Source organism: Ranitomeya imitator, chromosome 7 (genome assembly GCF_032444005.1).
Source record: "Ranitomeya imitator isolate aRanImi1 chromosome 7, aRanImi1.pri, whole genome shotgun sequence".
NCBI lineage: Eukaryota > Metazoa > Chordata > Amphibia > Anura > Dendrobatidae > Ranitomeya > Ranitomeya imitator.
In genome coordinates, this window is record NC_091288.1 from 220,932,307 (window position 1) to 221,211,185 (window position 278,879).

At 43.9% G+C, this 278,879-nt stretch overlaps 6 protein-coding genes and 1 pseudogene across 6 annotated transcripts; 5 read left to right on the plus strand and 2 right to left on the minus strand.

The window, feature by feature from the left end:
* The first annotated feature begins 3,982 nt into the window (after positions 1-3,982).
* On the plus strand, positions 3,983-43,321 carry LOC138646217 (transmembrane protease serine 9-like). The gene is made up of 11 exons (XM_069735680.1): positions 3,983-4,097; positions 12,542-12,746; positions 13,475-13,746; positions 15,210-15,379; positions 16,667-16,943; positions 17,143-18,159; positions 19,735-19,866; positions 40,688-40,892; positions 41,312-41,583; positions 42,012-42,181; positions 42,899-43,321. The coding sequence occupies exons 1-11, from the start codon at positions 4,055-4,057 to the stop codon at positions 43,175-43,177; spliced, it is 3,042 nt and encodes a 1,013-aa protein (XP_069591781.1). The 5' UTR covers positions 3,983-4,054; the 3' UTR covers positions 43,178-43,321.
* Positions 43,322-48,303: 4,982 nt separating this feature from the next.
* On the plus strand, positions 48,304-67,216 carry LOC138645651 (serine protease 33-like). Its single transcript, XM_069735097.1, has 5 exons — positions 48,304-49,156; positions 51,632-51,836; positions 54,567-54,838; positions 55,228-55,397; positions 65,991-67,216. Exons 1-5 carry the CDS (start codon positions 49,111-49,113, stop codon positions 66,267-66,269), a joined length of 972 nt encoding a protein of 323 aa, XP_069591198.1. The 5' UTR covers positions 48,304-49,110; the 3' UTR covers positions 66,270-67,216.
* Positions 67,217-70,821: 3,605 nt separating this feature from the next.
* LOC138646218 (uncharacterized) lies at positions 70,822-111,769 on the minus strand (annotated as a pseudogene).
* Positions 82,448-101,197, plus strand: LOC138645652 (serine protease 33-like). The gene is made up of 5 exons (XM_069735098.1): positions 82,448-82,625; positions 84,778-84,982; positions 96,940-97,211; positions 97,601-97,770; positions 99,944-101,197. The coding sequence occupies exons 1-5, from the start codon at positions 82,580-82,582 to the stop codon at positions 100,220-100,222; spliced, it is 972 nt and encodes a 323-aa protein (XP_069591199.1). The 5' UTR covers positions 82,448-82,579; the 3' UTR covers positions 100,223-101,197.
* Positions 111,770-127,225: 15,456 nt separating the features above from the next.
* Positions 127,226-203,629, plus strand: LOC138646219 (transmembrane protease serine 9-like). The gene is made up of 21 exons (XM_069735681.1): positions 127,226-127,314; positions 133,614-133,812; positions 133,929-134,194; positions 138,121-138,290; positions 138,563-138,800; positions 145,570-145,789; positions 148,432-148,703; positions 149,854-150,023; positions 151,252-151,478; positions 151,644-151,825; positions 182,086-182,296; positions 186,763-187,034; positions 188,189-188,358; positions 190,151-190,378; positions 191,764-191,913; positions 192,442-192,616; positions 192,974-193,081; positions 195,435-195,645; positions 198,376-198,650; positions 200,746-200,915; positions 201,099-203,629. The coding sequence occupies exons 1-21, from the start codon at positions 127,230-127,232 to the stop codon at positions 201,408-201,410; spliced, it is 4,311 nt and encodes a 1,436-aa protein (XP_069591782.1). The 5' UTR covers positions 127,226-127,229; the 3' UTR covers positions 201,411-203,629.
* Positions 203,630-206,996: 3,367 nt separating this feature from the next.
* On the plus strand, positions 206,997-266,821 carry LOC138646220 (transmembrane protease serine 9-like). Its single transcript, XM_069735682.1, has 10 exons — positions 206,997-207,054; positions 209,020-209,224; positions 214,240-214,520; positions 226,498-226,646; positions 230,767-230,992; positions 240,101-240,191; positions 247,024-247,293; positions 258,730-259,001; positions 261,100-261,269; positions 263,761-266,821. The coding sequence occupies exons 1-10, from the start codon at positions 207,021-207,023 to the stop codon at positions 263,986-263,988; spliced, it is 1,926 nt and encodes a 641-aa protein (XP_069591783.1). The 5' UTR covers positions 206,997-207,020; the 3' UTR covers positions 263,989-266,821.
* On the minus strand, positions 264,513-277,359 carry LOC138646221 (transmembrane protease serine 9-like). Its single transcript, XM_069735684.1, has 10 exons — positions 277,317-277,359; positions 276,699-276,861; positions 276,171-276,448; positions 275,599-275,768; positions 273,553-273,885; positions 273,415-273,471; positions 267,433-267,500; positions 265,766-266,040; positions 265,524-265,693; positions 264,513-264,761 (listed from the first exon to the last, which is right to left on the minus strand). Exons 1-10 carry the CDS (start codon positions 277,357-277,359, stop codon positions 264,513-264,515), a joined length of 1,806 nt encoding a protein of 601 aa, XP_069591785.1.
* Between the last annotated feature and the right edge of the window lie 1,520 nt (positions 277,360-278,879).

Here is a 278,879-nt window from a genome sequence, read left to right on the forward strand (position 1 = left end):
AGGTGGGCACAAAGTCCACCACAACATAAGAAAGGTGGGCACAAAGTCCACCACAACATAGAGAAGAAAGGTGGATACAATGTCCACCACAACATAGAGAAGAAAGGTGGGCACAATGTCCATCACAACATAGAGAAGAGAGGTGGGCACAATGTCCACCACAACATAAAGAAGAAAGGTGGGTACAATGTCCACCACAACATAGAGAAGAGATCGGGGCACAAAGTCCACCACAGCATAGAGAAGAGAGGTGGGGACAAAGTCCACCACAACATAGAGAAGAGAGGTGGGGACAAAGCCCACCACAACATAGAGAAGAAAGGTGGGCACAATGTCCACCACAACATAGAAAAGAAAGGTGGGCACAATGTCCATCACAACATAGAGAAGAGAGGTGGGCACAAAGTCCACCACAACATAGAGAAGAAAGGTGGATACAATGTCCACCACTGCATAGAGAAGAGATCGGGGCACAAAGTCCACCACAACATAAAGAAGAGAGGTGGGGACAAAATCCACCACAACATAGAGAAGAAAGGTGGGGACAAAGTCCACCACAACATAGAGAAGAAAGGTGGGGACAAAGCCCACCACAACATAGAGAAGAAAGGTGGGCACAATGTCCACCACAACATAGAAAAGAAAGGTGGGCACAATGTCCATCACAACATAGAGAAGAGAGGTGGGCACAAAGTCCACCACAACATAGAGAAGAAAGGTGGATACAATGTCCACCACTGCATAGAGAAGAGATCGGGGCACAAAGTCCACCACAACATAGAGAAGAGAGGTGGGGACAAAGTCCACCACAACATAGAGAAGAAAGGTGGGCACAAAGCCCACCACAACATAGAGAAGAAAGGTGGGCACAATGTCCACCACAGCATAGAGAAGAGATCGGGGCACAAAGTCCACCACAACATAGAGAAGAGAGGTGGGGACAAAGTCCACCACAACATAGAGAAGAAAGGTGGGGACAAAGTCCACCACAACATAGAGAAGAAAGGTGGGCACAAAGCCCACCACAACATAAAGAAGAAAGGTGGGCACAATGTCCACCACAGCATAGAGAAGAGATCGGGGCACAATGTCCACCACAACTATGAGAAGAAAGGTGGGCACAAAGTCCACCACAACATAGAGAAGAAAGGTGGGCACAAAGTCCACCACAACATAGAGAAGAAAAGCGGGCACACAGTCTATCACAACATAGAGAAGAGAGGTGGGCAGAAAGTCCACCACAAGATAGAGAAGAAAGGTGGGCACAAAGTCCACCATAACATAGAGAAGAAAGGTGGGCACAAAGTCCACCACAACATAAAAGAGAGATGGGCTACCAAGCTCACCATGACACAGAAAAAAGACATTGCCAAGTCCAGCACAACAAAGAGAAGAGAGGGAGACAAGTCCACCACAATATGGAGATGAGTAGGGGACCTCAACCCACCATGATTCAGGGAAGAGAGAAAGTCACCAAGCCTTCCTCAACATGAAGATAGGGGAACATTAAGCACACCACAATTTAGAGAAAAGTGAAGGACACCAAGTCCAAGTGTGAGAGCACTAAGTCCATTATAACACAAGAGGGCAAAGACACAGGGCACCAAGCCAACCCTGGCACAAAAGATAGATAAAGGCTCTAAGTCTACCACAATGCTGAGAAGACAGAAGACAGTGGGCACAAAACCCACCACACAATGAACAACAAGAGTGGAAAACACCAAGCACAGTTCAACTTTAAAAGGGGCAGGGGGACAAAATCCTACCACAAGACAGAAGAATGTAGGAACCAGCCACCACCATAATACTGTGTGTAAAAGTAATAGTAGTGGTGGACCTTCTAAAATGTAGTCTTTACCGAGATGCCAAGTCTAATCTTCTTCACTGCAGGGATCTCAAAGTTCCTTCAGTACTAGTCTTAGATTGGTGGTGGCAGAAGCTTAGCCGTATAAGAACTGCAGTAAATAACAGGTCAAGAGTTGATAACAGGCTGTGAGAAAACGTATAGCGAAGGCGTAATAAGGAAGCTGAGGCCAACACACAGTACAACAACCAATTACTGAGCTAAAACCTAGTGGTGAAAAGAAAGCTGTTTAACAAATCCACCCAGTGTCATCATTTCATGACATCCTTCTCACATGTAAAGCGCCATGGTATAAATGGCGCTATAATAATAAATAATAATAATCTATTATCTGGCCACCTGACGGCACTGTGATGGAGAGTTGGACAGAGGTCCTAGGTTGGGGGAACAGGAGCAGGTGTTGATGGTTGCACAGGAGCTTCCCACTTCCGTAATTGTACCAAAGGAGAGGAGAAAGGCGCTGCTGGTTGTGTAACACTTGTATCACTACCATATAAAAGGCTTCAGATTTTCCTAACAAAATAATCTACTGCTTATACACCATGTGGTTGGTAACATATGGAAATCATAGCCATGGAAAATAGAAAGGGACACGAAGCCCAGAAAGGAGTGCGGGCAGTAGTTGCTCCATAACATGGAGAATCGAAAGGGGCACAAAGCCCAGAAAGGAGTATGGGCACTAGTGGCTCCATAACATGGAGAATCGAAAGGGACACGAAGCCCAGAAAGGAGTGCAGGCAGTAGTGGCTACATAAAGTGGAAAATAGAAAGGGGCAAGAAACCCAGAAAGAAGAGCGGGCAGTAGTGGCTCCATAACATGGAGAATCGAAAGGGGCACAAAGCCCAGAAAGGAGTATGGCAGTAGTGGTTCCATAGCATGGAGAATCGAAAGGGGCATGAAACCCAGAAAGGAGTATGGCAGTAGTGGTTCCATAATGTGGAGAATAGAAAGGGACACGAAGCCCAGAAAGGAGTGCGGGCAGTAGTGGCTCCATATTGTGGGCATGAAGCCCAACATAGACAAAGATGAGAGCTGACACCAAGTCTTACAAAGGCTCCACCATAAAACAACATGAAGAAGAATGAGGAGGAACAAAACCCGCCATTACATGGGGAAAGTGGGGGGAGGGAACCGAGCTACCATAATGCAGGGAAGTGTCAAATACTGAAGTGTGAAGTCTAGGAGTTCTCTAGTTTTTAACCCCTTTATAATGATCTGGTCTTCACTGTAGCAGCTCCTTAAGGACTAGCCTTAGATTTGCACTTATGATAGGCTTGAAGCCTAAATAAGAAATGTGTGGATAAAAGGTTAAGAGTCAAGAACCGCAACTCATAAACTGCAGTTGAGGCTGATACACACAGAACGCCAATTACCAAAGACAAGATATGCTGGCTGCATAATGTTCTCCTCCAAGATGTTCACTTGCTGAGGATTGTCTTCAAGGTGGTTGATGCTTGTGCCGTGATACATTCCTGTGTGCCTCTTCTGAGTTTGAGGTCAATGTTGTTTGACCAGAGGGGATTGAGCTCTTTTGGTCAAAATATTACTTGGCAAAGGATTAGCTCAATATCTGGGACTTCGGTGATCAAGTGGTTTTCAGGCCGAGTTGATGTCAAGAAAATGACAATCTTGACTTGTAGAAGAAACAGTATGGATGTTTGTGGACTGAGGTCAGCAACTTTATGCTGGAGAGGAGATGCTCCTATCTTTCCACGATTATTCTGTCCTAATTTTGATTATTATTGCTAGGTAATGTGTCTAAGAGGGATTTCCTACTGAAGGTTGTATGTCTTTTCACTTTAATAAAATGAACGTGAAATACAGAAACTAGCAGGAAATGTAAGCAGCTTTGGATTAATATACTTTATGGATTCTTTAACATGTCATCAAAATCCATACCAACTAATATTCTACCAGGAGCAGATCATGGCCGAAGAAGTGGACTTTGCCTAAAATATAGATTTGGGTATTGTGCTCAGGTTACTCATTTACAGTACTTGCAGAAAGGACGGAGAGAAAGACTCAAGTTGTCAAATCCTATCAGGAAATTCAACAGAGGTGATAAAAGGAGAAAAATCAATGATTCCTTGTAGATCAGTGTCAGAAATTTCCTTTCTCACCAATTCTGCAATATCCGATGAGCTGCAAGAAGTCATCTGCTCACCAAGAAGAAAAGACAGAGCGAAGATATGGAAAAGAACCTGCTGTATGTCCTGTTAGTCCTACATGTCGGTAAGGGACCTGCCATGTATATAGCATCTGTGGTGTTACTTATGGATGAAGGTAACATCAACTTTTATCTGTGATATGCACCACTGTCAGTATCTGGGGTGTTACATGGGACTGCAGAAAACGGCTATTCCAGCATCTCCTGATTGTCTATCACCCACACCATTGTATCTTATCTCAGTTTCCTTCTCTCTTCTCTATGGTTCTACCATCTTTCTATCATTGTCTCTCACCCAGTCTTCTCTAAGGCTGGGTTCACATTGCGCTATGGCAGTCCGTTAGACAGACTACGTTACACTGCGGCATAACGCGGTGTAACGTAGTCCTCTAACGCCGCCATAGACTCCAATGTCGGACGCATCGCTAGCGCACGCCCACAATGGGCGTGCGCTAGCCATGTGCCGTCATTGAGTGACGCGGGCTGCAGCATTTCCGGGTCCGTCACTGCTAGCGAAGATAGAGCTAGCAGAAGCTCCATCTGCGCTAGCGATGTGCCAAAGTCGGCACTTGCGCTAACAGCAGCCCGTTTAACGTATGTGTTGAACGGGCTGCTGTAACGCAGTGTGAACCCGGCTTTAGGCTTCACGTTCTTATTCTGATTGTCTCCCCACCATTGTCTCTTCTCTCAGTTTCCTTCACTTCTCTATGGTTCTACCATCATCTTTTGATTGTCTTTCATCCAGTCTTTTCTCTTCTCTATGGCTTCATATACTTGTTTTTCATTGTCTCCCCACCATTTTCTCTTCTCTTGATTTCCTTCTATTCTCTATGGTTCTACCATCTTCTTCTGTTTGTCTCTCACCCAGCCTTTTCTCTTCTCTACAGCTTCATGTTCTTATTCTGATTGTCTCCTCACCATTGTCTCTTCTCTGAGTTTCCTTCTTTTCTTTAAGATTCTACCATCTTCTTCTGATTGTCTCTCATCCAGTCTTCTCTCTTCTCTAAGACCTCACATTCTTATTCTGATTGTCTCCTCACCATTGTCTCTTCTCTCAGTTTCTTTCTCTTCTCTATGGTTCTACCATCTTCCTCTAATTGTCTCTCACCCAGCCTTTCCTCTTCTCTACAGCTTCATGTTCTTATTCTGATTGTCTCCTCACCATTGTCTCTTCTCTTAGCTTCCTTCTTTTCTTTATGGTTCTACCATCTTCTTCTGTTTGTCTCTCACCCAGCCTTTTCTCTTCTCTACAGCTTCATGTTCTTATTCTGATTGTCTCCTCACCATTGTCTCTTCTCTCAGTTTCCTTCTTTTCTTTATGGTTCTACCATCTTCTTTTGATTGTCTTTCATCCAGTCTTTTCTCTTCTCTAAGGCTTCACATTCTTATTCTGATTGTCTCCTCACCATTGTCTCTTCTCTCAGTTTCCTTCTTTTCTTTATGGTTCTACCATCTTCTTTTGATTGTCTTTCATCCAGTCTTTTCTCTTCTCTAAGGCTTCACATTCTTATTCTGATTGTCTCCTCACCATTGCCTCTTCTCTCAGTTTCTTTCTCTTCTTTTTGGTTCTACCATCTTCCTCTAATTGTCTCTCACCCAGCCTTTCCTCTTCTCTACAGCTTCATGTTCTTATTCTGATTGTCTCCTCACCATTGTCTCTTCTTTTCTTTATGGTTCTACCATCTTCTTCTGATTGTCTCTCATCCAGTCTTCTCTCTTCTCTAAGACCTCACATTCTTATTCTGATTGTCTCCTCACCATTGTCTCTTCTCTCAGTTTCTTTCTCTTCTCTATGGTTCTACCATCTTCCTCTAATTGTCTCTCACCCAGCCTTTCCTCTTCTCTACAGCTTCATGTTCTTATTCTGATTGTCTCCTCACCATTGTCTCTTCTCTCAGTTTCCTTCTTTTCTTTATGGTTCTACCATCTTCTTTTGATTGTCTTTCATCCAGTCTTTTCTCTTCTCTAAGGCTTCACATTCTTATTCTGATTGTCTCCCCACCATTGTCTCTTCTCTCAGTTTCCTCTTCTCTTTTGTAAGTCTTCCGATCGTCTCTTCTCAAACTATTGTCTCTTCTCTCAGTTTCCTTCTCTTTTACTCTAATGCCTTGTTCACATTTCGGTTAAAGGTTTAAAGAGAGGTCCTCAAAGATCAAAAACACAATGCCGACTCTCAAAGTGTTGGTAAAATATCTATTACTTTATTTATTGATAAAAATAATATCAAACGACCACAACCACGCAATGCAAGCACAGGAGAACACAGGAGGCCGGCACCAAAACTCCAGCGGCACATTAGTAATAGAAGAATATATATTGTAAATAATTATAAATAGTGAATATAGAGATATTATACAGCCAGGAATTATAACCTTAGGAAATATAGAAAAAGCTAGATATAAATATAAAAATAAATATAAAAGTATAAAAATAGCAAAAATATGAAATAATAGATAAAAAATATTTTAAAAAATGGTAAAACAAAAATGAATACAATAAGATATGTATAGGAAGTGTATCAGTGCCACAACTCATTCAGAGTTGTAAAGAAAACCTATAACAAAAATAAATCATGTAACAAAATATATTAAAAGTGTATAATTAGCAGAGTAATTAACTAATATTTCTTAATGTGTTTAAATACACTGATAGTTATATATTTTGTAACATGATTTCTTTTTGTTGTAGTAAGCATCCACACGGGTTTTCGGTGCCACGTGGCGTTGTGGCACTGATACATTTATCGTACCAACTGGCAGCTTTATAACACTCCCAAGGTTTATGTGCTGAGAATCCGGTCTACTTTATATAAATTATGGGGACGTGTTGCACCCTGAGATACATGGCCCTGAGAAAGGAATAATGTTCCGAAACGCGCCTGCTAATGAGCCATATCGGCAGATAAGATTTTTGAGCGAGAAGATCACATGGAATAGGACCAACCACAGAAAGATGGTTTGTGCTGTCCGGTAGGTATCATGTATTATTTAGGAGTTCCTTATATTAAATCTCATTGGGATCATGATTTCTCGAAAATACCCATTGTGTCCACGTTCGGATATTATATATGTCAAGATATGTCGCAGATTCTTTTGGTTCATCGTAACGGGAACCACAACAGGGCACTCAGGTTCTGCCCTTGGCGAGGCTGCCCACACAAAGAAAAGGAGAAGCTTCTGTTCATACTTAAGTTCCACTGTTTGACAAAGCTGCTACGTTCCTTAGATAAATTTGGTTTTACCCTGATAAATAGTTGCTGTGCCTTCACATGTCCATAGCGGTCAACAATGACCTCAAATACTGAGGAAATACAATATGCAAATTGCCTCTTCGGAGAAAAAGAGGATTTGAACTCTATTTGCGCCACCTGTTGGAAGTAGCGATCCTACAAGTCACAATCAACCCTTTAACCGGTCGTGCAATATGACTTAGGATAAGAACCAAATCAGTATCTCAATTCACAGACACGGTGTTTAGGGCTGATATGTCACTCTCCACAAGAAGAAACCTTACCCCTTAGACCACAGTCCAGAGCCTCTCACCTAGCCAAATCAGTTCTCATGCTTCGCACTGACGAGGGCCAACAGCCCGAAACACCGTGTCTGCGAACTGAGATTCTGATATGGCGTTTATCCTTAGTCATATTAGACGATTTGTTAAAGGGTTGATTGTGACTTGTAGGATGCTACTTCCAACAGGTGGCGCTATAGAGTCCACTTTTTCTCAGAAGAGGCAATTTGCATATTAAATTTCCCAGAGGAACATTGCATGGCGAATAAGCCTCCTTACCTTGACAAGCCAGAGCTGGTATGTCACTCTCCACAAGGAGAACCCTTACCCCTTAGACCTGAGGAAATATACGCATTTGGGTGACTGTCACCAGAATCTGACTATAGCTGTGCCCCTCAACACCTCCGTCACCACGGACATAAGAATTTGAGGATTCTTTTGGGAGTCCGAGAGATCTTTCCTTGCTTTGTGAGTGTGAAGATATCTGAGGTTGGGGGTTGTAATAATCACCTAGGCAGGTTAACAATGCAACTATTTTTTATTCCTTACATCCATGGTTTTACAACAACTCTGGATAGATGGCCAAAATTCAATGTCCTCAATACACCAGATCCCCTCCTGAGGGCCGATAGGTCCACTGCCCAGGTACCAGGCAATATTCACCGTCTCCCAACTTTTGGTTGGGCCACAGATTTCGTACCTCCTGCCGGAGTAATCTGTAGTCACAGTCCAGGCTCCTCTAGACGACAGGTAACACAATCATAGCACATGTATTCAGCAGCAACAGTCCTTAGGAAAGTTCCTCAAATCCAGACGACAGATCCCACGACTGTAAAAGTGTATCCAGCACCGCCGGCAACCGATCTCCAAACTCCATAGGCCATCCATCCATGGGCACCAGGATCTCAGCAATAGATTCATGCCCCTTGACATCAATGCACCAACCACCTCGCTGAACATGTGACTTACTGTTCTCCCTCCCTGGGTTCACCCCCCTGAATGGGCAGAAGTGTTCACACCCTCCCCCAAAGATAACTGTCCATGGGTGGAGGTCATTTCCTCAGGGCGAAATCATCACCTGGGACTAAATGTGAGACCTTCTGTGGTGGTGACTCTGCTGGGTCTACTTTCCCCATCCACACAATGTGACTAGTGGCTGGGAGAACAATGTCTTGAGGCCCCTGAAACACTAATCAGAGAAATTGAATAATTTCTTTCCTTGATTACCAATCTTGGGTCTGGCCTTATGTGTGCATAATATCCAGCCTTCACGGCTTCGTCTGCTTACTGTCACTGAATGGTAACATCGATTCCTGAGGCTGAACTCATGAGCAAGCAAATCTAATATACAAAGCTGAATGTGTGTGTATGTGTGTGTATGTCCGGGATTGGCATCTGCACCGTCGCAGCTACAGCCACAAAATTTTGCACAGTCACACGTCTGGACCCCGAGAGCGTCATAGGCTATGTTGTGAGGCGAAATTTTAACCCCGCGCGTTCCAATTCACCAAACTATTTTTCCCCTATCTACATAATGGGGAAAAAAGTGAAAGGAAAAGTGTTGGAGGCAAATTGACAGCGGCCAGATGTGAACAAGGGGGACTTAAAGAGTGAGAGCGATGGCGCAAAAGAGTATATACCGATCAGTTGCTAAGGTGGGGCCCCGACATGGGATACTCACCACACATGGGGATATGAACACACACAAAATGCGCCACACACTACCACGTGCTTGAACACATATTACCCTCAGCACACATTTCACCACAAATACACCAACCTCGCCACATAAAAGTCGAAACACAAAAATCGCCGCTCAAAACTCACCACGCGCAAAACTCACCACATGCAAAACTAGGCTCACGCAAAACTCGCCACAAGTGCAAAACTCACCTCATGGAAAACTCGCCACACGCAAAACTTGCACACGCGGAAAAATTGCCACATGCAATGTCGCCACACGCATGTTGCCACACGCAAAATTGCCACATGCATGTCGCTACATGCATGTCGCCACACGCAACTCAACACACACAACTTGACAAACGAAACTCGCCCTAAAACACACACAATTCTGGTATTATCCTTCAAAAATAAAAATCTGATTAATAAGCAGACAAACTACAACAAATGTACCATATAGGAAATACGGCAGCTGTCAGTCACATGACCTGTCTATTATGTGTATGTGTGAGCTAATATATACTGCCAGGGGGGAGGGCTTCCTGTTGGCTGGGGATTTATCAGGCTGCCAATTCAGCATACAAATACTGAGGTAAAAATACTGAGCAAATAACGTGTTAACGAGGTCTAATACAGGAGATCACACAGGTATATACTATATACAGGGGAGATGACACACAGATATATACTATATACAGGAGGAGATGACATACAGGTATATACTATATATAGGAGGAGATGACACACAGGTATATACTATATAGAGGAGGAGATGACATACAGGTATATACTATATACAGGAGGAGATGACACACAGGTATATACTATATACAGGAGCAGATGACCTACAGGTATATACTATATACAGGAGGAGATGACATACAGGTATATGCTATATATAGAAGATGACATACAGGTATATACTATATACAGGAGGAGATGACACAGATATACAGTGGGGCAAAAAAGTATTTAGTCAGTCAGCAATAGTGCAAGTTCCACCACTTAAAAAGATGAGAGGCGTCTATAATTTACATCATAGGTAGACCTCAACTATGGGAGACAAACTGAGAAAAAAAAATCCAGAAAATCACATTGTCTGTTTTTTTAACATTTTATTTGCATATTATGGTGGAAAATAAGTATTTGGTCAGAAACAAACAATCAAGATTTCTGGCTCTCACAGACCTGTAACTTCTTCTTTAAGAGTCTCCTCTTTCCTCCACTCATTACCTGTAGTAATGGCACCTGTTTAAACTTGTTATCAGTATAAAAAGACACCTGTGCACACCCTCAAACAGTCTGACTCCAAACTCCACTATGGTGAAGACCAAAGAGCTGTCAAAGGACACCAGAAACAAAATTGTAGCCCTGCACCAGGCTGGGAAGACTGAATCTGCAATAGCCAACCAGCTTGGAGTGAAGAAATCAACAGTGGGAGCAATAATTGGAAAATGGAAGACATACAAGACCACTGATAATCTCCCTCGATCTGGGGCTCCACGCAAAATCCCACCCCGTGGGGTCAGAATGATCACAAGAACGGTGAGCAAAAATCCCAGAACCACGCGGGGGGACCTAGTGAATGAACTGCAGAGAGCTGGGACCAATGTAACAAGGCCTACCATAAGTAACACACTACGCCACCATGGACTCAGATCCTGCAGTGCCAGATGTGTCCCACTGCTTAAGCCAGTACATGTCCGGGCCCGTCTGAAGTTTGCTAGAGAGCATTTGGATGATCCAGAGGAGTTTTGGGAGAATGTCCTATGGTCTGATGAAACCAAACTGGAACTGTTTGGTAGAAACACAACTTGTCGTGTTTGGAGGAAAAAGAATACTGAGTTGCATCCATCAAACACCATACCTACTGTAAAGAATGGTGGTGGAAACATCATGCTTTGGGGCTGTTTCTCTGCAAAGGGGCCAGGACGACTGATCCGGGTACATGAAAGAATGAATGGGGCCATGTATCGTGAGATTTTGAGTGCAAACCTCCTTCCATCAGCAAGGGCATTGAAGATGAAACGTGGCTGGGTCTTTCAACATGACAATGATCCAAAGCACACCGCCAGGGCAACGAAGGAGTGGCTTCGTAAGAAGCATTTCAAGGTCCTGGAGTGGCCTAGCCAGTCTCCAGATCTCAACCCTATAGAAAACCTTTGGAGGGAGTTGAAAGTCCGTGTTGCCAAGCGAAAAGCCAAAAACATCACTGCTCTAGAGGAGATCTGCATGGAGGAATGGGCCAACATACCAACAACAGTGTGTGGCAACCTTGTGAAGACTTACAGAAAACGTTTGACCTCTGTCATTGCCAACAAAGGATATATCACAAAGTATTGAGATGACATTTTGTTTCTGACCAAATACTTATTTTCCACCATAATATGCAAATAAAATGTTAAAAAAAACAGACAATGTGATTTTCAGGATTTTTTTTCTCAGTTTGTCTCCCATAGTTGAGGTCTACCTATGATGTAAATTACAGACGCCTCTCATCTTTTTAAGTGGTGGAACTTGCACTATTGCTGACTGACTAAATACTTTTTTGCCCCACTGTATACTATATACAGGGGAGATGACACACAGGTATATACTATATACAGGAGGAGATGACATACAGGTATATACTATATATAGAATGAGATGACATTCAGGTATATACTATATATAGGGGAGATGAGACACAGCAGGTATATACTATATACAGGGGAGATGACATACAGGTAAATACTATATACAGGAGATGACATTCAGATGTATACTATATATAAGGGAGATGACAAACATGTATATACTGAGGTGATGAGGTGAAAATGAGAGATGTGAGGTGAAAATGAAAAGGTGTGAGTGCAAAATGAGAGGAGTGAGGACAAATAGTGGAGTGATCAGAAAATGACAGATGTCAGGTTGAAATGACAAGTGTTAGGGGGGAATGAGAGGAGTGAGGGAGAAAATGAAAGATGTGATTGGGAAAATGAGAGGCGTGATGGGAAAATAAGACAAGTGAGGTGCTATAACTAACCACAGATATTTACTATGCCCAGGCAACGCCAGGCTCTTCAGCTAGTCTCTAATAAAACACAATCGTTGTAAGTCGTAGTCCATGCTGGAAAAAGTCTGCATCCCTTAGAGCCGTGGACTCCGCTCTACATCCATTGGTCCAATAGTCTTTAGAACAAGGCCGGCTCCTCACAGTGCGCTCTGGATGTCTCATGAGAATTGGTAATTAAGAGGATAGGATAGACGAGTCTATAGTAATAACGCTGGAGCCTGGGCATGGACACTATTGACTTGTATGAATCTTTCCTTCCAGCTATCCCCAGCTGTGCAGATGGTGGCTCGGTCTGTGGATCCCCGGAGGTCACCGGCCGCGTAGTTGGTGGCACAGACGCTCTGGATGGAGAATGGCCGTGGCAAGTCAGTCTGCTGTATAGAGTACGAAGCAGCTACTACCACATATGTGGAGGAACATTGATCACATCCCAGTGGGTGCTGACCGCTGCCCACTGCTTTGATGAGTAAGTTCTGGGTTCATCTATCTCCGTAGACCGCCGTCATGCTGGGTGATATATGTCTGTATAATGGATAGGAACCCCGATATGTGCCTGACACTCCTCCCCCAGCAACCAAGAAAAATGTTTCGAATGTGAACTTTAGTTTTTTCCCTTCTTTCAAGTGTCTGAGCATTTTTAATGTTTTTCACCACAATCTCCGTATGAAGCTTTGTTTTTTATATGACGAGTTGTAGTTTTTTATTTTTTGGATTATATTCTTCATTTTTAAAAATGTGTTTTGTCTCAGTTTTCTGAAACTGATAGCCTTCTTATTTTTCTATCGAATGTGGTCACTTAGTTCCAGCCGCTGATTCGAGTCGTTGTCCGCTGACCTGAAGGGCTGCCGGGTGACGGACCCTCACGATCTCTACTGACGGCTTATCCCTCATAGAGGTCATTGATAATTTGGTCCTGAACCACCTCTTTCACAGTCAGATTTGTCAACCTTAAATTTTCCTCAGATTTTGATAAGGACTTCAATTTCTCATTATGCAAATTCCATATAATATTTTTTTTTAAAGCTGCTCATCTCACGATACTCATCTTGGGTGAAGACTAAAGAAGGACACATCTGCACCTCCAAACCTTATATTGTATAGTTGTGCAGTTGCGTCTTGTCTAGTGATGATGGTCGCCAGGTGTTGTATGTTTTCATGACTTCAAACCATCTGATCATTTTCTCTGCTCCACAGTGATTCCTCCATTAGAAATTATTATGCCGTGTTAGGAGCCTATAAGCTTCACCTGGACAATCCTAATGAAGCCGTCCGCAGTCTGGTGTTTGCTCTAATTCATCCCCAGTATCAACATTGGCAGCACAATTGGGACATCGCGTTACTAAGGCTCGACAGTCCGGTCATGGACACCAAGTATGTCCAGCCCATCTGCCTGCCCGCCGCCTCCGTCACCTTCCCCTGTGGCATGGACTGCTGGGTCACCGGCTGGGGAGACACTGCATCGGGAGGTGAGGGACACTTCTAAATTACTCTAATGTTCAAGATGATGGTGACCATTTAATGTTGGTGGGATTTTATTGCTCTGATAGTTCAGTGCGGCGCGTGGCGGTATCCGCGGGTGAGGAACTCGTCTTCTCCTATCCCGCCCCGGCGCGGTACATGAAAGTGTTGGGTGTTGGTGTTAGTGTGCACCCATGCAGGCCGCTTTTAGCCGATGGTGTTTGCTGGCCAAGATCAGGAATTCCACAGATTAATAAAGGAGACTTCCATTCAAACAAAGGGACTTTACTGAACTAGATAACGGTTATGTACAAGGGATAGCAGGTTTACAGTCTTAAGCATGTTTCCGTCAAAGTGAGAAGCCTTTTCATTCCCACTGCCTCCTTCCTCTGTAGGCTACTCCAGGGCTCTGCAGCTTATCTGTCTGGTCTCTATGTTTCCGCAACCCAGCTTCTAGGCCACAGTTCTACACAGCAAGTTCTTTCTACTCGCTCAGCAGTTCCGCATTCTATCACTATGGAGCCCTGGATATATAGCTCGGGACTACCACTAGTCCCACACTCTCAGGCCTGTTTAACTCCATTACCTCCGGCACTAGCAAGCTCTCGGATATCCTGTGACTCAGCAGCTCATCCGCTAACATCTTCACAAGGGTCACTCAGTCTCATCAGTCACTCTCGCCAGGATCTCGCTATTCTTCGCTCCAGTCTCCTTTGGCTGTAGTTCACCCCTTGGCAGCACTGCACATTTGTTGCTCTCCAACTCCTAACTACCTCTCTCCAGGAAGCACAGTGCTGTCCCTATGACTAAGCCAAGCCATCCCACTGTGGGCTAGTCCTAACACTTAACTACTTCTGACCCTGCTGTCTGTTGCTGGGCAGAACTTCATTACGCTACACACTATGCACTGCATTACTTATCTTATACCTTTATCTATCACATCCAGCATTACAATACATTACGCGTATTAAACTTCAACACTTATCACACTCTATGTCATAGCGTGACAGTTCAGTCCACATCCTTACAATAGCTAGCATTATCTGCTTCGTACTGGTTCATTTCAATTTCAAGCTTTTGATTTTATATGAAGTTTCTTGAAGACTTTTTTTTTAGAAACATCTTATTTTGTAATGATCAATTCTGTCCAAAAAATACTAAATCAAGAAACGGAAGAGAAACAACAGAAAATAAAGAAATGGTGAAGGGAAGATCTGAACGATATTTCACATTTTGGGAGGTGGAGACTCGGTAATCTTCTACTTAGTTATTTTTCTTAACTTGCACTAATCCTTACTTCTATTGACCATAGAGAACCTATGATCCCAAAAGCAACATGGCCAAGAGATTGGTAAGATGTTAATGGATGCTCCAGCTACGATTGAGGTTCTACACATGGGCCCCATCCTACATGAGCTTGAAGTAGCCGAGAAGTCCATGTGACACTTAACGTGTTTCCTTCTTTTCTTAGTAAATCTGCCGTCCCCGTTGACTCTTCAGAAGGTGATGATCCCGCTGATCGACTATAAGACGTGTGACGCACTGTATCACATAGGCTCACAGACCAGCAGCTCTGTTACCTTAGTGTATGACACCATGATATGTGCCGGATATTCAAAAGGAGGGAAAGACTCCTGCCAGGTGAGGAAGTGTTGACTCTTACAATGTTGTGTAAAAGTTCGGTCACCCTTGGTCTAACTCAAAGCCTTGTTAATGTTTTAAGAATAATACAGTTAATGTGGTTGTTGAGTTTAAAAAAGCCATTTCTAATGAAGTCATATGGTTCCCAAGTTTTGCTTCTCAATTAATTTGTCAGAGCAAAAAGTGTATATTCCAAGTGTCTTTATTGTCCGTATGGTGGCGCTACATCTGTCACGCAGCTCTCTGACATAAAAGGCTGGAGTGACACGGTGGGGGTCAGTTTGGCGCCAGTAAATGAGACCAGCAGGACGTGTGCTGAGAGACGCCACGGCCGGGTCACCAGTACGGCCCCAGGGGCATCGTGCGCCAGTGAGCGGGACCCAGCCAACAACGGTCGAGACCTGTGAGCCAGACTACACCTGTCAAAACGTGAGGCCTAGTCATGCACCGGTCAAGACCTGCAAGCCGGCATGCGTCTGTCGAGACCTAAGGCCCAACCCTCATCCATCCTGACCTGACAGACGACCATAGCAGATCAAGCACCGAAGACCGAGTGCGGACTCCAATCCAGAAGTGGAAGTCCACTGTGGTGACTGGAAGGAATGAGTGAGACGGGCCGTTTCTTTCTGTGCTGACGTATGGTAAAGGGTACAATCTGGGGCAGTGAAGCGTATGGGAATGGGACAGGGACTGGCCAGTGTGAGGAAGGCCCAGAAAGCTTTAATTGACTTTGCTAGACTTGCGGCATAGCGGGAAAACCCGGTGACCCCCGTCAGAGCCTATAACTTGTGTAGAATCACGTCAATCACACCTTTACCCCTACACTCACCGGGAATCAGATAGGAAAGAGGAATTCGGCTGTACAAGTTCTTTTGTGTTTGTTGTCACCTTTGCTGATACTGTGTTCTGACATTCTGTTCTCACACAATTTACTTCCTGGTCAAAACTACCCCCTATATCTTCATTAAGGAGAACACACTGCTAGGCTGGTTGCTTCTGCATTGTCCCTATCTGCGTCTTGCATCCCAGTAACCGGTCTACAGCCACATGTCACATGTTTTGGGACATTTCTGGTTTTCTATCAGTCTATACAAGTTCAAGAGTCTTAATCTCCTCTGAACTGTGAAAGTGAAGGCAAACTCTTCTTCTTTTTCTCTTGGGATTGGTCTTCGCTGATTTTCATGAACCCTTTGGACCCACTGACCCTCAGCCAACCTCTATAATGTCCCTAGAAGTCTAAGATCTCAGAACCTATTGTGCATTAAGTATCTGGGTATTGTCTTTCAGGGAGACTCCGGAGGACCTCTCGTGTGTAAGGTGAATGGTGTCTGGTACCAGCCTGGTGTTGTAAGCTGGGGTTCTGGATGTGCTTTACCCAACCGCCCCGGGGTCTACACCCTGGTAACCGCCTACCAGTCCTGGATCCAGTCTCACATACCAGAGCTGAGCTTCCATAACGTGACCGATATCCCACCACCTTCCCAGAAATGCGGAGGGAACATGAACACGGCTTGTTATTTTTTGACACTCCTCATTGTCACAGTCTTACTATCAGCTCGTCGTTAAGAACAAATCCTGATTTGCGTTTGGATAGAAAATGTTAAAAGTGCAATATATTTCTCACATAAAAATAAACACAAGAACAACAGAAAAAAATAAAGTGTCATGTCATCGCTGATTCATGAAAACAATGACGAATTTTGTTCTGCCAGAAATCAGGCACTGAGTGGATGAGCTTTAGTCCCGAAACATTGTGTGTACAGTGGAAGTCTGTGGGACCAGAGAATTGTCCCGGGATTTACACTCTGACCAGAGAATTGTCCCGGGATTTACACTCCGACCAGAGAATTGTCCCGGGATTTACACTCCAACCAGAGAATTGTCCCGGGATTTACACTCCGACCAGAGAATTGTACCGGGATTTACACTCCGACCAGAGAATTGTACCGGGATTTATACTCCGACCAGAGAATTGTCCCGGGATTTACACTCCGACCAGAGAATTGTACCGGGATTTATACTCCGACCAGAGAATTGTCCCGGAATTTACACTCCGACCAGAGAATTATACCGGGATTTACACTCCGACCAGAGAATTGTACCGGGATTTATACTCCGACCAGAGAATTGTCCCGGGATTTACACTCCGACCAGAGAATTATACCGGGATTTACACTCCGACCAGAGAATTGTACCGGGATTTACACTCCGACCAGAGAATTGTACCGGGATTTACACTCCGACCATAGAATTGTCCCGGGATTTACACTCCGACCATAGAATTGTCCCGGGATTTACACTCCGACCAGAGAATTGTCCCGGGATTTACACTCCGACCAGAGAATTGTCCCGGAATTTACACTCCGACCAGAGAATTGTCCCGGGACTTACACTCCGACCAGAGAATTGTACCGGGATTTACACTCCGACTAGAGAATTGTACCGAGATTTACACTCCGACCAGAGAATTATACCGGGATTTACACTCCGACCAGAGAATTGTACCGGGATTTACACTCCGACCAGAGAATTGTACCGGGATTTACACTCCGACCAGAGAATTGTACCGGGATTTACACTCCGACAAGAGAATTATACCGGGATTTACACTCCGACCAGAGAATTGTCCCGGGATTTACACTCCGACCAGAGAATTGTACCGGGATTTACACTCCGGCCAGAGAATTGTCCCGGGATTTACACTCCGACCATAGAATTGTACCGGGATTTACACTCCGACCAGAGAATTGTCCTGGGATTTACACTCCGACCAGAGAATTGTACCGGGATTTACACTCCGACCAGAGAATTGTACCGGGATTTACACTCCGACCAGAGAATTGTCCCGGGATTTACACTCCGACCATAGAATTGTCCCGGGATTTACACTCCGACCAGAGAATTGTCCCGGGATTTATACTCCGACCAGAGAATTGTCCTGGGATTTACACTCCGACCAGAGAATTGTCCCGCAATTTACACTCCGTCTGGTTTTTCATTTTAATTAAAAATTGGAGCAAAGGCTTGAAATCTATAAATGAGAATTAATTACCCACTGAAGCCCCTGACAATCCAACGCTGCCTGTCCACTGCTCCCTGATGTTCTTAGTCCCCAGGAGTCCCATCTGCGACACTTGACCTCTGGAGACAATCGCTGGGTTCAGCCATACTCATCTTTGAGTTCATTGATTGGCTGCAGAGGTCATATTTTCTAGGTGGCAAGCAGCAGAAAGGAAAGTTGTGGAGTGGCAAAATGAAAAGTGGGGAAGTAATGATTATTTTTCTTGAATTTCGATCTTTTTTTACCAAGGTTTCTACTTTTTTTCTGTTTGATACTCTTCCTATTTTTTTAATTTTTGGATCCCGCTGATGTACCGAGGAGATAACCCTGAGGTTCATTGTTGTATCTGATCCTGCTGGACTTTAATTAAAAACTCGATACAGATGTGGCTTCTTCCAGCACATGTGTTTGCATCCAGCCTGTCTGGACGGGGTTTTAATTCTATTAGTGGGGGGGTATACTCCTTGTGTTTATTATATGTTCATTGCTTTCACCTTGATGGACCGCCAACTCGAGCAACCAGAGATGATTGAATCTTTTGAAATTCTAATTTGCTTCATTCAGATTTTCCCCAAAATTAGATTTGTTACATATTACAATGCTACAATCCCTGTAATGAGAGGAATAGAATGGTGCTGAACCCCTTTCAAGCTCTTTAACGCAAACACAGCCGTAGTAATGCCCAAGTGACCTCGACCTATCGGGCTGGGTGTATACGGCTGGTAACGAGTGGTAGATAATAGCATCTTCATCAACACACTGCACTGACATATCTTCATGCTTTTATTTAACATTTATAAATGGTCCAAAAATTATCCTTCTTAGTCCTTTGTGATCAGGTGGACAGTTCTGGTTTTGCCTGAGAGCAGAATTCACCTGCCTGGGCCGGTGGTCTACACCAAACCTGGTTGACCATGGATTTTATGAACAATTCACGCCACAGAGCACTGTACCGGGGAGTCCTATTCCCCTTCTCATGTACAGACCATGGAATCGATGGTGCTATAGAAATAAATAATAATAATAATAACTTTCCATGGGACTTTCTGTAGGTAAAATGGTGTCCACACAACGGGAACCCAAGTATCAGAGTCGGCTTCCAGATGTGACAATAAACGGCTCCACTGATTGAACAGTCAGAACCGGAGACTTGTGTCTTGGTTGTAAAACCCTAACAAGAAATTGTAGAAAAAAAGTCACAAAGTCAGGAAAAAAAAATAAAAATCAACGTTTCCTTGTATACAAAACAGCTGAAACTTTCCCACCCACCTCCTCATATATAAGAGCTGACCAACGAATCGCCGAGAAACTCCGAGAAAGGAAGAAATGCAGAAGAACCTGCTGTATTCGCTGATAGTCCTACATGTGGGTAAGGAACGCAGAATATGGCCGCCTATAGCACCAGGGGTGTTACATAGGACTGCAGGTAACATCTATCATGTACACTCAGAGTTATCACTGTTATCTGTGGTGTTACATAGGACTGCAGGTTACATCTACTACATTATCTGTACTCAGAGAGTTATCACTGCTATCTGTGGTGTTACATAGGACTGCAGGTGACATCTACTACATTATCTGCACTCAGAGAGTTATCACTGTTATCTGTGGTGTTACATAGGACTGCAGGTGACATCTACTACATTATCTGTACTCAGAGAGTTATCACTGTGCTATCTGTGGTGTTACATAGGACTGCAGGTGACATCTACTACATTATCTGTACTCAGAGCGTTATTACTGTGTTATCTGTGGTGTTACATAGGACTGCAGGTGACATTAGTTCGCACTTGTACAGTCGAGCAGTCGCCTCCTGAATTGCATGCCCACATTCATGACTGGTTTGTATCGCTAGTTCCTCGCTCCGTCCGTGGCCGCCGGATACTTCAGCTGCTGCTTTCCTCTCTTACTGTTTGGGGGCTTATTACACAGTGTAATAATTGACCATTATCAGGCTGCGTCCGTCCCCGTACAACACTTGTGCTTCAAGACCAGAATCCAAACATGAACACAACGCAATGAGCGCTAAATGTTCAGCCAGGCTGTTAGTATTCAGTTTGCCACCACTCGGGTCTTTTACCTTTTGTTATTATTATTATTATTATTATTGGAGACTCATATGGAGGGTTGATAATCCATGGTTGGAGATGGTTTTCCCTGTGACCAAAGGTGAAAGGGAACCTGTCACCCCCCAGCCGTTATAAACTAAAGAGCCATCTTGCGCAGCACTAATGAAGCATTCAGACAAGGTGGCTCTTTGAGTTATTGGTGCTGTAAATGCAGAAATAATCCGTTTTGTAATTTGTCCGAAATACCTGTCTTCAGTACTGGAGGCAGGTCTTTCCCCCCCTGCTGCAGACGCCTCACAGCCGTCACTCAAGTCTTCCTGGCGCCGGGCGCCGCCACCTCCGCGCTGTTTTGAAATCTGCCGGCGCCTGCGCTGTTTTGTCCTGTCTGGTGCAGGCGCAGTGAGCGCTGCCCGTCTGTCCTCATATGCAGTCTCGCTGACTGCGCCTGTGCGGCCGCCCTGCCTGTGATTTCCAGCACCGCAGTGTCGTATGATTTATTCACACTGCGGGGCTGGGATTCCTGGGCATGCGCACTGCGACCTGGGTGAGTGGCTTAGACACGCAGTGCACATGCCCAGATTCAAACACCTGGGGGGGGGGGTGACAGGTTCCCTTTAAGTCCTGGGTCCTCAGCCGTGGAGTCTAAGCTTTAGTATGATCTCACGCTCCTCAAAGGCCCACCGAGCACACAGAGGCGGCATGGCTGGAAATAGACAATGAAAACATAGACAAGTGCACTAAACATAACTCAATTTATAGTCTGGAAACACACAAATCTCACAGCTCTTCCTCTTCCAGTGCGATGATCTGGCAACAGAATGTAAAGGCTAAAGTCCACCAGCAACCTATTACCAGATGACAAGCCTTTGTACTCTCAGAGAATGTCCTTCCCACTAAGCCCCATGATCATTTTTAGCGGTGGCACTGTGAAGGCAACATATAGTTTTGGAGGGAACTGTGGAGGCATCATACTGTGTGTGAGGGCACTGTGGAGGCATCATACTGTGTATGAGGGCACTGTGGAGGCATCATACGATGTGGAAGGGCACTGTGGAGGCATCATACGATGTGGAAGGGCACAGTGGAGGCATAATACTGTGTGTGAGGGCACTGTGGAGGCATCATACTGTGTTTGAGGGCACTGTGGAGGCATCATACGAAGTGGAAGGGCACTGTGGAGGCATAATACTGTATGGAAGGGCCCTGTGGAGGCATCATACTGTGTGTGAGGGCACTGTGGAGGCATAATACTGTGTGTGAGGGCACTGTGGAGGCATCCTACTGTGTGTGAGGGCACTGTGGAGGCATCATACGATGTGGAAGGGCACAGTGGAGGCATAATACTGTGTGGAAGGGCACAGTGGAGGCATAATGCTGTGTGTGAGGGCACTGTGGAGGCATAATACTGTGTGTGAGGGCACTGTGGAGGCATCATACTGTGTATGAGGGCACTGTGGAGGCATCATACGATGTGGAAGGGCACTGTGGAGGCATCATACGATGTGGAAGGGCACAGTGGAGGCATAATACTGTGTGTGAGGGCACTGTGGAGGCATCATACTGTGTTTGAGGGCACTGTGGAGGCATCATACGAAGTGGAAGGGCACTGTGGAGGCATCATACTGTGTTTGAGGGCACTGTGGAGGCATCATACGATGTGGAAGGGCACTGTGGAGGCATCATACGATATGGAAGGGCACTGTGGAGGCATAATACTGTGTGTGAGGGCACTGTGGAGGCATCATACTGTGTATGAGGGCACTGTGGAGACATCATACGATGTGGAAGGGCACTGTGGAGGCATCATACGATGTGGAAGGGCACAGTGGAGGCATAATACTGTGTGTGAGGGCACTGTGGAGGCATCATACTGTGTTTGAGGGCACTGTGGAGGCATCATACGAAGTGGAAGGGCACTGTGGAGGCATCATACTGTGTTTGAGGGCACTGTGGAGGCATCATACGATGTGGAAGGGCACAGTGGAGGCATAATACTGTGTGAGAGGGCACTGTGGAGGCATCATACTGTGTTTGAGGGCACTGTGGAGGCATCATACGATGTGGAAGGGCACTGTGGAGGCATCATACGATATGGAAGGGCACTGTGGAGGCATAATACTGTGTGTGAGGGCACTGTGGAGGCATCATACTGTGTCTGAGGGCACTGTGGAGGCATCATACGAAGTGGAACGGCACTGTGGAGGCATCATACTGTGTTTGAGGGCACTGTGGAGGCATCATACGATGTGGAAGGGCACTGTGGAGGCATCATACGATATGGAAGGGCACTGTGGAGGCATAATACTGTGTGTGAGGGCACTGTGGAGGCATCATACTGTGTGTGAGGGCACAGTGGAGGCATCATACTGTGTCTGAGGGCACTGTGGAGGCATCATACGAAGTGGAAGGGCACTGTGGAGGCATCATACTGTGTTTGAGGGCACTGTGGAGGCATCATACGATGTGGAAGGGCACTGTGGAGGCATCATACGATATGGAAGGGCACTGTGGAGGCATAATAATGTGTGTGAGGGCACTGTGGAGGCATCATACTGTGTTTGAGGGCACTGTGGAGGCATAATACTGTGTGTGAGGGCACTGTGGAGGCATCATACGATATGGAAGGGCACTGTGGAGGCATCATACAATGTGGAAGGGCACAGTGGAGGCATCATACAATGTGGAAGGGTACTGTGGAGGCATCATACGATTTGGAAGGGCACAGTGGAGGCATAATACTGTGTGTGAGGGCACTGTGGAGGCATCATACGATGTGGAAGGGCACTGTGGAGGGATCATACGATGTGGAAGGGCACTGTGGAGGCATAATACTGTGTGTGAGGGCACTGTGGAGGCATCATACGATGTGGAAGGGCACTGTGGAGGGATCATACGATGTGGAAGGGCACTGTGGAGGCATCATACGATATGGAAGGGCACAGTGGAGGCATAATACTGTGTGTGAGGGCACTGTGGAGGCATCATACGATGTGGAAGGGCATTGTGGAGGGATCATACGATGTGGAAGGGCACTGTGGAGGCATCATACGATATGGAAGGGCACTGTGGAGGCATAATACTGTGTTTGAGGGCACTGTGGAGGCATCATACGATGTGGAAGGGCACAGTGGAGGCATAATACTGTGTGTGAGGGCACTGTGGAGGCATCATACTGTGTGTGAGGGCACTGTGGAGGCATCATACGATGTGGAAGGGCACTGTTGAGGCATCATACGATGTGAAAGGGCACAGTGGAGGCATAATACTGTGTGTGAGGGCACTGTGGAGGCATCATACGATGTGGAAGGGCACTGTGAAGGCATCATACGATGTGGAAGGGCACAGTGGAGGCATAATACTGTGTGTGAGGGCACTGTGGAGGCATCATACGATGTGGAAGGGCACTGTGGAGGCATCATACGATATGGAAGGGCACTGTGGAGGCATCATACGATGTGGAAGGGCATTGTGGAGGGATCATACGATGTGGAAGGGCACTGTGGAGGCATCATACGATATGGAAGGGCACTGTGGAGGCATAATACTGTGTTTGAGGGCACTGTGGAGGCATCATACGATGTGGAAGGGCACAGTGGAGGCATAATACTGTGTGTGAGGGCACTGTGGAGGCATCATACTGTGTGTGAGGGCACTGTGGAGGCATCATACGATGTGGAAGGGCACTGTTGAGGCATCATACGATGTGAAAGGGCACAGTGGAGGCATAATACTGTGTGTGAGGGCACTGTGGAGGCATCATACGATGTGGAAGGGCACTGTTGAGGCATCATACGATGTGAAAGGGCACAGTGGAGGCATAATACTGTGTGTGAGGGCACTGTGGAGGCATCATACGATGTGGAAGGGCACTGTGGAGGCATAATACTGTGTGTGAGGGCACTGTGGAGGCATCATACGATGTGGAAGGGCACAGTGGAGGCATAATACTGTGTGTGAGAGCACTGTGGAGGCATCATACGATGTGGAAGGGCACTGTGGAGGCATAATACTGTGTGTGAGGGCACTGTGGAGGCATCATACTGTGTGTGAGGGCACTGTGGAGGCATCATACGATGTGGAAGGGCACTGTTGAGGCATCATATGATGTGAAAGGGCACAGTGGAGGCATAATACTGTGTGTGAGGGCACTGTGGAGGCATCATACGATGTGGAAGGGCACTGTGAAGGCATCATACGATGTGGAAGGGCACAGTGGAGGCATAATACTGTGTGTGAGGGCACTGTGGAGGCATCATACAATGTGGAAGGGCACAGTGGAGGCATCATACAATGTGGAAGGGCACTGTGAAGGCATCATACGATGTGGAAGGGCACAGTGGAGGCATAATACTGTGTGTGAGGGCACTGTGGAGGCATCATACGATGTGGAAGGGCACTGTGAAGGCATCATACGATGTGGAAGGGCACAGTGGAGGCATAATACTGTGTGTGAGGGCACTGTGGAGGCATCATACAATGTGGAAGGGCACAGTGGAGGCATCATACAATGTGGAAGGGCACTGTGAAGGCATCATACTGTGGGTGAGGGCACTGTGAAGGCATCATACGATGTGGAAGGGCACAGTGGAGGCATAATACTGTGTGTGAGGGCACTGTGAAGGCATCATGCGATGTGGAAGGGCACAGTGGAGGCATAATACTGTGTGTGAGGGCACTGTGGAGGCATCATACCATGTGGAAGGGCTCTGTGGAGGCATCATACTGTTTTGGAGGGAAGTGTGGAGGCATCATACAATGTGGAAGGGCACAGTGGAGGCATAATACTGTGTGTGAGGGCACTGTGGAGGCATCATACCATGTGGAAGGGCACTGTGGAGGCATCATACTGTTTTGGAGGGAAGTGTGGAGGCATCACACTGTACGGGAGAGCACTGTAAAGGCATCATACGATGTGGGAAGGCACTGCAGAGGCATCATACGATGTGGGAAGGCACTGCAGAGGCATCATACGATGTGGGAAGGCACTGCAGAGGCATCATACGATGTGGGTGCACTGTAGGGATATCAAACTGTAGACGGACATTGTAAGGGGCATTAAACTGTATGGATGGCACCATTAGTGGAGACGTGGTTGGAATTCTAATAAATTTGAATGGGAATTATAGGAATAACTATGGCTACACTGACAGCCATTCTCTATGGGGGCCTGTTCTCGAGACAGATGCCGATGCTATTGGTGGGACCCACATGTGCTTTACATTCATGGAATAGTCTACAAATATTACATAAATGTACGAGATGGGAACACTCCTTTAACATAACAATGATGCTGATCACAAAGCTGAGGTTTTGCTGCAATGTATCAGTGTACCATTGTTCAGAGTAGAGAGCTACGACGAATATTTGTGCAACTGCTCGGTTTAGTTTACAGACGATTATCTTCAATGAAATACTGTGCAGGAAAAAGCCTGTAGTTCGTGTGAGCAGGACTAGGTGGCTCCCTGAATGTAGGCAATATCTGTTTCCATTGACTGAGATCGATCAGACATCTCGATAATGGAAAGGAGCGGAATGATGTTAGGCTACGTTCACACTAGCGTTATGCTAGTTTGCGTCGGGCGACGCAGCGGCGACGCATGCGTCATGCGCCCCTATATTTAACATGGGGGACGCATGCGTTTTTTTTGTTGCGTTGTGCGACGCATGCGTCTTTTTTGCCGCTAGCGTCGGACCAAGAAAACGCAACAAGTTGCATTTTTCTTGCGTCGAAATTTCGGCAAAAAACGACGCATGCGTCGCAAAACGCAGCGTTTTTGCGTGCGTTTTGCTGCGTTTTTGCGTGCGTTGTGCGTTGCATCGCCGACGCAGCGGCGCACAACGCTAGTGTGAACGTAGCCTTAGTCTGTGAAAAAGTTGCAAGACTTGTTATTCTACTATAGTTTACTGTAAAAATCAGTGCCAGGAAGCTGCTGCAAAGCCTAGTAAAAATGTCACCACGTGTAATTAAAGAATCACGCCTCCTCCTCATCCTTTCTCTTCTCCTCCTCCTTCTCCCATCAAAATTGTTATCCTCTTGATATAGTGCAGTCACCATATTATACAGCACTGTGTACTTACAATTGCTCATTCCTCCTTTCTACCAGATAATTCTTCTATTTTCCATTAGGTCTATGACATCACATGATTAATAACTGACGAGCTGAATCCTTGCTCTATGTAGAGACAGGACTGGCCAGGGACAAAGTCAGACAGGAATAGCTAGGGACAAAGTCAGACAGGACTGACCAGGGACAAAGTCAGACAGGACTGGCCAGGAACAAAGTCAGACAAGAATAGCTAGGGACAAAGTCAGACAGGACTGACCAGGGACAAAGTCAGACAGGACTGGCCAGGAACAAAGTCAGACAGGACTGGCCAGGAACAAAGTCAGACAGGACTGGCCAGGGACAAAGTCAGACAGGACTGGCCAGGGATAAAGTCAGGTAGGACTGGCCAGGGATAATGTCAGACAGGACTGGCCAGGGTCAAAGTCAGACAGGACTGGCCAGGGATAAAGTCAGACAGGACTGGCCAGGGACAAAGTCAGACAGGACTGGCCAGGGACAAAGTCAGACAGGAGTGGCCATGAACAAAGTCAGACAGGACTGGCCAGGGATAAAGTCAGACAGGACTGGCCAGGGACAAAGTCAGACAGGACTGGCCAGGGATAATGTCAGACAGGACTGGCCAGGAACAAAGTCAGACAGGACTGGCCAGGGATAATGTCAGACAGGACTGGCCAGGAACAAAGTCGGACAGGACTGGCCAGGGACAAAGTCAGACAGGACTTGCCAGGGACAAAGTCAGACAGGACTGGCCAGGGACAAAGTCAGACAGGACTGGCCAGGGTAAAAGTCAGACAGGACTGGCCAGGGATAAAGTCAGACAGGACTGGCCAGGGACAAAGTCAGACAGGACTGGCCAGGAACAAAGTCAGACAGGACTGGTCAGGGATAAAGTCAGACAGGACTGGCCAGGGACAAAGTCAGACAGGACTGGCCAGGGACAAAGTCAGACAGTACTGGCCAGGGACAAAGTCAGACAGGACTGGCCAGGGACAAAGTCAGAAAGGACTGGCCAGGGATAAAGTCAGACAGGACTGGCCAGGGACAAAGTCAGACAGGACTGGCCAGGAACAAAGTCAGACAGGACTGGCCAGGGATAAAGTCAGACAGGACTGGCCAGGGATAAAGTCAGACAGGACTGGCCAGGGACAAAGTCAGACAGGACTGGTCAGGGATAAAGTCAGACAGGACTGGCCAGTGATAAAGTCAGACAGGACTGGCCAGGGATAAAGTCAGACAGGACTGGCCAGGAACAAAGTCAGACAGGACTGGCCAGGAACAAAGTCAGACAGGACTGGCCAGGGATAATGTCAGACAGGACTGGCCAGGGATAAAGTCAGACAGGACTGGCCAGGGATAAAGCCAGACAGGACTGGCCAGGGATAAAGCCAGACAGGACTGGCCAGGGACAAAGTCAGACAGGACTGGCCAGGGATAATGTCAGACAGGACTGGCCAGGGATAAAGTCAGACAGGACTGGCCAGGGACAAAGTCAGACAGGACTGGCCAGGGACAAAGTCAGACAGGACTGGCCAGGAACAAAGTCAGACAGGACTGGCCAGGGATAAAGTCAGACAGGACTGGCCAGGGACAAAGTCAGACAGGACTGGTCAGGGATAAAGTCAGACAGGACTGGCCAGTGATAAAGTCAGACAGGACTGGTCAGGGATAAAGTCAGACAGGACTGGCCAGGAACAAAGTCAGACAGGACTGGCCAGGAACAAAGTCAGACAGGACTGGCCAGGGATAATGTCAGACAGGACTGGCCAGGGATAAAGTCAGACAGGACTGGCCAGGGACAAAGTCAGACAGGACTTGCCAGGGACAAAGTCAGACAGGACTGGCCAGGGACAAAGTCAGACAGGACTGGCCAGGGACAAAGTCAGACAGGACTGGCCAGGGATAATGTCAGACAGGACTGTCCAGGAACAAAGTCAGACAGGACTGGCCAGGAACAAAGTCAGACAGGACTGGCCAGGGACAAAATCAGACAGGACTGGCCAGGGACAAAATCAAGAACATGACTCTTATGTCTCATGAAAGAAAAATATCAATGATTTTGGCTTCTGGGCAGCATCTTTATTCTGTTAATGGTCAAAGGAGATGCCCAAATGTTTCTGCAGCTATTTATCCCAATTTCCTTTATTGCCTATAAATGTTGTCTTCCAAGAAGACTCTGGACGTGACTTCGTCCCAAAATTAGCAAGTTTGCTCTGATCCTCAGGATACGTGATAACTTGTGGCTCATTGAGGACCCCGAATGATCACAAGAATGCCAGCTCCATTCACAGTCAATGGGACAGCTGGAGATAGCCACGTCCTATGCTGATGGATGCACTTGTCTGACCACCGCTCACTCCTAGTTTGGCATTTCACCAACCAATTATTTGGAGCTTGAGAGTCCCAGCAATACTGAAGTTATTGGAGATAAGCAAGTCAATTCGATGGAAATCAAATTTGTATCATATTTTTAGGAATTGAAACGATTCATTTTGTGTGAATTGCCTAAAATGGCTTTTACCAGAGCAATGCACCAGTCAGGGGGAGATCACATGACCTCCGGCTTGGCCAACCAGTCTCCCTCACAATGATTTGTGGCTATCAAATCACATGATTTAGTACAACAAATAAAGACAGACTATCATAGCCTGTATAAAAGCTCTGGTAGGGAATGCAGCAGCCATCGCGTGTTGAATCTTGATAGCGAAGGGACGTCACGGCTGACAGTATAACCACCAAGATAAGAAAAGAAAGACATAAACAATGAAGAAACTGTACAGAAAGTGTGTGACGGTGCAGCAGTGAGGAACAGTTACCATGTGTTTTTACGATAGTCATATATGTGTTTACTTTTACGAGCTTGAAAGTCTTTTCAATGCAGTTAGAGGCTTTGGAATACTTTTGATTTACCTGTGAATCAAACTTCCTGCTAAAATTTGGTTAAGCTGGTGAATGTGAATTTCAAAAGATCTACTCAGTCCCAGGTATAAGTATTAAATAGTGAAGTTTGGACACGACTGTAACCAGTAGGAAGACGAACCACCAAGACCTCCATGTGTGGTCTGCAGTTAATTCAGAGTCCAGATTCTGGAAAATGCTGAACCTGAATGTCAAGTCTCGTCTGGTCCCTAACGGACCCATGGTGAAGGTATACAATGACCGTGACCAAGGCGAATCACTGCCTGGAGACGACGCGTCACGCTCCACACCTTCACCCTATAGATGTTCACTATGGCTGGCCATTGTCTTCTCTGCTGCGCAGGTCTGTGAGCAGCAGTGTTTGCCCGAGTCCTGTGCTAAGTGCTTTATCTTGAGCTGTCAATGTTTTATGGGGTTTCTTTCCTTGTTCTTTCCTTGTTAAGAGGGGGGGCTGTATGGGGCGCAGCTAAAAGGAGGCCCCCACATGACTGCGTTGCCATGGGAGCAGTGCAGTAGGTTTTCTTTTAAAAAATAAAGGTGTTATTGAGTAAAGGAGCCCGGGGATTGGAAGAGTAGGATTTGGGGTGGGGATTTATGCAAAAAGGGAGGTGGGGGCTTGGGAAAGTGCGGGAAAAGGGGAGATCAGTTACCTTAGACGGGCGAAGTGAGTGGACCTGCTGCCACATCCTCTCACCATGTCTTCTGTGGACAGCCTGGTAGCTCAGCTTCGTCGGGAGGCCAGTTCCAGGAGGGCCGGTGCACCTGGCTCTGCGACAGGACGGCAGAGCAGACTATCGGGCAGGACAGCGGCGGCATCACGGCAAGGAGCGGGTCGCGGTCGGGCCGCAGGAGCGGCGTCCAGAGGAGACAGTCCAGCGGCTGGAGGCAGAGGAATCACGGAGCCGGACAGATCCAGATCCAGCAGGAGGTCGAGGGACCGGTCGCCTTCGCCAGTCTCGGTCCCCCCTGGTGACGTGGAGGCCAGGGGCGCGGGCCTGGGGCAGATGAGCGGCAGCGATGATTCCGGGAATGAACATCGCGACGAAATGGACCAGCAGGATTCAGGAAGAACGGCTGGTGGGGACACAGCACCTGCGCAGCCACGTGAGTACATGTCCAGTCTTTCCCCAGTGCCGGGTGTTTCGGGTGTGGTGGAGCGGGGTGGGGGCTGTAATGAGGTCCCGGGGGTCAGAGAACTTCTAGCGGGTATGTCGCAGATTTTGCGTAGATTGGATGGGGGCGGGGGTAGCTCAGTTGCTAACAGTGTGGGATCGTCGCCCGCTGGTGCCTGGGTGTCAGTTGCCGGGGGCGTAGCAGGGGGTTCGAACGAGATTGCGAGCTCGGGTAGCGGGACACCTGTTTCTGTGGCGGGGGTGTCGGTGTCGGTACAAACGGAAACGGGAAAAGGTGATACCGTTAAGTTAGACGACAGGGCAAAAGGCGAGGTATATGTGTGTTTTGAGGGTCCGCTGGGGGCCCATTTGAAGAAAGAAGTCAAGGAAAAGATTTGGAAAGATGAATACGTAGAGATTTTCTCTCTCCTTCCTTTAGAAAAATTTAACTTGGATAAAGGAAAGAAAGACGACAGCAAAAAGGAAGAGGAAGAAAAGAGGCGTTGGCGCCTTATTCCTCAGACGTTCGTTAACTGGCAGCAGGCCTTTGCCATTCTAGCGAGTGTTATAGGGGAGAAATTCCCCGAGAATTGCTCAGGCCTGTTTTGTTATTTGGATGCTATTGGTGAAGCGCATCGTACCTACGGGGGCCAGGCTTGGCTGAGATACGATGAACAGTTCAAGCAGCGAAAAGCAGTGAGGCCGGAGATAAGGTGGGACCAAAAAGACATCGGGTTGTGGCTGAAGGTGATGGCTCCGGTGCGTTATGGGCAGTCCTTTCAGGGGGGAGGGGGGGGTAGCAGTCAGCAGTCAGGACAAAGTGGAGGACACGGGTCTCAGGGTTCAAAGGAAAAATCTGGGACATGCTGGCAGTTTAATGAGGGCCAGTGCAAGTATGGCACCACTTGTAAATTTAAACACGTGTGCTCCCATTGCAACGGGGCCTCTCACGGAGCCGCTAAGTGTTTCAAGAAGTCACGTGGTAAGCCATCAGTGGGTGGCGGTCAAGGGGGTGACTTCGGTGAGGGTTCAAAAGATGGCCCCCTATCTAAGTAGATACCCGGATGTTAAAAAGGCGGAGGTTATTAGGGACGGTTTTCTTGAGGGGTTTAAGATCCCTCACCCGATGCATGTTGTTCCTTTTTCTACAAAAAATTTGAGATCAGCTGGCTTGCATGCGGAGGTGGTTTCGGCTAAATTGGCAAAAGAGGTTGAGCTGGGAAGAATGGCGGGGCCTTTTAGTTCGTTGCCAATGGCTGGTGTAATTGTTTCCCCGCTTGGGGTGGTGCCCAAGAAGGAGCCGAACAAGTTCCGGCTAATTCAGCATCTTTCATATCCCAAAGGATCCTCGGTTAATGACGGGATTGCGGAGGAGTTGTGCTCCGTTGTTTACACATCGTTTGATGCGGCTGTTCGGTGGGTGCGAATGTACGGGCCTGGAGCATTGCTGGCAAAAACGGACATCGAGTCGGCATTTAGGCTCTTGCCGGTGCACCCGCAGAGCATTCCTTTGTTAGGTTGTTGGTGGGAGGGTGGTTTTTACTTGGATAGGTGTTTGCCTATGGGATGTTCTATTTCCTGTGCATTGTTTGAGACTTTCAGTACCTTTTTAGAGTGGGTAGTGAGAGATGTATCGGCCGTTCCTTCTGTCATTCACTATTTGGATGATTTTTTGTTTGTTGGTCCACCGGATTCAGCAGTGTGCTGTCATTTACTTGGGACCATGGAATGGGTGGCCGGACAGTTTGGTGTTCCTTTGGCACAGGGAAAAACGGAGGGCCCCTGCACGGTCTTGAGTTTCTTAGGGATTCTCATTGATTCTGAGAAAATGGAGTGTAGGTTGCCTGATGATAAGTTGGAGTTGCTTAAGCGAGAGGTGAGTCGGATTGGAAAATTGCGGAAGACTTCATTGAAGGAGTTGCAGTCGCTGCTGGGCCGCCTGAATTTTGCTTGTCGTATTATGCCAATGGGCAGGATATTTTGCCGCAGATTGTCCAGGGCGACGGCTGGAGTTCGGTCGGCTCATCATTTTATTCGTTTGGGTAGAGAGCATAAGGAGGACCTTCTTGTTTGGCAACGTTTTTTGGAAGGCTATAATGGCAGGTCGCTTATTCAGCAGGAGGATCTGAATGCTTTTGATTGCGAGATCTACACAGACGCAGCAGGTGGAGTTGGTTATGGGGCCTACTGTGGAGGAAAATGGAGCGTCGGGGTGTGGCCAGAGGATTGGCGAAAGAAGGGGCTCACCAAGAATTTGGCATTGTTGGAGTTGTTCCCGATTGTGGTGTCAGTGTTTGTTTGGGGTGACAGCTTTCGTGATCGGCGAGTACGTTTCCATTGCGATAACTCGAGCGTGGTGGCCGTGATTAACAGCTTATCTTCTTCTTCCCCTCCAGTAATTAGGTTGGTCAGGGAGTTGGTACTGAGATGCTTGGAGTTGAATGCATGGATTACGGCGGTGCACGTGCCAGGAGTTCAGAACAATATAGCTGATGCTTTGTCTCGTTTGCAGTGGGACCGATTCCGGGATTTGGCTCCAGATTCGGAGGCGGCAGGAGCAGCATGTCCTTTGCATCTGTGGCAGGTGGTTACGGAAGGGGAGGCCGATTGATCCAAGCCTCGGTGTCAAACAGGACATGGTCAGATTATGCGGCGTCATGGGCCATGTGGGAAAGTTGGTTGTTTCAATGCGGCTCGGCTGAGTCAGATAGCGACAGGGCAATGGCGTTATTGGCACTGGTAGGTAAGGTCGTGGAGTGGGGTTGGTCCGTGTCTAGGTTAAACAAGTTTATAGCAGGTTTGGCTTTTGGTTTTCAGTTGCAAGGATTGAGGGACGTCACAAAGGACTTTGTTATACGGCAGGCGTTGAAAGGTTTTCGTAAGGGTAATTCGACTTTTGATAAGCGCAGGCCCATTTCTTTTGGGTTGTTGCAGCGGTTAGGGGAGGCCTTGGGCGTAATTTGTTCATCTCAGTTTGAGGTGGTACTGTTTCAATTGGCCTTTTCTCTAGCGTTTTTTGGTGCTTTGCGTCTGGGTGAATTGGTTTCCCCGAGCAAGGACAGGTCAGGTGGTCTTTTGGCGGAAGATGTGGTTTTTTGGGAAGGGGGAGTTGCCTTTTGGATAAGGCGTTCAAAGACGGATCAGCTAGGTAGGGGAAAGAAAGTAGTGCTAGGAAGGGTGGCGGGTAGCGGGATGTGTCCGCAACGCTGCTTAGAGGCATATTGGAATTTGTCATCAGTCAGGTCAGGCCCTCTGTTGCAACACCAAGAGGGGGATTTCTTGTCACGTTTCCAGTTTGTAGCCATTTTGAAGAAGGGCTTGGGTTTGCTGGGTGTTAACCCGGAAAATTTCGGCTCGCATTCTTTTAGGATTGGGGCCGCATCTGAGGCCGATGGTTTGGGCCTTGGGCCAGAGGTGATCAAGAAAATAGGCAGATGGAGTTCTAATCGTTACCTGTCTTATGTGCGGCATTAAATCAACAATGCGGGGTGAAGAGGGACGTCTTTGCGGATTGTTAATTATGGTTGTGTTTTTCAGGTCGTACCCCTCTTTTGGCGTGGATTGTCGGACACTCTTTCGTTTATTGGGGCGCCCTCCGGGCCGATGCGCGCGCGAATGGTAGGCAACTGGGTTTCGGCCGAGAGGCAGTGATCATCCGTTGGATGGGGACTCGTGGTATGTCGTGGCGTAGTTTTTTGCCGGAATTCTCCCGCGCCGCCCGTCTGGATCGCCCTCCGGATATTTTAGTGGTTCACTTTGGGGGTAATGATTTGGGGGCAAAACCCGTGAGGGAACTCATTCGGGATATCCGTTATGACTTGTTGAGGCTGTGGGTATCTTTTCCCGGTATGCTGACTGTGTGGTCAGACATTGTGCCGCGGAAGACGTGGCGGGAGGCCCGTTCCCATAAAGGGATTAACAGAGCCAGGGTAAAATTGAACAGGATGGTGGCGAGTTTTGTGTCCCGGAATGGGGGTATTGCCGTGAGGCATTTCGAGCTGGAGGCCGGGGTCGGTAATTTTTGGAGGGATGATGGAGTGCATCTTAACGAGATCGGGATGGATTTATGGGCGCTCGGTCTACAGGAAGGAGTTGAAAGAGCTTTGGCGGTGGTGGGGCACTCACGAGCCTGAGGTGGTCAGGGCTGTTCGTGTGTGGCGGGGGGTGGGGTTCTTGGAGTTGGTGATGATGCTGATAGGGTTGATCTGGCTTTTGGTACGGGCTCTGGACGGGGTGTTTACCTCGGGAGCTTTGTGGTTGGTTTGCCCGAAATGGGTTACATGGTGCCCTCGAGCTGGTGGTTACGGCTGAGGGTAAATACGTGTTTTTTGTAAAAATTTTGGGTAGGCTCTCTGCCTATTATGAGCCAGATTTTTTAGCTCCAAGAGCCCCCCCCTCGAGGTTTTATATATTTACTGTTTACATGTTGTTATTTATGTATTTGTTTGTTAATAAAATGGCCGCTGTGGCCAAATTATCCAAAAAGAAATTAACGTGGTGGTGTGTTTTCCTGGGTAATAGATGGAGGGGTTAAGAGGGGCAAGGTAGTTGGGGGTGGGGGATGCTTTACGGAAAGGATCCTTTATTGGCCATACGCGGTCATGTTGCTATCTGTTCCTAAGTGATGAGGTTTCCTATATAATGCTTAGAAATGCATCAATACGGACACAGCTCAGAGCAGCGTGAGAGGACAGTATGGAGCGGAGGATTGCTGCGGCTCTTATAGTTCTTCTCTTTGGTAAGTTTCACTTTACAATTTTCATATGAATACCGTAATTTACTATTAATTCTGTCAGCTCAATTTTGGCTGCCAAAAAACCCATACAGTACTGTGCAAAGAATGAGGCAGATGTGAAAAAATACTTCAAAAGTAAGAATGTATCTAAAAATAGAAATGTTAATCGTTTATTGTTATCAATTACCAAAAATACAAAGTGAATGACAAAAAGAAAAATGTAAAAACCATCAGTATCTGGTGACCGCCCAACACCTCCATCATCGGTACTGGTGACCGCCCAACACCTTCATCATCGGTACTGGTGACCGCCCGTCTCCTTCATCATCAGTATCTGGTGACCGCCCAGTACCTTCATCATCAGTGTATGGTGACCGCCCAACACCTCCATCATCAGTATCTGGTGACTGCCCAACACCTTCATCATCAGTATCTGGTGATCGCCCGTCACCTCCATCATCAGTATCTGGTGATCGCCCAACACCTTCATCATCAGTATCTGGTGATCGCCCGTCACCTCCATCATCAGTATCTGGTGATCGGCCAACACCTTCATCATCAGTATCTGGTGACCGCCCGTCGCCTCCATCATCAGTATCTGGTGACCGCCCATCACCTCCATCATCAGTATCTGGTGACCGCCCGTCACCTCCATCATCAGTATCTGGTGACCGCCCGTCTCCTCCATCATCAGTATCTGGTGACCACCCATCACCTCCATCATCAGTATCTGGTGACCGCCCGTCACCTCCATCATCAGTATCTGGTGATCGCCCGTCTCCTCCATCATCAGTATCTGGTGACCGCCCGTCTCCTCCATCATCAGTATCTGGTGACCGCCCATCTCCTCCGTCATCAGTATCTGGTGACCGCCCATCACCTCCATCATCAGTATCTAGTGAGCTCCCGTCACCTCCATCATCAGTATCTGGTGACCACCCATCACCTCCATCATAGGTGCGGCCCAACACCTTCATCATCAGTATCTAGTAACTGTCTGTCTGCTCCATCATCAGTATCTGGTGACCGACCGTTGCCCCCATCATCAGTATCTGGTGACCGACCGTCCCCTCCATCATCAGTATCTGTCACTGCCCATCACCTCCATCATTTCCTCTCGCCACTTGTGCACAGGAGCTTGGATCAAACATGGAGACCTGACCCAAGATCTCCTGTGTATGGGGCCTGTGCGGATCCTTTTGTCTCTTGATGTGACCCCAGACAGACGGGATGATGTGAGATCAGGGTCTGTAGGGCCGGATCATCACTCTCGTGACTCCATTTTTTCTTTCATATCACAGGTCAATCTCTGTGAGGGGCAGAGCCAGGGCCGTATTCGTGGCTGAGTTACTATTTTTTAACACGCCCTGGTCTCCTGGTCACATGAAAATAGTGTCCCCTCTGCAGCATACCTTCTGTTTCACCTTCTGTACCGTCAGGGTCCCATCGGGCTGGCTGAAGATCCACTGACACAAAGTCTGTTTCAAACTTCAAATACAAAACTTTGCTCTCATGTTTTCACAGCACATCTATTTTCATTACAGCAACTACATCAGGTTCCATACTACACATTTCTTCCTCTTTCCTTGTACTCTTCTCCTTGTCAAACAGCATGTGCCCGGGACGGACCGTATCATACGGTTCCTCAGCATCCTCCCTGTTCAGACTCTCTGCGTTTGGGGGTTCCCTCAGCCGTTTCGCATGGATCTGAGGGCATCAGCCCTTATGATGATCTACCACATGGTGAGCAACCTGCCCTTCGTTACTGCTGTGACTTCTCCTACAGCTCCAAATCTCACTAATGCTGTCACTGCTGCTGCTCTGCTGCTGATCGGCCCAGCTGGCCCTGAATGGCTGGGTTTCCCCCTTAACATTACGGGGTCGCTGTGTGGTCTCGGGCATTAAGCCCGTCGGGACTGTCTGGGCACTCAGGCCCTCTTGAGCTGTTCAGCTCCCAGGTTTCTCTCTCTCACAATCAGGAAATGCTTTCCCTCTTATCCCACAGTGGCCCCTCCTAGATTAACTATTAAAAGGGTACTGGCTGCAAAACTGTAAGGTGCTCCCTCTAGTGGACCCGTTAGTTAACTACGCTTTCCCTAGCCAGATAACATACAAATATATATACATCACATTGCACCTAGCAACAAACAGGAAAATGACAATATTTACATTACATTAACTAGTAAAAGGGAAGGGGTACAAGACAGTCGTGGCACACCCCTTACATCACCATGACAGAACTGTGCACATCAGTAAGACACAAGGTAGTTATACTGCACCAGCAAGATGTCTCCCAGGAAAACATTTGCAGCATTTTTTCTGCACCCGCCTAAAACATTATCACAGTATTGTATACTACGCCTCCATTTTTTGGCCTTGTTGGAGTCCTCATGCTTCATGTTCATGAACATCTTTCATCCTGTCCTACTATTCCCTTGGCCTTTTTTGAGTATGAGGCCGGCGTCACACTTGCGAGTTTTACGGACGTAAGAGCGCAGAATCTACGTCCGTAAAACTCGCAAAAAATACGGCACAATTATTCTCTATGCCCCTGCTCCTATTTGCCGTATTTTACTGATCAGTATTATACGGCTTTCTACGGCCGTACAAAATCGCAGCATGCTGCGTTTGTCACCGTACTGCGCAAGAAATACGCCAATGAAAGTCTATGGAAGCGTGAAAAATACGGATTACACACGGACAAGCAGTGTGACTTGCGAGAAATACGCAGCGCTGTTAGAGAGAAAAGCCGGTAATTCAGTGCGGTGTACAGTTAAATCACACTGACAGCTTCCAGTCCAATAGGTAGAATAAATGTGTACACATAGAATAGGTATATATATATACATATATATGTCAGTAGACACATATGTATATATATTAATATTTATTCCAGCGCTATACAGCTTGAAAGCCGGTAATTCAATTACCGGCTTTTTCCTTCTCCTTCCTAAAACCCGACATGATTTGAGACATGGTTTACATACAGTAAACCATGTCTTCTCTCCATTTTTTTTGCAGATTCCACACTACTAATGTCAGTAGTGTGTATCTGCAAAATTTGGCCGTTCTAGCTCTTAAAATAAAGGGTTAAATGGCGGAAAAAATTGGCGTGGGCTCCCGCGCAATTTTCTCCGCCAGAGTAGTAAAGCCAGTGACTGAGGGCAGATATTAATAGCCTGGAGAGGGTCCACGGTTATTGGCCCCCCCCTGGCTAAAAATATCTGCCCCCAGCCACCCCAGAACAGGCACATCTGGAAGATGCGCCTATTCTGGCACTTGGCCACTCTCTTCCCATTCCCGTGTAGCGGTGGGATATGGGGTAATGAAGGGTGGCGGGAGCCCACGCCAATTTTTTCCGCCATTTAACCCTTTATTTTAAGAGCTAGAACGGCCAAATTTTGCAGATACACACTACTGACATTAGTAGTGTGGAATCTGCAAAAAAAATGGAGAGAAGACATGGTTTACTGTATGCAAACCATGTCTCAAATCATGTCGGGTTTTAGGAAGGAGAAGGAAAAAGCCGGTAATTGAATTACCGGCTTTCAAGCTGTATAGCGCTGGAATAAATATTAATATATATACATATATGTGTCTCACTGACATATATATATATACCTATTCTATGTGTACACATTTATTCTACCTATTCTACTGTAAGCTGTCAGTGTGATTTTACTGTACACCGCACTGAATTACCGGCTTTTCTCTCTAATATATGTGTCTACTGACACATATATATATATATATATATATATATATATATAGACAGTATATATATATTTTCTTTTCTTTTTGGGACACATGGATCACTTCTATAGCGGTATGTTGGTTTTGCTAGCCTGCGAGAAAACCACGCAGTACGGATGCCATACGGATTACATACGGAGGATGCCATGCGCAAAAAACGCTGACACACCCTGCCTACGGAGGAGCTACGGACCACTTTTTTCGGGACTTTTCAGCGTATTACGGCCGTAATATACGGACCGTATTGTTTTACGCTGTGTGTGACGCCGGCCTTATAGTGATCAGTTTGGGAGAGTTACGGGAAGTCAGGGCCTATATCACATTGTTATCAGAGAGGTGTCCTTGAAGTCACTCTAAATTGTTGCCTCTGCCCATAATTTGTCTAAAATACCAAAAATGTAACTTTACTAGGAAAGTATATATTTTTCTTCCTCTTTCTCCAAGCGCCATAACTTTTTCTTTCTTCCGTCAACATAGCCACTTGAGGGCTTTTGGGTGTGGGACCATGTATTTTACCATAAAATGTACTGAAAAACTGAAAAAAAATAAAGTGCCAGATGAAATGGTGAAAAAAATGCAAAATGCTGACAGTTCTGTTTTTACGGCGTTCATCTTGTAATAAAAATCTGCTGTCAAGAATCTCCAGGTCGTTACGATTATGAATAACACACTTGTATCGATTTCTATTTTGTTTGGTTTGTGTCACCATTTTCCGAGACTCGTAGCTTTTTTACTTTTGAGTTCATGAAGCTGTATGAGGGTTTGTTTTTTATTCTTGTTTTTTTTTGTATGGTGAGCAGATGTTTTTATTGGAACCGTTGATGGATACATACAACATTTTGATCACTTGTTATCGCGTTTTTTAGTGATGTACAGTGGTCAAAAAAATGTCGGTTTGGGCTTTTCTTTTTTTTTTATTATTACAGCATCTAAATACATTTTATTATTTTCATAGATTGATAGATAACATTTCTTAGTTATGTTTATTTTACAATTTTTTTTAAATTTCTTTGTTGCATTATATTTTTCAAAACAGTTTTTATTCTTTGAATTTACTCAATATTTTATTCTAACTAATTGGGGAAAACACATATTTTCCCACAGTGGAGAGATTGATAAGAAACTAGTAAAACACACTTTTCACATTCTTCCATATCTTATAAAGGAAAGTGCTTACATTATAAAGAACATGAAACTCAAGAACTTAAAAAAAACAAAAAAAAAATTCCTTTGGGAAAATAAAGTGGATGAGAAAACTTTTTAGTATTTGATAGCCCCCTGCCGGATCTGGGAGGCCATTTTTGGAAGTTGAACTTTAATGTGGTCATAGATCAGCTCAGGAGGATTGGGTAGAAGAGAGATCAGTATTATGGACTCACCGATGGGGAACAGGAGCATTGCTACTCTCCGTCAATGGATTTCGACATCATGGGGTGAACCTTCCTAGGTTTTGGAAGATTAGTAGTGATCAGGGTCAAATCAGCCAAACACTCAGACCTTTCCTGTGGAACCTCACTGCAATATTCATTTACTGACCCCAAAATATGGTCAATGTACTGAGTCGTGACTGACATGTGTGGATCTTTCCTTCCAGCTACTTCCAACCCTGCAGATGGCGGCTCGGTCTGTGGCTCCCCGCAGGTCACCGACCGCATCGTTGGTGGCACAGATGCTGTAGAAGGAGAATGGCCGTGGCAAGTCAGTCTGATTCACAAAGTGCTAAACAATTATTACCACATATGTGGAGGCTCCCTGATCGCCCCTCAGTGGGTGCTGACCGCTGCCCATTGCTTCAATAGGTAAGTTCTAGCTTATTTTCTCTCTGATGACTTCTGTTCTGCTGTGTGATTTGTCCATCCACCAACCACCCCATGCAACCTTATCCTGGTGGACTATGGTGGAAACCTCAGCGATTCACTACTTACACAGCCTGCAATTCACATAACAACCAGTGGTAGGTCACGAGTAGACACCCATAGCATAACCATCTCCCAGAAGAGTACTGGGAATAAATGTTTTATTTTAAAGCTTCTTATCTCATGATCTCAGGTTGTGCCAAGAAGAAAGGTGAGAGGATAACAAATCTGGACCTCTCCAATCCCCATGCATATGGACATTAGATAATAAATGTAGTTGGGTGGTGTCTAGTCTCATGGATTGAGATACAATGACAGAACCTCAGTCTTTGTGACCTCTGATCATTTTCTCTTCTCCACAGCGATTCTTCAATTTCAAACTTTTTGGTGCGTCTGGGTGCCTACAAGCTCCTCGTTGACGAATCTCATACAGTCGATAGTTCTGTGTCAAGTATTATAGTTTATCCTTCGTACTCAACTAAAACAAACAAAGGAGACCTCGCTCTGGTCAAGCTCTCCAGTCCGGTCAACTACACCAACTACATCCTGCCCATCTGCCTGCCCACCGCCTCCGTCACCTTCCCCTGCGCCTTGGACTGCTGGGTCACCGGCTGGGGAGACACTGCCTCGGGAGGTGAGGACAGAGATGATTTGTATGATGGGGGTGATTGGAGTAATAACAATAATGATGACGGACAAAATAATGATGGTGCTAATAAGAAATAACACATAGATAATGAAAGAGTGATAAAACCTGGGATAAGTCACCAGTATGGGAGGTAGATCTGCACCACAATTGTCCTCGATGATGTGCAGAATTGGAATAATGACAATGACGGGGATGATGTGAATAGCGATGAAATATGATCCTTAGGAAAGTCCCTGCTATGGGAGAACCTTGCCTTAATTGAACACAGAGATTCTTCTATGACCTGGGTCTTGATGGCTGCTCCAGTTATGGCTAGGCGAAAACCTGGGCAGAGCCCCGATCTACATGATCTGAGAAGGTAAAACGTCTGGAGAACACAAGTAATGAAATAACGTGACTTGTTTCCTTCTCAGTGAGCTTGCCGTCCCCGCTGACTCTTCAGAAGGTGATGATCCCACTGATCGACTACAGCACATGTGACGCACTGTATCACATAAACTCAGGGATCAGCAGTTATTTTACCATAATCTATAACACCATGATATGTGCCGGATATTCCAAAGGAGGAAAAGACTCCTGCCAGGTGAGGGGCCGATATCGTACTCTTTAGAGATTGCTCGCAGACAGCTAGTCTATAAACTAGTGCACATCAGCAACTTTCCATGTGTATCAAAGGTCCATGTGAGACAAAATGTCCCAGTATGCGACCACCATTAGCGGACAAAACTGCTCTTGGAGCTGCGCTTGGCCCCAGTGAATGGTCCATGCATGGTGACGTGATCTTGACCATAGACTTACAGTTTTGTGCACAAGTTAAAGTGGTTGCTGAGCTTAGAAAAAACATTTCAAAACACCGCATAAAGTCTGATTATTCCCAAGTCTGCACTATGTCTTGTTTAAGCAAGGCAGATATTGTCAACAAGAAATGTCTTTCCCTGGAAGACTGTCCATGTTTTGTATGGATAACCTTCCAATAGTCAGCATGTAGATCTTATGTTTCCAAGGAAAGGCACTGTAGGGGAATGAAAGGGCTTCATGGGACAGTGTTATTGGTATAATTTCAACTAAATTGTAATACCAGGCACAGCTGTGTCACCCGGCTGCCGCAACCCCTTCCGTTGGCTCATCAATGGGGTTGTTGGTGGTCTTATCTCCATGGATCTGGTAACAATGGCTTCTATTGCCTTTGTGATTATGAAAAGTGGAGAATCTTTTTATTCCAATGTGGAGGAAAATACCTGCTTGCTATCTTTTGTAGTTTATCTCTACTTCTACTAAGCCCATAGATGTTGTATTTCAGGGAGACTCCGGAGGACCTCTCGTGTGTAAGGTCAATGGTGTCTGGTACCAGTCTGGGATTGTGAGCTTTGGAACTGGATGTGCTTTACCCAACCGCCCCGGGGTCTACACTCTGGTAACCGCCTACCAGTCCTGGATCCAGTCATACATACCAGATCTGAACTTCCAAAATGTGACCGATATCCCACAACCTTCCCAGAAATGTAGAGGGAACATGAACGCGTCGAGTTATCTGCTGATACTTCTCATTATTACGGCCTCACTAGCCGCTCGTCTTTAGGAACAAATCATTTGTATAAAATTGTTTTTAACATTTTTGTATCTAAACATTTAATAATATAACATTTTTCTAACAACAAAAAAACATGACTGATACATTTAATTTAGATTAAAAAAACAATTAAATTCTAATATTTCTGTTGAAGGAATTCAGTCCTGAGCGTTGACGTTGTGTGACCGGGGAATGACATAGAAATGGATGAATCAAGAAGGATTCCACTATGTTGAGACTTTGTTTTCATACCTTTGACATGAATCATCAAACTGAGTTTTTGTATGGACCATGACAGACAATTATATTGGTTTATACTGGTGATGATTACCAGATCTACTTTGGCATTGGTTAAAAAATATTTAATGAATATTTATTAGAATGGCTGACTGGCTCGAGCACCACCTCATTGCTCTCAGGGCCACATTGGTGACATCATGTTCACAACATGTGACCACTGCAGACAATCACTGGGCTCACTGATCTTATGTTGTCTACCTCGGCGTCATGGCTGGTGCAGCGAAGAAGCAATTCTGGAGCCAAAAGTGATTTAGTAGCTACAAAATACCTATTTATGTTATAGTAACATAGTAACATAGTAACATAGTTAGTAAGGCCGAAAAAAGACATTTGTCCATCCAGTTCAGCCTATATTCCATCATAATAAATCCCCAGATCTACGTCCTTCTACAGAACCTAATAATTGTATGATACAATATTGTTCTGCTCCAGGAAGACATCCAGGCCTCTCTTGAACCCCTCGACTGAGTTCGCCATCACCACCTCCTCAGGCAAGCAATTCCAGATTCTCACTGCCCTAACAGTAAAGAATCCTCTTCTATGTTGGTGGAAAAACCTTCTCTCCTCCAGACGCAAAGAATGCCCCCTTGTGCCCGTCACCTTCCTTGGTATAAACAGATCCTCAGCGAGATATTTGTATTGTCCCCTTATATACTTATACATGGTTATTAGATCGCCCCTCAGTCGTCTTTTTTCTAGACTAAATAATCCTAATTTCGCTAATCTATCTGGGTATTGTAGTTCTCCCATCCCCTTTATTAATTTTGTTGCCCTCCTTTGTACTCTCTCTAGTTCCATTATATCCTTCCTGAGCACCGGTGCCCAAAACTGGACACAGTACTCCATGTGCGGTCTAACTAGGGATTTGTACAGAGGCAGTATAATGCTCTCATCATGTGTATCCAGACCTCTTTTAATGCACCCCATGATCCTGTTTGCCTTGGCAGCTGCTGCCTGGCACTGGCTGCTCCAGGTAAGTTTATCATTAACTAGGATCCCCAAGTCCTTCTCCCTGTCAGATTTACCCAGTGGTTTCCCGTTCAGTGTGTAATGGTGATATTGATTCCCTCTTCCCATGTGTATAACCTTACATTTATCATTGTTAAACCTCATCTGCCACCTTTCAGCCCAAGTTTCCAACTTATCCAGATCCATCTGTAGCAGAATACTATCTTCTCTTGTATTAACTGCTTTACATAGTTTTGTATCATCTGCAAATATCGATATTTTACTGTGTAAACCTTCTACCAGATCATTAATGAATATGTTGAAGAGAACAGGTCCCAATACCGACCCCTGCGGTACCCCACTGGTCACAGCGACCCAGTTAGAGACTATACCATTTATAACCACCCTCTGCTTTCTATCACTAAGCAAGTTACTAACCCATTTACACACAATTTCCCCCAGACCAAGCATTCTCATTTTGTGTACCAACCTCTTGTGCGGCACGGTATCAAACGCTTTGGAAAAATCGAGATATACCACGTCCAATGACTCACCGTGGTCCAGCCTATAGCTTACCTCTTCATAAAAACTGATTAGATTGGTTTGACAGGAGCGATTTCTCATAAACCCATGCTGATATGGAGTTAAACAGTTATTCTCATTGAGATAATCCAGAATAACCAATAATCCAGTTATATTAAAGTCTAATCAACCTTCACCCTAATTTTAATAAAACAAATATCTCCTTTGACTTTTCTCTCCAGTTTGTGCAAATCCAAAAACTACAAACTTCACCAATAACATCTTTGAACCTTTACTTAACATACGAAAATAATTTTTGCTGGATTCCTCCTTTAAATTATAACTAGACGTTTTCAAAAACTTGTATCTTTTTTGTTTCTATAATTTTCGTGGTGTTTCAGATTTTTAGACCTCCATAGTTGCTCAGGAGACCTCTCCATAGTCACTCAAAAGACCCCTCCAGAGTCGCTCAAAAGACCCCTCCATAGTTGATCAAAAGACCTCTCCATAGTTGCTCAAAAGACCTCTCCATAGTCGCTCAAAAGACCTCTCCATAGTCGCTCAAAAGACCTCTCCATAGTTGCTCAAAAGACCTCTCCATAGTCGCTCAAAAGACCTCTCCATAGTCGCTCAAAAGATCTCTCCATAGTCGCTCAAAAGACCTCTCCATAGTTGCTCAAAAGACCACTACAAATTTACTGAAAAGACCCCTCCATAGTCACTCAAAAGACCCCTCCGCAGTCGCTCAAAAGACCCCTCCATAGTCGCTCAAAAGACCTCTCTATAGTTGCTCAAAAGACCTCTCCATAGTCGCTCAAAAGACCTCTCTATAGTTGCTGAAAAGACCTCTCCATAGTCGCTCAAAAGACCCCTCCATAGTCGCTCAAAAGACCCCTCCATAGTTGATCAAAAGACCCCTCCATAGTTTCTCAAAAGACCACTACAAATTTACTGAAAAGACCCCTCCATAGTCGCTCAAAAGACCCCTCCATAGTTGCTCAAAAGACCCCTCCATAGTCGCTCAAAAGACCTCTCCATGGTCGCTCAAAAGACCTCTCTATAGTTGCTGAAAAGACCTCTCCATAGTCGCTCAAAAGACCCCTCCATAGTCGCTCAAAAGACCCCTCCATAGTTGATCAAAAGACCCCTCCATAGTTTCTCAAAAGACCACTACAAATTTACTGAAAAGACCCCTCCATAGTCGCTCAAAAGACCCCTCCATAGTTGCTCAAAAGACCCCTCCATAGTCGCTCAAAAGACCTCTCCATGGTCGCTCAAAAGACCTCTCTATACAGGTCCTTCTCAAAAAATTAGCATATAGTGTTAAATTTCATTATTTACCATAATGTAATGATTACAATTAAACTTTCATATATTATAGATTCATTATCCACCAACTGAAATTTGTCAGGTCTTTTATTGTTTTAATACTGATGATTTTGGCATACAACTCCTGATAACCCAAAAAACCTGTCTCAATAAATTAGCATATCAAGAAAAGGTTCTCTAAACGACCTATTACCCTAATCTTCTGAATCAACTAATTAACTCTAAACACATGCAAAAGATACCTGAGGCTTATATAAACTCCCTGCCGGGTTCATTACTCAAAACCCCCATCATGGGTAAGACTAGCGACCTAACAGATGTCAAGAAGGCCATCATTGACACCCTCAAGCAAGAGGGTAAGACCCAGAAAGAAATTTCTCAACAAATAGGCTGTTCCCAGAGTGCTGTATCAAGGCACCTCAATGGTAAGTCTGTTGGAAGGAAACAATGTGGCAGAAAACGCTGTACAACGAGAAGAGGAGACCGGACCCTGAGGAAGATTGTGGAGAAGGACCGATTCCAGACCTTGGGGAACCTGAGGAAGCAGTGGACTGAGTCTGGTGTGGAAACATCCAGAGCCACCGTGCACCGGCGTGTGCAGGAAATGGGCTACAGGTGCCGCATTCCCCAGGTAAAGCCACTTTTGAACCATAAACAGCGGCAGAGGCGCCTGACCTGGGCTACAGAGAAGCAGCACTGGACTGTTGCTAAGTGGTCCCAAGTACTTTTTTCTGATGAAAGCAAATTTTGCATGTCATTCGGAAATCAAGGTGCCAGAGTCTGGAGGAAGACTGGGGAGAAGGAAATGCCAAAATGCCTGAAGTCCAGTGTCAAGTACCCACAGTCAGTGATGGTGTGGGGTGCCATGTCAGCTGCTGGTGTTGGTCCACTGTGTTTCATCAAGGGCAGGGTCAATGCAGCTAGCTATCAGGAGATTTTGGAGCACTTCATGCTTCCATCGGCTGAAATGCTTTATGGTGATGAAGATTTCATTTTTCAGCACGACCTGGCACCTGCTCACAGTGCCAAAACCACTGGTAAATGGTTTACTGACCATGGTATTACTGTGCTCAATTGGCCTGCCAACTCTCCTGACCTGAACCCCATAGAGAATCTGTGGGATATTGTGAAGAGAAAGTTGAGAGACGCAAGACCCAACACTCTGGATGAGCTTAAGGCCGCTATTGAAGCATCCTGGGCCTCCATAACATCTCAGCAGTGTCACAGGCTGATTGCCTCCATGCCACGCCGCATTGAAGCAGTCATTTCTGCCAAAGGATTCCCGACCAAGTATTGAGTGCATAACTGAACATTATTATTTGATGGTTTTTTTGTTTGTTATTAAAAAACACTTTTATTTGATTGGATGGGTGAAATATGCTAATTTATTGAGACAGGTTTTTTGGGTTATCAGGAGTTGTATGTCAAAATCATCAGTATTTAAACAATAAAAGACCTGACAAATTTCAGTTGGTGGATAATGAATCTATAATATATGAAAGATTAATTGTAATCATTAAATTATGGTAAATAATGAAATTTAACACTATATGCTAATTTTTTGAGAAGGACCTGTAGTTGCCCCAAAGACCCCTCTATAGTCGCTCAAAAGACCCCTCTATAGTCGCTCAAAAGACCTCTCTATAGTCGCCCCAAAGACCCCTCTATAGTCGCTCAAAAGACCCCTCTATAGTCGCTCAAAAGACTCTGTAGAGTACAGATAGACTTTCTATTGAATCTGTACTCTGCACAGAGCTGTGCGCCACTCTGGAGTCTTTCAGCAATCGGTGGGGGTCTCAGAACAAAGACTATGAGGCTATGTGCACACGTTCAGGATTTCCCGCAGAAAATGCCTGAGAAAAACCGGACATTTTCTGCAAGAAATCCGCAAGAAAACTGCATGCGTTTTTGCCGTGATTTTGCCGCAGTTTTTTCCGGACATTTCCCAATGCATTTTGTAGTGGGAAATCCGCAAAAAAAAAAGCGCAAAATTAATGAACATGCTGCGGTTCTGACCGCAATGTTTTTTTTTCACGAAAAAAAAAAAACGCATCATGTGCACAAAACATGCGGAATTCATTCTAAATGATAGCGTTTTTATCTGGAAAAACCGCGAAATAAACCGCAACGTGTGCACACAGCCTTAAGGGAGTTTAAGGGACAAAAAAAGTTTACAAAAGTTTTATTACTCTTTAAACTTCAAAAAAGTTGCATTCTTCATCAGTTCAGCCTGTGAGACCGTTCCCCTTTTTGATTTCTCGTTCCCCCATTCCATATAGTATGTATCTGCCTCCTTTCTTTTCTGTTGTTATTCTTTTCCACATTTCTGCAGATCTCTGGTGGAGGAGCCTCGATGATCCGCCCTCCCTGTTCCTACTATTACTAGTATTAGAAGGTACATTTCCCCACACTTTCATCCATCCTTCTCTATAACTAACTACGAGTCTGGATAAAAATGCTGAAAAAGCAAAATCTGCAGGTTTCTTCCTGCGACGTGCAGTGCGCTGTTTGAAGATTAAGGCATGGATTAATGAATTATTGGCCTGACGCGAGGCTCGGCACACACAACACCTTGGATTAATAGATTTCGCGCCCGTCATTGTTTTGCCAGTTTCTCGGCAGCGCTGTTTATCTTATGATCTACTTTGTGATGATTGAGATTGGAGAATTTTCTTTAGTGTTTACTGTTATTGCTTTTTCTATAGCCTGAAGTGATTGATGAGTTTTTATACTTTGTTATGTAAACTATCAGTTACTAAGTAATTGAGCTTTCCCTATGTAATGATTAGATATGAAACCTCTATAAAACGGGTATCTCGATCAGATCAACCAGACAGGAGAGTATGGAGCTGAGGATTTTTCTTGGGGCGCTTATATTTCTGCACCTTGGTAAGTTACGTGTTACAGTTTACACACTGAATACCGTCAGGTCCTGCTGTCAGGTCCTGCTGTCAGGTCCATTTCGATGGCCGAATAAGAGTAATCCTTCTACAAATATCCTACCCTTCATTGGAGCTTTCAAGCTTCATGTTCATGATCAGGTTCCTTCCTCTTCTATCTTTTTACTCTTCTGGGTAAAAAAAAATGTCTTCTCCGTTCAACTGGGGCAAAATGTAAGGAGAATAAGATAAATCCTTGGTCTGATCATCTGGGATCCAAGTAGAAGACTTGTTTTGAGGAAGTCAAGGGCCACATCTAAAATGTCTACCTTTGCGTTTCTCAGGAGACATTTGCCGTCCTACAATACTGTCCTGAAGGGTGTCCTCATATTAACTATAAATTATGTTTATCACTTTTGCTCATTTTGGGAGGGTGATGGATGGATAGGAAATTTTTGCCACCCCTTTAAGTACTGGCTATACTTTTTTTTAAGGTTATCCAACCACAAAAAGCTTTGAATATTATTTTTAATTTAAAAAAAAATGCAGATTAATTCTTCTATAAATTACAATAGTCTCTGAGCTTTGTTTGTTTTGGGCTCTTAAACTTCCCTGCTAAAGGAGAATTAATTGAGTAAAAGGATGTATATGCCTTTGGAGATATTTGTTCTTACTTAAATGCCTGTATAATTGGTTACAAATTACAAATTTGCTGACACATAGTCTTCTACATCCTTTGGGCATCATAGTACATAGTGGAATGCAGAATGAGTTACTGTGAATCTGTCCTTGAGCTGGTTCAGGCCTGTATCACTTATGTCTCTTCTCCATCCTCTGTGTATCACTGTACATGGCAGACTGCAGAATGAGTTACCAGAGAATCGCCAGTCATTCTGGTCTGTAATGCTGAACTGATCTCGATATAAATCAACTTGGAAGATCCTTCAGGAGAAGAGAGATAAGAGTTATAGACCAGAGAACAAGCTCACTGACCCGTGGTCCGAGGTGGATGCCGATGAAGTGACACAGTCTATTATTATTTTTTTAGTATGTCTGATTAAAATGTATCTTTATTTTTTTTACTATTGATTTGATTTTTTTTGTGCTTTACATTGCACCAAATCTCTATATATGTAACTTGCAGAACTGCATTGTAGTTAACTTTGTATATATATATATATATATATATATATATATATATATATATATATATACTGTATGTCTATACATACCTGTTATCTGCCATTCAGTAAGTCCCTTTAGTATTGTTATCTTACTTCCATCATTTTGTGTCTCTCATCGGCCTCCCCTTGCTTACATTGTTCATTGTTTTTACTATTAACTTTTACGTTTTATTTTTATTGTATAGTTGTGAAATATTTATTGTGTGCACATTTGTCTGATTTTTTTTATTACATTGGATGAACACTTTTATGATATATTACATTTTTACAATTTAAGTAGCCTAAAAGGTTTCTTACTACAGAGTGTTATTGAATACGCTGCTGGTTACCTCTAGTCACAATCCTTTTTCCCCCTGGCCAGATAGTTTGAGGTCAGTTGAACATTAATCGGGCAATAAAGACCCTAAAATGGGCTCATTACCCTTCAAGGAGAACTCAGAGTGTTACACGCGTCTTCTCTGGGCAACTAGAGGTTTTCCAGTATTGAGATTCGCAATGAACTTATTGACCAAGGAAGCCAAGAAAGTGCTGAGTTCTCATCATCAAACCGTCCCAGATGCTTCCACTTTGGTGTTGACTATTGGGTTGAGTTATTTCGGGAAACAGTTGAGTCCTACTATTGCCCTCCTGGTGTTTCCTGCACACTGGATGTTTTCCACTGTGGGCAATGACCTCGCGGAGATACTGTCCATGCATCATACCCGGAATGCAACGTGCAAATTAATTCTGGATTGATCACTCAACTTCAAGTGTGTTAGGGTTGAGTGATGAGAGCCGGAGGCGTTCCTGTGCCGTCTTATGCCCCGAGGCTCCACAGTGTCACCAGAAATGCCGGGTTCTGTGCTAAGGAGACCAATATCTGCCATAGAGCACTGTATCCTGCAGAAATCCTCCCCTAGAAATAACGCTGCCATACCCCTCTATAAAACGGCATCTTATTGGACAAGGCACGAGTTAACATTGGGAACATGTAAAGGTCCAGTCGGGCCACCTACAATATGGCAGAGACGGAGCCTCGGTTAAAGGGCCCCCAATGTATGATTCTGCCCCAATGTATGATATACTGCATTTTCTTTTTTATCTTACTGTAAGAAAGACAAAAGCAAAAAAAGAATAAATCCCATGATTTGATCCTTCATTTGTGTAAGACCCCATAACAAGGAAAAACAGAAAATAAAAGATAAAAAAGTGATGAGAAAACACAATCTAATGAGTCTGTATAAAAATATAACAAAAGTGTAAAAGTCATGAACCTAAGGAAAAAGAAAAATGTACTGATCTGTAAGAATCTTTCCTTCCAGCTACACCCAGCTCTGCCGATGGCGGCCCTGTCTGTGGCTCCCCGCAGATCCCCGGGAGGATAGTTGGTGGCACAGACGCTGTGCGGGGAGAATGGCCGTGGCAAGTGAGTCTGCAGTACGGGACACAGGGAAGCTACTTCCACATATGTGGAGGCTCCCTGATCGCATCCCAGTGGGTGCTGACCGCTGCCCACTGCTTTGAACTGTAAGTGACGGGTATATTTATATGTGTAGGTCCACATCATTCTCAATTATTTGTCTTTATGCTCTATTTACCTTCCTTCCTTCTTTCCTTCCTTCTTTCCATTCCTTTCCTTCCTTCCCTTCCTCTCTGTCTTTCTTTCCTTCCATCCTTCCTTTCTTACTTTCCATTTCTTTCCTTCCTTCCCTTTACCTTCCTTCCTTGCCTTCCTTCTTCCTTCCTTCCTTTCATTTCCTTCCCTTCCTTATTCCTTCCTTCCATCCTTCCTTCCTTTACTTTCATTTCCCTTCCTTCCTTTCCCTCCTTCTCTTCCTCTCTGTCCTTCCTTTCCTGTCCTTTTCCTTCCTTCTTCCTTCCTTCCTTTGATTCTTCCTTCCTTCTTTCCTTCATTCCTTTCCCTTCCCTTCCCTCCCTCCTTCCTTCCTCCTCTCCTTCCCTTTCCTTTCCTTTCTTCCTTAATGGCAGTTCCTCTCCTTCTTTCCCTTCCTTTCTTTCCTTTCCTTTCCCTTACTTCATTTCCTTTCTTCCTTCCTTCCCTTCCCTCCTTCCCTTCCTCTCTGTCCTTCCTTTTCTTTCCTTTTCCTTCCTTCTTTCCTTCCTTCCTTTTGATCCTTCCTTTCTTCCTTCTTTCTTTTTTCATTTCGTTCCTTCCTCCTTTCATCCCTTTCTTTTGTTTCCTTCCTTTCTTCTTTCCTCTCTTCCTTTCCTTTCCCTTCCTTAATTTCTTCTTTCTTTCTTTCTTTCTTTCTTTCTTTCTTTCTTTCTTTCTTTCTTTCTTTCTTTCTTTCTTTCTTTCTTTCCTTTCCCTTCCTTCCTTCTTTCCTTCCTTTCTTTCCTTTCCTATGTTCCTTACTTTCTGTTCCTCTCCTTCTTTCCCTTCCTCTCTGTCCTTCCTTCCTTCCTTCTCTACTTTCCCTTCCTTTCCTTCCTTCCTTCTTTTTTACAGAAATATGTAAATACATAAGAATCTCATGTCCGTCCTCCCTCCCCCATCAATCACCCCGTGCCCCTTTATCATGGTACTCTATAGTGATCACAGTATCCACCGTGGGCCGGATTTTGTGTTTCTTCGGCTCCTTTCACACATCCATTTTTTAGAATTAGTCACAATCCGTTAAAGTCTTGAAAAGATGGATCCTGTGCCGATTGTAAAAAACTGATGCACTGGATCCTTTTTTTTGGTGGCTCCGTTGAAGTAGCTGCAGCCGGAATTTAAAGAAACAGAATTCTGGAGAGAGAGAGGGAGCGAGAAAAAGAGAGAGAGAGAGAGAGAGAAAAAGAGAGAAAGAAAGAGAGAGAGAGAGATAGTTTCTCCCTAAAAGGCAAAATGGGTTAAATTAAAGGAATAGAAATTCTTCCGCGCATGCTCGGTTTAAAAAAACGGAATCCGTCACTGGATTCTGTCCTCTGATGGATCCTTCGCCCATAGGCATCCATTATAGCCAATGACGGACGCCGCTGGATCCATCACAGTCTGACTTTTCGACGTACACAAAATCCGTTAGTATGTACGTTGTCTCCGTCCAACGACTTTACGACGGACGGATCCGTCAAACGACGGATGAAACGTGTGTCCATCCGTCACAATCCGTCGCTAATACAAGTCTATGGGAAAAAAACGGATCCAGCAGCAACATTTTCTGGATCCGTTTTTTTCTAAAAACAACGGATTGTGACTGATGGCAAAAAACTGATGTGTGAAAGGCTACTTCCACGCTTGCGTTGTGTGACGTACGTCGCAATGCGTCGTTTTGGAGAAAAAAACGCATCCTGCAAAGTTGCCCGCAGGATGCGTTTTTCCCCATAGACTTGCATTAGCGACGCATTGCGACGTATGGCCACACGTGCGACGGTTGCGTCGTGTTTTGGCGGACCCTCGGCACAAAAAACGTTACATGTCGTCTGCCATTTTCGCGGCAGAAACTCGGCCCCCTCCTCCCCGCTCAGCACACGGGGTAGCAGATGTGTTGGAAAACTGCATCCGCTGCCCACGTTGTGCTACATTAACACACTGTCCGTCAGTATGTCGGGCCGACGGTTTGCAACGGCTTTGCAACTAGTGTGAAAGTAGCCAAAGAGGCCTTAAAATTCACCGTACGTTTCCAGAAATACGAACCTTTACATTTAGTACTATTTTTTTGTTCTTTACCAAGGGGGCGTGGCTTACAGGCTAATTATGCATGGCAGCCTAAAGACACACCCACAGAGAGGGTATAGTATTGTGGAGTTATAACATTGTTACTGTCCATTAGCACGATGTACCTCGCCATCATGCAGTGTGCACCACGAGAGCGTTAATGGTTTTGCTAATGGACAACATGTGGATGTAAGAATGTTTTAATTCTACATAAATAAAGCTGAAGGTTTTGTCCATGGAGCTGACCCTTGTTACTACACCGTGGCTGCTTTCGTCTCTGGCAGGGACGCTGTCTCGTGGAAGATACTAGGTTGTTCTGGCGAGCTGGCTTCCTCCCTGTTCACACCCACATACAATCTGGTAAAACACGCCCTCTTGGTCAAGACCATACAACTAGCGCTTGGGATGTGTGTATTGAAGAGGAAAGTCAAGAAAGAAGCACTGTGAACCTCTTCTAACCCCTTACATTTGGAGAAGAACATTACATGACAGTTGTGTAGTGGTGTCATGTTTGGTCAGACATGGGCTGAGATATGGTCACTAGACGTATTATTCCTCGGCTCTTATAACCTCTGATCATATTCTCTGCTCCACAGCGATTTAAACTCTTCGAACTATGCAGTGAAGCTGGGAGCCTACCAACTCACCTTATCAGAATCTCAGGCCATCGATAGATTTGTGTCAAGTATTATTCGTTATCCCAATTACTCAAGTGAAACGGTCAGAGGAGACATCGCTCTAGTCAAGCTCTCCAGTCCAGTCAACTACACCAGCTACATCATGCCCATCTGTCTGCCCTCTGCCTCTGTCTCCTTCCCGTGTGGCATGGAGTCCTGGGTCACCGGCTGGGGAAATATGGAATCAGAAGGTGAGAGGACGAAGTGAATGGCTGTGATGATTGGAATTATCTGGATGATGCTGACTATATGGGTGATGACAATGATGACGAGAATGACGGTTACAGAAAAAAATGACTCTTGAGAAGATCCTTAGAAAAGTCTCTAGTACGATGAGCAATCTGCTCAATAATCATCCTCGGTGATCTACCCTTGGTTAGTTCTTCTCATTTTGTGCTGCACCTTTTCCTAATTGACCACATAGAACCAACGATCTCTGTAGCCACATGGACCAAGGGGTCAGTAAGATGTTATGTTTGTTCTGACTGGGCAGACCCCTGTCCTACATGATCAAACAAGGTGTAAACTGTTAATAACGAGAAGATAAATGACAGATTAACGTGACTTCTTATCTCCTCAGTGGACCTGCCGTCCCCGATGACTCTTCAGAAGGTGATGGTTCCACTAATTGACCACAAGACGTGTGACAAGATGTATCACGAAAACTCAGGGATCAGCAGCTCTGTTACCATAATCTATAACACCATGATATGTGCCGGATATTCCAAAGGACAGAAAGACTCCTGCCAGGTGAGGGGCCGATGCTTTATGGGTCTTCGCTTATAATAATGGAGATATTTCCAGTAATCATTGACCGGTATTTTGTAGTTGTATGAAAAAGTTTGAGCATTAGTTAGAGTAGTCAGACTGCGGAGTGTCCGACCATGAGAGGTGGCAATGGCCAACACTGTATCGGCATTTACAATATGTCATTGTCGGTTATAAATAGTGATAAGGAACGTAGATTTGGAGGAGAAAGGAAGAACTTGATGGGTATCACTGTGGGTGGATTCATGAGGTCATCAGGGTGGGCGTCATCTTGGATGTCAGCACATGGTCTGCTGATACAGGAAATGGCAGCCATCTTTAGTGTCTTACTTTGATCTGAGAAAGCTTATGTAAGGTTAAACAATACACGTTATGAGTTGCTTCTCTCAATCTTTTATGTCTTGAGGTTAATTAAGTATTTGATTTTATGGCTCTCCTCAACATTAGCAGGTCTTCCACAGACAGTCTGTGCATTAGGCAGGTCCTCGGGAATGCCCTGGTGTCCCCCTGTCACCCTGTACATGGAGCTAGCCTTTGCTCAATCAAAGGTCCCTGGTTTATTTTCATGGAGTATCTTCTGCCCAGTAGAGCAAGTTGCCAGTTGTGAGCAAACCTGATCTAGACCAAAGGATGGAACCAAGGATAAAATCAGCAGGCAAGGATGCAGTCAGGATGATAGTCAAGGGAAAAAGCAAGGGTTCAGCAAGTTGGGTCAAGGCCAGAGGAAAAGAACCAGTGACAGAATCATCAGGCGATAGAAGGGTCTAGTAATCCAGAGTCAATTCAAGGGAATCATTGGGCGCGTCTTGGCTGGCCGGCAAGTGTGATGCCCACTATACTGTAAGAGGAAAACAATGCACAGATTTGGGTGGCACAAAGTGCAATCAGCACCATCAGCTCCATCTTCTCCTGTGTCAGCAATAAGCAAGTAGGGTGAACAGCCCAAATAATCTACTATCGTGCTACAACAGTATGAAAAACCTGATCAAACAACCAAAAAAGCAAAGCAACTTCTCCTGCGTCACCACCACGCTTCAAGTCATAGTGGCCACGGCGGGGGCAGATGGCACCGGAGCCAGGCAAGGCCTAGTCTGCAACACTCTGCTCATATTCACTGTTCTGTTGATATTTCAACTAAAATACAGTTAGGCTTCTTATACACATACCGTTGTTTCGCGGCCCATTTTTGCAGCCCCAATAGATTTCTATGGGGCCCCCAAAACGGGCCGCAACAATTTCACGGTGCGCCGTGCACCACATGGCTGTGAGGGCCGTTTTTACGGCCGTGAAAAAAGATCGAGCCTGCTCGATCTTTTTCACGGCTTACGGATACGCCCCCCATTGAAAAACAATGGAGCCGCAAAAACAACAGAAGCTTGCACCGTGACTTCCGGTTTTGCAGAACGCCGTTTTTTTTTTCCAATACTATTTCCATAGTATTGGAAACCTGAAAACGACGATCCGCAAGGTTTTTGCGGTCTGTTATTGGGTCAGACCTTGAAAATTGTGGCGATACGGGCCGCAAAAAACCCGGTAAGTGTAAAAGAATCCTTATAAAGGGCTTTTTGGGCTTTGAAATTTTTGAAAACCTGTCACGATTCCCCTGACCGCTGTCACCAATGGGTCAGGAGTCACACCGTGACCGTCACCCCTACGTCACTGATTGAGGTGACTTTAGGACAACAGACGGCTATCACATGTGCAGGGGGGCTTATCTTAGTTATCCCTCCACTCCACGATGTGATGTAAAACCACACACAAGGCTATTGACCTCTTGCTTACAGCAGGGGCTTATTCTAGGTATCCCACTGCTTTCTATATACCCCGAACTGCAGGGATTTATGTATATCCCGCTTACAGTTCCACTTAACACTTGCAGCTCTCTGGTGCCCACCTTATCCTCAGGTCAGATTAGGTACTGCACCCTGGGTAATTAGTCGCCAGAAAGGCTGCCTGCTATGTACTGGCTATTGAGCACGCTGCAGCGACGCGATAACTACTCCCACTCAGGCAGGAACAATAATTATTAAAGCCGCAGTCGCTTCAGCATCGCTCAACAGTCTGCACACTTTCGCTGCCACCAGCTTCGATTAAACGGGTCCGAAGCTAACCCAACACAACAGTAACAGTAGCGTATTTCCCTTCAGAAGACAGGGTAAGTTTAGAGCATGGAGAACTGAACTAACATATAATAGTATGTCCCATTGAAAATCATTAGGCCGTGCTTTATCAAAAATATTTTATAAAGAAGTTACAAATGAGACAATTGCAAATATGTACATGGGTAATTATAACATAAAGGGAATAAAAGAGAAAAGATAACACTCACATGTTAAAAGCATTGCAGGCAATCAGGCTAGGGCAGTTTCCATATATCCCAGTCCATGGGATGCTGCTGGCTTCAGGAGAAGACAAACAGTCCAGCAGGAGACATCAGCAGAAGAGAGTGAGCTGGGGCTCCTGCCACAAACTTAATACCTTAAGGCTTTGACATCACAGAAGGGCTGGCTTATCCAGACCCTCCTCTCTCTACATTCTGCCTAAACTTTAAACTATTCTCTCTGATTTCTATAACTTCACTACAAAACATGTCAGAGTCAGCCCAAACCTATCATTCATCTCGGATTAACGTGAGCATTCTAATGAGATCAAATATGTCCTATCTGGGATACATATTTACAGAGAAAACCCTACTTCTTTACCAGACGGAGTTAGAAACCCGAGTTTAAAGGGATGGGTACCTACACCGAGTGGGACTACAAATATATATTTTCGTATTTCTAGCTTAAATCGTTTGCCTAATATCTAACAAAAACTAAACAAAGAATCTTTCATGAATTTTTGGAGCCACTTTTCCTTATAGCTGAACAAGAGCTTACACAGGAAATGCTAGTCGTAAATTCCATTCGGCAATAAAACCTCTCTTCCCCCATACTCTCAGAGAAGGAAAGCCAGGAATTTGCAGCTACAAACTGTTACTCCAAGAAGGGGGGGCTTAGCCCACTCAGGCTAGCAAGAGAACTACTTATGATATTTCATACCATATCGTGACACCTCCCCCTTTTGGTGTGCGCTAGGGAGGCAGTACCCCACGGTATGCCTCCATGGGCACCTCAGTAGGTTCACCCTGGCGGGAGAGTCCATCTGCATTCCCATGCTCTTTGCCCGTTTTGTGTTCAATGATGAAGTCAAACTGCTGAAGGGCAAGGCTCCAGCGTAGCAACCTGCCGTTGGTTCCACACATGGCGTTTAGCCAGCGCAGAGGGTTGTGGTCGGTCACCACAGTGAAGGTGTGACCGTACAAGTAGGGCTGCAAGCGCTGCAGGGCCCAGACTATGGCCAGGCACTCCTTCTCGATGGTGGAGTAGGCCACTTCCCTCTGCAAAAGTTTCCGGCTCAGGTATAACACGGGGTGCTCTTGGTCCTCCGAGTCAACCTGGCTGAGTACAGCACCAAGGCCAAACTCGCTGGCGTCGGTCTGCACCAAGAACGGTCGACTGCTGTCGACTGCTTTCAACACAGGGGCGTTGCACAGTGCAGTCTTCAACGCCTGGAAGGCCCCCTCACAGCCATTTGTCCAGTTGACAATGTGAGGTAGCTTCTTCCTGGTGAGGTCCGTCAAAGGTTTTGCCAGGCTACTATAGTGCTTTACGAAGCGCCTATAGTACCCTGCAGTGCCCAAGAAGGACATCACCTGTTTCTTGGTCACGGGAGTGGGCCAGTTCACGATCACTCCCACTTTGTCAGGCTCTGGCTTCAGGGTGTTCCCGCCTACCCGGTGCCCCAGGTAGTGAACCTCCCTCATGCCCATCTGGCACTTTCCCGGCTTGATAGTCAGTCCTGCTTGGTGGATTCGCCTGAGCACCTCCTCGAGATGCTGCAGGTGTTCCTCCCAGGAGAGACTGAAGATGGCAATGTCATCCAAGTACGCCACGGCGTACTTCTCCAGTCCCTGAAGCAGGAGGTTGACCATCCGCTGGAAAGTGGCAGGGGCATTCTTCATGCCGAAGGGCATGACCGTGGACTCGTACAGTCCAAAGGGTGTGATAAAGGCGGACTTTTCCTGCGCCTCGGGGCTCAGGGGAATCTGCCAGTATCCTCGACTCAGATCCATTATTGTTAGGTAATTTGCGCCAGCTAACTTCTCAAGCAGCTCCTCGATGCGCGGCATTGGGTGCGCATCCGAGGCTGTGATGGCGTTGAGCCCCCTGTAGTCCACGCAGAACCGTGTGGTCCGGTCCTTCTTTGGCACGAGAACTACCGGCGATGCCCACGCGCTCTTTGACCTTCGAATCACCCCCAGCTGTAACATCTCATCGATCTCTTGGCGCATAGTCTGCTGCACCTGGTCAGAGATTCGATAGGGTGTTCGCCGTAGTGGGGCGTGATTCCCGGTGTCCACCTCGTGGACTGCTAACTCAGTCCTCCCAGGTCGGTTGGAGAATACGACCCGGAAGGGTTCCAGGGTGGTTTGCAACTGCACCCGCTGGGGTTCAGTTAACGAGGCGCTTACCTCCACATCCTCGATGGACCCATTGGCCTTGGCTTGGGCCAGCAAGTCCAGGAGGGTGTCTTCCTCCCCGTCTTCGGGTAAGCTGCAGACCGGTAGGATGAAAGGTTCACGTTCATGATGAGCCTTCATCATGTTGACGTGAAAGGCCTTTCGCCTACCCCGAGCGTGGTCAAGCGTGACCACGTACGTGACTGGGTTGAGCTGTTGGTGGACGACGTACGGGCCCTCCCAGGCTGCCTGAAGCTTATCCGTTGGTACGGGGACCAGCACCCACACCTTTTGACCCACGGGGAAGGGCCGCTCCCGGGCGTTCTGGTCGTACCAGTGCTTCTGATCAGCCTGAGCCTGCGTCATGTTGTCATGCACCAACTGCGTCAAGGTCTGCATCTTGTCACGGAAGCGCATGACATACTCCACTATGGACACTTCAGAAGGGTTTGGCTCCTCTTCCCAGGATTCTCTTACCAACCCAAGGGGTCCCCGGACTCGCCTGCCGTACAGGAGCTCGAAGGGGGAGAACCCCGTCGAGGCCTGCGGAACCTCTCGGTAAGCAAACAGCAGGTGTGGGAGGTACCGCTCCCAGTCGCGCCCTTGAGTCTCAACCAGCATGCGTAGCATCTGTTTGAGGGTACCATTGAAGCGTTCACACAAGCCATTGGTCTGTGGGTGATACGCACTCGATACCAGGTGCTTCACCTGCATTTTCTTACAGAGAGCCTCCATTAGGCGAGACATAAATTGGGTCCCTTGATCAGTAAGCATTTCCCTGGGAAATCCTACACGTGAAAAGATGGCCAACAGGGCATCCGCCACCTTATCTGCCCTAGTTGACGACAGAGCTACTGCCTCTGGGTACCAGGTAGCGTAGTCTACCACAGTAAGGATATATTGCTTTCCAGAGCTGCTGGGGACGGCCAGCGGGCCCACAATGTCCACCGCGATCCTCTGGAAAGACTCCTCTATCACTGGCAAAGGGATCAGGGGAGCCTTAAGAGCAGGCCCCGCTTTCCCCACCCTTTGACAGGTGACACAGGAGTGGCAGTAGTTTGACACATCTGTCCCCATCTTAGGCCAATAGAAGTGTTGAGACAGCCGGGCCTTAGTTTTGCTGATCCCCAAGTGTCCAGCTAGCGGGATCTCATGGGCAATCCGCAACAACTCACCCCGGAATTGCTGTGGGACGACCAGCTGTCTTTCCCTCAACCACTCCTTTTGTGATTCTCCGGGTACTGTCTCCCGGTACAACCTACCTTGTTCCCAGAACACCTTCTCCTTATCGGTCTCGGAGAAGCGCGTCCCGGCGAGTTGTCTCAAACTCTCTAGGCTCGCATCTGTGTGCAGAGCGGCCTGAAACTCCTGGCTAGGGGAAGCCAAAAGCAATGTCAGGGTCCCTTCCCCACGGGAGCCCTCTTGGACCTGCTCTGGGTCCACCTCTGGTTCAGTCACAGTGGGGACTGAGGAGGGTCCGGAAGGCAGACAGTTATCTGCGTTCCGGGCACTCTGACTGCGGGTGACAGCAGCTACGTAGGCTGTCTCCCCGGGGATTTCTACAGGCCCATCAGCCGGCGCTGCTATGGGCTCTACCTCCCCCTCCACCCCCAACACTCCAGGGGCAGTGCTACTTATGGGCCAGTTACCTTCCTCGGTGGCACTGGTCACTTTCATGGCATCACCTTCCTCACGGTTCCCATGCATCTCCCCATTTCCTGTAGCACCGACACTTGCCCCTGTTAGGGGTTCCTCAGCCGTCTCACTCCGCAGAGCGACGTGGCTGGGCACGCCTGTACCTATGGACACATTAACCTTCACAGAAAAATCATTATCAGGTTCAGCTGGCACAGGTACAACATTTTCACCATCAATCCTAGGAAAAAAATGGTTAATAGATGCATCATTACAAGATAAAGCATGGTCAGGTAACACATGCGATTTCCCATCATCATCATCATCAGGGTTAACTTTACCCTTATTAGTAGATTGGGGAGGGGTATCAGGGACGTAGTATGCAAACATCCTCCCCAAAGCAGTCCCCAACAAAACATCAGTGGGCAAATTATCAGACAGCCCCACTTCCTTCACCCCGCTCCCAGCACCCCAATCAATAAAAACCCGGGCCATTGGTAAGGGACAGCTGATGCCCCCAATCCCAGTGACAGTTAGGGTTTTCCCCGGAATGATTTCTTCAGGGGCCGCCAGTTCGGGTCGGATGAGGGTTCGTTCAGCCCCGGTGTCCTTGAGGCCTGTAGCAACATGGCCCCCCACAGTGACAGGCTGTACATTGTCACACACCCTCCCAACCACACCACCCACCAAAATAACTGCTGCATTAGGCCCTGGGGCCTTGGCTGGGGTGTTCTTCTGCTTGGTTGGGCAGGAGAGACTGATATGACCAGTCTGATGGCAGGTGTAACACTTGCGAGGTTCGGTGGTCGGTCTGGTGCTGTTGGCCACGGGGACAGGACCTCTGGTGTGTTGGCTGGCAGGGGTACTGGCGTTGGTTGCAGGCTTACCCCCTCTCCAGCTGGTGGTGACTGGCTTCCGCACTTCCGATCTACAATTGGCCTCATAGGCATCGGCAATCTGCGCTGCTTTCGTCACGTCTTTGGGTTCTCTGTCCATCACGAACTGTCGTACCTCAGCTGGGCAAAGATGAAAGAACTGGTCTTTGATCATCAGGTCTCGCAGCTGTGCAAAGGTGGTCACTGACAGTCCTTGGGTCCACTGGTCAAAGTGGGTCCCCAGTCCATGCACCACATCACTGTAACTGTCGTGTGGACCACGTTGGAGGGTCCGGAACTTTCTACGGTACACCTCGGGTGTAAGCTGGTACTTGACTATCAGAGCCTGCTTGATGGCCTCATAGTCTCCATCTTGTTCTTGAGGGAGGGCAGCAAACGCATCCAGAGCTTTACCTTTCAGCCCTGGTGTCAGGTATCGGGCCCATTCATCTGTAGGCAGCCGGTACTGTCTGCAGGCTTTCTCAAAGGCCCGCAGAAAAGTGTCCAAATCTCCGTCCTTCTCCATAACAGGAAAGTGATCAGGCCGGGGCTTCGGTGTCTGAGCGCTGCTAGGCTCACGGTTGGTCTGGGACAACCCCTGCATTTGCAGTCGGGCTAACTGCAGCTGGTACTCCCGCTCAGCTTGCCGCTCGGCTCGCTGGGCCTGTGCCTCTCGCTCAGCTCGGGCCTCTCTCTCAGCTCGGGCCTCTCTCTCGGCTTGCTGGGCCTGGGCCTCCTGCCGGTATTGCTGAATCAGCTGCCGACGTCCCTCATGGTCGTCAATGGGGAATTCTTTCAAGGCCGCCTGCAGGTGGGGGTCCAATTCGCCCGGATTGCTAACAGGGCCAGCATTCAGTGGTTGGACCTCTGCTGCAGCACCATGTTCGCTTGTGCTGGCTTCTGCGGCCTCTGAGCTCTGAGATTGGTCTCGAGCGGCTTCCCATTGCACCAGATCTGCGACCAGTTGGGCTTTGTTTTTGCTTGCAAAGTCAATGTGCTGTGTCTTGCATAAGGCAACAAGGGTGTCTCTGGTCTGCTGCTCATAGAAGGTTTCTCCCAGCACAACCATGGTTGCCAAATAAAAGATAGGATAGAAAAACGAAGAGAAAGGGAGGGGATAATTACCAATACGCAATTGTCTCACAACTAAAAAGCACTGAGTTCGTTCTCCAAACTTATTTGCGCAGAGTCCTCGCAAGAACTTTCTGCAAGTTTTTAGTGAGAGGAATGATTACTCAAACCAAATCACTAATGCTCTAAGATATCCCACCGCCTTGCCACCAATGGGTCAGGAGTCACACCGTGACCGTCACCCCTACGTCACTGATTGAGGTGACTTTAGGCCAACAGACGGCTATCACATGTGCAGGGGGGCTTATCTTAGTTATCCCTCCACTCCACGATGTGATGTAAAACCACACACAAGGCTATTGACCTCTTGCTTACAGCAGGGGCTTATTCTAGGTATCCCACTGCTTTCTATATACCCCGAACTGCAGGGATTTATGTATATCCCGCTTACAGTTCCACTTAACACTTGCAGCTCTCTGGTGCCCCCCTTATCCTCAGGTCAGATTAGGTACTGCACCCTGGGTAATTAGTCGCCAGAAAGGCTGCCTGCTATGTACTGGCTATTGAGCACGCTGCAGCGACGCGATAACTACTCCCACTCAGGCAGGAACAATAATTATTAAAGCCGCAGTCGCTTCAGCATCGCTCAACAGTCTGCACACTTTCGCTGCCACCAGCTTCGATTAAACGGGTCCGAAGCTAACCCAACACAACAGTAACAGTAGCGTATTTCCCTTCAGAAGACAGGGTAAGTTTAGAGCATGGAGAACTGAACTAACATATAATAGTATGTCCCATTGAAAATAATTAGGCCGTGCTTTATCAAAAATATTTTATAAAGAAGTTACAAATGAGACAATTGCAAATATGTACATGGGTAATTATAACATAAAGGGAATAAAAGAGAAAAGATAACACTCACATGTTAAAAGCATTGCAGGCAATCAGGCTAGGGCAGTTTCCATATATCCCAGTCCATGGGATGCTGCTGGCTTCAGGAGAAGACAAACAGTCCAGCAGGAGACATCAGCAGAAGAGAGTGAGCTGGGGCTCCTGCCACAAACTTAATACCTTAAGGCTTTGACATCACAGAAGGGCTGGCTTATCCAGACCCTCCTCTCTCTACATTCTGCCTAAACTTTAAACTATTCTCTCTGATTTCTATAACTTCACTACAAAACATGTCAGAGTCAGCCCAAACCTATCATTCATCTCGGATTAACGTGAGCATTCTAATGAGATCAAATATGTCCTATCTGGGATACATATTTACAGAGAAAACCCTACTTCTTTACCAGACGGAGTTAGAAACCCGAGTTTAAAGGGATGGGTACCTACACCGAGTGGGACTACGAATATATATTTTCGTATTTCTAGCTTAAATCGTTTGCCTAATATCTAACAAAAACTAAACCAAGAATCTTTCATGAATTTTTGGAGCCACTTTTCCTTATAGCTGAACAAGAGCTTACACAGGAAATGCTAGTCGTAAATTCCATTCGGCAATAAAACCTCTCTTCCCCCATACTCTCAGAGAAGGAAAGCCAGGAATTTGCAGCTAAAAACTGTTACTCCAAGAAGGGGGGGCTTAGCCCACTCAGGCTAGCAAAAGAACTACTTATGATATTTCATACCATATCGTGACAAAACCCATTTCAGGCATTCTCAGTTAGATTGGATCCTTGTTGAGGAATCTTCATTAATTAGCCAGAGGAGAAAATGACTATCACAAGTTTTTCTTTCATGTAAAAGTTGTATCTTATAGTTTTGTACAAAAGCTTGGGCATCTCTGGTTTAATTCAAAGACTTGTTGATTTTTCAGTCGAAGCACAGTTAAACTGACCCTCCACCCTGGGACATCTCTCATATATAGTCACCATACCTTGCGCCCATCATCTGCTTCCCTGCTCAGACTGGGCATTTGTTCCTCACGCTTCCTAGATGACCACGATACTGGCATAGTGATAGATGTAATCCATGGCTTCCCTGCCTTTCCTGTGCTGCAGGATAACAAAGGCAGGGAAGATGAGGTCCAGACTCACCACTGCACTGCCTATTGGTGATCATCTTGGAAGCCAAGATCTGACGAGGAGGCGATCTTCTACCTAAAAGGGACTTGTTAAAGTTATAGCTTACATGATTTTTGCCAAACACTTCACATTGCGGAAGCGTCTTCTGCTGTTCTGTGACCAGATGACACATTTTGTTGCTTAGTGATGTTTGTTGTAAAGCCTCCCGTTTAGGAAACCTTACATATTCTTCTGGTTTTATGTCATTTTATGCAGATCCTGTTCTCTCTTCTGAGCTGTGAAAGTTTCTCCTTGCTCTTAAATTTCACTTTTTTGGATGGTTCAGGGTTGAGTTTGGCAACGCATGGAGTCATTGCCTGATTTCCAAACTCAATAATTGTGCCCAGAACCAGATCAGATTAACTTGTAAAGACTTTGATCCCTTTTTTCATTGTCCACTAAGCCTACAGATGTTGTCTTTCAGGGAGACTCCGGAGGACCTCTCGTGTCCGAGGTCAACGGCACCTGGTACCAGTCTGGCATTGTAAGCTTTGGTTCTGGATGTGCTTTACCCAACCGTCCCGGGGTCTACACCCTGGTAACCGCCTACGAGTCCTGGATCCAGTCACATATACCAGAGCTGAGGTTCTATAATGTGCGCAACATCCCACAACCTCCTGGAAAATGCAAAGGAAACATAAACGCGTCGTGTTATCTGCTGGTACTCCTCATCATTACAGCTTCATTGCTCCGATATTTGTAGATTATCATCTACAGGACCAGGAATTTTGCAGAAAGATCGATTTTATTATGTCTTGATTATATTCATTGCGTCAACAGGGAATGGATGAGAAAAACACTAGTACCAGTACGTTATGTTCAATGCACTCTCTATTTTCATTAATAATGTAATAGTCACTGAATTTTTTGGTCGGACCTCACGCTAGAGATTAGTCGTCCACCATCGATAGCCAAAATCAAAATCTCTAAGAAAAAACCTATCCCGTGAAATTAAACACTGGAGATGTTTGTGTGGTGCCAGATGGATTCGACCCTTCTCTTTAAATCTTCAACTCTGCAACAAATCTCCCCACCCAAAAAAGAAAAAAAGAATAAAAATGGGAAACTTCTGTATCGCTAGGAAGTCCAGAGAAAGAAGAGTCAGGACAAAGACTTCTCATTGAGCAAACACAGGTGACGCTCTTCTGTTTGGCACCGAAGCCTTCCTCCGTCCTCGATATGTGATCACTGAGAAAAATCTGATCATAATTAGAGGAGAAAAGAGCAGAAATATATATAAAGAGAGAGATAAGGGTCAGCATGGGGCTAAAATATCAGACTCCATACATACGAAGACGCGCATATCCATCGTGACGTTAGTATTTAGAACAGTAGAGTAAATGGACCACCGGTCTTCAAGGCAAACTACAACAACAAGCCACTGGCGGGAGAGCGTTATGGCAGAAGATACCACCAAAAGTAGTGTAGAAACCTATTGGGAAACTAACATATAGACCATAGAGGACCAGGTCACACGGGCAACGTTCTACCTGGACCGGTCCTTCAGCCAATCACCAAGCCAATCATTAGTGCAACCAGATGATGTGATTGCCACATAAATACGTTTGTAACAACGTAGACACGGAAAACAATGAATAAACATGAACAGACATGTAATGTAACAAATAATAAAGTGATTTCTGACCAGAAGGCTGCCTCAGTGACTTATAACACCTAGCTCATGTATCTAGATGGCTCAATCGGTAGAGCAGATATCACGCTACAGCTGACCCACGATAAACACAATGTGTAGAGGAGCGATGAAACGGGGTAGAGCCCCATAGACTGAAACAACCTGAGACCTTACTTACTCTCCGACGCTGCTCCTAGTCCTTGTTGATTGTCTGCAGTGGTGAAATGACATCGACAACACTGCAGACAATCACTGAAATCTCTCGCTGGAAAATTAATCATCTCTTTCACAGTTATTGATAAGTAGTGTGAACTGTTTTCATTAAAAAGAGCTAATTATTACCTGCCAGCATATTGTAAGTAGAAGACATTTTTTTTTATGTTTGTGCTTCATAAAGTCTGCAGGAAAAACAACGACAAAAAGGCAACCACAAGAATCAAATGTAAGTAGTACATAATATTTAATGACATCACAAATCAGTACGTTGGAAAATCCCCAAAAATATATTTATCATCAAGTAATAATCAGGATAATAATCTGCACTGAATCAATAAAAATCATAAATGATCCCCAGAAAAGTAGCACACGGTACCTCATACTGCCACCACGAAGTTCAGACCATACCCCAAATTCTAACTTCATATTATATAAAATGATCTGACGCCAGCTGAGAACTAATGCCGCCATATGAGGTGCAGATATAAGATCTGCAATATCTATAAAGGGCCGTGCGGTGCCTAAATTACCATTGGGGCTCTGCTACTTTATCCTGCACCTGTACAGTGGGCTCTTCTGCTTTATCCTGCACCTGTACAGTGGGCTCTGCTGCTTTATCCTGCACCTGTACAGTGGGCTCTGCTACTTTATCCTGCACCTGTACAGTGGGCTCTGCAGACGCCTTGGATTTCCATCTGCATTGACCGATAGTAGATTCAGCCATCTTGAAAAACTATGAAAGCCTTGTGCCTGCGCAGTATGGGGTTCGGCCACAGCCATCTTGGGAATTATGGACCAGTGGGCATTGGGGGCTTGACTGTGCAGACTTTGTTGAGCTGTGAAGCGTTCATCACGTCATTACGTGTCAGTATGGGAAAAAATTTCACAGCCTATTTAAGTCACAGGCAAAAATTGAGACAAAAACACAAAGAGAATGATTAATGACAAACGTGGCTCCACTGCGAACATGACCTGGTGCCTAGGGCAGCGCTGCCTGTAAATACAGCCGTGCGTGCAGCAAGAGACAGAGGGTCAACAGAGACACTGATAGAGAAGACACAGCGGACGAGGACTTGTAAGACGCCGGGGAGTCAGAGGACGAGAACGTAGCAAGAGACTTGATCCAGTCGTAGTAATCCGGGACATAGGTGTAGACTCCTGGCCGGTCAGACAAGGCACATCCATCGCCCCAACTCACAATGCCTAAATAATAAAATGCCATAAATTAAAAAAATACTGAATAATACAAATAAGCCATTTTTTAGTTTGAATTGGTCAGTTTGTAAAAATTTGATTTGGGGCAAATCAATTTGCAAGGCTTCCATTTTCCCAAAAAAGATCCATATAATGCTCTGAGGTCCCTTAGGACTATATATAACCCTTATCAAGATCTTTACCATAAACAAAGCCGCAGTAATAACAAAGCGACATCATCACACTGTCACACTACCCGTACAGTTTCTTCTCTGCTTCATGGCTTTATCTCCCGTTCTCTATGGTTACGCTGTGTCGTCCTCTCAGTATGAAGATTTACAGCACAGTGGCTGCTACATTCCTTGCCTTTGCTTTCATACAGGTTACAATAGTCTCTCATGATTGGCTCTGCTGTACCATGTGATGCGAGAGATGTCAACCATTATGAGGAAGTCATGGGAGGCTTCTGTGGCTGATGCAAACTCACATCTAGCCGCAAATTGTTCAAATTCATAGAGTTCAGTGAATTTCCAAAATGTGGTGATGAGAAACATGAAGAGACAGAGGTAAGAGGGAGCAGATACAGGAGCTTCTCATAAAATTAGAATATCATCAAAAAGTGAATTTATTTCAGTTCTTCAATACAAAAAGTGAATCTCCTACATTCTATAGAGTCATTACACACAGAGTAATCTATTTCACGTGCTTATTTCTGTTAATGTTGATGATTATGGCTTACAGCCAATGAAAACCCAAAAGTCATTATCTCAGTAAATTAGAATACTTTATAACAAAAATGATTGTAAAACCAGAAATGTTGGCCTCCTGAAATGTCTGTTCAGTAAATGCACTCAATACTTGGTCACGGCTCCATCTGCATCAATTACTGCATCAATGCGGCGTGGCATGGAGGCGATCAGCCTGTGGCGCTGCTGAGGGGTTATGGAAGCCCAGGTTGCTTTGATAGCAGCCTTCGGCTCATCTGCATTGTGGGGTCTGGTGTCTCTCATCTTTTTCTACCACACTTTTTCCTTCCACTCCACTGTCCATTAATATTCTTGGATACATCACTGTGTGAACAGCGGCTTCTTTACCAATGACCTTTTGTGGCTTCCCCTCCTTGTGGAGTGTCAGTGACGCCTTCTGGACATCTGTCAGGTCAGCAGTGTTCCCCATGATTGTGGAGCTACTGAAACAGACTAAGGGACCTTTATAAACACTTAGGAGCCTTTACAGGTGTTTTTTGTTAATTATTCTAATTTACTGAGATAATGACTTTTTGGTTTTCATTGGCTGTAAGCCATAATCATCAACATTAACAGAAATAAACACGTGAAATAGATCACTCTGTAATGACTCTATAGATTATAGGAGATTCACTTTTTGTATTGAAGAGCTGAAATAAATTAAATTGTTGATGATATTCTATTCTAGTTTTGTGAGAAGCCCCTGTACATCTAATAACCATGTATAAGTATATAAGGGGACAATACAAATATCTCGCTGAGGATCTGTTTATACCAAGGAAGGTGACGGGCACAAGGGGGCATTCTTTGCGTCTGGAGGAGAAAAGGTTTTTCCACCAACATAGAAGAGGATTCTTTACTGTTAGGGCAGTGAGAATCTGGAATTGCTTGCCTGAGGAGGTGGTGATGGCGAACTCAGTCGAGGGGTTCAAGAGAGGCCTGGATGTCTTCCTGGAGCAGAACAATATTGTATCATACAATTATTAGGTTCTGTAGAAGGACGTAGATCTGGGGATTTATTATGATGGAATATAGGCTGAACTGGATGGACAAATGTCTTTTTTCGGCCTTACTTACTAACTATGTTACTATGTTACATGAGGGGAAAGAGGTAAGAGGAAGCAGACACATGAGAATACAGAGAAAGTTGGGGCAGATGCATGACGAGACAGGTAAGTGGAGAACATAAGTGAAATGATATAAGTAAGTGGGTGAATTCTCTACAACATGTTTGTGTCTTTTCTCGGCTAGCGCTTTTCCCATGTAGAACAGCACTTGACATTTCTGCTCCATCATTTGATCGACCTTGTAGGACCCCTATCGTTAAAAACCTCACAAGGCTTTTGAAAGTGCAGTCTAATCTATAGAACTAAATGAAGAAGTTCTCTGTCCCACCACCCAAAGTCATGTTCCCCTTTGCTTATTGCCTTGGGGGTTTACATCGTACTTTATACATTGCTGGAAATGGAAAGAAAGGTTCTTAAAAATACAAAAAGAAATCCACTATAGGTTTATTCCCACCACGGATGTGTCTATCATTAAAGTCTGAGATCCGAATACCGCTTATATTGGAAGACACGTCACCCACCTGGCAGGAGTCTTTCTGTCCGGCCTGGTAGCCGGCACAGATTTGGTCACTTGGGACATCTCTATGTTGGCACCAATGTTGGAGTTGATGTGGTACATGGCATCACAGGCACTGTTATTGATCAGAGGCACCATGACCTGCTGCAGAGTCTGAGGATATGGAAGAGTCACTGCAGGAATAAGAGCGAAGGTCCAGGTCATGGAGTGCAAAATTCAGAAACACGAAGAACTGAAATGGTGACAAAAATGCCTTATTGTCCTACAATTGTCAATCTTCAGAGTACATAATCCGTATCTGCTGGAGCCTAAGAAAAAACAGAGGTGTCCACTTCCTAGATCCTGGAGGCTCATAAACATTTCCCCCATCATTTTTTGCACTCTGTACATGTGTGAAAGAAAATGTCACAGACGATGCCTGGCTATGAGCTTATAAGGAGGTATATCATAGGAGACATTGACCTATAGGATGACTACCTCCAATAGGTGGCACTGGAGAGACAGATCTCTTCCTTCTTGAGGAGAGCTCATTTGCACTTTTCCCAGAGAGCTTTTCCTAAATTGTTAGCCTTCCTGTGTCAGCTGTAGATTTCCATGACAATAAATAGTTGTACCCAACAAAAAGTAAGATGAGATACAAGTGATAAATGATGGAGATGGAGTGTGGTACTCTTGGAAAGCATAATACATGGTTAGGTTATAGACCTATAAATTTTCTGGGTTTTCTTACCATCACTTCCCGTATTGCCCCATCCAGTTACCCAGCAGTTGGAGCCATCGGAGAAGCTCATAGATTCTGGTGGCACACACACTGGCAGGATGTAGTCAGTATAGGTAACGGGACTGGAGAGTTCAATCAGGGCGAGGTCCCTTGGGCTGCCAACTCCAAGGAACTGGGGGTTCACCATGATACTTTCTACACTGGACACGATGCTGTGAACACTGGGGTTCAGAAGCTGGTACTCGCCAAGACCAACTTTGAAATAAGATGAATTTGTAGACCTAAGGGGTGAAACCAAACACCACAAAGATGAGGAGCCACTTCACTCTCCATAATGTTATTCTTGTGGCAGCAGGAACTGAAACATCTGGGGTCAACACATCTGCCTCATGTTGTCTCATAAGAGAACACCTCAGGGCAATGGATTGTCAGTGATGTCTTCCACTAAGAGCATCACATTTTCAGGCATAAGTCCACAGCTGGGACCATCCACCTGGTGCCACCAAGGACAATTAGTACCCTTCTATACTTCATCTCCCAGGTGGTAGGAAGCCATGGTTGTCATCTTTCCTGGCCTCATCCCCCTCCAAGCCAAAGGCCATATTTTACTCTTCTTTATAACTAAAAATGAATGCAGTCACCTTTTCCCATTTAACATGGTGGACCATACTAACCACTATAGGGCATAGACCAAGTTGTAGCCCCTCTCTGCAGCAGCAACTTACGACTCAAAGCAATGTGCTGCGGTGAGCATCCACTGGTTGGAGATCAGGGACCCTCCGCAGATGTGGTAACCATTGTACCGCAGGCTGATCTGCCACGGCCATGCTCCTTCAGTAGCAGCTGTGCCACCAACTATCCGATCGTTGATCACTGGATTTCCGCACACTGGTTGGGCGGCAGTGGTGATAGTGGTGGTGGAATTGGAAATCACTGGGGCGGTGCAGACTGGAACACAGAAAGGAAAACAATATATCAATATTGGGGCAAGAGGGGCATTGTTACTAAATGTTCACACACATGAGTGTTATTAATATATAGAGGAGGCACGATTACTATGTGCGGGCACAATGGGGGAATTTTTGCAATATAGAGGCACAATGGGGCCATTATTACTATTGAGAAACTCAAAGGGGGTACTATTACTGTGCGGAAGCACAATGGGTGGACCACTACTATATGGAGGTCCAAAGAAAGCACTATTGCTATATAAAGGCACAGAAGGGACATTCATACTATATACAGGCACTCTGGGGTCAAAATTGTTATGTAGGGTCACAGAGAGAGGCACAAAAGGGGTATTATTACTATAGAGAAGCACAGAGGGGGCACTATTACTCTGTGGAAACATTAAGGGGGCGTTATTACTATAGAAGCACAGAGGGGGCACTATTACTATGTGGAAACACTAAGGGGGCATTATTACTATAGAAGCACAGAGGGGCACTATTACTATGTGGAAACAAAAGGAGGCATTATTACTATAGAAGCACAGAGGGGGCACTATTACTCTGTGGAAACAAAAGGAGGCATTATTATTATAGAAGCACAGAGGGGGTACTATTACTATGTGGAAACATTAAGGGGGCATTATTACTATACAAGCACAGAGGGGGCACTATTACTATGTGGAAACAAAAGGAGGCATTATTACTATAGAAGCACAGAGGGGGCACTATTACTCTGTGGAAACAAAAGGGGGCATTATTATTATAGAAGCACAGAGGGGGTACTATTACTATGTGGAAACATTAAGGGGGCATTATTACTATAGAAGCACAGAGGGGGCACTATTACTATGTGGAAACAAAAGGAGGCATTATTACTATAGAAGCACAGAGGGGGCACTATTACTCTGTGGAAACAAAAGGGGGCATTATTATTATAGAAGCACAGAGGGGGTACTATTACTATGTGGAAACATTAAGGGGGCGTTATTACTATAGAAGCACAGAGGGGGCACTATTACTATGTGGAAACACTAAGGGGGCATTATTACTATAGAAGCACAGAGGGGGCACTATTACTCTGTGGAAACATTAAGGGGGCGTTATTACTATAGAAGCACAGAGGGGGCACGATTACTCTGGAAACATTAAGGGGGCATTATTACTATAGAAGCACAGAGGGGGCACTATTACTATTTGGAAACACAAAGGGGGCATTATTGCTATAGAAGCACAGAGGGGGCACTATTACTATGTGGAAACACTAAGGGGGCATTATTACTATAGAAGCACAGAGACGGCACTATTACTCTGTGGAAACACAAAGGGGGAATTATTACTATAGAAACACAGAGGGGGCGCTATTACTATGTGGAAACACTAAGGGGGCATTATTACTATAGAAGCACAGAGGGGACACTATTACTATGTGGAAACACTAAGGGGGCATTATTACTATAGAAGCACAGATGGGTCACTATTACTATGTGGAAATACAAAGGGGGCATTATTACTATAGAAGCACAGAGGCGGCACTATTACTCTGTGGAAACACTAAGAGGGCATTATTACTGTAGAAGCACAGAGGCGGCACTATTACTCTGTGGAAACACTAAGGGGGCATTATTACTATAGAAGCACAGAGGGGGCACTATTACTATGTGGAAATACAAAGGGGGCATTCTTACTATAGAAGCACAGAGGGGGCACTATTACTATTTGGAAATACAAAGGGGGCATTATTACTATAGAAGCACAGAGGCGGCACTATTACTATGTGGAAACACTAAGGGGGCATTATTACTATAGAAGCACAGAGGCCGCACTATTATTATGTGGAAATACAAAGGGGGCATTATTACTATAGAAGCACAGAGGCGGCACTATTACTCTGTGGAAACACTAAGGGGGCATTATTACTATAGAAGCACAGAGGGGGCACTATTACTATGTGGAAACACTAAGGGGGCATTATTACTATAGAAGCACAGAGGGGGCACTATTACTATGTGGAAACACTAAGGGGGCATTATTACTATAGAAGCACAGAGGGGGCACTATTACTATGTGGAAATACAAAGGGGGCATTATTACTATAGAAGCACAGAGGCGGCACTATTACTCTGTGGAAACACTAAGGGGGCATTATTACTATAGAAGCACAGAGGGGGCACTATTTGTTAAATATTAATTAATTGAATTGTTCTTATTCTCAATCCTGTACTGAGCACATTCCTTTTTGCTGACATTACAAAGAGCTATTTCTGTGCATGAAGCTCAGAGTATGAGTCAACTCCATATACAGGGAACACGTGGTCTGAGGACACATATATAAACACAGCTCTTAGGAGGGTAGGGGTTGGCTTTTTGTCACGTGGGACTGTCACCTCCTGCCTTTACCATCATTCTCCATGGACATCCGACAAGGAACAGCTGATAGCTGGTAGCCATGATGACCTTCAAACTTCACACAGACAGACGGCTTTTACCATTCAAACTTTGGGAAAGATGAGTATCAAGTGCTGATATCTACACATGGACAATCTGTTCGTAACTATTTCGTCTATTTTTATGTTTCACTAAAATGTGTTTTTTTTCTGTGGACAATTCAATCAACCACTACCATTTTTATGAAAATATGACATTTTTCTTTAAGAGTAATGCACCTGGTGAATAGTCTTGATTAAATAAATGTGCGAAATAAGCATATTTAACATTGGCCAAGCCAGCCAGTTTTGATTTTTTTGTGCTATTTTTGCGTGAATTTCCTTCATTCTTGCACACGGGGGAAGATGGAAGAATTCGCTACATATTGTGCAAGTATTCAGGGAATTTCACTTCAAAACTTCAAGTCACAAAGATCTCACAAGAAGAACCTACGAATTACAGAGTCTAACAGGTGTCTGACGGATTGACAAGCACTAGCACTGGAAGTGCTGAAGACAGACGTGCTGAAAATAGCCGTGCTGAAGTCCAGAGTCCAGCATTGTAAAGACAAGCTGAGATATTTCAAAGGAACTCAAGGTAAGAAATGGATTTGATTAATTCATATGCTAAATCAAGTCAGATAGAATTTGTAAGCTTGTACAAATGTAGCTTAGAAATATTTTGGTTTTCTTTATTTGCAGAATGCAAGATAGCAAAGCTAAAGTTAGATTCAAAGCTAATATCTAGGGAAAAAAAAAGAGCAACTGAGAAATATATTACATATGGTTTATGTATTTAACGAGTTTGTTACAGAGAAGTCCAAAAAAGACAGTGTAGAAAGAATTTCTAAGGAAATAGAAATTAATGATGTTCCCAAGATTGACTGTAATGTGAAGAGTGAGCAAGAGGTGATGCACGTGTCTGTAGTGGCCACTCAAGGTGACCTTGACTTTGTGTCTCATGATGAAAAACAAGATGGAGACATGATAACTGACAAAGATGATGTACAAGAAACAGATGTAGAAGGGCCACTAAAAATAGAAGACGACTCAGAAGCCCAACCCCAAACTAAATCTAAATAAAGGAAAATCTTGTTAAAATTATGCAAAATCTTTCCTGTATATGATGACAAAATCCATGTGTGCAGAAATTCAGAGATATTCGAGAGTTTTGCTGATAAATTTGACTTGACTAATCAACAGATAAATAAATTGTTTAAAATGTGGCTTCCAGTAATTTTTATCAGAAAATTCTCATTAAAAATGCAGAATGATGAGTTCCATGAAGAAATTTTGATATTCTGTGGATTAAAAGAAAATTATCCAGATCATGATATTCTTCTAAAATTGAGGATTGGCCGGAAAGAATGTACTTTTACATTCATGTCCATTTTTGAAAGGGTGTACAGAATGGTCAGTACGAATTTCAATAAACAATCAATGATAAATTGCTTTGTAAACAAATTTAGATTCCTAAATCCTGCATCTCGTGTTATTGCGTCACAAAAAGATTCTTTATTTGAATGTGCGCAATCCCTTGATTTTTCTAGAAAACACGAGAATCTTGAAAGAAAAACAAATCACGCTAAGTTTTTTAAACCAGGCAGAATTATATCTTATGAGAAGCCAAAATCAAAATCTCCAAAACTGACCCAAAATCACATCTGCGAAGAGCGAAGAAAATTACATATTTGCTACAAACCCTATGAGTCCATTAAAGAAATTCCTCTGAATGGGTTAAAAGCTGAAGGTTCAGATCTGTCTGTAAAGATGGCGGAAATTAAAATTTAAAAATTATTTAATTAAAATAATTAAAATTTACTCCAGTAATAATACTTAGCATTACATTAATTACATTTATTAAATATATACATATGTATAAGATATTTAAATTATTTTGTTTTTAAATAAATATGAAATTAACCTTATCTTTTATTTTTCCTTAGAGCTTCCATTTCAAAGCAAGGATTGAACAAAAAAAAAAACTTCTTACATGAATTTATGTTTTATTCAAAGGAAGTTATAATAACTGCATGATTATATATATATATTTAATACTTAAGAAAAAATAATACATAATTAACAATCTAAAATTTGTGTACTATAATTTTTGTTCTATAACAATCTAAAACTTGTTTTTTTTCCTCCACTGCATGGCATGACAATGTCACACCCTTGTTTTAGTGTAAGAAGAATTTAGAAAGCTCCTCAGCCTGTACATTCAAATGGATGAGTCTTATCTATAGGTTAGAACATTTTTCTATAGGTTAGAACATAGTGTTAGTATTTGGGGAATATTCAAATAAATATTAGAATACTAAATCTAATAATTTACAATGCGCATTGATAATTAGGATACAATATTTTGGGTTAATATACATGTGTTTTTATTCTTTGTATGTGAAATATGTAGTTTCAACTTCTATGTGTGTCACAGTCTGAGTGACAGATGACAGAAGAGTATGAGCAGCTGCTGAGAGTGAACTTAATGTAAGAGTGCACTTAACGTAAGAATGAATAATGTGGAAAATAGTGTGAAATGTACGGTATGAAACAGGCCTCTTTTAGTCTCGTGATTTATAGTATGTTGGAAAAAAAATAACCTTGATTTTATGAAATAACAGAATTCAGTTAAATTATTAGAATATTAAGATATATTTAAATATTATTTACTCAACATATATTTCTATATTTCTTTAGTAATTATTATTATTTGATTTAGTTAATAGTGGATAAGTGCAATCACACATCAATATGGTTTAATCAAGAAAATCTACATTTAGAATAATTTTTCCAAATTATAATTTTTTTAATATTCAGTGTTTTTTTTAGTTACATAGATGAGTACACATCTTCAAACAAATATATGGCACAAGTTGATAAGACAGTTATAAAAAATAATTGTTTTTAATTTTGGTTTTTACAAATTAATTTTTTTCATAAAATAATAATTTTTTGATACTTAGGGGAAATGTGTTTTTGATCTTGATTACATCATCACATTTCATCAATACTTCTTTTTCACACATTTTAATAAAGAAGAAAAATTAATAAGGTATTATTAGGTATAACAACATTAAGTGTTATAAAAGTCATTTTTTCTCTAATGAAGGTTATTATATGCAAAGCTGCATAATTTCAATATTTTGGTAATCCAAGGTTATGACAACATCTAAATGATGGATATATTAAGGAAATGTGTTATTGAGACATAACCTCAGCATTTATCATCAACATACAAAGGCCTTATTTTTATTTTTATTCTCATTTTTATTTTTCGTTTTTCACTTTTTCTTATTTTTATTCTTAATTTTTATTTTTCATTTTTTCTTCAATTTTTATTCTTAATTTTTATTTTTTATCTCAAAAAGAAAAATAAATCAATATTTAATAAAGTAATGTCTAATACAAGAATATTGCTTTATCAAATATGATCATATGGTTTCATTATATAAGAAATATTTCAATTCTGAGTTAAATACAACAATTCTTTCACTCATTCATTCATTTATTCATACTGTATATATTCTTATTTTGGTTTATGGCTACACATTCTTACATATAATTTATTAATAAAGTTTTAATAATAAATATCAGAATTTGTTACATAAAAGACATACTGACATATATGGGTTCAAAAAAAGAAATTACACCTATGACATAAAAATGTCCTATCACATGAAGAATATGGTTAATAATATATATTATCATTATTATTTTTTTTCCAAATATAAATTCCATATTAATATTCTGATAATAATTATATGGATATTATTGATTGCTATGGTAAGCTATGATATTATAGGTTAGGAAAATTACCAGATTTGGTATAGAATAGGGAATGAAGACTTCAATCAAGATACCGGAGTTACGTTAGTAAAGACTTTTCATATTTTTAAATTCAATTGATTCTTAAAAGTTTCAAGAAGAAAAAGCCGTTATCCAGAAGTTCCACAAGGTAACAATGCAATGATTTCTGAGTAATAATAGACTGTGTCAAATACAATTCATGTCACCACTCACAACTACAGCATCCATCACTGACAAGTATGAGTACAGTATCTAAACTGACAACCATGAAGAGGACAATGATCCAAAGATGCTAAGATGAACTGTGCTGTGTTATTATGTTCCAGTGGTTTCCTATCACCTATAAGACTTCCATGAAAGCTGGTGAACGATCAGGTAATTGTCAGGACGCTACAACCCTGACATGTGTCCTGTGCACTAAGGACTGGTTATGGTGCTATGTTTAGCAGGGAAGAGTCAATGTAACCCTTGCTGTGTTGACCAAAGAGATCACACCTGTTCCAAGACCAATGCAGATGATATGGAAGGATTCCAGATGATTTCCAAGGCGAGCCAATGTAAGTCCAGGTCTTTAAAGGTGACACTGCACAGATATTAAAGCTACATTTCATCTATGAACTTTGTTTTTTATCAACATTTGAATTTATGGACTTTGATTGACACGTGACACACAGTCTCTACAATATCTACATACCAACATCTATTTCAAAAGAATTATAATAAAGATTGTTTAAAAAGAACCAAGAAGAAGACATCAAGATGAAGACCAGATGACATCAGATAACATCAGACCTGAGATGTTTCAAGTAGATATAGGGAAGTATAATTATACTGTATATTATATTATATGAATATTGGTCACGGCTTACCATAACATGAATTTACATAACATTATATTATTGAGTACGTATAACAATATTATTATTATAATTGATATTATGAATATATAATTATTTTGCCAAAGAAGAAGAAAAGAAGATCTTATTAATATATTTTATTTGAGGGTTCCAATCAATGTCTGTCACCCTCAAAAGGGGGAATTGTTAAAAATTAATTGAATTATTCTTATTCTCAATCCTGTACTGAGCACATTGCTTCTTGCTGACATTACAAAGAGCTATTTCTGTGCATGAAGCTCAGAGTATGAGTAAACTCCATATACAGGGAACACGTGGACTGAGGACACATATATAAATACAGCTCTTAGGAGGGTAGGGGTTGGCTTTTTGTCACGTGGGACTGTCACCTCCTGCCTTTACCATCATTCTCCATGGACATCCGACAAGGAACAGCTGATAGCTGGTAGCCATGATGACCTTCAAACTTCACACAGACAGACGGCTTTTACCATTCAAACTTTGGGAAAGATGAGTATCAAGTGCTGATATCTACACATGGACAATCTGTTCGTAACTATTTTGTCTATTTATATGTTTCACTAAAATGTGTTTTTTTTTCTGTGGACAATTCAATAAACCACTACCTTTTTTATGAAAATATCATGACATTTTTCTTTAAGAGTAATGCACCTGGTGAATAGTCTTGATTAAATAAATGTGCGAAATAAGCATATTTAACACTATTACTATGTGGAAACACTAAGGGGGCATTATTACTGTTCTCGGTACCGGGCCTCTACGGTTCGGTTCTTAGGCTGTCACGGTGGCTAGACCGGTCCACGACCCTGCTAAGGGGCGTCCAATAAAGGTGGTACAGTCTGTCAGGGATTCGTGACGCCACCTGTGGTGTTCAGTCAGGGTGACCGACACTGCTGTGGGGTCCGCTGGGGTGATGGAATGGCAGCCGGATGGTATACCTTCCCACAGGTGAAGTATGTCCCTAGGGCTTCCCAGTAAGGTGGATGGTGATGGTGTGAGGTGCATGCAATAACAAGGACACAAGGTTGTAGTCTCTTTACCTCTTTACTGAAGACTTCAGGATCCTCAATCCAGAGCACGGTTAACAGGGCTGTCTGAGACCGGCCGTTCCGATGGGCACATCCAGAGTTCCCTTTGCAGGTGGAAATCGTTGTCTACCACTAGCGCCTGTGTGTTGTAGTGCTACCCTGCTGAGCATTCGGAATAGTCCTCACAACTTCTGTTCTCATTCGTTCGTTCTTTCTAGTTCTTTCTCTCTATCTCTTTCTTGTTCCAGATCTTACTAGTTTCTCGTCCCCCAGGTATGCTATGGCTGGGACGCACCCGTATGATGGGAAGGCTCGGAGCTCTTCCGGGACCCTAGAGACGCCCCTCTCCACGCGTTGCCCCCTATGTCTTCGTAGGAAATTTAAGGTAGACAGCCAACCTATAATTAACTGTCCTGCGGAGTTCGAAGTAAGGCATAGAGTCAGTTACTTCCGCGGTGTTCCGGCCACTGGTTACGCGCCTCAGTAGGATGTTGCCTCGGTCTCACAGCAAGACTCCTACTGGCTCTCTTTTGTGCTTAATCTCGTTTCTCACTGTTCCACGATATCCTTCGCTTCGTGTCTCTTTCTTAGGATACCGCCGCAAGGTAGTGCAGGCGCGGTTCCGTAACGTTCCGCTCTGTTCGCTAGGCACCTGCCAGGTTCCCACGCCTGACAGGGACCCCCCTGTGTCTTCTCCCTGCAACACCCCCTGCCATGGGATGTTGCCTGAATCCAACCCAATCAGCTTCTGACTAACTTCCTATCCAACCCCTAGTTTTACCAGTGTGGGGAGTGGCCCAATAAATAAAGCCTTTTTCTCCCCCTAGTGGCCGGAGTGTGAAGTGTAATGTGTGCTGGTGATACCTGGTCAGAAGAACTCCTTTAGTGCCATCAGACGTACCATCACTCCCCTTAGTGGCAGAGTGCCATACTGCAACGACCAGGTCTCTGGGGCGCTGCATGACCACAAGTATTATGACGCGGCATCCTTTATTCATGGAGGGCAGAATCGGACCAGTGAAAAGCTTTATGGTTCTCTAGTTCTTGTTACTGAGCATTTTCAGAAGTTTAGAGGGGCTACTCGGAATTTCTTATGGGGAGGAAGAAAACCTCAGGAGAAGATGAGCTTATCGCATCTACAGGAATGTTCTCCATTATCGCATAAATTACTTTTTAAGGCATTTTGTAATTTCTTTTCATGGTATAAATTTGGACTTTTTTGGAAAAAGTTCTATCTATAAAAGTTCTCGGTTCTGATATCAGTAAATCGTTCAGGCTTCCTCCATAATAGAAGTTCAAAAAGGTATGAGGATAAAATATTGACTTTGCGGGAGCAAGAAGGGAAAGGGGTTCAGAAGAGGTCACACGGTGAAATATCCCCGAGAATCACTGGAAAAGTATCATAGAGACACTGGGAACGCTACGAGAGAGTCTGAGTAAAAATGCTGAAAAAGCAAAATCTGAAGGTTTCTTCCTGCGACGTGCAGTGCGCTGTTTGAAGATTAGGAGATGGTTTTGTGAATTATTGGCCTGACGCGAGGGTCGTCACACACAACACCTTGGATTAATAGATTTCGCGTCCGTCATTGTTTTGCCAGTTTCACGGCAGCGCTGTTTATCTTATGATCTACTTTGTGATGATTGAGATTACAGAATTTTCTTTAGTGTTTCCTGTTATTGCTTTTTCTATAGCCTGAAGTGATTGATGAGTTTTTTTACTTTGTTATGTAAACTATCAGTTACTAAGTAATTGAGCTTTCCCTATGTAATGATTAGATATGAAACCTCTATAAAACGGGTATCTCGATCAGATCAACCAGACAGGAGAGTATGGAGCTGAGGATTTTTCTTGGGGCGCTTATATTTCTGCACCTTGGTAAGTTACGTGTTACAGTTTACACACTGAATACCGTCAGGTCCTGCTGTCAGGTCCTGCTGTCAGGTCCGTTCCGATGGCCGAATAAGAGTAATCCTTCTACAAATGTCCTACCCTTCATTGGAGCTTTCAAGCTTCATGTTCATGTTCATGATCAGGTTCCTTCCTCTTCTATCTTTTTACTCTTTTGGGTAAAAAAAAAAGTTTTCTTCATTCAACTGGGGCCAAATGTAAGGAGAATAAGATAAAAGCTTGGTCTGATCATCTGGGATCCAAGTAGAAGACTTGTTTTGAGGAAGTCAATGGCCACATCTAAAATGTCTACCAATAGGCTTCTCAGGAGTCAGGAGACATCTGCTCCATCTCAGCCGTCCTACAATACTGTCCTGAAGGGTGTCCTCATATTAACTATAAATTATTGTTATCACTTTTTGGTCATTTACTGCTCATTTTGGGAGGGCGATGGATGGATAGGGAATTTTTGCCATCCCTTTAAGTACTGGCTATACTTTTTTTAAGGTTATCCCACCACGAAAAGCTTTGAATATTGTTTTTAATTTAAAAAAATGCAGATTAATTCTTCTATAAATTACAATAGTCTCTGAGCTTTGTTTGTTTTGAGCTCTTAAACTTCCCTGATAAAGGAGAATTAATAGAGTAAAAGGATGTAGATGCCATGGGAGATATTTGTTCTTACTTAAATGCCTGTATAAGTGGTTACAAATTACAAATTTGCTGACACATAGTCTTCTATAGTCTTCTACATCCTTTGGGCATCATAGTACATAGTGGAATGCAGAATGAGTTACTGTGAATCCGTCCTTGAGCTGGTTCAGGCCTGTAACACTTATGTCTCTTCTCCATCCTCTGTGTATCACTGTACATGGCAGGCTGCAGAATGAGTTACCAGAGAATCGTCAGTCATTCTGGCCTGTAATACTGAACTGATCTGGATATAAATCAACTTGGAAGATCCTTCAGGAGAAGAGAGATAAGAGTTATAGACCGGAGAACAAGCTCACTGACCCGGGGTCCGAGGTGGATGCCGATGAAGTGACACAGTCTATTATTTTTTTTTAGTATGTCTGATTAAAATGTATCTTTATTTTTTCACTATTGATTTTATTTTTTTGTGCATTACATTGCACCAAATCTCTCTATATGTAACTTGCAGAACTGCATTGTAGTTAACTTTGTATATATATATATATATATACGGCTATACATATGTCTTATCATTACTCCCTGGTAGTATTCTGCCATTCGGTAGGTCCCTTTGGTATTTTCATCTTACTTCCATTATCTTGTGTCTCTCATCCTCCTCCCCTTGCTTTCATTGTTCCTTGTTTTTATTATTAACTTTTACATTTTATTTTTATTGTATAGTTGTGTATTTCAATGAAATATTTATTATGTGTACATTTATCTGATTTAATATTACATTGGATGAACACTTTTATGATATATTACATTTTTACAATTTATGTAGCCTAAAAGATTTCTTACTACAAAGTGTTATTGAATACGCGGCTGGTTACCTCTAGCCACAATCCTTTTTCCCCTAGCATCATACCCGGAATGCAATGTGCAAAATAATTCTGGATTGATCATTCAACTTCAAGTGTGTTAGGGTTGAGTGATGAGAGCCGGAGGCGTTCCTGTGCCGTCTTACGCCCCGAGGCTCCACAGTGTCACCAGAAATGCCGGGTTCTGTGCCAAGGAGACCAATATCTGCCATTGTATGGTGCCTCCATATAGCACTGTATCCTACAGAAATCCTCCCCTAGAAATAACGCAGCCATACTCCTCAATAACGGCATCTTATTGAACAAGGCATGAGTTAACATCGGAAACATGTAAAGGTCCAGTCGGGCCACCTACAATATGGCAGAGACGGAGCCTCGGTTAAAGCCCCAATGTATGATATATTTTCTTTTTTATCTTAATAAAGACAAAGGTAACAAAGAATAAATCCCAATTCATCCTTCATTTGTGTAAGACCCCACAACAATAAAAAAGAGAAAAATAAAAGATGAAAAGTGATGAAAAAACACAATCTAATGAGTCTGTATAAAAATATAATAAAAGTGTAAAAGTCATAAATTTAAAAAAAGGTAAACATGTACTGATCTGTAAGAATCTTTCCTTCCAGCTACACCCAGCTCTGCCGATGGCGGCCCTGTCTGTGGCTCCCCGCAGATCCCCGGGAGGATAGTTGGTGGCACAGACACTGTGCGGGGAGAATGGCCGTGGCAAGTGAGTCTGCTGTACCGGATACAGGGAAGCTACTACCACATATGTGGAGGCTCCCTGATCGAATCCCAGTGGGTCCTGACCGCTGCCCACTGCTTTGAAAAGTAAGTGCCGGGTATATTTATATGTGTAGGTCCACATCATTCTCAATGATTTGTCTTTATGCTCTCTTTACCTTCCTTCCTTCCTTCCTTCCTTCCTTCCTTTCCTTCCTTCCCTTCCTCTCTGTCTTTCCTTCCTTCCTTTCTTATTTTCCATTTCTTTCCTTCCCTTTACCTTCCTTCCTTTCCTTGCTTCTTTTCTTCCTTCCTTTCCTTCCCTTCCTTTTTCCTTCCTTCCATCGTTCCTTCCTTTCTTCCGTCCTTCCTTCCTTTCTTCCTTCCTCTCTTCCTTCCTTCCTTTACCTTCATTTCCCTTCCTTCCTTTACCTTTCTTCCTTCCTCTCCCTCCTTCCCTTCCTCTCTGTCCTTCCTTTTCCTTTCTTCCTTTTATCCTTCCTTTCTTGCTTCCTTCTTTCCTTCATTCTTTTCCCTTCCCTCCCTCTTTCCTTCCTCTTTACCTTCCCTTTCATTTCCTCTCTTCCTTAATGTCAGCTCCTCTCCTTCTTTCCCTTCCTCTCTGTCATTCCTTCCTTAATTTCCTTTCTTCCTTTTCATTTCTTTCCTTCTTATTTCCTTTCTTCCTTCTTCTCTCCCTTCCTTTCCTTTCTTTCCTTTCCCTTTCTTCCTTCCTTTCCCTCCTTCCATTCCTCTCTGTCCTCCCTTTCCTTTCCTTTTCCTTCCTTCTTTCCTTCCTTCCTGCCTTCTTTCCTTCCTTCCTTTGATCCTTCCTTTCTTCCTTCTTTCCTTTCCCTTCCTTCCTCTTTTCATTCCTTTCTTTTGTTTCTTTCCTTCTCCTTCCTTTCTTTTTTCTTCTCTTCCTTTCCTTTCCCTTCCTTAATTCCTTCCTTACTTCAATCCTTTCTTTCTTCCTTCCTTCCTTTTTTCCTTTCCTTTCCTTTCCCTTCCTTCCTCCTTTCCTTCCTTTCTTTCCTTTCCTATTGTCATGTTGCCGCACTGCCATACTTACCTTTTATCGGTGTCCCGTCGCGCTCCCACAGCTGCTGTTCCCCGCTTGGCGTCTGCTCCTCAGCACTCGCACCCGGCTCCTGCTCCATGTTGGGTGCGCACGTGTGCTGAGTCTGGCCCTGGCCTCTCTTGCCTGCCCTCTCTATCTCCCTGGAGGATTCCAACCTGGAAGTACTGCGCTGTGCCTTCGTTATTAGGCAGCCTCCTCCTCTTGGCCGTGCCTGATGCTCAATTGTGACCCACAAGTGATTCTGACTCCACGTCAGCTCGCCCGTGGGAGGTTCGTTGTCACGGTCCAGTGGGTCCACCCTACAGTCTCCACAGTTAAGTCCTCACACCTATCTTCCTTACTTTCTGTTCCTCTCCTTCTTTCCCTTCCTTTCCCTCCTTCCTTCTTTTTTACAGAAATATGTAAATACATAAGAATCTCATGTCCTTCCTCCCTCCCCCATCAATCACCCCGTGCCCCTTTATCATGGTACTCTATAGTGATCGCAGTATCCACCGTGGGCCGGATTTTGTGTTCCTTAGGCCCCTTTCACACATCCATTTTTTAGAATTAGTCACAATCCGTCAAAGTCTTGAAAAGATGGATCCTGTGGCGATTGTAAAAAACTGATGCACTGGATCCGATTTTTTTGGTGGCTCCGTTGAAGTAGCTGCAGCCGGAATTTAAAGAAACAGAATTCCGGAGAGAGAGAGAGAGAGAGAGAGAGAGAGAGCGAGAAAAAAAGAGAGAAAGAAAGAGAGAGAGAGATAGTTTCTCCCTGAAAGGCAAAATGGGTTAAGTTAAAGGAATAGAAATTCTTCCGCGCATGCTCGGTTTCAAAAAACGGAATCCGTCACTGGATTCTGTCCTGTGACGGACAGCGATGGATCCTTCGCCCATAGGCTTCCATTATAGCCAATGATGGACGCCGCTGGATCCATCGCTGTTCGACTTTTCGACGTACACAAAATCCGTTAGTATGTACGTTGTCTCCGTCCAACAACTTTACGACGGATGGATCCATCAAGCGACGGATGAAACCTGTGTCCATCCATCACATTCCGTCGCTAATACAAGTCTATGGGAAAAAAACAATTTCTGGATCCGTTTTTTTCTAAAAACATCGGATTGTGACTGACGGCAAAAAACTGATGTGTGAAAGGGGCCTTAAAATCCACCATATGTTTCCAGAAATACGAACCTTTACATTTAGTACAATTTTTTTTTTGTTCTTTATCAAGGGGGCGTGGCTTACAGGCTAATTATATGTGGCAGCCTAAAGACACACCCACACAGAGGGTTGTTGTGAATTTTGTGGCTGAATTCACTCCTGTGGTCACAAGTGGTGCTGCAGCTTCTGAGCTTCCTCCCTCAGGTGTTCTGGTGAGCTCGTTGGCTGCTTTGTTATTTAACTCCACCTGATTCTGTCTTCCTTGCTCCTAGTCAATGTTCCAGTGTTGGATCTGAGCTTCTGGATTTTTCCTGTGGCCTGCTGCTCTGCTTAGATAAGTGCTTCTTTGCTTTTGTTGCTATTTTTTCTGTCCAGCTTGTCTATTCGTTTTTGCTGGAAGCTCTGAGACGCAAAGGGTGTACCGCCGTGCCGTTAGTTCGGCACGGTGGGTCTTTTTGCCCCCATTGCGTGGTTTTTTGCTTTAGGGTTTTTTGTAGACTGCAAAGTTCTCTTTGCTATCCTCGCTCTATCTAGAATATCGGGCCTCACTTTGCTGAATCTATTTCATCCCTACGTTTTGTCTTTTCATCTTGCTAACAGTCATTATATGTGGGGGGCTGCCTTTTCCTTTGGGGTATTTCTCTGAGGCAAGTCAGGCTTGTATTTCTATCTTCAGGCTAGTCAGTTTCTCAGGCTGTGCCGAGTTGCATAGGTAGTTTTAGGCGCAATCCACAGCTGCCTTTAGTTGTGTTTAGGATAGGTTCAGGTATTGCGGTCTACAGAGATTCCACGTCTCAGAGCTCGTTCTATTGTTTTTGGGTATTGTCAGATCACTGTATGTGCTCTGATTGCTGGCACACTGTGTCACTGGATTGCCTTCATAACAGTACTAGGAGCCAAACTAATGATTCTCAATAGAGGGAAAAAAGAAGTTCTGACATCATTTTTTTTTTTTTTCTCTCAGCTCTGTGTTCAGTGTTTGTTTTTTGTTTTTTTGTTTGTTTTTTTTTTTTTCCCCTAGACATTTGGGTGTTTCAGGACACAGGTGTGGACATGGATATTCAGGGTCTGTGCTCTTCAATAGATAATCTCGTTACAAATGTACAAAGGATTCAAGATACTATTGATCAGAAATCTATGTTAGAACCAAGAATTCCTATTCCTGATTTGTTTTTTGGTGATAGAACTAAGTTTCTTAGTTTCAAAAATAATTGTAAGCTATTTCTGGCCTTGAAACCTCATTCTTCTGGTAATCCTGATCAACAGGTTTTGATTATTATTTCTTTTTTGCGCGGCGACCCTCAGGACTGGGCATTTTCTCTTGCGCCAGGAGACCCTGCATTGAGTAATGTCAATGCGTTTTTCCTGGCGCTTGGATTACTGTACGATGAGCCTAATTCAGTGGATCAGGCTGAGAAAAATTTGCTGGCTTTGTGCCAGGGTCAGGATGATATAGAAGTATATTGTCAGAAATTTAGGAAGTGGTCTGTACTCACTCTGTGGAATGAATCTGCACTGGCAGCTTTGTTCAGAAAGGGTCTCTCTGAGGCTCTTAAGGATGTCTTGGTGGGTTTTCCTATGCCTGCTGGTTTGAATGAGTCTATGTCTTTGGCCATTCAGATCGGCCGACGCTTGCGCGAGCGTAAATCTGTGCACCATTTGGCGGTATTGTCGGAGATTAAACCTGAGCCTATGCAGTGCGATAGGACTATGACCAGAGTTGAACGGCAAGAACACAGACGTCTGAATGGGCTGTGTTTCTACTGTGGTGATTCCACTCATGCTATTTCTGATTGTCCTAAGCGCACTAAGCGGTTCGATAGGTCTGCCGTCATTGGTACTGTACAGTCCAAATTCCTTCTGTCCATTACCTTGATATGCTCTTTGTCATCGTATTCTGTCATGGCGTTTGTGGATTCAGGCGCTGCCCTGAATCTGATGGATTTGGATTATGCTAAACGTTGTGGGTTTTTCTTGGAGCCTTTGCGGTGTCCTATTCCGTTGAGAGGAATTGATGCTACACCTTTGGCCAAGAATAAACCTCAGTACTGGGCCCAGCTGACCATGTGCATGGCTCCTGCACATCAGGAAGTTATTCGCTTTCTGGTGCTACATAATCTGCATGATGTGGTCGTGTTGGGGTTGCCATGGCTGCAAACCCATAATCCAGTTTTGGATTGGAACTCTATGTCGGTATCCAGCTGGGGTTGTCAGGGGGTACATGGTGATGTTCCATTTTTGTCAATTTCGTCATCCACTCCTTCTGAGGTCCCAGAGTTCTTGTCTGATTATCAGGATGTATTTGAAGAGCCCAAGTCCGATGCCCTACCTCCGCATAGGGATTGTGATTGTGCTATCAATTTGATTCCTGGTAGTAAATTCCCTAAAGGTCGATTATTTAATTTATCCGTGCCCGAACACGCCGCTATGCGCAGTTATGTGAAGGAATCCCTGGAGAAGGGACATATTCGCCCATCGTCATCACCACTGGGAGCAGGGTTCTTTTTTGTAGCCAAGAAGGATGGTTCGCTGAGACCGTGTATTGATTACCGCCTTCTTAATAAGATCACTGTTAAATTTCAGTATCCCTTGCCATTGTTATCTGACTTGTTTGCTCGGATTAAGGGGGCTAGTTGGTTCACTAAGATAGATCTTCGTGGTGCGTATAATCTGGTGAGAATCAGGCAGGGAGATGAATGGAAAACTGCATTCAATACGCCCGAGGGTCATTTTGAGTATCTAGTGATGCCGTTCGGACTTGCCAATGCTCCATCTGTGTTTCAGTCTTTTATGCATGACATCTTTCGTGAGTATCTGGATAAATTCCTGATTGTTTACTTGGATGACATTTTGATCTTCTCAGATGATTGGGAGTCTCATGTGAAGCAGGTCAGAATGGTTTTCCAGGTCCTGCGTGCTAATTCTTTGTTCGTGAAGGGATCAAAGTGTCTCTTCGGTGTGCAGAAAGTTTCATTTTTGGGGTTCATCTTTTCCCCTTCTACTATCGAGATGGATCCGGTTAAGGTCCAGGCCATCCAGGATTGGACTCAGCCGACATCTCTGAAAAGTCTGCAAAAGTTCCTGGGCTTTGCTAATTTTTATCGTCGCTTCATCTGTAATTTTTCTAGCATTGCCAAACCATTGACCGATTTGACCAAGAAGAGTGCTGATTTGGTTAATTGGTCTTCTGCTGCTGTGGAAGCTTTTCAGGAGTTGAAGCGTCGTTTTTGTTCTGCCCCTGTGTTGTGTCAACCAGATGTTTCTCTTCCGTTCCAGGTCGAGGTTGATGCTTCTGAGATTGGAGCAGGGGTGGTTTTGTCACAGAGAGGTTCTGGTTGCTCCGTGTTGAAGCCATGTGCTTTCTTTTCCAGGAAGTTTTCGGCTGCTGAGCGTAATTATGATGTGGGCAACCGAGAGTTGCTGGCCATGAAGTGGGCATTCGAGGAGTGGCGTCATTGGCTTGAAGGAGCTAAGCATCGCGTGGTGGTATTGACTGATCATAAGAACCTTACTTATCTCGAGTCTGCCAAGCGCTTGAATCCTAGACAGGCCCGTTGGTCGTTATTTTTTGCCCGCTTCGATTTTGTGATTTCGTACCTTCCGGGCTCTAAAAATGTGAAGGCGGATGCTCTGTCTAGGAGTTTTGTGCCCGACTCTCCGGGTTTATCTGAGCCGGCGAGTATCCTCAAGGAAGGAGTCATTGTGTCTGCCATCTCCACTGATTTGCGGCGAGTGTTGCAAAAATTTCAGGCGAATAAACCTGATCATTGTCTGGCGGAGAAACTGTTCGTCCCTGATAGGTGGACTAGTAAAGTTATCTCTGAACTTCATTGTTCGGTCTTGGCTGGTCATCCTGGTATCTTTGGTACCAGAGAGTTAGTGGCTAGATCCTTCTGGTGGCCATCTCTGTCACGGGATGTACGTACTTTTGTGCAGTCCTGTGGGATTTGTGCTAGGGCTAAGCCCTGCTGTTCACGTGCCAGTGGGTTGCTTTTGCCCTTGCCGGTCCCAAAGAGGCCTTGGACACATATTTCGATGGATTTCATTTCTGACCTTCCCGTTTCTCAAAAGATGTCAGTCATTTGGGTGGTCTGTGATCGCTTTTCTAAAATGGTCCATCTGGTGCCCTTGGTTAAATTGCCTTCCTCCTCTGATTTGGTGCCTTTGTTCTTCCAGCATGTGGTTCGTTTACATGGCATTCCTGAGAATATTGTTTCTGACAGAGGTTCCCAGTTTGTTTCAAGGTTTTGGCGAGCCTTTTGTGGTAGGATGGGCATTGACCTATCTTTTTCCTCGGCTTTCCATCCTCAGACTAATGGCCAGACCGAACGAACCAATCAGACCTTGGAAACATATCTGAGATGTTTTGTTTCTGCAGACCAGGATGATTGGGTGTCCTTTTTGCCGTTGGCTGAGTTCGCCCTTAATAATCGGGCCAGCTCGGCTACCTTGGTCCCTCCATTTTTCTGCAATTCTGGGTTCCATCCTCGTTTCTCTTCAGGACAGGTTGAGTCTTCGGATTGTCCTGGTGTGGATTCTGTGGTGGACAGGTTGCAGCAGATCTGGACTCAGGTAGTGGACAATTTGACCTTGTCCCAGGAGAAGGCTCAACTTTTCGCTAATCGCAGACGCCGTGTGGGTCCCCGACTTCGTGTTGGGGATCTGGTTTGGTTATCTTCTCGTCATGTTCCTATGAAGGTTTCCTCTCCTAAGTTTAAACCTCGTTTTATTGGTCCGTATAGGATTTCTGAGATTCTCAATCCTGTGTCTTTTCGTCTGACCCTCCCAGACTCCTTTTCCATACATAATGTATTCCATAGGTCGTTGTTGCGGAGATACGTGGCACCTATGGTTCCATCTGTTGAGCCTCCTGCCCCGGTTTTGGTGGAGGGGGAATTGGAGTATATTGTGGAGAAAATTTTGGATTCTCGTGTTTCTAGACGGAAACTCCAGTATCTGGTTAAATGGAAGGGTTATGCTCAGGAAGATAATTCCTGGGTTTTTGCCTCTGATGTCCATGCTCCAGATCTTGTTCGTGCCTTTCATGTGGCTCATCCTGGTCGGCCTGGGGGCTCTGGTGAGGGTTCGGTGACCCCTCCTCAAGGGGGGGGTACTGTTGTGAATTTTGTGGCTGAATTCACTCCTGTGGTCACAAGTGGTGCTGCAGCTTCTGAGCTTCCTCCCTCAGGTGTTCTGGTGAGCTCGTTGGCTGCTTTGTTATTTAACTCCACCTGATTCTGTCTTCCTTGCTCCTAGTCAATGTTCCAGTGTTGGATCTGAGCTTCTGGATCTTTCCTGTGGCCTGCTGCTCTGCTTAGATAAGTGCTTCTTTGCTTTTGTTGCTATTTTTTCTGTCCAGCTTGTCTATTCGTTTTTGCTGGAAGCTCTGAGACGCAAAGGGTGTACCGCCGTGCCGTTAGTTCGGCACGGTGGGTCTTTTTGCCCCCATTGCGTGGTTTTTTGCTTTAGGGTTTTTTGTAGACTGCAAAGTTCTCTTTGCTATCCTCGCTCTATCTAGAATATCGGGCCTCACTTTGCTGAATCTATTTCATCCCTACGTTTTGTCTTTTCATCTTGCTAACAGTCATTATATGTGGGGGGCTGCCTTTTCCTTTGGGGTATTTCTCTGAGGCAAGTCAGGCTTGTATTTCTATCTTCAGGCTAGTCAGTTTCTCAGGCTGTGCCGAGTTGCATAGGTAGTTTTAGGCGCAATCCACAGCTGCCTTTAGTTGTGTTTAGGTTAGGTTCAGGTATTGCGGTCTACAGAGATTCCACGTCTCAGAGCTCGTTCTATTGTTTTTGGGTATTGTCAGATCACTGTATGTGCTCTGATTGCTGGCACACTGTGTCACTGGATTGCCTTCATAACAGAGGGTATAGTAATGTGGAGTTATAACATTGTTACTGTCCATTAGCACGGTGCCATCATTCAGTGCGCACCACGAGAGCGTTAACGGTTTTGCTAATGGACAACATGTGGATGTAAGAATGTTTTAATTCTACATAAATAAAGCTGAAAGTTTTGTCCATGGAGCTGACACTTGTTACTACACCGTGGCTGCTTTCGACGCTGGCAGGGACGCTGTCTCGTGGAAGAAAATAGGTTGTTCTGGCGAGCTGGCTTCCTCCCTGTTCACACCCACATACAATCTGGTAAAACACGCCCTCCTGGTCAAGACCATACAACTAGCACTAAATAAAAAGGCCCATATACCTGGAACCTTATGGCAGGTTACAAAAAAAACAAAGGAGGAAATAAGATAAGAGCAAATTTGTTAAAGTTTCCAGTTTCTTATTACACAAGTTTAATACAATTTCAAAACATGGAAGCAAAATGCAGGATGAGTGGCAAATCACATGATAACCACTGGGAGGTCACACTTAGCATAAACTGCTCCCAACAGAGTACTACTTCAAATATTTTTCATGAAGTGATCTTGGGATGTGCGTATTGAAGAGGAAAGGCAAGAAAGAAGCAATGTGAACCTCTTCTAACCCCTTACATTTGGAGAAGAACATTACATGACAGTTGCGTAGTGGTCTCACAAAATATACCGTGTGCACTACTGGAAAGGATGGTGCTAAGGTTAGGTTCCCACACCTTCATAAACTGTAAAAAAGAACCTAGCACTGAACTGATGCTTTAGTGCAGATTTTATTGTAGTGGTACACAATAAACGTTTCGGTCCAGTCTACGGACCTTCGTCAGTAACTACATGTGAAGACCAAAAAATATACAAAAATTACAAAATAAATACTAATACAAAACAAAGTATATACACAAAATGTTAGAGAGAGATAACAGCATCAATATAAACCGTCCGGTCAAATGTATACATGGAATATACGCTGGGGAGAAAAAACCCCGAGTATCTAGGCTTAACATGTTCCACTTTAGCCGAATAGTATAGAATAAACCAGATATGATAGTGAAGAGTGAGTTACATACCGTACTACAGAATAGTAAGAGAGACCGATGGGTCATAAGGCATAAAGAGGCAGCGTCTGTCGGTGCAAAAAAGTACCGTAAGAGACCCCTAGGGATCGGTAGAAAAAGTGGTATGAGGGGATGTAAGGTAAAGCATACCTTGTATTGAGCCCGATAGGAGCGGTACTGCTGGTAAATAGTAAAATAAAGATTACATACCGAAAAAGAACAATGGCCGGGCAGGGCTAGCGCTAGTGCTGGGTGTTACCTGAGAAGACCGGTAAGGATGAGGGCGTTGACAGACGCGGTGTCCACCGTTCGTCTGACGAGGAGTGAGTGAAGGCGCCGTCTCATAGGAAGGAGGCGGGACCAGCAGTGCCCGTAGACCAATCAGCGGCTGAGCGGCAACCGGAAGTGACGTCGCGCGAGGGATATCTCGGTGTACGGCTATGTGAGAGGATCCTGTAGTGTTATTACCGGAAGTGACGTCGCGTCGTCTTAGCGATGAAGTGATACAATGACCTGGAAAGGGGATGGAGCAGGTAGTAGCGCTAGGGGAGAGGATGAATGAAAGGACACAAGGCAGGTAGAGAATGAAGTGACGTGGAGCTGAGGTGCCTACATGGAGATACTATAGTAGGTGAACGATCTCCATGGTGATAGGTGCTCCTAAGATCTATAATTCTGCTTTGTGACACGATCAGCAAGATGTGGATAACCAGCTGGATCCAGTGAGACATACGGAGGGTGCAAAGAGATCTCAGTAAAGACGACTCTAATGGTAAAAGAAAGAGAGAGTTAGCTAATGGTATAATACACATACATAAGATACATTGGTAAGTAGAAGACAATAAAATAAATGAAGTCCGTAGTACCCTCTAGGAAATTTACACAATATCACAATGCCAGTCGATATGACAATACAATCTCAGAGAAAAGAAGCTAAATCATAGTCCCTATTAAGTCCCAAGGGGTGGAGGGTCTCTAATGTATGAATCCAAAACGCCTCCCTCCGCTTGAGACGAGCAACCCGATCACCACCCCGCCGGATAGGGGGGGATGTGTTCTATGACCTGAAACTTTAACTGTGAGACGTTGTGGCCCTGGTTATGGAAATGGAGGGGGATGGGTAGCAACAGGTTTTTACAGCGGACCGTAGATTTATGTTTGGAAACTCGATCGCGTATAGATTGTGTAGTTTCCCCTATATACAGGAGTCCACAGGGACATTTGATTAAATAAATAACCCATGAAGAGGTGCATGTGAAGTAATCTGGAATGCGGAATGACTTTCCAGAGCGAGGGTGGTGAAAACAGGAGCCTTTAAGCACATTGTGGCATTGAGAGCAGTTGAGGCATGGGAAAGTTCCGGTACGAGGACTCTGTAAGAACCGTTGGCGGGGAGTAGAAATACCTGATCCCAGGTCTGCCCTAACTAAAGAGTCCTTTAGGTTGGGTGGGCGTTTAAAACAGGGGAGGAAGGGGTTCTGGAATTCCGTTACGTTGGGGTATCCCTTAGACAGCAGGTGCCAATTCTGGCGTATTGACCTATGTAAAATGTAGGCAAACGGGTGATAAGAATGAACAAACGGTATCCGATTAGAGGCTTTATTGGGTCGAGGGGTAGATGGGGCAGCAGCTTTTTCTAGTACAGATGGCGGATAGCCCCGTTGAGTAAACTTAGAGGCCATCTCCTTGAGGCGGACCGGTCTAAGTTCTGTATCGGACACAATCTTAGAGACACGATGAAATTGGGATTTGGGTACTGAATTTTTGGTGGCAGGAGGGTGAAAACTCGTGAAGTGTAACAAGCTGTTACGGTCAGTGCTTTTTGTGTAGAGGTCAGTGGCAATGGAGCCATCAGGTTGGAGAATGACCATGGTGTCCAAGAAATTAATCTGTGTGGTACTGTGAGACATAGTGAAAGAAATACCTGGCCACGCCGTGTTGAGCCAATCAAAAAGACACGCGAGGGCTTCCAACGAGCCCCCCCATATGCAGAAGACATCATCGATGTACCGTTTCCAGACGATGACATTGTCACGAAATAGTGGATGAGGGTATATCTGACTCTCCTCAAAATCGGCCATGTAGCAGTTAGCATACGGGGGTGCTACGTTGGAGCCCATCGCAGTGCCACGGATTTGTAAATAGAAATCATCCTGAAACAGAAATCATCCTGAAACAGAAAATAGTTACGGGTAAGAATGATGGTTAGCAGGTCAATACACAAATGAATCTGCCCGGCCATTGTTCTTTTTCGGTATGTAATCTTTATTTTACTATTTACCAGCAGTACCGCTCCTATCGGGCTCAATACAAGGTATGCTTTACCTTACATCCCCTCATACCACTTTTTCTACCGATCCCTAGGGGTCTCTTACGGTACTTTTTTGCACTGACAGACGCTGCCTCTTTATGCCTTATGACCCATCGGTCTCTCTTACTATTCTGTAGTACGGTATGTAACTCACTCTTCACTATCATATCTGGTTTATTCTATACTATTCGGCTAAAGTGGAACATGTTAAGCCTAGATACTCGGGGTTTTTTCTCCCCAGCGTATATTCCATGTATACATTTGACCGGACGGTTTATATTGATGCTGTTATATCTCTCTCTAACATTTTGTGTATATACTTTGTTTTGTATTAGTATTTATTTTGTAATTTTTGTATATTTTTTGGTCTTCACATGTAGTTACTGACGAAGGTCCGTAGACTGGACCGAAACGTTTATTGTGTACCACTACAATAAAATCTGCACTAAAGCATCAGTTGAGTGCTAGGTTCTTTTTTACAGTTGCGTAGTGGTGTCATGTTTGGTCAGACATGGGCTGAGATATGGTCACTAGACGTATTATTCCTCGGCTCTTATAACCTCTGATCATATTCTCTGCTTCACAGGGATATCAACTCTAGGAACTATGCAGTGAAGCTGGGCGCCTACAAACTCCTCTTTTCAGAATCTCAGACCATGGATAGATTTGTGTCAAGTATTATTCGTTATCCCGGATACTCAAGTGAAACGCTCAAAGGAGACATCGCTCTGCTGCGGCTCTCCAGTCCAGTCAACTACACCAGCCACATCATGCCCATCTGTCTGCCCTCTGCCTCTGTCTCCTTCCCGTGTGGCATGGAGTCCTGGGTCACCGGCTGGGGAAATATTAATTCAGAAGGTGAGAGGACGAAGTGAATGACTGTGATGATTGGAATTATCTGGATGATGGTGACTATATGGCTGATGACAATGATGACGAGAATGATGGCTACAGAAAAAAAATGACTCTTGAGAAGATCCTTAGAAAAGTCTCTAGTACAATGAGCAATCTGCTCAATAATCATCCTAGGTGATCTACCCTTGGTTAGTTCTTCTCGTTTTGTGCTGCACTTTTCTTAATTGACCACATAGAACCAACGATCTCTGTAGCCACATGGACCAAGGAGTCAGTAAGATGTAATGTTTGTTCTGACTGGGCAGACCCCTGTCCTACATGATCCATCAAGGTATAAACTGTTAATAACGAGAAGATAAATGACAGATTAACGTGACTTCTTATCTCCTCAGTGAGCCTGCCGTCCCCGATGACTCTTCAGAAGGTGATGCTTCCACTAATTGACCATCAGACGTGTGACAAGATGTATCACGAAAACTCAGGGATCAGCAGCTTTGTTACCATAGTCTATAACACCATGATATGTGCCGGATATTCCAAAGGGGGGAAAGACTCCTGCCAGGTGAGGGGCCGATGCTTTATAGGTCTTCGCTTAAAATAATGGAGATATTTCCAGTAATCATTGACCGGTATTTTGCAGTTGTATGAAAAAGTTTGAGCATCAGTTAGAGTAGTCAGACTGCGGAGTGTCCGACCATGAGAGGTGGTAATGGCCGACACTGTATCGGCATTTACAATATGTCATTGTCAGTTATAAATAGTGATAAGGAACGTAAAACTGGAGGAGAAAGGAAGAACTTGATGCGTGTCACTGTGGGCGGATTCATGAGGTCATCAGGGTGGGCGTCATCTTGGATATCAGCACATGGTCTGCTGATACAGGAAATGGCAGCCATCTTTAGTGTCTTACTTTGATCTGAGAAAGCTTATGTAAGGTTAAACAATACACGTTATGGGTTGCTTCTCTCAATCTCTTATGTCTTGAGGTTAATTAAGTATTTGATTTTATGGCTCTCCTCAACATTAGCAGGACTTCCACAGACAGTCTGTGCATTAGGCAGGTCCTCGGGAATGCCCTGGTGTTCCCCCTGTCACACTGTATATGGAGCTAGCCTTTGCTCAATCAAAGGTCCCTGGTTTGCATCCATGGAGTAGCTGCTGCCCAGTAGAGCAAGTTGCCAGTTGTGAGCAAACCTGATCTAGACCAAATGATGGAACCGAGGATAAAATCAGCAGGCAAGGATGCAGTCAGGATGATAGTCAAGGAAAAAAGCAAGGGTTCAGCAAGTTGGGTCAAGGCCAGAGAAAAAGAACCAGTGACAGAATCATCAGGTGATAGAAGGGTCTAGTAATCCAGAGTCAATTCAAGGGAATCATTGGGCGCGTCTTGGCTGGCCAGCAAGTATGATGCCCACTATACTGTAAGACGAAAACAATGCACTGATTTGGGTGGCACAAAGTGCTGTCAGCACCATCAGCTCTAACTTCTCCTATGTCAGCAATAAGCAAGTGGGGTGAACAGCCCAAATAATCTACTATCGTGCTACAACAGTATGAAAAACCTGATCAAATAACCAAAAAAGCAAAGCAACTTCTCCTGCGTCAACACCCCTCATCAAGTAAATAAGGCAGCACACTGCAGCGCTAAAACATGCAAACATGAAATATGAAAATTTACTTGCATTACTGCACTAGAAATATGAAAAATGAGAGCGTTTAGCGCATAAAAATGGCCAATTTTATGTGTACCGCAAAAAAACCCGGTAAGTGTAAAAGAAGCCTTATAAAGGGCTTTTTGGGCTTTGAAAACCCATTTCAGGCATTCTCAGCTAGATGGGGACCTTGTTGTGGAATCTTCATTAATTAGCCAGAGGAGAAAATGACTACCACAAGTTTTTTTTTCATGTAAAAGTTGTATCTTATCGTTTTGTACAAAAGCTTAGGCATCTTTGGTTTAACACTAGAAGTCCCAGAGAGGGGTCATTTAACATTTCTACCTTTGGAACCTTTGGAGCTCGAAATTTCTGGGACTTCTAGTGTTAATTCAAAGACTTGTTGATTTTTCAGTCGAAGCACAGTTAACCTGACCCTCCACCCTGGGACATCTGTCATATATAGTCACCATGCCTTGCGCCCATCATCTGCTTCCTTGTTCAGACTTGGCATTTGTTCCTCACGCTTCCTAGATGACCACGATACTGGCACAGTGATAGATGTAAACCATGGCTCCTCTGCCTTTCCTGAGTTGCAGGATAATAAAGGCAGGGAAGATGAGGTCCAGACTCACCACTGCACTGCCTGGTGGTGATCATCTTGGAAGCCCAGATCTGACGAGGAGGCGATCGTCTACCTAAAAGGGACTTGTTAAAATTATAGCACATGATTTTTGCCAAACTCTTCACATTGCGGAAGCGTCTTCTGCTGTTCTGTGACCACATGACACATTTTGTTGCTTGGGGATGTTTGTTGTAAAGCCTCCCGTTTAGGAAATCTTACATCCACTTCTGGTTTTATGTCATTTTATGCAGATCCTGTTCTCTCTTCTGAGCTGTGAAAGTTGCTCCTTGCTCTTAAATTTCACTTTTTTGGATGGTTTAGGGTTGAGTTTGGCAACGCATGGAGTCATTGTCTAATTTCCAAACTCAATAATTGTGCCCAGAACCAGATCAGATTCACTTCTAAAGACTTAGATTCCTTTTTCATTGTCCACTAAACCTACAGATATTGTCTTTCAGGGAGACTCCGGAGGACCTCTCATGTCCGAGGTCAACGGCACCTGGTACCAGCCTGGCGTTGTAAGCTTTGGTTCTGGATGTGCTTTACCCAACCGTCCCGGGGTCTACACCTTGGTAACCGCCTACGAGTCCTGGATCCAGTCATATATACCAGAGCTGAGGTTCTATAATGTGCGCAACATCCCACAGCCTCCTGGAAAATGCAAAGGAAACATGAACATGTCGTGTTATCTGCTGGTACTCCTCATCATTACAGTTTCATTGCTCCGATATTTGTAGATTATCATCTACAGGACCAGGAATTTTGCAGAAGGATCGATTTTATTATGTCTTGATTATAATCATTGTGTCAACAGGGAATGGATGAGGAAAACACTAGCACCAGTACGTTATGAGCACCAGTACGTTATGTTCAATGCACTCTCTATTTTCATTAATAATGTAATAGTCACTGAATTTTTTGGACGGACCTCATCAGAAATCTTCAATCTCACGCTAGAGATTAGTCGTCCACCATCGATATCCAAAATCAAAATCTCTAAGAAAAAACCTATCCCGTGAAATTAACCACTGGAGATGTTTGTGTGGTGCCAGATGGATCGACCCTTCTCCTGAAATCTTCAACTCTGCAACAAATCTTCACACCCAAAAAAAAAAAATAATAAAAATAGGAAACTTTTGTATCGCTACTAAGTCCAGACAAAGAGGAGTCAGGACCAAGACTTCTCATTGAGCAAAAACAGGCGACGCTCTTCTATTTGGCACCGAAGCCTTCCTCCGGCCTCGATATGTGATCACTGAGAAAAGTCTGGTCATAAATAGAGGAGAAAAAAACAGAAATATATATATAGAGAGAATGGTCAGCATGGGGCTAAAATATCAGACTCCATACATACGAAGACGCGCATATCCATTGTGACGTTAGTATTTAGAACAGTAGAGTGGATGGACCACCGGTCTGCAAGGCAAACTGCAACAACAAGCCGGAGGCGGGAGAGCGTTATGGCAGAAGATACCACCAAGAGTAGTGTAGAAACCTATGGGGACACTAACGCATGGACCATAGAAGATCAAATCACATGGCAACGTTCCACCTAGACCGGTCCTTCAACCAATCACCAAGCCGATCACTACTGCAACCAGATGATGTGATTGCCACTTAAATACGTTTGTAACAACATAGACGCGGAAAGCAATGAATAAACATGAACAGACATATAATGTAATAAATAATAAAGTGATTTCTGACCAGAAGGCTGCCTCGGTGACTTATAACGCCTAGCTCATGTATCTAGATGGCTCAATCGGTAGAGCAGAAATCACGCTACAGCTGACCCACGATTAACACAGTGTGTAGAGGAGCTATGTAATGGGGTAGAGCCCCATAGACTGAAACAACGCGTAAAAACAAAACATAACTGAGACCTTACTTACTCTCCGACGCTGCTCCTGGTCCTTGTTGATTGCCTGCAGTGGTGAAATTACATCGACAACACTGCAGACAATCACTGAAATCTCTCGCTGGTAAATTAATCATCTCTTTCACTGTTATTGATAAGTAGTGTGAACTGTTTTCATTAAAAAGAGCTAATTATTACCTGCCAGTATAATATAGGTAGAAGACATTTTTTTTTATGTTTGTGCTTCATAAAGTCTGCAGGAAAAACAACGACAAAAAGGCAACCACAAGAATCAAATGTAAGTAGTACATAATATTTAATGACATCACAAATCAGTAAAGCGAACAAATCCCAAAAATATGTTTATCGTCAAGTAATAATCAGGATAATAATCTGCACTGAATCAATAAAAATCATAAATGATCCCCAATAGGGTTGAGCGACTTTTTTTTTTATAGGATCAGGTCGGGTTTCACGAAACCCGACTTTTTCAAAAGTCGGGTCGAGTGAAATCGGCCGATACTATAGAAAAGTCGGGGTCGGGGTCGGCCGAAACACGAAACCCAATGCAGTACATTAGGTTTCTAATGGTTCCCAGGGTCTGAAGGAGAGGAAACTCTCCTTTAGGCCCTGGGATCCATATTTAAGTGTAAAATAAAGAATCAAAATAAAAAATATTGCTATACTCACCCTCGGACGCACCCTGGTTCTCACCGGCAGCCTTCCTTCCTAAGAATGAGCGCCTGAAGGACCTTCGATGACATCGCGGCTTGTGATTGGTCGCGTGAGTGGTCACATGGGCGTCACGCGACCAATCACAAGCCGCGACGTCATCTAAGGTCCTGCAGGCGCTGATTCTTAGGAAGGAAGGCTGCGGGTTAGAACCAGGACACGTCCGAGGGTGAGTATATACCTATTAAGAATATACTCACCCTCGGACGCGCCCTCGGACGCTTCCTTCCTAAGAATTAGCGCCTAAAGGACCTTCGATGACGTCGCGGCTTGTGATTGGTCGTGTGACCGCCCATGTGACCGCTCACGCGACCAATCACAAGCCGCGACGTCATAGAAGGCCCTTCAGGCGCTGATTTTTAGGAAGGAATCAGGTGAGAACCAGGGCGCGTCCGAGGGTGAGTATATCAATATTTTTTATTTTTATTCTTTATTTTACACTTAAATATGAATTCCGATACCGATTCCCGATATCTTAAACATATCGGACCTCGGTATTGGAATTCCGATTCCAGTTCAGAAGATCGCCGACCTCATGGCCGACCCCACACAGGGGTCGGGTCGGGTTTCATGAAACCTGACTTTGCCAAAAGTCGGCGACTTCTGAATCTGGCCGACCCGTTTCGCTCAACCCTAATCCCCAGAACAGTAGCACACGGTGCCACATACTGCCACCACAAAGTTCAGGCCATACTCAAAATTCTAACTTCATATTATATAAAATGATCTGACGCCAGCTCCAAACTAATGCCGCCATATGAGGTGCAAATATAAGATCTGCAATATCTATAAAGGGCCGTGCGGTGCCTAAATTACCATTGGGGCTCTGCTGCTTTATCCTGCACCTGTACAGTGGACTCTGCTGCTTTATCCTGCACCTGTACAGTGGGCTCTGCGGACGCCCTGGATTTCCATCTGCATTGACTGATAGTAGACTCAGCCATCTTGAAGAACTATGAAAGCCTTGTGCCTGCGCAGTATGGGGTTCAGCAACAGCCATCTTGGGAATTATGGACCAGTGGGCATTGGGGGCTTGACTGTGCAGACTTTGTTGAGCTGTGAAGCGTTCTTGAGTTCCTCAAGTCATTATGTGTCAGTATGGGGAAAAATTTCACAGCCTATTTGAGTCACAGGAGAAAATTGAGACAAAAACACAACGAGAATGATTACTGACAAACGTGGCTCCACTGCGAACATGACCCGGTGCCTAGGGCAGCGCTGCCTGTAAATACAGCCGTGCGTGCAGCAAGAGACTGAGGGTCAACAGAGACACTGATAGAGAAGACACAGCAGACGAGGACTTGTAAGACGCCGGGGAGTCCGAGGACGAGAACGTAGCAAGAGACTTGATCCAGCTGTAGTAATCCGGGACGTAGGTGTAGACTCCCGGCCGGTCAGACAAGGCACATCCATCGCCCCAACTCACAATGCCAGCTTGATACCAAACCCCATCGATTTTACAGACCAGGGGTCCCCCGGAGTCACCCTAAATAATAAAATGCCATAAATTAAAAAATACTGAATAATACAAATAAGCCATTTTTTAATTTGAATTGGTCAGTTTGTAAAAATTTGATTTCGGGCAAATCAATTTGCAAGTCTTCCATTTTCCCCAAAAAAGATCCATATAATGCTCTGAGGTCTCTTAGGACTATATATAAGCCTTATCAAGATCTTTACCATAAACACAGCCGCAGTAATAACAAAGCGACATCATCACACTGTCACACTACCCGTACAGTTTCTTCTCTGCTTCATGGCTTTATCTCCCGTTCTCTATGGTTACGCTGTGTCGTCCTCTCAGTATAAAGATTTACAGCACAGTGGCTGCTACATTCCCTGCCTTTGCTTTTATACAGGTTACAATAGTCTCTCATGATTGGCTCTGCTGTACCATGTGATGCGATAGATGCCAACCATTATGAGGAAGTCATGGGAGGCTTCTGTGGCTGATGCAAACTCACATCTAGCCGCAAATTGTTCAAATTCATAGGGTTCAGTGAATTTCCAAAATGTGGTGATGAGAAACATGAAGAGACAGAGGTAAGAGGGAGCAGATACAGGGGCTTCTCATAAAATTAGAATATCATCAAAAAGTGAATTTATTTCAGTTCTTCAATACAAAAAGTGAATCTCCTACATTCTATGGAGTCATTACACACAGAGTGATCTATTTCACGTGTTTATTTCTGTTAATGTTGATGATTATGGCTTACAGCCAATGAAAACCCCAAAGTCATTATCTCAGTAAATTAGAATAATTAACAATAAACACCTGTAAAGGCTCCTAAATGTTTATAAAGGTCCTTAGTCTGTTTCAGTGGCTCCACAATCATGAGGAAGACTGCTGACCTGACAGATGTCCAGAAGGCATCATTGACACACTCCACAAGGAGGGGAAGACACAAAAGGTCATTGCTAAAGAAGCCGGCTGTTCACACAGTGCTGTATCCAAGAATATTAATGGAAAGTGGAGTGGAAGGAAAAAGTGTGGTAGAAAAAGATGAGAGACACCAGACCCCACAATGCAGACGAGCCAAAGGCTGCTATCAAAGTAACCTGGGCTTCCATAACCCCTCAGCAGTGCCACAGGCTGATCGCCTCCATGCCATGCCGCATTGATGCAGTAATTGATGCAGATGGAGCCCCGACCAAGTATTGAGGACATTTACTGAACAGACATTTCAGGAGGCCAATATTTCTGGTTTTACAATCATTTTTGTTAATTATTCTAATTTACTGAGATAATGACTTTTGGGTTTTCATTGGCTGTAAGCCATAATCATCATCATTAACAGAAATAAACACGTGAAATAGATCACTCTGTAATGACTCTATAGATTATAGATTCACTTTTTGTATTGAAGAGCTGAAATAAATTAAATTGTTGATGATATTCTATTCTAGTTTTGTGAGAAGCACCGGTACATGAGGGGAAAGAGGTAAGAGGAAGCAGACATGAGAATACAGAGAAAGTTGGGGCAGATACATGAAGAGACAGGTAAGTGGAGAACATACATGAAATGATATAAGTAAGTGGGTGAATTCTCTACAACGTGTCTTTTCTTGGCTAGCGCTTTTCCCATGTAGAACAGCACTTGACATTTTTGCTCCATCATTTGATCGACCTTGTAGGACCCCTATCGATGAAAACCTCACAAGGCTTTTGAAAGTGCAGTCTAATCTATAGAACTAAATGAAGAAGTTCTCTGTCCCACCACCCAAAGTCATGTTCCCCTTTGCTTATTGCCTTGGGGGTCTACATCGTACTTTATACATTGCTGGAAATGGAAAGAAAGGTTCTTAAAAATACAAAAAGACATCCACTATAGGTTTATTCCAACCACGGATGTGTCTATCATGAAAGTCTGAGATTCGAATACTGCTTATATTGGAAGACATGTCACCCACCTGGCAGGAGTCTTTCTGTCCGGCTTGGTAGCCGGCACAGATTTGGTCACTTGGGACAATCTGTATGTTGGCACCAATGTTGGAGTTGATGTGGTACATGGCATCACAGGCACTGTTATTGATCAGAGGCACCATGACCTGCTGCAGAGTCTGAGGATATGGAAGAGTCACTGCAAGAAAAAGAGCGATGGTCCAGGTCATGGAGAGCAAAATACGGAAACACGAAAACTTGAAATGGTGAGAACAATGCATTGTTGTCCTACAATTGTTAATCTTCAGAGTACATAATCCATATTTGCTGGAGTCTGAGAAAAAACAGAGGCGTCCACTTCCTAGATCCTGGGGGTTATAAACATTTCCCCTATCATTTTTTGCACTCTGTAGATGTGTAAAAGAAAATGTCACAGACGATGCCTGGCTATAAGCTTATCAACTGCTATGTCCAGCTATCGCCCAATATCACTGCTCCCATTCGCTTCCAAACTCCTGGACTTTCCTCCCACGTCTCATCTAACTTGCTCTATGACAATCTACAATCTGGTTTCCACCCCCATCACTCAACTGAGACAGCCCTGACCAAAATCACTAATGACCTACTTACAGCCAAAGCTAATGGACAATACTCTGTACTCATCCTTCTAGACCTGTCCTCTGCTTTCCACACAGTTGACCACTTGCTCCTACTACAGATCCTCTCCTCCTTTGGCATCAAAGACCTCGCCCCGTCCTGGATCTCCTCGTACCTTTCCAACCGCACATTCAGCGTCTCCCACTAAGACACTACCTCCTCATCCCACCCTCTCTCTGTTGGAGTCCCCCAAGGCTCTGTTATAGGACCCCTACTCTTCTCAATCTATACACTTGGCCTGGGACAACTCATAAAGTCCCATGGATTCCAGTACCACCTCTATGCTGATGACTCTCAGATCTACCTCTCTGACCCAGATGCCACCGCTCTGCTGTCCAGAATCCCAGAGTGCCTATCAGCCATATCCTCCTTCTTCTCCTCTCGCTTCCTCAAACTCAATGTGGACAAATCTGAACTCATCATCTTTCCTCCATCCCATAAATCTTCCTTACCTGACCTATTTATCGCAATTAATGACATCATGCTTTCCCCTGTACCGGAAGTCCGCTGCCTCGGAGTAACCTTCGACTCTGCCCTGTCCTTCAAACCGCACATTCAAGCTCTTTCCACCTCCTGTCGCCTCCAGCTCAAAAATATCTCCAGAATCCGTCCTTTCCTCAACCGTCAATCTACTAAAATGCTTGTGCATGCCCTTATCATCTCCCGCCTCAACTACTGCAACATCCTCCTCTGTGGCCTCCCTGCTAACACCCTTGCACCTCTCCAGTCCATCCTTAACTCTGCTGCCCGACTAATTCATCTCTCTCCTCGCTACTCCTCCACTTCCCCCCTCTGCAAATCTCTTCACTGGCTCCCATTCCCTCAGCGTATCCAGTTCTAATTACTAACACTGACCTACAAAGCCATCCACAACCTGTCTCCTCCATATATCTGTGAACTAATCTCCCGATATCTTCCCTCACGTGATCTCCGGTCCTCCTAAGACCAACTCCTCACCTCCACACTTATTCGCATAAGGAGGTATATCGTAGGAGACATTGACCTATAGGATGACTACCTCCAATAGGTGGCACTAGAGACACAGATTTCTTCCTTCTTGAGGAGAGCTCATTTGCACTTTTCCCAGGGAGCTTTTCCTGAATTGTAAGCTTTCCCGCGTCAGCTGTAGGTCTCCATGAGAATAGTTGTACCCAACATATAGTAAGATTAGATACACTGATAAATGATGGAGATGGAGTGTGGTACTCTTGGAAAGCATAATACATGGTTAGGTTATAGACCCATACATTTTCTGGGTTTTCTTACCATCACTTCCCGTATTGCCCCATCCAGTTACCCAGCAGTTGGAGCCATCGGAGAAGCTCATAGATTCTGGTGGGACACACACTGGCAGGATGTAGTCAGTATAGGTAACAGGACTGGAGAGTTCAATCAGGGCGAGGTCCCCTGGGCTGCCAACTCCAAGGAACTGGGGGTTCACGATGATACTTTCTACACTGGACACGATGCTGTGAACACTGGGGTTCAGAAGCTGGTACTCGCCAAGACCGACTTTGAAATAAGATGAATTCGTAGACCTAAGGGGTGAAACCAAGCACCACAATGATGAGGAGCGACTTCACCCTCCATAATGTTATTCTTGTGGCAGCAGGAACTGAAACATATCTGGGGTCAACACATCTGCCTCATATTGTCTCATAAGAGAACACATCAGGGCAATGGATTGTCAGTGATGTCTTCCACAGCTGGAACCCTCCACCTGGTGCCACCAAGGACAATTAGTACCCCTCTATACTTCATCTCCCAGGTGGTAGGAAGCCATGGTTGTCATCTTTCCTGACCTCATCCCCCTCCAACACAATGGCCATATTTTAATTTTCTTTAGGTCTAGCTACAATCTCGCTGAGGATCTGTTTATACCAAGGAAGGTGACAGGCACAAGGGGGCATTCTTTGCGTCTGGAGGAGAGAAGGTTTTTCCACCAACATAGAAGAGGATTCTTTACTGTTAGGGCAGTGAGAATCTGGAATTGCTTGCCTGAGGAGGTGGTGATGGCGAACTCAGTCGAGGGGTTCAAGAGAGGCCTGGATGTCTTCCTGGAGCAGAACAATATTGTATCATACAATTATTAGGTTCTGTAGAAGGACGTAGATCTGGGGATTTATTATGATGGAATATAGGCTGAACTGGATGGACAAATGGCTTTTTTCGGCCTTACTAACTATGTTACTATGTTACTATATGTTACAATACTAAAACGAATGCAGTCACCTTTGCCCATTGCAACATGGTGGACCATACTAACCACTACAGGGCATAGACCAAGTTGTAGCCCCTCTCTGCAGCAGCAACTTACGACTCAAAGCAATGTGCTGCGGTGAGCACCCACTGGTTGGAGATCAGGGACCCTCCGCAGATGTGGTAACCTTTGTACCGCAGGCTGATCTGCCACGGCCATGCTCCTTCAGTAGCAGCTGTGCCACCAACTATCCGATCGTTGATCAGTGGATTTCCGCACACTGGTTGGGTGGCAGTGGTGATAGCGGTGGTGGAATTGGAAATCACAGGAGAGGTGCAGACTGGAAAACAGAAAGGAAAACAGTATATCAATATTGGGGCAAGAGGGGCATTGTTACTAAATGTTCACACGCATGGGTGTTATTAATATATAGAGGTACAGAGGAGGCACGATTACTATGTGCGGGCACAATGGGGGAATTGTTACAATATAGAGGCACAATGGGGCCATTATTACTACAGTATTCAGAATCACAGAGGGGGTACTGTTACTATGCGGAAGCACAATGGGTGGACCACTACTATATGGAGGTCCAAAGAAAGCACTATTGCTATAGAAAGGCATAAAAGGGATATTCATACCATACAGGCACTGTGGGGTCAAAATTGTTATGTAGGGTGTAAGGTTGCACTTACCATGTGTATTGGGGGACACTCGCTTGGCACGGGATTCAGGCACACGGGCACGGTTTTTGAACACAAAACAGTCCATGTGGTTTGTTATGGAGTCATAAGCCACAGAAATATGCACAGCAAGCACACAGTCTCTACATCATAGAATACGGCTTTGAAACACTGTCACTAAACACGCCGAACCACTGTGTCCAGTTATCGTGGGTGACCGCCCGCCATACAGTTCAATAATGCCCATGGAGCACAACAGGCGCCATCATACGACATTACGGTTGCAGCAACTAAACACGCTGGTCCTCTCCTGACCAGTTTCCGTGGGTTACCACACAGTTCATATCACCAACAGTCTGTACAGGTACCTGACGGGAGCTCCTGCTCCACCTGCTGACTCCTTGTCAGTCCTCTCTTCCGGGAAAGCTGCCTCACGGGAATCACCAACTTGCCTTTGCGGCATATCTTAGTCAGTCCAGACCCACCGAAGGATATTAGCTTCCACTTGGGATCCGGTCCTACTCCCAGGACCTCCCAACACCAGCATGTGGCCTGTCCGGGTGCTATTCAGGACTCCGTCCAACACCCCAGGCCACCAGGTCTGAAGCCCCATCATGTGCTCTTCAGGAAGCCTCCTCCCAGGTCTTCCAACACAGGCTTCAAACAGGAAACTCACAGCGACCATACACGGCACAGGTGACCCACACCCTGGTCACATCATATACCTCTAACCACTCCCCTGGGTGGGAGTGTGGGTGTGTGTGGCTAGTTTGTCCCGCCCATCTCACATAACTAGCCCTGCCAACCTCCCATGACTATTATACAACACTATACTTGTAGGACTACAGGTCCCAGGACACCACATCGCTTCAGGCTGGCAGCGCAGAGTCTCCTCCTCTGCGACACACATATCGGCCATTCACCACAATGCCGGACTTTGTCACATCATCACATCCATGCATGCAACTGCCATGCACTCTGACAGCCTCAATACGCCTCCGTGCGTATACTGGGGAGACCATGCAGCGCCCCCTACCTGTTACAGGGGTCACTGCAACACAAGGGTCACAGAGAGAGGCACAAAAGGGGCATTATTACTATAGAGAAGCACAGAGGGGGCACTATTACTATGTGTAAACACAAAGGGGGCATTATTACTGTGTTAAGTGGAAAAATACATCCTATTATTTTGTGGGGCACAGGGTAGGGGCATTATGCCTGTATAGGGCACTATAGATGGTTATAGCAGTATTTTGTTTGTGTAGAATGGAGCAATGTGAAGAAAGTACTGAAGAAGTGATCTTCTAGCGAGATTGAAAAGTCGTCATGGAGGTCTGGGCTGAATGGAGAAGAAAAATAAAAATGAGCGACTCCATCGAGAGCCAACATAACCAGTCACTGGGTGTCTATCCCCTACAGGGCGGCTGTGTGTCACTGAGATCTACCACTGTGATCACTGTATGATGCTAATATGGGTCTTTATACACCGGGATTTGATAAAGATGTTGTCAGGGGCAAACATATCGACGACATTTCCTTTAGTCATGACCATCAGTCAGGGACGGCCATATTAGCAACTGAGACCCCCATCTGGGCAAGTTGTGGGATGGGGGCAGCATGGGACTGGGTGGTTAAAATGGCGAGGTTGAACTTCATTTCCAGTAAGGCCCTGTTTATGCCACTGGGTAAGGAAGTAATCGGACTCAATTGTTTTCTGGAGATGAAAGCTTCAGATATTTGCCCCAAGGGATGTTTTGTGATGCACACAACAGAATGTTCTTCTGAAGATCTAAGAGGTGACCATAAGTGTTATGAGGCGGCGTCCTTTATTCGTGGTGGGCAGAATCGGACCGGTGAAAAGCTTTATGGTTCTCCAGTTCTTGTTACTGGGCATTTTCAGAAGTTTAGAGGGGCTACTCGGAATTTGTTATGGGGAGGAAGAAAAGCTCAGGAGAAAGATGAGGAGCTTATCGCATCTACAGGAATGTTCTCCTTTATCGGACAATATTACTTTTTAAGGCATTTTGTAATTTCTTTTCATGGTATAAATTTGGACTTTTTTGGAAAAAGTTCTATCTATAAAAAGTTCTCGGTCCAGATATCAGTAAATCGTTCAGGCTTCCTCCATAATAGAAGTTCTAAAAGGTATGAGGATAAAATATTAACTTTGTGGGAGCAAGAAGGGAAGGTTGTTCTGGAGAGGTCACACAGTGAAATATCCCCGAGAATCACTGGTAAAGTATCATAGAGACACTGGGAACGCTGGTCGGGGCGTGGGGCAGGATAATCTGGGATTGTGGATGTCTACATCCAGAAATGTGACAGAAGACGCCAGAGACACTGGTGATTGAGGTCTCCATGGTGGGATTGTCCTTGTTGGTGGGATGAGGATTGGGTTCAAACATCTCAGAAAATGAAGAACTTGGCTTATCTCAGCTTCTCTCGATTATCAAGATGTGACAATAATTACATACAATCAGTTTCTATGAATATAGTGATTTTGCCCAAAGAGTTAGGACTCCGCCACTTCATAGGGAAGGATCGGGTAATTGTAGAGGGACTTACCGGACAGCAGCAGGAGGCAGGCGGCAACACGGGCGCGGATCATGGTGGTTTTGTCTGGTTGCTTTGTAAGTTGTTCTTCTAAAATGTTCTTTGTCTCTTATAAGGACAGACTGCAGCGTAACCAAAACATCAGGGCTCGTAATCTGGCTCAACCTGCTCCGATCATGGAGAGAAATGTGACTCTACACAAGACGTAATGTCCACAGCCACAGAAAATTATCACATGCTTCAAATCTCAAAATAGAGCAACAATCATGAAATGGAGGCTTAATGACGTATAGAGCATTACATTACAGATCCTGAGTTACCTCCTGTATTATACCCCAGAGCTGCGCTCACTATTCTGCTGGTGCAGTCACTGTGTACATACATTACATTACTGATCCTGAGTTACATCCTGTATTATACCCCAGAGCTGCACTCACTATTCTGCTGGTGCAGTCACTGTGTACACACATTACATTACTGATCCTGAGTTACATCCTGTATTATACTCCAGAGCTGCACTCACTATTCTGCTGGTGCAGTCACTGTGTATATACATTACATTACTGATCCTGAGTTACATCCTGTATTATACTGCAGAGCTGCACTCACTATTCTGCTGGTGCAGTCACTGTGTACATACATTACATTACTGATCCTGAGTTACATCCTGTATTATACCACAGAGCTGCACTCACTATTCTGCTGGTGCAGTCACTGTGTACATACATTACATTTCTGATCCTGAGTTACATCCTGTATTATACCCCAGAGCTGCACTCACTATTCTGCTGGTGCAGTCACTGTGTACATACATTACATTACTGATCCTGAGTTACATCCTGTATTATACCCCAGAGCTGCACTCACTATTCTGCTGGTGCAGTCACTGTGTACATACATTACATTACTGATCCTGAGTTACATCCTGTATTATACCCCAGAGCTGCACTCACTATTCTGCTGGTGCAGTCACTGTGTACATACATTACTGATCCTGAGTTACATCCTGTATTATACTCCAGAGCTGCACTCACTATTCTGCTGGTGCAGTCACTGTGTACATACATTACATTACTGATCCTGAGTTACATCCTGTATTATACTCCAGAGCTGCACTCACTATTCTGCTGGTGCAGTCACTGTGTACATACATTACATTACTGATCCTGAGTTACATCCTGTATTATACTGCAGAGCTGCACTCACTATTCTGCTGGTGCAGTCACTGTGTACATACATTACATTACTGATCCTGAGTTACATCCTGTATTATACTCCAGAGCTGCACTCACTATTCTGCTGGTGCAGTCACTGTGTACATACATTACATTACTGATCCTGAGTTACATCCTGTATTATACCCCAGAGCTGCACTCACTATTCTGCTGGTGCAGTCACTGTGTACATACATTACATTACTGATCCTGAGTTACATCCTGTATTATACCCCAGAGCTGCACTCACTATTCTGCTGGTGCAGTCACTGTGTACATACATTACATTACTGATCCTGAGTTACATCCTGTATTATACCCCAGAGCTGCACTCACTATTCTGCTGGTGCAGTCACTGTGTACACACATTACATTACTGATCCTGAGTTACATCCTGTATTATACTCCAGAGCTGCACTCACTATTCTGCTGGTGCAGTCACTGTGTATATACATTACATTACTGATCCTGAGTTACATCCTGTATTATACTGCAGAGCTGCACTCACTATTCTGCTGGTGCAGTCACTGTGTACATACATTACATTACTGATCCTGAGTTACATCCTGTATTATACCCCAGAGCTGCACTCACTATTCTGCTGGTGCAGTCACTGTGTACATACATTACATTTCTGATCCTGAGTTACATCCTGTATTATACCCCAGAGCTGCACTCACTATTCTGCTGGTGCAGTCACTGTGTACATACATTACATTACTGATCCTGAGTTACATCCTGTATTATACCCCAGAGCTGCACTCACTATTCTGCTGGTGCAGTCACTGTGTACATACATTACATTACTGATCCTGAGTTACATCCTGTATTATACCCCAGAGCTGCACTCACTATTCTGCTGGTGCAGTCACTGTGTACATACATTACTGATCCTGAGTTACATCCTGTATTATACTCCAGAGCTGCACTCACTATTCTGCTGGTGCAGTCACTGTGTACATACATTACATTACTGATCCTGAGTTACATCCTGTATTATACTCCAGAGCTGCACTCACTATTCTGCTGGTGCAGTCACTGTGTACATACATTACATTACTGATCCTGAGTTACATCCTGTATTATACTGCAGAGCTGCACTCACTATTCTGCTGGTGCAGTCACTGTGTACATACATTACATTACTGATCCTGAGTTACATCCTGTATTATACTCCAGAGCTGCACTCACTATTCTGCTGGTGCAGTCACTGTGTACATACATTACATTACTGATCCTGAGTTACATCCTGTATTATACCCCAGAGCTGCACTCACTATTCTGCTGGTGCAGTCACTGTGTACATACATTACATTACTGATCCTGAGTTACATCCTGTATTATACTGCAGAGCTGCACTCACTATTCTGCTGGTGCAGTCACTGTGTACATACATTACTGATCCTGAGTTACCTCCTGTATTATACTCCAGAGCTGCACTCACTATTCTGCTGGTGCAGTCACTGTGTACATACATTACATTACTGATCCTGAGTTACAGCCTGTATTATACCCCAGAGCTGCATTCACTATTCTGCTGGTGCTGTCACTGTGTACATACATTACTGATCCTGAGTTACATCCTGTATTATACTCCAGAGCTGCACTCACTATTCTGCTGGTGCAGTCACTGTGTACATACATTACATTACTGATCCTGAGTTACATCCTGTATTATACCCCAGAGCTGCACTCACTATTCTGCTGGTGCAGTCACTGTGTACATACATTACATTACTGATCCTGAGTTACATCCTGTATTATACCCCAGAGCTGCACTCACTATTCTGCTGGTGCAGTCACTGTGTACATACATTACATTACTGATCCTGAGTTACATCCTGTATTATACTGCAGAGCTGCACTCACTATTCTGCTGGTGGAGTCACTGTGTACATACATTACTGATCCTGAGTTACATCCTGTATTATACCCCAGAGCTGCGCTCACTATTCTGCTGGTGCAGTCACTGTGTACATACATTACATTACTGATACTGAGTTACATCCTGTATTATACTCCAGAGCTGCACTCACTATTCTGCTGGTGCAGTCACTGTGTACATACATTACATTACTGATACTGAGTTACATCCTGTATTATACCCCAGAGCTGCACTCACTATTCTGCTGGTGCTGTCACTGTGTACATACATTACATTACTGATCCTGAGTTACATCCTGTATTATACTCCAGAGCTGCACTCACTATTCTGCTGGTGCAGTCACTGTGTACATACATTACATTACTGATCCTGAGTTACATCCTGTATTATACTCCAGAGCTGCACTCACTATTCTGCTGGTGCAGTCACTGTGTACATACATTACATTACTGATCCTGAGTTACCTCCTGTATTATACCCCAGAGCTGCACTCAGTATTCTGCTGGTGCAGTCACTGTGTACATACATTACATTACTGATCCTGAGTTACCTCCTGTATTATACTCCAGAGCTGCACTCACTATTCTGCTGGTGCAGTCACTGTGTACATACATTACATTACTGATCCTGAGTTACATCCTGTATTATACTCCAGAGCTGCACTCACTATTCTGCTGGTGCAGTCACTGTGTACATACATTACATTACTGATCCTGAGTTACATCCTGTATTATACTCCAGAGCTGCACTCACTATTCTGCTGGTGCAGTCACTGTGTATATACATTACATTACTGATCCTGAGTTACATCCTGTATTATACTCCAGAGCTGCACTCACTATTCTGCTGGTGCAGTCACTGTGTACATACATTACATTACTGATCCTGAGTTACATCCTGTATTATACCCCATAGCTGCACTCACTATTCTGCTGGTGCAGTCACTGTGTACATACATTACATTACTGATCCTGAGTTACCTCCTGTATTATACTCCAGAGCTGCACTCACTATTCTGCTGGTGCAGTCACTGTGTACATACATTACATTACTGATCCTGAGTTACATCCTGTATTATACTCCAGAGCTGCACTCACTATTCTGCTGGTGCAGTCACTGTGTACATACATTACATTACTGATCCTGAGTTACATCCTGTATTATACCCCAGAGCTGCACTCACTATTCTGCTGGTGCAGTCACTGTGTACATACATTACATTACTGATCCTGAGTTACATCCTGTATTATACTGCAGAGCTGCACTCACTATTCTGCTGGTGCAGTCACTGTGTACATACATTACTGATCCTGAGTTACCTCCTGTATTATACTCCAGAGCTGCACTCACTATTCTGCTGGTGCAGTCACTGTGTACATACATTACATTACTGATCCTGAGTTACAGCCTGTATTATACCCCAGAGCTGCATTCACTATTCTGCTGGTGCTGTCACTGTGTACATACATTACTGATCCTGAGTTACATCCTGTATTATACTCCAGAGCTGCACTCACTATTCTGCTGGTGCAGTCACTGTGTACATACATTACATTACTGATCCTGAGTTACATCCTGTATTATACCCCAGAGCTGCACTCACTATTCTGCTGGTGCAGTCACTGTGTACATACATTACATTACTGATCCTGAGTTACATCCTGTATTATACCCCAGAGCTGCACTCACTATTCTGCTGGTGCAGTCACTGTGTACATACATTACATTACTGATCCTGAGTTACATCCTGTATTATACTGCAGAGCTGCACTCACTATTCTGCTGGTGGAGTCACTGTGTACATACATTACTGATCCTGAGTTACATCCTGTATTATACCCCAGAGCTGCGCTCACTATTCTGCTGGTGCAGTCACTGTGTACATACATTACATTACTGATACTGAGTTACATCCTGTATTATACTCCAGAGCTGCACTCACTATTCTGCTGGTGCAGTCACTGTGTACATACATTACATTACTGATACTGAGTTACATCCTGTATTATACCCCAGAGCTGCACTCACTATTCTGCTGGTGCTGTCACTGTGTACATACATTACATTACTGATCCTGAGTTACATCCTGTATTATACCCCATAGCTGCACTCACTATTCTGCTGGTGCAGTCACTGTGTACATACATTACATTACTGATCCTGAGTTACCTCCTGTATTATACTCCAGAGCTGCACTCACTATTCTGCTGGTGCAGTCACTGTGTACATACATTACATTACTGATCCTGAGTTACATCCTGTATTATACTCCAGAGCTGCACTCACTATTCTGCTGGTGCAGTCACTGTGTACATACATTACATTACTGATCCTGAGTTACATCCTGTATTATACCCCAGAGCTGCACTCACTATTCTGCTGGTGCAGTCACTGTGTACATACATTACATTACTGATCCTGAGTTACATCCTGTATTATACTGCAGAGCTGCACTCACTATTCTGCTGGTGCAGTCACTGTGTACATACATTACTGATCCTGAGTTACCTCCTGTATTATACTCCAGAGCTGCACTCACTATTCTGCTGGTGCAGTCACTGTGTACATACATTACATTACTGATCCTGAGTTACATCCTGTATTATACTGCAGAGCTGCACTCACTATTCTGCTGGTGCAGTCACTGTGTACATATATTACATTACTGATCCTGAGTTACCTCCTGTATTATACTCCAGAGCTGCACTCATTATTCTGCTGGTGCAGTCACTGTGTACATACATTACATTACTGATCCTGAGTTACATCCTGTATTATACCCCATAGCTGCACTCACTATTCTGCTGGTGCAGTCACTGTGTACATATATTACATTACTGATCCTGAGTTACCTCCTGTATTATACTCCAGAGCTGCACTCATTATTCTGCTGGTGCAGTCACTGTGTACATACATTACATTACTGATCCTGAGTTACATCCTGTATTATACCCCAGAGCTGCACTCACTATTCTGCTGGTGCAGTCACTGTGTACATACATTACATTACTGATCCTGAATTACCTCCTGTATTATACTCCAGAGCTGCACTCATTATTCTGCTGGTGCAGTCACTGTGTACATACATTACATTACTGATCCTGAGTTACATCCTGTATTATACTGCAGAGCTGCACTCACTATTCTGCTGGTGCAGTCACTGTGTACATATATTACATTACTGATCCTGAGTTACCTCCTGTATTATACTCCAGAGCTGCACTCATTATTCTGCTGGTGCAGTCACTGTGTACATACATTACATTACTGATCCTGAGTTACATCCTGTATTATACCCCATAGCTGCACTCACTATTCTGCTGGTGCAGTCACTGTGTACATATATTACATTACTGATCCTGAGTTACCTCCTGTATTATACTCCAGAGCTGCACTCATTATTCTGCTGGTGCAGTCACTGTGTACATACATTACATTACTGATCCTGAGTTACATCCTGTATTATACCCCAGAGCTGCACTCACTATTCTGCTGGTGCAGTCACTGTGTACATACATTACATTACTGATCCTGAATTACCTCCTGTATTATACTCCAGAGCTGCACTCATTATTCTGCTGGTGCAGTCACTGTGTACATACATTACATTACTGATCCTGAGTTACATCCTGTATTATACCCCAGAGCTGCACTCACTATTCTGCTGGTGCAGTCACTGTGTACATACATTACATTACTGATCCTGAGTTACCTCCTGTATTATACCCCAGAGCTGCACTCACTATTCTGCTGGTGCAGTCACTGTGTACATACATTACATTACTGATCCTGAGTTACCTCCTGTATTATACTCCAGAGCTGCACTCACTATTCTGCTGGTGCAGTCACTGTGTACATATATTACATTACTGATCCTGAGTTACCTCCTGTATTATACTCCAGAGCTGCACTCATTATTCTGCTGGTGCAGTCACTGTGTACATACATTACATTACTGATCCTGAGTTACATCCTGTATTATACCCCAGAGCTGCACTCACTATTCTGCTGGTGCAGTCACTGTGTACATACATTACATTACTGATCCTGAGTTACCTCCTGTATTATACTCCAGAGCTGCACTCACTATTCTGCTGGTGCAGTCACTGTGTACATACATTACATTACTGATACTGAGTTACATCCTGTATTATACCCCAGAGCTGCACTCACTATTCTGCATATATAACAGCCATGTAGTATATAACACCACCCACGTAGTATATAACACAGCCCACGTAGTATATAGCAATGTGGGCACCATATCCCTGTTAAAAAAAGAATTAAAATCAAAAATAGTTATATACTCACCTTCCGGCGGCCCCCGGATCCAGCCCAGGCATTTAGCGATGCTCCTCGTGACGCTCCGTTTCCAAGAATTCATTGCAGCAATAGCATGTGATGATGTAGCGGTCCTGCGAGACCGTTACGTCATCATCTCGCCAGACCACTACGTCATCTCCGGTCTTTGCCGCAATTGATTCTTGGGACCGGAGCGTCGCGAGGAGCGGGAAAGGCGCCGGAAGGTGAGAATATAATGATTTTTTATTTTTTTTTATTATTTTTAACATTATATCTTTTTACTATTGATGCTGCATAGGCATAGACGGAAGTGACCCTTAGACGATTATATAGATAGATTCTCCATGCTATGGGAAAATTATCATAAAACTAGAAGATTATCACAGAAAAGGAGGATAACCACAGGATAGGTGGGTGCACATGGGAAAGTGGATGAGTTTAGGAACGGAGACTGACCATAGGACAGGAAAATGGCAATTGGTCAGAAGATCATCAAAGGAAAGACGTATGACATCATCAGCAGGAAGATGTAGATGGGATATGAGGATGACCATTGGATAGGAGGATGAGTTTGGAATAGGAGGATGATCATCAGATATGAGGAGGAGTATGGGGTAGGGTGATGACCATTGGATAGGAGGAATAGTATGGGATAGGAGGATGACCATTGGATAAGAGGAGGAGTATGGGATGGAAGGATAACCATTGGATAGGAGGAATAGTATGGGATAGGATGATGACCATTGGATAAGAGGAGGAGTATGGGATAGGAAGAAGACCACTGGATAGGAGGAATAGTATGGGATAGGAGGAAGACCATTGGATAGGAGGAGTATGGGATAGGAGGATGACCATTGGATAAGAGGAGGAGTTTGGGATGGGAGGATAACCATTGGATAGGAGGTTGAGTATGGGATAGGAGGATGACCATTGGATAAGAGGAGGAGTATGGGATGGGAGGATAACCATTGGATAGGAGGATGAGTATGGGATGGGAGGATGGGATGGGAGGATAACCATTGGATAGGAGGATGAGTATGGGATGGGAGGATGACCATTGGATAAGAGGAGGAGTATGGGATAGGAGGATGACCATTGGATAGGAGGAGGAGTATGGGATGGGAGGAGTCGTTTAGCATAAGAGGAGGTTGGCATAGTAGGATGACAATTGGATAGGAAGATGACTATTGCATAGGAGGAGGAGTATGGGATAGAAGGATGACCATCAGATAAGAGGAGGAGTATGGGTAGGAGGATGGCCATCAGATAGGAGGAGGAGTATGGGATAGGAGGATGACCATTGGATAAGAGGAGGAGTATGGGATGGGAGGATAACCATTGGATATGAGTTTGAGTATGGGATAGGAGGATGACCATTGGATAAGAAGAGGAGTATGGGATGGGAGGATAACCATTGGATAGGACGATGAGTATTGGATGGGAGGATGAGCATTGGATAAGAGGAGGAGTATGGGATAGGAGGATGACCATTGGATAGGAGGAGTATGGGATGGGAGGAGTCGTTTAGTATAAGAGGAGGTTGGCATAGTAGGATGACAATTGGATAGGAAGATGACTATTGCATAGGAGGAGGAGGAGTATGGGATAGAAGGATGACCATCAGATAAGAGGAGGAGTATGGGTAGGAGGATGGCCATAAGATAGGAGGAGGAGTATGGGATAGGAGGATAACCGTTGGATAGGAGGAGTAGGATGAGATAGGAGGATAACCGTTGGATAGGAGGAGTAGGATGGGACAGGAGGATGACCATCAGATAAAAGGAGGAGTAAGGGGTAGGCGGATGATTATGGGACAGGACAGTGGCACTGAAACAGGAGGCTGTCAATAGGAAATGAGAATGAGCATGAGACAGAAAGATCGCAATACGTCAGGAGGATGAGCGTCATTATTTAGATGTTCTGTGTGTCATTCTATTAAGCATAGAAAAATGAGAAATTCTGCAGAATGTAATACTCATGTGTTCCACCTATTTTCATGGGCTGCGGAGATTTTACTTATTTGTGCTGCATAAACCAAAGACCATTGAGCAGGAAAAGTGCGCTTCTTACAGAGGTGAAGGCTAGACATCTTAGGAATATATCTCACATCTCAGGATGACGCATTCGGAAGTGTTAATGAGGGGTATGTAGCATCTTGTAATTTCAGAAGTAGTCATGTGTCCTCCGAGATATTTCTGGGCTTCCTTGTGTGACTGAGCCAATAACAAGCTTTCTTAGATTGCAGGTCCAGATGTTCATAGCTTGTGATATATGGGATTTATGGCTATATTGTGTCTATTGGTGAAGGTCTACCGGTGGAGGGTGCACTGTTGGACAGTCAACTGTTGGACGGTCTATTGGTGAAGGTCTACCGGTGGAGGGTGTACTGATGGAGGGTGTACTGGTAGAGGGATTATTGGTGGAGGGTCTACTGGTAGAAGGTCTACTGGTGGATGAAGAACTGGAGGAGGGTCTACTGGTGGAAGGACTACTGATGGAGGGTCTACCGGTGGAGGGTCTACCCCAGGGATGAACTACTGGTGGAGCGACTACTGGTGGAAGGTCTATTGGTGGAGTGACTACTGGTTGAGAATCTACCAGAGGAAGGACTACTTTAGCTCTTTTCTCTTATTTTTCTTAGAATTCGAGGACTGGTGTATTTTTTCCCTTTATTATCATTTTCACAGTGACTCCCTTGACTACGGACGACTGCTGTGAGAAGCCATGCTCCTCATTGTTCTGACATTAAATGGGATTTTGACAATACTTTTTTCTCGTCAATGCCGGAAACAAGTTTTAATTTGCATACTATTTCTAAAAATAGCAAAAATTGTTTCGTCGCCTTGGGATATTTATCAAATGATGACGACACAGCAAAAAGGCAATGGTATTTACTAGCCAAGGTCACAAGGAAAATGCACAAACAGGAGGCAGCAGTCCCCTAATATAGGAGGTAACACAGGTTGTAAAATACTGATGAAACAACCACTCTCGGCCTACCAACACATGGAGGGGGTGATTGCCTAGTGGTAGAATTGCACGCAGATGAAGCTTGCTATAGGGCGCAAGTCACACACATGTAACACAGTGCCTAGCCAACAGCCTATTACACACCCCTACTATTCAATAAGGTGGGCTGTCCGGCACCCTATCAGTACATCACAGAGGTCAAAGCCCCTAGTTTACAAGGTCACCATTGTTGGGTCTGACTGCACCCTGTAAAGATAAAAAATGCAAAAAATATATATAATAATATTAGGAGGTATTGGGTAATATTTTAGCCAAAGAGAGTGATCTTTTCATCAGTATTTTGCACGTGTTGCCTCCTTCAGGGGTCTGCTACCTCCTGTTTGTGCATTTTCCTCGTGACCTTGGCTGGTTGATACCATTAATGCCTTTTTGCTGCTTCTATAACTGAATTATTTGGGGAATTTTTATAGTTCCTTTTATCGCTTTGGCCGTGCTGTCAGTGATGGGGACCAGAGGCCGACTCTGAAAATATTGTTATATTTAACACTGTCTTAGTAACTTCAACTGGAAGTCCAAAATCAAGTCACTAAACTGTTCACTGCCTGTGGCCATAACCCTCATGGTCATAGGTTACGTGCGGCTTATCCAAGATAGACCACGTAACGGGGGCAAAATTGGCCTTTGTTTGAGTCCACTGGATGAACAGATATAATATAAAATGTCACCAACACAGAAGAATGCAGAAAAGTTGTGATCAAGTTTTTTTCTTAATCCAAAACGTGTAAGCAAAATTGATTGTTTGTAACCATGTGCACATTGCCCTTACTCTATTATTCCATGCTATTAAAAGCTAAGCTTTATCCGCCTTTCTATTTGGTGCTGGAGAACATCCTATGTGGACTTCTTTTTAACTAACTTATGCCTGATTAATCTCTGTTCCTTCAGGTGACTTTGCCTTTTAATTGTTTTCCATAGTATTTTGCACAAAAAAAAAGTTCAAATAAATAATTGCTTTTATATTCTGTGGAGTGTCATTGCTCCTGTTTTATCCTTCTGGGTTACCTTGGTGGGATTATGCGTTACTCAACCTGAGGAGCAGTAATTCTCTAATCTGAGGAACACTGAGGGAAAGAACACTAAACCCGAGGAATACTAAATCTGGAAAGATTACTCTGAGGAATGCCAAATCTACAAAGACTAATTGGAAGAATATTAATCCTGAACAACATGAACCTGAGAGATAGTAGTTTTTGAAAGTCCAGTCTGAGTAATGCTAATCAAAAGAACACTAAGCTTGAGGAACACTAACTCTGGAAAGATTAATTTGAGGAATTCAAAATCAAGAAAACTAATTGGAAAAACATTAATCCTGAAGAACACTAAACCTGAGGAACAATAACTCTAATAACATGAATCTGAGGAATGCCAAATCTAGAAAACTAATTGGAAGAACATTAGTCCTGAAGAACACTAAACCTGAGCAACACTAACTCTAAAAACATGAATCTGAGGAATGCCAAATCTAGAAAACTAATTGGAAGAACATTAATCCTGAAGAACACTAAACCCGAGGAACACTAACTCTAAAAACATGAATCTGAGGAATGCCAAGTCTAGAAAACTAATTGGAAGAACATTAATCCTGAAGAACACTAAACCTGAGGAACAATAACTCTAAAAACATGAACTGAGGAATGCCAAGTCTAGAAAACTAATTGGAAGAACATTAATCCTGAAGAACACTAAACCTGAGGAACACTAACTCTAAAAACATGAACTGAGGAATGCCAAGTCTAGAAAACTAATTGGAAGAACATTAATCCTGAAGAACACTAAACCTGAGGAACACTAACTCTAAAAACATGAACTGAGGAATGCCAAATCTAGAAAACTAATTGGAAGAACATTAATCCTGAAGAACACTAAACCTGAGGAACACTAACTCTAAAAACATGAATCTGAGGAATGCCAAGTCTAGAAAACTAATTGGAAGAACATTAATCATGAAGAACACTAAACCTGAGGAACAATAACTCTAATAACATGAATCTGAGGAATGCCAAATCTAGAAAACTAATTGGAAGAACATTAATCCTGAAGAACACTAAACCCGAGGAACACTAACTCTAAAAACATGAATCTGAGCAATGCCAAATCTAGAAAACTAATTGGAAGAACATTAATCCTGAAGAACACTAAACCCGAGGAACACTAACTCTAAAAACATGAATCTGAGGAATGCCAAGTCTAGAAAACTAATTGGAAGAACATTAATCCTGAAGAACACTAAACCTGAGGAACAATAACTCTAAAAACATGAACTGAGGAATGCCAAATCTAGAAAACTAATTGGAAGAACATTAATCATGAAGAACACTAAACCTGAGGAACAATAACTCTAAAAACATGAGCTGAGGAATGCCAAATCTAGAAAACTAATTGGAAGAACATTAATCATGAAGAACACTAAACCTGAGGAACAATAACTCTAAAAACATGAACTGAGGAATGCCAAATCTAGAAAACTAATTGGAAGAACACTATTCATGAAGAACAGTAAACCCCGAGGAACCCTAAGTAGAACCAACTGGAAAGATAATTCTGAGCAATTTAAAATCTCGAGAGACTAATTGAAGGAACAATAATTTTGAAGAAAACTAACTTGAAAAAGTCTAATCTGAGGAACACTACTCCTGAGGAAAAGTAGTTTGAGAAAATGTAATCTTGAGAAGCACTCATTCTAGAAAGACTTACCTGAGGATCACTAAATAACTGAATGCTAAACCTGAAGAATCGTATCCTAGTCGGGACTTCATCTGAAGAATTCCTTTCTTACATCTTTATTTTTTAATTCCTTTTATAAACTGTGACAACCTTGGTCTCGGGATATCCGACAACAGAGTCATGACAGTATCTATGTATGAAAAATAAACAATTCTTTCCCTCCATTGTGTTAGGAGTCGAGTTTCCTCTGCTGCACAGGGGGAATCTCGATCCGTGTCTGCTGCGGTCTCCCATTCTGCATCGGCCGCAGTGGAGCCTGCTCAGCGGAGACGTCGCTCCCAGCGTCACGCTGAGACTGGTACTGTGCAAAGGGTTACTGCTGCCTCTCCAGGCTCTGCTATTGTACCCTGCACTGATCTGCAGCGAGCAGGCTTTTCTGGGACTAAGCCCTGCTTTGCACACACTGAGCATGCTCAGGGCAAGATCTCTCAGTGGAGATCTAGGGTCACATGCTCAGGTACTGCTGCAAATCCATTGGTCCTTCTTTGAAGGGTCCAGAACGTGCTGCAGCTATATAAGCTTCGCATGACCGCACGGCCATGCGCTAGTATACAATTGTTATCGTGTGTGTGTTGATGAGTGCAAGTCGTTCCTTAAAAAACCAATCCCTTGTGTATGACTGTTCGCGTAAGGTGTATGGCTGAAATCTTGCGCCCGGCTGAACTCGCAGCTTTAACACACGAAGCAGCGTCTAACTGCTGTGACCGCCAGTGCAGCGCCGTGACCTATTAGAGCGCTTACCTTACCCAAGTCTGGGTGGTTAGTGGCGTCCGCCAGTGTGGCACAGCATGCACTTCTGTGCATAATAGTTACCTCTGATACCCCAATTGTGGTGTTGATCGCAAGAGGTCTACACTAACTCTAATCCTGTGTCCTGGGATAGAGTTCTGTGGTTCCTTGCTTGCGCTCTCTGTGCGGTACCGCGGCCCTGTGACTTAACAGGGATCGCTTCCTTCACACAGGGTGAAGTTTACCCATGTGTGTAATCACATTGTACCGCCATATAGTGCCGCCATTCACTTAGGAGCAGGTTCTTTCCTGCACGGTGGATCCCGGGTGGCGAACGCACCAATCTTACTTAATAAATATATTCGGTGCGTTCCGCCAACCCTAACACATTGTTTCCTTTTGTGACTGTTTTGAGGATGAATGTATTGTCAGCGTTTGTCAGGCTGCTGCAGTGCAGTACAGCGCAACCTCCACCAGGGGGAGCTTGAGAGGAAAGTGAGACTGCACACACAGGACAGCAGAACAGATGCCACCAAGTGTTGAGAGAGTGGTCAGACAAGCGGAGTCAAAAGCACGAGATAGCACGACAGTATAATAGGATTAGACAGGCGGATAGTCAGGACGTAGCAAGGGATCAGTAAACCAGGGCAAGCAAAATACGGTACAATAGGGACAAATCAAGACAGAGTCAGCAGCCAAGCCAGGTGGTCAGAATCAGAGAATCAAGCAGAACAGACAAACACTGGGAAAGGGCAGACAGAGGGGGATAACAGACACAGGACAAGTCAGGGTTCACAGCAGGACAAACCAAGGGTTTCCAGAGTCAGGTTCACAAGCCGAAGACAGAACTATAACTGACACTGCCAGCAAGATTCATGGGAGCTAAATAGCAAACCTGAACCCAGAATGAGGCAGAGCAAAGTTAACCCTTGACATGATCCATCCAAAAAAGGGCAGACACTAATAAACCCTGGAACGGATCATGACAGCGTCGCTGACCAATGAGACTTTTAACACAAAGAACATGGATCCTAATAATTAGGATTTGATGAATTCTTTGGGGGAAAGGAACAAGGATAGTAGTTTTTGATGCTCTTGTACTGGGAAAATCATAGGAAAAGAAGGAACTGATAAGAGATGATAGGAGGATCGAGAACAGGTCAGTAAAGTGTAGACATCGGGACGGATGAAGAGTCATGGAGCTCAGGAGCCTCAGGAACATTGAAGCTGCAGCTGACTTATGTTATCTGTGATGTTTCACTCGAACATAAAAGTTATTACTCTCTATAATCTGGTTAATTCAGAAGATGAAGATATCAGAGACAGTAAATTCCCATATTTTCTCTTCAGGGCTGCACCGCTCTTCTGCCTCCTGGCTCCCTCCAGCTCCTCCCCTAGGAAAACAACCACTACTGATAGACTACAGAGGTGGCCGGTAACCTAGGCAATGAGCAGCAAACTATAGAGTGAGAAATCCCTCTGTTCTTGAGAATGGAGAGAATTTCACAGTACGAAGAAAATTGGAAAATTACCAAGAGCCCACAGATTGGACAGAGGTGATACCAGAGAGCTGAGATACAAATCTGTATCTTACGTTTGCCCTTGTCTCCAGGCTCCGGTATACAGAAGATGGTGACTTCATAAATATTTCATCTCATACCCAGAACTCACACTTCAGGTGTTACTACATCATGTTGCTGGGTTGAAGGCGTCGGCCAATCAGACGATGGGATTCTGACTTCTCGAATTTCTCCGCAACCGGCATAATTACTTTTCTGTGAAGCAAGAAGATGAGATGTTTGGAGCAGAAGGTGTGAGGAGTCTCGTGTTCTGCACGGCGGAGAGGAGGATGTCACGGCTGACACTTCTGCTGACCGCGGGTACGTGACAGAAACAAATCTTGAGTTTTCCCAGTGGCGCAGCGTAGTCTGCCAGTGCCCGGGGCGAGCATTATCCCCAACCCATGGCCCATTAGAGCTCCCTGAGCGGTTTCCATGAGTCCAGTAATGAACCCATTGTCCCTTGAGCAAATGGATTGTACTTAAGAAAATACTGATGTCAGTGTAGTTTGCCTTTTAGTTCTTTTTAGTTTTTATTGTTTTTGCATAGAATTAAAAAATGAAATGTTATATGTTGTTAATATGTTTTTTTCCCTTTTTCTTTACATTTTTATGTTTCTTTTTATGCAACTATTTATAACCCTTTCCCTCTCTCTGACCCTGGCCCTCTATTGCACATGCAGCTCAGCGACACCATTCTCTGCAGTGAGAGATGGCGGACAGAGGTAATGTCTTGCCCCATAGAATTTGGCACCTTGGTAAACTGTTCCTGGGCCTTCCCCCTCCCCCCGCGGGGTTTTTGCTGAGACCAATTCTCTGATGGGTTTCTGCTTGGACTAGTCCTCTTTTGAGTTTTTTGGGGGAATCAGCCTTCTGCTGGGATTTTGTTGGGACCAGTGCTCGGCTAAGTTTTTGCTGAGACCAGTCCTCTGCTGGTTTTTTTCAGGAACCAGTCCTCTTCTGAGTTTTTGCTGGGACCAATTCTCTGCTATGCTTTTGCTGGGAGCAGTCCTCTGCTGAGTTGTTGCTGAGAGTAGTCTTCTTCTGAGTTTTTGGTGGAACCAGCCATCTGCTGGATTTTTGTTGGGACCAGTGCTCGGCTGGGTTTCAGCTGGGACTAGTCCTCTGCTGAGTTTTTGCTAAAACCAGTTCTCTGCTGGGCTTTTGCTGGGGCGAGTCCTCTGCTGGGCTTTTGCTGGGACCAGTCCTCTGCTGGGTTTTTCTTGGGTCCAGTCCTCTGCTGGGATTTTCCTGGGACCAGTCCTCTGCTGGGTTTTTCTTGGGTCCAGTCCTCTGCTTGGATTTTCCTGGGACCAGTCCTCTGATGGGTTTTTCCTGGGCCCAATCCTCTGATGGGTTTTTCCTGGGCCCAATCCTCTGATGCGTTTTTCCTGGGCCCAAGCCTCTGATGGGTTTTTACTGGGCCCAGTCCTCTGCTGGGATTTTCCTGGGACCAGTCCTCTGATGGGTTTTTCTTGGGTCCAGTCCTCTGCTGGGATTTTCCTGGGACCAGTCCTCTGATGGGTTTTTCCTGGGACCAGTCCTCTGATGGGTTTTTCCTGGGCCCAGTCCTCTGATGGGTTTTTCCTGGGCCCAGTCCTCTGATGGGTTTTTCCTGGGACCAGTCCTCTGATGGGTTTTACCTGGGACCAGTCCTCTGATGGGATTTTCCTGGGCCCAGTCCTCTGATGGGTTTTTCCTGGGACCAGTCCTCTGATGGGTTTTTCCTGGGACCAGTCCTCTGATGGGTTTTACCTGGGACCAGTCCTGTGATGGGTTTTTCCTGGGCCCAGTCCTCTGATGGGTTTTTCCTGGGCCCAGTCCTCTGATGGGTTTTTCTTGGGTCCAGTCCTCTGATGGGTTTTTCCTGGGACCAGTCCTCTGATGGGTTTTTCTTGGGTCCAGTCCTCTGATGGGTTTTTCCTGGGACCAGTCCTCTGATGGGTTTTTCCTGGGACCTGTCCTCTGATGGGTTTTACCTGGGACCAGTCCTGTGATGGGTTTTTCCTGGGCCCAGTCCTCTGATGGGTTTTTCCTGGGCCCAGTCCTCTGATGGGTTTTTCCTGGGACCAGTCCTCTGATGGGTTTTTCTTGGGTCCAGTCCTCTGATGGGTTTTTCCTGGGACCAGTCCTCTGATGGGTTTTTCCTGGGACCAGTCCTCTGATGGGTTTTACCTGGGACCAGTCCTCTGATGGGATTTTCCTGGGACCAGTCCTCTGATGGGTTTTTCCAGGGACCAGTCCTCTGATGGGTTTTTCCTGGGACCAGTCCTCTGATGGGTTTTTCTTGGGCCCAGTCCTCTGATGGGTTTTTCCTGGGTCCAGTCTTCTGCTGGGATTTACCTGGGACCAGTCCTCTGCTTAGATTATCTTGGGTTCAGTCCTCTGCTGGGATTTTTCTGGGACCAGTCCTCTGATGGGTTTTTCCTGGGACCAGTCCTCTGATGGGTTTTTCCTGGGACCAGTCCTCTGATGGGTTTTTCCTGGGACCAGTCCTCTGATGGGATTTTCCTGGGACCAGTCCTCTGATGGGATTTTCCTGGGACCAGTCCTCTGATGGGTCTTTCCTGGGCCCAGTCCTCTGATGGGTTTTTCCTGGGACCAGTCCTCTGATGGGTTTTTCCTGGGACCAGTCCTCTGATGGGTTTTTCTTGGGTCCAGTCCTCTGATGGGTTTTTCCTGGGCCCAGTCCTCTGATGGGTTTTTCCTGGGACCAGTCCTCTGATGGGTTTTTCCTGGGACCAGTCCTCTGATGGGTTTTTCTTGGGTCCAGTCCTCTGATGGGTTTTTCCTGGGACCAGTCCTCTGATGGGTTTTTCTTGGGTCCAGTCCTCTGATGGGTTTTTCCTGGGACCAGTCCTCTGATGGGTTTTTCCTGGGACCTGTCCTCTGATGGGTTTTACCTGGGACCAGTCCTGTGATGGGTTTTTCCTGGGCCCAGTCCTCTGATGGGTTTTTCCTGGGCCCAGTCCTCTGATGGGTTTTTCCTGGGTCCAGTCCTCTGATGGGTTTTTCCTGGGACCAGTCCTCTGATGGGTTTTTCCTGGGACCAGTCCTCTGATGGGTTTTACCTGGGACCAGTCCTCTGATGGGATTTTCCTGGGACCAGTCCTCTGATGGGTTTTTCCAGGGACCAGTCCTCTGATGGGTTTTTCCTGGGACCAGTCCTCTGATGGGTTTTTCTTGGGCCCAGTCCTCTGATGGGTTTTTCCTGGGTCCAGTCTTCTGCTGGGATTTACCTGGGACCAGTCCTCTGCTGGGATAATCTTGGGTTCAGTCCTCTGCTGGGATTTTCTGGGACCAGTCCTCTGATGGGTTTTTCCTGGGACCAGTCCTCTGATGGGTTTTACCTGGGACCAGTTCTCTGATGGGTTTTACCTGGGACCAGTCCTCTGATGGGTTTTTCCTGGGACCAGTCCTCTGATGGGTTTTTCCTGGGCCCAGTCCTCTGATGGGTTTTTCCTGGGTCCAGTCTTCTGCTGGGATTTACCTGGGACCAGTCCTCTGCTGGGATTATCTTGGGTTCAGTCCTCTGCTGGGATTTTCCTGGGACCAGTCCTCTGATGGGTTTTTCCTGGGACCAGTCCTCTGATGGGTTTTTCCTGGGACCAGTCCTCTGATGGGTTTTTCCTGGGACCAGTCCTCTGATGGGATTTTCCTGGGACCAGTCCTCTGATGGGTTTTTCCTGGGACCAGTCCTCTGATGGGTCTTTCCTGGGCCCAGTCCTCTGATGGGTTTTTCCTGGGACCAGTCCTCTGATGGGTTTTTCCTGGGACCAGTCCTCTGATGGGTTTTTCTTGGGTCCAGTCCTCTGATGGGTTTTTCCTGGGCCCAGTCCTCTGATGGGTTTTTCCTGGGACCAGTCCTCTGATGGGTTTTTCCTGGGACCAGTCCTCTGATGGGTTTTTCTTGGGTCCAGTCCTCTGATGGGTTTTTCCTGGGACCAGTCCTCTGATGGGTTTTTCTTGGGTCCAGTCCTCTGATGGGTTTTTCCTGGGACCAGTCCTCTGATGGGTTTTTCCTGGGACCTGTCCTCTGATGGGTTTTACCTGGGACCAGTCCTGTGATGGGTTTTTCCTGGGCCCAGTCCTCTGATGGGTTTTTCCTGGGCCCAGTCCTCTGATGGGTTTTTCCTGGGACCAGTCCTCTGATGGGTTTTTCTTGGGTCCAGTCCTCTGATGGGTTTTTCCTGGGACCAGTCCTCTGATGGGTTTTTCCTGGGACCAGTCCTCTGATGGGTTTTACCTGGGACCAGTCCTCTGATGGGATTTTCCTGGGACCAGTCCTCTGATGGGTTTTTCCAGGGACCAGTCCTCTGATGGGTTTTTCCTGGGACCAGTCCTCTGATGGGTTTTTCTTGGGCCCAGTCCTCTGATGGGTTTTTCCTGGGTCCAGTCTTCTGCTGGGATTTACCTGGGACCAGTCCTCTGCTGGGATTATCTTGGGTTCAGTCCTCTGCTGGGATTTTTCTGGGACCAGTCCTCTGATGGGTTTTTCCTGGGACCAGTCCTCTGATGGGTTTTTCCTGGGACCAGTTCTCTGATGGGTTTTTCCTGGGACCAGTTCTCTGATGGGTTTTTCCTGGGACCAGTCCTCTGATGGGTTTTTCTTGGGTCCAGTACTCTGATGGGTTTTTCCTGGGACCAGTCCTCTGATGGGTTTTTCTTGGGTCCAGTCCTCTGATGGGTTTTTCCTGGGACCAGTCCTCTGATGGGTTTTTCTTGGGTCCAGTCCTCTGATGGGTTTTTCCTGGGACCAGTGCTCTGATGGGTTTTTCCTGGGACCAGTCCTCTGATGGGTTTTACCTGGGACCAGTCCTGTGATGGGTTTTTCCTGGGCCCAGTCCTCTGATGGGTTTTTCCTGGGCCCAGTCCTCTGATGGGTTTTTCCTGGGACCAGTCCTCTGATGGGTTTTTCTTGGGTCTAGTCCTCTGATGGGTTTTTCCTGGGACCAGTGCTCTGATGGGTTTTTCCTGGGACCAGTCCTCTGATGGGTTTTTCCTGGGACCAGTCCTCTGATGGGTTTTACCTGGGACCAGTCCTCTGATGGGAATTTCCTGGGACCAGTCCTCTGATGGGTTTTTCCTGGGACCAGTCCTCTGATGGGTTTTTCCTGGGACCAGTCCTCTGATGGGTTTTTCCTGGGCCCAGTCCTCTGATGGGTTTTTCCTGGGTCTAGTCTTCTGCTGGGATTTACCTGGGACCAGTCCTCTGCTGGGATTATCTTGGGTTCAGTCCTCTGCTGGGATTTTCCTGGGACCAGTCCTCTGATGGGTTTTTTCTGGGACCAGTCCTCTGATGGGTTTTTCCTGGGACCAGTCCTCTGATGGGTTTTTCCTGGGACCAGTCCTCTGATGGGATTTTCCTGGGACCAGTCCTCTGATGCGTTTTTCCTGGGACCAGTCCTCTGATGGGTCTTTCCTGGGCCCAGTCCTCTGATGGGTTTTTCCTGGGACCAGTCCTCTGATGGGTTTTTCCTGGGACCAGTCCTCTGATGGGTTTTTCTTGGGTCCAGTACTCTGATGGGTTTTTCCTGGGACCAGTCCTCTGATGGGTTTTTCCTGGACCAGACCTCTGATGGGTTTTTCCTGGGCCCAGTCCTCTGATGGGTCTTTCCTGGGACCAGTCCTCTGATGGGTTTTTCTTGGGACCAGTCCTCTGATGGGTTTTTCCTGGGCCCAGTCCTCTGATGGGTTTTTCCTGGGACCAGTCCTCTGATGGGTTTTTCCTGGGACCAGTCCTCTGATGGGTTTTTCCTGGGACCAGTTCTCTGCTGGGTTTTTCTTGCGTCCAGTCCTCTGATGAGTTTTTCCTGGGCCCAGTCCTCTGATGGGTTTTTCCTGGGCCCAGTTCTCTGATGGGTTTTTCCTGGGACCAGTCCTCTGATGGGTTTTTCCTGGGACCAGACCTCTGATGGGTTTTTCCTGGGCCCAGTTCTCTGCTGGGTTTTTCCTGGGCCCAGTCCTCTGATGGGTTTTTCCTGGGACCAGTCCTCTGATGGGTTTTTCCTGGGTCCAGTCCTCTGATGGGTTTTTCCTGGGCCCAGTCCTCTGATGGGTTTTTCTTGCGTCCAGTCCTCTGATGGGTTTTTCCTGGGACCAGTCCCCTGATGGGTCTTTCCTGGGACCAGACCTCTGATGGGTTTTTCCTGGGACCAGTCCTCTGATGGGATTTTCCTGGGACCAGTTCTCTGCTGGGTTTTTCTTGCGTCCAGTCCTCTGATGGGTCTTTCCTGGGACCAGTCCTCTGATGGGTCTTTCCTGGGACCAGACCTCTGATGGGTTTTTCCTGGGACCAGTCCTCTGCTGGGTTTGAGCCTCAGATGAATGAGACAGTAAATGTTATACTACCTCAGATTGTAAAGCTGCAGTATAAAGTATGGTGGAAGGACAGAGGGCCAGTCTGAGCCTCAGGTGAAGCAGAACTTGGATCTTGGCCACCACAGACTCCATCAGATAATGAAGCTGAGCCGGAGTCACTGATCACAGTGTGATCCAATGGAGTCATACAATCGGGGGTCCGCAGCAGCTCCACGTGGGGCGAGAATGCTCCACTCACAATTAATCATTTCCAAAGCTCAATCATTCTTACATTAGTCATGATTCTTTATTTTTCCTAGTTTCCTTGTTCGGTATCTCAGCAGCTTCACAAGGATCTTGTGGGTCCCCAAAAGTTGTCACCCGGATTGTTGGGGGGTCGGATGCTGTGGAAGGAGAGTGGCCCTGGCAGGTCAGCCTGTGGTATAAGGGCTCCCATCTCTGTGGGGGGTCCCTGATCTCCAGGCAGTGGGTCCTGACGGCTGCGCACTGCTTTCTGGGGTAAGTGCCCTGCGGAGTAATCAGAGGATCTCATGACAACACTTCTTGTTCTCACGTATTTCAGTGTTGTCATAGGGATATTGCAGATGTTGACCTGTCACTTTCTGCCATTGTAGGACTGTCAGCGACTACACGGTGCGTCTGGGAATGTATCAGCTCACGGTGACAAATCCTCATGAGCTTCTGTCCACAGTGAGACAGTTTATCACCCACCCACAGTACACGGATGTGGGAGGCCCGGGGGACATCGCTCTGGTCCTGCTATCCGGTCCTGTTAACTATACCCAATACATTCAGCCGGTGTGCCTGCCCGACGTGTCCGCCACCTTCCCCTGCGGCATGGAGTGCTGGGTGACCGGCTGGGGGGACACGTCCTCCGGGGGTGAGTGCTCGCATCTCTCGGCGGCTCCTGTAACTGAGGCTAAGCATAACTTCCCCAGGAGAGAGTTGTATGATGTCACTGCTCTTCCAGTAAAGAATCACCGTCTATCTCGCTGTAGAGTCGGCCATTGCTCTAGGACGCCCCATGGTATAGATACAATCCTGGGAATAAAGACCTAAGGGAGGAGAAATTAGAGAATCAGTGTCAGGCCTCAAATTTTACAAAAAACTGTGGATTCTCCTTCAAAGGTACAAGGACTAGTACAAGGGTTAGGAACAGGACGGGTTCGGAACAGGATGGGTTAGGAACAGGATGGCTTAGGAACAGGATGGGTTAGAAACAGAACAGGTGAGGAACAGGATGGGTTAGAAACAAGATGGGTTAGGAATAGGACAGGTTAGAAACAAGATGGGTTAGCAACAGGACAGGTTTGAAACAGGATGGGTTAGGAACAGGACAGGTTAGGAACAGAACAGGTTAGGAACAGGACGGGTTAGGAACAGGACGGGTTAGGAACAGGACAGGCTAGGATCAGGATGGGTTAGGAACAGGACAGGCTAGGATCAGGATGGGTTAGGAACAGGACAGGTTAGGAACAGAACAGGTTAGGAACAGGACGGGTTAGGAACAGGACGGGTTAGGAACAGGACAGGCTAGGATCAGGATGGGTTAGGAACAGGACAGGCTAGGATCAGGATGGGTTAGGAACAGGACAGGTTAGGAACAGAATGGGTTAGGAACAGGATGGGTGAGGAACAGGACAGGTTAGGAACAGGACAGGTTAGGAACAGGACAGGTTAGGAACAGGACAGGTTAGGAACAGAATGGGTGAGGAACAGGACAGGTTAGGAACAGGACAGGTTAGGAACAGTACGGGTTAGGAACAGGACGGGTTAGGAACAAAGTTAGGAATAGTACTAGGGATAAGACTCGAGGTAAGGAGGGAACCACTGTAGCGTTAAGGGTAGGACTACATGTAAGGATACAATTAGGGTTAAGAATAGGACAAGGGTCTAGGACTAGGAATATGACAAGGGATAGGAGTCAGGACTAGGGTTATAAATAGGACTAGGGATAAGACTAGGTTTAGGGAAAGAACTCCTGTAGATTAGGAATGTGACTACAGTTAAGGATCTAGGCTTAGGAATAGGACAAAAGTTAGGACAAGCGTAAGGATTAGGACTAGGTGTAGAACTAGGATAAAATTAAAAAGTAAAACATATAATAACATATCACGTTACTTTTAACAAGTTATGTCTAACAGTCCACAGGTTATTATTGGCTTTGCCCTGAGCGCTGGTAATTCACGTCAGGTCACTGCCCAGGAGCATAATAAAGAATATTTGATTTGTGGTGAATAACATTGATGCAAATCAAATTTCAAAGCCAAATTACAGCGATTTACCAAATTGAGTTTTGGCCGATTCGCTCTTCGGTATAAGCTCCTGGACGGAGCATTCAGGGTCATAATCTTGTTTGCCTTGGTAGCAGCTTCCTGGCATTGGTCACACTGTTACATTTACTGGAAGTCTGCGTTACCCGGGGTCCTCACCACGATTGGTGTCTCGCTTTATCACCGTCTATTGAGGAAGTTACCCTATAAGTCTATGACATCTTCAGGAACCTGAGACTTGACATTTAGGAGATGATATTGTGTATCTTCTCCTCCCACTTCCCCTCCGGCTCCTCATGGCCCACAGGTAACACAAAACCGTCCTGCTGCATGACAATTACTATACACATAGAAAATCACTCCACAAAGACAACAGCAAATGTATGTTACAGAATAGGACCCAATACTGCCCCCCTGTGGTACCCCACTGATATCTGTGACCACCCCAATACTGCCCCCTGTGGTACCCCACTGATATCTGTGACCACCCCAATACTGCCCCCTGTGGAGCCCACTGATATCTGTGACCACCCTAATACTGCCCCCTGTGGAGCCCACTGATATCTGTGACCACCCCAATACTGCCCCCTGTGGAGCCCACTGATATCTGTGACCACCCCAATACTGCCCCTTGTGGTACCCCACTGATATCTGTGACCACCCTAATACTGCCCGCTGTGGTACCCCACTGATATCTGTGACCACCCCAATACTGCCCCCTGTGGTACCCCACTGTTATCTTTGACCACCCCAATACTGCCCCCTGTGGTACCCCACTGATATCTGTGACCACCCTAATACTGCCCCCTGTGGTACCCCACTGATATCTGTGACCACCCCAATACTGCCCCCTGTGGAGCCCACTGATATCTGTGACCACCCCAATACTGCCCCCTGTGGAGCCCACTGATATCTGTGACCACCCCAATACTGCCCCTTGTGGTACCCCACTGATATCTGTGACCACCCTAATACTGCCCCCTGTGGTACCCCACTGATATCTGTGACCACCCCAATACTGCCCCCTGTGGTACCCCACTGTTATCTTTGACCACCCCAATACTGCCCCCTGTGGTACCCCACTGATATCTGTGACCACCCCAATACTGCCCCCTGTGATACCCCACTAGTAACTCATCTTCCCCATTGATGAAAAGACCCTGCACTGGATTATGTTATCTAATCTGAGTAAATCCCCCAATTGCTGATGCTCCCCTAATTCTAGAACAGTTAATATTTTTTTTCTATGCCCCTCCATTCCATGGTTATATAATAAAGAGCGGCCAACATGCAAATTTTTTCCTGTGCTCTGGCTCTTTATTTTCAGAGGGACTAACATTGGGATATAGGGGCATAGAAAAAGGTAAACTGTTATAGAATGGGAGGATCAGTGACAAACGGAGCAATTACTCAGGTTAAATTACAAAATTCAGTGCAAGGTCTTTTTTCACTAGTGGAAATAGTATAGTTTAACTTAAACTTACTTAACTCCCTAAGAGCTCTGGGGTGCGCTCTAGCTGGATCCATCTTTTTACTCACTGCACTTCTTCCTGGCTTAGACAGGTAACATTTAATAGAGACTTTACCTTGTTCCTCTGCATTTTACGAAAGATTATTTATATGCAACTCGGGGGGTCAAAGCTTCAGCTGTTATTATTTCTGGAGAGGTACATATGATGGATCATAATATAAATCTAAGGCCGATGTAACAGGGTTACCCTAGCCCTGCGTCCAGACTACATCTGAGGTTTAAGCAGCCTAGGTTTGATTATACCCTGGCAATACTGTGGCCTAGGCCGTTTCATACCCCCCCATGCCAGATTACACCCCTGGGTTAAGTGATATACACAAGAATTACTTTTTCAGCATCTTATTGGGGGTTCAGGTTTGTCAGGTAAGCTATGTGAGAAGATAACTGACTTATATCTTAAAGGTCTAAACACATAGACTTTTATTACTACAACCAGGAAAACTTCAATAAGTCAAAATATTAGACTGTCACTAAGATCTAATGAGGTGAAGAATCTGCCGCACTTCTCAGTAGTCACACATTAACACAAAAGCACAACAGACAATGTAATCTCAGATGTAACAACTGCTGTCCGTCACCAATCACGTTGTATTGCAAGGTCAATCTTCGTCATGTCATTAACCACACAAAGATACCTTCCCGCGAGGTTCACACGTTCAGTATTTGGTCAGTATTTTACATCAGTATTTGTAGCCAAAATCAGGAGAGGGACAATCAGAGGAAAAGTCTAACAGAAACAGAGCCAAACTATACCCAAGTTTAATCTGGATAGGTGTTTATTTGGCCTGTTGCACCGAGTTTACGAGAGGGTATTTCCTGGTCCATGCCCGGTTCGCTGGCCGGACTCCCAAGCTGAATTTATAGCCTCTTATGTGTCTAGGAGACTGTTCTGGTCAGGAGACCTACGGTCAGTCCAAGCATTGTGACATTGCAGACCATCTACAAACCATGAAGTAGTAATATGGCTCAATGATGGTAGTAATCATGTCTGTGTCTCCTCAGTGAGCCTACAATATCCCGAGACCCTCCAGGAGGTGATGACCCCACTGATTGACCATGTCACCTGTGACCGGCTGTACCATGAGTGGTCCCCAGAAGCTGCCGACACTGTAATAATCCACGATTATGAGATATGTGCAGGATATCCAGAGGGACAAAAGGACTCGTGCCAGGTCAGTGTCTAGGAGGATACCACAGAGTCACCACCTCTCGCAAAGACTCTGTGCCGGATCTTCTAACCCTCGGATGATTTTCTCCTGTGAACACCACCTATGCTCCTGGGATCTTCTTCCTCTCTTGGCCAAGTGCAGAAAATACATTACAGCAGCCATTTTTATTAGCAATGGATTATTTTTTTAGACAAATTTATTTTCCTGCCAATATATAGACTTTAATTTGTACGCAAATAATATAGAAGATGTCCTTTATCTCCACTCTCTTCCAGGGAGACTCCGGAGGACCTCTGGTCTGTAACGTGCAGGGTGTCTGGTACCAGACTGGGATTGTAAGTTGGGGTGAGAGCTGTGCATTACAATACCGCCCTGGGGTTTACTCCCTGGTGGTGGCCTACCAGTCCTGGATCCTGACATATGTGCCAGAGTTGGTGTTCTTCAATGTGACAGACCTCCCTCAGCCCAGCAGGGAATGTGGAGGAGATGTTGGGTCTACGTCCGGAGTACCAGGTAAGATACAGACGGCATCTCCTTACATCCCATATTCTCCTCCGTGGGGTGGAGGTGACACTATTAGTCAATACTCCTATTGAGTTACCGGCAGCAGGTGGACTAAGGCTTCTATGAAGTGATACCAGCAGATAAGGTGACATCTGCTCCACCTCTTGTCCTGCATCATCAAGCTCTAGACTCTGCTGACATCAATAGTGAAAAGACAGATCCAGAAGGAAAACCAAGGATTTTGCTCTTACGACTCGTTTTACATTTATGGAAGAAGCAGAAAACATGACCTGCTGGTAGTGAGGGTCACTGTATGAGAAGGACAAGGGTCACTGTCTCCACTAGAAGCTGGTGGTGGGGTTACATTAATGTAAAGAGTAAAGTATCTAGAAGCGATGGGTGAATCTGCTGAAATCTGAATTTGACAGATCCGCTCGGATCCAATGAAGCCAAGAAATTCAATTCATATAGAAGTTCTTCCATGCAAATCAAATGTTCCTTACTAAGCTCCTCCGTCTCTCCAGACCCCCGAGTATAGTAATCATGGAGTGAGAAAAGAATCCATCAGAAAGTAGTCTGCAGACAGAATGCCATCACACAGAGGGTCCTCAGCCATGGCGTGGGGTCAGTTACTCTAACACTGTGCTCTTCCTCCGACCCTCCAGCTGTCAAGAACCTACAACTTGTAGAAGGAAAAAAAGGAAAGTATCCAGCTCCGAAAATAAAATAAAAAATATTTATTATGAAATCTTTAGGATAAAAAGCCGCTTACAACTGAGGACTAAGAACACTACACGTGTTCGAAACGCGTTCAGTGGTTCATGACATTCATGGGCATACGCCGGTTATTTGTAAGCGGATTTTTATCCTAAAGATATCATCATAAAGATTTTTGCTTTTATTTCTGGAGCTGGATACTTCCCTTTTTTCCTCCTACAAGTTTACAGCGTTGGGCAGAGAGGCTTTTCCGTGCTCGGATTTCTCCTGGACTATGGAGATGTTCTCATAGGGGTGAGCTGAATTTTCCTCTTTTCTTTTCTAAGGAACCTACAACTTCCAAAATGTTCTAATGGCTTGAGGAGACGAGAGCAGCTGGGACATGACGGATCCAGGAGTCACTGGTTGGAGACTGTTGTCCTAGAAGGAGACCATTATCCAGTCCAACACATGACTCAGCAGATAGATTAGACATCACATGAGATTATGTAGGAACACAACTATTTCCGCTAATCTATTGTTATACATTCCAGGTAGAGGCGGTGTCCTCCGCTGACTTTCTGCTGCTACAGTTCATATCGGAAAAGTTGTCAGTTATATGATTCATATCTGGGTGATGAAATCAAAACCCAAGTACCCTAATAACACATGGGTGCTCTCTATAATGTGCCAGATAAGTGGAATGTCAGCAAAGGTGAGGGAGAAGGAAGGAGAGAATAATGGAAAAGAGATGGGGGTAGAGGTGATAAAGGAAGGGAAGAGAGGTGAGGAGGGGAGGGATTGGGAAAGGAGAGGGGAGGGGAGGAAAGAATGGAAGAGAAGAGAGCTGAGGAGAGGAAAGGAGGAATGGGAAAAGGAGACGTGAGGAAAGAGAAGAGAAAGGTGAGAGGAGGGGAGGGATGGTAAATGGAGAGGTGAGGAGACGGAGAGTAGAGATGAAGAATGGAATATAGGCTGAACTGGATGGACAAATGTCTTTTTTCGGCCTTACTAACTATGTTACTATGTTACTATGTTAAAGAAGGTAAGGGAAGAGAAGAAAGGTGAGGAGAGGAAAGAAGGAATGGGAAAAGGAGAGGTGAAGGGAGAAGGAAAAGGAGAGGGAAGGGGAGGAAAGAGAAAGGTGAGAGGAGGGGAGGGATGGTAAATGGAGAGGTGAGGAGAAGGAGAGTAGAGATGAAGAAAGAAGGTAAGGGAAGAGAAGAAAGGTGAGGAGAGGAAAGAAGGAATGGGAAAAGGAGAGGTGAGGGGAGAAGGAAAAGGAGAGGGAAGGGGAGGAAAGAGAAAGGTGAGAGGAGGGGAGGGATGGTAAATGGAGAGGTGAGGAGAAGGAGAGTAGAGATGAAGAAAGAAGGTAAGGGAAGAGAAGAAAGGTGAGGAGAGGAAAGAAGGAATGGGAAAAGGAGAGGTGAGGGGAGAAGGAAAAGGAGAGGGAAGGGGAGGAAAGAGAAAGGTGAGAGGAGGGGAGGAAAGAAGGGAAGAGAAGAGAGCTGAGGAGGAGGAATGGGAAAAGGAGAAGTGAGGGGAGAAGGAAAAGGAGAGGAAAGAGAAAGGTGAGAGGAGGGGAGGGATGGTAAATGGAGAGGTGAGGAGAAGGAGAGTAGAGATGAAGAAAGAAGAGAAGAAAGGTGAGGAGGGGAAAGAAGGAATGGGAAAAGGAGAGGAGAGGGGAGAAGAGAAGGAAAGAGAAGAGGAGAGAGGTGAGAATTGGAAAGGAGGTTGGAGGGTAGATCAATGGAAAAGAGAGGTGGGAAGGGAAGAGGGAAAGAGAAGAAGGGGGAAAAAAGGCATGAAATCAATGGAGAGGAGAGATGGAAGGGTAAGAGAAGAGGGGGATGAGAGAAAACGATAGGAGAGATGAGGAGGTGCATAAATGGGAGAGAAGAAGAAGGAAAGGAACAGGAGACAGGACAGGAGAGCACGGGAGAGGAGAAGAGATGAGAGAAGGCACAAAGGGAAAGAAGAAGAAGAGAGGAGAGCAAAGGGGAAAAGAAAAGAGAGAAGACACAAAGGGAGAAAAGAGATAAATGAAAACAAATAAATGAGAAGAGATCGGAGGAGAGGAAAAAAGAAGAGTCCAGGAGCGCCGGTGACTATCGGTGAAGATGAGATTTTCTGGCGTTTGTGGTTGATGTTTCTATTCTGAGCCGTGTTCACTGCGCACAAGATGGTGGAGGCTGCGGATGGCGCGGTAGTAAAGCTCCGACCTCCAGGATCTCCGCTCATAGAGCGCAGTCAGGGCGCGTTCACACGCAGCTTATTATGAGGGTAAAACTGTTTACAGGAGCAGTGAAATGAGTGAGATTTCTAACATCTTAGGCTATGTGCACACGTCTGGATTTCTGACAGACATTTTCCTGACAAAATCCGGAGATTTCTGCCAGAAATCCGCACGCGTTTTTTTGCGCGTATTTTGCGCGTTTTTGATGCGTTTTTTTGTGCGGATTTTTTGCGTTTTTTTCCGGACACTCCAATTTAATGGGAAATCCGCAAAAAAATCAGCAAAAATAATGAACATGCTACTTTTTTTTGCGGAATGCGTTTTTTTTTTGCGGAAAAAAACGCAAACATATGCACAAAAAATGCGGAATGCATTCTAAATGATAGAATGCATAATGTTTGCGTTTTTTAAGCGATTTTATAGCGTTTTTATCGGGAAAATCCACAAAAAAAAAAAACGCTAAAAATCCAGACATAGCCTTAGTCACACACTGAGTTTTCTTTATTTTGCATTTTGAACCCGTCCGGTGACAAAACCTCGCAGCATTTCACTTCTTCCAGCATTTTTACTGCAGTTTTTCCCCATTGAGATCACTTTGTTGTAGGATAAAAAAAAAATGCATCAAAAAAATCGCCTGCCGTCTGCTGGAGCTTTGTGGCCGTAACTTGTGCTTTTCATGCGGAATAAAAGCTTTGTGTGAACGAGTCCTACGGCGACACCTTTACATTGCGGGGAATCTCTATCCTCAGACGTCACATGTAACGGGACGGGCGTCAGGAAGACGTCACGGCGCCATTTACCAATTCTGAGCTCCGGGCAGAAGATTTTACAACGGTTTCTGGCAAAAAAAAAAAAAAGTTTGAGATATCACAATGTTTTAGCCCAGCTGCGATTTGCATTTTTCTGGCTTTCTTGATGTTAGTTAGTAAAAAGGGGAATGTGAAAAAAAAAAAAAACGCACCTGTAAAATTATCCAGTGCCCACAATGGGAAGTTATGCAGGGAGCAGCTTTGGGTGTGACTAGAGGCGGGGGAGCAGGTGAGCGGTGATGAGTGGAGTCCGGGGTCGGCTGTTACCGGCAGGTGATTGGTAAAACCCCACAAGGTTAGTATCTGCTGAGAGATGACGTCATTAGTATGACAATGGCCGCCACGTCTGGTCTCCGGTCACATGCACTTATCTCAGTCGCGGTTGTCAGAAGAGAAGAGTTCTCTGTAGGAACAGGTCGAGCCGCATTCTGAGCTCCGAAGGACTGGGTGATGCTGCGGTGGATGCGAGGAGACATCAGTCCTCAGTAAGGAGCTTTATCCGGTAAAAACGCCCAGAAATCGCATCCGCGTGGCCATGAGTGACCTCCGCTATCTCGCCGGCCTCCTGCTGCTCTCCGGTAAGTGTCTCCTGCGGCGATCGCCGACGTGATTCCGTTATCTATCGGTGTGAGGAGGGCGGATCGGATCGTAACACCGACATTCCGATCAGTTATTAATTATGGGACGAAAGCTTTCAAGGAAAATACCTGAGCGCAATTTCTAGATTATCTCTGGGCGTCCCGGGGCCGTACAGTCGATCCGATCACTGGAGCATGGCGCCGGATTATTATTACATTGTGCTAACGATACAGTGTAAGACTTATCGGGCCCCAGAATCTATAATGCCGACACTTCGCGTTCTGTAACGATTCCATGTTCTGATACATTGTGATTCGTGAAGATTGCGCTCTTGTGTTTTGTTGTTTTTTTTTCTTTTTGTGAGCCCTTACGCTCCCTCGATTATTTGGGGAGTTGTTTAATCAAAGTAACAGGAAGTTTCTCCCCTCCCCCCCCCAAAAAAAAAAGTTTTCATTAAAACATGAAAAAGCAAAATTCAGCTGAAAAAAAGAATAATAAAAACTAATGTAAAAAAAACCCAGACTGAAACATAATGAAAAGAGCACAAATTTATCGGAGCTGCGGCTTCATGCCATCTCCTGCCCAATGATACGTATATCTACTGTTATCTTGTCAAGTTTTTAGGTGTTTTTTATTCTTTTGAGCCTGAACATTTGCTTGACTTGGGCGGGGTGGGGGTTGCAGTCGAGTGTTTTAAGTTCAGAATCCCAGAGTTTTGGGGCTGCATTCTCACAATGACTTTTTGGTGAAGGTTTTTGATGTTGAAAATTTTCTGCACCTATTAAGTAAAAAAAGGAAACTTGTATTTTTCAAAAATATGCAGCGTAAAATACTTGAAATAACTCATCGTCAGAACGTAGCCTTGCACTTAAAAATGTGCACTAAAAAGGGGAATATACATAAAAATTAAACCTAAATAGTGATAAATGGAGCAGAGTCCTATTGAGTTTTGGCTTTGACAGACAGTTTTGTCTTCACACGTAAAAGCTGGCCTCCTTATAACGCTGTATGACATGACGGAATATGTAGCGCTGCCCCAGTCTTTGTCTCAGGTGAGGAATCCGGATAATCTGACTGGTGTAATAAATATGGCGCTCGCGGCGCCTGATTCCTCATAGTTATACAGCGGCAGGATAGGAGTGTGGTCGCCCCTCGTCCTCGGTGCAGATATCGAACGTGTTTTATTGTCCGGTGTTTTTCTCGCCTTCTCCACCCATAGTCAATAATTCCAGAAACCATCAGACGCGCTGACTCTCTTCTGTTTAACCCTTGGAGTTTTATTCTACTTTCTCAGTTCTCCATGACGAATACCTGCAGAGAAAACGTTTCCCAACACGTCGAAAAATAGCAGAACAAATTGTTTAAAGCCCCTCGGGCTGCAGCTTTGTGGGGTGTACGGTGCAAGCATCCACTGATCTCACAGGGAGAAGAATCCCTTCCACTCCACCCATCACGAGAACAAAACTAAGCAATGTGCTGCCAGATTTCCCCGACCGCAGAGCTCAGATCTGGTGATGGCCATCGTCTCTGGCTTTGTAGACCTGTACGGGAGCTGGGAGGTCATCACTATTGGAGGCCATAATGGTTGTCCGTGTTCCTAGAAACCAGTAGGGTGTTTATTGGATTGAGCACCGAGGCCTCGCTTTGCACCCCACCGGTATTGATGAAAGGAACGCTGTGGTAAGAGGCACCAAATTCACAGAGGCGTACCCCAACGCCAGGAATGTGGCTCCAGCCGGGGGTCACAGTACCTTCAGTGGTCTAAATGAACATTTGTTGGACACATTTGTGTGACAAAGATCCCAGAACTGCTGTAAATATTTTTTTTTTGATCCTGTAATGCGTTTATAATTATTTTCATTTTTATATTAAAGTTGATCCAACAATGGAAATAAATATTAGACATGCCAACAGAGTTTTGCAATTTAGTGGCACCCATAGACTTTTTGATGAAAGTTGACAAAACTCGCTCCTCTATTGTCAGGGTGGTGACAAGGATCTGGCTCAGTATGTCTGAAGGTTTCTGCCCATTGATGGCACATGAGTGCTTGACCAACATGAGCGCGTCTGTGTAAGGAGGGGATAGGAGAAATGTCTGACACCTGCTATGATGTATGAGGCATTAAACAACAAACACAGCCTTGACATCAGTGGATCCATCGTGGAGTAGGTCATGGATCCACATGAGAACCTGAGCTCTCTGGCCACAGGGGTCGTCTGTAGATCTGATCTCCCACTACAATATGGAGGAGGCATGGTGATCAGACAAGTGGGAGACCCATCCAGTGGCTGCTTCACTTTGATGGCTTAGACACATTGCACCTCTACCTTGGGTGAAGACCTAAATTTAGGTAGTCAAGGCTTGGCTAGTGACGTCACCTGATGCGAGTGAATATGACTGTCACCAGGTTAGATGAATGGAGGCTAACATTCTCATGTCTGTTTTTTCCAGTCTACACCTCTCCAGTAATCTCCAACTCCACCACTATCACCACTGCTGCCCAACCAGCGTGCGGAAGTCCAGTGATCAACAATCGGATCGTTGGTGGCACAGCTGCTACTGAAGGAGCATGGCCGTGGCAGATCAGCCTGCGGTTTGAAGGTTCCCACATCTGCGGAGGGTCCCTGATCTCCAACCAGTGGGTGCTCACAGCAGCACATTGCTTTGGATCGTAAGTAGCTGCCTGGTCTACCCTGTAGTGGTTAGCATGGTCACCCTTGTTGGGCTGTGAGACTTGATAACATGTCCTATAGTAGGAGTACAGTAAAATATGGCCATTGGGTTGGAGGGGGAGGGTAGAATAAATGATAACTGTCTCTGCATTGACACAAGCAAGAAATGACCTCCTACGTTAGAGGGTTGATCCTCGCACTTGGTGATCAGGGAGAATGACCCATATCTACCTGAATATCTTAGAGATTTATTTACATTTCTAATTTATTGCCCCAGTATGTTGTAACATAGTAACATAGTAACATAGTTAGTAAGGCCGAAAAAAGACATTTGTCCATTCAGTTCAGCCTATATTCCATCATAATAAATACCCAGATCTACGTCCTTCTACAGAACCTAATAATTGTATGATACAATATTGTTCTGATCCAGGAAGACATCCAGGCCTCTCTTGAACCCCTCGACTGAGTTCGCCATCACCACCTCCTCAGGCAAGCAATTCCAGATTCTCACTGCTCTAACAGTAAAGAATCCTCTTCTATGTTGGTGGAAAAACCTTCTCTCCTCCAGACGCAAAGAATGCCCCCTTGTGCCCGTCACCTTCCTTGGTATAAACAGATCCTCAGCGAGATATTTGTATTGTCCCCTTATATACTTATACATGGTTATTAGATCGCCCCTCAGTCGTCTTTTTTCTAGACTAAATAATCCTAATTTCGCTAATCTATCTGGGTATTGTAGTTCTCCCATCCCCTTTATTAATTTTGTTGCCCTCCTTTGTACTCTCTCTAGTTCCATTATATCCTTCCTGAGCACCGGTGCCCAAAACTGGACACAGTACTCCATGTGCGGTCTAACTAGGGATTTGTACAGAGGCAGTATAATGCTCTCATCATGTGTATCCAGACCTCTTTTAATGCACCCCATGATCCTGTTTGCCTTGGCAGCTGCTGCCTGGCACTGGCTGCTCCAGGTAAGTTTATCATTAACTAGGATCCCCAAGTCCTTCTCCCTGTCAGATTTACCCAGTGGTTTCCCGTTCAGTGTGTAATGGTGATATTGATTCCCTCTTCCCATGTGTATAACCTTACATTTATCATTGTTAAACCTCATCTGCCACCTTTCAGCCCAAGTTTCCAACTTATCCAGATCCATCTGTAGCAGAATACTATCTTCTCTTGTATTAACTGCTTTACATAGTTTTGTATCATCTGCAAATATCGATATTTTACTGTGTAAACCTTCTACCAGATCATTAATGAATATGTTGAAGAGAACAGGTCCCAATACCGACCCCTGCGGTACCCCACTGGTCACAGCGACCCAGTTAGAGACTATACCATTTATAACCACCCTCTGCTTTCTATCACTAAGCCAGTTACTAACCCATTTACACACATTTTCCCCCAGACCAAGCATTCTCATTTTGTGTACCAACCTCTTGTGCGGCACGGTATCAAACACTTTGGAAAAATCGAGATATACCACGTCCAATGACTCACCGTGGTCCAGCCTATAGCTTACCTCTTCATAAAAACTGATTAGATTGGTTTGACAGGAGCGATTTCTCATAAACCCATGCTGATATGGAGTTAAACAGTTATTCTCATTGAGATAATCCAGAATAACATCCCTCAGAAACCCTTCAAATATTTTACCAACAATAGAGGTTAGACTTACTGGCCTATAATTTCCAGGTTCACTTTTAGAGCCCTTTTTGAATATTGGCACCACATTTGCTATGCGCCAGTCCTGCGGAACAGATCCTGTCGCTATAGAGTCACTAAAAATAAGAAATAATGGTTTATCTATTACATTACTTAGTTCTCTTAGTACTCGTGGGTGTATGCCATCCGGACCCGGAGATTTATCTATTTTAATCTTATTTAGCCGGTTTCGCACCTCTTCTTGGGTTAGATTGGTGACCCTTAATATAGGGTTTTCATTGTTTCTTGGGATTTCACCTAGCATTTCATTTTCCACCGTGAATACCGTGGAGAAGAAGGTGTTTAATATGTTAGCTTTTTCCTCGTCATCTACAACCATTCTTTCCTCACTATTTTTTAAGGGGCCTACATTTTCAGTTTTTATTCTTTTACTATTGATATAGTTGAAGAACAGTTTGGGATTAGTTTTACTCTCCTTAGCAATGTGCTTCTGTTTCCTTTTTGGCAGCTTTAATTAGTTTTTTAGATAAAGTATTTTTCTCCCTATAGTTTTTTAGAGCTTCAATGGTGCCATCCTGCTTTAGTAGTGCAAATGCTTTCTTTTTACTGTTAATTGCCTGTCTTACTTCTTTGTTTAGCCACATTGGGTTTTTCCTATTTCTAGTCCTTTTATTCCCACAAGGTATAAACCGCTTACACTGCCTATTTAGGATGTTCTTAAACATTTCCCATTTATTATCTGTATTCGCATTTCTGAGGATATTGTCCCATTCTACCAGATTAAGGGCATCTCTAAGCTGTTCAAACTTTGCCTTCCTAAAGTTCTTAGGTTGTCTTAGGTGACATCATGAGGCAGAAATGATGAAGTCATAATTTCCAGTCAAAGCCCCAAAGATGTTTCCTTTCCTGCTGTGTAACATTATGGAAGGTGTCGTTGCTCCTCGTCATTGTGGCGTTTGGTTTCTCTTTGTAGATCTACCAATCCTTCCTATTTCACAGTCGTTCTTGGTGATTACCAGCTGCAGATCTCCAATACTCATCAGATTACGTCAAGTGTACAAAGTATCATCGTGAACTCCCTGTATAGCGGCAGTGCCACCCCGGGGGACATCGCCCTGATTAAACTCTCCAGTCCCGTTACCTATACTGAGTACATCCTGCCGGTGTGTGTTCCACCAGGGTCCATGAGCTTCACCGATGGCACCAACTGCTGGGTAACTGGATGGGGCAATACGGGAAGTGATGGTAAGAAAACTCAGACACTTTGGACTATAACCTAATCATGTATGATGCTTTCCAAGAGTACCACACCCCATCCCCATCATGTCTCGGGGTATCTAAACAAGCTCCTGGGTCATGATGTTTTTCCTTGAGAAGATATAGAAAGTCTTAGCTTCAATCAATGGACTCTGGGGGGAAAAAGTATGCAAATTATCCCTTCTCGTGAAGAAAGATAATGGTATCTTGTGCCACCTGCAGGTCGTCAATGATTAACTAATAAAGGGTTGTCCAGTGAAAACAAGTTGTTACCTGTTCACTGAATTGGTTGGTGGATGTTACCAATGACAACCAGACCGATCGGCAGAATAAGGAAGGTATATCCTTGTCACACAATAAAGCGGCAGGTTGGACGTCTGACCATCGTTCCACCCATTCTTCATGACGCTGCTGGAAAACACCGAGCAGGTTGCTTAGCAGGCCCCCAGAGAATGATTTGAGTGGTGGTCAAACATTCTAAAAGGTCCTAATTTTACGGATCTGCAAATGGTCAGATAGTTGACAACTTGTTTTGGCCTGACAACACTTTAAAGGGAGTGTCAGCACAAAATTACTAATCATACCAAGCACAAGAGCTTGGTACATTTAAGGCGCTGCACCTTCCAAACGACTTGCTTTATATCTATCTCCACCATTTTCTGACTCAATGAAGCCAAAGCTATCAATCAAGATGGAGATAGCCAAAAAATAAGTAGGTGGGAAGGAGCCCTGAACGTTTGGCTGCGCCATGATGCACGGAGTTCCTGTGCTTGGTATGAACGGTCATTCTGTGCTGACAGTCCCATTTTAAAGAGCTCTGAGTCACTACTAGCGATTTTTGGCTAACCATCTTTCATCGAAAGGAATGCGTGTCTCTGGTTTTGCCAAAATTCCTAGTCATGATTGACACCTCATTAATGGGTCTACCATTGACTTCCAGGGCAACTCCCCCCAATAGATGCAAGCGGAGAACCATAAATCCTCCATCACTTACCGGAGCCTCTGACAAAAGTCCAATAGACCCACACAGCTTTACATCCTCCTCCACACAAATACGGTGGCCTCTCGTTTGGGGCTTTTGTTCTTGGTTTTATTATTTTGCACTCCATGATCTGGACCTTCACTCTTCTTCTTGCAGTGACTCTTCCATATCCTCAGACTCTACAGCAGGTCATGGTGCCTCTTATCAGCAATAGAGCCTGTGATGCCATGTACCACATCAACTCCGCCATTGGTGCCAGCATACAGATTGTTCCAAGTGACCAAATCTGTGCCGGCTACCAGGCCGGAAAGAAGGACTCCTGCCAGGTGGGTGACATTCTTATTGTATACCTTGTTCTTATGTTTTTGCATTTATTCTCCCTTTCTTTAATATTCCTGTGGTGAAATATATGTGTGTGTGTGTATCTATCTATATATCTCTATGTGTGTAGGGACATCTGTCTAGGGTTATATGTGTGACTAGTGATAACGTAACATCTGTCCTGAAGGCAAGTCGCACCTAGGTGTTAATAGGTACTTTTTTGGGATGAGTAAGACCTCTGTCTCCAAATCTCACCAGGGGGTCTGGCTAAGGCCCAGAACAAAGGAACACTTGACACCTCTGAGTGCTTGGAGGGGAGATGCTAATTGTGGCTTGAGGGTTGGCTATTCCTGGTAACCATCTCACAAGTGTCTCCAGAGGAAAATAATATATATTCATTAGTAACGTGGCCGTGGCCCAATCAAACAGGCAGCAGTTATGATATTTGCCTGAGGGGCCGGTCTAGAAACCTGACCTCCAGACCACAGTTATAAATTTAGGCTGCAGACAGAGAATTGTGTTCACATGTGAGGGCAGCCTGAAAAGCTGATGTGATCCAACTCCATTCACCCCCCCCCCCCCCCCTCAGGGATCAGAAAGCAACTACCAGTTAGATAATTTCTGTAAGTTTTCTCCTGTTTATTTTGATACTGGTTTGCATAAGTTGTATGTCTTTTTATTATCATATTTGTATACCTTTTTCTTATTGTAAGCATTGAACCTTTTGCTATTAAAGTATAAAACTTTAAGTTGAACCTTGAATGTTCTAAAGAATCCATAGCCTAGAGGTGTGTGGGCCTTATGAGTGATAGACATATTTTTATTAGTATTATTGTTAGTTCCGGGACTCATCGCCCGTGTGTTCGATGAGTGGTGGCAGCGCGCATGAGCGGGTGTGTGGCCTGGGTCGGTGTGTGATTTATGCTCACATTACAGCATAGGACAGAGGTTGAATGCTGGACTGAGAGTGGGGAGATAGATTAACCCTTGCAGGCACAACCCCAAATCACGTGTGAGAGCAGGCACGTGACGAATAAGTGACACCACGGAGTAGGGATGGTCTGATCATGATACTGTTGTGGAGGACCCTTTCTTGTCGTTTTTTTTTTTTTTTTGGGGGGGGGGGGACAGGTTCCTGTGTAACGTCAGCACGAACATGACCATGTACCTCAATATAAATTTCAGCACAGTGAATTAATGTAATATTTTCCTGACTTTGGTTCTTCTTTCCAGGGTGACTCCGGGGGACCTCTGGTCTGTAAAGTCAATGGTGTTTGGTATCAAGCTGGCATTGTAAGTTGGGGAGAAGATTGTGCCTTGGCCAACCGTCCGGGAGTCTACACCTATGTCCCGGATTACTATGACTGGATCTACTCGTATGGAGCCACTCGCTTTGTCTCGTCATCCTCCATGTTTACCGTATCGGCGTTACTATTGATCACCTGTCTAGTATTGCACACGTGATGATCTGTGGTCGGCTCAGTGGAGCCAGTGAACTGGAATTATAGTCTAAATGGTTTGAATTTCAGAATTCTCTTGGTGAGATTATTGGAATATGTGGCCACCAGGACAAAGCTTTTGAAATGATGATCTTCATCATGTGGTCCCTGACCATTTCTTCGCAGCCGCCATTTATTTCTGGATATTAGAATGACCAACACATCACTACCTGTTCCTCGAGTGCTTGATGTCGGCCATGTTTCTGTCTCAGGAGAAATGTCCATTGGCTGCAGCAATTTCTATCCTCTGTACCCTTCTGACCTGTTCGATCACATTTCAGCAGTAGACCGTGTTCTCTACGATGCGTGTGAGGACACCTTGTTGTGATCTGTTTTAAGATCAATAAATTCTCTCTTTTTAAAGAATTTTTTTTTTTTTAAACTAATAAAAGATGTGACCACATTCTTTGCTCCAATCCTAGTACTTCATGACATAGTCACAGATGTCTGATAGGTCTCACTTCTGTGACCTCATTAATGTCTATGAACTGATTCTCAAAAACTCCTTTTCCAACCTGGAAACAGTGGGTTTTCACCGCCAAATCCAAGGGGTAAATGTATAGAGATGTGCATCTGTGTTGCCCGTGCCTGTAGCGCCGCAAAATGCTTGCATGTGTGATCTACTTATATATGTATTGCCAGCTATGGTGAGGGTTGTTTTCTCTGTCATTTTACTCGATCAGTTACTGGAGATTGTGCACTTTTGCCTGAACCAGGAAGTGTGCATGATCCCTCAGAAGGGAGGAGGTGCTTCTGAGAGGATGCCATGTTCAGAGCAGTGAAGAAGATGTAGGAAGGAAGAGGTAGCATGATGGAGGTCTACAAGCAGAAGAGAGGAGCCTGCTCTCCCTGCCAGGACAATCTGCACGAGGCAGGGTATCAGTCCCTAAAAAAGAGACTTCCAGGGTCCATGCTAAACTGAAAGGCTGGTTTCATACTTGCGTTTTTGTCTGCAGCGTTTTTTTTTCCTATACTTAACATTGAAAACGCATGCGTTTTTTGTTGTACGCGTTTGGTCGCGTTTTGAAACGCATGCTTTTTTTACTGCATGCGTTCATTTTCAAAAATGTTACTTGTAGTATTTTGGGAGGCGTTTTTTTTTTTTTTACACAAAAAAACGCATGTGTTTTCATATTAAAAAACCAGAAAACACACTGATATGCCACCCCCCAACATAAAGGTGATAAAGGGATCCTAACCCTAACCCTACCCCTAACCCTAACCCTAAGGGATCCTAACCCTACCCCTACCCCTAACCCTAATCCCTTTAGGGTTAGGGTTAGGGGTAGGGTTAGGGTTAGGATCCCTTAGGGTTAGAGGTAGGGTTAGGGTTAGGATCCCTTAGGGTTAGAGGTAGGGTTAGGGGTAGGGTTAGGGTTAGGATCCCTTAGGGTTAGAGGTAGGGTTAGGGTTAGGATCCCTTAGGGTTAGAGGTAGGGTTAGGGTTATGGTTATGGTTAGGGGTAGGGATAGGGTTAGGATCCCTTTAGGGGTAGGGTTAGGGGTAGGGATAGGGTTAGGATCCCGTTAGGGTTAGGGGTAGGGTTAGGGTTAGGATCCCTTTATCACCTTTATGTTGGGGGGTGGCATATCAGTGTGTTTTCTGTTTTTTTTAATGCAAAAACGCATGCGTCAAAAAAACGCAGCGTTTGCACGCGTTTACATGCGTTTTTCACCATGCGTTTTTTTGCGTTTTTTACCGCAAAAACGCACCCAAAAAAACACAAATGTGAAACCAGCCAAAGACTGCTCAGTTCTCATATAATGAGCAGTAGTGTGCTTTTGCCCAGGAGTTCAGCAGCGCATAGAATCAGGACACTGCTGCAAGAGAGGGTTTTGCACAGAATTCGAGCTGCCTGCTCGCTGGAAGGGATCACAGATCCAGTAATTGCTTACCTCGGACCCCTGGGGATCCAATGAATCATTTTAGCAGAGGTATAATTAGCAGCAGGAAGGTTACACTGCATCACAGCAGAGAAATGGAATTTGCTCCATACAGGCCTGACAGACCCACAGGTAACACAAAATCATCCTGCTCCTTAATAATTAGGGTAAGTTCACACAGAGCATTTTTGTTGCTTTTTTTTCTGCAGCAAAACCTGATCTTGGCAGGAAAGAAGCTGCGTCAAAAATGCAGGTTTTTGTTTTTTTTTTTCTTTTTGTCCATGCTAATGTCCTTGGATTTTCAGCAGCAAATAATGATACCTGCGTTTTTTTTTCAACACCCATTTAAGTCAATGGGTGAAAAAACTCAAGAGTATGTCCCTTCTTTCAGCGTTTTTGCTTATTCCAAAAACGCAGTAAAGCACGAAATACTGATCAAACAAAAAACCAATGTGTGTGCATGAGATTTCTGAAATCTCATAGGCTTTGCTGGTATTATAAAAAGCAGCTGAAAATTAGCAGAAAAAACGCCTTGTGTGAACTTACCCTTACTAGGCACAGTTTAGTATCCTCTACAAAGACAACAGCAAATATGTTACAAAATGGGACCCAATTCTGCCCCCTGTGGTACCCCACTGTTACCTGACCACCCCAATACTGCCCCCTGTGGTACCCCACTGGTAACTCGCCGTATCCACTGCTGGCTTGTGCGGTGTTGTGAATTCTGTGGCTGAGTTCACTTCTGTGGTCACAAGTGGTATTGCAGTCTCTGGGCTTCCTCCCTCAGGTGTTTTGGTGAGCTCGTTGGCTGCCTTGCTATTTAGCTCCACCTGAGTCTGTCTTCCTTGCTCCTTGTCAATGTTCCAGTGTTGGATCTGAGCTACTGCATCTTTCCTTGGGCCTGCTGCTCTGCTAGATAAGTGCTTCTAGTTTGTTTTCTGTTTTTTCTGTCCAGCTTGTTATTATCTTTTGCTGGAAGCTCTGAGAAGCAAAGGGGTGCACCGCCGTGCTGTTAGTTCGGCACGGTGGGTCTTTTTGCCCCTTTGCGTGGTTTTCGTTTTAGGGTTTTTTGTAGACTGCATAGTTCTCTTTGCTATCCTCGCTCTGTCTAGAATATCGGGCCTCACTTTGCTGAATCTATTTCATTCCTACGTTTGTCTTTTCATCTTGCTAACAGTCATTATATGTGGGGGGCTGCCTATTCCTTTGGGGTATTTCTCTGAGGTAAGTCAGGCTTGTATTTCTATCTTCAGGCTAGTCAGCTCCTCAGGCAGTGCCGAGTTGCATAGGTAGTTGATAGGCGCAATCCACTGCTGCTTCCAGTTGTGTGAGGATAGATCAGGTACTGCAGTCTACAGAGATTCCATGTCTCAGAGCTCGTCCTATTGTTTTGGGTTATTGCCAGATCTCTGTATGTGCGCTGATTACTGCACGCTGTGTTGCCTGATTGCCAGCCATAACAGTACAAGGAGCCATTCAATGATTTCCAATAGAGGGAAAAAAGAAATCCTGACATCATTTTTTTTTCTTAGCTCTGTCTTCAGTCTTTTTTTTCCCCTAGACATTAGAGTGCTTCAGGACACAGCTGTGGACATGGATATTCAGGCTCTGTGCTCCTCAATGGATAATCTCGTTGTAAATGTACAAAAGATTCAAGATACTATTGATCAGAAATCGATGCTAGAACCAAGAATTCCGATTCCTGATTTGTTTTTTGGTGACAGAACTAAGTTCCTGAGCTTCAGAAATAATTGTAAGCTATTTTTGGCCTTGAAACCTCATTCTTCTGGTAATCCTATTCAACAGGTTTTGATTATTATTTCCTTTTTGCGCGGCGACCCACAGGACTGGGCGTTTTCTCTTGCACCAGGAGATTCTGCATTGAGTAATGTTGATGCATTTTTCCAGGCGCTGGGATTGCTTTACGATGAGCCTAATTCAGTGGATCAAGCTGAGAAAAATCTGCTGGCTTTATGCCAGGGTCAGGATGATGTAGAAGTATATTGTCAGAAATTTAGAAAATGGTCAGTACTCACTCTGTGGAATGAATCTGCACTAGCGGCTTTGTTCAGAAAGGGTCTCTCTGAAGCTCTTAAGGATGTAATGGTGGGATTTCCTATGCCTGCTGGTTTGAATGAGTCTATGTCCTTGGCCATTCAGATCGGTCGTCGCTTGCGCGAGCGTAAATCTGTGCACCATCTGGCGGTATTGTCTGAGAGTAAGCCTGAGCCTATGCAGTGCGACAGGACTATGACTAAAGTAGAACGGCACGAACACAGACGTCTGAACAGACTGTGTTTCTATTGTGGTGATTCTACTCATGCTATTTCTAATTGTCCTAAACGCACTAGGCGGTTCGATAGCTCTGCCGTTATTGGTACTGTACAGTCCAAATTCCTTTTGTCCATTACCTTAATGTGCTCTTGGTCATCGTATTCTGTCATGGCGTTTGTGGATTCAGGCGCTGCCCTGAATCTGATGGATTTGGATTATGCTAAACGTTGTGGATTTTTCTTGGAGCCTTTGCGGTGTCCTATTCCGTTGAGAGGAATTGATGCTACACCTCTGGCCAAGAATAAGCCTCAGTACTGGGCCCAGCTGACCATGTGCATGGCTCCTGCACATCAGGAAGTTATTCGCTTTTTGGTACTGCATAATTTGCATGATGTGGTCGTGTTGGGGTTGCCATGGCTACAAACCCATAATCCAGTATTGGATTGGAACTCTATGTCGGTAACCAGCTGGGGTTGTCAGGGAGTACATGGTGATGTTCCATTTTTGTCTATTTCGTCATCCATTCCTTCTGACATCCCAGAGTTCTTGTCGGACTTTCAGGATGTATTTGAAGAGTCCAAGTCTGATGCCCTTCCTCCGCATAGGAATTGTGATTGTGCTATCGATTTGATTCCTGGTAGTAAATTCCCTAAGGGTCGTTTATTTAATTTGTCCGTACCTGAACACACCGCTATGCGCAGTTATGTGAAGGAGTCCCTGGAGAAGGGACATATTCGCCCATCGTCGTCACCATTGGGAGCAGGGTTCTTTTTTGTAGCCAAGAAGGATGGTTCGCTAAGACCGTGTATTGATTACCGCCTTCTTAATAAGATCACTGTTAAGTTTCAGTATCCCTTGCCATTGATTTCTGACTTGTTTGCTCGGATTAAGGGGGCTAGTTGGTTTACTAAGATTGATCTTCGTGGTGCGTATAATCTGGTGAGAATCAGGCAGGGAGATGAATGGAAAACGGCATTTAATACGCCCGAGGGTCATTTTGAGTATCTGGTGATGCCGTTCGGACTTGCCAATGCTCCATCTGTTTTTCAGTCTTTTATGCATGACATTTTCCGTGAGTATCTGGATAAATTCTTGATTGTTTACTTGGATGACATTTTGATCTTCTCAGATGATTGGGAGTCTCATGTGAAGCAAGTCAGAATGGTTTTCCAGGTACTGCGTGCTAATTCCTTGTTCGTGAAGGGATCAAAGTGTCTCTTCGGTGTGCAGAAAGTTTCATTTTTGGGGTTCATCTTTTCCCCTTCTACTATCGAGATGGATCCGGTTAAGGTTCAGGCCATCCAGGATTGGACTCAGCCGACATCTCTAAAAAGTTTGCAGAAATTCCTGGGCTTTGCTAATTTTTATCGTCGCTTCATCTGTAATTTTTCTAGCATTGCCAGACCATTGACCGATTTGACCAAGAAGGGTGCTGACTTGGTTAATTGGTCTTCTGCTGCCGTGGAAGCTTTTCAGGAGTTGAAGCGTCGTTTTTGCTGTGCCCCTGTGTTGTGTCAACCTGATGTTTCTCTTCCGTTCCAGGTCGAGGTTGATGCTTCTGAGATTGGTGCAGGGGCGGTTTTGTCACAGAGAGGTTCTGGTTGCTCAGTGTTCAAACCATGTGCTTTCTTTTCCAGGAAATTTTCTGCTGCTGAGCGTAATTATGATGTGGGCAACCGAGAGTTGCTGGCCATGAAGTGGGCATTCGAGGAGTGGCGTCATTGGCTTGAGGGTGCTAAGCATCGCGTGGTGGTTTTGACTGATCATAAGAACCTTACTTATCTTGAGTCTGCCAAGCGCTTGAATCCTAGACAGGCCCGTTGGTCGTTATTTTTTGCTCGTTTTGATTTTGTGATTTCATACCTTCCGGGCTCTAAAAATGTGAAGGCGGATGCTCTGTCTAGGAGTTTTGTGCCCGACTCTCCGGGGTTATCTGAGCCGGCGAGTATCCTCAAGGAAGGAGTCATTGTGTCTGCCATCTCCCCTGATTTGCGGAGAGTGTTGCAGAAATTTCAGGCTAATAAACCTGATCGTTGTCCGGCCGAGAAACTGTTCGTCCCTGATAGGTGGACTAGTAAAGTTATCTCTGAACTTCATTGTTCGGTGCTGGCCGGTCATCCAGGAATCTTTGGTACCAGGGAGTTGGTTGCTAGATCCTTCTGGTGGCCATCTCTGTCACGGGATGTGCGTGCTTTTGTGCAGTCCTGTGGAATTTGTGCTAGGGCTAAGCCCTGCTGTTCACGTGCCAGTGGGTTGCTTTTGCCCTTGCCGGTCCCGAAGAGGCCTTGGACACATATTTCGATGGATTTCATTTCTGACCTTCCCGTTTCTCAAAAGATGTCTGTCATTTGGGTGGTCTGTGATCGCTTTTCTAAAATGGTCCATCTGGTGCCCTTGGTTAAATTGCCTTCCTCCTCTGATTTGGTGCCTTTGTTCTTCCAGCATGTGGTTCGTTTACATGGCATTCCTGAGAATATTGTTTCTGACAGAGGTTCCCAGTTTGTCTCGAGGTTCTGGCGAGCCTTTTGTGGTAGGATGGGCATTGACCTATCTTTTTCCTCGGCCTTCCATCCTCAGACTAATGGCCAGACCGAACGAACCAATCAGACCTTGGAAACATATCTGAGATGTTTTGTTTCCGCTGACCAGGATGATTGGGTGTCATTTTTGCCGTTGGCTGAGTTCGCCCTTAATAATCGGGCCAGCTCGGCTACCTTGGTCTCTCCATTTTTCTGCAATTCTGGGTTCCATCCTCGTTTCTCTTCAGGACAGGTTGAGTCTTCGGACTGTCCTGGTGTGGATTATGTGGTGGACAGGTTGCAGCAGATCTGGACTCAGGTAGTGGACAATTTGACCTTGTCCCAGGAGAAGGCTCAGCTTTTCGCTAATCGCAGACGCCGTGTGGGACCCCGACTTCGTGTTGGGGATCTGGTTTGGTTATCTTCTCGTCATATACCTATGAAGGTTTCCTCTCCTAAATTTAAACCTCGTTTTATTGGTCCGTATAGGATTTCTGAGATTCTCAATCCGGTGTCTTTTCGTCTGACCCTCCCAGACTCCTTTTCCATACATAATGTATTCCATAGGTCGTTGTTGAGGAGATACGTGGCACCTATGGTTCCATCTGTGGAGCCTCCTGCCCCTGTTTTGGTGGAGGGGGAATTGGAGTATATTGTGGAGAAGATTTTGGATTCTCGTGTCTCTAGACGGAAACTCCAGTATCTGGTCAAATGGAAGGGTTATGCTCAGGAAGATAATTCCTGGGTTTTTGCCTCTGATGTCCATGCCCCAGATCTTGTTCGTGCCTTTCATGTGGCTCATCCTGGTCGGCCTGGGGGTTCTGGTGAGGGTTCGGTGACCCCTCCTCAAGGGGGGGGTACTGTTGTGAATTCTGTGGCTGAGTTCACTTCTGTGGTCACAAGTGGTATTGCAGTCTCTGGGCTTCCTCCCTCAGGTGTTTTGGTGAGCTCGTTGGCTGCCTTGCTATTTAGCTCCACCTGAGTCTGTCTTCCTTGCTCCTTGTCAATGTTCCAGTGTTGGATCTGAGCTACTGCATCTTTCCTTGGGCCTGCTGCTCTGCTAGATAAGTGCTTCTAGTTTGTTTTCTGTTTTTTCTGTCCAGCTTGTTATTATCTTTTGCTGGAAGCTCTGAGAAGCAAAGGGGTGCACCGCCGTGCTGTTAGTTCGGCACGGTGGGTCTTTTTGCCCCTTTGCGTGGTTTTCGTTTTAGGGTTTTTTGTAGACTGCATAGTTCTCTTTGCTATCCTCGCTCTGTCTAGAATATCGGGCCTCACTTTGCTGAATCTATTTCATTCCTACGTTTGTCTTTTCATCTTGCTAACAGTCATTATATGTGGGGGGCTGCCTATTCCTTTGGGGTATTTCTCTGAGGTAAGTCAGGCTTGTATTTCTATCTTCAGGCTAGTCAGCTCCTCAGGCAGTGCCGAGTTGCATAGGTAGTTGATAGGCGCAATCCACTGCTGCTTCCAGTTGTGTGAGGATAGATCAGGTACTGCAGTCTACAGAGATTCCACGTCTCAGAGCTCGTCCTATTGTTTTGGGTTATTGCCAGATCTCTGTATGTGCGCTGATTACTGCACGCTGTGTTGCCTGATTGCCAGCCATAACAGTGCGGTACCGTTCTGGTGACTGTGATACCTCTCACCTTTTACACAGTATGATGCCACATGTTTTAATACAAAGTTTAATCTAAACCAGGTTATCTAAACTGAGTAAATCTCCCAATTGCTGATGCTACCCTAATTATGGAACAGTTACTTTTTTTTTTTTTTCTTCCATGCCCCTCCATTCCATAGTTATGCCCTTTGATAATAAAGAGCTGCCAACATGCAAATTCTCTCCTCTGCTCTTGCTACCACTACATCCCGAGTATCAGTGACAAACAAAGTAATTACATAGTAACATAGTTAGTAAGGCCGAAAAAAGACATTTGTCCATCCAGTTCAGCCTATATTCCATCATAATAAATCCCCAGATCTACGTCCTTCTACAGAACCTAATTGTATGATACAATATTGTTCTGCTCCAGGAAGACATCCAGGCCTCTCTTGAACCCCTCGACTGAGTTCGCCATCACCACCTCCTCAGGCAAGCAATTCCAGATTCTCACTGCCCTAACAGTAAAGAATCCTCTTCTATGTTGGTGGAAAAACCTTCTCTCCTCCAGACGCAAAGAATGCCCCCTTGTGCCCGTCACCTTCCTTGGTATAAACAGATCCTCAGCGAGATATTTGTATTGTCCCCTTATATACTTATACATGGTTATTAGATCGCCCCTCAGTCGTCTTTTTTCTAGACTAAATAATCCTAATTTCGCTAATCTATCTGGGTATTGTAGTTCTCCCATCCCCTTTATTAATTTTGTTGCCCTCCTTTGTACTCTCTCTAGTTCCATTATATCCTTCCTGAGCACCGGTGCCCAAAACTGGACACAGTACTCCATGTGCGGTCTAACTAGGGATTTGTACAGAGGCAGTATAATGCTCTCATCATGTGTATCCAGACCTCTCTTAATGCATCCCATGATCCTGTTTGCCTTGGCAGCTGCTGCCTGGCACTGGCTGCTCCAGGTAAGTTTATCATTAACTAGGATCCCCAAGTCCTTCTCCCTGTCAGATTTACACAGGTTAAATTACATAGTCAAGTGCAAGGTCTTTTTTTGCTAGTAAAAATAGTACCATAGTTTGACTTTCACTTACTTAACTCCCCAAGAGCTCTAGGGTGCATTCTAGCTGAATCCATCTTTTTACTCACTGCACTTCTCCCTGGCTTAGACAGGTAACATTTAATAGAGACTTTACCCCATTCCTCTGCATTTCGCCACAGATGATTTATATGCAACTCGGGGGTCAAAAGTTCTGCCGTTTATTATTTCTGGAGAGGTACAGTACAGAGCAAAAGTTTGGACACGCCTTCTCATTTAAGGATTTTTCTGTATTTTCATGACTATGAAAATTGTAAATTCACACTGAAGGCATCAAAACTATGAATTAACACATGTGGAATTATATATTTAATAAAAAAGTGTGAAACAACTGAAATGATGTCTTATATTCTAGGTTCTTCAAAGTAGCCACCTTTTGCTTTGATGACTGCTTTGCACACTCTTGGCATTCTCTTGATGAGCTTCAGGAGTTAGTCACTGGGAATGGTTTTCACTTCACAGGTCTGCCCTGTCAGGTTTAATAAGTGGGATTTCTTGCCTTATAAATGGTGTTGGGACCATTAGTTGTGTTGTGTAGAAGTCTGGTGGATACACAGCTGATAGTCCTACTGAATAGACTGTTAGCTGCTTTTTTTTCTTGTCATAATACAAATTCTAAGTTAAGGAAAACGAGTGGCCATCATTACTTTAAGAAATGAAGGTTAGTCAGTCCGAAAAATTGGGAAAACTTTGAAAGTGTCACCAAGTGCAGTTGCAAAAACCATCAAGCACTACAAAGAAACTGGCTCACATGAGGACCGCCCCAGGAAAGGAAGACCAAGAGTCACCTCTGCTTCTGAGGATAAGTTTATCTGAGTCACCAGTCTCAGAAATCGCAGGTTAACAGCAGCTCAGATTAGAGACCAGGTCAATGCCACACAGAGTTCTAGCAGCAGACACATCTCTACAACAACTGTTAAGAGGAGACTTTGTGCAGCAGGCCTTCATGGTAAAATAGCTGCTAGGAAACCACTGCTAAGGACAGGCAACAAGCAGAAGAGACTTGTTTGGGCTAAAGAACACAAGGAATGGACATTAGACCAGTGGAAATCTGTGCTTTGGTCTGGTGAATCCAAATTTGGATCTTTGGTTCCAACCACGGTGTCTTTGTGCGACGCAGAAAAGGTGAACGGATGGACTCTACATGCCTGGTTCCCACCGTGAAGCATGAAGGAGGAGGTGTGATGGGGTGGGGGGGGCTTTGCTGGTGACACTGTTGGGGGTTTATCAAAAATTGAAGGCATACTGAACCAGCATGGCTACCACAGCATCTTGCAGCGGCATGCTATTCCATCCGGTTTGCGTTTAGTTGGACCATCATTTATTTTTCAACAGGACAATGACCCCAAACACCTCCAGGCTGTGTAAGGGCTATTTGACTAAGAAGGAGAGTGATGGGGTGCTACACCAGATGACCTGGCCTCCACAGTCACCAGACCTGAACCCAATCGAGATGGTTTGGGGTGAGCTGGACCGCAGAGTGAAGGCAAAAGGGCCAACAAGTGCTAAGCATCTCTGGGAACTCCTTCAAGATTGTTGGAAGATCATTCCCGGTGACTACCTCTTGAAGTTCATCAAGAGAATGCCAAGAGTGTGCAAAGCAGTCATCAAAGCAAAAGGTGGCTACTTTGAAGAACCTAGAATATAAGACATAATTTCACTTGTTTCACACTTTTTTGTTAAGTATATAATTCCACATGTGTTAATTCATAGTTTTGATGCCTTCAGTGTGAACGTACAATTTTCATAGTCATGAAAATACAGAAAAAGCTTTAAATGAGAAGGTGTGTCCAAACATGCTGATAAGAGACATCTGGATTTGCCTTTGTTTCATCCTGGAAATAAGGCCTAGCTGTCATTTAAGTATATCTCTCTCAAGGTAACATCCTATAAATTTGTTTCTCACTTCATCAGTTTCTTTGAGGTGTTGAAACAAATTAATCCAGTAGCCTACAAACTCAAACTCTCGGCCTACTTGTGAATCCCCAATTCCTTCCATGTTTCTTCTCTCAAACCTGTTGTCCTTAGTTCTTTCTTCAAGGTTCCTAGTACCACTCCAGCTCCTGCAGCACTAAATATGTTTTTGAGGCTGAGAACATTATGTCCACCAAGAGGGTAAGAGGAAATACCTTCCTTCTTGAGGCTTGGAAGGGGTTTGGTCATGAGGAGAGGTCCTGGGAGCCCAGGGAGAACATCCATACCTCTCTCCTTCTGGTGAAATTTCTGACAGGCTTAAAAAAGAGTGGGCATAAGGGTAGGGGGTACGTAGAGCCCGCATCTCTGCATCTCTCCTTCGGACACTGCTGACATCAATAAGAAGACGGATCCAGAAGGAAAACCAAGGATTTTGCTCTTACGACTGGTTTTACATTTATGGAAGAAGCAAAAAAACCTGACATGCGGATAGTGAGGGTCACTGTATGAGAATATGAGAAGAACAAGGGTCACTGTCTTCACTGCAAGCTTGTGGTGATGTTACATTAATATAAAGAGTGGAGTATCCAGAAGTGATCGGTGAATCTGCTGGAATATAAATTTGACAGATCCACTCCGCTCCAATGCAGCCAAGAAATTCAATTCATATAGAAGTTCTTCCTTGCAAATCAAATGTTCCTTACTAAGCTCCTACGTCTCTTCAGACGCCAGAGTATAGTAATCATGGAGTGAGAAAAGAATCCATCAGAAAGTAGTCTGCAGACAGAACGCCATCACACAGAGGGTCCTCAGCCATGGCGTGGGTTCAGTTACTCTAACACTGTGCTCTTCCTCCTGAGGCTTCATCTGTCAATAGCCTACAACTGCCAATATGTTCTAATGGCTTCAGGAGTCTAGAGCAGCTGGAAAATGAAGGATCCAGAAGTCACTAGTTGGAAACTATAGTCCAAGAAGGTGACCATTATCTAGTCCAACACATGACTCAGCAGATAGATTAGACATCACATGAGATTATGTAGGAACACATCTATTTCCGCTAATCTATTGTTATACATTCCAGGCAGAGGCGGTGTCCTCCGCTGACTTTCTGCTGCTACAGTTCATATCCGAAAAGTTGTAAGTTTCTGTTATGTCATATGATTCACGTGATGAAATCAAAACCCAAGTACCCTAATAACACACGGGTGCTCTCTATAATGTGCCAGATATGTGGAGTGTCTGCCCAGATGAGAGAGATGGAAGGAGAGATGAGGAGGGAAGGACTGGGAAAAGAAGAGGTGAGGGGAAAGGAGATTAGGGGTAAGGAAAGAAGGTAAGGGAAAATAAGGGAAAGGGAAGAGAAAAGAGGTCAGGAGAGGACAAAAGGAATGGGGAAAAGAGAGGTGAGGGGAAGAGGGAAAATGAGAGGGGAGGGGAGGAAAGATGAGAAGAGAGGAGGGATGGGAAAAGGAGAGGTGAAGGGAAGAGGGAAAAGGAGAGGGGGAGTGAGGAAAGAGGGGAAGAGAAGAGAGGTGAGGAGTGGAAAGGAGGAAGGGTAAAAAGCGAGGTAAGAGTGTGGCGCCCCAGGGTCCTGGTCATCACAGTAGCATTGCTTTCCTCACGAGGAGAGTGATGTTACGTTTGGAAGCGATGAAGGATAACTCATTAGGTAATCACCTTACACACAACATGATCACACTCCAGGCCACAAGGGGGACCCTTTGATCCTATTCCTAGGTGACGCCCCATATATATTGTGGTTTTCAGGGAAAGTCAAGTCAGAAAGTGCCAGGAAGCAGACTGGAGCAGTCTGAGGCAGGAAGAACGAACGAAGGGGCAGTGTAGTCTGAAGTACTACTGCTCCTAAAGAAAGAGACATATGGAAAGCCAAACATTGTTCAGTGAGCGTACAGGAGAGCAAAGCACAGTAGAGTGACACCAGGGGGAGGACAGCAGCAAAAAGACTGTCTCCCTGGCAAAGCGCAGATAACCGGTAGCCGGACAACCGAGGTTGTAAGGTACTCTAAGACTTACATCAGAAACCAGCAGGACAGCTGAACTGCAAGTTACCTGTCCGCCACACACACCTGAGACACAGTAACACTTAGAGCCCGGGGCGTGGTAGAGTCCTGTAAAAAGGCTTGAGTTATCGGTCATGCAGGTATTGTCCTATCCTATATGGGGGACAGAGAGAAGAACTGTGAGGACCTTATCTGAAGCCATAGGCAGTAAGGGACTACACCACCGCGCTAGAGGAAGACTTTCATCTCCACCTGGTAAAGGGGACTCTGGATTTGCTTCCAAGCCGGCCGGACCCTGCCTGTACCTGTGATCTGGTGCCCTGGACTGTGGCTGCCTGAAGTCTTCAGTAACCCAGGTAAAGAGACTGCAAACCAGTGTCCTCGTTCTTTACTGCACCTCTCACCATCTTCCATCTACACACCGGGAGCCCTGGGGATATACTTCACCTGTGGGAAGGTATACCATCTAGCTGCCATAACATCACCCCAGAGGACCCCTTAAAGCAGCGTCGGTCACCCTGACCGAATACCACAGGTGGCGTCACTCACGAACATAAACTTTATTCAATTTTCCTTTTTCATGGGCGCCCAGGGCCACGGACCGGGTCACCACTGTGAACACCAGACCCGGCACTGGGTACCCCATGGCCTTGATGGCGACTCAAGGGTAAGAGGGAAAAGGAGAGGAGAAGGGAGGAAAGAAGGGAAGCGAAGAGAGGTGAGGAGAGGAAAGGAGGAATAAGAAAAGGAAAGGCAAGGGGAAGAGAAAAATGGAGTACGTAGGTGAGGAAAGAAGGGGAGAGAAGAGAGTTGTGGAGTGGAAATGAGACTGGAGGGTAGATCAATGGAAAAGAGGTGGGAAGGGAAGAGGAAGAGGGGAAGAGAAGAAAGCGAAAAAGGCATGAGGTGAATGGAGAGGCGAGAAGGAAAGGTAAGAGAAGAGGGGGATGAGAGAAAACGATAGGAGAGATGAGGAGGTGCATAAATGGGAGAGAAGAAGGAAAGGAACAGGAGACAGGACAAGAGAGCACGGGAGAGGAGAAGAGATGAGAGGAGGCACAAAGGGAAAGAAGAAGAAGAGAGGAGAGCAAAGGGGGGAAAAGAAAAGCGGGAAGACACAAAGGGAGAAAAGAGATGAATGAAAGCAAATAAATGAGAAGAGATCGGAGGAGAGGAAAAAAGAAGTGTCCAGGAGCGCCGATTAGAATTTTTCTGTCTTTCTTGATGTTATTTTGGAAAGTGACAAAGTTTAGCAAAATAAGTGGTATAAAAAAAAAAACGCCCCTGTAAAATTAGCCAGCGCCCCCAATGCAATCTTTCCATATGAAACTTGCAGGGAGCAGCTTTGGGTGTGACTAGAGGCGGGGGAGCAGGTGAGCGGTGATGAGTGGAGTTCGGGGTCGGCTGTTACCGGCAGGTGATTGGTAAAACCCCCACAAGGTTAGTATCTGCTGAGAGATGACGTCATTAGTATGACAATGGCCGCCACGTCTGGTCTCCGGTCACATGCACTTATCTCAGTCGCGGTTGTCAGAAGAGAAGCGTTCTCTGTAGGAACAGGTCGAGCCGCATTCTGAGCTCCGAGGGACTGGGTGATGCTGCGGTGGATGCGAGGAGACATCAGTCCTCAGTAAGGAGCTTTATCCGGTAAAAACTCCCAGAAATTGGACTGTACCGAATCCGCGTGGCCATGAGTGACCTCCACTATCTCGCCGGCCTCCTGCTGCTCTCCGGTAAGTGTCTCCTGCGACGACTGCGGCTTACAGAATCCGATCACCGATGTGATTCCGTTCTCTATCGGAGTGAGGAGGGCGGATCGGATCGTAACACCGGGAAATTCTGATCATATCCGATCAACCGGGGTCAGATATTATTTACAGGACAAACAATACCTGAGCGCGATTTCTAGGTCATCTCTGGGCGTCCCGGGGCCGTACAGTCGATCCCATCTCTGGAGAATGGCGCTGGATGATTATTACATTGTGCTAATGATATTCGGTGATGATACAGTGTCAGACTTATCGGGACCCAGAAGATATAATGCCGACACGTCGTGTTCTGTAGCCATTCCATACTGTGATACATTGTGATTCGTGAAGATTGCGCTCTTGTGTTTTTTGTGAGTACAGAGAATCCGCGTCTTACGTTCCCGCGATTATTTGGGGAGTTGTTTTTGCTGCAATTTTCGATGAGCGTTTGAGTTCCAGCAATGTGATTTGATATTTCTGTAATTCCCCCACTGCCTTCTTTCTTTATGCTGGGTGTACTCACTTACTGGGGCAGTTTTGAACTTTGCAATGAGTCAATTTCTCTACCAATACATTTTTTTTCATTTATAAATTTTCTATATCGAAGTCCGCAGATGATAACATTTAATCAGCACCAGACAACAATGAAGTTTAATCAAAGTAACAAAAAGTTTCTAAAAAACAAAAATTCATTTATTTATTAAAACATGAGAGCGAGAGAGAACAAAACCCAACTGAAAACCGCACAATAAAAACTAATGTAAAAAAAGTACTGAAACACAATGAAAAACTCTATTTTATCTAGAGACAGAAAATCTGCAGCTTCACCTACTCATCGCGGGAGCTTTGACTTCATGTAACCTCCTGCCAGTGATCCTCCTAGACGCTCTCTACTTGTGCAGGGTTTTAGGTACATGTCCGTGTGTGTCCCTGGGCAAAACATGCCGACATGTCCGTTTTTGGTTGTTTTGTTTTTACTTAGCAAATAAAGAAAAAGGTTTCACTAAATTGCCCTAAAGCAAGGTCAATGTGAAATACATGGAGTGTGAATAGCAAAATGGCTTTTGAAATTTTACAAAAAAACACATGAGTTGCTTAGCACAAAATTTGGCCAAAAATTTTGAGCCCATACACCAACGTCAAGGTAATCTCATGGGTCGGATGGGTCCCTCCCTAACTGCCCAGTGTGAACACTTACCTCTGGCTTATGTCTTGGTGAAGCCTGTATTGATAGGAAGGAACTAAATGAAAAAAACAGCTTGGGTTCCCCTGTATTCTCTATAACCAGCGAGGCAAAACTGACAGTGGGGGGGCTGCAACCCTCAGCTGTCAGCATTAGCTAGGCTGGTTATCAAGAATAGAAGGGACCCCACGCTGTTTTTTTCTTTTATAGTTATCTATGTAAATGTAAAAAAAAGGGCGAGGGGGTCCCCCCTCATTTTTGACAATTGGGCAGAGAACGACAGATAGGTGAGGGATATTGTTGTTTTTAATTTTTGTTTTATTACAGAAGACGAGGGCTTCAGTGGAATTAGGCGTTAGGGGAGTATAACTGTGTTTTGTTATTTTCAACTAAAAATGTAAGTGTTTTATTTCTAATACAGAACTTTATTCTGGCTGTGTCTTTATTTACCATGTAACTATAGGATTAGTAATGGATAGGTGTATTATAGATGCTTCTCCATTACTAATCCGTGGGCTTGATGTCACCAGACAATACAAAGGTGACATCAACCCCACTTGCTACTGCTACAGGGCAAATGGGAAGAGCCAGGCAAAGCACCAGAATTTTTACATCTAATAGATGCGCCTTTTCTGGGCGGCTGCGGGCCGCTATTTTTAGGCCGGAGAGGCCAATATCCATGACCCCTTACCAGCCTAAGGATACATGCCCCAACCTGTCTGCTTTAGCTTGACTGGTTGTGAAAAATTGATGTGACCCCTTCTATTCTTGATAACCAGCCTTGCGAACGCTGACAGCTGAGGGTTGCAGCCCAAAGCTGTGAATTTTGCAAGCTGGTTATCAAAAAAAACAGGGGAACCTATGCTGTTTTTTTATTTGTTTATAGCGCAGGAGCCGGCTGATGAATACTGTCACTGGTACTAGTGGCAGCAGGTGTAGGCTGATGGGAGTAATAGTCCCATCAGCCGCCGACTGCTGTCATTGTTATCACTTGAATACTACTCTCATCATTATCCCCAGCTCGCCGGTATAGCAGGGGAGAATGATGAGGAGTCTTCAGCACCCGGGAACAGCGCTAACTGTACCGCTGCTTCCCTGGTGTCAGTGTATGGGGTAGAGATGCAGCACAAGTATTACACACACAGACAAGGATATCTAGGGTACCGGAAATATCAGAAGTTGTGAAACCGCCCTTAGGTGGTTTTTCTTTTGAGGCTGAGAAATGTCTTGGTTCACAGTTAAGTATAGAATCCCAGAGTTTTGGGCTGCGTTCCCACGATGAGCTTTTCGGTGAGGGCTTTTGATGTTGCAGATTTTCTGCACCTATTAGGGTATGTGCACACGTTGCGGATTCCATTGCGGATTTTTCAGCGCAGATTCTGCAAAATCCGCAGGTGAAACGCCCTGTGGAACATAAACCGCAGCGTTTTCGCGCTGAATTTTCTGCAGCATGTGCACTGCGGATTTTGGTTTTCCATAGGTTTACATCTAAAGTCCACTTTAAGGGAGGATATTAGCGAAGGAAATGAGGATGTCGAGTCCATATGGGTCGAAATTCATGGAGGGAAAAATGGTAACAAAATTCTCATTGGGGTCTGTTACAAACCCCCAAATATAACAGAAAGCATGGAAAGTCTACTTCTAAAGCAGATAGATGAAGCTGCAGCCCATAATGAGGTCCTGGTTATGGGGGACTTTAACTACCCGGATATTAACTGGGAAACAGAAACCTGTGAAACCCATAAAGGCAACAGGTTTCTGCTAATAACCAAGAAAAATTATCTTTCACAATTGGTGCAGAATCCAACCAGAGGAGCAGCACTTTTAGACCTAATACTATCTAATAGACCTGACAGAATAACAAATCTGCAGGTGGTCGGGCATCTAGGAAATAGCGACCACAATATTGTACAGTTTCACCTGTCTTTCACTAGGGGGACTTGTCAGGGAGTCACAAAAACATTGAACTTTAGGAAGGCAAAGTTTGAACAGCTTAGAGATGCCCTTAATCTGGTAGACTGGGACAATATCCTCAGAAATGAGAATACAGATAATAAATGGGAAATGTTTAAGAACATCCTAAATAGGCAGTGTAAGCGGTTTATACCTTGTGGGAATAAAAGGACTAGAAATAGGAAAAACCCAATGTGGCTAAACAAAGAAGTAAGACAGGCAATTAACAGTAAAAAGAAAGCATTTGCACTACTAAAGCAGGATGGCACCATTGAAGCTCTAAAAAACTATAGGGAGAAAAATACTTTATCTAAAAAACTAATTAAAGCTGCCAAAAAGGAAACAGAGAAGCACATTGCTAAGGAGAGTAAAACTAATCCCAAACTGTTCTTCAACTATATCAATAGTAAAAGAATAAAAGCTGAAAATGTAGGCCCCTTAAAAAATAGTGAGGAAAGAATGGTTGTAGATGACGAGGAAAAAGCTAACATATTAAACACCTTCTTCTCCACGGTATTCACGGTGGAAAATGAAATGCTAGGTGAAATCCCAAGAAACAATGAAAACCCTATATTAAGGGTCACCAATCTAACCCAAGAAGAGGTGCGAAACCGGCTAAATAAGATTAAAATAGATAAATCTCCGGGTCCGGATGGCATACACCCACGAGTACTAAGAGAACTAAGTAATGTAATAGATAAACCATTATTTCTTATTTTTAGAGCCTCTATAGCGACGGGGTCTGTTCCGCAGGACTGGCGCATAGCAAATGTGGTGCCAATATTCAAAAAGGGCTCTAAAAGTGAACCTGGAAATTATAGGCCAGTAAGTCTAACCTCTATTGTTGGTAAAATATTTGAAGGGTTTCTGAGGGATGTTATTCTGGATTATCTCAATGAGAATAACTGTTTAACTCCATATCAGCATGGGTTTATGAGAAATCGCTCCTGTCAAACCAATCTAATCAGTTTTTATGAAGAGGTAAGCTATAGACTGGACCACGGTGAGTCATTGGACGTGGTATATCTCGATTTTTCCAAAGCGTTTGATACCGTGCCGCACAAGAAGTTGGTACACAAAATGAGAATGCTTGGTCTGGGGGAAAATGTGTGTAAATGGGTTAGTAACTGGCTTAGTGATAGAAAGCAGAGGGTGGTTATAAATGGTATAGTCTCTAACTGGGTCGCTGTGACCAGTGGGGTACCGCAGGGGTCAGTATTGGGACCTGTTCTCTTCAACATATTCATTAATGATCTGGTAGAAGGTTTACACAGTAAAATATCGATATTTGCAGATGATACAAAACTATGTAAAGCAGTTAATACAAGAGAAGATGGTATTCTGCTACAGATGGATCTGGATAAGTTGGAAACTTGGGCTGAAAGGTGGCAGATGAGGTTTAACAATGATAAATGTAAGGTTATACACATGGGAAGAAGGAATCAATATCACCATTACACACTGAACGGGAAACCACTGGGTAAATCTGACAGGGAGAAGGACTTGGGGATCCTAGTTAATGATAAACTTACCTGGAGCAGCCAGTGCCAGGCAGCGGCTGCCGAGGCAAACAGGATCATGGGGTGCATTAAAAGAGGTCTGGATACACATGATGAGAGCATTATACTGCCTCTGTACAAATCCCTAGTTAGACCGCACATGGAGTACTGTGTCCAGTTTTGGGCACCGGTGCTCAGGAAGGATATAATGGAACTAGAGAGAGTACAAAGGAGGGCAACAAAATTAATAAAGGGGATGGGAGAACTACAATACCCAGATAGATTAGCGAAATTAGGATTATTTAGTCTAGAAAAAAGACGACTGAGGGGCGATCTAATAACCATGTATAAGTATATAAGGGGAAAATACAAATATCTCGCTGAGGATCTGTTTATACCAAGGAAGGTGACGGGCACAAGGGGGCATTCTTTGCGTCTGGAGGAGAGAAGGTTTTTCCACCAACATAGAAGAGGATTCTTTACTGTTAGGGCAGTGAGAATCTGGAATTGCTTGCCTGAGGAGGTGGTGATGGCGAACTCAGTCGAGGGGTTCAAGAGAGGCCTGGATGTCTTCCTGGAGCAGAACAATATTGTATCATACAATTATTAGGTTCTGTAGAAGGACGTAGATCTGGGGATTTATTATGATGGAATATAGGCTGAACTGGATGGACAAATGTCTTTTTTCGGCCTTACTAACTATGTTACTATGTTACTATGTTACTATGTTACATGGTACAGTACACCGCATGGAAAACTGCTGCGGATCTGCAGGGCGAAATCCGCTGCTGGTCTGCAGCCAAATCTGCAACGTGTGCACATACTTTAAGCAAAAAAGGGAACTTGCATTTTTCCAAAATTTTGCCGCGTAAAATACATCATGAGAACATGACCTCACACTTAATGTGCACCAAAGAAATGCTTCTGAATTGGGAAAATGCTCGGCCTCGCTGTAGATATTGGACATGTTTTATTGTCCCGTGTTTTTGTCACCTTCTCCACCCATAGACAATAATTCCAGAAACCATGAGACGCGCTGACTCTCTTCTTTCTGTTTAACCCTTGGAGTTTTATTCTTCTCTCTCAGTTCTCCGTGACGAATACCTGCAGAGAAAACGTTTCCCAACACGTCCAAAAATAGCAGAACAAATTGTTAAAGCCCCTCGGGCTGCAGCTTTTGAAGCCGATCTCACAGGGAGAAGGATCCCTCCCTCTCCTCCATCACGGTTAGAGATGAGCACATTTGTTTGGAAAACGATCGCCAAACATGAATTCGGCACGAATATGACACATTCGGATTCGCGATCGGAAACACTAGCCAAATGTTATAAAATTGGAAGCCTTCAGTAAAGTATGGCAAAATATTTGCGCTGCTACAAAAGTATTTTCATAACTTTAGTAGCGATAATGGTGGTGTATCATGAGCGTTCGGCACGTGTTTGATGTGGGGAGGGGGTTTGCAGAGCTCAGAGGCGTGGCGTCCTTGTAAACAGTCTTTTTTTTTTTTTTGGCAGTTGTAGTCGTGATTCACCGTGCCATATCTCACCTTGTTATTTAGTAGCAGTTAAATTCCACAGTGTGTATAACTCATGCACATTAAAAAAAATAATAATTTTTTTTCTGTTGCTAAACAAGATATATCTCGCCGTATCCCATGTTGCAATATTGTGGCCGTGAAATTGTTGTGTGTCCGGGGCTGTTGCATTTAAAAAATTTTGGGGTTTTACAAATGTGATACATCAGGCTAAATCTGATTTTGAAATTGTGTGGAGCATATCTTCTAAGCTATACAGGCGTCACCCACACTTAAAACAAAAAAATTCTGTTCCTATTGTCATACCATAGGGGACATCTCTTGTAAAATTGTAGCAGAACTTCTTTGTCATACAGGCCTCATCCACACTCAAACAATTCTATTTTCTGTGACTAACACGATACAGCATGCTATATTTCAACTTTGAATTTACTGTCACTGAAGTTCAGCTGTTTGAAGAGGTGGTGCAGACTTTAAAATCTATTTTTTTTCTTCTTCTAATACTGTGCTCCTACCACACTGTCTGAGCAACATCACTGAGAAAAAGCGAGGCCGTGGTGGAAGGGGAATTAGGCTTGGTGTACGTGGGGGTAGGTTGCAATGTTTGTGAAAGCACTAGCAAAGCAACGTCACGTCCTGTGCAAAGACAACTGACCACTTATGTTACTGGACAGACTACACCACTACCTTTCTTTGGGAGACGCACAGCGGTACGCCTTGTCGTTGATGCCCAGAAAGAGCATGTACTCGAGTGAATGGTAAGTGAAGCTTCAAGTGGCCTCTCCTCCTCTTCCTCCACCTCAACATCACACCCAGTACAGTCTACAGAGGTGGCACTCAAATTCCCGGTGCTTCCCAACACGTCCCAACTCTCCAACCATACAACTGACTGTACAGAACCACAGATGGATGAGTCTGAAGAGCTGTTCACACATTCTATGCCATGTTCATCAGAAGTGTACTCAAAAGCACTGCAGAGTCAAGAGGGGGAAATCTGCATCGATGCCCAAGATTTTTTTTAGATTGGATCTGGGGCAGGACAAAGTAGGGTCCGAACAGAATCCTGACCCTCATCATCAGACGTTAACCCCTTGGGGGAGGTGATCCTGTTGAGACTCATATCTAAGGCTCACATAGACTGCACTGTGCTGTCTGGGCATGAAGAGGGTGACTCCAAGGGCGAGGAATGTGATAACACAGAGGATGATGATGATGATGTGTTAGATCCCAGTTTACGTGAACATAGAGGCACACAGTGGATTAGGTCATCTGTGGAGGAGGACGAAGAGGTTACATTGCACTGTCCATCACAGAGACGTAGTCATGCAGCCACGATGTGCAATGCATCCTCAGCCACAACCGTGGCTTTGACCGATCTCAGAGATCAAGCACACCACAACTTTCTCAATCTACTGTAACATCTTCGCCTGCACCTCCCTCACAGCCTCATAGTCCAGCAGTTTTGTCAGGCTCACCATACTCCGTCCACGGTCCTGCAGTTGTGGTCACATATGAGATTGTTTCCGCCTACACATGGCAAAGTTAAGAGGTTGAACTCCACCATATCCAATCTGTTGGCCACGGAAATGTAGCATTTCCGCCTGTTAGATAGACAATTTCCGAAAGCTGATGGCTGTCGCAGTCCTCCAGTACCAGTTGCCCAGTCGGCATTACTTTTCTAAGAAAGCTGTGCCTGCACTACACCAGCATGTCACACACAACCTCATCCTGTACTTGACTAAATCTCTGTCCGCCAGGTTGCATTTCACCAAAGACACTTGTATGAGTAACCATGGCCAAGGGTGTTGGATCTCGGTGACTGAGCACTCGGTGGCTATGGGGGCAGGTGCTGCTCCACAAGTCTTGGAATCCCCAAGGCTTGCATGCCAAACCTCTACATTTGACACTTCCTCCACGGCTTCTGCCTCTTCTATCTCCTCTAGGGTCTCCACCTGCACCCTCAACCTCTGCCTTAATGAGACACGCGTTCCAACAGTGCAGAGCAAACATGCACCACCTCCGTACTGCACAGCCAGGGCTCATTGAAATCAGGAAGTGTTAAAATTAATATTCGTTGGACATGGCAGTCATACAGCTGGAGAGTTGTGAACAGCTCTAAAGGCTGAGTTTGATCAGTGGCTGTCTCCGCTTAACCTGTATCCAAGGAAGATCGTGTTCAATAATGGTGCAAACCTGGTGGCAGCCCTAAGGGGAGGCAAGCTCACACACGTGCCTTGCATGGTTCACATCCTCAACCAGGTGGTGCAGTATTTTCTCTGCCACTATCCTGGCCTGGGAGAGCTGCTCCAGAAAGCAAGTAAGCTGTGTGCTCATTTCTGCCATTCGTACCCCTCAGGTCATCGACTTGCATCGATACAGAGGTCTTTTTCCATGCCAGTTAACAGGTCGATATGCGATGTGCCGACGCAGTGGAATTCCACTCTGCACATGTTGCTGTGACTGTGGCAGCAGCAAGGAGCCCTGACTCAGCATGTCATGTGTATAGCCTGGGCCAACGCAGTACGGACGTAGCGCACATCATATTTACGGAGTGGGCACAGATTAAGGACCTCCCTGCACTGTTTTGGCATGGCTTCGAAGATGGTTAGCGCTAACGAAGCTGTCATCAGCATCACTATTCCGGTCATCTATATGCTGGAGCAGCCATTGAATAGCCTGTGGGAGGAGGTGGTGGTCCCAGAGGAAGAGGAAGTAGCAGAGGAGGATGCGGAAGGGATAACATTGTCTCTAAGTTCCAGACTGTCATCACACAGGCAGGTGCCAAGGGAGGGTGGATTACTGCGATCGAGGGGGACTAGTGATAACAGACAAACTGTTAGTGAAGGTGCAAGATCCGAGGAACAAATGGAGGAGGAAGAGGTGATGGGCGAGCAACTGTCAGGAGATGAAGAGGATAATCATGCCCTCTATGTTGTTCTTGGTTAACAAGAAGGGATGGAGGAAACCAGCATCAGTGTTGCCCAACCACCAACACAGCATGGGATTGGACCTCTTTGTAGAGCCAAACATATGAGTGCCTTCTTGCTGCACTATCTGCAACATGATCCCCATATAGTTATGATTACGAATACTGCCTACTACTGGGTTGCCACTTTATTAAGATCCACGTTATAAAAACAAATTTCACCAGATGCCCCCTGCCCTAGAAAGGGACCCGCGAGTGCTGGAGAATCGAAACATGCTTTTACACAACCTTAAGAGAGCATTTCCCCAAGACACCAGTGAGGCACACAGTTCGAATCGCAGCTCTAGACTTCCAACGTCCAGCACGTCAATTCGTCAACGCCAAAACATTAGCAGCAGCGGTGGTGGAAGTGGAAGAAGCAATTTCTGTGAGTCCTTTGACACTTTTTTTAGGCCAGCTCATGCACCAGCACAACAGAGTCCAAGTCTTACATGTGGTAAACGAATGGAGAGGACGGTGCAGTAGTATCTAGAACTGAATATAAATACCATCAGGGAGGGTTTGGACCCTTTCACATGTTGGTCTTCAAAAAATGGATGAGTGATCTGAGCTTGCCTCACATGCCTTGGAGGTATTATCGTGCCCGGCAGCCAGCGTTCTCTCAGAACGTGTCTTCTCTTCAGCGCTGCTGGTGGTGGCCTGACGGATAAGCACATACGGCTGTCCCCTGAAAGTGTAGACAATCTACCTTTCATTAAGATGAACAAGTCATGGATCTCCAAGGACTTTGGCACCCCAATCGCAGACTGTACAGACTAGGTGATATTGCATTTTTTAGTGTGCTGCAGTAATCTCACGTAATTGCACTCCGTGACATCTTTAGTGTGGCTGCTGCCGTTGATGTTAACACAAATTTGTGGAAATGTGAATAGTCATGGTTAGTCTACATCTGCTGGGTTGGCTGTAGTGGAAAACATGTCAGTCCCTATTATACTATTTTTACTCTTGTGAAATTGATGCCACTTCAGTGGCGTCATGCCCTAGTTTTTGGTAAATGTGAACACTCCTGCTTGAGTGTCCATGTGATTGGTTCGCTGTAATGTAAGAGATGTCGATCCCTGTCACGATAACACTTTCAAGCTTTAGACATGAACTTGCAGCTCTCTGGCACCTCCCCTTACCCTCAGGTCAGGCAAGGAAGTGCACCTTGGATAAGTAGTTGCAGTACACCTCAACAAATCTGGGAAACACACATTCGCCAGAAGACTCGCTACACTCATCAGGAGGGCGTTAAACTAGAAGAAGAGGGGACGGGAAGAAAAACATTAGACTCGAACAAAGACGACCCAGGAAAACATACTCAGAAGGGAGGTAAGAACATTTCTAAAACAATCCACAGTGAGGAGATTGGAACAAAACAAAATCCTCTAAACTGCATGCTCGCAAACGCCAGAAGCCTGACAAACAAGATGGAAGAACTAGAAGCAGAAATATCTACAGGTAACTTTGACATAGTGGGAATAACCGAGACATGGTTAGATGAAAGCTATGACTGGGCAGTTAACTTACAGGGTTACAGTCTGTTTAGAAAGGATCGTAAAAATCGGAGAGGAGGAGGGGTTTGTCTCTATGTAAAGTCTTGTCTAAAGTCCACTTTAAGGGAGGATATTAGCGAAGGGAATGAGGATGTCGAGTCCATATGGGTTGAAATTCATGGAGGGAAAAATGGTAACAAAATTCTCATTGGGGTCTGTTACAAACCCCCAAATATAACAGAAAGCATGGAAAGTCTACTTCTAAAGCAGATAGATGAAGCTGCAACCCATAATGAGGTCCTGGTTATGGGGGACTTTAACTACCCGGATATTAACTGGGAAACAGAAACCTGTGAAACCCATAAAGGCAACAGGTTTCTGCTAATAACCAAGAAAAATTATCTCTCACAATTGGTGCAGAATCCAACCAGAGGAGCAGCACTTTTAGACCTAATACTATCTAATAGACCTGACAGAATAACAAATCTGGAGGTCGTCGGGCATTTAGGAAATAGCGACCACAATATTGTGCAGTTTCACCTGTCTTTCACTAGGGGGACTTGTCAGGGAGTCACAAAAACATTGAACTTTAGGAAGGCAAAGTTTGAACAGCTTAGAGATGCCCTTAATCTGGTAGACTGGGACAATATCCTCAGAAATAAGAATACAGATAATAAATGGGAAATGTTTAAGAACATCCTAAATAGGCAGTGTAAGCGGTTTATACCTTGTGGGAATAAAAGGACTAGAAATAGGAAAAACCCAATGTGGCTAAACAAAGAAGTAAGACAGGCAATTAACAGTAAAAAGAAAGCATTTGCACTACTAAAGCAGGATGGCACCACTGAAGCTCTAAAAAACTATAGGGAGAAAAATACTTTATCTAAAAAACTAATTAAAGCTGCCAAAAAGGAAACAGAGAAGCACATTGCTAAGGAGAGTAAAACTAATCCCAAACTGTTCTTCAACTATATCAATAGTAAAAGAATAAAAACTGAAAATGTAGGCCCCTTAAAAAATAGTGAGGAAAGAATGGTTGTAGATGACGAGGAAAAAGCGAACATATTAAACACCTTCTTCTCCACGGTATTCACGGTGGAAAATGAAATGCTAGGTGAAATCCCAAGAAACAATGAAAACCCTATATTAAGGGTCACCAATCTAACCCAAGAAGAGGTGCGAAACCGGCTAAATAAGATTAAAATAGATAAATCTCCGGGTCCGGATGGCATACACCCACGAGTACTAAGAGAACTAAGTAATGTAATAGATAAACCATTATTTCTTATTTTTAGTGACTCTATAGCGACAGGGTCTGTTCCGCAGGACTGGCGCATAGCAAATGTGGTGCCAATATTCAAAAAGGGCTCTAAAAGTGAACCTGGAAATTATAGGCCAGTAAGTCTAACCTCTATTGTTGGTAAAATATTTGAAGGGTTTCTGAGGGATGTTATTCTGGATTATCTCAATGAGAATAACTGTTTAACTCCATATCAGCATGGGTTTATGAGAAATCGCTCCTGTCAAACCAATCTAATCAGTTTTTATGAAGAGGTAAGCTATAGGCTGGACCACGGTGAGTCATTGGACGTGGTATATCTCGATTTTTCCAAAGTGTTTGATACCGTGCTGCACAAGAGGTTGGTACACAAAATGAGAATGCTTGGTCTGGGGGAAAATGTGTGTAAATGGGTTAGTAACTGGCTTAGTGATAGAAAGCAGAGGGTGGTTATAAATGGTATAGTCTCTAACTGGGTCGCTGTGACCAGTGGGGTACCGCAGGGGTCAGTATTGGGACCTGTTCTCTTCAACATATTCATTAATGATCTGGTAGAAGGTTTACACAGTAAAATATCGATATTTGCAGATGATACAAAACTATGTAAAGCAGTTAATACAAGAGAAGATAGTATTCTGCTACAGATGGATCTGGATAAGTTGGAAACTTGGGCTGAAAGGTGGCAGATGAGGTTTAACAATGATAAATGTAAGGTTATACACATGGGAAGAGGGAATCAATATCACCATTACACACTGAACGGGAAACCACTGGGTAAATCTGACAGGGAGAAGGACTTGGGGATCCTAGTTAATGATAAACTTACCTGGAGCAGTCAGTGCCAGGCAGCAGCTGCCAAGGCAAACAGGATCATGGGGTGCATTAAAAGAGGTCTGGATACACATGATGAGAGCATTATACTGCCTCTGTACAAATCCCTGGTTAGACCACACATGGAGTACTGTGTCCAGTTTTGGGCACCGGTGCTCAGGAAGGATATAATGGAACTAGAGAGAGTACAAAGGAGGGCAAGAAAATTAATAAAGGGGATGGGAGAACTACAATACCCAGATAGATTAGCGAAATTAGGATTATTTAGTCTAGAAAAAAGACGACTGAGGGGCGATCTAATAACCATGTATAAGTATATAAGGGGACAATACAAATATCTCGCTGAGGATCTGTTTATACCAAGGAAGGTGACGGGCACAAGGGGGCATTCTTTGCGTCTGGAGGAGAGAAGGTTTTTCCACCAACATAGAAGAGGATTCTTTACTGTTAGGGCAGTGAGAATCTGGAATTGCTTGCCTGAGGAGGTGGTGATGGCGAACTCAGTCGAGGGGTTCAAGAGAGGCCTGGATGTCTTCCTGGAGCAGAACAATATTGTATCATACAATTATTAGGTTCTGTAGAAGGACGTAGATCTGGGTATTTATTATGATGGAATATAGGCTGAACTGGATGGACAAATGTCTTTTTTCGGCCTTACTAACTATGTTACTATGTTACTATGTTAGATGAGTCTGCCCTGTCATGTGATGGTTATCGGGGCACTCTGTAGTGAGGGATGTATATATATATATATGTGTATATATATATATATATAATATATATATACATTTACATTATACCACCGGTCAATCACTGCCAGCATCCTCCAATAATGCCAGAACGCTATGCTGCCACCAGTTCCTCCTTAGATATAAGCCTGGATCATTACCAAGCCTATATCGGGTCAGAAACCAATCCCAGGTAGCGTGAGTTTGCGTGGAGTATGTATCAGATCGACCATAGAGCAAGACGAATGAAGCTAGCAAATTTCAAAATTTACTCCAGAAAAAGTTGGCAGTGTTTACAAAAGAAATTACAAAAGAGACAAACCACAAGTTATTAAATAAAAGAAAAATACAACACTTACTAAATATCAGTCATATGACGTGCCGATAAAGGGGAAGAGAGTTCTCAAAGAAATGATTCAGTATTCCAGCATGGTGTTAGCTGTCTCTCCTGGCTCTGAATAATTGCCAAAGATGGATGTTCCAGTTTTATGCTTCGGCCATAAACTTAGGAACTCCCACTTTGCTGACCTCACATATGGGCGGTTTTCAGGGAGATACACATCTCTTTGAAAGGTATCAAAAACTCATTTCTTTGCATATCTTTGGCCTGCAAACTCACAGGCCATCAATATTGGCATTATTTTTTCTCCTGTGATTTTACCATTCTTTAGAGTCCCAACACAGTATGTCTGTGATTTGCTGGTGGGCAGAAATTCATTTCCCAGGTTTCTGATTGCCCTACATGCCACAAAACGTTACCATGTGTAGCCTCAATTGCCCCAATCCTGGAAATCTAATTTTCAAGTTTCTAGGATTAATGTGTGTTATTGAATTTTGGCTTTGAGTGTTATGTCAAACAGACAAAGGGATTTCGTTGGGAAAACACATTCAGCTCGGCTTGCTGGCAGGCCATAAAAATGACGATATGTTGGAGGGGAAGGGGAGTGGAACTTCACAGAGGGGGCAACAGCAGTGCAAGGGGGCTGCGTGCAGGAATTGGACATCTAGAAACCAATGGTGGGAGGAGAAGTACGCCAGCTCTGGCCGTATACCCAGGGCAATGGAAGATAATTCATTTTTTCCTGACAATCCCTATTATACTATTTCTAGTCTTGTGAAATTGATGCCACTTTGTTGTTGTCTGCCAGTAATTTTTGGAAATGTGAACACTTCTGGTTGGTTCTCCTTCATGCGTGTTGCCTGTAGCAGTAGGCCTCCGACACCATCAGGCCTCCACTTCCTTGGACTCAACTACCTGTGTTACTATCCTTAGATTTTTCTGACAATGATATTCTGCAAAACTGATATTTGTGCCACCTGAGTGTGGCTGAGCATGAAAGCAGGTAGAGGTGTTGCATGTGGTATCAGGGCTCCCAGCACAACAGGCCGACACCGATCCCTCACCCACCTCGTCTTACGGTGACGTTCAATTGAAAGCTGTAAATCCTGTCCCAGACCCGATACCGCATGCCTGGCTGATTGCTGCCGTCCCATGCTACAGTTTGAACAGTTGGTGAATTGTGGCCACTTTCCTGGTGTCTGTCCCTCATTTGATGTTTTGGCAACTTTTGGGCTTGTTAGAAGGTGTGCATGCGTTTGTTTTGCTTCCAATTGACTGGAATGGCTTTCGGTTTTGTTTGGCGAATATTCAACTAATCGGTGAATGTTGCAAATTCGGCAATCGTAATCCAGACCAAACAATGAAATATTCGCTCATCTCTAAACCTGAGCTCTCGGGCCACAGAGGTCACCCTTGTTTGTAGATCTGACCTCCCAAGACAATATGGAGGAGGCATGGTGATCAGGCAAGTGGGAGACCCATCAAATCTTGGTTGCTTCACTTTGAGGGGTTTAGACACATTGCACCCCTACCTTGGACGAAGACCTAAACTTAGGTGGTCAAGGGTTGAGTAGTAATGTCACCTGATGTGAGTGAATATATGACTGATAGGTACAGTACACACTGTCTGATACATAAATGGTTGATGTCACCAGGTTAGATAAATTAAGGATAACATTTTCTGTTGTTTTCCAGTCTACACCTCTCCAGTAATCTCCAATCCCACCACTGACGCCCAATCAGCGTGCGGAAGTCCAGTGATCAACGATCGGATAGTTGGTGGCACAGATGCAACTGACGGAGCATGGCCGTGGCAGATCAGCCTGCGGTACGAAGGTTCCCACATCTGCGGAGGGTCCCTGATCTCCAACCAGTGGGTGCTCACAGCCGCACATTGCTTTGGATCGTAAGTTGCTGCCTGGTCTACCCTGTAGTGGTTAGCATGGTCGCCCTTGTTGGGTTGTGGGATTTGATAACATGTCCTATAGTAGGAGTACAGTAAAATATGGCCATTGGATTGGAGGGGGAGGGTAGAATAAATGATATCCAAGCAAGGAATGACCTCTGTGACAGGGATACTGGCACAATGTACGAGAGGAGATATGTGGCCAAGTGTAAGGGGTTGACACGCTTAGCTGCTTCCTCAAGCATAAACAGGAACACTGTGGTGGTGAAGCACCTGCTGATATAGTGAAGTCAGCATACACCAAGGCAGGGTTCACAAAACAAAACAGAGCCTTTCTGGCTTAACAAAAAAACAGAACGAATAAAGTATACAAGTCCTTTTCTCTGCAGGTCTCAATCTGCAGGCACCAGGCAATGTCCTTGGCTCCTCCTTGGAGCTACGTGGGAGTACTTCCTCTCCCAAGACACCACCACAGACTGTCTCATATGTCCAGGCATTTAACCAGGACCATATGATGGTCACATGATTGCGACCTCACCGCAGGTCCTGCTAGTGCACCTTCCGGTGTCGGCTGCAGGAAGAGATATGGTAGCACTCTCCCGCCCACTCTGAGTGCTCACATAAAACCAGCCCATGTATGCAGCTTACTTTAACCCTCCCAACACTTAGTGTGCTGGAGGAAAAATATCCTGGTTTCATACCAGGAATTGACTGGAAGGTAAAGAAATAGAATACCACTATAATGTTTCGGTTTCTCTTCACATTCACCCCCATACTACTTTATTTCTTCCTAACTCCTGTAGTCCCTCCACCCAGTAAGGAACTAGTCATTTCTCCCTCCATCCTCCCCAGTCATCTCACCTCCTCCACAGAACTATTCCTCCACATACAATCCTTTCTCGCCAGGCACACACGGCCACATCATGACCTATCCAGCTCACACCTTCTAACGCTCTGTCTGCTGCTCCTCATTGCTGGCGACATATCCCCAAATCCTGGCCCTACTCATCACATCCCCACACTCATTTCTAATCCCCTGCCACGATCCTCTACACATCCTCGCAACCACAGTAACCTCATACCCATTCATCCAGCCCCCACTCCCCCAATTTCCCTATCTGGAGCACTATGGAACGCACGCTCTGTCTGCAATAAACTGTCATTTATCCATGACCTCTTTATCAATAACAAACTCTCCTTCCTCGGCATCACTGAAACCTGGCTCACCCCTTCTGACACAGCCTCCCCTGCGGCACTCTCTTACGGTGGCTTCCACCTTTCTCACACACCCCGCCCCAGCAGCAAACATGGCGGAGGAGTTGGTTTTCTCCTGTCAGATAACTGCTCCTTCACCCCAATCCCACTGCCACCCTCTGTTACCCTCCCTTCCTTTGAGGTGCACTCTGTGCGCATCTACTCCCCCTCCAACCTCCAACTGGCTGTCATCTACCGTCCCCCAGGGCCAGCCACCACCTTCTTCGACCACTTCACCACCTGGCTACTCCATTTCCTCACCGCTGACATCCCCACTATCATCATGGGCGACTTCAACATCCCCATTGACACTTCCCTCTCAGCTGCCACTAAACTTCTATCCCTCACTTCCTCCTTTGGCCTCACTCAATGGTCTTCTACAGCCACCCACAAAGATGGTCACACACTGGACCTCATTCTCACCCGCCTCTGCTCCCTATCTAACCTCTCAAACTCACCTCTTCCTCTTTCTGACCACAACCTACTTACATTCTCTTCCCTTTCCACTCCTTGTCTACAACCCCCACCCCACAAACTCTCACACCCTCGCAGAAATCTTAAACACCTTGATCTTCACTCACTCTCTGAATCCCTCCTCCCTCTCACAGACATAAGCTCCCTACACAATGCGGATGATGCTGCCGCTCTATATAACACCACAATAGCTGCAGCTTTGGAATCTCTTGCCCCTCTCACAGATACCAAAGCTCGCAAAATCAACAGACAACCCTGGCACACCAGCATGACCAAAGAACTGAGGCGAGCTTCCAGAGCTGCTGAGCGCAGATGGAAAAGATCCCACTCCATCGAGCACTTCATCGCATTCAAACAGTCCCTCACTGCTTTCAAAACCACGCTCGCCACAGCAAAACAAACCTACTTCTCATCTCTCATATCCTCCCTGTCTCACAACCCCAAACAGTTATTCAACACCTTCAACTCTCTCCTCCGTCCCCCAGCACCTCCTCCCTCCCCACTCATCTCAGCTGAAGACTTTGCCTCATTTTTCAAGCAGAAAATTGAGAACATCAGAGACAATTTTAGTAAACAACCCCCAGAACCCTTCCTCCCAACTACCCAGCCCTCCACCTCCAAAACCAACTTCTCCACCATTACAGAAGATGGACTCTCCACTCTACTCTCAAGATCGCATCTCACCACTTGTGCACTTGACCCACTCCCATCCCACTTCATCCCAAACCTCACCACAGTCTTCATCCCAACCCTAACCCATCTCTTTAACCTATCACTAACAACTGGCATTTTCCCCTTAAGCTTTAAACATGCCTCAATCACACCTATCCTCAAAAAGCCCTCTCTTGACCCATCCTCTGCATCTAGCTATCGCCCTATATCACTTCTCCCCTTTGCCTCAAAACTACTGGAACAACATGTCCATATTGAACTGTCCTCCCATCTATCTTCCTGCTCCTTCTTCGACCGCTTTCAATCAGGCTTCCGGTCACACCACTCCACTGAAACTGCCCTAACTAAGGTCACCAATGACCTATTAACCGCCAAGAGCAAGCGACACTACTCTGTCCTCCTCCTCCTGGACCTGTCCTCTGCCTTTGACACAGTGGACCATTCCCTGCTGCTGCAGACCCTCTCATCCCTTGGAATCACAGAATTGGCCCTATCCTGGATCTCATCATACCTAACTGACCGTACATTCAGTGTCTCCCACTCACACACCACCTCCTCACCTCGCCCCCTATCTGTCGGAGTCCCGCAAGGTTCAGTTCTAGGACCCCTGCTCTTCTCCATCTACACCTTTGGCCTGGGACAGCTCATAGAATCTCACGGCTTTCAGTATCATCTCTATGCTGACGACACACAGATCTACATCTCTGGACCAGATATCACCTCCCTACTAACCAGAATCCCTCAATGTCTGTCTGCTATTTCATCCTTCTTCTCCACTAGATTTCTAAAACTTAACATGGACAAAACAGAATTCATCATCTTTCCCCCATCTCACGCGACCTCCCCAACGAACCTATCCATTACAGTAAACGGCTGCCCACTCTCCCCAGTCCCACAAGCCCGCTGTCTTGGGGTAATCCTTGACACTGATCTCTCCTTTAAACCACATATCCAAACCCTCTCCACTTCCTGCCGCCTCCAACTCAAAAATATTTCACGGATCCGCACATTCCTAAACCAAGAATCTGCAAAGACCCTAGTCCATGCCCTCATCATCTCCCGCCTTGACTACTGTAACCTCCTGCTCTGTGGCCTCCCCTCTAACACTCTTGCACCCCTCCAATCTATTCTAAACTCTGCTGCCCGACTAATCCACCTGTCCCCCCGCTATTCCCCGGCCTCTCCCCTCTGTCAATCCCTGCACTGGCTCCCCATCACCCTGAGACTCCAGTACAAAAACCTAACCATGACATACAAAGCCATCCACAACCTGTCTCCTCCATACATCTGCGACCTCGTCTCCCGGTACTTTCCTGCACGCAACCTCCGATCCTCACAAGATCTCCTTCTCTACTCCCCTATTATCTCCTCTTCCCACAATCGCATACAAGATTTCTCTCGTGCATCCCCCCTACTCTGGAATGCTCTACCACAACATATCAGACTCTCGCCTACCATCGAAACCTTCAAAAAGAACCTGAAGACCCACCTCTTCCGACAAGCCTACAACCTGCAGTAACCACCAATTTACCAAACCGCTGCACAGCCAGCTCTACCCTCACCTACTGTATCCTCACCCATCCCTTGTAGATTGTGAGCCCTCGCGGGCAGGGTCCTCTCTCCTCCTGTACCAGTTGTGACTTGTATTGTTAAAGATTATTGTACTTGTTTTATTATGCATACCCCTCCTCACATGTAAAGCGCCATGGAATAAATGGCGCTATAATAATAAATAATAATAATAATAATAATACCACTGATGCCAACATGCGCTATCTCCCCTCGTACACTGTGCCAGTGACCCTGTCACATCTCCCACGGTAGAGGGTTGGTCCTCGTAGTTGGTGATCAGGCAGAAGGTCCCATATCTACCTGAAAGTCTTGTTGATGTATATACACTTTTGATTTATTGCCCCAGTATGTTGTCTTAGGTGACATCATGAGGCAGAAATGATGAAGTCATCACTTTCAGTCAAAGGCCCCAAAGATGTTTCCTTTCCTGCTGTGTAACATTATGGAGGGTGTCGTTGCTCCTCGTCATTGTGGTGTTCGGTTTCTCTTTGTAGGTCTAAAAATCCCTCCGATTACTCAGTCGTTCTTGGTGATTACCAGCTGCAGATCTCCAATACTCATCAGATTACGTCCAGTGTGCAAAGTATCATCGTGAACTCCCTGTATAGCGGCAGTGCCACCCCGGGGGACATCGCCCTGATTGAACTCTCCAGTCCCGTTACCTATACCGACTACATCCTGCCAGTGTGTGTCCCACCAGGGTCCATGAGCTTCTCCGATGGCACCAACTGCTGGGTAACTGGATGGGGCAATACGGGAAATGATGGTAAGAAAACTCAGGAGACACGAGGGACTATAACCTAATCATGTATGATGCTTTCCAAGAGTACCATGCCCCATCACCATCCTGTATCAGGGTATCTAAACAATCTCCTGGGTCATGATGTATTTCCTCGTTGAGATACCGAAAGTCTTACACTTCAGTGATTGACCATTGAAGGGGTTGTCCATGGAAAACAAGTTGTTACCTTTTCACCAAGTTGATGATAACCTGCTGGTTGGTGGATGTCTTACCGCTGAGTGACAACCACACCGATCGGCAAAATAAGGAAGTTATATGCTTGTTATAAAATAAAGTGGCAGGTTGGACACCTGACCATCGTTCCACCTATTCTTCAGGAGGCTGCTGGAAAGCACAGAGCATGTTGGTTAGCAGGCCCACAGAGAATGAATTGAGCGGTGATCAGACCCATTCTAATAGATCCTAATTTTGCTGATCTGTACAGATGAAAATGGTCGGATAGGTGATAACTTGTTTTCACCAGACAACACTTCACAATGGGAGTGTCGGCACGTCAAGGCGCAGCTTAAAGTTCAGTGCACCTTCCAAACTACTTGTTTTACATCTCTCCACCGTTTTCTGACTCAATAAAGTCAGAGCTGTCAATCAAGATAGAGATGGCAGGAAAACAAATGGATGGGAAGGAGCACCGAATTTTTGGTTGCGCCATGATGCGCCGAGCACCTGTGCTTGGTACGAACACTCATTCTGTGCTGACAGACCCTTTTTAAAGAGCTTTGAGCCACTACTAGTGATTTTTGACCAACCACCCTTCACCAAATGGAATGCGTGTCTCTGGTTTTGCCAAAATTCCTAGTCATGATTCACATCTCATTAATGGGTCTGCCGTTGACTGCAGCTCCCCCCACTAGGTGCAAGTGGAGACAGTTCTCTTCCTTCTCAAGGTGAAATAATTACTTCTCCTATCCTGTGTCTGACCCTCCCAGAGAACCACAGATCCTCCATCACTTACCGGAGTCTCTGTGAGGCGTCCTATAGACCCACACAACTTTGCATCCTCATCACACAGCACCACTTCACTCACCGAGTAAAATACGATGGCCTCTCGTGTGCGGCTTTTGGTCTTTGTTTCGTTATTTTGCACTCCATGACCTGGACCTTCGCTCTTCTTCCTGCAGTGACTCTTACATATCCTCAGACTCTGCAGCAGGTCATGGTGCCTCTGATCAATAACAGTGCCTGCGATGCCATGTACCACATCAACTCCGCCATTAGTGCCAGCGTACAGATTGTTCCAAGTGACCAAATATGTGCCGGCTACCAGGCCGGACAGAAAGACTCCTGCCAGGTGGGTGACATTCTTTTCGTATACTTTTTTTTATTATTTTTTGTATTCTTCTTTTCTTTAATATTCCCCTCCTGGACTGATTGTAATACTGTTGTGAAGGACCTTTTCTTTCAGTTATACTCAAAAGATCTTGTGGTTGGCTTTTTGTTTGTTTTTTTCTGTGTAACCTCAGCACTAACATGAGCATGAACAGCTGCATCTCACAGAATTAGAATATCAAGAGAAAGTGAATTTATCTCAGTTCTTCAATAGAAAAAGTGAATCTCCTATATTGTATAGAGTCATTACACACACAGTGATCTATTTCACGTGTTTATTTCTGTTAATGTTGATGATTATGGCTTACAGCCAATGAAAACCCAAAAGTCATTATCTCAGTAAATTAGAATAATTAACAAAAACACCCACAAAGGCTCCTAAGAGTTTATAAAGGTCCCTTAGTCTGTTTCAGTGGCTCCACAATCATGGGGAAGACTGCTGACCTGACAGATGTCCAGAAGGCGTCATTGTAACACTCCACAAGGAGGGTAAGCCATAAAACGTCATTGCTAAAGAAGCCGGCTGATCAGAGTACCATATCCCAAGCAGATTAATGGAAAGTGGAGTGGAAGGAAAAAGTGTGGTAGAAAAAGGTGCACAAGCAACCGGGATAACCGCAGCCTGGAAAGGATTGTTAAGAGAAGGCCATTCAGTAATGTGGTGGAGATTCACAAGGAGCGGACTGCTGCTGGAGTCATTGCTTCACCACACACAGACGTCTCCAGGACATGGGCTACAAGTGTCACATTCCTTGTGTCCGGCCACTCATGACCAATAGACAATGCCAGAAGCGTCTTACCTGGGCCAAGGAGAAGAAGAACTGGACTGTTGTCCATGGTCCAAGGTGTTGTTTTCAGATGAAAGTAAATTTTGCATTTCATTTGGAAATCAAGGTCCCAGAGTCTGGAGGAAGAGTGGAGAGGCCACAATCCAAGCTGCTGGAGGTCTGGTGTGAAGTCTCCACAATCAGTGATGGTTTGGGGAGCCATGTCATCTGCTGGTGTAGGTCCACTGTGTTTTACCAAGACCTAAAGTCAGCGCAGCCATCTACCAGGACATTTTGGAGCTCTTCATGCTTCCCTCTGCCGACAAGCTTTATGGAGATGGAAATGTCATTCTCCAGCAGGACTTGGCCCCTGTCCACACGGCCAAAAGTACCAATACCTGGTGTAAAAACAACAGTATCACTGGGCTTGATTGGCAGCAAACTCACCTGACCTTAACCCTATAGAGAATCTATGGAGTATTGTCAACAGGAAGATGAGACACCAGACCCAACAATGCAGACGAGCTGAAGGCTACTATCAAAGCAACCTGGGCTTCCATAACCCCTCAGCAGCACCACAGGCTGATCGCCTCCATGCCACGCCACATTGATGCAGTAATTGATGCGCAGGAGCCCCGGCCAAGTACTGAGTGCATTTACTGAACATACATTTCAGCAGGACAACATTTTGGATGTTAAAATCATTTTTCAAGCTGGTGTTATAAAGTATTCTAATTCACTGAGATAATGACTTTTGGGTTTTCATTGGCTGTAAGCCATAATCATCAACATTAACAGAAATAAACACGTGAAATAGATCACTCTGTGTGTAATGACTATAGAATATGAGATTCACGTTTTGTATTGAATAACTGAGATTCAATTTTTGATGATATTCTAATTCTGTGAGAAGCTCCTGTATCTAGATTACAATTTCAGTGCAGTGAATTAATGTAATATTTTCTGGACTTTCGTTCTTCTTTCCAGGGTGACTCCGGGGGACCCCTGGTCTGTGATGTGAATGGTGTTTGGTATCAAGCTGGCATTGTAAGTTGGGGAGACGAATGTGCCTTGGCCAACCGTCCGGGAGTTTACACCTATGTCCCAGATTACTACGACTGGATCTACTCATCTGGAGCCACGCTCTTCATCTCCTCATCCTCCATGTTTACCACATCGGCATTACTATTCATCACCTGTCTAGTTCTGCACACGTGATGAGCAGTGGTCGTCTCGGTAGAGCCAGTGAACTGGGATTATAATCCTAATGGCTTGAATTTCAGAATTCCCTTGGTGTGATTACTGGAACACGTCGTCACCAGGACAAAGCTTTTGAAATGATAAACTTCATCATGTGGCCTCTGACCGTTTCTAAGCAGCCGCCATTTATTTCTGGATAGTAGAATGACCAACACATCACTACCTGTTCCTTGAATGTTTGATGTTGGCCATGTTTCTGACTCAGAAGAAATGTCTATTGGTTGCTGCAATTTCTATCATCTGCACCCTTCTGACCAGTTCGGCCATATTTCAGCAGTGGTTGGCGTTCTCAACAATGCGCGTGAGGACACCTTGTTGTGATCTCTATTTTTTGATCAATAAATTCTCTTTTTTTTAACTTGTAAAAGATGTGACCACATTATTTTTGTCCAAATCCTAGTACATCATGGCAGTCACAGATGTCTGATAGGCCTCACTTCTGTGATCTCCTCTATGTCTATGAAGTGATTCTCAAAAACTCCTTCCAGCCTGTAAATGATGGGTTTCACCACCAAATCCAAAGGGTAAACGTATAGAGATGCGCATCTCCTCCCATTAACTTCTCCAAGATGGCCAGATAAGCAAACTAGGATAATTCCCATGTTGAAAATAAACAGTCGAAAAGGGCTCCACCACTTCTCCATTGGTGCTTTGTCTCGATGTTGCTGCCAGCACCTGCATTACCAGGTTCTGAATACGTATACCCCTCTTTGTCTGCACCTCCAGACCTGTTGATTCATTGTTTCCTTTTTTTTGTTCCATTTATCTACTTAAAAAAACTTTTGAGCTGGGAGCACATACAAAACCCAATGCACACGGTTCATAACATGGGCATTAGGCATGTTGAGATGAAAATCTCCAAGCTGGACCAAAGGGTTTGCTTGTTTGGGTACATTGGTGGCTTTTGTTTGGATTCCCAGCCAATAGTTCCATCCAATATCTGTTTTAGAAGATTAGGTGGGCTTCCCCACATCCTCTTGGATTAATGTCCTGAATGAATCCATGAAAATCAAGGCTACATGTAGGACAGGTGGGGGCCTTGCAAGAAGTTTCCAGTAATGACCTACTTGCTAAACTCTCTACATCTTCTCTAGTATTGGGTTTGCAATAAATCACGTGTAGTGAAAGGCGTCCAGTCTGCCACTTCCATGGAGCCTCCGGGTTCACTAGATACTCAATACTAACCAAACAGATAAACAATGAGCCACGACTATTCAAATGTCCCACACACTTGTCTGAGCCTCGTTACTTTATTAATATTGAAGGTTTCCCATGTTTCACAGAAACTACAGGAAAAGAATGAAGCGAACTGGTCTGACCAGTCCCTATTATCTTTGTAGGCAACACAAAGGTTCTATAGAAACCTACATGAGTACGGTCCTAATGTAGATGACGGGATCCACAATGGGATGGACCATGTGATCGAGATTCTGGAAACTCCAAATAAAAGGGTGAATCTCATGGTGAAGATGTGTCGCATCACAGGATGGGTAACTCGCTTCTCATAGTCTACAATCTGGCCACAAATATGAGAATGCAGCATGGGTGAAGAATACGAGTGCATTAATGTCTTCCCAAACCTAAAATCAATCATACACGTTAGGAAAACAATGGCTGAAACTGGCAGGACCTCATGAGTTTCTAATATGTATGGGGGATGGTCTCACATCTCCTCCATATCTGTCAAGGGAAAGTCATGTTAGAAGGATGGAGTATGTATAAGTTCCAGAATGCTCAATCTTGTGGGGGCCTGATGAATCTGGAAAGAACAAAGGTGTGTGAAAGAGACATATTGGTTTAGAAGGAGGGTCCGGAGGAGAATAAAGGGGTCTGGAGGAGACAGGAGTGTCTGAAAGAGGTCAGAAAACAGGTGAAACAAATATTTGGTGGTAGCTGAGGTATCTTAAGGAACAGGAGTTTGCAGGTCAGAGGGCTCTGGAGGGGACGGAAGAGTATGTAGGATCAAGGGGTCTAAATTGAAGCAAAGGAGATTAAAAGAGATCTCAGGGATGTCATAGGAGACCAGCAACTTGAGGACTTTGGCGAGGTATAAGGTCTCTAGAAGAAAACTGAGAAATGAGGAGATGTCTGTTCGGAACATTGGGGAATGGAGTAGAAAATTTGAAGGTCAGAGGTTTCTGAAGCTGAGATTTTCCCCTGTAAGCAATGATTCCTTCCTACATACTGAGTCCGGTGACGCCATTGCTTTCTCTGACATATATGGAATGAGATTGAGTTCACATGGAGGTTCAGCGGACAGATCTGTGGGAGACCTGATGCTTTGTTGGGTAGCGGTGGACCTCAGAGTTGGCTAATCTCAAGGCTTTGAATCCCACTATTGCTGGCTAAACTTGCCCAACTGTCATAAAGGCCTCCACCCGATGAATCAGGAACTTATCGGGTTAAAATGTACTGCTTGAGGTTTTCCATATTGTAAAGATAGATATTGTATGGCGGTGTCAGGTGTCCGTCACATTCTGTGGTGCTGCTGAGATTCTCATATGGGCTGAAACTTGAAGCTTTTCTCAGATGTATAAAACTTATCATGAGAAAGGAGGAAGAAGAAGGGGAAAGTCAGAGAAGGGAGAAGTTTCAGCCCTGTGATGGACGTTCTCCGACATCCCGGGTTCCTTGCGGTGATTGTTATGCTGGGTGCTGGTATGTAGACATCTGCTTCTCTCCACACTCCAGAAACTCGCTGAGGCATAGTACGAGGCAGCATCAGACCCCTCTGTGCCTACAGACTAGATCTCGACAGATCTGGAGGGAAAAGTCACTGAGGTCATTGACTAAACTGGTCGTGCACAATCTGCGCAGGGTATTCCCTCATTCATGATAAGTCTGTATTTCAAGCCATAGGTGAAATTCAGGCCCCAAATTCTGAACCAAGAAACCCATTACCAACAAACTGTTTTATTTAATTTTAACTTTTTTTTTAACACCTATATTGTACATTAATCTGTATTTGAAGTATGAGACAAAAATCAAGTAATTTTCACTCCGGCCACTGGGGCGATTTTAGACTTTGTTTCGGGAAGTTTTGCGAATTTTTCAATTTTGCAATTGATAAATTAGCTGCAAACATCTGGACAATAAAAACCCTAGCCACAATGAAGAACAAGAAAACAGCAAAAACATATAAAATATACTTATAAAAAATGTGCAAATAAAAGCATAAATAGACGAAAATGAAAACCAGGCTTAAAGAAATTAAAACTGTAAACTATTTTGGGTCGTTTGTAGACATTTCTGGGCATTTTGTGGACATTTCACAGTGTTCTTTGTAAATTTCGGAGTAATCTGTAGATATTTGTTTTCTTTGGTTATCTGAGAACATTTCTTGGCCACCTGTTGATATTTTTGGTCTTTTGTGAACATTGTTTTTCGGATAATTTTGAGTCTTCTCTAGACGTTTCTTGGCCTTCTTTAGACATCTCTTGTTCTACTGTGGATATGTTTTAGTCTTCTATGGATGTTTCTGAATAATTTGTGGACATGTCAAGGTCTCCTGTGGATGTTTCTAGGTCTCTTTATGTTTATGGGTCATCTGTGGATGTTTCTTGGTCATCCTCAGACATTAGATAAAAGTTTATGGCACGTCTTTGGATATTCTTTTGACATCTGCTGACAGTTTCTGATGTTCAGTGGACGTTTCTTGGTCTTTGGTAGACAGTTGTTTTTTGTGGATTTTTTTTTGGTCATTTAGAGATAATCCTTGGTCATCTGTGGATATTTCTAGGTATTCGTTGAACATTTCTGACTCGTTTGTTGACAATTCCTAGTCCTCTGATAATGTTTTGAGTCTTTTGAAGTCTTATGTGGACACTCTTTTTATTCACTGGACATTTCTTGGTCTTCTGTGGACATTTTGGAGTCATTTGTTAGCATTTTTTTAATCTTCTGCAGACATTTCTAGGTTTTATGTCAATTTTTCTGGACATTTCTTGGTCGTTTGCAAAGATAATTGAGTCATCTACAGACATTACTTCATCTTCTGTGGCATATCTGCCTGATTTGTGGACATTACTTGGACTTCTATGGATGTCTGAGTCTTCTGTTCTCATATTGTGTTTGAGGTGGACATTTTTATTTGCTGTGGACATTTCTTGATCTTATGTGGATGTCTCTGAATAATTTTTTGAGGTCATGAAATGATTTTGTTTGTCTTTTGTGGATGTTTCTGACTCTTGTGGACATTTCTTAGTCTTTTTAAGTTTCCGGGTCACTTGTGGTCAATTTGTCTTCCTTTTGGCATTTCTCGGTATTGTGTGGATGTTCCTGGGTCAAATGTGGATTTTTATTTGTATCTTGAGGACACTTCTAGGCCTTTGTATCTTTGTGTCATCTGTGCACTTTTCTTGGTCTTCCTCAGACATTTCTTGGTCTACTGTTGATATTTTTGAGTCTTCTATGGACATTTCTTCTTCTTTTGTGGACATTTATTGGATAGTTGCTTGCAGAAAACAACATGTTGACGTTTTCTGAACTACGGAAATATTCCTGGTTGCTGCTAATGATGTTCGTGGTTAGGATGTTGCTGCAGGTGTCGTGGAGAGTGAATTTAACAGCAATACCCTCTGAATGATTTCAAGAATGGTGGGTCAGTGTAAGGAAAGGAGAATCGTTTCGTAAGGGAGAATGGGGATGGCTGTGATTGAGAATATAGAGGGTGAAGTAATTTAGTAGACACTAAATACTCCTCAGAAGATAGCCTTAACCCTCCATAGAAACTGTCCTGTAATATTAAAACAGTTTATATTAGGATGTGACCATTTTCTGATAATATTTAATATTTCTAAGTCAAGACGATAGGAATTTTCCATAATTCGTAAGATAGTTCTGCATTTTCTGGGTAACAGCGCCCCTCTTCTTCTTAGGTCAACTAAGGTATAGCAGTAATCTAGAATCGAGATGATGTGTAGTACCAGACCTAATCTGTTAACCAGAGTTGCTTTCTAATCATGAACAATAAGTCCTAATTTTTCTTTACTTTGTCTTCAAATGTTTCCAGTTAGTCCCACGTTGTCCCTCACTCCTATGGCTGAAGTTGACCATTCTGTGTGCGGTTCCCCTGTGGTCAATACCAAGATAGTTGGAGGGACAGATGCTGTGGATGGAGAATGGCCCTGGCAAGTTAGCGTTCATTACAAAGGAAGTCATGTTTGTGGGGGGTCCCTCATCTCCCACCACTGGGTGCTGACTGCTGCTCACTGCTTGGAAAAGTAAGTGCATCCCATGAATTGTGACAGTTTGAGATCTGAGGTTCTACTTACATGAACAGCAATGTTGTTACTGATTCTCCAAATTTGCAACATTCTCGAGGGCCTATTTGAAAAGTGAATTCCTCTCAAGTTCCTCATGGGCGGGCTCACCTGCACAAGCTTCTTCTTCTCCTCGATATCCAGAAACATTGCAGAAATAGCATCTCTTCTACCAGGGATGGAGGCATCACCCCAGCTTGGTTACATCCTTTCCTTCTATATGAGCACCTCCTGGGGTCTCTGAGTTCTATAAGTTCCTCATGGGTGGGCTCACCTGTACAAACTCCTCCCTCTCCTCAATATCCAGAAACATTGCAGAAATAGCATCTCTTCTGCCAGGGATGGAGGCATCACCCCAGCTTGGTTACATCCTTTCCTTCTATATGAGCACCTCCTGGGGTCTCTGAGTTCCATTCTCAGTGTCTAATAAAAAAAATTATTTCCTCTCGGTTGATGCTATAAGTTCTTCATGGGCAGGGCTAACCCGTACAAACTCCATCCTCTCCTCAATATCGAGAAGCTTAGCAGATAGCTTTTCTTGTACTTGGGATAGGAGGGGGTCATCCTAGATTGGTCATACACTTTCTTAGGGTCAATTACACACATACAAGCTCCTTCCTCTGTTACTTGGGATGTTTATTCCAAACTGGTCACATCCTTTCCTCCTGGTTTGCTGCATTCCCTTTTCAGCTTACCATGAGAAAAAAATATATATTTTTGTTGGACCTATACTTTCCTAATAGGCAGGGCTAGCCTCTACATACTCCTCCCTCTGGTCAATATCTAGTAACATAGCATCATTTCTGCAAAATATGGGATAAAGTCTTCACAAATTGGTCATGCACCTTAGTCATGGGTGGGTTCATCTGTGCAAGATCCTACCTCTTCTTCATTTCCAGAAACACTGCAGATAAAGCATCTCTTCTACTAGAAATAAGGGCTTCATTCAGATAGGTCAAAACCTTTTCTCCTGTACAACCTTCTTAATGGCCCACGAGAAATGGTAGTTCCTCTTGGTTAGTCTTATACGTTCCTCATGGGAGGGGTAAACTGGTATAAAATGTTACCTCTGAGACTAAAGACCGATAAAGGTCAGAAACACGTTAATTGTGTTAATTTTTGCCATCTTTTTCTGCCGCTATTTGTACTTTTTAAGCTGCTTTTCTAACAAATTATCCTATTTCGATTATTTTTTGAAAAGAGGATAATAAACTCTTGCCTTTAATACTAAAGACGTGATAGCCCCTGAGGAAGCCAACGCGAAACCAGTGTTGGGGCTTTGCGGCGTGTCACCTTATACATCCCACAATGGGTAAGAACCTGTAGGGCATGCGGTGGGTATACCTGCTTGGGAGGTTCTTGTTTTATACACTGCTTTCATTTTTAAACAATACCTTCCATCCTACCTCATTAGGTCGCTCAGGTTTGAAGTTGCACTTTGCACTTCATTGTGTAATTATCTGATGTAGTAGGGATGCACATGTCACCATCCGTCTGAGCTAATTTCTATTATCTCTCTTGTACTGTATTCAATTTACATTATATGTGCAAAATACATTGTATATGTGAACATAATGGTGCAACAAACTTATACCTTTATATATTCTATGGATGTATTGCTCCAATTTACTTCTTTAGTTTCATTCTGTTTGGGAGCGTCCTTCCTTAATGTTCTGCATAGGGCCTCCCCATAGGGGGTGCAGCCCCTGGTGCAGTTTAGCACTGATGGTTCTTTGTATGGTCTTGATTCATCCGTATATAAGCCACCCCTACTATATATAACCCTGCCAACATGTATGTAAAACACACCTACAATATACAACCCCACCCACCTGTATATAAACCACACCTACTATATAACCCCTCCCACCTGTACATGAACCACAACTATTATATCCAAATCCTCCCACCTGTATATAAACCACACCTACTATATATAACCCCTCCCACCTGTATATAAACCACACCTACTATATATAACCTCACCCACCTGTATATAAACCACACCTACTATATAACCCCTCCCACCTGTATATAAACCACACCTACTATATAACCCCTCCCACCTTTACATGAACTACACCTATTATATCCAAATCGTCCCACCTGTATATAAACCATACCTATTATATCCAAGTCCTTCTACCTGTATATAAACCACACCTACTATATATAACCCCTCCCACCTGTATATAAACCACACCTACTATATATAACCCTACCCACCTGTATATAAACCACACCTACTATATAACCCCTCCCACCTGTATATAAACCACACCTATATATAACTTCTCCTATCTGTATATAAAACACCTACTGTATATAACCCCAACCATCTGTATATAAACCGTACCTGCTATATCTAACCCCTCCCACCTTTATACAAACCGTACCTGCTTTATATAACCCCTCCCGCCTGTATATAAACCACACCTACTATATATAACTCCTCCCACCTGTATATAAACCACACCTACTGTATATAACCCTCCCACCTATATATACACCACACCTACTTATATAACCCCTCCCACCTGTATATAAACCACACCTACTGTACATAACCCCTCCCACCTGTAGATAAACCACACCTCTTTTTGTTAAACAATCCACATTTTCTAAACTTTGTGAAGTTCCCGTTTTCCCCACAAGTTGTCACTTTCTGCGTGGCCATTATCTCGTTCCCAGCTCCGTTTCGCCGGTGGATTATAAAGTTTTCTTGGGTTTATATCGCCTTCCGGCTCAGACTCCGCCTCACACTGTCATCTCTGAAGTCCAAGCCCTTATCCCGAACCCTGAATTTGTGGGGATCGGGAGCCGAGGGGACATCGCCCTTCTGCAGCTCTCCAGTCCGGCCAACTACACCAAGTACATCCAGTCCATCTGCCTGCCCGCCGCCTCCGTCACCTTCCCCTGTGGCCTGGAGTGCTGGGTCACCGGCTGGGGCCGCACGTCTTTCTACGGTGAGTCCGTCTGTCTCTTATATTCAGACTCATTGCTGCATTTTTAAGGGAATCAGATTTTCAACTTTACAAGATCTCTGCTTGCTGTCACTGACAGTTCTTGCTTTCATCTAGAAGTTGGAAGCCTTAGTTGTTTCAGTGACCACAATCCTTTGCGAGTGAAACCCTGTAACAAGATTATCCCTGGGAAAGCAGGACGAAGTCAGGCAGAATGAGATGATCTGGAAATCTCTTATTTTCACATTTTATCACACAGAGAACAGATCAGATGGACATTTGTCCTTTTCATTTGAAAAATGATCTCATTTGCAAATTGAGGTCAGTGATGCATCTCAGAACAGCTAGTACTGGGTTAACAAATGGATGGAAAAGTTAGTACGGTAGTTCTGGTGAAAAACAACCGGAGGGTCAATGTTCAGCTAAGTGACATAACTCTATATAAGTAGATCATGTGAGAGAGGCAGAGTCTCCCAGAAGCAAACATGGTCAGAGGTCACCAATCTGTGACCAACTGGGGCTACAAATTATAGATTCATTTCAGGAAAATGTTCCTCAACGCAAAATTGCAAAGACTTTGAATATCTCAAATCTCCAGCACAAGATCTCATGATAAGATTCAGAGATTGTGGAGAAATCCAAGTGCACAAGAGACAAGACCGACGGTCTGTATTGGAGGCCCATGATCTCTGGGTCCTAAAGCAGCACAACCTTAAATCCAGGTGTAATCCCAGAAACACTGCCGTCTACTCTGGGACAAAGCTCATTTATAATGGAAAACTGTCCTGTAGTCAGATGAATGAGAATGTGAAGTTCTTTATGGAAACCCTGGAGGCTGCATCCTGCAGACTCGGGGGGTAGGGTGGGAGAGGAAGCATTCAGATTATTATTGAGGAAAGGGAACATCCAGCTTGATATTGAGGAGAGTGACCATCCAGATTTTTATCGAGGAGAGGGACCATCCAGCTTCCTATCAAGGAGAAGGACCATCCAGATTGTTATCAAGGAGTGGGACTATCCAGCTTCTTATCGAGAAGAGGGACCATCCAGCTTGTTATCAAGGAGAGGGCCATCCAGCTTCTTATCAAGGAGAAGGACCATCCAGCTTGTTATCGAGAAGAGGGACCATCCAGCTTGTTATCGAGAAGAGGAACAATCCAGCTTGTTATCAAGGAGAGGGCCATCCAGCTTGCTATCGAGAAGAGGGACCATCCAGCTTGTTATCGAGAAGCGGGCCATCCAGCTTGTTATCGAGAAGAGGGCCATCCAGCTTGTTATCAAGAAGAGGGACCATCCAGCTTATTATCAAGGAGAGCGCCATCCAGCTGGTTATCGAGGTGGGAATATTCAAATTTATATTGAGGAGAGGCAACATCCAGTTTGTTATTGATCTTATTATCACCGCACAGTTCTGTATCACTGATTTATGGGGGCACTAATGTCTATGGGTGGGACAGTGCACACATGAAAAGCTACATTAGTGCTGAATCTTATATAGAGGGGTTAGAACGACATCTGGTCCATATAGACAACGTCTATTTCAGGGAAGGCCTTGTATATTTCAGCAGGACAATGCTAAATCATATCTCTCATCACTAATGGGACAAAATTCCTTTCCCCAAACTCCAGCGATTGTCTCCTCACTCTCCCATTGTTTCCAAATTATTGTAAGGAAGGGGACAAGGCACAGGTATAAATGTAAAAACAGCACAGACACAATGGTGGACACAGCCCAGGCAAAATGGTAGACAAGGCTCAGCACAATAGTGGACACGGCCCAGGCACAATAGTGAGCAGAGTCTTGGCACAATGGTAGACATTGCTGGACCCAATGGTGGACAGAATCCTGTCACAATGGTGGATACAGCCCAGGCAGAATGATGGACATGGCACAAAGGCGGACACAGCCCGGACACCACAGTTAATTATTTTAAATGAAATGGAAAAATGTCCGTTCAATGTTTGATCTGTTCTTTGTTCTGTGTGATAAAATATACGAGATTTCCAGATCATTGCTTCTGGTTTTCTCTACATTTTTCAAAGCGTCCCAACTTTTTTGAAGTTCAAGTAGTAAGAAAATCCACTGCTTTCTCATCAGGAGATCTTCCAATTAATGGAACCCTTCAGAAGGTCATGACCCCAATTATCGACCAAAAGACATGTGATTCAATGTACCATCTGTGGTCCTTAGAAAGTGAGACAACCATCATCGTCCAGGAAGACCAAATATGCTCTGGATATATTGAGGGACAAAAAGATTCCTGCCAGGTAGGTGGCATTAATGTAGATGGATAGATACTAAAGAAAGGTTCTCACTAAGGAACCGAAACGTTGCCATGTTGGGCGACGTTTCAGTTAAATAAGAAGCTTTTTTCACTTCAACAGTGTGCTGCCTACAATCTTTGAAATTAGATAGATATGATGGTCACCAGCTTCTTTCTCTCTTCTCAGGGTGACTCCGGAGGACCTCTTGTGTGTAAAGTCGATGGTGTCTGGTACCAGGCTGGCATTGTGAGCTGGGGAGAAGGCTGTGCTTACTCGTACCGCCCTGGGGTGTACACCTTGGTTCCGGCCTATGAGCAGTGGATCAGTCAGCATGTGCATGTAAACTTCATTGAAGTGACGGACATCCCTGCCCCTATCGTGCCATGTGCGGATGGCCTGGGCCTTATGGAAATTCCTGGGAATAGAGGACACATTAGTGGCTCATGTCACTGGTGGACGAGTATGGTCCTAGCGTCTCTTCTGTGGACATTTCTCTAATCATCATTGGGCAGAATGTTTACAGTAGTAGTTATTAGACATTCTTTTATAGTGAAGTTTCTGCAGCACGTTGTCTACTACTCTACTAAATCCTCTGTCCATTTTCTATCATTTCGAATCTCAGAAGGATGAATAACTTAATGTGAACATTCATTATGGCGTCCACAGAATCTTCTTCCCAGTGTGTATGCGTCCTTTGTTACACCGTGGTCCTAGCACTATGGACCTACTGCCTAATCCTGGTGCTTCTATCACCCATGGACGACATAGGGTCTAAGCATTTCCTCTTATGATCCTCCTTTTGCTTTCACATGGGGATCCTCTGTGGTCATCACATCTATTAGTCTACTGTACTTTATCCCCTTAAATTGTCTGTTGGGGTGAGATGGATCTGGCACGTTAAATTTCACTAGCTAGTCATTTTGATACCAAGGGAGAAAAGAAGATCTAAGGATGGATCTGGAGGGGTCCAGAGAGGGATAAGAGTAGTGGTGTGACAGAGGACTAAGACAGGGGAGAAGACATAAAAGTCTGGTAAGGAGGAGACAGAGGGAACTGGAGAGACCAGAAAAGTCTGGAGAAGGTAAGAGGAATCTGAAAAGTAAGGAAAATCTGGAGGGAGACAGAGTTATCTGGAAGCGGTAGAGGAGCACAGAGAAGTCAGAAGAGATAGAAGAATCTGGAGGAAGGATGGATGACTGAGGAAATAGAAAGGTTTAGAGGGGAATGAGGAGCATGGAGGAAGGAGAGGGGGTCTGGGTGAGGGCAAAGGAGCAGGGAGAAAGAAGGGTCGGGAGGAGACCAGAGGAGTCTGGAAAGGAAAGAGGGGCCTGAAGGAAACAAGGACATGGGGGAGACAGGAGTCTGGAGGAAAAAAAAGGGTCTGAAGGAAACAGGAGCCTGGAGGGGACCCAGGTGTCTGGTGGGGGTATAAGAGCCTGGAGGAGACTGTGAAGTCTGAAGAGGAAAGAAGGGCCTGAAGGAGACAGAAGAGGGGAATGAGGAGCATGGAGGAAGGAGAGGGGGTCTGGGTGAGGGTAAAGGAGCAGGGAGAAAAAGGGTTCGGGAGGAGACCAGAGGAGTCTGGAAAGAAAAGAGGGGTCTGAAGGAAACAAGAGCCTGGAGGGGACACAGGTGTCTAGTGGGGGTGTAAGAGACTGGAGGAGACTGTGAAGTCTGGAGAGGAAAGAAGGGCCTGAAGAAAATGGGACATGAAGGAAACAGAGAGGCCTTGAGGGACAGAGGAGTCTTGAGGAGAAAAAGGGGTCTGAAGGAAACAGAGGAGCCTGGGGGGGGCACAGGTCTCTAGAGGAGAAAGAGGGGCCTGGGGGGACAGAGGAGTCTGGAGGAGAAAATGGGGTCTGAAGGAAACAGAGAAGCCTGGAGGGGACACAGGTGTCTGGAGGTGGTATAAAAGCCTGGAGGAGACTGTGAAGTCTGGAGAGGAAAGAAGGGCCTGAAGGAGACAGAAGAATTTGGAGGAGAAAAAAGGACATGAAGGAAACAGAGGGGGCTGGAGGGGGCACAGGAGTCTCGAGGTGGTATATGAGCCTGGAGAAAATAATGAAGTGTGGCTGCGGATTGCTCCCTACTTCCCACATGCATTGTTGATGAGTGTGAGGTCTGTATGAGGCGTCAGAATTAGTAAATGAGTGAAATGTAGTCCACGTTATTGGAGGTGCTCACACTGTCATGGTTCCCTGGTCCATTATCTGTGGTGGTCTTTCTAGGGTCTTAATTTTAGGTACTTTTCTTAATTTCGGCTTCTATGGTCTTCAATTTTTACGATTTGACGTTTTCCTACAATGACTGATGTTGGGTCCTCGCCATGTTTTTTCCCATATAGTAAAAGTAATGTAACAAAATAAATCTAAATCTCACGACCTGTGGACACTAATTGTATATTTCTGCCACTGAGTCTTTATGAGATCTCGTCTTCATTATCGAGGAGACCATTGTCGTGTGGACACCTTGGGTTATCATCAAGCCTTATCATTTAGATTTTACTAATCCGTAGTAACTCCAAGCCACCAGTCATCAACTAAACAAAGCTTTCTGCAAGGAGATGATAGAGGTAAGGAAGGACTCACAACTAAGTTACTGTAATAGTCCTAAGAATGGTCAAGAAAAAAAATCTAAGGCTCCACAGCTACAGGAGTCCGGGCGCAGTGATGAGCGAGGCCTTGTGGGGGAGAACAAGTGGTGGGCTCCCATTACTCCGGACCCTTTTAAATTGTGTTTAAATGTAATCATTAAATACATTGTTTGCTTTATGACTGGTTTCATGTATGTGTTTCCTATATTTGTGCATGTCGTCACGTAACAACAACCGACTCTACTCATTATCCTTTGTTTCAACAACAATATCCATACCGGCACAATTGCCCGCGGATAATAAGTGATGTTGGCAAGAAAATTAAAAATACATTTTTATTACAATAAATTAAAACCTAAGCAAAAAACAGGGCTAAAAAATCTCCATGAGGAGGGACAAGTTATACAGGCACAATGACGCGGTGAGCTATGGGTTGTATATAAACTGGCAGCCAATTATTACCCCTGCTTTATATGTCGAAATCATGGGGTGGCAGGTCACAAATTTATTTTTAATTTTCTTGCCTACATCACTTATTATCCGCGGGCACCGGTATGGATATTGTTGTTGGATCTCTTGGGAGTGTTTATTTGGCAAATTGTTCTTTTATGGACATTTAACATTACTATCATTATCCTTTGTTGCAATATTTAATAACAATATGATGAAATGTATCTCCGTACAACTTGTGACTTACCGTCCTGGAATGTCATTCAGTGGTGGAACAGCCGGGACTCGAAAGGAATCCTGGATGGAAAGTGTGATATAGTATGATGGAGCAGAGCCAATCCCTGCCCCACGGAGACCCCCGGATTGTGGAGAAAATCAAGTTCAAGATTTGGGGGACGATCCGTCATCATAGTCTGAACCAAAGAATGCCAATAAATAATTGACATGAAAGTGTAAAGTAATAGGTCAGATAGAAAGTATAAGAGTGGTCAGGTGCTAGGAGGTCTCAGGTCCTCCCTCTGCCCAAGATAAATGGTATGGTCCAGTGACTGCTCCTAAAGCCTTCAGAGGAGCCGTACGTACAGCGTCAATCAGAGGTATCCCCCCACATTGGAAATTCAGTTCATTAGAAACATTTTTACAAAATGTTCTGCTGTTTGTAATAAGTCAATGAAACAAGGACAATGTACAAAGCTGAATACAACTAATATCCCAAGAGGTGTCCTCAATTTCATATTCACTTATATTGACTTCCGTATTTTCACAATTATTCAATCCCTTAATGACCAGCATCTGCAATACTTAATAGAGCCCCTCTGGCTGTTATGACCTGCTGTCCTTCTAGGTGCTATGACCTGCTATAAACTAATAATCTTGGTTTTGTAGCCGACTTCTTCTACACATCCCACCAAATACGTGCTTCAACTCAAACAACGTAACAGCCACTCCAGATTCTTCCAAGACTTCTTCTAAAACCAAGTGCTGGTGGACTGTCATGAGCTAGGGTGATTGTCGTGTGGCAAAGTCCAATGACAACCAAGCTTCAGCATCTAACAGAGGGCAGGATGCCTTCCAATAGGATTTCCTAACACGTGATTTAATACATCTCGATCTCTACATGCTGCAGGTTTCCAGGGCCAGAGGAAGCAAAGCAGCTACTAAATCCGAGTCCCCGTCGTGCTTCACTGTAGTCATCACCGAGTCCATGCAGTGCTTCCCTGTAGACATCCCTGGACACCTGCCATGCTTCCCTGTAGATATTACCACGCTCCTGCCATGCTTCCCTGTAGATATTATTGAGCCCCTGCCGTGCTTCCCTGTACACATCACCGAGCCCCAGTCATGTTTTACTGTAGAAATCCCCGAGCCCCACCGTGCTTCACTGTAGATTTCACCGAATCCCCACCATGCTTCACTGTAGATTTCACCGAATCCCCACTATGCTTCACTGTAGGCATCTCTTTTGTTCACTTTGTAGACCATATTTCTGATATACAATCAAATATTCTTAGACACAGTCCCTTAGGCAGTCCAGGTATTTGATATGTCTGACATGCCCACCAGTGTTGTGGGGTATTTGGAACTGGATCGGACAGTTCTTTGGGGAAGTCACAGGACCGTGACTCAACTCCGTGGCTCTGGCTGTGCCGTAAGATGGGGACTATGTATATGGGATTTAACGTGACGCCACCTGTGGTGTTTGGCAACGGATGGCCAATGCTGCTAAAGGAGACCACTGGGGCTGATGGTGACACAGCTGGGATGGTTCTACTCGCCGCAGGTGGAGCGGGACCCCAGGGCTACCGGTCCCGTTTGTCAGGCTTCGTGTACCTTGTGGTGCAGGACTCAGGGTGCAGGAGATCACTGAATGGCACAAGCGCTGTAGTTTTCTTTTCCTTTACTTGATGGTTGATAGTACAGACGAGGGTACTGGTAACAGATCGTAATGGAGAGCCGGGCAGCCTGGAAGCAATTTTGGATTCACCTGGCCAGGTAGGCCTTCCTTCTGCTTCTGCACTGTCCTCCCTTTTTCCTTGCTGCCTCTCCGCTTGTCCTTCTGCAGCTGACACTCTCTGTTTTTAAAAACTAACTAACAGCTCGAGCCTATCACAGGTGCCGCTCCTTTATGTCGGCTCCAGGTTCTGGTATGCTGCTGTGCTGCCGGGTGTTAGGCCAGGCCAGGAGACCTGCAGTCCCCTGCCCTCTAGATTTAGCTGCCAGGACTTCAGTACCCACGCAACCACAGACTCCGGTATCCGGTTCCTAGCGCTCAGCTCTGGGGCGAGTTTAATCACAGCTCCACTCCCCAGGTTCTGCTTTACTTCTCTCCTACTAACACCTGGTAAGGGAACCCTTCCTTGCTTCCAGGCATGACATGAATCCCTGTGAGGGAGGCAATGCCACTGTGGCAACCGGACTCCTGGGGTGCCACATGTTATCTCTAGCACCTGATGTAACTAACGTTGGCCCTGAGATAATTACATCGGATGCTATTATGTGGGATTCTATTCAGGGGTGAATAATCTCAAGGCTGCAGGTGTCACTAAAGTCACATTTTGTGAATTTGGAGAAACCACTTGATATTTGTGTTGGGTTCATTTATTTACATTATTCTTGTTTATTGCACAAAAGTTTTAATGTTTTTGCTGATAAACCAAATTTGCACTTGAGAGGGCGGGGAGGGATCATTTGTATTAGAATTGTAGCTCCTACAAAGACTGGGGAGACGCTCTTCATTACTCGGGTTATTCGGGTCAGACTCTCGGTAGTTTCTTTTCTGCTCTGACTAATTTTGTGTGTTGCGACCTGGATCGGTGACTGTAGAGATGACTCTCAGGTCATGTGCACAGGTGACACTGTAACAACTCTGCGATGCCAACAAGTTCATTTCCTTAGATATATACTGAGGAAGTTAAGAGGAGACTTCCAATCCTCCGGCACAAGGGCAGGTTGGGCCACATTCCAGGACAGTGCACTTCCAAAGAACTACCGTAAATAGGTCAGTAGAAAGAGGATCAAGACAAGTCCAACATCTACAGATCTTCTCACAGCTGCACCCGGAGAGGATGAGGAGCCTCCTGCTCAGTCTTCTCTTGTCTGGTGAGTTAATGGTGATGATCATATAAAAAGTAACGTTATTTTAAGATTATTGATACATTTATATGTTAGAATGTTATTTATAAATCACAGCCTTCATTACACATTGGGGTCTTACCAAGAAAGTGTTCTACTCAAGAGGGTGAATCCACATTCTGCATCTGGCATCGTCACAATACCTTTCTATCCTGACTATTATGATTTTTATTCACATTGTCTGCTCTGAGAAAGTGCTGAAACTTCAACCTCCATTGAAGTAGGGGTCTCCTGCAGTGATCGGGTAATTAAAACGTAAAGTTTGTTCTGGGAAAAAAAACACAAAGACTGAGATTTGTTCATGCAGATGCGGAGAAGTACGCTTCCCAGACATACAGGTTTAAGGTCTGGATTGGACTGGTCACTCCATGACTTCAATGTTGTTGGACTAGAACCAAGATTTTGTTTGTTTACTGGTGTGTATCGGGTTGGTGTCTTGTTGAATCCCCCATTTCACAGGCATGTCCTCTTCAGTGTTAGGCAGCATGACCTCTTCAAGTATTTTACTATCTGTAAACAGCTCCATGATCCCTGGTATGCAGAGAATAGGTCCTACCCTATAATAAGAGAAACATGCCCATAGCATGATGCCTGCACTGCTTCACTGTTTCAGAGTGTTCTGTGGACAGTGATGAATATTGGGGTTTACATTGATTGGATATTTATGGGAGCTGTATCTTTGGCATCATACAAATAGACGAATATAACACATTCACTCACATCATCGTGATGCCATTCTAACACCTCCAACTTAATATCGGTCACATGGATGATGCTATCCAGGCCATATTTCATCTCTATATAAAGGTAAAACACGATGACAATATTTAGCACGTGGGACATCCAAGGGCAAAAATATCCTGTAAGTTTGGGATCTCATGAAATTCTAAAGGATCCTGGAAATCCCACACAAGCCCCCATATGGGCTCATCAAGGATAGGTATGTGCTCGTTAGCTTGAGCTAATGAAAAGCAGTATTTGGCTTTAGTTATTTGTTAATCCTAGAAGGTGCAGCTTGCTGTGGGTTCTGTCTTTTTTCCTAGCGAGTACCTCCCTCTGCTAAGCTCTGAGCGAATTTCCGTGACATCAGGTTTAGTATTTTTCTTTTGTTATCCCTTTTATTTTATCTAATTGTATATACCGTATACTTTTGTTCCCATTTTGTATATTTTTTTATAAACACTGCCTACTTTTCCTGATTGCTCAGTTACCCGCACCCCTGTAGCCATACACTATCTGTAATGGGTGTCCAATCGGCCTGTATAAATGATTGGTTGTAGCAGATAGTGGCTCCTTTTGTTATTGTGGAGCTGGCAGTGACCGTGTTGGGGTATATTTTGCAACATTAGCGTCCTTGTAAGCCTCTGCTCCTTCCACCCGGCAGGGACACTAACTTACTCACTGGTCAGGCCGCCCTACTGTGCCTCCTGCTTTGCCTCCCATGTCTTAAAGAGACAGCGTGCACACTCCTAATGTGTCCCCACCCAATAGCTGGGAAGCACTTAATACTTAAGGCACCTCCACCAGCTGGGAGGTGCCTGAGCGACAATGTAGTTACTAAGTTTTAAGGCTGCTAGCTTGCTGTCACGTCCCTGTACTAGTCCAGTTAAACCTGTACCAGTGCCAGTTCTGTTTACAGTGTCCATCTTGTCTGAGACAATTCTGAAACCGCTCCAGTGTTACGTGAACCTGAAACCACTCTGGCGGTACCTGAACCTGAAACCACTCTGGCGGTACCTGAACCTGAAACCGCAGCGGCAGAGTATGAGCTTTTATCCTAAGTCATGTGATAAAGCTCGATAGGGAGTCGATATTGACTATTAGCATTGCTGCTTCTTACAAGTGGCGATAGAGTTCTCCTCCTTGGCCTCTCTGAAGAGACAATTTGCATATCTCTGCTATGTGACATTTCTATTGTATTTTCCTCCGCAGTCCTCCCAGCGGTGGTCTTCCCCGACACGCTGCTTCCCCCGACCTGCGGCTCCCCCACCCTCATGAGAAGGATAGCTGGAGGAACGGATGCAGCAGAAGGAGCCTGGCCCTGGCAAGTCAGTGTATCATATAATGGGATTCCAGGCTGCGGAGGGTCCCTGATCTCTGACCAGTGGGTGCTGAGCGCCGCACATTGTTTCACCAAGTGAGTGCCGCTCACTGTGCTTTATAGAAGTTATCATCAGTCATGCAGCGGACAAAGTGCTGCTGAGAAGTGTACCTATGTTATCACGTGTGATACTGTCTGCTAAGCTGTGTACCTAATCCTAACCTGTGTGATACTGTCTGCTGAGCTGTGTATCTAATGTTATCACGTGTGATACTGACTCTCCCAGTGATATAGACTGGATGTGAGGTCTGTGTGTCTCTCCCAGTAATATAGACTGGATGTGAGCTCTGTGTGTCTCTCCCAGTAATATAGGCTGGATGTGAGCTCTGTGTGTGTCTCCCAGTAATATAGGCTGGATGTGAGGTCTGTGTGTCTCTCCCAGTAATATAGGCTGGATGTGAGGTCTGTGTGTCACTTCCAGTAATATAGGCTGGATGTGAGCTCTGTGTGTCACTTCCAGTATTATAGGCTGGATGTGAGCTCTGTGTGTCTCTCCCAGTAATATAGGCTGGATGTGAGGTCTGTGTGTCACTTCAAGTAATATAGGCTGGATGTGAGATCTGTGTGTCTCTCCCAGTAATATAGGCTGGATGTGAGCTCTGTGTGTCTCTCCCAGTAATACAGGCTGGATGTGAGCTCTGTGTCTCTACCAGTAATATAGGCTGGATGTGAGCTCTGTGTGTCTCTCCAAGTAAAACAGGCTGGATGTGAGCTCTGTGTCTCTCCCAGTAATATAGGCTGGATGTGAGCTCTGTGTGTCTCTCCCAGTAACATAGGCTGGATGTGAGCTCTGTGTGTCTCTCCCAGTAATACAGGCTGGATGTGAGCTCTGTGTCTCTACCAGTATTATAGGCTGGATGTGAGTTCTGTGTGTGCATTTCCCAGTATTACAGGCTGGATGTGAGCACTGTGTCTCTACCAGTAATATAGGCTGGATGTGAGGTCTGTGTGTCTCTCCCAGTAATATAGGCTGGATGTGAGCTCTCTGTGTCTCTCCCAGTAATATAGGCTGGATGTGAGGTCTGTGTGCCACTTCCAGTAATATAGGCTGGATGTGAGCTCTGTGTGTCACTTCCAGTAATATAGCCTGGATGTGAGGTCTGTGTGTCTCTCCCAGTAATATAGGCTGGATGTGAGGTCTGTGTGTCACTTCCAGTAATATAGGCTGGATGTGAGCTCTGTGTGTCACTTCCAGTATTATAGGCTGGATGTGAGCTCTGTGTGTCTCTCCCAGTAATATAGGCTGGATGTGAGGTCTGTGTGTCACTTCAAGTAATATAGGCTGGATGTGAGATCTGTGTGTCTCTCCCAGTAATACAGGCTGGATGTGAGCTCTGTGTGTCTCTCCCAGTAATACAGGCTGGATGTGAGCTCTGTGTCTCTACCAGTATTATAGGCTGGATGTGAGCTCTATGTGTGCATTTCCCAGTATTACAGGCTGGATGTGAGCACTGTGTCTCTACCAGTAATATAGGCTGGATGTGAGGTCTGTGTGTCTCTCCCAGTAATATAGGCTGGATGTGAGCTCTCTGTGTCTCTCCCAGTAATATAGGCTGGATGTGAGCTCTGTGTCTCTCCCAGTAATATAGGCTGGATGTGAGCTCTGTGTGTTTCCCAGTAATATAGGCTGGATGTGAGGTATGTGTGTCTCTCCTAGTAATATAGGCTGGATGTGAGCTCTGTGTCTCTCTCCCAGTAATAAAGGCTGGATGTGAGGTCTGTGTGTCTCCCAGTAATATAGGCTGGATGTGAAGTATGTGTGTCTCTCTCAGTAATATAGGCTGGATGTGAGGTCTGTGTGTCTTTCCAGTAATATAGGCTGGATGTGAGGTCTGTGTGTCTCTTCCAGTAATATAGGCTGGATGTCAGGTCTGTGTGTCTCTCCCAGTAATATAGGTTGGATGTGAGGTCTGTGTCTCTCCCAGCAATATAGGCTGGATGTGAGGTCTGTGTGTCTCTACCAGTATTATAGGCTGGATGTCAGCTCTGTGTCTCTCCCAGTAATATAGGCTGGATGTGAGATCTGTGTGTCTCTCCCAGTAATATAGGCTGGATGTGAGGTATGTGTGTCTCTTCCAGTAATATAGGCTGGACGTGAACTCTGTGTGTCTCTCCCAGTAATATAGGCTGGATGTGACGTCTGTGTGTCTCTCCCAGTAATATAGGCTGGATGTGAGCTCTGTGTGTCTCTCCCAGTAATATAGGCTGGATGTGAGCTCTGTGTCTCTCCCAGTAATATAGGCTGCATGTGAGCTTTGTGTGTCTCTCCCAGTAATATAGGCTGGATGTGAGGTCTGTGTGTCTCCCAGTAATATAGGCTGGATGAGAGGTTTGTGTCTCTCCCAGTAATATAGGCTGGATGTGAGGTCTGTGTGTCTCTCCCAGTAATATAGGCTGGATGTGAGGTCCGTGTGTCTCTCCCAGTAATATAGGCTGGATGTGAGATCTGTGTCTCTCCCAGTAATATAGGCTGGATTTGAGCTCTGTGTGTCTCTTCCAGTAATATAGGCTGGATGTGAGGTCTGTGTGTCTCTCCTAGTAATATAGGCTGGATGTGAGGTCTGTGTGTTTCCCAGTAATATAGGCTGGATGTGAGCTCTGTGTCTCTCCCAGTAATATAGGCTGGATGTGAGCTCTGTGTGTTTCCCAGTAATATAGGCTGGATGTGAGGTCTGTGTGTCTCCTAGTAATATAGGCTGGATGTGAGGTCTGTGTGTCTCCTAGTAATATAGACTGGATGTGAGGTCTGTGTCTCTCCCAGTAATATAGACTGGATGTGAGCTCTGTGTGTCTCTCCCAGTAATATAGGCTGGATGTGAGGTCTGTGTCTCTCCCAGTAATGTAGGCTGAATGTGACGTCTGCGTGTCTCTCCCTGTAATATAGGCTGGATGTGGGGTCTGTGTCACTCCCAGTAATATAGGCTGGATGTGAGGTCTGTGTCTCTCCCAGTAATATAGGCTGGATGTGAGGTCTGTGTCTCTCCCAGTAATATAGGCTGGAAGTGAGCTCTGTGTGTCTCTCCCAGTAATATAGGCTGGATGTGAGGTCAGTTTGTCTCTCCCAGTAATATAGGCTGGATGTAAGATCTGTGTGTCTCTCCCAGTAATATAGGCTGGATGTGAGATCTGTGTGTCTCTCCCAGTAATATAGGCTGGATGTGAGGTCCGTTTGTCTCTCCCAGTAATATAGGCTGGATGTAAGATCTGTGTGTCTCTCCCAGTAATATAGGCTGGATGTGAGATCTGTGTGTCTCTCCCAGTAATATAGCCTGGATGTGAGGTCTGTGTGTTTCCCAGTAATATAGGCTGGATGTGAGCTCTGTGTCTCTCCCAGTAATATAGGCTGGATGTGAGCTCTGTGTGTTTCCCAGTAATATAGGCTGGATGTGAGGTCTGTGTGTCTCTTCTAGTAATATAGGCTGGATGTGAGCTCTGTGTCTCTCTCCCAGTAATAAAGGCTGGATGTGAAGTCTGTGTGTCTCTCCCAGTAATATAGGCTGGATGTGAGGTCTGTGTGTTTCCCAGTAATATAGGCTGGATGTGAGCTCTGTGTCTCTTCCAGTAATATAGGCTGGATGTGAGCTCTGTGTGTTTCCCACTAATATAGGCTGGATGTGAGGTCTGTGTGTCTCTCCTAGTAATATTGGCTGGATATGAGCTCTGTGTCTTTCTCCCAGTAATAAAGGCTGGATGTGAGATCTGTGTGTCTCCCAGTAATATAGGCTGGATGTGAAGTATGTGTGTCTCTCTCAGTAATATAGGCTGGATGTGAGGTCTGTGTGTCTTTCCAGTAATATAGGCTGGATGTGAGGTCTGTGTGTCTATTCCAGTAATATAGGCTGGATGTCAGGTCTGTGTGTCTCTCCCAGTAATATAGGCTGGATGTGAGGTCTGTGTCTCTCCCAGCAATATAGGCTGGATGTGAGGTCTGTGTGTCTCTACCAGTATTATAGGCTGGATGTCAGCTCGGTGTCTCTCCCAGTAATATAGGCTGGATGTGAGATCTGTGTGTCTCTCCCAGTAATATAGGCTGGATGTGAGGTCTGTGTCTCTCCCAGTAATAAAGGCTGGATGTGAGCTCTGTGTGTCTCTCCCAGTAATATAGGCTGGATGTGAGGTATGTGTGTCTCTTCCAGTAATATAGGCTGGATGTGAGCTCTGTGTGTCTCTCCCAGTGATATAGGCTGGATGTGACGTCTGTGTGTCTCTCCCAGTAATATAGGCTGGATGTGAGCTCTGTGTGTCTCTCCCAGTAATATAGGCTGGATGTGAGCTCTGTGTCTCTCCCAGTAATATAGGCTGCATGTGAGCTTTGTGTGTCTCTCCCAGTAATATAGGCTGGATGTGAGGTCTGTGTGTCTCTCCCAGTAATATAGGCTGGATGAGAGGTTTGTGTCTCTCCCAGTAATATAGGCTGGATGTGAGATCTGTGTGTCTCTCCCAGTAATATAGGCTGGATGTGAGGTCCGTTTGTCTCTCCCAGTAATATAGGCTGGATGTGAGATCTGTGTGTCTCTCCCAGTAATATAGGCTGGATGTGAGATCTGTGTGTCTCTCCCAGTAATATAGGCTGGATGTGAGGTCCGTTTGTCTCTCCCACTAATATAGGCTGGATGTGAGATCTGTGTGTCTCTCTCAGTAATACAGGCTGGATGTGAGGTCTGTGTGTCTCTCCCAGTAATATAGGCTGGATGTGAGGTCCGTTTGTCTCTCCCAGTAATATAGGCTGGATGTGAGATCTGTGTGTCTCTCCCAGTAATATAGGCTGGATGTGAGGTCAGTGTCTCTCCCAGTAATATAGGCTGGATGTGAGGTCCGTTTGTCTCTCCCAGTAATATAGGCTGAATGTGAGGTCTGTGTCTCTCCCTGTAATATAGGCTGGATGTGACCTCTATGTATCATACAGTTGAATGTTAGTTACATTGTATCAGCACACCTGCAATGCCTAAGTCTGATTTTTGGGAGTCAGTGGTGATGGAATTGAGGCATTACATTTGGCTGGATGCAGAGTTTGGAGGTCGGAGGTATCATTGTGATTCTACATTTTTCAGATCCCTCTCCCTTGATCTGTACAGAGTGCGGCTAGGGGCCCACAAGCTGGACGTGCCTAATTCTCATGAGGTGGAAGTTGGGGTGAGCAATGTGTTTATCCACCTACAGTACAATGGCATCTCAGACACCAGCAGCAGTGGAGACGTGGCGCTCGTCCGCCTCTCCAGACCCGTCACCTTCACCAGGTCCATCCGCCCAGTGTGCATCCCATCAGCCTCCATGGACTTCCCACCAGGGACCAGCTGCTATGTTACCGGATGGGGCCAGACGCAGTCCGATCGTAAGTACCACCGTGCCCCCCAGTCGCTGCCTTACTCCAGACCCCTTCTTTCTGAATATTTACTCCCCTCCACTCTTCACTTCATCTTGTCTGCCCACCTTACTTCACCTAAAGTGTAACAGCGCACAAAGGGTTACATCACAGAGCTAATTACAATAAAAACAATGATCTCTATTGAATAAATATAAAAACATAATGAAGGGGGGAATGTAATCTGCAGATACATTAAAATCAATAATAAATACAAACGTGCGTCAGGGATATCCTCTATGATGGCGTCAGGGATATCCTCTATGATGGCGTCAGGGATATCCGCTATGATGGCGTCAGGGATATCCTCTATGATGGCGTCAGGGATATCCTCTATGATGGCGTCAGGGATATCCACTATGATGGAGTCAGGGATATCCGCTATGATGGAGTCAGGGATATCATCTATGATGGCGTCAGGGATATCCGCTATGATGGCGTCAGGGATATCCTCTATGATGGCGTCAGGGATATCCGCTATGATGGCGTCAGGGATATCCGCTATGATGGCGTCAGAGATATCCTCTATGATGGCTTCAGGGATATCCTCTATGATGGCGTCAGGGATATCCGCTATGATGGCGTCAGGGATATCCTCTATGATGGCGTCAGGGATATCCACTATGATGGCATCAGGGATATCCTCTATGATGGCATCAGGGATATCCTCTATGATGGCGTCAGGGATATCCTCTATGATGGCTTCAGGGATATCCTCTATGATGGCGTCAGGGATATCCTCTATGATGGCGTCAGGGATATCCTCTATGATGGCGTCAGGGATATCCGCTATGATGGCGTCAGGGATATCCTCTATGATGGCGTCAGGGATATCCTCTATGATGACGTCAGGGATATCCTCTATGATGGCATCAGGGATATCCTCTATGATGGCGTCAGGGATATCCTCTATGATGGCGTCAGGGATATCCGCTATGATGGCGTCAGGGATATCCTCTATGATGGCGTCAGGGATATCCTCTATGATGGCGTCAGGGATATTCTCTATGATGGCGTCAGGGATATCCTCTATGATGGCGTCAGGGATATCCGCTATGATGGCGTCAGGGATATCCTCTATGATGGCGTCAGGGATATCCTCTATGATGGCGTCAGGGATATCCTCTATGATGGCGTCAGGGATATCCGCTATGATGGCGTCAGGGATATCCTCTATGATGGCGTCAGGGATATCCTCTATGATGGCGTCAGGGATATCCTCTATGATGGCGTCAGGGATATCCGCTATGATGGCGTCAGGGATATCCTCTATGATGGCGTCAGGGATATCCTCTATGATGGCATCAGGGATATCCGCTATGATGGCGTCAGGGATATCCTCTATGATGGCGTCAGGGATATCCTCTATGATGGCGTCAGGGATATCCGCTATGATGGCGTCAGGGATATCCTCTATGATGGCGTCAGGGATATCCTCTATGATGGGGTCAGGGATATCCTCTATGATGGCGTCAGGGATATCCTCTATGATGGCGTCAGGGATATCCTCTATGATGGCGTCAGGGATATCCTCTATGATGGCGTCAGGGATATCCTCTATGATGGCGGCAGGGATATCCTCTATGATGGCGTCAGGGATATCCTCTATGATGGCGTCAGGGATATCCTCTATGATGGCGTCAGGGATATCCCCTATGATGGCGTCAGGGATATCCGCTATGATGGCGTCAGGGATATCCTCTATGATGGCGTCAGGGATATCCTCTATGATGGCGTCAGGGATATCCTCTATGATGGGGTCAGGGATATCCTCTATGATGGCATCAGGGATATCCGCTATGATGGCGTCAGGGATATCCTCTATGATGGCGTCAGGGATATCCTCTATGATGGCGTCAGGGATATCCGCTATGATGGCGTCAGGGATATCCTCTATGATGACGACTGTTCTGTTCACATGAAATAAGCACATGATTTATATCCAGGATAGAGCGGATGTTTATACCTGACGTATTGAATCCTCTCACTACTTGATATATTTATTGCTTTTAATGTATCTGTAGAGAACATTCCTCCTTCACCTTCATTATGTCTTTAGATTTAATCACTGAACACAATGGTTTCTATAATTGAACAGCTCTGATGATGGAGCTCGGTACAGGCTGTTGTGAATGTCACCTAAAAGTGGCTGCATCCTCCTGTTCTCAATATTGTCTTCTACATCATGAGAGGCAAGTGATCGTCTGCTGCTGCAGAACCTCCCTGAGAGGAAAAAGAGCAGCTCCTGGTCAGTCACTCGTGATTGCCGCAAGGCTCCCACATCCTCATCTCAAAGAGGTTCTGCAGCAACTGCTGTAAAAAGAATGACATGAAAATAATCTGTGAAGTTCTTTACTTTCTATAATTTATCTATTATCTATTATATATATCTATTATCTATCTATTATCTATCTATCTATTATCTATCTATCTATTATCTATCTATCTATTATCTATCTATTATCTATCTATCTATTATCTATTATCTATCTATCTATTATCTATCTATTATCTATCTATCTATTATCTATCTATCTATCTATCTATTATCTATCTATTATCTATCTATCTATTATCTATCTATTATCTATCTATCTATTATCTATCTATCTATCTATTATCTATCTATTATCTATCTATCTATTATCTATCTATTATCTATCTATTATCTATCTATCTATCTATCTATCTATTATCTATCTATCTATTATCTATCTATCTATTATCTATCTATTATCTATCTATTATCTATCTATCTATTATCTATTATCTATCTATCTATTATCTATCTATTATCTATCTATTATCTATCTATCTATTATCTATCTATTATCTATCTATCTATTATCTATTATCTATCTATCTATTATCTATCTATTATCTATCTATTATCTATCTATTATCTATCTATCTATCTATTATCTATCTATCTATTATCTATTATCTATCTATCTATCTATTATCTATCAATTATCTATCTATTATCTATCTATTATCTATCTATCTATTATCTATCTATCTATCTATTATCTATCTATCTATCTATCTATCTATCTATCTATCTATCTATTATCTATCTATTATCTATCTATCTATTATCTATCTATCTATGTATTATCTATCTATTATCTATCTATCTATGTATTATCTATCTATTATCTATCTATTATCTATTATCTATTATCTATCTATCTATCTATCTATCTATCTATTATCTATCTATCTATCTATCTATCTATCTATCTATTATCTATCTATCTATGTATTATCTATGTATTATCTATCTATTATCTATCTATCTATTATCTATCTATCTATCTATTATCTATCTATTATCTATCTATTATCTATCTATCTATCTATGTATTATCTATCTATTATCTATCTATCTATTATCTATCTATTATCTATCTATCTATTATCTATCTATTATCTATCTGTCATCTATTATCTATCTATTATCTATCTATCATCTATCTATTATCTATCAATTATCTATCTATTATCTATCTATCTATTATCTATTATCTATCTATCTATTATCTATATATTATCTATCTATTATCTATCTATCATCTATCTATTATCTATCTATTATCTATCTATCTATTATCTATCTATTATCTATCTATCTATCTATTATCTATTATCTATCTATTATCTATCTATCTATTATCTATCTATTATATATCTATCTATCTATTATCTATTATCTATCTATCTATCAATTATCTATCTATTATCTATCTATCTATCTATCTATCTATCTATTATCTATATATCTATTATCTATCTATCTATTATCTATCAATCTATTATCTATCTATCTATCTATTATCTATCTATCTATCTATCTATCTATCTATTATCTATCTATCTATTATCTATCTATTATCTATCTATCTATTATCTATCTATCTATCTATCTATCTATCTATCTATTATCTATCTATCTATTATCTATCTATCTATCTATTATCTATCTATCTATTATCTATTATCTATCTATCTATTATCTATCTATCTATTATCTATCTATCTATTATCTATTATCTATCTATCTATTATCTATCTATTATCTATCTATCTATTATCTATCTATTATCTATCTATTATCTATTATCTATTATCTATCTATCTATTATCTATCTATCTATCTATCTATCTATTATCTATCTATTATCTATTATCTATTATCTATCTATCTATTATCTATCTATCTATTATCTATCTATTATCTATCTATCTATCTATCTATCTATCTATCTATTATCTATCTATTATCTATTATCTATCTATCTATCTATCTATCTATTATCTATCTATCTATCTATCTATCTATCTATTATCTATCTATTATCTATCTATCTATCTATTATCTATCTATCTATCTATTATCTATCTATCTATTATCTATCTATCTATTATCTATCTATTATCTATCTATCTATCTATCTATCTATCTATCTATTATCTATCTATCTATCTATTATCTATCTATCTATCTATTATCTATCTATCTATCTATCTATCTATTATCTATCTATTATCTATCTATCTATTATCTATCTATCTATTATCTATCTATCTATGTATTATCTATCTATTATCTATCTATTATCTATCTATCTATTATCTATCTATTATCTATCTATTATCTATCTATCTATTATCTATCTATTATCTATCTATTATCTATCTACCTATTATCTATCTATCTATTATCTATCTATTATCTATCTATCTATTATCTATCTATCTATCTATTATCTATCTATTATCTATCTATCTATTATCTATCTATTATCTATCTATCTATTATCTATCTATCTATCTATTATCTATCTATCATCTATCTATCTATTATCTATCTATTATCTATCTATCTATTATCTATCTATCTATCAATTATCTGTCTATTATCTATCTATCTATTATCTATCTATTATCTATCTATTATCTATCTATCTATCTATCTATTATCTATCTATCTATTATCTATCTATCTATTATCTATCTATTATCTATCTATTATCTATCTATTATCTATTATCTATCTATCTATTATCTATCTATTATCTATCTATTATCTATCTATCTATTATCTATCTATTATCTATCTATCTATTATCTATTATCTATCTATCTATTATCTATCTATTATCTATCTATTATCTATCTATTATCTATCTATCTATCTATTATCTATCTATCTATTATCTATTATCTATCTATCTATCTATTATCTATCTATTATCTATCTATTATCTATCTATTATCTATCTATCTATTATCTATCTATCTATCTATTATCTATCTATCTATCTATCTATCTATCTATCTATCTATTATCTATCTATCTATCTATTATCTATCTATCTATTATCTATCTATCTATGTATTATCTATCTATTATCTATCTATCTATGTATTATCTATCTATTATCTATCTATTATCTATTATCTATCTATCTATCTATCTATCTATCTATCTATCTATCTATTATCTATCTATCTATCTATCTATTATCTATCTATCTATGTATTATCTATCTATTATCTATCTATCTATTATCTATCTATTATCTATCTATCTATGTATTATCTATCTATTATCTATCTATCTATTATCTATCTATTATCTATCTATCTATTATCTATCTATTATCTATCTGTCATCTATTATCTATCTATTATCTATCTATCATCTATCTATTATCTATCAATTATCTATCTATTATCTATCTATCTATTATCTATTATCTATCTATCTATTATCTATCTATTATCTATCTATTATCTATCTATCATCTATCTATTATCTATCTATTATCTATCTATCTATTATCTATCTATTATCTATCTATCTATCTATCTATTATCTATTATCTATCTATTATCTATCTATCTATTATCTATCTATTATATATCTATCTATCTATTATCTATCTATCAATTATCTATCTATTATCTATCTATCTATTATCTATCTATCTATTATCTATCTATCTGTTATCTATCAATCTATTATCTATCTATCTATCTATCTATCTATTATCTATCTATCTATCTATCTATTATCTATCTATCTATTATCTATCTATTATCTATCTATCTATTATCTATCTATCTATCTATCTATCTATTATCTATCTATTATCTATCTATCTATCTATCTATCTATCTATCTATTATCTATCTATCTATTATCTATCTATCTATTATCTATCTATCTATTATCTATCTATCTATTATCTATTATCTATCTATCTATTATCTATCTATTATCTATCTATCTATTATCTATCTATCTATTATCTATCTATCTATTATCTATCTATCTATTATCTATCTATTATCTATCTATCTATTATCTATTATCTATCTATCTATTATCTATCTATTATCTATCTATCTATTATCTATCTATCTATCTATCTATTATCTATCTATTATCTATCTATCTATTATCTATCTATTATCTATCTATCTATTATCTATCTATCTATCTATTATCTATCTATTATCTATCTATCTATTATCTATCTATTATCTATCTATTATCTATCTATCTATCTATCTATCTATTATCTATCTATCTATTATCTATCTATCTATTATCTATCTATTATCTATCTATTATCTATCTATCTATCTATTATCTATTATCTATCTATCTATTATCTATCTATTATCTATCTATTATCTATCTATCTATTATCTATCTATTATCTATCTATCTATTATCTATTATCTATCTATCTATTATCTATCTATTATCTATCTATTATCTATCTATTATCTATCTATCTATCTATTATCTATCTATCTATTATCTATTATCTATCTATCTATCTATTATCTATCAATTATCTATCTATTATCTATCTATTATCTATCTATCTATTATCTATCTATCTATCTATTATCTATCTATCTATCTATCTATCTATCTATCTATTATCTATCTATTATCTATCTATCTATTATCTATCTATCTATGTATTATCTATCTATTATCTATCTATCTATGTATTATCTATCTATTATCTATCTATTATCTATTATCTATTATCTATCTATCTATCTATCTATCTATCTATCTATTATCTATCTATCTATCTATCTATCTATCTATCTATCTATTATCTATCTATCTATGTATTATCTATGTATTATCTATCTATTATCTATCTATCTATTATCTATCTATCTATCTATTATCTATCTATTATCTATCTATTATCTATCTATCTATCTATGTATTATCTATCTATTATCTATCTATCTATTATCTATCTATTATCTATCTATCTATTATCTATCTATTATCTATCTGTCATCTATTATCTATCTATTATCTATCTATCATCTATCTATTATCTATCAATTATCTATCTATTATCTATCTATCTATTATCTATTATCTATCTATCTATTATCTATATATTATCTATCTATTATCTATCTATCATCTATCTATTATCTATCTATTATCTATCTATCTATTATCTATCTATTATCTATCTATCTATCTATTATCTATTATCTATCTATTATCTATCTATCTATTATCTATCTATTATATATCTATCTATCTATTATCTATTATCTATCTATCTATCAATTATCTATCTATTATCTATCTATCTATCTATCTATCTATCTATCTATCTATTATCTATATATCTATTATCTATCTATCTATTATCTATCAATCTATTATCTATCTATCTATCTATTATCTATCTATCTATCTATCTATCTATCTATCTATTATCTATCTATCTATTATCTATCTATTATCTATCTATCTATTATCTATCTATCTATCTATCTATCTATTATCTATCTATCTATCTATTATCTATCTATCTATCTATTATCTATCTATCTATTATCTATTATCTATCTATCTATCTATTATCTATCTATCTATTATCTATCTATCTATTATCTATTATCTATCTATCTATTATCTATCTATTATCTATCTATCTATTATCTATCTATTATCTATCTATTATCTATTATCTATTATCTATCTATCTATTATCTATCTATCTATCTATCTATCTATCTATTATCTATCTATTATCTATTATCTATTATCTATCTATCTATTATCTATCTATCTATTATCTATCTATTATCTATCTATCTATCTATCTATCTATCTATCTATTATCTATCTATTATCTATTATCTATCTATCTATCTATCTATCTATTATCTATCTATCTATCTATCTATCTATCTATCTATCTATCTATTATCTATCTATTATCTATCTATCTATCTATTATCTATCTATCTATCTATTATCTATCTATCTATTATCTATCTATCTATTATCTATCTATTATCTATCTATCTATCTATCTATCTATCTATCTATCTATCTATTATCTATCTATCTATCTATTATCTATCTATCTATCTATTATCTATCTATCTATCTATCTATCTATTATCTATCTATTATCTATCTATCTATTATCTATCTATCTATTATCTATCTATCTATGTATTATCTATCTATTATCTATCTATTATCTATCTATCTATTATCTATCTATTATCTATCTATTATCTATCTATCTATTATCTATCTATTATCTATCTATTATCTATCTACCTATTATCTATCTATCTATTATCTATCTATTATCTATCTATCTATTATCTATCTATCTATCTATTATCTATCTATTATCTATCTATCTATTATCTATCTATTATCTATCTATCTATTATCTATCTATCTATCTATTATCTATCTATCATCTATCTATCTATTATCTATCTATTATCTATCTATCTATTATCTATCTATCTATCAATTATCTGTCTATTATCTATCTATCTATTATCTATCTATTATCTATCTATTATCTATCTATCTATCTATCTATTATCTATCTATCTATTATCTATCTATCTATTATCTATCTATTATCTATCTATTATCTATCTATTATCTATTATCTATCTATCTATTATCTATCTATTATCTATCTATTATCTATCTATCTATTATCTATCTATTATCTATCTATCTATTATCTATTATCTATCTATCTATTATCTATCTATTATCTATCTATTATCTATCTATTATCTATCTATCTATCTATTATCTATCTATCTATTATCTATTATCTATCTATCTATCTATTATCTATCTATTATCTATCTATTATCTATCTATTATCTATCTATCTATTATCTATCTATCTATCTATTATCTATCTATCTATCTATCTATCTATCTATCTATCTATTATCTATCTATCTATCTATTATCTATCTATCTATTATCTATCTATCTATGTATTATCTATCTATTATCTATCTATCTATGTATTATCTATCTATTATCTATCTATTATCTATTATCTATCTATCTATCTATCTATCTATCTATCTATCTATTATCTATCTATCTATCTATCTATTATCTATCTATCTATGTATTATCTATCTATTATCTATCTATCTATTATCTATCTATTATCTATCTATCTATGTATTATCTATCTATTATCTATCTATCTATTATCTATCTATTATCTATCTATCTATTATCTATCTATTATCTATCTGTCATCTATTATCTATCTATTATCTATCTATCATCTATCTATTATCTATCAATTATCTATCTATTATCTATCTATCTATTATCTATTATCTATCTATCTATTATCTATCTATTATCTATCTATTATCTATCTATCATCTATCTATTATCTATCTATTATCTATCTATCTATTATCTATCTATTATCTATCTATCTATCTATTATCTATTATCTATCTATTATCTATCTATCTATTATCTATCTATTATATATCTATCTATCTATCTATTATCTATCTATCAATTATCTATCTATTATCTATCTATCTATTATCTATCTATCTATTATCTATCTATCTGTTATCTATCAATCTATTATCTATCTATCTATCTATCTATCTATCTATCTATTATCTATCTATCTATCTATCTATTATCTATCTATCTATTATCTATCTATTATCTATCTATCTATTATCTATCTATCTATCTATCTATTATCTATCTATTATCTATCTATCTATCTATCTATCTATCTATTATCTATCTATCTATTATCTATCTATCTATTATCTATCTATCTATTATCTATTATCTATCTATCTATTATCTATCTATCTATTATCTATCTATTATCTATCTATTATCTATTATCTATCTATCTATTATCTATCTATCTATCTATCTATCTATTATCTATCTATTATCTATTATCTATTATCTATTATCTATCTATCTATCTATCTATTATCTATCTATTATCTATCTATCTATCTATCTATTATCTATCTATTATCTATTATCTATCTATCTATCTATCTATCTATCTATCTATCTATCTATTATCTATCTATCTATCTATCTATCTATCTATCTATTATCTATCTATTATCTATCTATCTATCTATTATCTATCTATATATCTATTATCTATCTATCTATTATCTATCTATCTATTATCTATCTATTATCTATCTATCTATTATCTATCTATCTATCTATTATCTATCTATCTATTATCTATCTATCTATCTATCTATCTATTATCTATTATCTATCTATCTATCTATCTATCTATTATCTATCTATTATCTATCTATCTATTATCTATCTATCTATTATCTATCTATCTATGTATTATCTATCTATTATCTATCTATCTATTATCTATCTATCTATCTATTATCTATCTATTATCTATCTATTATCTATCTATCTATTATCTATCTATTATCTATCTATCTATTATCTATCTATCTATCTATTATCTATCTATCTATCTATTATCTATCTATCTATCTATCTATCTATCTATCTATCTATCTATCTATCTATCTATCACCTGCCTTCAGCCTAATAAGAGGGGCTCTTGCTAATCCTCTATATGTTCGGAATCAGTCACTGAATCTGAATTTTCTATTCTCGTGCTGAATTTAATCGGTTCCAACCATATTCGTTCATTTCTACTATCATTGACTTTTGCTGCGTTCTGTAAATGTTGCAAAAACAATATTCACTACCGATCATAATTGGAACCAAATTTAGAAAAATGTGCTCACCTCTCCTCACAGCCTCCATAACCCAAACTGTGCAATCATCACACACACAGCGGCATTAGCAATGTGCCACAGATAACGATGTGAAGTAGAACCTGCCCAATAGTCATCTCCTTGATCTGGGCCCGCCGCCCTCCGCTGTCAGACCTTGCATCTGGCCAACGGGCAGCAATCCACAACCAGACATCACCCGGCGTTATGACATCCGAACACAACCTTGGGATGGTGCTTGTGAGGATTGTGGTCACCGGACCACCATATTACTCTATGATAGTAAATATTAGGGACGGTAGGTGGTACTCCACCTTTTATCAGCAGTGAGTTTTATCGCTTCCTTTTCCCGTTCCTCACTCATCTTATAAGGGAATGTGCCCACGATCGGGAGTCGCTGCGGGTTGAGCGCTGTGGTACTTGTGCAGCGTTCACATGTTACAGAAATCCCATGTCCACTATGCGTGCACAGACGTCGGCGGCTCACCCGCGGAGACAGACATGTGGCGCGTCTCTCCAGACTGCAGCATGTCTATTTCTCTTGCGGAGATGTGAGTTTCCTACAGAAATGTGATCAATAGAATGTATAAAGGCGGTCACTCCGTGCGGCTCAGTGAACACGGAGGATTCACCTGCATTCAATAGAAGGTAGCGCTTTGGACACAGCGGACATGCACCGCCTCCAAATCGCTGCCACCTCTGGATTGTGTGCACCCGGCCTTATAATGCTCCATGTTCTACAGAGCGTTCACCCCTAACCTGAGTCTCATGCCAGGGCCACCGACCACTGATCTCTGCATCTTTCCTGTCCCTGTAGGACGTCTGCCGTTCCCTAGGACCCTCCAGCAGGTGCTGCTCCCGCTGATCAGCAGGGAGTCCTGTTACCGGATGTATCACCCCAATATCGTCATCCACAGTGACCACATCTGTGCCGGGTACCCGGATGGCCAGAGGGACGCCTGCCCGGTGAGTCCTGCCACCCGTCCTTATCCTGGGGGAATTCTGGGCATTGGAACATTTTCTATTTTCTGTGTTTATTGTATTTCACGTCGTTGCCGTTTTTGCTGGCAGTGTATTTGTGCTGCGTTCCGAGAGACTGACAATCTGATCCCGCACTGTGGGGAGATTACACAGCGTTAGATGGAAGCACAGTGTGCACAGGACCTAAATCCATCCGCTGCGCATCTAGTGTAGAATGCAGCACAAATGCTATTCCTGATAATGGGCGAGCGGACGCAGTCTTAGGCCGGTTTCACATGTCCTGACTCCTGATATCTCCAGTACCGGAAAAAACGGTACCGGAGATATCCATGTCCGTGTGTCCATGTGACACATCCGTGTGCCGAATCAGGACCACATGGACAGCCGCCGGGAAGCAGCGCTAAAGTAAGCGCTGTTCCCCTGCGTGTGGTGCTAAAGCCGGCTGTCATTCCTTCTCCTCTGCTCTGCCAGCGATGAGCGCAAGCCGGGGAGAATGAATGAAAGCAAAACTGATGTGAGGTCCCCCCTATATTTTACAACCAACCCGGCAAAACTGACAGATGCGGCCGCTATTCTCAGGCTCGTAGGGGGCCATAGATATGGGCCTCCCAAGCCTAAAAACAGCAGCCCGCAGCTGCCCAGAAAAGGCGCATCTATTAGATGTGCCAATTCTGGAGCTTTGCCCAGTTCTTCTCACTTGCCCTGTAGTGGTGGCATATGGTGGAGGAGTTGGATTGCTCCTGTCCGACATCTGCTCCTTTACTCCAATCCCGCTACCACCCTCCGCTAATCTTCCTTCGTTTGAGGTGCACTCTGTCCGCATCTATTCCCCCTCCAACCTCCAGCTGGCTGTCATCTACCGCCCCCCAGAACTAGCCATCTCCACCTTTCTCGACCACTTCACCACTTGGCTACTTCATTTCCTCTCTGTCGACATCCCCACTATCATCATGGGTGATTTCAATGTCCCCATTGACACTTCCACCTCAGCTGCCTCTAAACTTTTATCACTGACTGCCTCCTTTGGCCTCACTCAATGGTCCTCTGAGGCCACTCACAAAGATGGCCACACGCTGGACCTCATCTTCACCCGCCTCTGCTCCCTTACTAACCTCACTAACACACCCCTCCCCCTGTCTGACCACAACCTACTGACATTCTCGTCCCTCTCCTCTCCTAGTGTGCAACCCCCACTCCACAAACTCACTCACCCTCGCAGAAATCTCAAACATCTCAACTTACAATCACTCTCTGAGTCCCTTCTCCCTCTCACAGACATAGCCTCCCTTCATGACACAGATGCTGCTGCCACTTTTTATAACACCACAATAACAACAACACTCGATTCGGCCACCCCACTCATGCATAGTAAAACTCGTACAATTAACAGGCAGCCCTGGCTGACCAGCCTGACCAAAGAATTGAGACGGGCTTCCAGGATTGCTGAGCGGAGATGGAAGCGATCCCACTCTGCCGACCACTTCACTGCATACAAGCAGTCCCTCGCCAGCTTCAAGTCTGCGCTCACTGCCGCAAAACAAACTTACTTCTCATCTCTCATATCCTCCCGGTCTCACAACCCTAAACAGCTTTTCAACACTTTCAATTCTCTACTCCGTCCCCCCGCACCTCCTCCCTCCCCCCTCATTTCTGCTGAAGACTTCGCCTCTTTCTTTAAACAGAAGATCGATACGATCAGAGAAAGCTTTGGCCCACAGCGCCCACTGCCCCTCTTAGCTGCTCAACCCTGCTCCTCCAAAACCAGCTTCTCCACCATGACAGAAGATCAGCTCTCCACTCTCCTGTCAAGATCACACCTCACCACCTGCACGCTTGACCCGCTCCCATCCCACCTCATCCCTAACCTTTCCATGGTCTTCATCCCAACCCTAACGCACCTCTTCAACCTCTCACTCACAACAGGCATCTTCCCCTCATCCTTCAAGCATGCCAAGATCACACCCATCCTCAAAAAGCCCTCCCTCGACCCATCCTCTGTGTCTAGCCATCGCCCGATATCTCTTCTCCCTTATGCCTCCAAATTGCTGGAGCAACACGTCCATCTTGAACTGTTCTCCCACTTCTCCTCCTGCTCCCTCTTTGATCGGTTACAATCAGGCTTCCGTTCCCATCACTCAACTGAAACTGCCCTAACTAAAGTCACCAATGACCTACTAACTGCCAGGAGCAAGCGACACTACTCTGTCCTCCTTCTCCTGGACCTGTCTTCTGCCTTTGACACTGTGGACCACTCCCTTTTGCTACAAATTCTCTCATCTCTTGGCATCACAGACTTGGCCCTTTCCTGGATCTCGTCATATCTGACAGACCGAACATTCAGTGTCTCCCTCCCCCACACCACCTCCTCACTTCGCCCCTTGTCAGTCGGTGTTCCTCAAGGCTCTGTTCTAGGACCCCTACTCTTCTCCATCTACACCTTCGGCCTGGGACAGCTCATAGAATCCCACGGTATGCAGTACCATCTCTACGCCGATGACACGCAGATCTACCTCTCCGGACCTGACCTCACCTCCTTACTTACCAAAATCCCGCACTGTCTGTCTGCCATTTCAGCCTTCTTTTCTGCTCGCTTTCTACAACTGAACATGGACAAAACAGAATCCATCATCTTTCCCCCATCTCACTCTACCCTTCCACCAGACCTATCCATCAATGTCAATGGCTGCTCACTTTCCCCAGTCCCACACGCCCGGTGCCTCGGGGTGATCCTCGACTCTGCCCTCTCTTTCAAGCCACATATCCAAGCCCTTGCCTCCTCCTGCCGTCTCAAACTCAAAAATATTTCCCGGATCCGTGCATTCCTTGACCGCGACACCGCAAAAACGCTAGTGCATGCCCTTATCATCTCCCGCCTCGACTACTGCAACCTCCTACTCTCTGGACTCCCCTCTAGCACTCTGGCACCACTCCAATCCATCCTACACTCTGCTGCCCGACTAATCCACCTGTCCCCCCGCTATTCCCCAGCCTCTCCCCTATGTCAAGCCCTTCACTGGCTTCCTATTGCCCAGAGACTCCAGTTCAAAACCCTCACAATGACATACAAAGCCATCCACAACATGTCTCCTCCATACATCTGTGACCTCGTCTCCCGGTACCTACCTACACGCAACCTCCGATCCTCTCAAGACCTCCTTCTCTACTCCCCTCTCATCTCTTCTTCCCACAACCGCATCCAAGACTTCTCCCGTGCTTCCCCCCTACTCTGGAACTCTCTACCCCAACACATCAGACTCTCGCCTACCATAGAAACCTTCAAAAAGAACCTGAAGACCCACCTCTTCCGACAAGCCTACAGCCTGCAGTGATCCTGAAGTTACTGAACCGCCACGCAACCTGCCCTACCCTCTCCTAGTGTTTCATCACCCATCCCCTGCAGACTGTGAGCCCTCGCGGGCAGGGTCCTCCCTCCTTATGTACCCGTGTGCCTGTTATCTGCTCATGTTTAATGTATTTGTCTATATTTGCCTCGTATTCACATGTAAAGCGCCATGGAATAAATGGCTCTATAAAAATGTATAATAATAATAATATGGGGTAATGAGGGGTTAATGTCACCTTCCTATTGTAAGGTGACATTAAGCCGGCTTAGTAATGGAGAGGCATCAATAAGACTTCTCTCCATTACAAATTCTACAGTTGTTAAAGGGTTAATAAAACACACACACAGTAAGAAAAAAGTATTTTAATGAAATAAAGCAATATACAGTTTTTCCATCTTTATTCTTCTGCTATTCCAAGCGAAGCCATCGATCTCCTGTAATAAATCATAAAATAAAAAAACCACAATATACCATACCTGTCCGGCGTACAGTCACTGCCGATAGTGTCATACTCACCAATGGGGGAGGCAGCACTAAAAGTGCCTAGGGCAGCAGAAACACTAAATACGGCCCTGCCTGCAGGGTGATAGCCCCATTAGATGACATGGCCCCGAGTGCTGTCCGGGTTGGCCATTTTGCCATGGACAGCAGTTGGCCCCAATGAATGTGTTCACTTTCCCTCATTAATCTTCTTGGGATGTTACATCACTGATGAGTTCTATGCAATGTGTGAATGACATTGTCCTCTTTTGCCTTTGCAGGGGGACTCTGGGGGTCCGCTGGTGTGTAAAGTGAATGGGTACTGGTACCAGGTTGGCATTGTGAGCTTTGGATCCGTCTGTGCCTTTCCCAACCGCCCGTCGATCTACGCTTCTATTCCCGCCTATGAGCCATGGATCAGCCATTACTTAAGGCAGAAAGTCAGGTCCTCATCCCCCAGTCTGGAGGTCTCAGTGCTGCTCCTGGTGGTCTCTCTGATACTGCACAGCTGAGTCATTCTAGATGAGGACCCCCAAAAACAATTAAACTGTGTCTGTGTGACCCCTAATGTCCTAAGTCACGACTCCGGGTAAATCACTGATTATAAAGATTTACAAGAAGACAAAATATTACAAGATGTCTGGAAAATTGGGGCAGAATTATCGATCCTGTGTAAACATCGGGCAAGTTCATCAATCTGAGCCAAAACTGCTGCAAAAAGTCCAAAGGTTTCATGTAGAATATGAGGTTGTGCCAAAATATTAGACAATGGTGATGGGGTTTTTTTGCACGAGGTCTGACAACTTTTTAAGAGTGAGCAGAGGTTAGTGATGGGGACATGTCTACGGGCGGCCTGACCAATCCATAATGATGTACTCCACAAATGAAGAAGGAAAGTGCTGCAGACTACGGTTGGCTGCAAGATGTGACCCATTCATTCCGAGACTGGAGAGCACCGCTCCCTCGTGATATTGGCCCCTACTCGGCTGACTATGTGTCAGGAAGGTGCGCCATCATTTTGGTGTAATTACTGGCTGACAGTCATCTCACAGCTTTTATATCGAGGTCACATTCCCTTGGAGCAAAAGGAATCTAAAGACATAATAAATGTGGTGCATATTGTAAAAGAAACATTTTGGGAGGCAAATTCCAGAATTCTGGTGCATTCAACTCAATAGATCTACGCTATTGTCTCTCCTTGGCATCATCATCATCGTCCTCATCATCTTCCTCATCGTGTGTCTTCCTCCTCATCACCATCTCTGTATGTTCTCATCATCTTTGTGAACATGGTGTCTCCTTGGCGTCATTATCATCATCATCATCATCTTCGTCATCAAGTGTCTTCCTCTTAATCACCTTCTCTGTATCTTCTCATCATCTTCATGAATAATTATTTCTCATTGACGTCATCATCATACTCATCATCTTCGTCACCATTGTTTCTCCTTAGCATCATCATCGTCATCGTCATCGTGTGTCTTCCTCCTTATCTCCATCTCTGTATCTTCCTTCTCGTCATTATCTCTGTATCTTCTCATCATCTCCGTCACCACTGTGTCTCCTTGGTGTCATCATCATCATCTTCTTCCTCATCGTGTGTCTTCCTCCTCCTCACCATCTCTGTATCTTCCTTCTCATCATCTTCGTCACCATTGTGTCTCCTCATTAGAGATGATGTGAAACGACTTGCAGGACCTCGTCCGCATCTGTGGCCCCTGGGCAGTAGCCCTGAGAATCGCCTCCTACCTGCCAGTAGCTGTGGCTGTCCTACTGATTAGCCGGCTGCCGTGAGGTCACTCTGCATCACACCGTATCGATCATATCGTGGCATGCCGGCTAATCAGTAGAGGAGCCAGGAACGATGCCGTCAGGGGCGGATCATGCGGTCACCTCAGTAATCTGTGGCCGCTGCCGGTCCTGAGAGTCGATTCGCCACATTTTTACTCTTGAACATTCTATGATGTCATTGTTCTTAGTGAAGTTGATACAATGTAACGATAACGATGTCACCGTCTTATTCAATGCCGAATATAAAATCTAAATACATAATTAAATCCGATTCACAGAGTTTTATTCCACAATGATGGAGGTTGTAGTCACCCAGACTTCCTCACTTCCTTTCCACCATTACTATGTTACACGTTGTATCGCCCCCTGGTGAACCTCATGGGTAGCAGCGCCAGGATCTTCTCTGAAAGATGCTTTATTTTTTTTGGAAATTTTGCTTCTGTCAAAAAAGTCTGAAATGTGGATGTAACCAGATGCACACATACAAGTGCTTCTCACAAGATGAGAATATCATCTAAAAGTGGATTCATTTCAGTTCTTCAATACAAAAAGTGACTCTCCTATATTCTACAGAGTCATTACACACAGGAGCATTACATTTGAATATACTTGGATACTGACCTTGAACTTTTGGTCCACATAACTCTGGCAGCTTTATATGTCTGCTGTTTTGATCCTTTGGTGTTTACCTAGTTTCTGCAAGGGACTTTATTGATAGCAGTTCTAGTTATATCTATGTATGTGGATTAATACTATGGTGGTACATTTACTACAATTTTTTGTTGGATTTTTACTTATGTAAGGATTTCCCTTGTGCTGCTATTATTGCTATTTTGGTTCTCTTATTTTTGAATATAGTGCTCGGCATCCCCTATAAACGACATTCCAGCTTTTTTAACTTTTTGTTTTTAATATTGTTCAATAAAATCACTGTTATTAATTTTACTTCGTGGGATCTCTTCTTTGTCTTGTATATAATTATATTAGATCAGTTCTTGCATTATGCATGAAAAATAACAATAAATAAACAATAATAAAAAATTGCCCCTTTAATGTTTGGACACATGTTGATCTACAGCTTTAATAACGTCAAAGTGACATCACCATAGAAGTAGATGGTAACCTAGTTGTGATCACCAACTCACTTAAAAACAAAGAAAATCAACCAAATTCCATGTTTTTGTAAATTTTAAAACGGTACAAAAATGATCTATTTTAGGGATCTGTGATCTGATAGACTATTGTGCGCAGAACAGTGATTCAAACTGATAGTGTCACTGTCAGAGGTAACATGTTGTGACTGAGACAAGCGATGTGTCATTTATTCCATAACACCTTCCACTTCCTCCCCACAAAGCACTTGTAAAATAGATAGCTAGAATGGGTAATATACTGTACATTAAAAGAATCAGTACCCAGAGGGGGTCTATAGTCCTATAATCAGCACTCAGAGCAGGACTATTGTCCAATAATCAACACCCAGAACAAGACTATTGTCCTATAGTCATCATCCAGAGCAGGACTGTAGTTCCATGTTCAGCACCCAGAGCAGGACCAATGTCCTATAATCAGCGCCCAGAATGGTACAGAGGTGGATCTTTGACTCCTTTTATAGGAAGTAGGGGAGGGTCTTTGTCTCTCTACAGGAAGTGGACAAGTCTTTATCTCTATGCAGGATGTGAAAGGAGTTCTTTATCTCTCTACAAGTAGTGGGAGCAGGTCTTGTCTATCTACAGGAAGAGGGGGAGTGATGTTGTCTTCCTAAGGAAGTGGTGGTGGGGCTTTGTCTCTCTACAGGAAGTGGCAGTGGGGCTTTGTCTCTCTACAGGAAGTGGCGGTGGGTCTTTGTCTCTCTACAGGAAGTGGCGGTGGGTCTTTGTCTCTCTACAGGAAGTGGCGGTGGGGCTTTGTCTCTCTACAGGAAGTGGCGGTGGGTCTTTGTCTCTCTACAGGAAGTGGCGGTGGGGCTTTGTCTCTCTTCAGGAAGTGGTTCTTTGTCTCTCTACAGGAAGTGGCGTGGGGCTTTGTCTCTCTACAGGAAGTGGTGGTGGGTCTTTGTCTCTCTACAGGGAGTGGCGGTGGGGCTTTGTCTCTCTACAGGAAGTGGCAGTGGGTCTTTGTCTCTCTACAGGAAGTGGCGGTGGGGCTTTGTCTCTACAGGAAGTGGCGTGGGGCTTTGTCTCTCTACAGGAAGTGGCGGTGGGGTTTTGTCTCTACAGGAAGTGGTGGTGGGTCTTTGTCTCTCTACAGGAAGTGGCAGTGGGGCTTTGTCTCTCTACAGGAAGTGGTGTGGGGCTTTGTCTCTCTACAGGAAGTGGCAGTGGGTCTTTGTCTATCCCTACAAAAAGTGGAGGCCAATCTTTGCCTTTGTACCTCAATTGGGGGAGGATCTTTGTCTCTCTCTACAAGAAGTGGGGGAGGATCTTTGTCTCTCTACTTAAAGTGAGTCAGTCTTTGACTCTTTATAAGAAGTGCAGGAATGTCATCTTTGTCTGAACTGAGTGGTCTCCTACGCTGCTAGCCAAGGCAGCTTTGCCTGTGCATTGTGGCAGAAGGAGCCAGACACTGAGGTTGGCAGCATCAAGCTCTCTGGGCAGCTTAATAACAACAATTGCAGACTCTGAAGTATAAAGTCTACATGTGGCGAGCGAGTCTTGATAACGAGTAGAGATGAGCAAACTTAATCGTCAAACACTTGCCAATCTCAAATTCGACATGAACATGTCACATTCGAATTTGTGGTCGGATTCCCAACCATTTTCCCTCAAAGTCGGCAAAATTCGGGCACAGTTCTGTAAATGATCGCGTTTCCACTAATGCTTTCGTTAGGACTTTGGCTAGGATAGTGGTGCTGTATGACAAGCGAGGGGGCCATATTTTATGAGGGGAGGGGGTGGTTAAAGCTCAGAGGAGCGTCGGACTGTAATTTTTAAAATTATCTTAATGTGTGTATATTCCGTCAGCCAAGCAGGGCGCAGAAACCATCCACAACGTCCAGACATAAGGGTTTCTGTCATTGGCTGCTAAATTCACATGTCTCTCTCCATATAAAAAGTGAACATGTTGTTTTGCTGGCGCCATTTTATCAGTGTAACAGCACGGAGAGGTCGCTCCTGCTGCAAGTTGTCAGAGAGTTAGAAAGGATCCTTTTCTGTGTGAAATTGACCTTCCAACGTCTAACTAGTTTGTGCTAATAGTGTTGTGCAGGCAGGAGTCCACATTTCCTAATCCAAATCATTTGGGCTAATTATGTGTCGCAGTCAGAGCTCATATCAGAAGTTATATGTAATAATCAAAATAGTTTGTGCTAATATTGGGGTGCAGGCACTAGGCTCCATTTTGTAATCAAAATAATTTGGGATAATATTGGGGTGCAGGCAGAAAGCCCCAATTCCTAAGCAAAATCATTTGGGCTAATATTGGGGTTCAAACAAAACTGACTGGCACATCAAAACTAGCCTAAATAGGTGCATACTGGGAGCAGCTACCTCCATATACAATATACAAAAAAAGGTTGCACTCTATCGTGCTAATGCATGTCAATGTGAAATATATGAAGTCTGAAGAGCAATACGGCTTTTGAATACTAGGAAAAAATAAATTAGACGATTTGAACAAAATTTGGCCAAATAATGTCTGCCCATCAACCAACATCAAGGGGGTCTGAAAGAGTGATGGGCCCCTAACCAATGTGAATACCTCTCTTAGGCTGATGTCTGAATTCCTGGGTGAATGTGAATACCTCTCTCAGTAAAGCCTGCATTTATGGGTAGGTAGGAACCTGCTGTAATTAAAAGGCTCATCGCAATCAGGCAGTGTTAAAATTAATATGCCTTGGAGATCGCAGTCACACAGCTCAAGAGTTGTGGACATCTATTTAGGTAGAGTTTAAGCATTGGCTGTCTCCACTGAACCTGGAGCAAGGGAAGGCCGTGTGCAATAAAGGTGCGAATCTGGTGGTGGCCCTACGACGGGGCAATTTCACACATGTGCTTTGCATGGCTCATGTCCTCAACCTGGTAGTACAGCAATTTATTCACCCCTATCCCTGCCTGGAGGGGAAGAAGTGATGAGCACACAACAGTCAGAAGATGAAGATAATAGTAACATAGTAACATAGTTAGTAAGGCCGAAAAAAGACATTTGTCCATCCAGTTCAGCCTATATTCCATCATAATAAATCCCCAGATCTACGTCCTTCTACAGAACCTAATAATTGTATGATACAATATTGTTCTGCTCCAGGAAGACATCCAGGCCTCTCTTGAACCCCTCGACTGAGTTCGCCATCACCACCTCCTCAGGCAAGCAATTCCAGATTCTCACTGCCCTAACAGTAAAGAATCCTCTTCTATGTTGGTGGAAAAACCTTCTCTCCTCCAGACGCAAAGAATGCCCCCTTGTGCCCGTCACCTTCCTTGGTATAAACAGATCCTCAGCGAGATATTTGTATTGTCCCCTTATATACTTATACATGGTTATTAGATCGCCCCTCAGTCGTCTTTTTTCTAGACTAAATAATCCTAATTTCGCTAATCTATCTGGGTATTGTAGTTCTCCCATCCCCTTTATTAATTTTGTTGCCCTCCTTTGTACTCTCTCTAGTTCCATTATATCCTTCCTGAGCACCGGTGCCCAAAACTGGACACAGTACTCCATGTGCGGTCTAACTAGGGATTTGTACAGAGGCAGTATAATGCTCTCATCATGTGTATCCAGACCTCTTTTAATGCACCCCATGATCCTGTTTGCCTTGGCAGCTGCTGCCTGGCACTGGCTGCTCCAGGTAAGTTTATCATTAACTAGGATCCCCAAGTCCTTCTCCCTGTCAGATTTACCCAGTGGTTTCCCATTCAGTGTGTAATGGTGATATTGATTCCTTCTTCCCATGTGTATAACCTTACATTTATCATTGTTAAACCTCATCTGCCACCTTTCAGCCCAAGTTTCCAACTTATCCAGATCCATCTGTAGCAGAATACTATCTTCTCTTGTATTAACTGCTTTACATAGTTTTGTATCATCTGCAAATATCGATATTTTACTGTGTAAACCTTCTACCAGATCATTAATGAATATGTTGAAGAGAACAGGTCCCAATACTGACCCCTGCGGTACCCCACTGGTCACAGCGACCCAGTTAGAGACTATACCATTTATAACCACCCTCTGCTTTCTATCACTAAGCCAGTTACTAACCCATTTACACACATTTTCCCCCAGACCAAGCATTCTCATTTTGTGTACCAACCTCTTGTGCGGCACGGTATCAAACGCTTTGGAAAAATCGAGATATACCACGTCCAATGACTCACCGTGGTCCAGCCTATAGCTTACCTCTTCATAATGATCTGTTCTCTGTTGTCCGTGGTTGGCTGGAGGGGACATAGAAAGCAAGCTCGAGTGTTACTCCGCCACTAACACACCATGGACTTGTACCTCATGGAAGCGCCCCGACACATGAGCGCTTTCTTGCTGTACTATCTTCAACACGATGCCCATAGTCTTAGAAAATAGTGATGACTACTGGGTTGCCACTCTGTTGGATCCATGGTACAAGAGTAAATTTTGCCAGATGCTTCCTGTTATAACCTGGTGGTCAGGACAATAATGGACCTGGTGGTTAAGAGCACACGGAATGACCTGATAGTTACTGATAATAAGGACGAGCTCTGGGACGTGGGAACTCTGCTGACCGCAATCCCTAAACCTATCAAACACACTAGAAATAGCCGTGGATTGCGCCTAACGCTCCCTATGCAACTCGGCACAGCCTAAGAAACTAGCTAGCCCTGAAGATAGAAAAATAAAGCCTACCTTGCCTCAAAGAAATTCCCCAAAGGAAAAGGCAGCCCCCCACATATAATGACTGTGAGTAAATATGAAAATACAAACACAGAGATGAAATAGATTTAGCAAAGTGAGGCCCGACTTACTGAACAGACCGAGGATAGGAAAGGTTACTTTGCGGTCAGCACAAAAACCTACAAAAAGACCACGCAGAGGGCGCAAAAAGACCCTCCGCACCGACTCACGGTGCGGAGGCGCTCCCTTTGCGTCCCAGAGCTTCCAGCAAGCAAGACAACAAATTAAATAGCAAGCTGGACAGAAAAATAGCAAACCAAAGAAATACAAGCTGGAACTTAGCTTCTGATGGGAAGACAGGTCACAAGAACGATCCAGGAGAGAACTAGACCAATACTGGAACATTGACAGGTGGCCTGGAGCAAAGATCTAAGTGGAGTTAAATAGAGCAGCCAGTTAACGAATTAACCTCGTCACCTGTGAAAGGAAACTCAGAAACACCCACAGCCACCAGAGAAAGTCCATGGACAGAACCAGCCGAAGTACCATTCATGACCACAGGACGGAGCCCGACAACAGAATTCACACCTGGATAAGGACGCACACATGCTGGAGTATCGAAACTCGCTTGTAGACAATATTAAGAGTGGTTTTCCCCAAGACATCATTGAGGCACACAGTGTGCATCCCAGTTATGGATTCCAACCTCGGGAATATTGAGTTATCAATGCAAAAACATTAGCAGCAGCAGTGTAAGTGGCAGAAGCAATTTCTGTGAGTCGCTTCATACATTTTTTAGACCAGACTGTGCACCAGTAAAACAGAATACCAGTCTGATACATTGTGAACAACTGGACAGGATGGTGCAGGAGTAACTTGAGCTCAAAATATCAAATCCCATCGGGGAATTTGGACCCTTTTGCATTTTGCTCTTCAAACATGGAAGAGTGGCCTGAGGTCGTCTATCACGCCTTGGAGGTTTTGTCAATGCCTGGCAGCCAGCGTTCTCTCAGAATGTGTCTTTAGCGCTGCTGGTTGTTTCCTGATGGATAAGCACATCTGGCTGTAACCTGAAAGTGTAGACCACCTAACTTTCATCAAGATGAACAAGTCATGGATCTCCAACGAGTTTTCCACCCCAGTCATAGACTTGACAGGCTAGGCGATGGTGTCATGTATTGATCTCACGTTATTGCAGTTGGTGACACATTTGTGTTGTCTTTTACTATTGCTGATATTACTAGCAATTTTTAGAAATGTTGAGACTCCAAGTTGTGTCTCCATCTGGTGGGTTGCCTGTGCAAGTAGGTCTCCCAGACCATCAGGCCTGCACATACTTTCACTCAACTACCTCTGTTACTATCCGTACTTTTTTTTACCAATAGTAGTCGATGAAAGTGATGTTTGTGCCACCTGAGTGTGGCTGAGCAGAGCTGAGCAGTTGCATGAGGTATTAGGGCTCCCAGCTAAGAAGGCTTAAACTGTTCCCTTAACCACCTGGTCTTAATTGAAACTTCAACTCAAATCTCTAAATGGTAGCCCCGACTCTGTGTCATGCATGGCCCATGGCTGACCGTGGCTGTGCCATGATGACATTTCTACTGTGGGTCAATCGATACCACTTTTTCTGGTGTCTGCTCCTAATTTCAGCTGTTTGGCAGCTTTTTGACACCCCTGAAGGTGTTGTCTATGCATTTTGTTTTGCCCCCCCCATTAAATTCAATGGGGTTTGAGTGTGTTGATTGAACTGTTCAGCAAACATGTTCAGAAAACAATAATTGCCAAACCAGTCGGACCTTAAAAGGTTCACTCATGTCTAGTAACGAGGCTCTCCGAGACTGCGAGATACTCGGTACCATGGACTGCAATGTGACCATTCAGAACAGAAATATCCCTCTATTCCCGAGGACAGGCAGGACATTTAATTAGAGGTAATAATGACAAAAATGTCAAATTTTACTGGTAATTCACAATTTCACACATTATTGCAAATGAGACAACCCCTTAAATAATTCCTAGACACATCAGACCGGAGCGCCAGAAGACGAAATATACTGATGGACGGGGAACATAGACAAGGCCGGGAATTACTGCAGAACTTATGTGACAGGTCAGAAATACTTTATTAACCACACATTGCCCAGACCGCCCCAAGTATTAGTCACTCACCCGTAAAAGAAGATTTTATAGCCTATTGTTTAATAAGTATTGTTCTAAGGTAAAGTAATTAAAGCACAATGAGATAATTAACATCTGCTGTAATTGTATTCTCTAATATAATAATGCTGCACATGTTACCAGAGAAGAACAGGACACAGGAACAGAAGACACCCAGCAGATCAGTCACCGTGATTTACATATCCTGTGTAAAAACCTGCAGAAGACACAGGAATAAAGCCGATAGCGAAAAACGGAAACTGAGCGCAGAGGTCTAAATCCATGGAGAAGTTCATAATTATAAAATTATGTCTATATTAGTGAGATAAGAAGAGCGGTGAGATAAAAAGTAAACTTTATACTGCAATACTATATGCTCCTATGTCCAAAACTATAACTACTATAATACTGCCCCTGTGTACAAGAATATAACTACTATAATACTGCCCCTATGTACAAGACTATAACTACTATAATACTGCCCCTATGTACAAGAATATAACTACTATAATACTGCTCCTATGTCCAAAACTATAACTCCTATAATACTGCCCCTATGTCCAAAACTATAACTACTATAATACTGCCCCTGTGTACAAGAATATAACTACTATAATACTGCCCCTATGTACAAGAATATAACTACTATAATACTGACCCTATGTACAAGAATATTACTACTATAATACTGCCCCTATGTACAGAATATAACTACTATAATACTGCCCCTATGTACAGAATATAACTACTATAATACTGTTCCTATGTACAATATAACTACTATAATACTGCTCCTATGTACAAGAATATAACTACTATAATACTGCTCCTATGTACAAGAATATAACTACTATAATACTGCTCCTATGTACAAGAATATAACTACTATAATACTGCTCCTATGTACAAGAATATAACTACTATAATACTGCTCCTATGTACAAGAATATAACTACTATAATACTGCCCATATGTACAAGAATATAACTACTATAATACTGCCCCTATATACAAGAATATAACTACTATAATACTGCCCCTATGTACAAGAATATAACTACTATAATACTGCCCCTATGTACAAGAATATAACTACTATAATACTGCCCCTATGTACAAGAATATAACTACTATAATACTGCCCCTATGTACAAGAATATAACTACTATAATACTGCCCCTATGTACAAGAATATAACTACTATAATACTGCCCCTATGTACAAGAATATAACTACTATAATACTGCCCCTATGTACAAGAATATATCTACTATAATACTGCTCCTATGTACAAGAATATAACTACTATAACACTGCCCCTATGTACAAGAATATAACTACTATAATACTGCTCCTATGTACAAGAATATAACTACTATAATACTGCTCCTATGTACAAGAATATAACTACTATAATACTGCTCCTATGTACAAGAATATAACTACTATAATACTGCTCCTATGTACAAGAATATAACTACTATAATACTGCCCCTATGTACAAGAATATAACTACTATAATACTGCTCCTATGTACAAGAATATAACTACTATAATACTGCCCACTATGTACAAGAATGTAACTACTATAATACTGCCCCTATGTACAAGAATATAACTACTATAATACTGCCCCTATGTACAAGAATATAACTACTATAATACTGCTCCTATGTACAACAATATAACTACTATAATACTGCTCCTATGTCCAAAACTATAACTACTATAATACTGCCCCTGTGTACAAGAATATAACTACTATAATACTGCCCCTATGTACAAGAATATAACTACTATAATACTGCTCCTATGTACAGAATATAACTACTATAATACTGACCCTATGTACAAGAATATAACTACTATAATACTGCCCCTATGTACAGAATATAACTACTATAATACTGCCCCTATGTACAGGAATATAACTATTATAATACTGCCCCTATGTAGGAGAATATAACTACTATAATACTGCTCCTATGTACAAGAATATAACTACTATAATACTGCCCCTATGTACAAGAATATAACTACTATAATACTGCCCCTATGTACAAGAATATAACTACCATAATACTGCTCCTATGTACAAGAATATAACTACTATAATACTGCTTCTATGTACAAGAATATAACTACTATAATACTGCTCCTATGTACAAGAATATAACTACTATAATACTGCCCCTATGTACAAGAATATAACTACTATAATACTGCTCCTATGTCCAAAACTATAACTACTATAATACTGCCCCTGTGTACAAGAATATAACTACTATAATACTGCTCCTATGTACAAGAATATAACTCCTATAATTCTGCTCCTATGTACAAGAATATAACTACTATAATACTGCCCCTATGTACAAGAATATAACTACTATAATACTGCTCCTATGTACAAAAATATAACTAATATAATACTGCTCCTATGTACAAGAATATAACTACTATAATACTGCCCCTATGCACAAGAATATAACTACTATAATACTGCCCCTATGTACAAGAATATAACTACTATAATACTGCTACTATGTACAAGAATATAACTACTATAATACTGCTCCTATGTACAAGAATATAACTACTATAATACTGCTCCTATGTACAAGAATGTAACTACTATAATACTGCCCCTATGTACAAGAATATAACTACTATAATACTGCCCCTATGCACAAGAATATAACTACTATAATACTGCTCCTATGTACAAGAATGTAACTACTATAATACTGCCCCTATGTACAAGAATATAACTACTATAATACTGCCCCTATGTACAAGAATATAACTACTATAATACTGCTACTATGTACAAGAATATAACTACTATAATACTGCTCCTATGTACAAGAATATAACTACTATAATACTGCTCCTATGTACAAGAATGTAACTACTATAATACTGCTCCTATGTACAAGAATATAACTACTATAATACTGCCCCTATGCACAAGAATATAACTACTATAATACTGCCCCTATGTACAAGAATATAACTACTATAATACTGCTACTATGTACAAGAATATAACTACTATAATACTGCTCCTATGTACAAGAATATAACTACTATAATACTGCCCCTATGCACAAGAATATAACTACTATAATACTGCTCCCTATGTACAAGAATATAACTACTATAATACTGCTACTATGTACAAGAATATAACTACTATAATACTGCTCCTATGTACAAGAATATAACTACTATAATACTGCTCCTATGTACAAGAATATAACTACTATAATACAGCCCCCTATGTACAAGAATATAACTAGTATAATACTGCCCCTATGTACAAGAATATAACTACTATAATACTGCTCCTATGTACAAGAATATAACTACTATAATACTGCCCCTATGTACAAGAATATAACTACTATAATACTGCTCCTATATACAAGAATATAACTACTATAATACTGCCCCTATGCACAAGAATATAACTACTATAATACTGCTCCCTATGTACAAGAATATAACTACTATAATACTGCTACTATGTACAAGAATATAACTACTATAATACTGTTCCTATGTACAAGAATATAACTACTATAATACTGCCCCCTACATACAAGAATCTAACTACTATAATACTGCCCCTATGTACAGGAATATAACTACTATAATACTGCTCCTATGTACAAGAATATAACTACTATAATACTGCCCCTATGTACAAGAATATATCTACTATAATACTGCCCCTATATACAAGAATATAACTACTATAATACTGCCCCTATGTACAAGAATATAACTACTATAATACTGCTCCTATGTACAAGAATATAAATACTATAATACTGCCCCTATGTACAAGAATATATCTACTATAATACTGCCCCCTACATACAAGAATCTAACTACTATAATACTGCCCCTATGTATAAGAATATAACTACTATAATACTGCTCCTATGTACAAGAATATAACTACTATAATACTGCCCCTATGTACAAGAATATAACTACTATAATACTGCTCCTATGTACAAGAATATAACTACTATAATACTGCTCCTATGTACAAGAATATAACTACTATAATACTGCTCCTATGTACAAGAATATAACTACTATAATACTGCCCCCTATGTACAAGAATATAACTACTATAATACTGCCCCCTATATACAAGAATATAACTACTATAATACTGCCCCTATGTACAAGAATATAACTACTATAATACTGCCCCTATGTACAAGAATATATCTACTATAATACTGCCCCTATATACAAGAATATAACTACTATAATACTGCCCCTATGTACAAGAATATAACTACTATAATACTGCTCCTATGTACAATAATATAACTACTATATTACTGCTCCTATGTACAAGAATATAACCACTATAATACTGCTCCTATGTACAAGAATATAACTACTATAATACTGCTCCTATGTACAAGAATATAACTACTATAATACTGCCCCCTATGTACAAGAATATAACTCCTATAATACTGCCCCTATGTACAAGAATATAACTGCTATAATACTGCCCCTATGTACAAGAATATAACTGCTATAATACTGCTCCTATGTACAAGAATATAACTACTATAATACTGCTCCTATGTACAAGAATATAACTACTATAATACTGCTACTATGTACAAGAATATAACTACTATAATACTGCCACTATGTACAGGAATATATCTACTATAATACTGCCCCTATGTACAAGAATATAACTACTATAATACTGCTCCTATGTACAAGAATATAACTACTATAATACTGCCCCTATGTACAAGAATATAACTACTATAATACTGCCCCTATGTAGAAGAATATAACTATTATAATACTGCCCCTATGTAGAAGAATATAACTATTATAATACTGCCCCTAGGCGTAAGACTTTGGCACTGAAACGTGCGTAGGGAACTCTGGCATCACAATCTGTGCTCTGGTAAGTATTATTTTTACTAGACAAAAAAGGGGAAAAAATGAATTTTAAACCCAATTGAATGAAAAAGCATATACTTTATTAATCAAATACAATGATAAAAAATGAGGTAAAGGTGGAAACAAATACACGAGGGAAGAAAAAGGGACTCAATACACTGGGTACAGATAGGTATTATGACAAAGAGCTAATAGCAACAAAAATATGGTAATTAGAAAAAATAGTGCATACAAAAAATATAATAATGTAATGCTGCTGTTGTGTCACACAATCCATGATACATACGAAGAATGTTTTAAAAATATGTAAAAACTGTAAAAAATTTGTAAAAATGGACCCACATGAAAAAACAGGTACGAGATGTGGAAAGAAGGCAGTGTGAAGGTTCATAGATAATAATAAAGTGCAAGTGCCTATACCGTCACCATGTTAATACACTGGGGGACCACATAATCTGTGTCAACTATTAGTGATGAGTGAGTGTACTCGTTGCTCGGGGGTCCTCCGAGTATCTGTTAGTGTTCGGAGATTTAGTTTTCATCGCGGCAGCTGAATGTTTTACAGCTATTAGCCAGGCTAAGTACATGTGGGGGTTGCCTGTTTGCTAGGGAATCCCCACATGTAACCAAGTTGGCTAATAGCTGTAAATCATTCAGCTGCCGCGATGAAAACAAAATCTCCGAGCAGTAAACAATACTCAGAGATCACCCAAGCGTGCTCTGGAAAACCCAAGCAGCGAGTATACTCGCTTATCACTACTAAGTATGCCTGCCCATGGAGTAAAATATAAGTATTCATATACGGCCACTCTATTGCATGGTACAGTACCTGTTTAGTAGATGGAGAGAAGAGAGGTCCAAGTCTGTCTCAGGGATGCCTCCACCCCGACGCACGTTTTGGCATCTACCTTTGTCTGACTATTATCCCGGTTGCTTGTGCACCTTTTTCTACCACACTTTTTCCTTCCACTCCACTTTCCATTAATATTCTTGGATCCAGCACTGTGTGAACAGCCGGCTTCTTTAGCAATGACCTGTTGTGGCTTCCCCTCCTTGTGGAGTATGTCAGTGACGCCTTCTGGACATCTGTCAGTTCAGCAGTCTTCCCCATGATTGTGGAGCTACTGAAACAGACTAAGGGACCTTTATAAACATTTAGGAGTGTTTGTGGGTGTTCTTTTGTTAATTATTCTAATATACTGAGATAATGACTTTTGGGTTTTCATTGGCTGTAAGCCATAATCATCAACAGTAACAGAAATAAACACATGAAATAGATCACTCTGTGTGTAATCACTCTATAGAATATAGGAGATTCACGTTTTGTATTGAAGAACTGAGATAAATTCACTTTCTGATGATATTCTAATTTAGTGAGCATTATTGATTATAGATCGATTCTGACCTCTCTGATTGGATCACCTTTTAACAACCAGGATATATATATATATATTTATTTACTATTTCTCATTCTTTACCTTGGCTGTTTTTGTTATTATTTTCAGGACAGGTTTAGTGTAGCTTTCTGCACCGTTCTTCTTTTTATAGGACTGGTGTGATGATGGACTGTAACCTTCGGCCAATGATCTGTTCATCTGAGGAGTGTATATGTATTGTTTCTTTATATACTGCCCTCACCCCTATCCTCACCCCCGCTTGCTGTTTGTTGCCCCCATTCCTCAGCGCGCGGGCGCTTCTGTCGGCTGTTTGTTGTTTATTCTCTGGGTAATGATCCTCGTTCTTCCCATTCTGTTCTGACTAATTCTCTGCTTTGTGACTTGGAACAATGGCCGGTGACGGTAGAGATGATGCTCGGGTCATGTGCACAGATGTCACACTGTAACGACTCCGCTGCTCTGTGCTCTCCGCACGTGTTATCTTATTGTGTGTAAATTTTCAGAGAAGATGAAGTTGAGGAATCATCCAACCCTCCAGCTCCAGGGACCGGTCCAGCCACATTCCAGCATGAAGGACCTCCGAAAATTCAGATATTTTAGGAGCGAGAGTGAGGAGAACAGACAAATCCGACATCTAGAGAGCTCCCCACAGCAGCACCGCGGAGAGCATGATGAGAGCTGTGCTTTACCTTCTGCTGTCCGGTGAGTGACCTGATATATTATCTTTATTATTATTCTATCAGTTATGGTATTATTATGGTCATGTAGCGTAAAGACAATACTCCGACTTTGGAGATTCTGTGCAGTTTGTTTCCTATCAATATTAGTGAGGGACGTTTCTTTTTTGCTCCATGTTTGGCAGTTCTGTTACTCCCTTTTATCAGCCATATCAGGACTGACTGCTGGACAGATGAGTTCAGTCTATTACTCCCTGTTATCAGCCATTACTTACTGACGTCAGGATATACTTGTACGTACAGGACTTGTTACATTGTATCTCTCAGAATCTCCGGGATAAACACTTGGATTCCGTATTAACGTTGTAGGATTCTGCGGGAATCACCGTCTGCCCGGTGCTATTCTGGGGGGAGGCGCTCACTGGTCACATGGTAGTTTGGGGACTTGTTACAGATTTTTAATTGGGGCCCTCAGGATTCCTGTTTATAGAGCCTTAGAATGTCAGAAGTGGAAGGGACCTCCAGGATCATCGGGACCTCCAGAGTTATTAGGACCTCCAGGGACTTCGTGTCCAACCCCCACTCAATGCAGGATTCACTAAACCATCCCAGACAGATGTCTGTCCAGCCTCTGTGTGAAGACTTCCATTGAAGGAGAACTCGCCACCTCTCGCCTTTTGCACTCATTGATTGCCTCACTGTCAAAAAGTTTTTTCTAATATCTAATCTGTGTCTCCTCCCATTCAGTTTCATCCCATTCCTTCTGGTGTTTCAATGTACAGATGAGAATAAAGATGATCCCTCTACACTGTGACAGCCCTTCAGATATTTGTAGACAGCTATTAAGTCTCCTTTTAGTCTTCTTTTTTGCTGCTAAATATTCCCAGATCCTGTAACCGTTCCTCGTAGGACATAGTTTGCAGTCCGCTCACCATCCTGGTCGCTCTTCTCTGAACTTTCTCCAGTTTGTTGATGTCTTTTGTACAATGTGCCCATAACTGGACACAGTGTTCCAGATGAGGCCTGACCAACGAGGAGTAGAGGGGGAGAATTACATCATGTGATCTAGTCTCTGTGCTTCTATTAATACATCCTAGAACAATGTTTGTGTTTTTGCTGCTGCATCACACTGCTGACTCCTGTGCAGTCTGTGATCTATTAGTATACCCAAGTCTTTCTCACACGTGCGGTCGCTTAGTTCTATTCCTCCCATTCTATACATGTAATTTTTGTTTTTCCTGTCCAAATGTAGAATCTTGCATTTCTCCCTGTTAAATACCATTCTATTAGTCGCTGCCCATTGTTCAAGCTTATCTAGAACCTTCAGAATCCTTTCCCTGTCTTCTCTAGTGTTAGCTATCCCTCCTGGCTTTACATTGTCTGCAAATTTGATTAGTTTATCTTCAATTCCCTTATCTAGATCATTTATAAAAATGTTGACCAACCCTGGAGCCAGTACAGAGTCTTGTGGTTCCCACTTGAAATGCTTTTCCAATTTGATGTCCAACCATTTATCACCTCTATTTGAGTATGATCACTGATCCAGTTATGAATCCACCTAACCGGAGTCTTGTCAATCCCGTACTTGGCCATTTTCCAATAAGGATAGTATGAGAGACTTTATCAAATGCTTTGCTGAAGTCGAGATATACTATATCTACCGCATTTCCCTGATCCACCCAGTCAGGGATTCCATCATAGAAGGGAATCAGATTAGTCTGGCATGACTTGTTTGCTACAAACCCATGCTGGCTCTGGTTACTTACTGTATTCTTATTGAAGTACTTACATACATGCTGTTTAATATTGTGTTCAGAGATATTTCCTGGTATAGAAGTAAGGCTCACTAGCCTGTAATTTCCTCTCTGTGTGTTCTATCATTTTTTGAAGATAGGAACAACATTTGCCCTTTTCCCATCCTTCTTGGACATTTCTGCCCTTTAGAACATCCGGCCATTGGACCTTTCCTACCCTCTTTACGAGTCCATTAAAATCTGCCTTTCTGAAGTCCAACCATAAAGTCTAAGTCCTCGTAATCCAAAATTTGGGGATGGCGTGATTGCTGCCTCCTAAATTTCCAGTCACCTTTATTTCCTCATCTGCTCCCAGTTGGAAAGAATTAGGTCCAGGATGGCAGATCCTCTTGTTCTCTCTTCTACCCTTTGAAAAATAAAGTTGTCAGCAAGAGAAGATAAGAATTTTCTGTACCGGTTACTTCTGCCTGAGAGAGATTCCCAACAAACAGTTACAATCTCCCGTGATCACGATGTCGCCCGTTATAGAGAACAAAGATCTCTGATGTAGAAAGGTTCATCGCTATCTTCAGTCTGTCCAGGTGTCCTGTAGTAATCACCTACAGTAGTGTCAGATGTCTCATACACATCGGGGGGGAATGTCCCGTAGACTTTACTTAGAGCCGCGGATTCCTTCAGATCCCGATACTCCGCCTACAATACCGCGGTGAGCATCTCTGCTGTGTGACGCTTTATTGTATCTCTCCCCAGTCCTCCCAGCGGTGGTCTTCCCCGACATGCTGCTTCCCCCGACCTGCGGCTCCCCGGCGTTCTCCATCAGGATAATCGGAGGAACTGACGCAGAAGAAGGAGCCTGGCCCTGGCAAGTCAGTGTGCTGTACAGCAGGGAGCCGGTGTGCGGAGGGTCCCTGATCTCTGACCAGTGGGTGCTGAGCGCCGCGCATTGCTTCAGCCCGTGAGTGCCGCTCACTGTATCTAATCCTCTCCTGTGTGATACTGTCTGCTCAGCCACTGTATCTAATCCTCTCCTGTGTGATACTGACTGCTGAGCTGTGTATCTAATCCTCTTGTGTGATACTGACTGCTGAGCCGTGTATCTAATCCTCTCCTGTGTGATACTGACTGCAGAGCCGTGTATCTAATCATCTCCTGTGTGATACTGACTGCTGAGCTGTGTATCTAATCCTCTCCTGTGTGATACTGACTGCAGAGCCGTGTATCTAATCATCTCCTGTGTGATACTGACTGCTGAGCTGTGTATCTAATCCTCTCCTGTGTGATACTGACTGCTGAGCCACTGTATCTAATCCTCTCCTGTGTGATACTGACTGCTGAGCTGTGTATCTAATCCTCTTGTGTGATACTGACTGCTGAGCCGTGTATCTAATCCTCTCCTGTGTGATACTGACTGCAGAGCCGTGTATCTAATCATCTCCTGTGTGATACTGACTGCTGAGCCGTGTATCTAATCCTCTCCTGTGTGATACTGACTGCTGAGCCACTGTATCTAATCCTCTCCTGTGTGATACTGACTGCTGAGCCGTGTATCTAATCCTATCCTGTGTGATACTGTCTGCTGAGCTGTGTATCTAATCATCTCCTGTGTGATACTGACTGCTGAGCTGTGTATCTAATCCTCTTGTGTGATACTGACTGCTGAGCCGTGTATCTAATCCTCTCCTGTGTGATACTGACTGCAGAGCCGTGTATCTAATCATCTCCTGTGTGATACTGACTGCTGAGCTGTGTATCTAATCCTCTCCTGTGTGATACTGTCTGCTGAGCCGTGTATCTAATCCTCCTGTGTGATACTGACCGCTGAGCCGTGTATCTAATAATCTCCTGTGTGATACTGACTGCTGAGCCGTGTATCTAATCCTCTCCTGTGTGATACTGACTGCTGAGCCGTGTATCTAATCCTCCTGTGTGATACTGACTGCTGAGCCGTGTATCTAATCATCTCCTGTGTGATACTGACTGCTGAGCCGTGTATCTAATCCTCTCCTGTGTGATACCATCTGCTGAGCTGCTGTATCTAATCCTCTCCTGTGTGATACTGGCTGCTGAGCCGTGTATCTAATCCTCTCCTGTGTGATACTGACTGCTGAGCTGTGTATCTAATCCTCTCCTGTGTGATACTGACTGCTGAGCCGTGTATCTAATCCTATCCTGTGTGATACTGTCTGCTGAGCCGTGTATCTAATCCTCTCCTGTGTGATAGCATCTGCTGAGCCGTGTATCTAATCCTCTCCTGTGTGATACCATCTGCTGAGCCGTGTATCTAATCCTCTCCTGTGTGATACTGTCTGCTGAGCTGTGTATCTAATCCTCTCCTGTGTGATACTGACTGCTGAGCCGTGTATCTAATCCTCTCCTGTGTGATACTGACTGCTGAGCCATGTATCTAATCCTCTCCTGTGTGATACTGACTGCTGAGCCGTGTATCTAATCCTCTCCTGTGTGATACTGTCTGCTGAGCCGTGTATCTAATCCTCTCCTGTGTGATAGCATCTGCTGAGCCGTGTATCTAATCCTCTCCTGTGTGATACCATCTGCTGAGCCGTGTATCTAATCCTCTCCTGTGTGATACTGTCTGCTGAGCTGTGTATCTAATCCTCTCCTGTGTGATACTGACTGCTGAGCCGTGTATCTAATCCTCTCCTGTGTGATACTGACTGCTGAGCCGTGTATCTAATCCTCTCCTGTGTGATACTGACTGCTGAGCCGTGTATCTAATCCTCTCCTGTGTGATACTGACTGCTGAGCCGTGTATCTAATCCTCTCCTGTGTGATACTGACTGCTGAGCCGTGTATCTAATCCTCTCCTGTGTGATACTGACTGCTGAGCCGTGTATCTAATCCTATCCTGTGTGATACTGACTGCTGAGCGTGTATACAATCCTCTCCTGTGTGATACTGACTGCTGAGCTGTGTATCTAATCCTCTCCTGTGTGATACTGTCTGCTGAGCCGTGTGTCTAATCCTCTCCTGTGTGATACTGACTGCTGAGCCGTGTATCTAATCCTCTCCTGTGTGATACTGACTGCTGAGCCGTGTATCTAATCCTCTCCTGTGTGATACTGACTGCTGAGCCGTGTATCTAATCCTATCCTGTGTGATACTGACTGCTGAGCCGTGTATCTAATCCTCTCCTGTGTGATACTGACTGCTGAGCCGTGTATCTAATCCTATCCTGTGTGATACTGACTGCTGAGCGTGTATACAATCCTCTCCTGTGTGATACTGACTGCTGAGCTGTGTATCTAATCCTCTCCTGTGTGATACTGTCTGCTGAGCCGTGTATCTAATCCTCTCCTGTGTGATACTGACTGCTGAGCTGTGTATCTAATCCTCTCCTGTGTGATACTGACTGCTGAGCTGTGTATCTAATCCTCTCCTGTGTGATACTGACTGCTGAGCCGTGTATCTAATCCTCTCCTGTGTGATACTGACTGCTGAGCTGTGTATCTAATCCTCTCCTGTGTGATACTGACTGCTGAGCTGTGTATCTAATCCTCTCCTGTGTGATACTGACTGCTGAGCCATGTATCTAATCCTCTCCTGTGTGATACTGACTGCTGAGCCGTGTATCTAATCCTCTCCTGTGTGATACTGACTGCTGAGCTGTGTATCTAATCCTGTCCTGTGTGATACTGACTGCTGAGCTGTGTATCTAATCCTCTCCTGTGTGATACTGTCTGCTGAGCCGTGTCTAATCCTCTCCTGTGTGATACTGACTGCTGAGCCGTGTATCTAATCCTATCCTGTGTGATACTGACTGCTGAGCCGTGTATCTAATCCTCTCCTGTGTGATACTGACTGCTGAGCCATGTATCTAATCCTCTCCTGTGTGATACTGACTGCTGAGCCGTGTATCTAATCCTCTCCTGTGTGATACTGACTGCTGAGCTATGTATCTAATCCTCTCCTGTGTGATAGCATCTGCTGAGCCGTGTATCTAATCCTCTCCTGTGTGATACCATCTGCTGAGCCGTGTATCTAATCCTCTCCTGTGTGATACTGACTGCTGAGCCGTGTATCTAATCCTCTCCTGTGTGATACTGACTGCTGAGCCGTGTATCTAATCCTCTCCTGTGTGATACTGACTGCTGAGCCATGTATCTAATCCTCTCCTGTGTGATACTGACTGCTGAGCTATGTATCTAATCCTCTCCTGTGTGATACTGACTGCTGAGCTGTGTATCTAATCCTCTCCTGTGTGATACTGACTGCTGAGCCGTGTATCTAATCCTCTCCTGTGTGATACTGACTGCTGAGCTATGTATCTAATCCTCTCCTGTGTGATACTGTGTGCTGAGCCGTGTATCTAATCCTCTCCTGTGTGATACTGTGTGCTGAGCGTGTATCTAATCCTCTCCTGTGTGATACTGACTGCTGAGCCGTGTATCTAATCCTCTCCTGTGTGATACTGACTGTTGAGCCGTGTATCTAATCCTATCCTGTGTGATACCATCTGCTGAGCCGTGTATCTAATCCTCTCCTGTGTGATACTGACTGCTGAGCCATGTATCTAATCCTCTCCTGTGTGATACTGTGTGCTGAGCTGTGTATCTAATCCTCTCCTGTATGATACTGACTGCTGAGCCGTGTATCTAATCCTCTCCTGTGTGATACTGACTGCTGAGCCATGTATCTAATCCTCTCCTGTGTGATACTGACTGCTGAGCCGTGTATCTAATCCTATCCTGTGTGATACTGTCTGCTGAGCCGTGTATCTAATCCTCTCCTGTGTGATACTGACTGCTGAGCCGTGTATCTAATCCTCTCCTGTGTGATACTGACTGCTGAGCTGTGTATCTAATCCTCTCCTGTGTGATACTGACTGCTGAGCTGTGTATCTAATCCTCTCCTGTGTGATACTGACTGCTGAGCCGTGTATCTAATCCTCTCCTGTGTGATACTGACTGCTGAGCTGTGTATCTAATCCTCTCCTGTGTGATACTGACTGCTGAGCTGTGTATCTAATCCTCTCCTGTGTGATACTGACTGCTGAGCCGTGTATCTAATCCTCTCCTGTGTGATACTGACTGCTGAGCTGTGTATCTAATCCTCTCCTGTGTGATACTGACTGCTGAGCTGTGTATCTAATCCTCTCCTGTGTGATACTGACTGCTGAGCCGTGTATCTAATCCTCTCCTGTGTGATACTGACTGCTGAGCCGTGTATCTAATCCTCTCCTGTGTGATACTGACTGCTGAGCCATGTATCTAATCCTGTCCTGTGTGATACTGACTGCTGAGCTGTGTATCTAATCCTCTCCTGTGTGATACTGACTGCTGAGCCATGTATCTAATCCTGTCCTGTGTGATACTGACTGCTGAGCCGTGTATCTAATCCTCTCCTGTGTGATACTGACTGCTGAGCCATGTATCTAATCCTGTCCTGTGTGATACTGACTGTTGAGCCGTGTATCTAATCCTCTCCTGTGTGATACTGTCTGCTGAGCCATGTATCTAATCCTCTCCTGTGTGATACTGACTGCTCAGCCGTGTATCTAATCCTCTCCTGTGTGATACTGACTGCTGAGCTGTGTATCTAATCCTCTCCTGTGTGATACTGACTGCTGAGCTGTGTATCTAATCCTCTCCTGTGTGATACTGACTGCTGAGCTGTGTATCTAATCCTCTCCTGTGTGATACTGTCTGCTGAGCCGTGTATCTAATCCTCTCATGTGTGATACTGACTGCTGAGCCGTGTATCTAATCCTATCCTGTGTGATACTGACTGCTGAGCCGTGTATCTAATCCTCTCCTGTGTGATACTGACTGCTGAGCCGTGTATCTAATCCTATCCTGTGTGATACTGACTGCTGAGCCGTGTATCTAATCCTCTCCTGTGTGATACTGACTGCTGAGCCATGTATCTAATCCTCTCCTGTGTGATACTGACTGCTGAGCCGTGTATCTAATCCTCTCCTGTGTGATACTGACTGCTGAGCTATGTATCTAATCCTCTCCTGTGTGATAGCATCTGCTGAGCCGTGTATCTAATCCTCTCCTGTGTGATACCATCTGCTGAGCCGTGTATCTAATCCTCTCCTGTGTGATACTGACTGCTGAGCTGTGTATCTAATCCTCTCCTGTGTGATACTGACTGCTGAGCCGTGTATCTAATCCTCTCCTGTGTGATACTGACTGCTGAGCCGTGTATCTAATCCTATCCTGTGTGATACTGACTGCTGAGCCGTGTATCTAATCCTCTCCTGTGTGATACTGACTGCTGAGCCGTGTATCTAATCCTATCCTGTGTGATACTGACTGCTGAGCCGTGTATCTAATCCTCTCCTGTGTGATACTGACTGCTGAGCCATGTATCTAATCCTCTCCTGTGTGATACTGACTGCTGAGCCGTGTATCTAATCCTCTCCTGTGTGATACTGACTGCTGAGCTATGTATCTAATCCTCTCCTGTGTGATAGCATCTGCTGAGCCGTGTATCTAATCCTCTCCTGTGTGATACCATCTGCTGAGCCGTGTATCTAATCCTCTCCTGTGTGATACTGACTGCTGAGCTGTGTATCTAATCCTCTCCTGTGTGATACTGACTGCTGAGCCGTGTATCTAATCCTCTCCTGTGTGATACTGACTGCTGAGCCGTGTATCTAATCCTCTCCTGTGTGATACTGACTGCTGAGCCATGTATCTAATCCTCTCCTGTGTGATACTGTGTGCTGAGCTGTGTATCTAATCCTATCCTGTGTGATACTGTCTGCTGAGCCATGTATCTAATCCTCTCCTGTATGATACTGACTGCTGAGCCGTGTATCTAATCCTCTCCTGTGTGATACTGACTGCTGAGCCGTGTATCTAATCCTCTCCTGTGTGATACTGACTGCTGAGCCGTGTATCTAATCCTCTCCTGTGTGATACTGACTGCTGAGCTGTGTATCTAATCCTATCCTGTATGATACTGACTGCTGAGCCGTGTATCTAATCCTCTCCTGTGTGATACTGACTGCTGAGCCGTGTATCTAATCCTCTCCTGTATGATACTGACTGCTGAGCCGTGTATCTAATCCTCTCCTGTGTGATACTGACTGCTGAGCCGTGTATCTAATCCTATCCTGTGTGATACTGACTGCTGAGCCGTGTATCTAATCCTCTCCTGTGTGATACTGACTGCTGAGCTGTGTATCTAATCCTCTCCTGTGTGATACTGACTGCTGAGCTGCTGTATCTAATCCTCTCCTGTGTGATAGCATCTGCTGAGCCGTGTATCTAATCCTCTCCTGTGTGATACCATCTGCTGAGCCATGTATCTAATCCTCTCCTGTGTGATACCATCTGCTGAGCCGTGTATCTAATCCTCTCCTGTGTGATACTGACTGCTGAGCCGTGTATCTAATCCTCTCCTGTGTGATACTGACTGCTGAGCCGTGTATCTAATCCTCTCCTGTGTGATACTGACTGCTGAGCCATGTATCTAATCCTCTCCTGTGTGATACTGTGTGCTGAGCTGTGTATCTAATCCTATCCTGTGTGATACTGTCTGCTGAGCCATGTATCTAATCCTCTCCTGTATGATACTGACTGCTGAGCCGTGTATCTAATCCTCTCCTGTGTGATACTGACTGCTGAGCCGTGTATCTAATCCTCTCCTGTGTGATACTGACTGCTGAGCCGTGTATCTAATCCTCTCCTGTGTGATACTGACTGCTGAGCTGTGTATCTAATCCTATCCTGTATGATACTGACTGCTGAGCCGTGTATCTAATCCTCTCCTGTGTGATACTGACTGCTGAGCCGTGTATCTAATCCTCTCCTGTATGATACTGACTGCTGAGCCGTGTATCTAATCCTCTCCTGTGTGATACTGACTGCTGAGCCGTGTATCTAATCCTATCCTGTGTGATACTGACTGCTGAGCCGTGTATCTAATCCTCTCCTGTGTGATACTGACTGCTGAGCTGTGTATCTAATCCTCTCCTGTGTGATACTGACTGCTGAGCTGCTGTATCTAATCCTCTCCTGTGTGATAGCATCTGCTGAGCCGTGTATCTAATCCTCTCCTGTGTGATACCATCTGCTGAGCCGTGTATCTAATCCTCTCCTGTGTGATACTGACTGCTGAGCCGTGTATCTAATCCTCTCCTGTGTGATACTGACTGCTGAGCCGTGTATCTAATCCTATCCTGTGTGATACTGACTGCTGAGCCGTGTATCTAATCCTCTCCTGTGTGATACTGTCTGCTGAGCCGTGTATCTAATCCCATCCTGTGTGACACTGACTGCTGAGCCGTGTATCTAATCCTCTCCTGTGTGATAGCATCTGCTGAGCCGTGTATCTAATCCTCTCCTGTGTGATACCATCTGCTGAGCTGCTGTATCTCAGCCTCCCATCGTGCTGTGTGTCCTATAGTCAGTGGATGGTGAGCTGTGTTCCTGGTTCTCGGGCGCCGGCTCGGAGCCAATCCCCGCTGGATCTCAGCCAGGTTCTCGTTTCTTGGCCGCGGTTGTCGCCTTCATTTATCTGAGTCACTTATTTTATGGCACACACTGTGCGATGTATAAAGTGAGAATATCCCGGTCTTAGAGCCGTAAAGTGCAATATCGGCACCGTGGAAACTTCTGCAAGTCGCTTTCTCACAATTTAAACAGTAATTAAACTTTTTAAAACGATAATAATTAATAATAATTACATTACAAACGTATGAATCTTTGTAATTTAAATAAATAAATAATCTTTATTTTTATATAGCGCTAACATATTCCGCAGCGCTTTACAGGTTGCACACATTATCATCACTGTCCCCGATGGGGCTCACAATCTAGAATCCCTATCAGTATGTCTTTGTAATGTGGGAGGAAACCGGAGTACCCGGAGGAAACCCACGCAAACACGGAGAGAACATACAAACTCTTTGCAGATGTTGTCCTGGGTGGGATTAGAACCCAGGACCCCAGCGCTGCAAGGCTGCTGTGCTAACCACTGCGCCACCGTGCTGCCCATTATTTTATCTTTTATTCTTCTCTTTGAAACACCGTTCTTAAAGTGTGTAACGATACTGTAGTAAGATAATCCGGGGTCAGGAGCTCCTTCCCTGTCCCTAACACTAGGGGCGCCCTAGCTACCCTGCTCCCCGGATTACTTCTGATGGTGAAGATGCCGGGGCCACGCACCTTGCTGAGCTCCTGAGGTGGCTCTTATCTGCAAGAAATCAAACACAAACACTTCCTGGTCTGAGGGTCTCTGCTCCCCTCCCCCATTCTCACATAGGGGGCGCGTTTGTAAATAATTTTTTGTACGGATTCTTGCTGGAGCAGCAGTTCAAAGCAGCTACTAACAAGCATGAACCAGGCAGATAAAGCAGCACTTCAGATGGAGTTTGGGAGAGACAACAGCTAAATAATAATGTGTAATAATGGAGAATATTAAAGAAAAACTCTTAATTGTGCAAAGTCTAATCAATAAGAACAAGGTCAGCACAATTTTTAGATTTCTTGTTTGTTGTCAATGATTGTAAATCTTCTTGTTTATATCCAGATGTTATTGACACATCGGAGGGTTAGTGACAATGTGTCAGTGTGGAGTGAAGGACTGGATACAATTGTAGCGCATTGATATGAGCAGATAGAAGGGTAATGTGGAAGATCCATCATCACCGGGAGTCAGGGGGGAGGAGCTGAGGATACAGTATATAGAAGGCTCTTCCATCTCTGATAACATTGTGTTTCTTCGTGTTCCAGATCCCAGTCCCCCTCACAGTACAGCGTACAATTGGGGGCTCACAGGCTGGACGCCCCTAATTCTAACACTGTGGAGGTCGGGGTGAACAATCTCATCCTCCACCCGCAGTTCAGCGCCCCCGGAGGCAGTGGGGACATCGCTCTCATCCGCCTCTCCAGATCGGTCAGCTATACGCGGTACGTCCGCCCCGTGTGTCTGCCGTCAGCCTCCATGGTCTTCCCAGCAGGAGCCAGCTGCTATGTCACCGGATGGGGCCGGACGCAGTCTGATGGTGAGTACTCACCGTCTCCCCATCACAGCCGGGCTCCGATAGTCTCTACTCCGACCTTACTCCACCAAGAAGGGGCGATGTGTCCTTTATTGTCTGTCTCAGCTGCTGCAGAACTTCTTAGAAAGGAAAAAGAAAATCATCCAGTCACTGAGTTATTGCAATAAACGCCATCCATCCTCAGCTCAAGGAGGTTCTGCAGCAGCATCGGGTAGAAGAATATTACAAGTCACCTTGGAGTTGTGTGGTCCTATGATGTGTTGTGTGGTCGCTGTCTTTGCAGCAAACGTTTCATAAATCAGCAGCACAAGCAAATGTAAGAAAACCGAAAGATGTTCTCAGAGACATCTGCTTCTTTCTCCACTTATGAGACACCTCTCCCTTCTGACTCCTGAACTCGGCATCCCCTCTGAAAATCTGCCAACAATGTGAGGGGGCAGGTTACAGCTGGAGAGGGTGAGAGGGGCAGAATGAGAAGACAACTACCACCTACACTGCTCAGTAATCGTAATGCTGCAGCAGCTCCCTTTTACTAAGAGTTTCATCTCATCCCAGAGTTGGATTTACAGCTATACTGCTCAGTACTGCTGTGTAATCTCCTCAATGCTGCTACTGCTTCTAGTAAGTGTTACGGCTCATCCCAGAGCTGGATTTACAGCTATACTGCTCAGTACTGCTGTGTAATCTCCTCAATGCTGCTACTGCTTCTAGTAAGTATTATGTCTCATCCCAGAGCTGGATTTACAGCTATACTGCTCAGTACTGCTGTGTAATCTCCTCAATGCTGTACTGCTTCTAGTAAGTGTTACGTCTCATCCCAGAGCTGGATTTACAGCTATACTGTTCAGTACTGCTGTGTAATCTCCTCAATGCTGCTACTGCTTCTAGTAAGTATTATGTCTCATCCCAGAGCTGGATTTACAGCTATACTGCTCAGTACTGCTGTGTAATCTCCTCAATGCTGTACTGCTTCTAGTAAGTGTTACGTCTCATCCCAGAGCTGGATTTACAGCTATACTGTTCAGTACTGCTGTGTAATCTCCTCAATGCTGCTACTGCTTCTAGTAAGTGTTACGTCTCATCCCAGAGCTGGATTTCCAGCTATACTGCTCAGTACTGCTGTGTAATCTCCTCAATGCTCTACAGCTTCTAGTAAGCGTTACGTCTCATCCCAGAGCTGGATTTACATCTATACTGCTCAGTACTGCTGTAAACTCCTCAATGCTGCTACTGCTTCTAGTAAGTGTTACATCTCATCTCAGAGCTGGATTTACAGCTATACTGCTCAGTACTGCTGTAAACTCCTCAATGCTGCTACTGCTTCTATTAAGTGTTATATCTCATCCCAAAGCTGGATTCACAGCTACACTACTCAGTACTGCTGTACAATGTGCTATATAGAGACAGGAGAGCAGGAATTCCTCGTGTGTGCTGTGTATGGGAGACATCACAGCAGCAAATCTCCACCCAGCAGCTCAGAGACAACTGAAAATTGGAGGTAAAGCAGATGGGAAAACTCCTGAAGATGCAGGATATAAAATACATGAGGGCCAGAAATCGTGTTACTCCTCCTGTACTCACAGGACGACTTATTCTGAAGAGTCACTTGGAGCAGCAGGGTTACATTACTGGGGCCCAGGGCTACAATCTTACATTTTCTTTTTGTGCTATGAGTTGCTATATGAGGCGCTGATCACAGGGGGCGCTGTGGTTCTCAGCACTGCCGCCATCATCTTGCGGTGTGATGTATGGGCAGTAATCTCCGTGTAATCTCCTGTCACACCTTTCACCAGGTTTGTCTTCATCTGTTATCGGATTAGCTCCTGTGAAGAGCAATTACCAGGTATTAGACGTGACTGGCACAGTCCGGGCGCGATGCCAGCTAGTAATGGAGCTGACGCCAGGGACGCCCCGTGTGTAATCACATTTACGCCGGCTGCCCTCGCTGGCACGTCTGCCCGTGTTTGCTGGTGTTCAGTCTGATTAGATCTGGGTGAGATCCGGTGTCCGGCCCAGTTTGAGAACCTTGCAGCCATTTTTCATCATGTACATGAAATACAATGTAACTGATCGTTTATTTCCCTTACTCGCGTCTCTACAGAATTTCTGCCGTATCCCAAAACCCTTCAGCAGCTGATGCTCCCGCTGATCGGCAGGGATTCGTGTGACCAGATGTATCACATCGGTTCTGGTACCAGCGCCAACGTGGCCATCGTCAAGAACGACCAAATCTGTGCCGGGTACCAGGCTGGACGGAGGGACGCCTGCACGGTGAGTCCTGGAATCGGACCCTGGAGCCTCGGAAGTGAATTCTGAACAGTGTAACCTTTTCTGCTCAGTTTAGTTTTTGATACAATGTTGCAGTTTATTTATTTATTTTTAAACAGTGAAAAGTGTTCAGGATTTATCGGGATCTTACCTCTAAAGTTCATTATAAGGAATTCTAGGCTTTTATATGACTTGTTCTGAGTATGGTTCCCCTCCAAAAAAAAAAGCTACAATGCAACAGTTCAGTGTGGACGGACGTTTGACAGTGGACAGTATCGGGGTCCGACTGTGCAGCGATCACGATGAGGCCACTGTCAGCTCATCTTCATGAGAGGCATTAAGACAACACATCATCTACTACTACCCCCATCATGTGCTTATTCTTGTCTAGAGTCATATCTGTTCTTTCCTTTCGGTATTTTTCTCCAGATCTGGACGTTATCCATGAAAAAGTCATTGCCGAAACCCAACAATGCAGCATTATTCCGTCACTTACATTCACATAGATACACTGCCACGTGTGACATAATCATTATTTTGCCTGAATTCAATGCTGCAGTTTGCAGTTTGCTGCAGTTTCCTTTTTGCTGTTGTTTACGGTTTGTTGTAGCTTCTTTTTTGCTGTAGTTTCCTTTTTGGTGGAGTTTGCGGTTTGCTCTAGTTTGCGATTTGCACTTTGCTGTAGTTTGCGGTTTGCTGCAGTTTGCGGTTCCCTGTAGTTTGCGGTTCCCTGTAGTTTGCGGTTCCCTGTAGTTTGCGGTTCCCTGTAGTTTGCGGTTTGCTGTAGTTTGCGGTTTGCTGTAGTTTCCTTTTTGCTGTAGTTTGCAGTTTGCTGTAGTTTGCAGTTTGCTGTAGTTTGCGATTCGCTGTAGTTTGCGATTCGCTGTAGTTTGCAGTTTCCTATAGTTTGCGGATTGCTGTAGTTTGTGGTTCGCTGTAGTTTGCAGTTTGCTGTAGTTTGCGGTTTGCTGCGGTTTGCAGTTTCCTATAGTTTGCTGATTGCTGTAGTTTGCGGTTTCCTATAGTTTGCGGATTGCTGTAGTTTGTGGTTCGCTGTAGTTTGCAGTTTGCTGTAGTTTGCGGTTTGCTGCGGTTTGCAGTTTCCTATAGTTTGCTGATTGCTGTAGTTTGCGGTTTGCTGTAGTTTCCTTTTTGCTGTAGTTTGCGGTTCGCTGTAGTTTGCAGTTTCCTATAGTTTGCGATTCGCTGTAGTTTGCAGTTTCCTATAGTTTGCGGATTGCTGTAGTTTGCGGTTCGCTGTAGTTTGCAGTTTGCTGTAGTTTGCGGTTTGCTGCAGTTTGCAGTTTCCTATAGTTTGCTGATTGCTGTAGTTTGCAGTTTACTGTAGTTTCCTTTTTGCTGCAGTTTTCGGTTCGCTGTAGTTTGCAGTTTGCTGTAGTTTATAGTTTCCTATAGTTAGCGATTCGCTGTAGTTTGCAGTTTCCTATAGTTTGCAATTCGCTGTAGTTTGCAGTTTCCTATAGTTTGCGGATTGCTGTAGTTTGCAGTTCGCTGTAGTTTGCAGTTTGCTGTAGTTTGCGGTTTGCTGCGGTTTGCAGTTTCCTATAGTTTGCTGATTGCTGTAGTTTGCGGTTTGCTGTAGTTTCCTTTTTGTTGTAGTTTGCGGTTCGCTGTAGTTTGCAGTTTGCTGTAGTTTGCAGTTTCCTATAGTTTGCGATTCGCTGTAGTTTGCAGTTTCCTATAGTTTGCAGTTTGCTGTAGTTTGCGGTTCGCTGTAGTTTGCAGTTTGCTGTAGTTTGCAGTTTCCTATAGTTTGCGATTCGCTGTAGTTTGCAGTTTCCTATAGTTTGCAGTTTGCTGTAGTTTGCGGTTTGCTGCGGTTTGCAGTTTCCTATAGTTTGCTGATTGCTGTAGTTTGCGGTTTGCTGTAGTTTCCTTTTTGCTGTAGTTTGCGGTTCGCTGTAGTTTGCAGTTTCCTATAGTTTGCGGATTGCTGTAGTTTGCAGTTCGATGTAGTTTGCAGTTTGCTGTAGTTTGCGGTTTGCTGCGGTTTGCAGTTTCCTATAGTTTGCGGTTTGCTGTAGTTTGCGGTTTGCTGCGGTTTGCAGTTTCCTATAGTTTGCGATTCGCTGTAGTTTGCAGTTTCCTATAGTTTGCGATTCGCTGTAGTTTGCAGTTTCCTATAGTTTGCGGTTTGCTGTAGTTTGCAGATTGCTGTAGTTTGCGATTCGCTGTAGTTTTTTTGCGATTCACTGTAGTTTGCAGTTTCCTATAGTTTGCGGTTTGCTGTAGTTTGCAGTTTGCTGTAGCTTCCTTTTTGCTGTAGTTTCCTTTTTGGTGTAGTTTGCGGTTTGCTGTAGTTTGCGGTTTGGCGTCATTATTCCGTCGTCCGGCTGATACATATGTTGTAATTTGTCTGTAATTTCTTATTTGTGATATTTTTATATTCAACTTCTGGAATAATTAGTTGCAGTTTTGCTTCTTCGCTGAGGATTTTCTGTGCCCATGACATTGTCCTCTTTTGCCTTTGCAGGGGGACTCTGGGGGTCCGCTGGTGTGTAAAGTGAATGGGTACTGGTACCAAGTTGGCATCGTGAGCTGGGGAGAAGACTGCGCCCTTCCGAACCGCCCCGGGGTCTACACTTATGTCCCCGCCTACGAGTCCTGGATACATTATTATATCGGTCTCTCATCCTCCTCGCCCCCCAGTCTGGAGGTCTCAGTGCTGCTCCTTGTGGTCTCTCTGATACTGCACAGCTGACACATTTACAGGAGGACCCCAAAAGCGTGGACTATGGCCAGGAGGTCGCTTGTGCGCACTGTCCCTCCATTCATTGTTAATGGGACCCCCGGAGACTGCGGAGAGCTGTGGAATCATCTAACGTCACATTCCTATCGATCGCCGGTGAAGTCGTTGTGTGACGTTGATACATTGTAGCCATAGGAATAATATTGATATTTATTTATAAACATGACGTTAATAAAGGATCTGAACATTTTATTTCTGGAGGAAATCGTAAACTACACCACAATGGCTGATTGTCTGAGGTCTCGCACGCAGCAGATTATGGGACGAGTCTTTTGTAAACTTGTAGAGAATTCTGTTTCATCAGTGGATGACACCTCAGGGATCGACCAATCACAGAGCTACAAATGAGCAAAGGAGGATCGGCCATGATATTGGCTATGGACCAGGCATTAGTATGAGCTCCACCATCAGGGGTGCCCTCCATCCTGATACCACTGGATTGTGTCACCTCCTGACCACACTGGGTGGTCCTCACCCTACCGGCGCCGGGCTGTGATGTGACGGAGGGCTGGTGTTGTCTTTCCACCTCTGTTTGGAAGCACAATGTTCCCTCCATTGCTGAACTGCAGAGAAGGCACGAGCTGCTGCAGCCAGGACTGGTAGTGCTGCACTCGGGTGTAAACGCCGGGATGGTTGGCCGTGGCGCATCCCATACCCCAGCTGGTAATGCCGAGTTGTAGCCAAACACCATTCACATTGCAGACGAGCGGTCCCCCGGAGTCACCCTGCAATGATACCGGACAGTCAATGATCAGTGCGAAGCGCCAGGACGTGACACAACAATGCAGCCCAACTACTAGAGGCACCATTACTAGAGGAAAAGGGCACTGCTAAGGGCACGGCGATGATGCCAAACTAAAGAATTACAAATGTTTCTGCAGAATAGTTTATGAAATATTAGATATTTGGTCATTATCATCACAAGACGTCTCACAAGAAAAGTGTTCTGTCGTGCAGAAAAGCTGGAAACGTATTACAGCCATCTGCTGCAAGTCATACCTAGAGCACTGAGAAACTGGGACACGGCCTTCTACTGCCCCCTGCTGGGAGGACGTGTGAATTACAGCACTAAATAACTGGTACACGGCCTTCTACTGACGCCTGCTGGGAGGTCGTATGAACTACAGCACTAAATAACTGGTATACTGCCTTCTACTGTCTCCTGCTGGGAGGTCATATAAACTACAACAATAAATAACTGGTACATGGCCTTCTTTCGCCCCTGCTCGGAGGTCATATAAACTAAAGCAATAAATAACTGGTACATGGCCTTCTAGCGCCCCCTGCTGGGAGGTCGTATGAACTACAGCACTAAATAACTGGCACACTGCCCCCTGCTCATATGAAGACAGTTCTCACAGATTGATGCAATGTATATATTAGATTATTATGAAAACTTTTTGCAAACTGTTCCTACTATTCACCAATGTTTTGGAAACCAAGTCTACCAACAGACATCATCCATTACAACTTCCAATGTCTTATACCTGACATGAATCCTTCTTCCCCTCCTGGTAGCCGGCACAGAACATGTCCTCCTCGATAAGTTTTGAGTTGGACTCAGAGGCGGAATCAGACTGGTACATGGTCTCACAGTTTTTGCTGTCTATCAGAGCTACATCCACCTTCTGCAGAGTTTTAGGATTGGTGAGAGGAACTGTGGAGAAGAGCATAGCTGACGTGAACCTGTGTCCAGTATCACCCTTCCATTTCTGAGACCTTTGCGTACCTTGTTCTCTCACATATCCCCAGCCAGTCACCCAGCACAGGGTTCCCTCTGGCAGCTGCACAGCTCGAGATGGCAGATACACTGGATGGATGGAAGAAGTGAAAGCTACCGGGCTCTCCAGTTTCACCAAAGCAATGTCTCCACTGGATTGCTCACTTGTGTAACTGGGGTGAATTGTTATTTGTCTCACTGTCCTGGACATTGTTTTGGGGTTCTGCAGGTCAGATAATTCATACACCCCAAGATAGATGGTGTAGGCTAGCGGATCCGGAATCCTGTAAGGCATGTGGTATATGGTCAAAGGATAGGCAAGAGAATGCGACAAAATAAGGGGCAAATTAGCTCTTTCACAGAATCAAAGTAACTATCTTTCAAGTATAAACCAGGAAGAATAGCTACTTAACGTCAATTTCAATGTTCAGACATTTAGTGAAGCTATCAACATAACCAGGGATATTTACATCTACTGACAGCTGTTTCGGGGAGCTCACCCCTTATCAGTGTGGAGCAGAGTCTGGCTGGCTGAGCACAGTACATTCATGCAAAATGGGGGAAGTTTTGGTTATCCTTGTTAAAATATGTAGCATGTCCTAAAGTTTGAGTCAATTGTTCACATAAACATATAGAGGACCCAAGTAAAAAATTTAAACAGGACCTCTGCTGTCATCCCCTATATAACAGAGCTATTCTGTGTGATACCTAAATATATGAATGGCTCATTCAATGCATTTTTTATGTTTGTCCATATGTATATATAATTGAAACTTGATCCAGAAGTCTGAACATTATAGATTATGCAACATCTGATTACTTGGGGTTGAACTAGACCCATGGCGGTCCCCAGCCAACAACCAAATAAGACCGGTTAACTTTGTTTCCACAATGAGTATTTGCTGCATTTATGATGTTGCTGTTTTTTCCAGCATTTCTGCATGAGTTACTTGCATTTTTTCATTGAATTTTTATTTCATTTTTGCTGCCTTTTTTAAAAAAAATTTTTTGGGTATGTCATGTATCAAATAAAATAGCTTTGTCTTGGAAGCTGTTGTTCACTTTGAAGAAAACATTATTGATAATGTCACAAATTTACATGTATTTTTATTGTGTTTCCACTGCAGAAATGTAATATTCATGCATATATGGGGGGAGAGGGTGTGGATCCACAAGTTAAATGCATATTTACGGCGACAAAAATTGACATGTTGCATATTTTAAGCTTTTCCAGACAGTTTCCACAGTGTAAAGGAAAAAGTGGCAATGAGAGTAGTAATAAATCCCATAACATTTACTTGAACTGTAAGATGCAGCATTTTTGCGCATGAAAATAGCAGAAAAAAATGCACCAAATGCTCATTGTGTGATCTTAGCCTCATATATGATCACCTTTCGTACTCTGGGTTTATTAGGTTATGCCTACATATAGTTTAGTCCTAGTGCTCCCAGACCCCTGACTGCACCCATCCAAAATATATCACCAGTGGTGGATAAGATATGACAAACTAGCCAGGACACAATGTTGATCTGTCTGTTTTACGGTTGTATGGTGCATATCGTAAGAGAACATTTCTGGGAACTTACGTCTCAAAGCAGTGAGCGGCTGTCAGCACCCAGGTATCGCTGATCAGAGAGCCCCCACATTGGGCATTGCCTTTAAAATGCAGACTGACCTGCCAGGGCCATTCGTCTCGTGCAGAATTAATTCCTCCCACAATCCTGAGGAGACGATTTCGACTACCTAAAGGAAAAAGGGAAAAATCTATGGCAGGTACCTACAGGTAGAGTCAAACCCAACCCTCAGGTGAAGACCGATGAACCATCACAACTTGATATCAGGATTTAACCCTAAACCCATCCCCAACTCTGTGAAAGTCACTTGGAGGGATCATATGGCAACCGAAAATACTTAGGTAGGCAGCATGGTTGACTATGGGAGGTTCTGGGGGATCTGCAGGTTTCCATAGAGAATCTCTGAAGAAGACCTCACTGCCCATGGGGAAGGACATTCGCACAGTTGACTGATTTCAGAAAATCCTTACCACCACAATTCACAGATTCTTCTTCAAATTATTTTATTTTCCACCTAAACTTCAGTTTTAGAAATTTCTCACCTGCTGATGCTGAAATTCCTAGAAATCCTTAGAATAAGGGAAAAAACAAGAGGTTAGAAGTGATGTAGAGATACTTGGGTGAGGATGGTGATAAGGGCGAGGAGGAGGACAATGATAAGAAGATCCAGGATGATGAAGATGCAGATAATGATGGAAGTCCATAGAGGGGTATGTTGGGGTCAGTAGATGATGAGGTTTGTGGTCAGATCCATACCGTTCTGTGTGAGGAGTGTGAGGAGCAGGAGAAGCTTCTTCATCTTGCTGGTGTCCTCTTGGGGATCTGCTCACAGATCGATCACTCTCTATAAGTCGGACACGGTGATGATGAGGATTTAAGGAGCAATGAAGCTGCCAGACCGGTTCTGGCACCGTCATGTCCACCGAGGGACAGAAGCATCTGGGCACAGGGTGTGCGTCAGATGAGGAATCAGTCATGGTGATGATCTTTGATAACGTCCGTGAAGTCAACCACCACCTAAGGTTCATTCTAACCGGATGCTCGGCTGTTTTTTTTTAGCTTTGCTCTATGAGGACACAACTATGATCAGCGTCTGAGGTAGCAGAGATATGAAGAAACAGGAATATGAGGTAGCAGGGGCACAGGACCATATATGAGGTAGCAGGAATATGAGGTAGCAGGAGCACAGGACCATATATGAGGTAGCAGGAACATGAGGTAGCAGGTGCACATGCTAATATATGAAGTGCATCTTCTCCTGTAATAATGCACCTAAATTGCTAAAATCAGGCATGACAATACTAGGTATAAGCCAATTGTGGATATTAGACATGCTGTGCAATGCCATGGAATAAGTGGCGCTATAACAATAAATAATAATAATACTAATGTCACCTCCTCGGTGACCTCAATAGACCTGAGTGAGGTGTCAGGTGTCTATTCTGTACTGCAACCAGTGTCGTATGTGGCGCTCATGCTGCCTTAGGCACTTTATGTGTTCATACCCCCTATTGGTTAGATAGACTAAGGGTATATTAGCACATGACGTCTATTTCAGATGGATCCACTCCTTAACGTGCCCAAAAAAGTTCTAAATAAATGCTAATAAGAATAAACACATGAAATGTAGTGTAAAAACAACTTTGCTGATGATATGTTTAGTCCTTTGAACTTCTTTTAACCACTTCAGATTTAGAAAGACGTGAAACAGTTTAAAAGAATTACAGCATCACCACCAGCAGTACTTGAATACATTATAAGAACCACCAATAGTACATAAATACAGCACCAGACCTAGAATCAGTACATACATACAGCACAAAAACCACCAACAGTACATGAATACATTACCAGAAATATCTTCAGTACTTGAATACAGCATCAAAACCACAATGAGAAGATGAATATATCAACACCACCATAAATGTTGCTTATGCAGGAGTTATACAGAGTTGTATAGAGCTTATATGGAGGAGTACTGTTTCACAGTGTTAAGCAAAATCATAAAAATAATAATAATATATAGACAAAAACCAAATGAGTATATATAGGGTAGTAAGTAAATAGATTGTAATAGTACATGTTAATGACATAGGGACTTAGTTAACAATATTTTGATAAAAAAACCCATAAAATCCATCCCACCATGACAAGGTGTAAACAATTAGGACAAACCCTAGCTCTTGTCGTTAACCTCACTATGTGTCAGTAGACCTCAAGATAGATGGACGCAGATCAGGACTTGGGCCCCGGGTGTTCAGATACCGGCCTGTGGAAAGCTATATAGATAAAATGCCCAGGCAAATGGGGAACATTGCTCCTATATGTAGCAAGTGCAAAAAAACAAAAGGAAAACCAAAGAAATGAGCCGGTAGAGCCGCAGTGTGAATGTGTACCTACACATTGCATTTGTATCTGGCTCATTTCTTTGGTTTTGCTGGAGTTCTATAGATGTTATATGTAAGTGTGCTGATAATATTAGAGAATATCACTGCTATGTGAAGGATTACTGGTCACATAGGATTATGTTGAGGTGCGCCAGATATACAGAGGCACATGGAGATACTGTATACGGAGGAATAATGTCACAGAGTAGATGTGCTCAGCCCTTACAAGGCTCCGTGTGTTGTGCCGTCAGTCCTCAGGCAGATATCAGTCCCCAGAGATAATCCATCATCTATGGTGCCGGTAATTAGGACCGCAGCGTTCAGCTACAGAGTGACGAGGGAGAAACGCAGAGGAATCATCAATATATGTTACAGGAACCCCAAAGACGCATCCAGTAAAGATGTGGTATAGGGTGACCCCCTAATGAGGCCCCAGAGGATGGTGGATCACGGAGAGTAAAGATGGGGTCTGACCATTATTTGGAGTTTTGTCGTCTTTTGATGCAATGAATACATTTCGTTATTACTCGTCTTCACCGTTACTTGTTTTTCTTGTTTCTGTTCTACGCCAGTTTTATAGCACAAACCTCTCCTCGATTCTGACCCGCGTCTCACAGTAAATCCCCCAATTGTGTTTGCGTGGAAGAGCATCGATATAAGGAAATATTTCAATAATGGAAAAAGCTTCTTTTTGTGGCCCCTTCTGTCTACAGCATGGGGGGTAATATACAATGAGAGGGAGAGATTCTCATAGGAGGCATTCGGGAAGATACAAGTCACCAACACAGAGGGTCACAGTGAAAAACAAATAAATACAAGTTTATTATTTATACACAGGAAGAATTGAGACAAGGAAAATGTGTCTTTTTGGATCAGAAACAGAAAACTCTTATGATATGCAGCAGATAGATGACATCATTACACTTATACGGTCGCTGTCGTTTCACCTAATCAATGGCCGATGCAGTGACGAAACAATTACAAAGTATTCTGTTTACCCAAATGGAACTTGGAAGATCTCTGCAAAATGCCGACACCAACTTCTTGTCAAGTGTAAATAATCTATAGCATTATAGACACCAAGGAGAATTTCAGGAAGTGGCGGCGGGTCTTTATCTCTCCACAGGAAGTGGGGCGGGTCTTTATCTCTCCACAGGAAGTGGGGGTGAATCTTTATCTGTGGACAGAAAACAGGGGCGGGTCTTTGTCTCACCACAGGAGGTGGGGGCGGATCTTTATCTGTGTACAGGAAGTAGGGGTAGGTCTTTGTCTCACCACAGGAAGTGAGGGCGGATCTTTATCTCTCTACAGGAAGTAGGGGTAGGTCTTTGTCTCACCACAGGAAGTGAGGGCGGATCTTTGTCTCTCCACAGGAAGCAGGGGTGGGTCTTTGTCTCTCCACAGGAAGTGAGGGCGGATCTTTATCTCTCTACAGGAAGTAGGGGTAGGTCTTTGTCTCACCACAGGAAGTGAGGGCGGATCTTTATCTCTCTACAGGAAGTAGGGGTAGGTCTTTGTCTCACCACAGGAAGTGAGGGCGGATCTTTATCTCTCTACAGGAAGTAGGGGTAGGTCTTTGTCTCACCACAGGAAGTGAGGGCGGATCTTTATCTCTCTACAGGAAGTAGGGGTAGGTCTTTGTCTCACCACAGGAAGTGAGGGCGGATCTTTATCTCTCTACAGGAAGTAGGGGTAGGTCTTTGTCTCACCACAGGAAGTGAGGGCGGATCTTTATCTCTCTACAGGAAGTAGGGGTAGGTCTTTGTCTCACCACAGGAAGTGAGGGCGGATCTTTATCTGTGTACAGGAAGTAGGGGTAGGTCTTTGTCTCTCCACAGGAAGTGGGGGCGGATCTTTATCTGTGTACAGGAAGTAGGGGTAGGTCTTTGTCTCACCACAGGAAGTGAGGGCGGATCTTTATCTCTCTACAGGAAGTAGGGGCGGGTCTTTATCTCTCTATAAGAAGTGGAGGCAGGTCTTTGTCTCTCCACAGGAAGTGGAGGCAGGTGTTGTTCTCTCTATAGGAAGTGGAGGTGGGTCTTTGTCGCTGCACAGGAAGGGTTGGGGGTTTCTCTATCTATATATATAATTGTCTAAGGGGCACTTCCGTCTGTCTGTTTGTCTTTCTGTTGGCAACTTCCGTCATGGAAATCCCACGTCGCTGATTGGTGTCGCCAGCTGCCTGTCATGGCTGCCGCGACCAATCAGCGATGGACACAGTCTGATTAGTCCCTCCCTACTCCCCTGCAGTCAGTGCCCGGCACCCGCTCCATACTCCCCTCCAGTCACCGCTCACACAGGGTTAATGCCGGCGGTAATGGACCGCATTATGCCGCGGTGTAACGCACTCCATTAATGCTGCTATTAACCCTGTGTGTCCCCAACTTTTTACTATTGATGCTGTTTATGCAGCATCAATAGTAAAAAAATGTAATGTTACAAATAATAAAAAAACATAAAACCTGCTATTCTCACCTTCTGTCGTCCGCTGATGCGCACGCGCCTGCCGCCAGCTTCATTTCCCAGAGATGCATTGCGAAATTACCCAGAAGACTTAGCGGTCTCGCGAGACCGCTAAGTCATCTGTGTAATTTCGCAATGCATCCTGGGAATGGAAGATGGCGGCAGCTGCGCGCGCATCGCCAGAGCTTCGCTGGATCCCGGCGGGTGAGTATATAACTATTTTTTATTTTAATTATTTTTTTAACAGGGATATGTGCCCACACTGCTGTATACCACGTCGGCTGTGTTAGATACTATGTGGGCTGTGCTATATATTACGTGGCCAGTGTTATATACTGCATGGCCTGTGTTATATACTACGTTGCCTGTGTTATATACTGCGTGGCTGCTATATACTACGTGGGCTGTGCTATATATTACGTGGCCAGTGTTATATACTGCATGGCCTGTGTTATATACTACGTCGCCTGTGTTATATACTGCGTGGCTGCTATATACTGCGTGGGCTGTGTTATATACTGTTTGGGCTGTGTTATATACTGTGTGGCCACTGTTATATATTGCGTGACCTGTATTAACGCATCGGGTATTCTAGAATATGTATGTATGTATGTATATAGCAGCCACATAGTATATAGCACAGGCCACGTAGTATTTGTCTGCTATATACTACATGGCTCCTATATACTACGTGGCCTGTGCTATATACTATGCGGCTGCTATACACATACATACATACATATTCTAGAATACCCGATGCGTTAGAATCGGGCCACCATCTAGTAGGAAATAAATGATTATTTTTTTATCTACAGGAATGAGGTAGATGGTTGGTCTCTCTGGCTTTCAGTTCAGGGCAGGCAAGTCATTTGGCAATGGTAAGAGAAATGCCTACTGGGAAGTGAGGGAAAGAAAGTCCCTGCACCTATAGTGATGTGGGAATTCATAGAAAGAGGGAAAAGACCACAAGGTTATTGGCCAGTCACAGTTCCTGAACATATTAGACTTGTATGTGCCCCATAAGCAGTTTTGCCTTGGGCAGGATTTGGGTGAATTGTCATGGTTGCATAAAATTAATGGAAGCTAGATGTGAATTATGCACAGACGGTATACAGAGTGTATATAGATCTCACTGGCTCTAGAAAGCTGGAAATCGCAGAGGTTCAAGGGTTGGTAGGGGTAGAGCTCGTGTATCAGTCCAGCCAGGACACATGAAGATCATCATTGCCTGACCTTCTGGTGGACAGAGCGTTGGACGATCTCACAGCTGCTGCAGAACTCATCATGTAACTATAGAAGAAGTAGGAGACCCAGGAGGACGAGCATTGCATTAGCCATGGACCAGAGCCTCGCATGTGCCCCGTTGCCCACTAGAAGTCCCGTCTTTGGCTCGCTGCTGTCGTCCGTTAGGTTCCCACTTTCTGTGTAGTTTTGCTCGTACAGTATGTAGCTCTGGCTGCTGTTCTCTGGATTGAACCTGAATTGAGGATTCGCTTTCTCGACGTGTTGGGCGAATTGCAAAGTCTTCAGTTTATTGCTGTTCTCTGAGGACGCCATGTACAGATCAATCCAGGACACGTAATTTTGGACTCTTGTATAGACACCAGGATGATAGGGCTCTGCACATCCAACACCCCAACTGATAATGCCCATCTGCACCCAGGCACCTTTAATATTGCAAACTAGGGGTCCACCGGAATCACCCTGCAAGAAAAGATGCTCAATGTTAATTCAGTTCAATCCAATTTTTTTTGTTATTTGCTTCAAGTGAGTTCAGCAACATGGCACCTGGCCTCCATTTTCTGATTTGTAAAGGGCTCAAAAAAGAGTAAAAAAAAATACTATCCTTGCGGCTCTACTGTCCCATTACCGCAGTCCCCCATCTTTTGCTGCATGCATCATCTTCCAGGCTCTTTCTTCTCTTGCTGCATCTTCACTTTACACATGGCCAGTAGGCCTCTCAACTCACGACAAATCACATGATGTCATATGTGGTCTCCTGAAGGGCAGACTAGGCCTCAAGTGGCACATGTAATGATTAGTGATGAGCGAGTATACTCGTTGCTCGGGTTTTCCCGAGCACGCTCGGGTGGTCTCCGAGTATTTGTGACTGCTCAGAGATTTAGTTTTCCTTGCCGCAACTGGATGATTTGCAGCTACTAGATAGCCTGATTACATGTGGGGATTCCCTAGCAACCAGGCAACCCCCACATGTACTCAAGCTGGCTGTCTGGCTGGCTGGTGTAAGTCATCCAGCTGCGGCAAGGAAAACTAAATCTCCGAGCAGTCATAAATACTCGGAGACCACCCGAGCGTGCTCGGGAAAACCCAAGCAACGAGTATACTCACTCATCACTAGTAATGATGTCATGATGTTCATTGTGATATTAAAGGAGTACTCAGCACCAGAAGCCCCAGAGCGGAGTCAGTGTGCCATACGAGGACCTCATGCTTGTGGTGGCTCAGTTGAGGCTGGATGAAGCTGCATGCAGGACAGGATGGTGGGCTACGGTGGTTGTACAGGTAAGCAGAGAGGTGAGCATTATTTTTTTTTCAAAGACTTGAAGAAAAAGCGCAAAAAATGTTCACTAACAAAAGCAATTATCAATAAAAATTTGAGATAAGAACCAGATGAACCAGATGAAGAACCTGGGGCACCACAACACTCAGGATGGGGACTGTCTCAAACCTCAAAGTTTGTTTGTGGACCCAATTGAACGCAGGAATATGTTACATCTGCATTCAATTATATAGATCAGAACCACATAATCATTTAGCGCAATCTGCAAACCATGACAGAAACTCCCAAACATGTGCAAAATTCGAACAATTGGAGTCAGAACTACTGTCTTTAGAGTAAAAAGATTTATTAATGAACAAAATCACATATTAAGATCACCATTTACAACAATATAGTAAGAGCGTGTAATCAACTCAAAATAACTCCACCAATGAAGGACACAGGTAACAAATCCAAAAATCCACACTAATAAAAGAAATCTGACCCGAGGGATCAAGTTCTTAAGGTATATAAGCCGTATAAAAACAATCAGTGTATGTCCCGAAAGACACCTAATCACATAAAGATGTACAAGATTGATCCTCATCCATTGTGGTCGTAGTGTGGAAATGGCCTGCCAGCCCCTACGCGCGTTTCGCGTAGGCTTCTTCTGGGGGGCCGTCGGGGGGAGATCTTAATATGTGATTTTGTTATTTAATAAATACTATCTTTTTACTCTAAATACACTATATCTGCATTCAGTAGCATTAGTTTTGGACTCCTTAGTGCTGTGCTATGAAATTGTTACCTTATGTCCATAAAGTGACTTCTCAATGAAGGACCATCTGGTAGAACAGAGCTCCAACAGAACAGTCGTCAAGAAGATCATCACATAGTGGTTCCATATCTTCACATACCTGGCAGGCATCCTTCTGTCCATATTTGAACCCGGCACATATCATATCGTCCTGGATCAGCTTGATTCTGGAGCTGTAGCCCAAGCTCTCCCGATAGAAGGATTCACAGTTGTTGTTGCTGATCAGTGGGAGCTGGACCGCCTGCAGAGTCTTCGGGCCTGTGAGTGGCACTGCAAGGAGAAGATGCCTTCATTACAACCAGTTAGATGTCGAATCCAGATTATCTGGATTCTGGAGGCCAGATAACCCTACATAGTCTCCTGCCCCAGAAGTAGTCCCCTGTGATAGTATTTGCCAGATGACTGGTGACATTCCCCAATAATCAGCCAATAGAGCCTTGTGATGACCATGTTATGTGCTAGTCATCATAATGACCAGCTCTTTGAGATGATTACTCAAGATTACATTGAAAAGTGAACTATTTGGGGTGGTCTTCTCAAAGAGGGTGGGAAGAATGCAAAATATATGGTGGACCCCGAAATGTGTTACAGGAAAATCAAGTCTGGATAACGGGAGGTTTGTGAAGACGTTCATATCCTGATGTCTATGGCATAGTCTACTTCAGGTCTTACCATTATTTCTGACATCGCCCCATCCGGTTGCCCAGCACAGCATTCCCTCTGAAAGGTTTTCGGTATTGGCCGGCAGACAGACTGGAAGTATAGTTGGGGTATAAGTAACCGGACTCTCCAGCTTCACCAAGGCAATGTCTCCACTGGATCCTTGTTCTGTGTAGGTCGGATATACAATGACTTGTTTCATTTTTCTGAACACAATTTTTCGGTCCTGCAGATCTGAGAGCTTCTGTACTCCAAGGTATACAGTGAATTGTGAAACATCCACCACCGGCCTGTAAAAGTAATGATTGAGAAATGTGTCAGTCAATGTCATACACCTCCTGGAAAGCCTTCATCTAAAACCGGGAGGTAAGGAATGAGGACAAGAACCATTGTAGGCCTCTGCTGTCACCATCAGTATAGGAAGCCTAGGATCTACCATAGATCGAGAAGATGTTCCCCAAGTGCAGTGTAACTAGATTTCTATATGATATTTTATAAGTGAACACGTCCATAGAAACAGAAGTGATAGTGAAAACTTACGTTTCAAAGCAATGGGCGGCTGTGAGCACCCAAGACTCGCTGATCAGTGACCCGCCGCACTGGCTGCCATCATTGAGCTTCAGGTAGACCTGCCACGGCCATTGTCCGATAGTCGAATCTGCTCCTCCAACAATTTTTTCTGATACCAATGGTTTTCCACAATCTGCACCATCCAAAGAAATGTAATCAGATACTAATACACCCAAGACCGACCAGCTACGTGTCAACCACTGCTGCCATGTTATCTACTGCTGCAGCTAATCCTGACCACGCACCACCCCGATACCTTGTATGTTACCAGAGTAGAGCCAAGTACAAGCTCCTAGACTTTTTCAGTAAAAATCGATGATATTTTCATTTAGTTGACCCCTTTATAATATATTCATAGTGTAACATTCACAGAAATTATCCAAGAATATAAAAGATATATTTACAGATCATCGCCAGAAGTCCTGGGAATCCTGGGAAAGATGAACATTGGACCAAAGGGGAACCATGGAAAGAGACGAAATGAAAAGAAGATACAATCAATGGCACAAGCATCAATGACATTTTAATGACCATAAAAAGCCAAAAATGATGAAACTTTGAGCGTTACTTGTAGGGACAGGTTCTTACCGTGCAGTGAGAGGAATGTGAGGACCACAAGGAGCTTCTGCATGTTGCCGTGCTGGTGGCTGTGGTTGTCCTCCTGTTATCTCCTGGTATTCTTTGATTATTGTGATGTCCTTTGTAGTTTCAAGGTCCGAGAAAATGACTTTTATAGAGACCTAGAGCTGCCCGACTGGTTCTTACTCATTAGCAACTTAGCCAAGATGTCTAGTTGGGACCACGTGAAACCCTGGAGGGAGAAGATGAACCTCAGCCAATCTGTCGCTCCATTGTGTTAGGACTTTCTCCATCCCACGTAGGATTAGATTGAAATTGAGAGCTTGGTGTCAATTCTATAAAGTTCCAAAATTGACAAAAGGTTGCTTGTTACTAAAGTTTTTGTAGAAGTATAATATTCTCAAATATAAATGAAACATTCATCAACACGGATCACAGGTCGTCCTCCGGCCGCTCAGGCTCAGTCATTGCTTCCAGGGTTTTATCCATTTTATTTACTTATTTTATTTTTACTTTTTTTGTCATTTTCAAATTATCTACGTCACAAAATAGATAAACTTTCCAAAACATTAAAAACGTGTTCTTAGTTGTCCGCCTCATTAGATTGGACGGCAGGAAAAAGAGTGAGATCTTCTTTACTTTGCACTTTTCGTTTCTTTTTTGGGTCATTTTTTTTTTTATAGAAAGTGCAACAAATATGTTGTGTGTGACCAGACCTCCCGGTGGTCAGTAAGGTCTCTGCGAGGCTCAGTGCTGGCTCCATTCAAGCTTGTTGGGGTCTAGACCCCCAAAACTGGATCTGTTCAATAGTGAGGGTCCAGAGGGGGGCAGGATTGCACGGAATTCCATTTTAATGTTTTTATGATGCTCATTCCTGGCATCATACGAGTCTCTTATTCTTCATATTCCCACTCTTTGAATTTGGGACGGCAAAATAACGCCACAAGAACCTGGAATCCAGAAACACAGAAATGTTTTGTGTCATTTTATATTATACATTTCGTGTTGTGTAGGGCTTTATGGGCTTTGGGTTTTTATTATCTTCGCTGTTTTATATTGAATTTTTTAATACATTTTATTTTATTTTTGCTTAATTTTGGATGTTTTCTGCTTAATGAGTTGTAATTTGTGTTGTTTTTGGTTATATGTGCTATTTTGTGTTATATTTCATGATGTTGTGTTGTATTTTTGCAGGTTTTTTTGCTGTTTGAGGCTGGATTTTTAGTTGATTTTATTTTTCCATTTTTTGTATTTTGTGTATTATGTATTTATTTTACATTGTGTTGCACTCTATGATTTTAAGATGAATTTTAATCTTTCTGGGTTTTTTTTTCTTGTTTTGATGCATTTTATGGCATTTTTTGTTTGTGTTGAATTTCATAATACACTGCTCAAAAAAATAAATGGAGCACTTAAACAGCAGAATCTAACTCCAAGTAGATCAAACTTCTGTGAAATCAAACTGCCCACTTAGGAAGCAACACTGCTGACAATCAATTTCACATGCTGTTATGCAAATGGAATAGACACAGATGGAAATTATTGGCAATTATCAAGCCCCCCTCAATAAAG

Bases quoted from the DNA above. Each gene is read 5' to 3' on its own strand.
- LOC138646219 (XM_069735681.1), top strand. From the start codon at position 127,230: ATGTTTGGAGCAGAAGGTGTGAGGAGTCTCGTGTTCTGCACGGCGGAG. The intron at 133,813-133,928 runs GTAAGTGCCCTG...CTGCCATTGTAG, and splicing joins GCTGCGCACTGCTTTCTGGG to GACTGTCAGCGACTACACGG. The intron at 148,704-149,853 runs GTAAGAAAACTC...TTCTTCTTGCAG, and splicing joins GGGCAATACGGGAAGTGATG to TGACTCTTCCATATCCTCAG.
- LOC138645652 (XM_069735098.1), top strand. From the start codon at position 82,580: ATGGAGCTGAGGATTTTTCTTGGGGCGCTTATATTTCTGCACCTTG. The intron at 82,626-84,777 runs GTAAGTTACGTG...CTTTCCTTCCAG, and splicing joins GCTTATATTTCTGCACCTTG to CTACACCCAGCTCTGCCGAT. The intron at 97,771-99,943 runs GTGAGGGGCCGA...ATTGTCTTTCAG, and splicing joins GGGGGAAAGACTCCTGCCAG to GGAGACTCCGGAGGACCTCT.
- LOC138646217 (XM_069735680.1), top strand. From the start codon at position 4,055: ATGGAAAAGAACCTGCTGTATGTCCTGTTAGTCCTACATGTCG. The intron at 4,098-12,541 runs GTAAGGGACCTG...CTTTCCTTCCAG, and splicing joins CCTGTTAGTCCTACATGTCG to CTATCCCCAGCTGTGCAGAT. The intron at 42,182-42,898 runs GTGAGGGGCCGA...GTTGTATTTCAG, and splicing joins GAGGAAAAGACTCCTGCCAG to GGAGACTCCGGAGGACCTCT.
- LOC138646221 (XM_069735684.1), bottom strand. From the start codon at position 277,359: ATGCAGAAGCTCCTTGTGGTCCTCACATTCCTCTCACTGCACG. The intron at 273,472-273,552 runs GTGGGCAACGGG...CTTCTTCTATAG, and splicing joins AGCCAAAGACGGGACTTCTA to TTACATGATGAGTTCTGCAG. The intron at 266,041-267,432 runs GTCAGTCTGCAT...CATGCCTTACAG, and splicing joins GAGACGAATGGCCCTGGCAG to GATTCCGGATCCGCTAGCCT.
- LOC138646220 (XM_069735682.1), top strand. From the start codon at position 207,021: ATGAGGAGCCTCCTGCTCAGTCTTCTCTTGTCTG. The intron at 209,225-214,239 runs GTGAGTGCCGCT...TACATTTTTCAG, and splicing joins GCCGCACATTGTTTCACCAA to ATCCCTCTCCCTTGATCTGT. The intron at 240,192-247,023 runs GTCAGAAATACT...TCATGTGCACAG, and splicing joins CTGCAGAACTTATGTGACAG to ATGTCACACTGTAACGACTC.
- LOC138645651 (XM_069735097.1), top strand. From the start codon at position 49,111: ATGGAGCTGAGGATTTTTCTTGGGGCGCTTATATTTCTGCACCTTG. The intron at 49,157-51,631 runs GTAAGTTACGTG...CTTTCCTTCCAG, and splicing joins GCTTATATTTCTGCACCTTG to CTACACCCAGCTCTGCCGAT. The intron at 55,398-65,990 runs GTGAGGGGCCGA...GTTGTCTTTCAG, and splicing joins GACAGAAAGACTCCTGCCAG to GGAGACTCCGGAGGACCTCT.